The sequence below is a fragment of the Larimichthys crocea genome, chromosome III (genome assembly GCF_000972845.2).
Source record: "Larimichthys crocea isolate SSNF chromosome III, L_crocea_2.0, whole genome shotgun sequence".
Classification (NCBI taxonomy): Eukaryota; Metazoa; Chordata; class Actinopteri; family Sciaenidae; genus Larimichthys; species Larimichthys crocea.
This window is the reverse complement of record NC_040013.1, coordinates 19685356-19973591: the sequence shown is the minus strand read 5'-3', so window position 1 is coordinate 19973591 and position 288236 is coordinate 19685356. Positions and strand designations below refer to the sequence as shown.

Here is a 288236-nt window from a genome sequence, read left to right as displayed (position 1 = left end):
CAAACCACCCAACAGTATTAAACAGGTAGAGTTGGCTTCACAGCAGCCTGTTACAACATTAAAGTGCTGCTTACATGAAAATGCATGAGTAGGCTCTTATCCAATTATACAGAACAGGCTAATGTAGCACTGACATAGGTCATTTCTCCTGCATAGTGATGCTTTAAGTTAATACTTTAAGTTTGATGATAATACTTAGCAAGCTTTCAGTAGCTTTTTTTTATTATTATTTACACAGTGGTAGTTTGAAAATCAATACAAATATGATCTGAATGCTTCCTCCACTATTGTTCTTAAGACAGAAGTCGTGTATCATATAAGGTGATGTCCATTCCCAGAACTTCCCCGGGTCAACACTTTAGATGGTGTATCAATGAACTCAACCTTGGTGTGCCGAGAGAGTCAATGTGCTTTAAGGTGCTAACTCTTGCAGACAGAATAGTAACATCTTGGAGGAACTATTAATATATGAGCATCTGGTTGAAAACTGCATGTCACCTACACTATAGTTTGCGTGAGATCACTCTCATTAGAGACTTCATTTTAAATGACTTTGCTGATTACATGTGCCTGATCAGTTAATTGAGGCTTTGTGTTTTGTCATGAGGTTTTTGCTGCATCTTAACAAGGTTTCCTGTTTTAATTAAAATAATCAGAAAACAACAATTAATAAACACGGGGGAACAGGCGGTGTGCCTAATATTATAATGAAGATGAAAAATAATGAGACATAAGAAATTGCTTGCAGAACTAGTCAAAAGGTTTTTCTTCTGAGCTGTGTTACTAAGATATCATCCTATAATAATGTTTTGATTTGTTTTTTAACAGTACCGTAGCAGAATTTCAAACCCAAAGAAACCAGATTAGCATTTATGTCATTAAAATAAGTAGTGGTGGGTATGCAGAGGAGCTGAAAATGAATTCTTTGCCTGCTTCAGGGGTTCCACTCAAATTCAGCGCTTGTGTTTTACACCAATTTCCACAAAACTCTATCAGACACTGACTGCAGATATAAGAGAATATTATGCATTAGCTGTGATTCAATGCATCCAGTGTTGCAGAAATAAATAGACAAATACATAAATAGAAAACCTCTTAATTTGCTGCAATCTGTGGCTTTGACGTATGCAGCAGTTCAGGCGTGAAATGTCATGTCATCTGTCATGATGACAGGTATGCCAGTTCTCCCTATATACTGTATGAGTACATTTATCTATCTTCTGTCTTCCCTTACCCTTTGCTCTCTGTAACATGAACTTAGTCCAACAGAATTACAACAATGTATAACTATTATGTGCAATAAAATGTATAATAGGTTACTAAGCCAAACAACAACAGCTGTTACAGTCTTGGAGGATGCTAACTCAGCAGATGTCCATATTTCATCCTTTCTTTGCATTATTTTCCTCATCATTTATCATCATCACCTGTTTGTGTGGCATAGCTTTTTTTAAACTGGATGTGTGGTAAATGGGTCACCACTGCCGTAGATAGTTTTCCAAAGTCACTTAATGTTGCCTGCAACCTAGATCTTTCCATACTAAACACATCCATCCCAAACTGTGTGAAAAAGGTTCCTTTTATTCAGTTCAACAGCATCATAAAAGTGAAGTTTTTTGGCATCCTGCAGATTATTCTAAACTCACATTGTGGATATCACTGGACGACGAGACTAAAGTCAGAGTGAGAAATGTTGGTGTTACAATGGAATTAGATTTACGCTTCAACAGCCACATCAACGCATTAATTGCGTCAGCCTTTCATCATCTACAAATAGCAAATATTAGATGTTTTCCAGGAAATCGTCCATGCATTCATCTCAGCATGGTGGACTTTAACAACGCTTGTTTGCTTTTTCCAGCAGACCACTAGATCCCAGCAGACCAATTCAGGATGCTGCTGCAAGATGCATTCATACGTTGTTCTGCAGGCAGTTATAGAACAGATTTTAAAATTCTGCTATTAGTTTATAAATCACTTAATAGCTTAGGGCTAAAATACATCTCTGATATGCTTGATGAATAAAAACCTAGTGGCCCCTTTAGATCTTTAGGAAGCAGTCAGCTAGAAGTGCCTCGAGTCAAAACCAAACACTGTGTTGGATTAAGTTAATATGCTGCATACAGAATGAATCAGCTTCCTAAATGCAAGTCAGCTTTAGCCACTTTCAAATCTAAATTAAAGACTTTTTTATAATTGTGTGCTTTTGGTTGATTATATTCTCTGCTGAAATTTTATTTCCCTTATTAAATCTTTATTACTGTTCTGTACTATTATTATCTACTACCTTTATTTCTTTTTTAGCAAAATTGTCTGTGTGCTCGTGATTTAATTTCACACATTTAGAATCAAGTTTCATGTTTTCAAATGTTGTTTTTGCTTAATTTCATGCTAATGACGACATGATCCATCCATCTTCCCTCACCTCAACCCCTCATAATGTTCCCCAGTGCAGGAGGACAGTTACAACCATTTTTCATTGTCAAGAACCCTTTCCCCAAAGCAACATTAGATCAAGTTATTCAATACTTTTACTGTGTGGCTTTAATCACCAGAGTGCCAGACATTAGTCATAACAGTGATGTTAGGGCAACTCATTCAACAGAATGCCACTGTCTCTAATGCTTTAAATGCAATGAACACTGGACTAAGTCCATATTCAACCAATTTAGGAAAGGGTTATAGGCTATAGATCACACACTTCAGTTACATATTTCCTCATTTTAATAATAAAAACATAACAGCTTTAGCAAAGTCATCTTTAAAGGTCCAGTGTGTAGGATTTAGTTGCACCTAGCAGTGGAGTCGCAGATTGCAACCAAATGAATACTCTCCCACGTCTCACCCCCTCCTTCCAAGTATGTTAGAAAAACTCTGGCTGCCAAAATAATATAAATTCATAAAGGCCATATATAGATCAGTTGTAGTTTTTCTGTTCTGATATTGTATATATATTTATATTGTTTAAATATTAATACTTGTTTTTTTAACTTCCTATATTTTTATATTTTTTTACTTAATGTTTATTCTGCGCCAACTATACCAAGTCAAATTCCTTGTAAGTGCAAACCTACTTGGCAATAAACTTGATTCTGATTCCGATTGGCCCCCGGGCCGTACTTTGGACATCTCTGCTATTAGTCATAATTGTCTTTTTGTGGTCCATTTGGTTTAAAGTTTTGTTCTAAAATGTATTATATTAAAATCAAGTGCTTATTGAAATATTAACAGTGGGTTAGTGGTTTAAACGTCAGTAACTGTGCCCACACTCCAAAAAGTTTTGGGGCCAAAATGCATTTCAATCACATAGAAAATTTCCATCCATTTGAATGACATAGGTTTAATATGAATTAACTAATAAACTTAATGTGAAGCAAGTAATAAGATTTATGTAATAGTACAAATAAACTCAATGTGATTCCACTATACAGTGGTGTAGTAGTAGCCAGGTTTATGCATTTAATGTTAATAAAGCCAATTTGTTTGCCCGAACCAAACAGTGAAAATTAATGCAGTCATTTTGAGTTTATTAGTACTATTACATAAATCTTATAACTTGCTTCACATTAAGTTTGTTAGTGAATTTATAGGTTCTATCGTCCAGCAGGTTCTCGTGGATCGTGGCTGCTGCTGTGGTCCTGCACGACGTCCACTACACATATTATTACTGTCATTATTGCTACCATACCTCCATTACAGTTTATAGTTAGTTTATGATTACTTGACTAGTTGAACTACTTGAACTTGACTATCTCAAGTTCCACTGCTACTGTAATCATTTTATCATTCATTGTAATTCATTGTCATTTTATCATTCATTGCAATTGTACACTATGTTTGTATCGATTTGCACACGTGACATCTATTGCACATCTGTCCATCCTAGGAGAGGGATCTCTCCTCTGTGGCTCTTCCTGAGGTTTTTTCCACCTTTTTTCCCTGTTAAAGGGTTTTTGTGGCAAGTTTTTCGTCGCTTGAACCAAGGGTCTAAGGACAGAGGGTGGCACTCCCTGTACAGATTGTAAAGCCCTCTGAGGCAAATGTACTTTGTGACTTTGGGCTATACAAATAAAATCTGATTTGATTTAATTTGATTTATATTAGGACCATGTAATTCAAATGGAGGACATTTTTAAAAAAACAACTTAAGACATACCTCTTTAGCCTTTAGCTTTTACCTAAGGTGCCTGGCCATTCACTGCTGAGTTTTTAAGGTCCTGATCAATCCCTGTTACTTATCTCTACTGAAACTATTCCTAAATTGTGCTTTTTACCCTATAGGTCTTAATTTTTCTTTTTATTTGTTTCGTTGTTGTAGTTTTATGCTTTTTGCTCTTCTTTTAATCTCTAGTTTTTCATGCAACTGCTCTTTTAACTTAAGAACTGTTGTCTATTCCTGTTTTTACTCTGCTCTGTGAAGCACTTTGGGCTACAGTTCTGTATGAAAGGCGCTATATAAATAAATAAAGTTCAAGTTGAAATGCATAAGTGTTAATAAATATTTGTTGTTTTTTTTCGGTGCACTGTCCCTTTAAGAATCTCGACCAAAACAACTGCCACACACAGGGCTCCCACAATGCACCGCGTCACCCCTCGGTCTTCGAATAAAAACGCGGAAACAAAAGAAAATATTTAGTTTGTCAACACGAACGACAGAAAGTCACAAAGTCAGACAGTCAGGCAGCTGTCAGAGGAAAACACGGACACAAGACATGGCTCTGAAGAGAATACACAAGGTAAGAGTAACGTAACGTGTGTGAAGTGTCTGAGCTATGCGGAAACGTCGCTGTGAGCGTTAGCTGACGTTTGTCATCTCAGTGTTTCGTTTGCTCGACAAATCAACGTGTCAAATGTCTCTCAAACGTTTTTAACGCTTCGTAATTAATCAACAACAACAAAACTCACTGCCAGAAAGTGTCTGTGTTTATGTCAGCAGCGACCTGAAGACTGTTAGCTTAGCTGAGCAACTTCGGCCTAGAAAACGAGCGACCAACTTTAAAGCGTGATGTTTTTTAAATACATTACATTGATTTCACGTGTCTTATACTAAACTATGTAGCACAGTGTTTTCTTTAAAGTATAAGTAATATAGCTCGGTGCATCGCGAAATAGAAACTGAAAGTGTTTCCTTGTGCAGGAGTTAAATGACTTGCAGAAAGATCCCCCAGCTTCATGCTCAGCTGGACCTGTCGGAGAGGACTGTGAGTGTCACATTAACATGAATAATCCTGTAATCTGTTGTTTTATTATCTTACAATCTTTGTTTCTTCTTTTTTTTTAGTGTTTCACTGGCAAGCTACCATCACGGGACCGGTGAGCTTTTTCTGGATTAGTTTTTTTTTTTTGCTTGCTTGCTTCTGGATCTCCTAGACAATAGTGTTTTTATGATGACTTTACAAGCCTTTCTCTTCTGTGTGGAGAGCATTGACTGGCACACTCTGTCCTTCAATGTGCTTCACATGGCATTACTGAGACAAAAGAAGAAAAAAAAAAAGGGCAGTGTCTTAATTTAAACAAATGAACAAACGTATGAAAGTCAAATGTAACTGTGTGGCTTAATAGTCTGTCTCATACGGGATGATTTAACAATGATTTACCTCTCTGTTTCAGAATGACAGCCCATATCATGGAGGCATTTTCTTCCTTTCTGTCCATTTCCCCACTGACTATCCCTTCAAACCTCCAAAGGTGAGCTTTTATTTATTTTTTTTACCTCAGAATTACATTACCTTGTTATAACGGGCATGTTTCACCCATTTTCCTTTGTTTTAATAGAGAACATAAATCAATGACTCGTTATGTAAACCTATTCAGAATATTAATGGTACTTTGACAGAGACCTCACGGAGGCCTCCGTCATCCACTCAGAAAAACGGGTTATTATCACTTATTACTGCTTTGTTTGTTTTTTTTGTAGGTTGCCTTTACGACGAAAATCTATCACCCAAACATAAACAGCAATGGTAGCATCTGCCTTGACATCTTGAGGTCACAGTGGTCACCAGCACTCACGATATCGAAAGGTAACTAAGATCTACATGTTGCCATTAAAGCGCTTCAAATTCAGGAAATAGAGATTTGTTTTAAGTATTAGGTGATTGGGGCAAAACATAATATTGGGAGGGAATGTCAGTAATGGGTATGTTAGCAAAGCAGTGAAGCCCTTTGGGTGAACCAATCCACAAATCTGGATTCTTCCAAATGAATGATTTCCAGCCTCTATGGGCACAGGTGACAGGATTTTCAGGGCTGATTATCCAAAAATTAAGCTCTCTACGTTTGGCACTTTTTGAAATTGCAGAGTTTGTGTTGTATAACTGGAAGAAAAGGGTATAAAATATTTGAAAGTAGTGTATCTATCTATCTATCTATCTATCTATCTATCTATCTATCTATCTATCTATCTATCTATCTATCTATCTATTAAAGCATATTAACTAATGCGATTCTTAAAACGAGTTGCATGAAATCAAAGCCCTTCCATTTGTATTTAAATTGGTGTGCGGAGAACGAGCTAAGAAGCTGAATAAGTTGTTTTTTTTAAATTGAAACCTTCGTGCAAATAGATTTCTCTTCTTTATCGTTTCAGTGTTGTTATCCATTTGCTCTTTGCTGTGCGACCCAAATCCGGAAGACCCGCTCGTCCCAGACATTGCACGCATCTACAAATCTGACAGACAAAAGTGAGTGCAAAAGTTTAAAACTGATCAGTTAACTATTCTATAGAAACCTTTCCTAACTCTCTTTACTCGTCAGGTACAACGATCTTGCCAGAGAATGGACTGCCAGGTATGCGATGTGAAGATGGTGACGCATTCCTTAACGCCTCAAAATCTGACAGTACTGTTTGACCTGCTCATCCACTCTGGTTCTAGCTGAGGTGTTTTTTTCTCGCTTGAGGCACTTTCTCTACTCTGACTTTACTTGACTTACCTGTTTTTATCCTCTTCATCACAAGGTCTACTTTTTCTGCCTCATTTCATTTCGGGACGGGAGGCAGAAAAAGTAGACACGAGTAGACATTAGCAGCATTTTTTTTTTTTTTTGAGCTGGAATAAAACTTTAATAAAAACCACAAGACATACTTTATCATTTATCTTTTTTTCTTTTTTTTTGGGCTACTCTTTGGTAGCTAGCCCGCCGAATCTCTGCTTTCATATGACATCATGTTTGTGTGGTTTGCTTGAAGTGGTGAGGCACTGAAGTGGACATGCGCTGTTTTTGTGTTTTTGTTACATGCCCATATAATCGCTTGGGTTTCGAATTGTGTTTTGCCTGGGAGGCAATGCTTGGTAGAGGCTTTTAGCTGAGTTTCTCCCCGTCATTTTGGTATGCTACATGTTAGGATTGGCTTCCTAGCAGGCACATTGATGGTCTGTACTGCACACAGTGATGTCTCATGATGAAGAGGTTATTTTATTTTTCCCTTAAATTGGCATTACTATTATCATTATTATTGTTATTATTAGTTGTGGTGAGATGGGCTGATTGTATTTTCCTTTTAATAGATTGTACAAGACTATACTGAATTTATTTTTTTATCATTTTACATTAAAAATATTAATCAAAAAGTGAATTGTAAGTTGCTTCTTGGTACACATGTAGTTCTAAACTAGCTTTGGAATAAAATGTTTGCTTCTGCATACAGTATATTTCTATAACCAACAAATGAGTTTACTCTTTATTCTATCATTCACATGGCCACTAGGTGGTAGCCTTTACTTTTTGCTGCCTAAGCCTTTTCCATAAGGCAGTTTCCCTCCTGGACAGCTTCATATTCATGTCTGTGTTGCATTTAATAAAAACGTTTTAGTAAACGGTTATTTGTTAAACTCTTTTATAACCTGCCAGAAGAAAGACTGTTGTGATTCCTGGTGATTGATGATGGAAGTTTTCACACCAAAAGAGCAAGAAGTGGACTAAGAGTCGTGGTACTGCAGCACTGTTGTTAATTTGCTTTGTGAAGAAAGTTCCAGCTGTCAAACTATGGGTGTCGACGTGGGGTTATCTGAAGTTTAAAGCTGGAAAATGAGACATGAGTTTATGTACATATTCAGAATAATGAACCAACTCTTGGCCTCATGGAGGACAAATCACAAGAATACAAAAAGGTTTTTGAATTGTTAACAGAAACAAGTTGAGCTAAAAACCATAAAAATGTAAATGTAACATTTACAACAAGGCTATAAGTAAATGGAAACTGTCATTAATCATTTCCTGGCCACAGCATGAGATTGGCGCCATAATATTATTTTCATAAGGGCTTTTAAAATTTATTGTGTACATTACTGGGTTTAGTGAACTCTATCATACCTCCTGGTTCTGTATTACTTTATTCTGCTTCAGCGCACACACAGGATCTTTACTTGATCGACCAGATGTATTTAATCTAGGCTTGCTCCACATTTGTTTTGTTTTCTCTTTCCTGTATTGCTTCCCGTTACCCACTCTCTCAGGATGTGTAGTGTTTCCTCTATAAGCCAATAAACTGGTTGCACGGGGGCCTGACTGAGAAATACTCAAGTGAAGTTCCTTGTGCTCAATCATTTGTAGTGACTTTACTTTCATATCTAGTGCCATTAAATTGACTGTGTAATATAATTTTCAGCAATGTTTTTTTGTGTGTGTGTCTGTTGCTATAATTGGCTATAACCCCTCAGCAGCTTTCCATAAATGAGACATAAAAGTGCATTTCGTTTGGAAACCTTCACAAGTCCAGGGGGAGGTAGATGCTCCAAAAAAGTATTTCTGGGAGGAGTCCCGTTTTTTTTTTCTTTCTTTCTTTCTTTTTTTTTTCAGGATGACACGTGAAACTTTCCTGAGCAGTTGGTTGGTATGTTTTTTTTCTGTGTGCTGCTCGGAGCTCCGTTAACTCTGCAGACAAACCATAGGCCTACCGAGTGGAAGGAGCGTGCTCCTGCTTATTTTTAGAGGAGAGTCTGCCTGGATGGGGGAAAACGGAGAGGCTTGAACAAACTGCAGAGGAAGGTCTCAGCTGCGCTGCCATGAGCTCGCACAACTCGGCGAAGTGACGGAATAAAAGAAAGGAAAAAGTTAACAGAAGTTCAACTGCTTCGCTTCAGCTCAACTTTTACTTTGAATTAAAAACAAACAAAAAAAAAAAAGACAAAAAACAAAAAAAAAAAACGCAGTGGCCACTGGAGAAGTTGCTGCGCAGCGCAATGGCTGCTCAGTGCGACTCTTTAAGCGGATACTTGCAGCAGTCGGACCATGGCTCCAACAGCGAGAGAAGTACCGACTCTCCTCTCCCGGGATCAGAGGAGGATTTGAGCGGACCTCATCCGCTTCCAGATCCGGAGTGGACTGAGGAGAGGTTTCGAGTGGACCGAAAGAAGTTGGAAATCATGTTATTAGGTAATAAAATAAAATAAAAAAGTTAAGTTAGTGGTAAAATTGAAGTATTTTCACATTTTTAACTTATATCCTGTCCACGTTTCATCTCGTGTAATTGTAGCCTGTGGTTGTTGCGGCCCTTTGTTTATTCTAGACGCATAAAAAGACACTTTGAGGACATAATAACCACTTTAGGTAACTTTACGTTTTTAAAACTCGTTGTTAGGAAGCTTAAGCGTGTCGCGTGCGTGATGCGGAACGAATCAATTAAGTCAATTAAGTCCAATTTAGCTTTGGACTTTCAATTAAGCGCCCACCACGTTTATAAAAGAACAGAAAAGTCAATATGGAGTACAGGAATAAACTGACTCATGCAGGCGTGTAATACACCAGAAACTAAAGTTTTGAACAGAAGGTTAAGAGGTCAGAGATACAGCAAGAGGAATGATGTCGTGCTGTGCTGTTGGATGTAGTAACATGCACCGACCACAAGCTGTCGCTACACAAACTCCCATGGTGTGCATTTGTTTTTAGACTAAACTAAAGTTGACCTGAACATGCAGTTTTCTTACTCTCACAAAGAAACACACAGAACTGACACTGACTGAGAGTAGATCATCTTAGTAAGAAAAAAAAAATCATTTAGACACTTATCATGCTGACTTTTCCTGTGGGGGTGGTGTCATGGTGTATGTTGTTGTGGCGATAAAATAATTTCCCTCTATGATGTCACCTTTAATGAAGTACAAGTGACAGTGAACAGTTCAACAAGTGATGACAGACTCATAAAGACTGGGCTGGACAGTCTCTGGTTGAGGTCATGTATCACACATTTCAAAACACATTTCATGTGGACTATTAGTGCCTTAGGTAAGTGGGCTGGTTTCTTTATCAAGACTTCCAGTAAGGAGAAGACAAACAGGACCTTAGGAGGAACATTATCACTCATAGTCGTACTGTAATTAAACCAAGTATGACATTAAGTGCTTCCACATTGCCAACGAGTATAGCTGTGTTAAGTTTATCCTAACACACACAGACACGCGCGCAAACGTAGTTCCCCTTGAGAATGTCCCGGTTGCTGCCTTGCTCCTCTGTACATTCCTCAAAGCTCCATGTCATCCCTAACCCTTCCAGGAAAACAACTTAACCAGAGGCCGGCCCTAAATCTGAGTGTCCCGGACATACCATACGCCACGTCTCGCACTGTGCCTAAATGTGTTTTGTTTGTGCGTCTGTATGCGTTATGTATGATCTATTCAGTCTACTTGGACTTCACAGTTTGTTAGTTTGGTCTTGCACGCCCGTCTGCCAACATCTTGTTTCCCAGTTGCTGCATCATGACGTCATGGCTGACATTGCTCATGTTGACATTGTAGCTGGATTGTAGAATAGGAATGGCTGATGGGTTCGACTTGTGTTTCTGGTCAGTTGTAGGTTGCTTATACCTTTGACCTCTGGTCTTGAAGAGGCCAAGATCTCTGGTTGCATCATATGCAACTTGTTTGGTCTTAAATATGACACAGTCATATAATCTGTTATGAGTCATTAATTACTACTACTGCTACTACTAGCATCATGGTCTAGATTTATTTCTAGATTCCCATCCCCTCTTTCCTCTTCCTCCAAAGGTGTATCTCTCTTAGTCTCATCCAGTTGGGTCAGAGCATTATAACATCTGGCTGTGTTTTGACTGGATAAGCTGTAGACTTTGACGTGGTACATCATGTTCTGTTTGGACTGTAATGAAATCATTTTATGGGAACTCCAGTATATTTTTACTCTTTGTTTTATTGTCTGTGACAGTATCTCCGGCTTCTGGAAAATTAAGTGCGCTGGACACTCGGCAAAGAGCCACGGGGTCGAATAATGCTGTGATGACTTTAAAACCAATAACTCATCATCTCAGCTTTTCTGCCAAATCCACCACTAGTTTGCATTTTAGGGGGGGCTTCAGTTATGAGCTGGTTCCTAATTGATGAATATCAAAGGTGTCATGTCTCCAGACGGACATAAATTATCTTAAACTCTTAAAATGCTTTGGAAACATCTTCACAACCATGTTTTTTATGAATTATTATGTGAGTTGCCAATTTTTAAATGAAATACTGTGAGATGTTAGCTGAGGAACCAGACATTTATATTATATTATACTTCATTTGATCTATTGATGCTTGCTTGTATACTATGTATGACTTAAGGCATTTCTACCCAACACATACACGAGAGGTTTTTCATAAGACAGGGAAATTGTTCGTTTGTTTGTTTGTTTGTTTGTATTTTCAAATGGTGGATAAATCTGAACTGATAAATTCATAAATCAAATTACAGAGTATTGCCAGTTTTGCTGTAGAAATGTCTAACAATCGATTTATTGTGATCAAAATAGTCACTAACTTATTACAGCATGAATATGTTTAGGATTTAACACTCTTTTTTTTTGACAAATGGATAAAATAAAATAAAAAATGTTGCAGTTCAATTTCATTTTCATCCAATAAATGATGACCAGGCTGTATTGATCAAATCTCATTTATGTGGTGCACATACTCAACTTGTGATTGTTTGTTTTGTGTCTGAATACTTCAGTACTGATCAGTTCCCTTTGCTTTGCTGTCTTGATGTTGACTTTATTTAGATAAGAAGCTACATAATGGGTGTGATTTGTGATTGTAGTGTGATGCATTAGCTGCAGTGCAATGAGCCTGACACTGTGTCTGTGTGTGTTTGCTGTGTGTTTTGCCATGTTTTTTGTCATTGACGTCATGACTAAGACTTTGGACAATTTAAGTGACAGAGCTGTGAATCAAATACAATGCTTAAAGAAGTGGACACATTTTTACGGCCAAAAGTTTTTAGGACAGGCAGCAAAGTGCATAAATTATTTTTTAATGAATGGATATTTATACCTTTTTATATGTGCATGTGAAATATTTTCCTGTCTGAAATAGGAAGTTAGAAATATCTCATCATAAATTAATGTTATTAATGTTAATTTCATTTCACCAAACTATCTTTTTTATTATTTTATTTGATCTATTTCATTCCTCAGTCATTGGTTGATAGATAGGGCAGACAGACTATCACAGTCTTTTTAAGATATCAGCAGAGAAAGTGCATTTACCTCAATGTGTCTGAAGCCTAGGGCCATAACGGCAATTGTTATTGGCTTTTAATCATGAATTTGAAAATGTTTTTCTAATTATAAACCTGGCTGTACTCAGAGACTGCAGGAAAAGGATCAGAGTGGGGTATCATACTGGGGAAGAGCCTTTTAGTGAGGGTTTGCATAAATTGCATTTTATTCTGGAGAATAAAAATGACCCAGAAGCACTCTGTGCCCATTAAAATATGTGTTAGTGACTCACTACCTTGTCTCCACACTGAAGCAAAGTCCCAGCATACACACTTAAGCTACGCTTTATTTGAACCAGCCGTATTTTACTCCCCTGTCCTGGCACAATTTGCATCAGGAGAAAATGGAAATTGTTAACTGCTAAGCAATTACAAGTTTACTGTCTCTCACATTGGCAGGGGACACGGGTTCCTGGGCTTAGATCAGTAAACAGAGTGTAAAGTGACAACAGAATCTCACCCTAACATCCATCTGGGTTTAACTGTTGTACTGTTGGCACCCTGCAATAGAACTCCCAAGTTAATGGCTTGGAGATCTTGACACAGTCATGAAAGCTTGAAAGATAGTTTTATGTGTGCACCGAACAGTGTAGAACTTTTGTGCCGTCTTTTCTTTGCATTCATTATGAAGTTAAGAGACCAGGGGGGCAAGTGTGGGAAAGGAGTAACATTTTCTCCAAACCCAGATTGGCCAAATTAAGTGTGTGCATGTGCAACAAGGTTTTCCATGGGTTCTTTTGAGCGTACATCACAGAGGTATTCTACTGAGTGAAGAGCTCTGGCTGTGGGTTTCCCAGCTCAGACTAATAGTGATGCGAGTTTGGTGGTGTTTGTGACTGAGCATAGCCTTCTGGTGGGCCTGTGTGTGCATACATGGTAACAACATGTTTGCTGAGTAGCTGCAACAACAACCTACAATTAGGCTAAGTGAATCATTTTCTTCATTGAACTAATTTGTTTTCCTGCTCCTAAACCACAGACTATTATTGGGTAGTGTTGTCTCAGAACGGAAAAAAGCTGTTGCATGTGGCAATGAGAACATAGAAGGGTTTTCACAGGTATTTTCACTATGTACTGTAGTGATGATGTTGTCAGTATATTATATAACACATACAGCTACTTATCCTTCGTGCAGAGGATGCTAATACCAGAAGACGTGTTGAAATGTTTTCTCACGCACAGCTTCATTTGTAAGCTGCAGAATAAGAATGTATTATTCTGGAGGCCAGTGGAAACTCTTCCTCTAAGAAAGGAAAATGGCCTCTGGTGCAAATGTGCTTATTATATTTTTCCATTTTTATTGTTTAGAAAATGATTTCTCAGGCTTTTATACCCACATAATGAGGGAAGTGTGTGTGTGTGAGGGCTTCAGCCTCCTCTTCCTCCTGGGTGCTGAGTAAGACTCACAGACAGGAAGTGAGTGTCTTGTGGGGAATGTGCTGCAGGCTTTCTCTTCTCTCCCTCTCTTTTTTCCCCCCTCTATTTCTCCCTCTTGAGCATTTGAACACTGCTCTGTTGTTCCAGCTTCCATTGGATTCACTGAAGACTTGTTGGACTTTCCCTGGTTTTTATCCTTACACTACAACACAATCCTCACTCTAACCTTCTAACCTAACCAAACCCAAAGACAGACAAAGATGTTGCTGAAAACAACAACTTGCAGTACTTCAGTCTTTTGTTGCTGATAGTAGGGCTACAGAATTGATTGTATATAATCATACATCGAGTTTGTTTTTGGTTTTCTTTTTGCTTTCAGCTCCTAGGTCGTATATTGCCATTGTAGTTGAGTAGTCTAAAGTGAAAGTAAAGATGGAGACGCTGGGAACTTTGAGAAAAACCATACACAGACCACCACCCTTTGGAAAAAATGCAGTGAATAGTGGAAAACAATAGATAGAGCCAGCACCGGAGAGGAAAATCCCTTTCTTGTGTCGAGATGTGAAAATTGTTCATTCCCTCAGATGAATCTGTCATCTGTCATTTGGAGATATTATGATGTTTAAACCAGATTCTACATGGATTCTGTGCAAAATGTGTGATCGGGTTGTAAATGTGCCCAAACGAAAACTGTTCTTACTTTGGATTCATTTCAACAAAGATTAATTCACGTCCGTGAGGAAGATTTCCTTATTGAACACTGACCTGTGAATTGTAAGTTTGAAGGAAATGTAGGATTGTTCTGTTGTACAGGTAGTATTGACTGTATATATTCTTGTTTATCTACTGTCATAATTAATACATAGGGGCAGTAGAGAAGGAATGGATGCTGCATGGCTTAAACTAACCTCCTCCTTTCTGCACGGACGCAGACATCCTTAGCCACCGGGCTTTCAGAGCAGACTATTGTGAAGGGGTCAAAATTTGGACCATGAATGAAAATGGGCTTCATTGGTACCCGCAAGTCTCCCCTTAACAGACATATTATGCTAATGCAATGCAGCGTTGGCAAGTTTTTTGTATGCGGTATAAATATGTTATTGTCATGGTTCATTATTTTGAATTTTCTTGCATGCTGGAGTCTCTAAACAGTGCTGAAATTCCATATATCGGATACGACTGGGAAGCTGAGAATCTTGTGGTTTCGATGATCCTAGTTGTATTTATGTGTAATGATGTTAGTCTCCATAGTAGCCATTTCATCATAGTGAAACAATTTATTGAAAATTTAGACTGTGTAAAATGACCTGTTGTGACCTCTAGTATAATAAGTGAATTTTGACCGCAGGTAATAAATGGGTCATATTAAACTACTGGCATCAACCCAAAAACAACTTATGAAACAGTAGAGCAATAGAGCATATCATATACTTCAGTCATAATGTGCTATGCTCTAATCTTACCTAAACAAATCTTAATATGTATTGCACATTAATAACTAGAAACACAGACACTGCTGAGCTGTATCTCAGATTAACTACAGGTTCCCAGCCTTCAGATGATGTATACCATTTTTATGTGGCATATACCGCTGACCTGTTGACTCTCCTGACCACCCTAATTAGGACAGGGATGTAGGGAAAATAAGTGTTGGATTAAAGAGGTTTATTACACTGCTTTGTTGAATACTTGATTCCGATTGGTCAATAACGGCATGTTACGTGCTGTTATATGTCTGCTTAATGTTAAGTGCAATTATTTTTTACCTCCACCATGTACACAAATTATGGACACCCACACCGATAAACTCTCTCCACCTGAGGCGCTGAATTAATCCCAGCAACATGGGAAACAAATCACCATCATCACCATGAACATTCAGTTTGTAATTGAAATGGTTTAACTGCTGAATTTTGCTCATCGCTGGGCTTTGCTCAGTTTTCTCTTGCTACCTCACTTCTCTCTCTCTCAGATTTTTACTGAAACATGCTGATACAATTAAACAATTCTATTCGTCTTTGCTTACGCGTCGAATTCCTTCATCCTGGGCATGATGAAGCTTTCAGGAGCTGTAATATAATTGAGCTTCAGCCGGTGGAAAAACCTGTAATTCATTACTCAAGAAAATAAAACCGGGAGTCCTATTTCAACAGTCCGAGTGGAGTTGGAGTGCTGTGACCCATTTCTATGCTGCTGGAACTGTAAATGGGCTGAAATGAATACCTGTTTTTCTACGTCCCTCAAAGATCTTTTTCTTCAACCCTTTTCAAAGTGCAGATTTACATTCTGTCTGGTTTGCGGTTGCTATTTTAGAAATGTTTCTTGTGTGTGTGTGTGCGTGCGGGGGGGGCACCCCTGACTTATTCCGCACGCGTGTGCGCTCACCACACACATACATGCAGAAAACACACACACACATGCACACCACCCAGCCCTTAACCACTCCCCCCAAGAGCTTTCAGTGTTTATCTTTGGAGAACCTCGGGTTTTGGTTTGTTGTTCTCTCTCCTCATTCAACATCCAGTACAATCTGCCTTTTCTCCACTTGCCTTGATTGGAGAGAAAGCATTTTTTAAGAGGACCTTTTTCATCTAGTTTCTGGCCTTTTCCAGAATATTCTCCACTTGGAACAAAAGAGAAACGGTGTGGGGAGGGAGGGGAGAAGAAAAGGAAAACTCATTTGTTTAAGTTAGTCCAAGAGCAGGAAATTCATAAAACACCCTAACTGGATTATGTTCATTTCCTTAGAGCTGGTCTGTTATGCATAACACTACTCTGATTGGACAGTGGAGATAACGGTACAGTACAATAAAGTACAGTAATCGAGGAAATAAATGCCATCCCTAAAATCCTGCACATATTGAAAAGCTGGTGGATGTAAAATGTCAGTGATTTCCCAATAGTACAATGTTATGTTTACAGTGCAACTCTCGGCCTGTTAAGTGAGACTGACTCCCTATGCTCCGTGGGGGATCTATCACAGTAGATACCAGGCACCAGGAATGTTGTGTTGTGTAATCACTTGGCAGTGTTCACACAAGGAGAGAGATAAAGGGCGAGACGATAACCCAAACATGTTACCAACAACAGCTTGATGCTAGATGTCTTGTTTCCTGGACTGGATGATCCCACTACAAAGATGCCTGTGTGTAAATAAAACTGTTAATGTGAGGTCATATTGGATTTTCTGTTTATAGACTTTGCTCTAGTGACATTCTGTGGCATAAACTGTTTTTGACTAGTTGTTATTATTTTTGGAACGTCTCATCTGTGTGACCTTGTGGGTCAGTGAGTCTAGTTTCTCTGGCTGGCTTTCATTTTTGTCTGCCGGGAAGCAATGTGTGGTACTTACTGCATTTATTTGATAGCACAGTTGCTTGGCAACCCCGCAGGAGTTGAGAGGAGAGAGGAGCAGTTTTTGAATACAGCGGGCGGCTACTGCTCGGCACAGAACAGCAATGACAGGTGTTCGGTTTTATGGGTATTAACGTCAATTACCAAATCTAGAAAAGTGATAGCAAAGCAAGTGTTGTTCCTTCAGATTGCAATTCTGGTTGGTTTGGTGACTTTGAGCAAACAATTGCTTTGTCAGTAATGTCACTTTGTCAATCTAACGCAAGAGTTTTGATAAAGAACAGTCAAAAATGATTACAATTTCATCTAGTATGTTAATCATTTTCTCTATTCATTTATCAGATTAGGTCCATAAGAAAGAAAAGAAAAAGTCGATTATTATTTAAGTCTAAGATGATTTTCTCAAATGTTCCTGGCTATAAAAATCACAAAGTATTCAAGTTTTAGAGAAGCTAAAATCAGAGAATTTTGTCAATTTAGATTTAAGTCTTTCATCTTTCATCAAAACAGTTGGCGATTGATCAATTAATAGACTAACGCTATTAGTCTAATAGAAAAACGCTCGGGCAGAATGACAGCCTGCATCATTTCCTGACATTTCCTTGTGCAGAGGTAAGCAATTTGAATACAGATGGGAAAGGCAGACTATGCCACTGACAATGAAGTAATATGTAGAGAAGTAATAACAGAATGTATGTACATGTAATGACTATAACTGAAAAAATGCAGACAATAATTAGAGAAATCAGAAATCGGGTTTGAATTCCTGACAATTAAAACCTTTAATGAAACCTTAGCTACCTTATAAAATTGGCAGTTAAATATCGTTTGTAAGGAAACCAGCTGTTGTGCCAAGATGAAAGATTTTGCACATACTTCAGAGCAAACCACATCGCACCACTACGTTCCAAGTGACCATAGCAAGTGCAAAGTGATTTTTAGACGCAAGCGTTAAGTCAACAGATGATCTTGCATGATTGATAAATTGCATAACAGTTTCATCCCAAAAGCAGGGTTAGTAGTTGGAGGCATATTTGTCTGTCACAATGCATTAATAACAGAGATAAAGAAGTCTGCGTTGAAAACTCAGGGTGCTTCTCTGGCAGTGTTGATATGAAAGATCACATAAAGCAAACAGCTGGTTCTGCTTCATGTGTATCCTTCCCCAATCCTTACTTTGTGATTAGATACCACTGTTGTCCTGGAGAAGCAGTTAATGTGTTTTTCGGGTGCCAGAGTCTTTTTGTTTGGATGCCAACGTAGGGAAAGTATGCCAAAGCGGTTCACTGGGAAGCTTAAGTGTTGGGTTTTGCCTATTTTCATTTAAATGTCAACCCTATTCCTGCCAACCACTTGTCAGCTGCAAGGTGATACACTTATAGAGACATCCTATCCTTGAAGTGAGGCATTTAGGCTTGATTAATGAGAACAGCCCCCATCACTGAAAAACAGCCTGACTGATTGTACTAAATGTTTTCTTTATAGTCTAAGCTTGATATTTACCTTTTTAGACAGGCTCTGTGTGTGTGTGTATTGCGTATTGTCTATGAGGAATAGTGGTAACTATAGACTATTACAATGTTACAATTTATAAAGATGTACATTGTAATAGCTGTAGCTAATAGGTAACTGTTCCTTCTAATATCTGTGATTATACTAGGCTTTAACGGGCAAATCATTGAACCAATTTGCTTTATTGCAACACTGGATTTACACGGTTGTCGCAATGTGATCAAGTGCTTTGATTTGTCATCACTTTATTGCCCAAAATTGGACATTCCCAGCTGGTGATTCAGCCAAAATCCTCAATTGAACTTCTGCGTCATCTAAAAATGGCTTTTATACAGAAATTATGGGTAAGCATAATAAGGAGGCGTTCATCTATATGATACAGTAAAACTGCATGTTTTTAATGAGCATGCTTACCCATTCTGTTTGTTGCATTGCGTGTGTCTTCCTGTTTTGCTACGGCTTCCTGAGGCCCTCTCATTAGCTCCATGTTGGATCAGCTGAGAGCTGCTGTGCACACTGGAAGGAGGGACACCAGAAAGCTGCTGTGAAAACATCATGGTCTCCCGCTCTTTTCAGAAAATCTGGGAAAGGTAGTTTCATACGAGTCGTTGTCCTCTCAACCAGGGCAGCTCATGAGTCTGGCTTTAATATCAATCTGTCTCACTTTAGTAAAGGCATGTGAACAGACGGTGGACTGAGATGTCAAACATTTCTTAGATTGGAGTTGTCATTTGTTATGAAATGCTATCCGAGGGAAAGAGAAGTTGTATAACCATTTCTCCATTGCTCTTTTAAATGCTCACGTAGACTTTTCTGTGAATGTCCCAAGTTTCACCTTAAGCCCTCATATGATTATTGCCAGTGCAGAGGATTTTGTCTAAGCAGCTCTGCAGTTTGGAGATTTAGCTGTTGCCTTCAGGGGCTGTCTTTGCTTTTTACAATCTAAAAACCGCTTGTCTTCATAGAAATCTTTTGACATGAAGGATTTGCTTGATTTTGGCGCAACTCAAATATTTTGGCACAGCTCAATCCTGGTCTATGAACTTCTCCTTTATTATTTCGTGGCTATTAAATGACTGATTTGGCATGTTCAGAATGACTAGATATTAGCTCGCATCTGGACTATGACGTATATGCTCTCTTGTTATTAGGAGTCATTGTGGATTTGTCAGCTTTAATTTGGCTTTTGTTGGACTGGTGCATATTCTCAACATTTTAACCCAAATAGTGTATGGCTGAAACTAGCTGTGAAAGTGAAAATATTCAGGTCAAAATGTCTTTAACTGGTTTATTAACTGGCTTATGCTTCTATTGTTTTCTCCATTGTTGTGTGTGGATCGAAGCCATAACTGTAGAAATCAACACTGTTTACATTCCTTCAGTGTCAAAACAGCGGAATCTCCCAGAAAGTTAGCCTCTCCGCAAAATAATAGATAGCAGACCTCGTTCCATCTGCCAGCGTCGAGTCCTTTTCACCATTCACTAAAACTTCACTCAGTTCTTTACATGCAGTGACACTGATTAGATACATTAAATAATTATATTGGGAGCATTAGAGGGTGTAGCTGTAATTAACTGTAACCACCATGTTTACTTTGTCAAATCAATAGACAGCGGAGATCACTGCTTTAAATTAGTGCCACATTATTTGCTCCACATTTTCAAAAAACACCAGAGAAGAGAATTGATTGCGACATGTGATCTGTACTCTGGAGTCTCAGTTTCTTAGCTGTGATGCCTTTACAGTCTGCTGTGCTGGAAGGGAGGAGCAGTACATTGTCCTCATATAACCTGGGCCAACAAACCACTATTTGAAGACCATTTTAGTACTTGAGAAACAAACACAAACAAAGTCTCTTTGATACTGTATAAATCAGAGCTACTAAATGCTGAAAAAATGGAGGGATGTGCTTTTCAACCCTTCAGTCCAGTCGATTTTGTCTTAAAGAAGGCCTATAATTTAAATTGGGTTTTTCAGTTGGCAGACAAAATAATAGGTTTCTTGGTTATCTAAGTAATGAGGCATGAGCTATGTAGTTTTGTGGTGAAACGCCTGTCAATTCTTTGGGAAAATGGGCAAAGATGAATGTAGAAGATCTTCTTTCCTATTCATCTCATGTTTCTGGCAGATCACATCTACAAGACAAACAAGCAAACATGAATGTTGTGAAAAATGTGAATTTGTGAATCCCCATATTTGAATTTAGTGGTTTCCTGTGTTGAAAAGGGTCCAGATAGCAGCTGACTTTCAAATCTCAGATGCTGGTGGGCTTTTGAATGCGACAACAACTTCATTAAAATGGTCAAAAATATATGCAACTTGTAGTCAGGGGACTAAAACCAAGCGGCAACTTCTGTGGTTGTAAAGTGAAGCCTATGCGGACGTGACAAAAATTGCAGTTCCCCCGAACGGCCGCTTGAGGCTGGCTACAAAACAAGTCAGTCTCCATAAGCTCACAGCAGATATAAACATGTTTACAGCCTGGTACAAAAAGCAGTTTTGGTCTCTATATATCAGCCCCCACTGACACTGACTCAAGTGACATCATTTGAGGCAGTTTGTCAAACTTCAAACAGCTCACTCTGGAGCTGCAATAACCTTTTTAACAAATTCAGCTGTACTCCAAAGACCTGTAAACAAACTTTGTTGTGTAAAATTTGAAGTTCTGATTCGCTGTTCACTGATTTATTTCCGTAACTGCTCTAACAACATTCTTAATCCCACCTACAAAGCTTTTATTGGCTCAGTTGTTTCCAACTAGGGGAATGACCATCATTGAACATATTGCCTTATAGAAAACTCAGAAAAGTCAGAAATTCATGTGTCTATAAAAACTTATAAATGTAGTGCAGATTACAATATGTGGTGCGTAGGAGGATACTATCAGCTTCCAGATCATAGCATGTCTCAGACCTCATCGGACGCTCCTGTTTTTCCTCTGAGATCTCCCACGGCCAGTTTGTACACCACGCATGTGTAACAGGATGTTTTTCTCTTAATACATGCCTCATGTTTTCACTCATGTTTCCATATCAGATTTCATTCAGCTCCCTGCATTCACATGCCAAACATGCTGTTGCACTGTTTGTGTTTGTTTTTGGTTGCTACAAGTTTTAAAACTAAACTTTTACTTACATATTTATGTTTTTATTTGTGTCTTGAATCATGTCATTAGGCCTTATTTTACTCCATGCATCTTTGTGCGTGTGTGCAGAGCAGGAGATGTAGATGTATTTCTTTGCATCATTATGTTTTTTATGGAAATGCAAATTTCATATATATATATATATATATAAATAAAATACGCAGGAGTTTTAATTCACTAGTATTAAATTGTAGTTATCACGCTGGTGCTACCTGTGCATGCCTGCCCAGTTGATGGTGTGTGTTGTCTGATTACTGGGCCTAATTGTCGTACATACACAGTCGGTACACATCATCCCCAAAACTCAGGCAGAAAAACGGCAGTGGTTGTTTCTCCTTTTCCTTCTGAATAAATGTTTTCTCTGTGAATAATAAGGGACCTGTGTTACACATCCAGTGACTTTACATATCAGTGATTGTTCAAGTGAAACGTATAATAAGATCAAAAGAGTCCATTTCAGCGTCATTACCGAGGAGGGATTAACCATGCAAATGACGTGTTTGTAAGTAGCATTTTAATTAGCCTACAGTGTACCCTGTTTTATATCTGTCTGATTAATTTAACACTGAGACAAACTTTACATTTGGGATTTACTTTTGTTTAGATGATAAAAGAATACTGAGACCACAAAGAAAAAGAGCAGTTGGCCTTCTCATGAGTTTTCTGTTGGATGTTGCTGCACTCCTTTTTATTTGTCTTAGTTCTTACAGGAAACCAGTAACAAGACCTTAGATGATCTTAGATAAGGTCAGGCCACCAAAGAACTGAGTACAGAACTGGATGCTACCTGGACCAAACACTGGATGTTAACACTTCTACTTACTACCATCATCATCATCATCCATCATTTGTGTTAATGCAGCACACATTGCTTTTAAATATCAGTTAATATGTTTATATTTCTTTGAACTAATTATTTGGCCTATAAACGTCAGTGCCTGTCCACCCCTCGGATCAGATTCTCCAATTTTAAAAATTTATCACTGGAAAACAGCTATGAAAATTTGGGATTCATTATTTCTCCTGAAGAGTTTCAGCTGTTGTCCCAACTCTGACATGTTTTCAGTTCAGTCCAGACGAGTGTTTATGGGTGTTTAGCTGCCTGCCATTTCCATCATCCACTATTTACGCACAGCATTTTGGTTGTATGCCAATTGCATCACTGTGCGCATCAGCCGGTTGATAAAATTACAATTTTTTATATTTTAAAAAACTGGAGGCTCTTGAAGTGGCCAAAGTGGTTATCCAACTTCGATTTAGCAACTTTGTTATTTTCCCTTTTTTTGACACTTTCCATCTGCTAATATTAATTTTCCGTTAGAGTCACAACAGTTTTTTACAACTGTGTTTCCAAAGCATGTCCTCTAATTAAAACACTGGCATAATTGGATGTGTCCTAGCTCAACTGATTGGCAAATTGTTTATTTACTTCATTTTGTGGGTGAAGTATTGAATTGGGAATAGCTTTTGTTTACACTGAGGCTATGCAGGAGTTTAAAAAGGAGAAAGATGGCGGAAGAGTAGTGGTGGTGGGAATATTTCTTTTTATTCCTGTGACCACTTTATGAAAACCTCACTCTGTAATGTTGTTAAACTGTGTTTCTAACCTACATCCTTCTTAGATTCCCTTTTGTTATTCTTCTTATACGACCTAACGAGTAGCCAGAATTCATGGCTTCAATCAGTGTAATGGGGTGATGAGCACTTGATGTACACACTTTTCATGTGAATTTAACTTCACCGTTGAGCGTAGGCAGACCAGTCTCCATGTCTTCATAAACTGCGGCCTGGACATGTTTACTGGGCAGCCTACGTAAGTACAAACACTTGTTAAATGCTCATGATGTAGGCATTACTGCACTCGGGTCTTGGTGAAAATGAAACTGTGTTGTGAAGCTTTTCATTTTCTGTGTTTGTCCCTTTTTATAATGTGGTGTTAATGGGGAAAGTCATAACAATGACTTTCACACCCAGGTTTTACATGGTGATCATCATGTAGCACCGTGTGTGCACTGCAGGCATGATATACTTTATAAGGGGAACAGATTTTATGTGTTTTAAAACATTGTGTTGTGCACTTTATCTATGTTAGCAAGATTTAAGGAAGGTGAAACCCATGCAACCTCACTGCAACTGCAGTCTGTGTAGTAGTTTGAGTCTAGAGAAGAAACACAATCACTTAACTGCCGATTTCTGTCTCTCTGATCCAAAACATCTGGCGTTTTTTTGATATATGTTCACATACACGAAACATCTACTTTTCTAATTTAACACATGGTAGCAAAGATTATTCCAAGGTGTAGGGCTGCAACTTAAGACTATTTTTATTATGAGTTCACTTGATAAAAGCCGAAGGTATAGACAACAATAACCAACAACTCAGTTATTCGATTACCAGAATTGTTGGTGATTATTTCCCGTCGTTCGGCTGATGGATTCATCAGCAAATCTTTTCCACGTTGGCTGAACGCGATCAGCCAACACTAACGTGCTCCATCCAGAAATTAAAACCCCCTAATCACTTTTAAATCTGATCAACCGCTTATTCTAAAATAAAAGCTTTTTTTTCGTCTGCAGATGAAACACATCAGGACTTTTTGTTTTTCATGTAATCACGACGTGCACCGAAGCCAGCGTTTATGACTGAACTGTATAACCCACATCGACTCTGCTGCTGCTCCTGACCCAGATTTGCACAGACAGCAACAGATCCATCTTGAACGCTGGCTGAAATGCATTATTAAACCTTCCCTGTATTCCCAAATGACAGGGGAACGTGAGAATTATCCTTGGAGAGCAGATATGTACTTTGCATGGACAGAGCTGCCGCAGTTAGAAGGACTTGCAGATTCGTTGGAGTGGCCACAGACCTGACTTACTTTGGTGCTTACTGCATCAGCTGGGGGAGTGTGTTGGCATTGTCATCTGCATGAAACATTACTTTAAAACACCAGGGCTTTCCTCAGTGCTTTTTTTTTTTTTGTTTGCAGGTGATTTTGGGCTGTTGCCCCTCATTTCTATAATGTAGTATCCAAGTCCGGAAGTGTGTATTATGCTGACAGATACATTTCAAAAGTGCAAAAGCCTTTTTGAAAAGTGTGTGAAAACGGACACCAGTTGACCCAAGTGTGGTATGAAATACTCTATTAACGGCTTCTGTAAAATATCCAAGTGTTTTCACTGTATCCATCAATTTGTTACACGGAAGCTGTATCCAATCTCTGGGATTATAGAAAATGACTTGGAACGTTTTATTCCGTTCCTGCAAATGAGCAGTATCAGTAACCGTGCCAAACATAATATCCAGAGAAACGGAGATCCACCATAAACACTGGTCTGAGTGAAGATACCGTAACATTTCGAAGAGACTGGATAATCTGTGTGTGATTTGGCTGCGTTAAGGTTACATTGTGTATATAAAACTGAGTGGCTCTGTGTGGTTTTATGAATTTATTTTTTCTCTCTCTCTTTCTGTCTCACTCTAGCTGCCTCTGAGGGGAGAGTCAACGGCGGGGAGGATTTCTTTCAGAAGGTGAGTGTAGTCTGCACTTGCATAGTGTTTGCTTTGTCTTTGGGTTGTGTTCAAGCCCACTGAGCCGGCGCTTCCCTCTTGGTTAGGGAGCAGATGTCAGGTGCTCCTCCAGTCACTCCTAATTACAGATCAGAACAAACAAAAACAAGTGAACAACACTGACGTAGAGTCACTCCAGGGCTCTGATCCTATAACACAGCTGACACAACACAGTGGGCCTTTCTCACTTACATAATATACTATAATATACCAGTTTAACATGAGGGAGAGGTTAAACACAGGCCTGCTCCGACCAGCTCTGCCTCATTGATTTTTTTCTTTCTCATTGATTTAATTAGTTAATGGTCTGAAACTTTGTTACATGCAATAAAACAAGGATTTTCCTCAGTGATCTTAAATAGTCCTGAACAGGCTTTATTTTAATCACAACTTGCTCACATTGATCAGACGGGTGTGTGACTCGGTCTGCTTTTTAAACTTAAGAGTTTAAATGACAATTTTTTATTAATTAACGATCTTATGAACAAGCTTTAACTACAAGGATAGGCCTCCATGTCTCTAACAATAAAATCATTTCAAAGCATGATGACGACTTTCCTCATCTGTACTTCTACAACTAATCCTAACTAGGGCTGTGATAGAAATGATATAAAAGACTGATCAAACAGTGAGTTTTCAGGTTTATTTGCCATATGCAGTTTAACACGGGGTCAACAATACAATAAAATGTGTTGGATGAGAAGAACAGGTCAGGTCTGCATTAAGAGCACCAGTTGTATTAATAACGCTAAACATAAAGGATAAAAATAAACTAAAGACATGAAATACAATACATTTTAAGTTAAAAAAAGGCTAATAAAATAAAGAAAACAGAGTGCAAATAAAAAGGGCACTGTCTAAGTATCTATAAGTGTACACTATACTGTACAAGTGTATGGTATATGGGCATACTAAATTGTAAATTGACAAGTGTATACAGGGGTATTGCAAAGTGATAAAAGAGGCACAAAATTACCCCAATAAGACATTTATAAACTGTGATATACTATGAACCAATCACCTTTATATAGCAATCTGAAGCCACATTCAGATTTTGCACCTCAAGGACTTATACAGACAAGTTCTATGTAATTTATCCATTCAAATAACAATTATTGGTCATTTTTAGGCTCTATGTAGATTGTGAAAAACATTATGATTCTTGCCATATTGCCCAACCTTAATCCCGACACTGTTTACTTCTATTCATGAAGCGTCGTTATGAGGGAAAGCAACCATTAACATTTGCTGAGACAGTGACTGCATTGATGAACTGGCAAACAAATGGCGTCAAACAGCTCCATTTGTTTCATTCAAAGAGTGAATCAAGACAAGGCTAATCACATGGCACTGAAAATGAAAAGCACATTTTCAACAATCACAGTTAACCGTTAACACTAATTGAGTTTTGACAGCAGCTATTATAAAGTATCTTGTTAATTATGTGGTTCTTTTTAAGCATCTCGAGTGGATTCGTTCTTGTTTAAAATCCAGTTTCCTGAATATGTTAAACTCCCTCTATAGTATGTTAATAGGCTGTAATGAAATAAATGATGGACAGCGGTTTGTTTTAGCATTCCTCTTTTGTCTATTTTTCCATATTTGGTTTTGGAGGTTAGGAAGCTGAATTAAATGTCAAAGAAGGAGGCAATTTAACTGTCCCTGAAGCAGTTTTCAAAAACCAAGTAATGCAAACCAGGCGCCTTAAGATTCCTGTCCATGGAATTTTAACAAGGACCCTAGATATGCTGTAGTTCTGTCTCCACCTCTTTTGGTTTGGATATAACTGTAATGTTTAAGATATCCAGTGTAGGTGTCCACCCCGCTTCACAAAGCTATGCTTGACAAAGTACGGCTGTTGTTGCATTGACTTTGCCAGTCTTGCGTCGTAAAGTCTCTGGCTTGAATATTGTCACAGCTCATTCAAAGAAACTGTGGTTACCAGAGGTTAAATTGTCAATTAGAAATTAGTGTGCAGCTGTTTGGATTGGCATCCTGGCAAAGAGCAGTAAAGGAGCAGCGCTAAAGTCGTGTTTTTATTGTAGAATTTCCATTTGGATAACTCTGTATAGTTTCCCTCTGATAGCGTGATCACCGTACATGCCCAATTAAAGTCAGGAAAATAAACACAGAGTGCGACTGTGGAACGGTATTGTTGAAAGAAAATGGATGAGGTGTGTGAAATACCTTGAACTTGATGAAAATGGAAACTCTTAGGTTCCCATCCAACACACCCATCTACCACACACGCACACACACTCAGTGAGACTAATGCATGCGTCGCAGCTCTCTCTCTCATGTGAGGGAACACATGGTCATTTCTGAAGCAGACACTTTTACTTACTAGGCTTTGGGAATGAGATTTCGTAGTTGCCTCAGCAGTGAGACTCAGAGTTGAGTCCCTGACTAGAGCAACATAAAATGGTCCACCCCCGCACTTTCTCCCTAGGCCCAGTTGCTGTGGTTGATCAAACTCTCTTACTCACCGTCTGCTGAACTTCCTTTGAGTCCAGAGCAACATTTTATAACACAGAGCAAACTCTTTGTGTAGTCAATGAAAGAGTAAAGTGGATGGCAGACAAAGTGGGACCACAGGAGGGGTGCCACAGCTGCTCACACGGGGGAATCTCGCCAGCTACATGTTCCTCTTTCTTTTTCAGCTTTGTTTTGGTCTCTGCCTCGTGTTTTCCCTCCTCTTCCCTCCTGCTGTATTAACGTCAGTTCATCTTTTGCATTTTATTGAACTACTAGTGTGTCTTTGTTATGAGTCCAGTATAACAAAAGAACCTTTCTGCAAATTAAGTGCTTGATTATTTAACAGAAAATGTGCATCGGTGATCGGTCCAGCACTCTTTCATGCAGTGAACGTTTTTGGACTGTGAATTTCTGGAGTGTCAGATCGTTGGCACAGACCACAAAGCTGTTTGAAGAGCTGTGTAGAAGTTGAGCCATGGGACAGCCAAGTGCCGAGAAGCTCGGCTGGTTGAGCCGATAACTGTGCACCACAGAAGAGCTTGGAGTGGATTTGGGTTGAGAGATTCCTTTGAACCCCTGGCGAGTTCATCTCCGAATCCCCCTTCCATCTCTCCGTCCCAGGAGTTGTGGCTCTGTAAATAATGCCAGGCGCAATATGTAAGTGCCAGTGTGCTCAGATCTCAGGCCAGGCGTAATCCATTTCATTTGGTTTATAGCACATCTTGTATTTCGCTGCGCTGACACGGGGTAAATAGGAAAACTTAAGACGGTCAGGGATGGAATATTTTGTTGGCAAAAAAAAATACAAGATGCTGAAATAACCAGGTCAATATGTATATGAACAAATGTTTTATCAAGCTGCTTAAATAATTTTAATGACAAGTGCCCTCCTTGTAATGTGTGTTGCTCGTGCCTAACCATGCATATGTTCATATTAGCACCGAGGTGTAATGGGGCTTTAGCTGCAAGTTAGCGCTTGAATTGTTAACATGAACTCAGTTATGACTGTCAAGTCTCATGGGAATGGTTCAGTCCATGCCGTTCCCGTAGTCAGTCTCTTAATTCCCTCACAACCCCTTCACACCCCCCAACAGCCCTCTCTGTCTCCCTCTCCAACACACACACAGACACGCACACACACATATTCCAGCTGAATAAACAGCTGTACCATTGCAGCGCAGGCCAGGAAACATGCCTCTGCCATGTTGATTGCTGCTGTTTTTATACATACACACAATTCAGACGTGCACACACACACACAGTCACGTGTGTTGAACACATGTGCACTCTCTCAGGACATCGCCCTAATGATATCCTGTTTGATTTCACGTACAGCTCTCGTACATACACCAGCTGCAAACCTCCAAGAACCCAATCATCGTGTCAAGGCCGTGCCGTAGGAACTGATCGGAACGCAAAGCCGTTTATGTATTTATTCATTTCAGAAAAAGGGTGGGGTGGCCCGAGAAGAAAGGGCGGAACATGGAATGTGTAGGTAACTTAATTTGTGCAAATATCTTGACCCATTTGAGAGGTATTTTCTAGCCCCTTCATAAAAATAAACGCCATCCACCCTTTAAAATGGTGTGTGGTCTGTCAGAAATCAGTCCCATCTGCGGGACGCTGCCAAGAACAGCAATGCTGGACAGGAAACAGGTCTCTCTGAACAAGGCCCTTTTTAGAGAAAAAGTTGATGAGGCATAGGCCAGTTACTTCTGATATGATACTTTTATGATTTTAAGTTCTTACTTTACAGAATCTTCTATACTGCTTTGTATTAAATGGATTTCTACAGAGGACCGAATAGAACATTTTCATTTTAAATCGTCACTTTTTAATGACATGTTCATATGGAAGTCCCAATCACTCATTTGCTCCCACATTGCCATTACAGTATAATTTCAACAACCTCTGAGAGGTGACGACAGTGTTGTATTTCGTTTAATTTGTGGTTTTTAAATTTAAAGCCTTCCTGACAAAATCCACACACACACATCCGTCATTGTCGCAGGAGACTGATTTTAAGAACAAAAGCCAAAAAAAAAAAGTGGAATGTTAAGAGGCAAAAACTTAAAGGAATTTCTCCTCACCACTGGGAACAGAATGTCCTGTAATGTTATGGTAATACATCCAGCTGTTGGTGTGAGGACGTGACTTCAGTTGTTGTAGAAAAAGCATTAGGTTTTTTTTTGCATTTAGCTACAGGGTGTTTGTGATTTATTGTCCTTTCTCACATATACCAGACGACGGCAGTAAGGTGTCATATTGTAGATTAGAGTCGTCTGCACCTGGGGCTAGTTTGAAACCCAGTAACACAAAACTCATCAGATTTAGGGTCCCGGCTGATTTTATTGCGTGTGAAACCATTCTGAGTGAATAGACTGAGATTATTGCAACACTTGCTGAATGCTAAAGCTGGAACTGTTTTCGGAGTAGTTACTTTGATGTTACCACAGAAGAATTCCTTAACAAAAATAGTCAAGTGAGATCATCTGAAAGGAATTCTCTTTTATTTTCATTGCACAAAATGATACTGAAATTCTTTTTGGTTTGATTCATTCAATAGAAACCGAACGCAAACATGAACTGGGTGTCTGTCTGCTTAGATGAATAGTGATAATGTCTAAAGATGGGGAAAGAGCTTATAAGAGAGAAGGAAGACTGGGACAAATTGTCAGTAAATACACTTTTGTTGTACAAATGTGTTGCAATGATTTTACTGGCTTCCAACGATCTGTTTCACGAGTTTCTCTGAGGAACGCTAAGTCCTGTTTTAGTTAAGAACAGACAAAGGCGCTCTTGAAGTGTTATTAATTTTCTGTTGTGACTTTACAACACAGAGAGCCCTAAAAAATAACTCACAGCTTGCTCTCATAAATTGAGCTGTGCTTAATAAAAGTTGCATCAAGTTTGAAATTGATCTTCGTCTGATAATAGCAGAATAATAGCACAGCACCTCGCCCTGTTGCTCGTCTAGGTTCTCTAAATTTAATATGTGATTTCAGGATGTTTTAGAAAAATCAGTGAGGCTTGAAAGGCCTTCCAGCCAACCATCATGGTATCTTGAGTATATAACTGCAGAGTAAAGAAAGGTACACATCAAGCCTCGCGAAGCTGTCTCTCGGTTTTGCAGGTGTGCGAGACTGGCAGCGGACAAGCTGTCAGAATTTGTTGTGAGGATGCCAAGCAGACCCTGCTACTTCCAAAAGAGCATATGGGGAATTTAAGAACTTCCCTTTTTGATTTGTGCACCAGTTCCCACAGGAATACAGGCTGTTGTAGCTCTTATTATTTGGCAAAGGAAAAAATAGCTGATGTACTTTGAAGCGGTTTGTCAAAAAAAAAAATGACGGCTGTGACTCACTAATCTTCACTGGGAGTGCTGATGGCTCTTAATGCACCCTCTCTCCCATTTGAGTTACACTACGTGGCTCATTGCTTAATGTGTTGGACCACCAAGGAACATTAAGTGCTCCTCATGTAATGGCTTGAAGCAGTCCTCGGGTGCTTAATCACATGGCTTGCACTTTGAGAAATTCATATCTTCTCCACCCCGAAAACACAAACCCCTGGAAAGTATTAAAACAAACAAAAGACCGCAGGACTTTTGTGAAAACAAGGATAGTGCACATCGAGGACAGAGAGGCATTAGGAGAGAGAGAGAGCATGTCAGCTTCTCATTTTTTGGAAGGTTTGACAGTTTTTTCCCCTTGTGTGTTTTTTCCACTAACATCAAGCACTCGTCATGGCGGGTAGTTCTCGAGGGGTTTGTTTGTGGGTTTGTAGCCAGAAATCCAAGAAAGGTGATCGCTTCCTGCATGGTTGAAAAGAGGAGCAGGAGGCTGGGTACTAGATTTCCCCTGACTGAAACGCTGACAGCGTCAACCAGCTCCTAACTCTTTTTTTTTTTCTCTCTCTCTCTTTGCGATGCCAGTAGTTGGCTTTTTTTCACATCAATACACATGCTCCTGGTTTACGATGACTAGACTTGTCAAAGAGTTCTCGCATAGATTGCTCCTGGCGTTTTTCACATGTAGCAAAGCCAAGTGTACTCGGTGTTTTTTTTCTGTTTTTTTCAGTGTTTTTGTCTTTTTGGTGGTGCTCGGGTGGGAGGATTTGGGTGTTGAGCAGAAATGCAGCAATGTCTGGAAACGTCGTAGAAGCTCATATCACCACGCATGTTTAAACTGGACACACGGCTTCTTTTGACTTCTCAGGGTTCCATAACCTATAAATATATTTTTTTTCAGCCATTTTATTTCATGTCAGGCCTTTTTTTTTTTTTCATAGCTGCTGGCTGTTAATACCTTGTTTCATATGTTCTCTAAAATCAGCAAAATTAATGTTTGTTATTCCAGGAGAAGCAGTGGGGAGTTGTCCACACTTCAAGCTAAGCCAAAGCCACATTGAGACGCTGAAATAATATTAAAGACGTTCCTATATAATACTGACTAGAGCCCGATGGGCACTAGGTTTTACTGGTATAAAAGTATGACATAAGTATGATCAACATAAAGGCCGATAATTTGTTGTTTTGCCAACTCGCATGCTGCAAATCGATGTGAGCAAAAAACTCTCTCTACAAAACTATATAATCATTATTGTCAAGACTAAAGAGTTAAGCTTGTTTGTTTTTTGTCTGCCAACACACAGTAGCTATCAGCCAATACTGACATCTGTAATAATCTGTTCCAGATCATGGATGAGACCCAAACGCAGATAGCTTGGCCGTCCAAACTGAAAATCGGAGCCAAGTCCAAAAAAGGTGACTATTTTATTTCTTCTATCTAATCCCATGTTCATATTTTTGTGTACTGCTTCCATTGTTTTCTTCTTAAGCAACTTCTATGTGTTGATGATGGAGCTACTGAATGTATGAATGTAATTTCAGATGAATGTTTAACTTGCCGTGCATCAGGTCCATAAGTCCATAAGGTCAGGCATAAGTTTTCATGACTGAAACGTGTTGCTTTAACAGACGTGCAGTGCTCGCAAGTCATTTCTGAGACGTGTGGCTACAAAACTAACTGCTAAACTAAACTTGATGTGTGAATCTTGCGTAACATCACGGTTCTGTTGGTTTTTTCCACCTAATGGCGGTTAATCATTATGAGTCAGCTTTCTTTGAAGCAGAATTATGTTCTCAGGAAAGACATGGACAGACGAGTGGGAAGAATTTCAAGCACTACATTAAAAAGCCTATTGACAAGTTTGAGAAGATGAAAGCTTGCATTCCTCACAAGCCAGCAACTTCATCTGCACTAAGGAATTTGTGCTATTGCTGCGGAGGGGTGGAAGTCGCTTGTGTCGAAGGTTGTGCATTTATTGGCCAAATTGCTCCAGCACTCTGTTACCAATAAAACATTATCACAGTTATTTAAAGCTCTTGCGGGAGAGTGCGAGACGGGGATTTGAGAGGGGATGGGATGAGGAGTAGGTGTAGCTGTGCCCACTTTGTTGTCCTCAGGGGAATCAACAGTGTGCGTCTTCAAGCCAGATGTGGAATCCAGTGACATTATGTAACCTCCCTGCTCACTCTGTACAGAAAATAGGTTACATCAGAATCTGTAACATTTTTCCCCTCTGGATGCTTAATCAACTCTAAGTCCTGGCAATCCGTTCACACATAACCATCCATTCATTCGGTATTAGTTCATTCACAAAACCTGCCTCCAACACCACCTGTGAATGATGATCTGTATACGAAGTGAGGATATTCAAAGCTATGTCCCAAGATTTGTAGCCTGTCGGATTTTTTTTCCTCTGTGTTGCGTAAACCGAGAGGAGCAGAGAGGGGAAGAATGTTGGATTCTCACTTAGTTATTTTCTGAACGAACGCATTTGTAGGAGAATAGAAGTGTGTTTTAACAACCTGAAATCATGGCAGGGCGTGAGGGTAAGAGAACGGGAAAGATGTCTAAATAAAGATTATTCTACTGTACGTGACTGAAGATGCAATACCTGGTGTTCGAAAGCTCACATGAGCCATCAGGAAAATGACTCGAGACAACAATCCACATTCCTTTCATCCCTCATCACTCTTTCACTGGATATGAGCAACACAAAACTCACTTTGCTGTGCCCTTAAAATAGCCTATGACGTAGTTGTTTTGTTGGTTCCGATTATTTTGAGTTATCCCAATCTAAAATCATACTCTTTAAGTATCACTTTGCCTTGTTTTCCTGGAATTTTGCATTAGCCTTAGTCTTTTATGTGCGGTCTGGAATCAGTTATACTCTGCAGGATAGCGGCAGATGTGAGGGGGTTTTGTATGTTTGTAACCCCCATACAGGGCCACGCTCCATCAAAATGCCAGCTCCTCTATTTCATTTATCACCTGCAGCTAGCTGTCCCTGCCACCTGCATGAGTGTGATAAGACCAGTTGTTACCCTCCGGGGCAAGCAATCATCAGCACTGCGATATAATATAGCGAGGAACCGTATGAGATCTGAAACTTCAGAACTGTGCGACAGAGGAATCAATACTGTGAGGGGTCATGTTTTTATTTCTAAAACCAATTTAAGTTTGTGTTTTGTTTTGAGGTGATACATATCTTAATACTCCTCATTCCTGCCAATTGTCTGTTTCAACATTTCCGCAGATGTTTTGAATGAGAAACGCAGAGCCAAAAGGACTTAATTCTCTTCATTTGTGTGGTATTTTTTAAATCTAGTCCTCAGCTGGAAAAATGCTTTGGTTTTGCCAGTGCAGAGCTCTGGGTCAAAAGGTTTTTTCTCTGTCAAGTGTAACCGTGTAAAAAAAAAAAAAATCTGTGCGACTGAAAAGGCTCACTTTTTTGCAGCTGCAAGTCTTCTCTTGTTTTTCGTTTGCTTTTCTAGGTGTTGTGTGTGCCAAATTAAGACTTTAAGGTGTTCATTTTTTATTCCACAATCAATCATCAAAAAAAAAAAAAAAAAGAGCACACAGCACACTCCATTTCAAAAAATGCGGGGGTGTTCTACATCATGACTGCAACACTCGTTTAGGCTGGCTAATGTTTGCCAGATGTGCTGTGCAGGTCAAATCCTGGAAGAACCCTACTCCCTCTAGAGGTCAGAGTAGGTACCACAGGAGGAAGTTGAGGGATTTCTATTGTTCACAGCAGCAGCTGTATGATGGGAAACTTTCCTGGAATCAATGCAGATACTGTGATAGATCTTTGACCGCTCTTTCTGCTCTAGTTTCTTTTGTTTCTTTTGTTTTGTTTGACTGCGGCTTGCTTTTTGTTTAGTTCCTACCCATCGAGTCTTCTAAGAGATATTGTTACTCTCCCATATGATCTAGCGTCTCCGGCAGCGTGTTTTGAGCTTGTCTGACCCGTGACACTCCAAAAAGATCAGTGCTTGTTTGCTGGTATAGCACGGTCCCCATAGTTCCCAGTCCCACATTAAACAGAGAGCTAAACCTCCCTCTGATACATCTGAAAAACAGAATTCTTTATTCTATCCAACCCACGTTTTTTTTCGCCTCTCTTTAAAGAAGACTGAGATCATTCTTGTATTTTGCAGCTCCACAGAGAGCATCTTGGTTTGGCCTTTACGAGTCAATATTGTGACGTAGTTATACATCAAAAACTTCCTGTAAATTGAGAACGTTCCTTGTCATCTCAGAAAAATGTCCTGACCTTTTTTTTCTCTAGGTGTTTCACTCCCGAGCTCCTTGAACGACTAAACATGCGCTTACAGGGTTTTCCGAGGTCCCAGCGACTTTGTAACAGTAAATCTGATTCAGCGAGGCCTGTCTAAAGGCTATACTGTAAATCTGAGATGCTGTAAAGTGTGCGTATGGGGAGAGGGGTATTCCTGGAAGTGGGCTTAGTCGACTTCCTGCTGCTCAGTCCAGTTAACACAGGGGCGATGGACCATGTCGTGTGTAGTACATGTGTGTGCACATTTTAAATTTGTGTGTTCATGTGTTTTCACATTTGCGTTCTCCAGGGGTCCGGCATGCGGCAGAGCCAGATGTAGGCTTAGCCAACACTACACAGACACAAGCATTAGCTTTGAATAGTTTAGGTATGCAGTGTTTGGTTATTTTAACTGGAGTATTTCGAGACTGAGGAGGTCTCTGGAAGCACAGTTTACTCAAGCTATTAGGACCTTTACTTGCACAGTTTTCTGTGTGCCCACTGAGTGTATTTACAGAAAGGTTATAGGATGTCACACTTTCTCTTGCAGGGTGCTATGTAGTCATTTCTCGAGGAGACAGCAGACGCAGTCACACTGAATCATGCGCTTTGAGGATGGTGCTGAAAAATGAAAATGAAGTGATGAGCGTTTTGTTCTTCTATTAAGACCTAATTGCAGCAGAAGATTTCTCTGTAGCTCGTGGTGTTTCTGTGAGCTCTCCTGACTGATGCGTTGGTTGAATATAATCCCACAGACCTGTTTGCCCTCTTTGGTCTTTGCTTGCTCGCCTACTTAAATGAGACTCGGCAGATATCAAAGCAGCAATTACTGTTCTATGACGCGCTGTGATTTGTTTATTGCAGACCACTGTGTCATGTTTGATTAAATGGGTTTAACTTGTGTCCCACTCTCACACACTGTCGTCTCTGCCCTTTTATCAGCGCTGACCCGCTCACTCACACATTTAACACACACTCTTCCTCACCAGCTTTTAATGTTACCCCTTTTTTTTCCTCCCCCCTGCAGATCCACACATCAAGGTGTGCGGGAAGAGGGAGAATGTGAGGGAAGCCAAAGACAGAATTATGTCTGTTCTTGACACAAAGGTACGCTATCTTTATCACAGTGATGAAGGACTTCATGTGTGCGTGCAATCCTCTCCTCCTTTCTTGCTCTTCCTCACCCTCTCCTGGTGTTCAGTTGGACCAAATGTATTTCACCTCGGCTCTCCCGCTGCCCGAGAGACAGATTGCGCTCAGCGGCGTGGTACAACTTGGCACTCAACCTCACCGAATAGTCACATCCCATCCCAAGCTATGCCGTGGATTGCGGTCTGTGCATCGAGGGCTTCGTTGCCATGGCAACACAAGAAATCACATACCGGACGATTGCGCTGTAGCACCCCCTGGGGGCAGGCAATCATTCATGCACTTTGAACAGCCACACAAAACAGAGCAGCACGTGATTTGGGCTCAGTTTGTAGCATTTCATATGGTTTTGTCACGAGAAAGGTCGTTTTAGTCGAGCAGACGCAGCTGAGGTATTTCATAATTCCATTTATTTATTTTTTTGTTATGTCCTGCTTGTTGCTCATTTTCTAAATAAATAACTGTAGCATGTGAGAGAGATTTGAAAGAACATGTTTTTGGTCTTAAGAGTATTTACATGTGGTAAAGGGGGACAGATGCTGCATTGGCCTTTCAGTAAAACAGCATTTTTAATCAGAGGAGCAGGCTTTTTTTTGCTTTAAAATGTCACACAGCCATAAAAACAGACACATTTGACATGGTGATGGTTATATAGTGAGTTTAATAAGCCGTATGGATATTGGATACACGATAATGCCTCAGGAATACTATTGACTGCACTATACTAGATGGTTTCATTACCCACCACTCACTTGAAGATGGTTCATGCACCTTGCAGTAAATGCAGCGGAAATTTACTTTATAAAGTTCAATATTTAGTCATGTCTATCTTTATTATTAAGTGCCTTTCACATGCATCTTTTTCTTAGTACACTGCTTCAGTTACTGGCCTGTTAGAAGTGCTATCAATCATCATCTCACCCCGACTCTCTCTTTTTTGCTCATTAGAGTAACAGGGTAACTCTCAAGATGGATGTTTCCCACACGGAGCACTCCCACGTTATTGGCAAAGGTGGCAACAACATCAAGAGGGTTATGGAAGAGACGGGCTGTCACATCCATTTCCCAGACTCCAACAGGAACAACCAGGCAGAGAAAAGCAACCAGGTTAGTTTGCCTCCAACGTAGATTCACACCGGCATGGATGGGGTGGAGCGATGTGTTTACTGCTGGCTGATCCAAGTTTTTCTCATCAGATAATTTGCTTTAATCTCTCGAACCACAGCACTGCATCATGAGACTGGGTGTATTGCATTTTTGTTGTTGTTTACTGTTGTCACCTCTCTACGAGTAACTTTCTTCAGTGGTACCTTTTGGTTGTTTAAACAAGTTGCAGAGAGTTGGTCCAGTTGTGTGTTTTGATTGGCCAAGCCAGGGGAAGCCGGTGTGTTTTGGCTGGATTCACTGGAAGAGCAGCACGATCCTGCTGTAATTACCATTAAAGGGCAGTATGAGCAGTTCAGCAAAAGCACACTGACTGCCGCTAGACACTTAACTTTGCCAGGTGATCTGCAGTGCACCTGTGTTAGATGGCACTGACAAGCCATTGATTTTTAATGAACTAAACCAGTTCTCTGCAGCTCGAACCGCTCACCCCTCCAATCCTACTCTGATGATGCAATATAGGGTGATACGTAGCAAGAGACTCCTTTTGGCTGAAGAACCCTTAAGCGGTCTCTCGTTTCTGGTTTCGTAAGCTTCCTGGCTGTAGCCGAGCCTTTGAGATCCGGGCAAGTGTAGTGGTGCTGATAAGCAAATATAAATAGGAGAGAAAATCAATGGATTGGCCACTTAGCTTTCACTCTGACTGCGGCTGGAAGGATTCAGAATAAAGTCTGAGCACACAATGTTTATTGAAGCCTAACAATGGTTTTCATTTTGAAAGATAAATCGTGTGTGTGCAAATCCTGTATTACATGTGTTTTGTTTTTGTTGAAGTAATGGGGGCTAAAGATGAGCCAGACATGACCTGCTTTGTGTTTTCTTTTTTTTTTTTTTAAATATAATTTTGCTCAGTTTTTTGTTTGTTCTGGAGCAGTCACACTGGGTCATTCTTGACTTGCCCGTGAAAGAGTTGGAAAGAGGAGAGGAGAAATCTAACGAGACCATTTATCACCTCCTTCATTTCTATGGAAATGGATTAAATTTGGCCTCTCGTGTTCATGGTTGTCTTAGAAGGTCAATTACTTGAGTTGTGGTAGCCATTTTTCCTAATCACAATGTAAGATTCATTGTAACTGTAATGATGTGGTTCGGGAATATAAAACATTAACTGGAAATATGTCACAAAAATGGATTAGGTTTCAGTTTAGAAGAGGCCTTTAAACTTCTGTGGTTTTTCGTAATGTTTGTTCTAGATTTTGCTTTCAACATTGAAATTAAGTGCAACTGTCTGCAATGCAACGATCTGAGCCCGTGTTTGTGTTGGATTGGGTTAAAGCTGGCTAACTGATTTACATGTTACTTTTTTTTATTGTGAACAGGTGTCCATTGCAGGGCAGCCAGGAGGGGTGGAGGCAGCTCGAGTAAAAATAAGGGTAAGTTGGAACTCTGCCATGTTTGTCTTAAAGGAATACTCCGCCCAAACACTCACATTCCCTGCAGGCTTGTAAATTTTTAGTTCTGACCTTCATGGAGCACAGTGACTATGGTCGGCTTGAATTTCTGATGGTTTACAAATGATTTCAATACTGACTAATTTTTACAGTGGGGAAAAAAAACCCATCAAAGCATCATCATAACATATTTTTGCCAAATATATGTGTGCCTCTGCCTCATTTTTTTGCGGACCCTGATGAGTCCGTTGAGCTTGTGAGCATGTGTGCGAATTCATATCATAGATTACGGCGCAGCCATTCATTTCGCTGTGGGAGAGGACGAGACACATTTGCTTTCAGGTTGCAAATCCTCTTTTGCGCTGCAAGTTTAATCAGATTGAACTCTGACACATGAAATTGCAAGGCTCTCCAGTGTCCTGTCGCTCACTCAGGAAGTATTGATCGTTTTTTAGTTTTATTTTATAACTGCTCAGCCAGATAAGGCGAACAGCAGAGAGGGAGGGATGCTGCTTGGCTGTACTGGGTGCAACAACGTTGGCAGATATTAATTAGAGGAAAGCGTTTGATGAAACCCCATATAATTAACACATTTGTGGACTGCTGTTGTTAGCCTGCGAACCACGCCAGCTATTGCACTTCATCCCTACCCACACTATATCCTGTTCCTCCTGCTTCTGGCCACACCACGTGAGTAAACTTGTGAACCTCGGCCCGTTTGCAACCACACGGTGCCGGCCTCCTGCTCTTAAATGTGTCAGTACCACTCCATTCATGCTCACTCATTATCTTGACTGACTACCCCCTCCAGCTCATGTGTTAGTCTGAAATCCCGTTTCCTGTAATTTATTCATTGGCGACCACGTGCATCACTCCAAACAGTGACTTCCAAGATGGCCAGGTTCCCTACCTAATCCTACCAATGTTAAAAGCTTCAGGGCTACAGTATGTAATTGTGCACTCCAGGCACAGTTTCAGCACTTCCTCTAAGCCTTAGGCACCATTCCTAACCTATTCCCAGACCACTTCCCTCGAGCAATTGTAAAATACAAGCACGATCCTCAGCCCCTTTGGCAGGCCCATCTCCAGTCTATTTCCTAAAGTCCTCTTAATCTTCAGTTTCAGTCTGACTGGAAGCCCGACCTCCAGCCTCAGCCCTGTGGGCGGAGGACCTCTATGCTCGCGTGAAGTGTTACATCCCTGAACTTTTGCTTTATTTCAAAACCGCAGCAGTCGTCTACAGCGAGCACGCTCCTCCACTATAGACTGACCAACACTAACAAGGCTGTGAGAATGACAGACTGAGTGAAGTGTGTGTGATGGATAGAGAGAGGAAGGGGGAAGGTCATGCTGGATATTTTCACTGTGTGTATTGGCAAATGTCGGCATGTATGCATACCCATACCTCTCCGTGCTTAATGGTTGTTTTCATAAGCAGTAAGCCGCAACCCAGTTCATCTACTTTTTTTTTTTTTTTTGCTATGGCTGAAAAAAAAGAATAATCAAACTTAACTGTAGCAGCGTGTCCAAAGGGGTTTATAACATAAGCTGTAGGGAACCACAAAGATTGTTCTGGCCTCCAAAGAATACACAGTCAGCGGATGACGAGGGTGGATCAAAAGACAGGTTTCCCTCTCGGTCAACTTGGCTTCTTACAATGGAACCAGACCTTGATGCTTCATTCATTTATACTCAGATACCCTTTGTGCTGTTTCTTAAAACACTCACAACAAGACAATCCTTTCATACACGGCTTGAATTTATGTATGAGCTACATCACTTACCCAGGAGGCAATTTCATCAAATGCAGCAAATGGAAGGAGCTTAACCAAGAAAAAGCTCATCTATAAACCAACATTTCTGTCATTCAGTCATAATGTATATGCCTCTGTGTATGGATGAGTATGAACTGTGTATCTATATGTAATCATCAATAGGTATATATAATTTTTTTTACTAATGTAATTTCTGTTTCTCTTCAGTTAACTGCGAGCATGCAAATAAATGCATTTCTGCATGAATAAAATATATTCACAGATATATGTCAACACATCGTTGCATATTACCTTGTCCACAATGAGTGTCTTTGAATTAATTAAAGGGTTGCTCTGTAGATGTTGGTGCTCTGTTTTCAGATGGCAGATATCTAATTATATTAACGAATAGAAATTTTAACAAACATTGAATTTGTTTTGCACCGTTTGGCTTCAAAGGACAGTTAGATGAGAAGATTTCGACCATGTTCATATTTATGTGTTCAGTATGAAGGCCAGGAGACAGTTAGCTTAGCACAAAGACTGGACTGCAGTCCAAAGGTAAAAGAAAAAAAACTACCATTTCCTACTAGCAAATCCTTTAAACAATTACTTTTTTCATATTAAACAGACAAATGTAAGTTCTTCTCATCTAACTCTCTAAAAAACCCAAAATGTTCCTATTCCTATATAAACTATTCCTTTTAAATCTATTTTAAAAAGAGGGATGATAGGGGATTTTCTGTAGGTGTGGTTGTGTCAATATTAAAGGTCCAGTGTGTAAGATTAAGGGGGTTTTATGTATTTATATAATGTGCAAGCTTTTTATGTCTGTGCTTTTGTTTTTCATGTTTCAGTGTCTAAAAAGTTTTACTCAGTCCATATTTCTATTGTCACAAATATCACTTGTTTTATAGTTAGTTATAGTGAGTGTACATTAGTGTTATAAGCCACCGTGTTGAATGTTTGTATAGAACCTTTATTTTATTGTTCTACATGCTTATAAATGATCTAAATAATTTTGTACTTTTAAGTATAAAAAATCTGAATACGGCAGAATTGGAATATAATAGACATAACTTTATTTGATTTGATTTGGTTTGTTTTTGCTAACGTTTTCGAATGAGCCTTTTATGTCAGCAACTACACGGCTAGATGCCACTGAATTCTACACACTGGTCCTTTAAAACCACACACTGTAAAACGGAGGATGAAGGGGGTTTACTCCACTGTCTTGATCCCTGTTGTTGAGGTTGCCAGCGCACAACAGTTTACAGTAAGCTGTGTTTGGTCTTGTGTGGCCTTGAGACCACATCCTCTTCGCATTGATCCTGAAACAAAAGTGGCCAGCGATGAAAGTAACGTCCCCGTAACATTCAGACATATTACAGTGGACTTTTAAGGTCTCCTGTATTCCTGGAGCCTTCTTGGGTGGAGATCCGTTTGAGTCTGGAACAAGTCGGTTGTTGAGGTGATTGATTCTCAGGGGATTTCGTAGGAGCTTTGGGGATGGAGCTGACGAGCAGGTGTTGAAAGGTCTGTCCAATTGCTTTACCTCAAAACATTTTCATTTTTCTTCATCTCTCACTCTTCTGTCAGGAGAACTGAGCCTCTTTAATGGCACTCTCAGACTGAATACATGTGAAACTCATATCTGCCAGGTAGACTTTTTGAAAAAAAAAAAAAAACGCTGAGGTCAGCTCCACCATAAAAATCAGTCCATTCTTCATTCAGTGCCTGACTCCTGCTGTTCAGCGTGTCCTCTCTTGCATTTCCCTCAGTGCTGACCTAAATTTCTCGAGCCCTCTGAGGGAGAGTGCTGAAACGTGATATAAATGTAAGGCCAAGCGCATATGGGACTGATCAGGGTTGCATTTCTTTGGTCAGAGCAATTCATGCTTCTTGCCCTTCACTGGCAGCCAAAACCATAGTGGCGCTCTGCCCAAGAGTCACTGTTTGGATAACACTGTGTGTGTGTGTGTGTGTGTGTGTGTGTGAGAGAGAGTGTGTATTCATTCTCGTCTTTGTAAGTGTGTGTACGTACATTCCCTTCACTTTGTCTCTGTATGGGTGTGTGCCTCCCATGCATGCACAAGTATGTGTATGCGTGAAACGAGGCCTTCCTGTCTGCATCTGTTTTGTTTGACTTACTGCTGTGATACAAATGACAAGAGCTGATGTATGTTGCTGCTTCTGCGGTTTGATTCAGTGACTTGAAATTAATGTATGAGAATGAACCATAGACCACTGATGCTTTGCAGAACGACTGTGTAGCCATAATGTTTAAATCAATAACCCATGTGATACCACCACAGTACACTGTAGTATACTTACTGTAACAAAGGGTGTCTCTCTTATTGCCGGCGCTGCTGACCTCATTTTGATTAACATCCGTGGATTTATTTGAGCTGACAGGTTCCAAGTTTTGCCACCTTCTGCTAAAGGAGGGATTGTTATGTCTGTGCGTCAGTTCACATAAGTCTACACTATGTAAATAAATCACTCTTTTACCTCCAGGTTTTTACTTTGCGTCCAAATGGTATTAATCAGCCTGAATGGCAGCACAGTGTGATGCAAAGCCTCAATCCTGTGCCTGTTCTGATTTTGTTCTGGTACAACATCATTTTTCCTCACAGCAGCAGTGTCAGCATAACAATAAGCTCTTCAAATTTACATAACTTCAGTATTTCAGCAGCCATCACGATGTGCCAGTCACGCCATGATCATGGCAATGTGATGATTCCCTCGCTGTCATTACACTTTCTTTTCCCTCCTTCTGTCCCTTCATGTTGCAGGAGCTGCTCCCTCTTGTGTTGTCTTTCGAGCTTCCCGCCATAATGCAATCCGACCCCAGCTCCCCCACCGTGCAGCACATCTCGCAGACCTACAACCTCACAGTCTCCTTCAAGCCCCCGACTCGCCTGTACAGGGCAACCGGTGTGGTTCGCGGCTCACAGAATAACGCCAACGCTGTCAAGGTGAGGACGGTTGTGGTCATTTGGAAGTGAAGTGTGTTTAGAGGTTTCTGTTCAGTTAGTACATACATTTTTTTTTGATTTTACCATAAAAATCTAAATACATAATTTTGTATCATCAAGTCAAAACTGAATCATGAACATTTTTTATTATCATAAAATTCAGTTTATGACATGAACTGTGTACTTAACCCAAAGTGCTTTACAGTTTGCCTCTCACTCACCCACACACACTCTCACACACTGGTGGCAGCAGAGCTAACGTGAAAGGCACTTAAACCGCCAACCCTGCGATTAAGGGATGACCCGCTCTACTTCGACGGTCAACATTTAATTTTTTAACCTGAACAAGTCTTTAATCTGCAAACAGAGATACATCCATATCTATTTCGTAAGACAACTTACAATTATTTAAATTCTCTAATATATTATTTGATTTAACGAATCAGTCCATGTCAGAAAATAGTGGAAAGAAAACCTGTTCCACCTCGCTAGATCTTCCATGGTGACATTTTTAAGTAACTTGTTACCAATTTTCAAATATAGGAAATGAAGCAAAGCAGCAATGCTAATAGATTCAAGTCCGTTCCATATCCATAAGCATAGACGTTCAGTACTAATTGATTAGTACTAATTAAACTCGTTCAGATTATTTCAGTATTATTGCTATAATTTCCATTTTAGAGTTTGTCTGTCTCCTGCACCAATAACAACTATATCAACAATAAAAATTCTGATTAAGACTTTCCTTATTTTTAAATAAAGGTCAACCCTCCCAGCAGCCAGTGTGTGTGTCCTGCGTTAGAATAACTCACTGAACCCTGACCTCTGTACTCCTTGTCAGTCATGTCAGTGTAACAATATTTGCATTAATACCCTCAGTTTCAGTCCACCTGTTTACATGGCGAGCCACAGACCAAGAAAAAGGTTTCCAAAGCTGCGCCGTGTCAAAACCCATCGACACTGTCAGCGTTCCTCAATTTACTCATATAAACTGCCTCATTACTTACAACACCACAGGGGCAAGAGAGTGCTGAGAGATGTTTGGTCGCTCAAGCTGCATGACTGCTGGGTCAGCTTTCCACTAAAAGATAGACACTGCCTTGCTACTGTACTGTCCAGAAGGCTCTGAGTTACGTGACTGTGTTGCCACTCTGCAGGTTGTTTATGTATAAACATACTGTGTATTTTATGTATCTATACAGCGCACACATCTGAAATGTCTCATCTCTCTACCGACTGTCTTTTTTACATTCCTGAGCCTCTGTTAACAATATGGAGCTCAATTCAGTTTGCACATAACTGCATTTTGCATATACGCATCTCTGTATTTATTTATTCATCTATGTTCATGCACTTTAGTTTGAGTTTGCATGCTATTGCGTATATATATCTGCTGTGTTCTGCCTACAGTTGTAGTATATATGTATGTATGCTGAAGCACAGACTGTGAGTGTGTGGTAGGTCTGAGGGGTCAGTCCAGATTGGGAAGCGTGCCAGATGAAGCCTAGAGGGATTAGGGGGAATATGTGTGCTATGTTATGTGGTGGTGTGAGACCCTTGGAACACCTCTGAGGATTGCCAAAACCGCTGTGGATTGTTGTGTTATGCTGGCCACAGTGTGTGAATTCCCGTTGCACGCTGGAAATTACTTACTTTACTTGGCCAAGTGATGGCTTGCAGAGACATCGAGGAATGAGACTGGAGATGCAGTGGAAAACACAATAGTTTCCACTGGTTAAATAGAAAACACTTGTGTTTTCTCTGGGCAACACGGCTCTGCTGCTCTCCTCTTTAACCAGTTAGTTTGTAATGTGGTCTGGCTCCGGCTCTAAATGAAATAATGTGTCGGCTTTGTTCTTTTGTTCATTAACTCCTCGTCACATCATTCGTGCCATTTATTATTCTGTTTTTTTTGTTAGATATTGTTGTATATTCTACTGCACGCTGCTCATACCAAATGAATTATGATTAATTGGATTAAAAATGTTGAATTATTTAAGAAGTTTTCAGACTGTTGGATGACATTTGTTGTTTTTAATGTGATAGCTCAAAAGCCGTTAGATGAACAACCATGAAACTTGATACCTACAGTCTCAGCTATAGTTGTGTGTGTAGGTAGTGTAGATAACATGTGCTATCTTAGAGCTCAGAGCACCGCTGTGTCTAAGCATACTTTCAAAGAGTCGTTACAATGAAATGATATAAAACATATTAAAATCTTTATATATTCATCTACTGCCTTCTCATCTTTGTCTACTCAGAGGGGTACAGCTCTGCTGTTGGAGCACCTGGCCGGTAGCCTGGCGAGCACCATCTCAGTCACCACCCACCTGGACATCGCACCCCAGCACCACCTCTTCATGAAGGGTCGCAACGGAAGCAACATCAAGCACATCACCCAGAGAACGGGAGCCCAGATCCATTTCCCTGACCCCAACAGCCCCCAGAAGAAATCCACAGTCTACATTCAGGGCACCATTGAATCGGTCTGCCTGGCACGGCAGTACCTCATGGTGTGTTTCCTTGTGTGTGTGTGTTGAAAAGAATCACTTTAAACGACCGCACTTTGTTTTCATGGTGAATGGATGACATTGGCATCATATTCCTTACGTCTACAGATTTCACATGCTGTGTGGTAGATGTAATGGATGTCATTGTTTCACTAACATCATCATGGTATGTGTGAAAGACGCGTGGGTTTTGAGATGAGGTTTAAGGAGTAAACCATGATTGCCTTTGGGGGTTTTGAATAGCCTTGAGAGAGATTTTCTTGGCTCTGCTCGGGCCGCTGAAATGTCCAGTTATACAACAATCTGTAGCCGACTCAAGGTTAGCCTGCGTGATTTATAGCCACATACCTGCATGTGAGACAGACATTTGCATCAGCTTGGCTTGCGTTGTTAATGTCCTGTCTCTATACAGATTATCCTTATTGGTGTTAATGGTACTGGTTTGGCTTGTATATACAGTAGATTTTGGTGGATTTAAATTTCAGCCCTGTCTGTAATTCAGAGATCCACACATTACCATTAGTTTTTGGAGCAGGAGGAAGCGCCTCACATTTAAATTTCTGTTGGTTAAAAATGCTCTGTGGTCATTCTTGTCATGTTGCCTGTGACCACTGAGGCTACCCTTATCTGAATTACTGAATATAATCAGATGTCTGTTTCAAAAATGTGTAAAAGTGATGGTTGTTTAATTACCTTTGGCTAAAAGCTTCTGCTGAGCTGGTGCATATAAGACATCTCAGGCGTAAACAGCTTTGGCTTTCTGTTTGGAGATCCATAATGTGGGACAGTAATTCTGCCAAATCTGCCTTCTCTTTGTCTGCGGTCTCCCATTTGGCCCCAAAGACATTTACCAAATGCCAAAGTTGTTGCAGTGACTAAACATGACTTTCTCTAGACCCGGACACACAAGTAGGATCTCCTCACTGTCCGTCTGTGTGAGAAGGTGAAAAAACAATTGATTTACGACGGAGAGAGGAGAAGCCTAGAGAGCAGAGGATGGGAGAGGAGGTTGGGAAAGAAGAGATGGGATAAAGAGGAGTGGGGGAGTCGCTGCGAAAGTAAAAGTGGAGTGTTGTCGTTCAGAAGGAGGGGGGGGAAAGAGGAGTCCTGCTCTCAGTTGTGTACTGTGTGATTTGGCCTCTTCAAGCCAGACTGTAGATTACAGCTCCAATCTCAGGCCCTGTCAAAGCCAGCCTGGCCCTATACTCTGCTGCTAATTACACCCACTCACAATAGGAGCGCTGTCCAGCACTCAGCCCAAAATATAGATGTCTGTGGTGCTTGTGGTGGTGATCATGCAAAACAGATTGCTCTTGGCGGAATTTCCCAAGCTCTGTGTGGGATGAATCCAGCAGTGAATCTTGTATTTATTGGTATGGCTAACATGTAGGTCCCCAAATGGTATAGTATAAAAGGAAATTTACTACTGTTATGAGAAATAGCCTATAATATAGAAACAGAGTTATGTTATAGAATACCAGGCAGGCTCGGAAAGATTATTAGCCTGCAGCCGGCATAAGACAACCTTTATTTTGTGTTTTGCTCCGCAGGGCTGCTTGCCTCTGGTATTAATGTTTGACATTAAGGAGGACATCGAAGTGGAGCCCCAGTGTATCACAGCACTCATGGAGCAGCTGGATGTCTTCATTAGCATCAAACCGAAGCCAAAACAGCCCAGCAAGGTATGACACCAGGCTTACACTCACACATCATGGAAAGTTTTTCGGGGGGTTTTCAGCTATGCCAGTGGCATGGCTCCAGGGATCAGTTTATTTGGTTGGTCAACCACTTTTATCCAGACTGAAATATCTCAACAATTATGAAATGGGTTGCCATAAAATTCGGTGCAGACTTTCGTGTTCCCCTGAGGCTGCATTACAATAACACTGGTGAGCCAATTGAACTTAATAGCTTAAAGCTTGGTTTGCCATGCCGCTTTCTAGACGGTCTTTAATTTGTACAGAACTCGATAAGAAAATAAAGAAACAGCACAAAACAATAATAATGATAGCACTTTAATTTATGACTACATACTTGCAAAACGAATGACATTCCCCTCAGCCTCCACCATACTTTAGTATTTAGTTAGCAAATTTGAATTCATTTTCAGCACGATAATATTGTTTCAATTCAAGAATGGCCGTTACTTACCGGAAATGACTGTCGCAACATTTTTCTGCTTTTTCTTCACCGAACTGCAACCAGGCAGAGCATTAGTGCCAACGTCTGACTGCTAAAATATAAAGTATATACTTTATATTTGTATATTGCGGTATTCACAGCAACCGCTTCAGCTCCAGCAGCTTCCTCGACCACCGTTTTCACAATGCCACAGGTTCCTCTTTAGAGGTTTTAGAAGAAAACATATCCCGAGTTTTCCTCCTGAGAAAAAACACATCTGCCGTCTTACTTGTTTAAATGTTGTGTCAGACAGAAAGGGGAAAAAAAAGACTACCAAGAAACAAATAAGCCACTGTTCCATATGGGAATGAGCCTCTGTCAGATGTCAAAAGTATGACATCGAAATAAATTATAGATTGCCATGTCACATTTCATCACTATTTCATGAATTATGAAAAGGAAAACCTGGAACCGTGTACTGAAGGGAATCGTGCCATACCAACACCGAGAAGAGTTTTGGCAAATCAACATCTGCCACAGCGGGGAATCACAATCCGCTCTCTCATCTGCACACAGCCTGCCATGCATGTTTCACCTGATGGACGAGAGCACTCATTCTTTTTATTATGCCTCAGCTATTCCAACTGAAAAACTGGCTTGATTTGCATGTTTTTAAATTAAATTAAGCAGTAAATTGGAGGTCCACTCATTCACATTTTAGTGAATACAGCCCGTATTAATGAAATATGTTCATTTCCATATGACTGTGATTTGCAACCTCTTAAAGTAACTAACTGTGGTGCACACCTGTTACATTCAAAGCCAACCTCTGATGTTACTCATGGTCTACTGTTCTGAAACACATAATATTCCTAATCAGATTTCACCACTTGGCCCAAATTCTGACTGTCTCTCCGAGGTGCCCACGTCCCACTCTTGAGCCAGGGCCTGATGCCCAAACCAGACAGGCCTGTGGGGACTGGTGTCGAGGTGCCAGTGTAAACACTGACCCAGCCCAGATCCTCTTAAGAACCCTTCACTTAAACATTTTAACGAGGTGACAGCAGTAATCCAAAAAGCCTCTCCAAATGCTATGCCATAGCCTCTGTGTTCCCGGCACTTTGGCAGGCCCATAAAGGAGTGTGTGTGTGTGTGTGTGTGTGTGTGTGTGTGTGTGTGTCTGACTGAGAGACTGATCGTGATTGGAATCCATTTTTCAAAAGCTTAACTCTGGCAAAAACATAAAGAGCCAGGTCATGATTTGTGCTCATGTTCATTTTTATTTGATGTTTATGAACAGCAGGGTTTTTGGTGATGTGGAAAATGTTGAAAGTTACTGATTTAAAATCTTTCCTCTTTATAATTCTTGCTGCTTAAGTGCCTTATAATGTAATAGTCATTGAGTATTTAGTATTGCCTCTTCACTATTATCAATGAGGTGAGATATAGTGCGTCATGCAATTTATACAGAAATGCTTTTTCTCAAACTTTGCTCTCATGTCTTCCTCTTTCTCCCACACTGCCTCAATGTTTATCCTTCTAATCTACTCTTAATTCCCTCTTCCTTCCTCCCCTTTATGTTTGTCTCCCCCTCATCCTCCCTTTCACTCCCTGTCTCTGGTGCCAACATTCCCTACTCTATCTATCCCCTGCTTCTCCCCTGCCTTTCCTCTTTTCCCTCTCTGATGCATCCTCAATCTCTCAGTCTGTAATAGTCAAGAGCGTGGAGAGGAATGCAGTGAATATGTACGAAGCCCGAAAATTCCTCTTGGGTCTGGAGAGCAACGGGGTCTCGTCCTCCTCACCCTCTGTACCATTGAATCCTGCCACCAATGGCCCGTCCCCATCCCTCATCTGCCCCGTTGGCCTGGACATCCTGGCCTCAGCTGGCCTGGGGCTGAGCAATCTGGGTAATGACGTTGTTTAACCTGTTAAAAAAAAGTGCTACTTGTGTTAGTTTTATTCTTTTAATAGATAAATTCATGAGGAAAGATAAGAAGCCTCTTTTTACCTTGCATTAAATGCCCTAGAGATTAAATGTCTTTGGAGAGGAATTAATATACTCATACATCAATGTCATTCGTAGCTGTACCAGTCACACACTCAACACTAGCAACTCATCCATTGTGGATATATCTGCTTAACTGAATAATTGAGTGCAAGCAATTTTAAAATCAGACTCAAATCTCATCTCTACATCCACATAAAGTCACAGGCAGTGAGTTACGGCACCACCATCTCTATATGCGTGTACAGTAGGAGTTATTTGTTTGCAGAACTGAATTTCAAACCATGAAATGAGTCCCGCATGTTAAAAACTTTGATCAGCAAACCATCAGAAAATAACCTCAATACGAATTTAGTTGTGCCACTTTGAATGAATCGCGAGCTTATGATTCATAGGATGATGAATGGTTAGGATCGCGTAGGAGTTTGTTTTTCTGCAGCGCTGACCTCAACACGAAGGCACAGAGTTCAGCTTGGAACACATGTTGGGATCTTTTTGTTTCCAAGCGTGACTTTTAATTGAATCTAGTAAGAGTAGCGTAATCGAAAAAATATGTAGCCCGAATGATCTGCTTTTTGTTCTCATATGATATCGTTCGTGACTTTTTTTTTCTTTTCTTTTCTTTTATCGTTTTGGTTCAGGCTTTAAAAACATGGAAATGAGGACACGAGTAATGCATCAGTTGCGGTAGGAAAGGCAGATAGTGGAACAAGCTGACAGGAAGTAGCTCATGGCCTAAAGCATGCTGGCAAGAGATCCATCACAGTTTATCTTCAGTATAAATGCAGTTTGTTTTGTTTATCGAAGTATGTCATCAAATATTAACCACAGCAAATCTGCATTATATTACTTAGATATTGTTTTTTCATGACTGAAAGGAATATGACAACAGTTTAATAATATCCATTATATACAGGACATATTGGGCGGGTGAGCACTGATATTGGATCTGTATTGTGTTGATAAATACAAAGTACATTTGTTGGAGTTGTAGATTTTTTTTCTTTTACACATTTTGTCTGTTTTTGATAAGAATATTCTGCGTGCTGGCGTTTAAGAAATACATTTTTTCCAGATATCCTTTATTTTATGCCCTCGAGCACCCATCAAATGAGGGAAGACGGGGGAAATTAAATTTAAAAAATTGGTCACAAAACAAAACATTGTGCCATGAAGTCCCAGAACAGTAGAAATGGTTGGTTTCTTGCTGTCTCTTTTAAACCCAGGGGCCCGGGGGTGAAGCTGTGGATGGCCACATCCTGGCCTTTAGTAATTGCTACATGCTTGTCTTCCTCAGATTACAGGCCAGTCTGCCAGAAGAATCCCTGGCCTTATTCCTGGAGCCAAACTAGCCCCTTGTTAAAGCCACAGACCTGCTTCTTTCTGTTTTCATACACTGTCTTGGGGTTAAGCCACCAAGCACCACATTGTTGGTGCTCTCAATAACATGGTTTTATTGGGTATGAGGACACACTAGATATGTACTTATGCATGCATGACCTTGTAGAAATGTAAGAAATTCTCTCTCTTGCTGCCTGGTTGATGACAGTTTGATGGAATTCCAGTTAAATAGCTGGGAGATCAAGATTATTTTCTGAGGGCCTTAGTGTAACATGTGATTAACTTGAAAAATGGCTCTGTTGCTTTGACAGGACCACCGCTGATCTATTTATCTCCTGTTCTCTCCTTTCTTTGCGCCTTTCCTTTCTGTTCTGCTTAGGTTTCCTGGGTGCAACGGCGCCGCACTCCCTCACGAACACCGCTGCCCCAAACGCCGTCCTCAACAGCCTAAACTCCTCCATGAGCCCCCTGCAGACCCCGAGCCCCAGCACCCCCACACCCTCTCCCTCCCTATGGCCCAGTTCACTTACCAGCACCCAAGGTTGGTATTTTGACCAGTTTGTCCATCTGTGTTTCATCTTACTTTAATGTGGAAGCACTGGACTCCTGAATATCATTTTAGTTAGTTGAAATGTTTGATTTTATGTCATAATGGGCCTCAAAGAGGACAAACAAACACATTTTCTCTTATTTTTGTTCATATCCAGGTTTTGCTCTTATTTTGTTAGTGCCCATTAATTTCTGGGACTGACCAATATTTTCCTATTTTTTGTTTGTCTCTGTAAAATAAAACATTTTCAGGCAGTTGAACACTTACCAAGATGAGAAAGCATCTCGTTTTCACAGTCCACAAATTGTCTAACCTAACACAAGTTTTAAAATGTTTAAATCTAAGGAACATATCATCAAATTTAGATTATTGTATGTTTTAAGAGCAATTGTCATTATTAAATTTAAAACTATTGGGTAATTGATGCCAATTAAGACTAGGAAAACTCTTGGATGATGTTGTGTGCATTCCTCAACATCAGCTCTATTTGAGCCGTTTCAGAGCAAACAGACAGAGACCTACGGGTCTTGAGGATCCTTTAATGAACTAGTAAAAATTCTAAATTATTAATGCTACACTCTGTAACTGTTGATGTTTTTTTTAGGCTTCTCATCACAGCTGATGCTGCACCCTGCCACCCAGGCCACCCTGAGCAGCATCCTGCTGTCAGGCGTGCAGGGTTACACGCAGAGCACACCGTCCCCTCCGCCTGGCCTCACCCCCATAGACAAGCAGCCCAACGGAGTCCCTGACTGTACCAAGGGCCCCTGCACTCTCAATGGACATGTCAAGGTTGGTCATTTATACACCATATGTTGCATTACTTTTAAGTTCACTTAGTAAATGTCACTTGTCTTGTATTAATTTTTGTCTGTATATGTATCTCTGGGTGTGATTATTTAGCATCCTGGCTCAGTCTATGGAAGGATAGCAACTGCATCGCTTGCAGAAACTGTTTTGAGTCCAGCCCCGTGTGATTCTGTCCAGGAGGCCAGTGGACACAATCCATCAGAACCGCTATCCAGCAAGTCCAGCCCAGATGAAGGTAATCCTCTCAAGAAACCCAGACACACTGTGCAAAATGTCAACATTTTTCAGTGGCTAAACGACGGTATGTTTTGCTTCAAAATCTTCCATCGTTGCTGTTATTTTATAGTAAAGTGTAACTTATTTTGTAACAGGTCAGAAACATAAAAGAAGGTATGAATTATACTTTATCTGGTCACATAGCTGCAAGCGTCCGTGCATTGTAAATCACATCACCTGCCAATGTGCAGCCTGAAATTTACGACTGTCTGGCCTGCTGTGCGTGCTGAAATTGTATGCAGACACTTAAAATAGAGACAACCCTGGCCGTATCTGTTTTTCATTTCCTAGCTTATCAACTCATCACCTCCCTTCCAAAAATAAAGCCTATCCTGTTCAAGTTCATGCCTATCATCTGTAATGTCTACTGAGCTTAGTGGCCATCACTACATTGCACTAATTTATAATCTAAGATTTTCTTTTTATTATTATTCCCTATTTTCTTTGGACAATTTTTAAGGAAATACATTCACTGCTTTTTGTTTTTTTATTTAAATATTCGCTTCCTTCTTTTATTAGCGGGACTCCTGCCTTCCTGTGAGTCAGCTACGTTAAAGACACACTTAAAATCCTGTGATTTATGTGTGATTGTAACCTTGGATGGACATAATTTTTGATTATTTTTCACGCTGCTGGCAGTTTAGCCTTGCAGACGTAACATAAAAGTCCAATTTAAGCCTTTCCACTTGAGATTTATGTAACCCTTAAACCCACTTTGAGGAAAGTGCCTTGAATGAACTTATTTCTTTTTCTCTATACTGTCCTGCTAACCTCACACTCCCCTCTGTCTGCGTTTATTGTGTTGGAACGGAGACAGATTAACTGCTGGTCTCCTCGCGGTTCAGAAAGGCCCTTATTTCCTCTAGGTCCTACGCTCGCGGTTTTCCCCTCAAACTTTCACTCTCACGCGTCTCGGTTTTCCCCGCTGTTTACTGAGCTGGTTCTCCCCCGATGTGGTGCATCCCAGTAAGGTTTCCTCTCCCTCCCTTACCTCCTCCTGTGTCCCAGAGTGTGTTTGGACTGGCTCGCCCAGTCTGACTCGACTCGAATGAGGGAGCGCAGGGCGACTGTTCAAACATTAGCGAGCGCTTCATTAGATTAGCTGACATCATATTATTTTACACTATACAGTACACCATGTTTGATTATGTACATACATACATACATACACACACATCCTGTTACTCAGAGCAGATTCCTGTCAGGCTGAAAGCCGAGTAGCAGGGGAAAACCACGATAATTACTGCTGCTGTTATTTTTAATTAATCCTGGACTCAGCTGAGACTTGTTCAACTCGTGCACATTTACATATGCCCACTAAACCACACACACTCCTTTACACGGGCACTGCTGACACACAGACTGTTCAGGTTAAATATATATATATATGGTTCTCACAGTATTGTATATTTTCTCTACAGAAGATAGCTGTAATCTCTCGTGTTTGTTTCCTTCAGGCTCTGACACATTCGTAGAGGTGGGCATGCCCAGAAGCCCCTCACACTCAGCCAATGGGAGCGAGCTGAAACAGATGCTGGCTTCATGTAAGACGTCATCAGGGAAACGACAGGCTGTGGAGCTCCTGCAGGGCACCAAGAATTCCCATCTACAGTATGTGTAAATGTAGAAATCATTTACAGCTCGTCCTGTTTCTGTTTAGCATCCCCCTCTGACATCGTTTACCGCTCCTGCTGTTACCGTTTGGCAGTCCTCTATTAATTCCTTCACACATGGACAAAGCCACAGAAACACTGGAATGAAAGTGTGCTGAATGGGATCAAACCCAGGCATGCAGAGTTTATTTTTAAAAATTGGAGATACTAGATGATTGTAAAATGAAATGATAACATATGGAGATTCAGGGGTTTAATTATTGGCATAAGTAATTGATCGGTTATTGTTTCTTAATAATAAAAACTTGGATAGTCAAACCTGGTGATAATAAAATCAAACAGTGCCTTGTGGCTCTGTACTTTTCCTACCTTTCTTTTTAGGTTAGACATTCTTCACTCACTACACTGTACTTCTGTGTAATCCCAACAGTTCTGACTGTCTCCTCTCGGATGCTGAGTCCAGCTCGTCAGACAGCCCCGTGGCGGATAAGAGGGCGCCCGGTAGTGAGCGGGCGGCTGAGAGGGCGGCACAGCAGAACGAGAGGGAGAGAATCAGACTGGCACCGCAGACCTCTTTCGCCAACATGCAGGTACACACACACACACACACAGACACACACAAAACCACACAATTTGGGTGCTATTACATAATAAAGGAATAAAACTGTCTCTTGTCATTTCAGGCATTCGACTATGAACAGAAAAAGCTGTTGGCAACCAAAGGTAAGTGGTCAAATAATGCAGTGTCATTAGTTTTGCCTGGATGGAGCCCATAATTTAGCCTTGCGTCAAGACAGACTGCCACATAATATAAAGGTTACAACTGCCAACAGTTACAGTATATGTCTCCTGAAAAAAAGTATGTTGAAAGATGACTCAATTTCCCTCTTGCAAACATTTATTCCTATGGATAGAATTTTTAGTAATGTGTAATTCACGACTCTTAAACTGCTCCTGGGGAATTCAAGCAGTTATCTCCAAAGATACAAACTATCTGAATTATGTAGAACTTGGATGTGATGCTGCTGCCATAAAAAGTGTGACAATGTGTAACATTGTAATCGGTGTGTAGAACTAGTTTTATGTAACTTTTCAAATTGTACGCAGGCAATTTATGGTTGTTTAGTTTTGTTGTATTATTTCTGTATACGTGTATGTGTGCTTCACTATATGTCTGTATTCACACAGCTATGTTAAAGAAGCCTGTGGTGACTGAGGTACGGACCCCTACCAACACTTGGAGTGGTCTGGGCTTCTCAAAGTCAATGCCAGCTGAGACCATCAAGGAGCTACGAAGAGCCAATCATGTTCCATACAAGCCCAGTATGAGTACCACCTACGAGGTCAGACATTTCACCCTCTTTGGCATGTTATAATGTGTATATTATATAACATTTTATTTGACCACATTCACCATTTGACCATATTGTATGTGGGTGTTTTTGTACACTAACTTAAAACAGGACTGTCTTTTTCCCTCTCAGGGTTCCCCGCTGTCCTTGTCTCGATCCAGCAGCCGGGAAGGCGTCGGGAACGGCAGTGACTCCGACAACTGGCGAGAGAGGAACGGCACCGGTAACGGACTGCCAAGTCACGCCGAGTTTCCCTCCGCTGTCAGCAGCCCAAAGAGAAAGCAGAACAAATCTGGTCAGTTAAGCATATTTTTGTAATATTTATGTTGCAAATATAAACAAGCAGTGACATTTATGAAGCACTGCAACGGTCAACTATGTGAGCATCGACGGCAACAACAATTTACCAGTGCACCACATGATAATTCAACAGAAAGAGAAAAAGGTCACATTTTTTTATTTCGTTTTGTGTTTAATAAGCTTCAGAACAAGCTTCATGGGTTTGTGCTTATTACTTTACACTTTGCAAAGTTCAGAGATGGAACTTCAGCTCCCTCCATTGAACCTGCCTCTTATACCAACCTAGTCTGTGGTCTCATCAATCTAAATGTGTAGCACCTTCAAGTTTTGTGCTACATATTCTTTGTTTCTTTGTACGAATTGACATCTGTGATAGCTCAGATATAAATTGATTATTAATGCTTACTTCATCATCATTGTTTTTTTCCATATTTCTCTTAATCCTTCAATGGACAGCTGCAGAGCATTACCTCAGCAGCAGCAACTACATGGACTGCATCTCTTCGGTAACTGGCAGCAACGGCTGCAGCCTGAACTCGTCTCTGAAAGGCTCAGACCTGCCTGAGCTGTTCAGCAAACTGGGCTTGGGGAAGTACACGGACGTCTTCCAGCAACAAGAGGTAGTATAGAATGTAAAGCCACTTCTTCTAGTATCATGATTCTAACTGTGAGACTGACAGCCTGAAGACAGGGTCTGACATTTTCCAAGAAATGTTTAGCTGTGTTATCAGCGAGGCTCTAGACATGACATTTCGGTTGGTCCACTTTGGTACAGACTGCAATGCAAGAACTGTTGGATGACTTGCAATGACATTTGCTGCAGGCATGATCTAACACGATCATAAAATTAGGATTCTAATTTGTCCAACACTTTAATTCATAACCAAATACCTGCAAAACTAATGGCAATGCCATCAACCTCAGCTGTAGCATTTAAAAAATGTTAGAATGACGTCACGCTGAACTACAGAGTGGATCTGTTGAACATCTGCATGTTGGCATGAAACGATGGACATGTTAGCGTGCAAATAAAAAGATGGTCTGACAATATTTGCACACTTTGTGGCTATATTTACTTTTCCTCTGGCTTCTGAAGAACATTGAACTCTTACATTTCCTCAATGCAGTAAAAAGAAATAAAAGTAGGAGACACTCAGGGAAATAGTTGTGTTAAATGGACCTGTTGCTGCCTCCAGATTGACCTCCAGACATTCCTGACTCTAACAGACCAGGACCTGAAGGAACTGGGCATCACCACCTTTGGAGCCCGCAGGAAAATGCTGCTCGCCATCTCAGGTACAAATAAAGAACGGCATGTCTCTATTGCATTATATTTTTAGTATCTCTTTCAACTGTCTGGCAAAAAATAAAACTGAATGGAAGATTCAGCACAGAGATACCCACATAGGACTCATCCTGCCAGCTCGCTCTTGCTGAAGGCAGTTTAAATTGGCTGCCACTAATGTTTGTTATTTTGTCTGTTGCTGTAAGTAGCCTGAGTGAAGCCCAGCTGTGTGGAAGGCAAAGTGCTACAGAGGTCATCTCAACTGCCAACTAGGGGATTTGAAAGCGATAGGTGGCCCTTCTTATTGGCAGAGAAGTAGAAGTGCGAGACAGAACTCATTTATTTTGTGAAGATACAAAAGAATATGTTACAGTAATTTGCACCGGCAGAAGTAAACGGAATTAAGACACATTTTTCTCAGATGAGTGTGTTGGTGTTTCTCCAGATGTTCCAGCTGCCTCCCTGTCTCCTGACTCTGTCCTGTTGTTGCACTAAATCTAATCTGAACGCTGTGTATGTCGCACTTCATTACTGATGTCATATTTTGGACGTCGTAATAGCTGCGTAGGCTATTCATGTTCGTGGTGGGATTGCGAGCTTCCTGCTATGGATTTTCTGTAAAAGTTCAGAGGGTTGACAGTGAGAACAACAAGGGGAAATGGTGAGGCCAGTGCTCTGATTATTAAGGAAGCAGAGGGATCCAAGGCTAGAATTGGTTTTTCTGCCTGACTCCTCAGCCAAGTGCAGGTCAACTTTCATGTCTGCTGACGGACTTTAGGGCTCCAAAACAGGAATATGCACGCCTCTGTCTGTCTCTTTGTCTTTCTGTATTTTTGCCTCTCATTATAAGGAGATAGAACACCAGTTCAGGCAATCCAGTTTTTAACTTCCTGCCAGTCTGCCAGTAAAAAGAGCTGCTAGAGCGAACTGCCTGTCTCCAGTAATCAAACTGAAGGTTTATGCTGGCAGCGACAGAACGCAGCTATCATATGAATAACTCAGAGATTCCAGTGTGCTTCTGACATTTTTATGAAAGCGTTTTGTCCAAGCTGCTTTGTAAAACCAGACGGACACAAAGAGCTTTTGTTGATCTAAGGCAATCTTGTAGTGATTTGAATCCAATTTTCTTGTCATTGTTGATCATTTGCGGCTCAAAAGAAATGTTAACATACTCTGCAGGGTGTGTTTATACCTTTACTTTGATTTATTTCAGCTCCCAAAGCAAGACTGAGAGAACACTGACATTTTAAAACATGTACGTATCACCTTTGCTGCCACTGATGTTTTGTGGCGCTCTTCTTTTATTTTTTTATAGAACTAAACAAGAACCGGAGGAAACTATTTGAGCCACCCATCAGGTCCTCCTTCCTGGAAGGGGGAGCGAGCGGCCGCCTCTCCCGTCAGTTTCACGCAGACATGGCCAGCATCAGCGGGCGATGGTAGGCGCCTCCAGACCTCCAGGCTAGCCCAGAACCGTCCATGATGGAGACCTGCCTCCAGTTATCTTTATGTGCCTCAGCAGCCCAGGTTTTCAGCTCCAGCTGAATGAAGACTCTTCAAAATGTTGTCATTGCCATATAGTATAAATACATATATATATATTAAAAAAACAAAAGCCATAGTTTTACCTGAAGTGCCAACAGTGAGAAAAAAAAAGGGATGTTTCAGACACATTCAGTGTTCACTCCTTATAAAAAAGGGATGTTTCAGACACATTCAGTGTTCACTCCTTATAGAGCCATTACATCTATCTGGAGCATTTATATATGAAGGTTGTTGTTATGGTTCTGAAGAAGGGTACTGTCCAGTATTTCTGTCCACTTTTTGTTCAAGGGAACAGGCAGAATGATTAGTACAATCATTTTACACATTGATACTACCTGCATTTGTATGATGCTGTTGTATCAGTGACATGCACTTTAATAATACTAGATTTTTGCCTGTGAGAGCCTAATTCCTTAGATCGAAATAATAATAACTATGCATTTTTTTTTTTTTTTTTTTATTGACTAAAAGCACAGATGCATTTTGTACCAAACCAAATGTAAGCACTTAACCAGTGAGATTAGGGCGCCAACAAATGAAGTGCAAAATATGTCAGCACTCCCAAAGTGATTGACTTCGTCAACTTTAACACGTATACCAAAGGAAAGTATCTTTTGTGGCCTTAGACTTTTGGCTGCCTTAAGTGTTTTGATTGGTGGACATTCCTCCGAAGGTCAGTGTTCGTGTCCAACCCGCAGTCTGTTGTGTGTGTGTCTGTGTATTTCTAGACAAAACAAAACAAAAAAAAAATCAAATATTTTGTACTCATTATGCATTATGATTTTATTTTTAGTTGTTATTACCATTTTATGGGAAAGGGTGGGATGTTTAACGGTAATCAGTTTACATATGTATTTTTTTATACATTCATGAATGAGTTTCTATGATTTTGTAATTAGATTATTAGTATCTTTTACGTTTTTTTTTTGGTTTTGTTTTTTTTCTGGCCTTTAATCTGTGGAGCCGTAATATGGCTGTGCCATTAGACAGCAGTAGAGACATGAGGCATTTCCGCTCAGCTTTACAGGCCTCTCTCTGATTGTGTCAACAGGCATCTTTCTGTGGTTTTTCTTCCTCTGTTTGTTTATAGCACATGGTCTTTTGTCTCATCTGTTATTTGTCAGTCTTGGCCTCCCTGTGGCCCCTTCTGTGTGCCTAAAATCTCACAAAGCACTCCTCCATGTATCCGGACCATGAGTTGCTATGCTAAAACTGTGCGCCTTTTTTTATCTTTCTATTCACTGGCTGTTCCACTTAGAGCAAGGAAAGACCTCGGAACAAAGCAAGGCCATGCCTTTGTAGCAGAAAGTGCCAATGTACATAACTAGTTTTTCAGCAGGGAAATATTTTGCTAAGAACACTAATATTTTGGCCTGACCTTACTCTTGAGATAGGAGGTGCATCACACAAAGAACCAGTATATTCGCAGCCAAGTTAGTTTCACATGAGCATTTCTGCAGGAGATGCAAATAAGAAGCCAAAGTCATCAGAAGTACTATGAGATTTAAGGTGAAAGCAAATAAAAAAATGGAATTTTCTGGTATCAGTCCTGCCATCTAGTATCCAGAAAACCTGGTTAAGCAGTGTTTAATGAAGTAACAGGGTTATGCGTGCAGCAGCAGTGTTTATCCTCAAAGCTTGTGTTCTTTCTGGGCTCCTGTATTATGTTCGGTCATGTGTTTTTGAAAGGGAAAACACCCTTTTCTAACAGTTCATTCACTTTGGATAACTCAACTTTTTTTGTGTGTGTGATGTTCTTAAAATTTATGAGGATTTAACCCACAGGCCAATCCTTCTTCCAAGGTCCTGAGCATTTTGTATCAAGTGCAATTAAGTGCCTCTTTGTAAAGTTTTTTTTGTTTGTTTTTTTTCTGGGAAAATGTGTTTATATTTGCAGTTCAATAAGTTTAAAAGCTAAGACTAAAGAATTGCTTATCTTGGTTTAAATGAGAGTACAATGTATAAAATCTATTAGGTATGTAGAGGATGCTCCTGAGAAATTTTCACTGTCCGGTACATGGACGACAAATTTAACCATTACAGAAAATAACTGCAGTCCTCATACATTGTCAAACAGGGAGAAGTCGACCATTTGTCACCTCTGTTCAATTCGGAATGATTCCCTTTAAGGTGACTTGTTTATCATGTTCACTTTTAACCACTTTCCACTCTCCCTCGCATCTGATTTGAGCCATTCTCAATGTGGTTGTCAAGTTAATAACACTATACTAAATAATATTCTGACATGGTTGCCTGCGCCAACCAGATGTTTTGTTTTGTTTTTTTTCCTTCGAAGTCTTAAGAAAAGAGATGGAAGAGGGAGAAAGCTAATATAGAAAGGGATTCTTTATCCTGAGAGGAAACCCGGGGCCGTTTCGCCCCCACTCATCATGGTACTACATTGAAACTGTTGAGCACTGATTCTCCCAGTGCTGTGACTCGTGTTCCTGCCTAGCAGACATTTGTTTTCATCCTTCACCTTGTTCGGATGTGTTTGCTCGGAGGGCAGTAGTGAATGTTTAAAAAATTTAAAAAAAATATTGATGCATGTTATTGCAGATTTATTACGGATCAGTGAAGGGACTCATCAAGTCGAAACGTTTACTGCCAGCGTGTCAAGTCTTTGCCCTTGATAGAATAGTTTCACAATTATGTCTTTGATTTGTTGTGTTAGTCATATTGTTCCCAAAGGGATTTGTTTGAAGGAGTCTTTGTACTGCAATCAAATGGTACATTTATAATAAATGTAAACCACTAAGGAAGTGATGTAATACGTAACTTTTGTACAACTTTTTCATCTTATACAACCATTGTTTTGTGTGAGAAAGGTACAATTCAGAGAAGAATTTGCCATGTTGCCAAAGCTCTGTTCACTGTGGCATCTGTTGATGCTATTGTTATTCTAACTGTATTGCAGTACAGATATAAACAGGACTTTTTGGAGAAACTGTCAAGCAGGCAAAAAAAAAAAAAAATGTTTGTTCAAACATTCAAGTGATATAATGAAGGTAATAAATGTATGCAAACAAAGTGCCTTTTTTCTGGTTTTGTTTCCTTCATATCATACACAAATGTAAGACAAAGCATCAATATCCATAATCATATCTTCATAGTATCACAATGAAAGGAAATTCAGATTTTTTAAATTTCTGTAAGATGCTTTAACCTTTCTACTTCCAGCCTGAAGCACAGAGGCCCCTGCTGTAGTCTTGAGTTTTTTAATGCTGCATTATGAAATCACTACATTTTAAATATATATATATACAAAAAAAATACCACTGACAAAGTTAGTTCCCATAAAGAATGAAGCTTATAAATAGGAACCCGGTTGTTTAGCCACACACTACATTCATTTTATTTTCGTTTCTCCGTTTAAAAGCCTCACAGCTAACTGTAATCGAAAACACATTTATCCTCTGCAGGTTGAGAAACAACCCAGTCCCATGCCATGTGGTTACAGTGCCATGCATGTCTACATGAGGCCTAATCTGCTTAATCCAAAAGAATGAATCTGCTGCAATTGATGGAGACGCTGCCAGAGACAATATACAGTATATTGTGAGGCAGCAGAACTAATTCATTTTAGGCTTAGTCTCAAGTCTGGAGCTCTTAAATTACTGGCCATCTGTCTTCTCCTTCGAGCTACTGGACCATCAAAGAAGTGGAAATTATTTTGCATAATTTTCTTTCGCACAATTTTTGTATTTGGTTTCTTCAAATTTTCCTCTCTTGTTTTGTTTTTTTTTCTTCATTTTTTTATTTTTTTTTCACAGGCATGATCCACGTCATATAATCCAGTTGCTCCATGATGAATTGTAGGGTGAAGAGTTCAGATCTGAAAACCAGGTCAGTCTTTGTGTCACTTATCTGTGGCACATTTATTTACATCAGGCCATGATAATGTCTTTTTTTTAATTATGTACATGAGCAGCTCAGCAAAATTAGAGATTAGAGAGTCCACCCTCAGTACGTTTAGTTTAATTCTGTACTGTGCATTGCAATAACACAGGCAGTGTTCTTTAATACCTCAAGGGGGCAGTGTTGCCACTCAAAATGACTCTCCTCTTGTGAACCATGAACTGGTTACTCAGCAACAGATACATTATTAAATAACATAACAAAATAACTCTTTGTTTATTTGTTAGATTTAACATACATACTTCAAAAGAACATGCATAACACACTGCATCACCTCTAATGTGTGGTTTATCTTGTAGTTTTGAAGATCAGAATTTAGTTTTTGAAAAGGACAGACTCAAGAGGTGTTTAGGTGTGTTTATGTACAAAACAGTTTATCGACCTGCCTGTAAGGAATGTGGTTTTCATCCATGATCATATTGGACTGCTCCAAACCTCACCCACTGGCCTCTCTGTTTATGACAGAAAATTAATGTTCAGATGGCGAACAGAGACAGAGAGAGCCTCTCATCCAACGCAAATGAGCCCTTTAACAGAAACAGGTGGTGCCACTGAACTGTGTTCTCCGTGGCAGCTTGTGAGTCACTCACTTTCTCCTCCTCTGTTATTATTTTCCACAGGAGCTCTGCGAGATACAGTATAGAAAACGCCTTCATGTTAACTCCACAACACTGAACAGGATCTGAATGCTGGTATGTTATCCTGAGGAGCTCGGGGTTAATGTGTAGGAAGGATGTTAACAAAAATATTGATGTAGTGTGTCTGCTGGCAGGTCCTCATATGATAAACAGATCAGAACTATAGAGAAATCTTAGTTTTACCTCACTCACAGTAACGTAGATTTAGTTTCCACAGGGACAAATACTGTCATATGTTTCCACATGAAACAATCACACATGCATTAAAATAGTTCCAGAGAGATGAGCTATTAAATCACAAATATCAAAGTCTCTCTTCGCCTCACTTAGGGCAATTGACGTGTTCCACCCAGCTGGCAATCATTCTCAGTGCCCAGCATGACTAATTTCAATTTCATGTTCTATTGTGAGAGTCAGAGAGTGAAAGACGGCTAAATTGCGGAGAAAAGCATCGACTGTCTTTTTATCACTGACCAACCATGCATTTATTCTGTATCTTGGCGGCCTGCCCACTTGAAGACCAGCCGAGTCCACAGCATCACATATTGTTCTCATGGGCAGCTTGCCTCTGCAGGAAAGGTGTAAATGAGAAGAGCTGTGACTTGGTTGCTACCTCACCATATCTGGCTCTTATCCAGTGGACAATATGGTCGCAGTGTCTGCTAAGTCTGGCTCGTTGTGTCCGTCGATCTGCTTTTCTTCCCTCCTTTGCACATTCTTATGCAAAATGACACAAGTCTCGCGGAAGGCAGGGCATTTTCTTATTGTTTGCATGTCTGCAGCTCTTGGTGCTTTCAGTAACATGATTTCAGTTTGCATCGATGCTCATTCTCTTCTTCTCTTAACATCTTAACACTGTCAATATGCACAGAGGGTTTGTTTCTAATGTTCTAATGATTCTATGGCATAAACCCACAAACTCTTTAAGCCCCAGATCCATTGTGTTCATTTAGCTTCATATATGGATCAGTAAACTTTTCATGGCCTCTCTCTCGTTCTTGTTTGTGACTTTTCTCTCCTTGTCCTTGTGCCTCAACCTCCTGTTCAATCATCTTATCGCTGTCAAAGTGTAAAACTTCACCTCTTGTCAGCTGTCGTTTCCATGTCTGACTGATGTGACCAACCTCCACCTCCAGTTTTCATTAAAGCCAGACCCATAGAGTGTCACAGCTTTGAGTCCATCCGTATGAGATCTCCAGGTATCCCCCCACCTCCATGTCAAATCCATCCAGATCTGTCCAGATTTCATCAGGGGATAGTCCGACAAAAAATAATAGCGTATAGTAGGAAATCACTTGTCATATACATGATATCTCTTTAAGAAATAGTTTAACATTTAGAAAACTACACGTATCCACTTTGTTGTTGTAAACTAACATGAAGCTGGAGCCAGAAACTGGTTATCTTAGCTTAGCATAAAGAGTGGAAACAGATGGACATAGCTAGCCTTGTTCTCTACCAGCACTATTAAAGCTCACTAGTTACCACATTATGTCGTGTTTGTTTAATCTGTACAAAAACTGAAAGTGTAAAAAACAAGAACTTTGGTTTTACAGGTCCTTATGAATCTTTTATTTCTTGGACAGTCAACCAGCAGAGACTCCAAGATGTTATTGGTCCGTCCAAGAAGTAGTCCAGCATATAAACCCCTATTTTAAGCTTTATTATACAGACATGAGGGTGATCTCCTCATCTACCTTTGCAATCAAAAAAGCCTTTAAGCTTTTTCCTATATTTTGCATTTTTTTTTTAACTCTTTCAGCCCTGATTTTTTTGCAGTCTCTCCTGATTAAAACAAGTAGGCTTGCTGTTGCATGTGGGCTCATTGTAAATGTCATTACTCGTTACATTTTGCTGTAACTGCAGGATCATTCTCCCAGCGTTCGTTTCATTCTTGATAATCTCAGATGAATTGGGATTTTATTTGGAGACACACGTGGCCGCTATCAATCAAACTGCAGCTTGGCTAAAGGCCAGAGCTCACACTCCAAATCAATGACACGCTTCATTGGTTTCCCTCAGACAAATGTGTTTGTGGTACGCAGTGACACACCAACGCACACATTGACCCCCTCCCCTCCCAGAGACTTTAAAATGCTGTGGTCTGAGTGCTCCATATACTGGCTCATAACTGACCTCTTGGATGAGGAGCGATGTGCAGTGACCACAAGGATGTGCGTACGAGGGTGGATGAGAGACAGAAGAAGATGGAGAAAGCAAGGAGTAAATATACCAAGAGGGATATTTGGATTTTGGATCACCTTACCTATTTGGCCTGTGTTCTCTAAGTCTTACTACACCTCTCTCCCTGCTATTTCTCCATCTGTCACCATGTGTTCACGTGGCCTCTGAGCACAGCAGAGTGAGCAAATCAGAGTGGACTGCCACTACAGGGGCACACTATGACATATAGTGTACACACACACATAAACACACACACTGTGCATTTCATGCGATCTAACAGCAGAGAGAATGTAGGGAAAAGTGTCAGAAAGAAAGAAAGTGAGACAAGATGGTAGAGGGGGGACATGAAGAGGAATAAAGGTAAAAGAGGTGAAGAGGAAAAAAGGAAGGATGTGGGTGAAGGAGGAGAAGGGGGGAGGGGACGAACTTGGCTGGGTGTGTGTTACATGGGACACAGTGTCGCACTCCCTCGTCCTCCTGCAGCTCCGTTGGAAACAGTGACGCTAACACATGATGACTCTCGCTGGAGGGGATACGGACGGGTGGAGAGAGGGATGGCAAGGGGGACGGATGGAGTTAGGATGAGAAGGAACCCTCCAGAACCGGTCAGCCTCATCCTCTACCTCCTCCACCTCCTCCTCCTCCTCCTCCTCTCCGTGACCAGATAAGCACAGCAGGCAGAGCTGGGAAATGGGAAGGGGGAGGGAGACAGGGCGACAAAGAGAAATACACCGTGGCATACATACCAATGAGCTTTTTTTTTTACTTTGGTGTTCTGGAGGCCTTTAGCCGAGCTCTAGTTCTTTTTGTTTATGTTTTTGATCACCGCCTATAGACTTGTGATGAGCTCACATACTGATTTATGGAATTAGTGGAAACAGAGTCATTTAAACAGATGCTGTGTTAATCTGTGGCTATCGGTGCAAAAGCACTTCAGTAATCAAGTCATCTCAGACAGCAGGGAGGCGGTCGGTAAGTCAATTTTCACATAGTAAACACACACAAGCTTAATGCTGCATATAACTTCCCTCCACGCGTGACTTTATTTTTAAACTATACATCGTTCCATACTGAATCCAGCAGCATCTTCCCCTCAGTCACAGATGGCACTGTGTTTACAGGGAGTGATCAGCATGCTGACCTTCACTTTTTAATGAGTTGTGTTTCCCAGGCAGGAAATTTGAGCCAGATGCAGCATTGGAGTATGGAATAATACATTCAGGCCTTCAGTTGTGCGTCTGATATGTTTCCTACTGAATCTGAATGCCGTCGTGATTATGAGCTTACCAGGATTTTAATTCGCCTGACCGCCATAACCCAGATTTTCTAATCCTCAAAGTGCTCACCAGCTACTTTACTGAATCTGCATGAAATATTAAAACTTCCAACTTGCAGAAGAAGTTGAGGTTGCCTCACTCAGAGATGAGTTAGGGTGGCTTTTCCTCCTGTAGTTTAGCAGTATATCCTCCAGTTCTACCTTTGCCGTTTTGAACATCATGACTCAGGGGTCCAATGGGCTGCAGCTGCAGAATTCATTGTCCTCTGAACAGATAAACACTGGCTTCTCCTCAGGGTGCCTTGTGTGAAACACTGAGATAGAAAAAAAACAAATCGAAAGTGACATCACCTCACTCTGACGCTGCCCTATGGAGAATGTCGAGAAGACAACAATGCTTTAGGAAATATAAGAATGAAAATCCATGATGGTGTTAAGAGGCAGCCTGCAGCCTTCAGTGTGTGTGTGTGTTGTGTGTGTGTGTGTGTTTAGCCACAATTTAACCATGCATTTGACCTTTCATGCCTTGGCACTCCTGTTCCTGGGAGCCACTGATAAAGAGGGTGTAGCAGTCTAGGGGAGATAATTACAAACACACACCCCAAAGCCAAGCATGAAGTATGGTTTTCTGGCACCCACAGGGTTTCTCATTTTATTAGAGCCACTATAATGCAAGAAGGGTCGTCTATAAGATTGAAAGCAGGGGCAGTTCATTCATTATGCCGTGCAATATGTCAGAATCGCCCCCCAGCCTCATTATTGGGCGGTCCACTTGCACCTGCGCTCCAGCGAGAGAGGGCTACACCTCACCAAATAAGGACATGTGAGAGACCCTTGATGGGATGACGTTGAACGTGAAATAGCAAAGAACTGGAGTGTGTGGTGGGTTTATAGATGGAGAGACCTAAACCGGAGGGGGGGAACACCGAGCTAATCTGGTTACATAAGAAGCCATTGAATTTGTCTCTGCACTAATCCGCTCAACTATTCATGTTCAAGCGTCCCACGGCGGAATAACGCACAGGACACTTGTGGCTCTGCGGGCACAGAAGCTCAAAGGGAGCGTATGAAATCAGATAAAAGCACAGACTTGTGTCTTTTTTTGAGGGTTTAATCGCATCTCTGCTATGCGCCTCACGTCGCAAACCCAAACTGGCGGCTCGTACTGTTTCGCGCCCGTGACGATTTCGCTGACGCGCCACTAGCCGCACCACCCAGGAGACAGAGAGGAGCGACGGAACGAGCAGGGGACTGACAGACTGACTGGAAACCGGTCTTTCTCTTTCTGTTTCTCCTTCCTAGAAGACCGTGGACTGAACCCTGCTGCTGCTGCTGCTGTGCAAACCCGGTTGGACGATATTTCTAACCCCCAACAACAGCAATTCATCCAGTAGCATCATCCAGACTCTTCTGCAGAGATGGAGGTACCAGGTTTGGCGCACAACATCACCAGCCCTTTAAGTCCCTGCGAGGGGATGATCAAGGACCTGAGCTTGGACGCCATACAATTATGCGAACGAGATGGTAAGAAAGACATTTACGCAAAAAAAGAAAAAAGAAAAACGCCTTTGCTATCAATTCCAGAGCTGCTGCAACGCACTGTCTGTTTGACATTGGTCTGAGCTGCATGCTTTACCCCTATTGTGTGTTTGAACGGAGTAGGGGCCGGTTGCTCCACCGGTTCCTCGGTTGGATGGATAGAGGGATGCTTGTGCGTGTGTGGAATAGCTAAATGTTTTTTTTTTTTTACAGTGGCAATGAGGGTTTGTTCATTCATAAATAAGAAGTATCTGCTTCAAATAAATGCACATTCCTGCAAACTGTACATGCATAAGCGAGGAAACGATGTTGTGATTGTGAGTGGATATATTTCAGCACCACAGACATGGACAGAGACCGGCAGCCACCCCGCCTATAACCGCTGCCTCTTATCTAGGAGCTGCCTTGATATATATATATATATATATATATATATATATATATAACACATATGCATGATATCTTTTTTATGATAACACGATAATAAGATGATTTCAAATCTTATATCCCATTCTCAACTCACAAAACACTACATTTATAATTCATCAAGTCATCCAGCTGCGTCCATGCTGGATCCAGTCAATCAGTGTCTGACTTCTCCGGATTCAAAAGTTTTCTGCATATTTATCACCAAAAGAAAAAAGAGTTCATCTATATTTGATCATATATTAGAAGCTGGTTTTGTAATCAAACATGGATGAGCAGTTTTTTGGCTTTCTTTTTTTTTTTTTGCATGAGCAGGCTTCACCCTGACGCGAATTAAATGGAGGGGAGGAGGAAAAAAGCAAGTCATCATCAGAAGAGAATGAGAGGCTCAAACATGGCTGCACCCACGTGTGTGTGTGTGTGTGTGTGTGTGTGTGTGTGTGTGTGTGCAGCCCCTACACACCCATCAGTGCAATTACACACCATTAATTCCACATCAGAGTCAAGATCACAGAGATTCTCTTTTAATCAAAACTGCAGATTAATTCACATCCCTGGTAATGAAGCGAGAGCACACCTTTTTTTAATGGATTTAATTGGGGTTTTTTTTTCTTGTTTTGCTATACCAGATTTCCTTGATCTGTATTTGGATTGGCTGGTTACACGGACTCAGTGGTGTGTCTTCGTTGAGCCTCCAAACGACCCCCAGCATCTGATCACAGTGCAGTCATTGTATCACGCTGCTTCATTTTTTTTTCATCTGCCAGAGCTGCTCCTCATAATACAGCAGGACACAGTTTATATCCTCTTAGTGCTTTGCTGGCCTGATTCTAAAGCTGTAATTTTAATAATGGTAGTCCCTATAGGCTGGGGCTGGATTTCTCTAATGGATCCTGTGCCAGCTTTGTGCAGGTTTACTGGGGAGCTTTTTTTTTTTTTGTTGATAAGCCTGGTCTTTGCAGCAGGAGAGCCACTTTCCTATTTATCAACTAGATTGCCCAGTGTAAACAGTATCTCTGTGTCCTTGAGACACCCACATACTCTGTTTATGGAGCAACACAGTTACAATGTCTAGCTTCTGTGCAGAACAATTGGCGGTTTTCATTTATGACCGAGTGCTTCTTAGAAATGTTAGTTCAGATAATTCTACTGATGTTTACTTGAAGCACTCATACTGTCATCTGTGCAGTTTAAGTATGGTCACCGTCACAGTGCATGCGATTATCTGATTACTGTAGACAACACGCTCGAACCTCATGATGAGGGATGAGAAGCTTGTCACGTTCAAAATGGTTTGCAGTGATTATATTGGTGTTCCTGTTATTTTGACCACCCCCTGCGTATTTAATGCATCAGTTTCTTACTTAAATGACCCCTAGAAATACTGTTTAGTACACACTTGCCCTGCCACACCCTGTGTAGAAGACTGCGTAGTCCACTTTTAGCTTCCTTTGAAACGGTCTGCTTTATAATCTGGTCAATACGTACTTCTTTCCAAGGGCTTTCATTACAGATGCACGTAGCTTTCTAAATTTATCTCCCAAATCCATTAATATTTAATTGCCAGCATGAGAGGCTTATGTGCCTATGCTGACCCAGCAAATGGAAATGTATGCAGCTTCAGTAGGCCTACTGTCAGAAGGAAAAGAGCTCTCTTATACACACACACACACTGAGGACTGTTTGAGCATTTCAATGCACAAAGGAAAGAGTGGGATACAAGTTGTTCCTGTGTGTCCCCCTGTTTTAGGGGGGGTGTTACAGCCTTAATGGTTCAGTTTATAGTCATAAGTGAATACGCTGGGGGTGGGGTGTGTAAGTCAAACATGCTAAGAGTGATGAGTAGTGGAAAAATGACAGAACTGGCAATACAAAGTCTCTGCCAGCTGTTTCCATGATTTTGTACTGGATACAAATTTGCCATCAACCTCTGCAAAGCTAACTGGGACCACCATTTGGATTTTATATCCACAGTAAATGTGTATTTACAGGAGCTAATGAAATACACATCTTGTCTTGTGAGGCCTTTGCGTCGATCCGCTGACATAATTAAGTTGCAGTGATGGATGGCTGCCATTTATGCAACCAAGTACTGTGTCTGCACCGCTGAAATCTCTCAGCCTGAAACATCGCTGCTCCAGCTGTGACCCGCTCAGCCTAGCAGCACATGTGTATGCCTATGACAGACAGGCAGGACAGATAGACAGATGGCAATCATCTTCCAAAAGTGCCTTAAAGTTACCAGCAATTCATCAGTCATGTTGAAGAAAATCTCCCTCGGTGTGGAGCCTGCCACTTACTTGTCAACAATGGCATTGTTTCCTCAAATACAGTGCCGCAACACTTGAACAAAAGCCTTACTTTTCAGTTCCTTCAAAACCGCAGTGGGGCTGGAGAAACACCACGAGAAGAAGTTTTGAAAGATGAAATAGGCAGTGGGAGGAAGGATTGTGCAAGGAGCCGTTTGTTTTATCTCACCGTGCCAAATGTGCTGCACGTCCACGCTACCATTGTGGTTCTACGGATGGTTGATCCAGACCTCAACAACTGTTAGATGAATTGCCATTTAATTTGGTTAATTTGGTTGCGGAATGTCTTGGCATCAGTCACACGGATTGCCATAAAATTTGGTACAGACATCCAAGTTCACCCCATGATACATTGTAACAACTCTGGGAATACCTTCACTTTTCTTTTTGGTTTGACATCACCATTAGCCTAAACTGTGCTATGTTTACTGCAAATTCGCATAATTTGCTAACGTGCTAAACATGCATAGATGATGCATGTGGTAAACAAAACCTTCCGTCTTGTGATAACGTGTCTCAACATGGCAAATCAACGAGCCAGCTTCATGACATACAGTATCGTCTGAGTAAGCTGGCATTTTAGTTTGGCTAATGTTCACTGTGAACAGTTGTGTGCCCATGACTGTGCTGGCAAGAGTTACAGGTGATTATGCAGCCACATACCAGCTGCATAATAAATCCACTTGCATTTGACTTTAGTGTATTTCATAGTTCAGGACTTTCTTTGAGATTGGTTGCAGTTAAGTCTGAACCTCCACTTTTCTTGTTGTGCTTGTTTTTTTGGGGGCTTTTTCAGAAATTCAAGACTTGTAAATCAAATCAAATCAGATTTTATTTGTATATCCCAAAGTCACAAAGTACATTTGCCTCTGAGGGCTTTACAATCTGCACAGGGAGTGACACCCTCTGTCCTTAGACCCTCGGTTCGAGTGAGGAAAAACCTGCCCACAAAAAACCTTTAACAGGGAAAAAAGGTGGAAGAAACCTCAGAAGGAGCCACAGAGGAGGGATCCCTCTCCCAAGATGGACAGATGTGCAATAGATGTCACGTGTACAGAGCAAATCAACACAAACATATTGTACTTTACAGTAATACTGTATTGTACTGCAAAAAAACACAGTAGAAGGAGTTCACAGCAGCCTGTTGTTTGAAAATTCAAATGCTATGCAAATGAGAGATGATGAGTCATTCTGGTTTTGGACAAGTTTAGAAAAAGAGCTGTGTCCTTCCTAAAGGTCTTCTGTATTTAATGAATTGTAAGAACAAGGATGGGTCGATTCTGAAGCTGGGTGAGTCCTCTTCACTACGAAAGGTTGTGTTATTAAATTGTTTTTACAAGGTCTTTGTTTGCTGCTCAGGGACTTATTGATGTGTAAAAGCTGGAACACAGACTGTGCAACCCCTGATGAACAGGGCATTGTTTTGCTCTCTGTCTGCACATTGAGAGGAATAAAAAAGCCTGATTTTCAAAGGCCTGTAAGCATCAATGCCTAGTGAGTGTCTGCTGCACAGCTCATGTCTACGGTTCAATTTTAGACACACTGCAACTTAAACAGTAGGAGGTTGGTCTGAACCTCAAGTGCCCACTTGTACAGTCAGAGACAATCAGCGCTACTATCTGCCAAATCCTTTTTTTCACTATAACACACCTGCCAAGAGTAGTTGAAAAATAGATTTTTTTAACAGTAACTTTGACTTAAAGTTGACTTGTTTTGAAACTGAGGACACGTGGACCTTCAAATCAACCAACCACCTCTGAGAGGGTACATTACATTATGTAGATGGCCTGAATGGAAATCAAATAAATTTCCTCTCATCGTTAATGCGCACTAACAAATAATTCGCAGTATCAAGCCAGGTGTGACTGGAACAAATCCTACCACAGAGAGCCATTAGGATGGCCCTACGTATGCATGTTAACAAGATTTTTATCGATCCTTCTGCTTCTATTGCTATTCCACACTGTGGCATTTGACTGCACGCTGAGTAAAAGGGCAATATCTAATAGGTCAATTTAATAGGGTTTAGTCGATCGAATAGAGAAGGCCTTCCATCCTATAGTGAAGTTATTTGAAGCACATACAGAGCTCCTATGTCATTTTGAACCCACTGTACATGTACGCACAGTAAAGCTGTCATGATCACATTTTCAATACGTGATCATCATGGCCAAAACAATAGACTATAACAATTGTATTATTATCGTGTTAGCTACAGAAAATAAGGGGAAATGTTATGAGTCAAATTACTTTTGTGTCTCTTTTTGACAAAATGAATTAAACTCAAATTACGAGTGACACCTACACTGAGTGTCAGCGAGAACGGAAAGAAACAATCATTATTATTAACGTGATATCAATATTTCATTTTTTAAATATCACAGTTGTCTTTAATACCAGTATATCATGACCCCTGCTCTCAAGCAAGGGCTCAGAAATAGGCGATATACTACTATAATACAGTGAAATGAGTCAAGTACTTCAGTGACTCAACAAAATATTAGAATATTAGCTACAGCAGGAACCCCAGTGTAAGTACAAAGCAGCGAGAGCCCAGGTACAATACTGGCATATACATTTAAGTCAAAGCTGTGAATTTAGGCCTCCCATGTGAGATTGTAAAAGTGTTTTACTCTCTCCCTCACCGCCTGACCTTCATCCTGCTTTGCTTTTCCTCCTCCATCTTTTATCCTTTGTTCAGAGACCCAGAGGATTCAGAGCACAGCTCAGCACTGGCTCTCAAAAAAGCCAGCACCTGCAGACAAGGCTACCTGGTACACATTATATATTCTCACTGCAGAAACTTGTAGTTAATCCTATTTATTATATGTGTTAGTATGTTGGCACACTTTAACCTATATATGAAGTTTGTTTATGTTGTTGGCTGTAATGTTAATGGCTGTTCTGTATTATGTTTGTGTTTCTTGTGTCTCGTGAGAATGTACTTGCACACTGCAGCCCTCAGAGCTTGTTTTCACCAATAACCGTTTCAGCTCGACTGCATCCTCATCCTCAAGAGTGTTATGTAGGCAATACCTGACTGCATTTGAAAAGCTTCACTTTGTCTGTTTAATGCCTCCATTTGCAGGTTAATTAGGAAAGCATTAGAGTGCACAGCTAAGTCAGCATTATGGAGTGACAAGGAGCTGGGAGAGCAAAGACCTGCATTGAGTTTTTTAAGGGAAACATCAGTGTTGACATTAATATTGATGTTGTAATTATTATTATTGGTATTGTTGTGGTGGTTGTTGTTCTGAATCAGCACAAAATAGCTGTCTGCATAAATTCCCAGCATAAAACATTTGATAAGACATCTGATAGTGGTAATAAATGCCCACATCTCACATCTGTTCTTTAAGAACTTTATTACTCAGCATTTTTAAAAGAACTCTTCTCTCATGCATTTTTTTTTTTTACAAACTTGCAAATGAAATCTTTTTTTTCACTTCCTTTAGGTATATTTTATCTTTCCCTGACGCAGATGTCAAAGAATGACTACAGACCTTCTCTTTTCTTTTTTCTTTTTTTGTTTACAGGTCAGCAACCTAAAGTCTCAAGCGGAAAGTTACAGTGCTGACATCACTGTCTGGTCTGTGCTGACTTGACGGAGCGTTTTCTGACAGTGGTCTTGCTCCATCATGTCACGTGTTGACCCTCTCAGTCTGAGCCAAAACCTCATCAGCTCAGTGGGGTTTAAGTATAATGAGATGAGATTTAAATGTGGACCAGCAGCAGGACAAAATGTTTTCACAAATCAAAGCAGAGAGGTGAAAGCGTACGCATCAGGTCTGAGAGCAAAGAGTAATGCCATTAGAACATGCTGGCTTGTTTGCATTTTTACAGGTGTAACCCCCGTGCCTCTAAAATCCAGATAATGAATCCTATGTTGAAATACAATGACTTTCTGTAGAATGAAGATCTACAGAACAAATTGTTTTCAAAGATTTCAAGGTATATTTAGTTTAATTCATCATGGGCAGCTTTCTATTAAGGTTAAAGATGATTAGTTTTGGTAATTTAGTTGTGATTAGGAACTAGTGATTACGTAAGTGGTAACAGGGAGAGTCTGGTCTGATCTGTTCACACATTTGTCTTTTATGAATATTATTTTAAGAAAATCATGATTTAAGGTTTTTAGGTGTTTTCAACTCACTAGGTGTTTGGCTATTTCCTACAAATGTCCCACTGTTAGAGCGTTGTGAGGAGGCGAGACAGGAGAGTCCACACATCCCAATTATGGGGATCTCTCTTTTATCTCGCTCAAAGCTGATGAGCGGAGATGGACGTTCCATGCTCCGCTGCTTCTGCCATTGTTTCCTCTCTATAGAGTCCAGTCGCGTTGTGCGTTACTCCTAAATTCTGCATTCTTGTATTTTACTCACTCTCGTGTTTAGACCCCGGAGCATGCACAGAAAACACATTGTTGTGATGCCAAGTGGGCGTCTCAGAGCGTGACGCAAAATCTATATTCATCCTAATACTACAAAGCTCTCATTCAACCGTGTTGTGACATTCGCGCTGGCCTCAGTGTGCACTTTGGGTCGTACGCCTTTGCTACATGTTGTGTTACTTACAGGGACCTGACTAATACATGAGATCCATGCAGCTCAGGGAAATGTAAGATTAATCAACTTATTTGATGGAAAACGATGTTGTAGTGACCGTCCTGTTTAGGCGAAATACACACACAACTGAAATTCACCCAACTTAAACTGCAGTGTAGTAGCTGATTTTTTTCCTCACTGCTGATCATAAATGGATCCCTCTCTGCTGAGAGGAAATTGAATCAGCAGCGTTTGAAATATTTAATGTCACGTATGTTCTTGGAAGCAGATAGGTGTGTTTGTACTGAGGGGGGGTCGATGTGTTTCCATGGCAACATATGGTAGCCGCACAGGCAGTTCTTTGTGTGTGTGCGTATGATACATTGCATATGCTACTGTACGTGGAATAATTTCTGCGAGTGAGTGTGTGAAGGTTTGTAGTCAGTAAGGAAGAAATTTGAATAAAAAGATCATTCAGAGGGATAAACGGCACAGATGCAAGACTTAATATGTGTCTCAGATAATGAAAAATTTGATTTACGTTCACTGATCTGTGTCCTATGACACAAAAATGATTGATTAAAAATGAAAAATCAACCATTGTCTCAAATTTAAATACGCTTTTGTGGCCAGAAGACAACATGTGTACACCGAGGAACATAATCCAGAGAGAGAGAGATTCCTATATGACACTGATTATATCAACGTCTCTCTCTGTTTTTCAACTACACAGGAAGTAAATCCCAGGACGGCAGCATCTCTGAGATGGAGGAGCTCCCTGTTCCTCAGAACATCAAGATCAGTAACATCACCTGCGACTCCTTCAAGATCTGCTGGGACATGGAGGCGCGCAGCAAGGAGCGCATCACACACTACTTCATTGACCTGAACAAGAAGGAGAACAAAAACTCAAACAAGTTCAAACACAAGGTAACACTTGAATTTAAAGGTGAAACTACAGAAATGACTCACTTAAAGTCTCTGAGCATGAGATATGGATATATATATAATATTATATATATAATAGATATATAGAGATATATATTATATATATAGTGTGTGTGTGAGAGATAGGGTTAACTTGGAAATGTGCCCCTATTAATCAAGAGAAACTCATTTAACCAGCATTTACCGGGCGACCAAAATTATCACAATAAAGTAAAAGCAAAATATTAAAAGTAACCTGATAATATGAAGTCCTTCAGCATATTGTTCAGAGAGAAAATGGGAAGAAAAAGAAAATACGGCATTGGTCTTTTCATGGTCATCACCATTATGAAATATCATAATAGTGACGAAGATAGTTCTTGTGATACTATAAACATCTGAAGGTATCATAATCCTTAATGTTAGAAAACAAAAACAGCTGATTTTAAACCGAAACACAGGGACGTTATGTTTTACCCCAAGCTTTCTTTCTTTTTGTGCTCCGGGCAGAAAGTCTAAAATCAAGGTGGATTTGTTCAAAGTACTCCATATTAAGCTGTTGCTCCGAGCTCTAATAGGCTAATATCACTCTGCTTGAGAGTGATTGAGCTCTTCCAGTGGATAGTCTGTGATCTGGTTTGTTTCATCAGCCTCCTTCCTTTCCTCCTGCAGTCACTTCCTGGGAGCTATGGAGCAAAGTGTCTCTCCTCTTTCTAACCTGCTCTAGTGGGCAACCGCTTACTAGTATTTTGATTTGGATGTGCAGCAACAGTGCTGGTGGATTAATGGGCTGACTCTGTTGCTAGGCAGGGGTTCCTGGTCCAATCAATGAGCTGCTAAGGCCCACTGCGACTTGAGGGGGGAGAATAGTGTACATACACAAACCAAAAGGCAGCCACGGGTATAAACTGTAGTCCACCACTTTTATGTTTGTAGGTGTTTGTAAGTCTCTGCATGCAACTGACTCATTCCTTCCTGTCATCATCCGCCTTCTTTTTTCTCTCCGTCCAGGATGTTCCTACCAAGCTGGTTGCCAAGGCAGTGCCCCTGCCCATGACGGTTCGGGGCCACTGGTTCCTGAGCCCACGCACGGAGTACACTGTGGCCGTCCAGACCGCATCAAAACAGACTGACGGGGACTATGCCATCTCCGAGTGGAGCGAGATCATCGAGTTCTGCACTGCCGGTGAGTAACATGCAGCTTGCAGTGCCATGACTACATACATTTTCTGTGATCTTTGCCTGTACTGCAAACAGAACTGCTGGACAAGAATACAGTGATGTAAAGGATGGAGAGAATACTAAAGGGAAGCTAATTTATACTGAGTGGAGTGGAAGATGGATGGAGAGATGGAGGAAGGGACGGAGGGGGGAAAAGAAGGATTAGGGGAAAAAAAGGGCGCTGTGCTGTACATCTCCTGATGCAGAGGTCAACGAGTTCAACATCACAGGCTAGAGGCTTAGAGTGGGGGAGGGAAGATGGGGGAGGTGTGATTGGAAAGGGAGGGAGGAATTTATCAGAAGGGGTAGCTGTGAGAGGGACGAAGAGCAGCAGTTCAGACCAGTGTCAACAATAATAACATGGTCACAATGACAACGCTAACATGCAAACGGATGGTGCAATGTTCACCATGATCTTCATCATGTACGCATGCCAACATTCGCTACTTAACATTAAACGTACAGCTGAGTCAAGAGGGAGCGTTTCTTAGTTTTGCTGATATTTTTTGCAAGCGTTGACTTCTGTGGCTACGAAGTGAAGCCAGGGTGGGACTGACACAAAAACTGCAGTTCCTCAAACGGCCACTTGAGGCTGGCTACAGAACGAGTCGATCTCCATAAGTCCCCATGGTAAAATGCCCAACTTCACAGTAGAAATAAACATGTTTACAGCCTGGTTGTAACAGTTTTGGTCTCTATAGCTTACGTCCCCGTTCATGACGACTGTGCTGAAATTATAAAATTACGCATAATTAACAGCGTGGCTGCAGGCAGGACCGCCAAGATGTCACCATACTCTGAGCCTCACATAGAGCTCTTCAAGAACCTACGGGTGACGTCAGATACGACGTCCATATTTATACTGTCTATGGTATTTATACAAATATAAATGTTGGGGAATTAAAAGTATCAGTAATCATGCAGTATAACAATTCATCCTGATGGTATGAATTAAATCGGAGAGGGTGGGTCAGCTGTGAAATGGATGTGATTGGAGGAAGGAGAACAGGCAGGGGTAGAGTTTGTGCGCTGAAGGTTTAGTGGGAGAAATTGATGAAAGAGAAAGCTTAATGATGCCATCGATCAAAAGATGCTGCTGCTAAACCCATGGCTCTTTCATTTTAATTCAAGGTACATCTGCATGAAAGACCGGCGGACTTTCCTCAAATCATGCTTGTCAGTGCGTTTCTGCGCTTGTAGGAAAATTGGAATATAACAAAGAGTCTTTATTATGATGAAAGGTATTATATTCTTTGGGTTAAATCCACACCCATTTGGCAGACCGGCTCACATGGTGATGAGTGGAAGGAATCTACATTGGGACTTACTGAAAATGATGTTGGTGGTCTAAACGCTGAGTCATTGCATGCTGCAAATCTGAAGAAGTCAAGGATGAGTTAGCCAGTGCACACAGTCACTCTTGTTCTCTGTAATTAAATAATTTCTACTAATAACATTTGTGATCTTCCTGATGGCAGCATATTAATATTTTCCACGATGATATATGTGTTGTTTTTCCAGATTATTCCACAGTGCATCTAAACCAGCTGCTAGAAAAGGCGGAGGTCATCGCTGGCCGGATGCTGCGCTTCTCCGTCTTCTACAGGAACCAGAATAAAGAGTACTTCGACCACGCCAGGTAGGCAGCCAGCCGTAGTTGTGTTCTGTGTATTCATCTATTAAGCTGTCTTGATCTATTAAGAGTCTATGCTGCTTTATTCTCCTCTTTCTCTCCAGTTTCTTTCATTTTTAAAATGTCTCTGGCTGCACTATATTTTGCTAATGTAGAATTCTGGTAACATTGGAAACTTTAGCTTTTTTTTTTTTTACCACAGTGTTTTCATCCAGAATATTTATTATGAATCAAATGTAATCCAATTCTAACTTTGTGTGTTCAGAACTGTCATTTTCTATAAACAGGAGTATTATTGCGTTTGGAATCGAAATGAGTGAAGCCAGTGAACACATCACAAATCTTTATTTCTGAGATTTAATTTGACTTTAATTTGCCACTTAAAAGTGATTAACGGCTTAGCTTTTTCACATTGCCTGTTGCTGTTTTTCTGTACTTGAGTACTTGAGAGCCTGAAGTTCTTAATTTCTAAAGCTTTTTCGAGAATAATCGGGCTGAGTTAACCATGTCTGCCAGAGTTGTGTTATAAAACTTTTACTTTTAAATGAGTTTTTTATATCTTGAACATAAAACACATTAAATTCACATCATCTTAATAACCTGGTGCCCTTACTGACCTCAGATTATTATGACACTACGTGTCAGTACTTGCTAATATGACCTTTAAACTGAGGTTGCACTGCTTATAGTGCTAATACACTGTGATAATAATGCTGTGGTGCTGACAGTATATTATTGATCATGCAGTGAAAATGCAATCTTTCTCAGGACAGTGCTGCATTTCTGTATCTGTGTGTGTGTGTATCACTGCAGCACCTTGCCATCTGCAAACAGCATAATGAAACCGCGCAGCTGTGGGCTTATGTATTAAACCTAAACAGAAACCTGCTTGGAGCCAAGCGAAAAATGGAGATTCAGCTGAAGGGTGCAGTTGCACATTGATTAGTCCCATAAATCCAGTACACCAAACTACTGTGGCATCCTGCTCTACCTAATAACAATGTGGACAGTCATAAATTGGTTCTCGCAGCAACTTCCTCTGCAACACATACTTGTTTTTCCTCTGCATTTCTTTGCAAAGGACCAGTGCTTGTTGTAACTCTGTCAGACAGTTGTTAGGGAATGTGGGAGAAAGGCAGCAAAAGCTGCGTGAGTCTGTTTTAATGTTGGAGGAGAGTGTGACAGGCGTGGGAGAGAAACAACTCCGGGGTAGCCTCCTAGAGTTGTTTACTGAAGAATTGTTGACTTACAGTGTAGATTGGATTTTCTCTGGTTATAGGTCAGACTTCCTGTCTAGTCCTCCTCCTGTAATGGTGTTGTCACACGGTTTTTGTTTTTAAACTGCAAGCTTGTGAACAATCCTGTCGGAGCTGTGCAGCATGACGTCATCCAGACTGACCTCTCCCTTTTTCGCTGAGTTGCTGAAAGTCCTTCTGTTAAACTGCACCATCGTGTGGAGCGTAACAGTACTGACATTACTGCTTGATGAGGCCTCTGCTCCCGTGACCTGGGGTGGGAGCTGAATAATTTCATAATGCCCACAACAAAGCATCAATTATGAATATTATGACAACTTCTGGTGTGAGCGCAGTATAATTATAATTCATAGTTGGAGCTTGGGAGCCCAGATTTACTCAGTGGGGAAGATATGCAGCTGCCACAGTCACTTTGAATGTTCAGCAGTGATGCTTTTATCTATCAGTTTGTCACAATATGAAATAAATATCTTTGTTTTACTCTCACTACGTTTCCGTGAGACAAACTTGACCAGTCTAAGGCCATTACAGAAACTAGATATGTCTTCTATACTGAGCGTTCACTCTGTTTATTGTGCCATCCGTCTCGGACTGGCTGCAGCTTACACATTTAATTATCTTTCTCCCATGTGTCAAACTGTCTCGAGCACTGTGGATGATATTTTAATGAAACTTGATGGAACGATGCTACCGCCTTCTGGCATTTCCAAAAAAATCAAAATCAAAACTCTGAGTGGTTGAGAGGGAGCCCAAAAAAAATTGAGTGTGAAGCTGATAACATATGTGCTGTTTGTTGACAGCAAATTTTCTTTTTTTTTTTTACAAACTTTAGGGAGGCGCAGGAGAACCGGATGCTGCCGTCAGTGAAAGACAACAGCGGCAGTCACGGCTCACCCATCAGTGGCAAGCTGGAGGGCATTTTCTTCAGCTGCAACACAGAGTTCAACACGGGCAAGCCTCCACAGGACTCCCCTTATGGCCGCCACCGCTTTGAGATTCAAGCCGACGCGCTCTTCAACCCCAACACCAACCTGTACTTTGGAGACTTCTACTGCATGTACACAGCCTACCACTACGTTATCCTGGTTCTGGCGCCGAAGGGCTCCAGGGGCGACGACTTCTGTAAGCAGAGGCTTCCTGCGCTCGACATCACCAACAACCGCTTTCTCACCTGCAAGCAGGATGAAGATGCCGCCGGAAGTCTGGTGTTTCACCACGCCCAGGATGTCATCCTGGAGGTGATCTACACGGAGCCTTTAGACCTGGCACTGGGCACGGTGGCCGAGATCAGCGGGCACCAACTGATGAGTATGTCCACAGTAAATGCCAAGAAGGACCCCAGCTGCAAGACCTGCAACATCAGTGTGGGACGCTAAGAAAAGGCAAGAACGTAGGAGAGAGAAAGAGAGGGAAGGACTGGAGGTGACTGGCCTCTACACACACAGGAAGTCCACATGTACTGATGAAGCAGACCAACACATGCATGAAGCAGCAGATTTAGTAGGCTCCCAGACATGCACACCAACATATCTCTGACACCGTTCTGTAATCTTGAGAGACCATCATTCCCAAAGAAGAGTGGAAGAAGAAAAAAATAAATAGGGAGGTACACACTCTGACACCTGCACCGATGTCTCCTCATGTGAAAAGGGTTAACCTAAATGTTGAAAACATACATAAAACTGAGCAATCCAAAACGTGGGACACCAAGAACACAGATCCATCCATTCATCCTGCAAGTCAACACTGGCGTACTGACCAAACCCTTTAACTGTACTAACAAACACGGGCTGCTTCAATTCAATTTCCTGTTGTTTATTTTAATAAGTTGTCCCATATTTCGTTAATGACCTTTGCCTTGTTATTATTGATATGCTGTTAATCGAGTGTCTGTTTGGACAAGCATTTTGCTGTTTTCCAATTACTTCGACTGTTTGACGTTTTAGAAAAAGTTTGGTTCTCATTCTACAGTAGACAATTCAAACTTCTTTTTACCTCTGACTAGTGGCACAGACTGGTACTACGATATCCTAGGGCTGCAGCATCAAGAGTCATCTTTATTTATACCAAAGGTATTAAAAAACCAGACATGAAAACCGCTGTGGAATCTTAACAGTACTAATGCAACAGCCTCTAAAATGTGTATTCACTAAGTCATTGACGACCAAGCGTGGACTACTTGTTAACTTGTTAACCTTTTAAAAAAAAGCATGATGCAGTTCTGTGCAGCATGAGTGTGAAAGCTGTCAGTACCTCTACCATATCAACCGTTTCTGCAACAGTCGCTCTTATTTTATCGTAGTCAGTGGAAAGAAAGAAAGTAGAACCATAAACTGTGTTTAGCAGAATAAATGTGAAAAAATATTTATTTTTATTGATACATTCATATCTATATATATAGAAAATTATATAAACCAGAAGTGCACAATGTCAAAAGCTCTGATCATTGTCAACAACTGCATTAACTTCATACAGGTCAAACAGGGGGGATAAACGCAAATTTGACAGCAGATATAACTTGCACTACGATGCCAGCGTTCACACTTTTTTCCAAGGCGATGATCAATTATGAAATTCTTAATACCTATCATAGCACAATGTAGGACTAAAAAAAAAAAACTGACATGCACAAAAACTACAGGATTGTCTCATTGACTGCATTTAAGCTTACACATTTCTTTGCCAAGATAGCACTTTTTAAAAATGCAGTTTCCACATTAACTATGGACAAAGCTGTGCAAGAGTTGTATTTTGGCACCGATAGAAAAGCGAGTAACAAAGTGCCATAATATATGTACAGTAATCTTTACTAATGTAACTAACATAAAGTTGTTACAGCTCCTCATCCTTGACATAAATTAGTGCTACATTAGATACATTTGCTACATCAAGTGTATATTAGGATAAGTCATAAATGACAAGGGATGTGTTTTTGGGGACTATAAAAACTCTGCAGTTTAACTCAGATTGCCACCAAGATCCATCAGTTTTCTTCATGTAAAGTGCATCAACTTCAATGAGCATGGCATGAAACAAGACCAGGCCCACCGGCTTCACAATCGGATTTTCCAAAAAAACGATTGTTAACTAAGACAAAAGTCCCACTGTGAGTTAACTCAACTGGTCTTGGTTGAGTCTTGCTGTTTACTGAGCAGGGCCTCTAGTAGACGGAGCTTTGCTTTGAGGTTCTTATACTGGCAGTATTCCTCCGCCATTGGTCCACGGTCCTCCTTCTGACAAGTCCTGTTAACAAAACGTGGAGGGGAAAAAAAGATGCAAACAAAAGGCAAAACTTCAGTAGTTTGAAACAACCTGCAGCAGCTTCCATTAACTGGTTGATAGTCCCTATGTTGCCTTACTCAGATAGCTTTGTACAGTGTGTATTGTAATCAAAAAACCTAATGTATTTACTTTGGAGGACTAACTATGTACAGTACAAAGGATGTGTGCAGTTCAGAGCAAACGTCTATCTCTTCGTCTCTTTCCTGAGCTCTCTGTGCTGTATTAACGTTAAGTGAGTGTGCATTACACTGTCGTACCATTACAATGACATTTCTTTTGTGGATGTTTTTTTCTTTGTTTTTCACAAGGCATTGTTGGAAACCAAATGTTCCCAGTTTATTAAAAGACAAAATAAAAACTCAAAAGCCAAGTAGTTTACATGTGGGGTGTGTGTCATTTGGTGTGTGTGTGTGTGTGTGTGTGAACTATACCTGCCGGTCTGTGTGTAGAAATGCTCCTCAAACTCTCGGAGCGCCTGGTGAAGCCTGCGTTTCTCTGATCGTGCCATCCTGAGGTGATCCAGTAATTCCTGTCTGTGAAGAAAAGAATCAAAGCATTTCTTAGATATCTGAATATATTAACAGCTCATTCTGAGTGGTAAAATAAACTGGAAATTCATTTGATTGATGCCACACACACAAACTTTACCTGGAAGCTTCATGTAGTGTTGCCATGGTGACGATCTGCGGCTGAAAACTCTTCACCTCCTCCAGCGGGGACACCAGAGGTGTTTCAGACATTTCCAGAGAAGGTAGATGCAGCGACTCATCTGAAGACAAACACCTGGGAGACTTCACCCAGAGAGGCTGCGGCCTGGGGCTCCGCTGTTTGGGATGCTCTTCATCGGAGCCGTCCTCTTCCTCCTACGCAGACACGCAAACACAGAGCGGTCAATGATCTGTTGTAGTAAGCATCTGACAAAAAAAGTAGTGAATCATATAGAAGCAGAGCGTATAGATGCTTGTCCAAATATAGTCTAATAATTTGGTGTAGTTCTTATATCTGGCCATTAGATGGCTGTAGAGCAACACACTTCTGTACTGGCCTCAGAGGGCATGGTAAGTTGGTCACATGACAGAAATACAGAGGGTTTGTGTAGTTCTGGAGATCTCATCCTCCTCTACAACACAGCCATCTCTTTTCTTTTTTTTTATTCAGTACAAGATGATTACTCACAATGGTCGGAATGACCTTTGCAGAAGCGGAGGAAAGCAGCAGCTGCTTAACAAGGCGGTACCGATCGTAGAAAGGTTTCATCAGAGTCCGCTCCTGCCTGGTACTCTGAAGAGAAACAGAGAGACAGAGACCACTTTGTTATTGGTGGTGGTATATATATATATATATAAAAGAAGAGACAAACAAATGATATAAGGAGAGGAGAACAACAGGCTAGTATTACCGGTCGTCCGTGCAGACCCTCAAAATAGAGCAAACACTTCTGCAGGCTGGTCTTCTCCATCGTCATCTGGAAATGGGACATCTCCTACACATACAGACAGGCAATCAGTCTGTTTATCCAGGGTCAGTACGTTATCCCATGAAATCAGAGCACCAAAGCCATATTACAATATTGGTGCATGTGGCGAAAACATTTCTGCAATACCAACCTTGATGTTGTCAGGCAGGCCCAGCTCTCGTCGTCTTTCCTTCAGTCTGTTGGTTATAACGTTGACCGTTTCCTCCACATTTGGCTTGGAGTTGCTGTTGTTGTTAAGTTGCTGCAGTTCAGTCCCCGTTAGTGCTGCCTCCCTCTGGTCTGTGTTGGTCCTGCATGTTTCAGCTGATGGGTTGGAGCCTCCCTGTCCTCTCAGAACACCTTCTTCTGATTGTCTCAGCTTCAGCTCTAAAAGAGGACAGCAGTTCAGAAAAATAAGCTGATATGGAAACAGGGACCATCAGTCCAAAATATGGACTTCTGTTCTCTGGTAAACATACAAATTATATTTATATCATTAAGATTCTTGAACTTGAATATTTCTGTTTTATGCTACTCTACACCTCTACTCATTTACATTTATTTAAAAGCTGTAGTTCAAGATAAACATACATTAAAACCATATGATAGGCTTAGAAAATACAAAGCATCGTCAAAAGTTAATCATCTTTAGGCCCCTTACAAAAAAACAGTGTCTAGATGGGCCCCCTGTCACACGTCACATGTAAGTGGCTCTACCAAAGAGTGATCACCTCTAAACCCCTCAAATAGTTTTATTTAAATAACAGCTCAAGGGCCAAAGAGGTTAAACTTCAATATTTCATACACAAAAATACAAATTTACCTTTGTTAATAATCATTTCACATCCCTTCAGATTGGAAACCACTTCAATAAACTAACTGTATATCAAAGAGTTACAAGAGGTTCCATCTTAATCAACAGAGCAATGGCACTCGGGCACTGATGCGTCATTATTAACAATCTCATAATATCATATATTACAATATGTCAGTCACAGGGGCCATTTTCCCTGCAGAATGAATACTTCTTCCACCAGCGCAATCATTATTTCTACATTTGAGCGTGTAGTTATGTAACTGACCTTTAAGCTGTTTGCGACTCTTGATGAGCTCCTTCATCAGTCTGGCCACCTCTGGATGTGCTGTCTTGTCATTGTGGGCTGGCTGAATAAATTAAAAAAAATATCACAAGACTCACATCACTGACAGAACAGAGGCACTGGAAATTTTCTTTTTTACTTCGTTCAAATTTTTTACCAATATTTTTTGTTGTCTAACCAGATGACCAAGGACGTCAAATGTCATTTTTCCAATGCACCACTAGAGGGAGTACTTCATTCTAGCATGATCTTTCTGGTTAGCATCCACAGCATCATATTAGAACTTAGGCACAGCTAATTCACACCCGGCCGGGGCATGCACACACAAAAAAAACAAGTCAAAATCCCTCGCATGCCTTTGTCAGAGCTGGTTCTAATTGGTTTTGGGAAAAGGCAGCACTGAGCATTACACTCTGAGGTGATAACAAACTTAACATGACTCAAGAGAATCCAGCTGACCAAGCAGCTCGGATTTCCTCCTCCTCCTCACCTTATAGTGCTTCTCCTGTTCAAAACGCTCCTCAAAACGCCTGATCCTCTTCCTCAGGGTGTGAATGTGTCTGTTGAGCATTGAGATGGACACAGAGCCCTCGTCTGGCTCTGTATGAACACTGCTGCGAGCCCTGTAGACAGAAGAGCACACGTCTAGCTACTTGAACTCTTGACTTTCTCCATGTTATGGAACCATAATGTACATTTAGCCATGTTCTAACATGCCGGAAATCCTCCACTCTGCATATCTGAGATATTTTCAAACCACTTCCTATTTGTGGCCCAGCAGTACGGCAAAAACATTTAAGGCTATCCCATCTGTGAGCCACTGTTCCCCAAATAAAGTTGGTGAGGAAACAGTTGCCTTACATGCGTATGGGCTGTGAGCACGGTGGAGATGGGGCTGCATCAGGGTCTAGGTTGTAGCGCAGGCTGTGAGTGAGGTTAGGGCAGCGCGGCGAGGGAACAGGGCAGTCGCTCATGGTAAAACGGGAGAGGAGTGGGCTGGTGTGAGTGCCCGGTGGGCTCGGCAGGGTGTCGTTTCCTGAAATCCTCTCGGAGAGAAGGTAGGCAGTGGAGAGGACGGGACTGGATGCTGATGAATGAGGGGACGGAGTGTCAACTGTAAGAGAGAGAGAGAGATGAAGGAGAAAGTCTTAAAGGGAATCTACAATATTCATGTTTCATTTGAGTCTGGTGGATTATAAATGCCTTCTTTTTTTTTAATAAGGGAGGATGGAAGAAAAAAAGGAGACAAAACGAGAGATGTGAGAGAAGGTGAGAAAACAGTAAGGGAGAGAAGGAATGAAAGAAGGACAACTAGTACTTTCTTATTCAAGTTACTCATATTTTTTTTCAAGACATGGAAATAAGAGGATCATTACAGTCACACAGTATCTACAATTTAAAAAAAAGATGAAATATTATTGAATATATGTACCGATTCATCATGTCACATCATGGTGTAGTGATGCAACAGAAACAGTATCGTACCTTAGTTCACTGTTATCAAGAAATGACACACCCAGCTATGGGAAACAATGACGTTGTGAAGATTTACTGACTGTTATTTAAAATGCACCAAAGGAATTACAGCAGCGAGGACGACACTCTGAATCTAAATAGATAATGAACGAGATACTATAAATAAAGACACTAATATGGTCTATATGAAGCATGGCTCTTGCACAGACATCATTTCCTATTTAACCAAGTTCAGAAACTTGAATATTATCTTTTCAGTATATCAGTGCTTCATTATCACTGTCTTACCAGCTTGTGATGACTCGAGCGTCTGCTGATCCTGAGCTGGTGGCGAGGGTGGCAGGTGGAGGAGCAGCTTGTGGGTCAGACTCTGCTCTTCAGTAGAAAGAGGCTGCTGCTGCTGGGCAGGTAGGTTATCCTGAGCTTCGGGGTCTCCCGTTGGTGGCAGGGATCCCAAGTCACCCTCCAGGGCTTGTAGCTTGAGAGAAGGGCTCTGGAAACAGAAGCAGAACATTGCTTCAAGGGACGCAGACAGGCAGAGACAGGAGAAGCCTGAAAGATGTGTCGTAGTTTGCGTGGAGAGAGTCTTCAGTGTTTCACATGCTGCTTGGGAATCTTGCGAAGTCCTGTGAAATAATTTTAGTCTCTCGCGTCAAAAGAAATATTCTGGCGCTGAAGCGTGGCTTGGCAGAGAGTTGCAAGATGAAGTGAGATGAGTGATTGCCTCGTCCTCCTGAGGAAGGAATGAGTCAAAAGGCAGAATACAGCACTATGAGCAAGCTGTGCTTTGGGGGTGGCAGAAGTATGAGGAAGTTCTCAAAAAACAAAAGCAAATCTTTGATCTTCAAATACTCCTCGACAGAGCCGTGATCATAAGCAGCACATGTGAGGTATTGTTCGCAATGCAAACGCAGACTTTCCTCTGCTGTAGCTCTCCTCAGGTCTCTGTGCGCCTCGTCAGCATGGAAGGCATTTGACCAGCAAGACAAGAAGCAGAGTCAGGTTCCTCAACATACATCAGCATCCAGCGTGGGATCCCTGATGAGCAACAATATCAATGTGACTCCCAGATCACCGGATCCGCGTGTTTGTGGGTGTGCGAGCGTACGAGAATATAGCTTGATGCCAGAAAGAGAATCCCTAAATCCACATGGTTATCCTTCCGTTCGGCATTCCCGGCACTTCTGCCGCTGAACTGCCTCCACATGCATTATTCAACATGCATGGAAGACGGGAGCGGGTGCAGGGGGGGGTGGCGGGAATACCGCTCATGTCCATGCGTGGGGTGTGTGTGTGTGTGTGCAAGGGAGGAGAGAGGCACTCTATATGACGAGGCGTTTCCACGGCAACGTTGTCAGACCGAGCAAAGGAGTCTATTTTATGGAGCTGTGGGGAGTCATGTAACGGATTGCCTCGGTGTGAGTGGGTGCGTGTAGGTGTACATGCAATGAATTCTGATGGAAGATGTGTTAGCTCAGTGGGAAGGCTGTAATAATAATAGTTTTTTTTGTTTTTTGTTTTTTTTAGGTGCTCTGACATCATTCTCAGCATCATCAAACAGCAGCAGCAGATAAGGGCTTGGCTTCTCCTTTCTCACCCCCCTCGGCGGTTCATTCATAAAAAAAAAAAAAACTGCCTTGTGCGTCACAAAGAGGAGGTGGGGGGATGGAAGGGAGGAGGAGGAGGAGGAGGAGGAGTGTGGCTGTTATCACTGAAGAAAAACACACACAGGCAAGCCAGCTCATACACAGCAATAAACATACAGGTGAGCGCGCAAACACACACAATCACTGGAGGTATCAGCGAACCCGTTGTCATAGATACGCCCATCCTTAAGAAAGTGTTAATTTGTGTATCTAAAAAGACTGTGGGGAAGGAGAACTTACGTCATGGCTGTTGTTCCTGCCTCTGCAATCATTGTGTCTGTCATGAGAACCACCACATCCTCCTCCTCCTCCTCCTCCTCCTCCTCCTCTTCTCCCCTGGAGGAATAGATAGCATACGTGCAGATGAAGTCTCATTCTTGAAGTCCACTGACTGACACACACTAGTGTGGGCACACGCACACACCTACTTACATGCTAAATATGTAGGTTACAATGACACATACACAGCACAGAAATGATGAATTTCTTTTTCTTGCTCTTCTTCGAAAGACCAAGTTCGTTTTTCAGTTATAGTTTCTTTAGCAAATCTCAAGACCAATATGTTTTCAAGTTTAACTTGTTGTTATTATCCAGCTGTGTGACCCTCAAAACAAAACAAAAAAAGGCAACCTGAGTGTATTGTGCTTGTAATTTAAATGAGAGCCCTGTGGAAATGATTTGGAGATGGCAGCCATACGCTTCCTAAGGCCTGTTTACCTTCCACTCGGGCATTGTGGTTCTGTCTTCTGTCTGGTACTCCGTGCAGCACGGCACGCTGAAAAACAAAAGTCTGTCAACACCAGGCATGCACAATAAAATCACATTAAGTATTAGAATAAAAAACAAACAAAGTCTGTCTGTATTCAAAATCAATACTGTATCAAATCTGTTCGTGGTTATCTGGCATTGTCATTAAGGTCATGGCTTATTAATGTTTGATAGTAATGAGGAATAACTGAGATGACCTGTCCTGCAGCACAAAACAAAAAACAAAACGTCAGCATGCCTACACGCTAGCTTGGCCTAATATAGCTAGTTGGCCCCTGTGGCAAGTCAGTGTTATTTGGACTAGAAACATTATAAAAAACCATGACTGCGAGCAGCACACTGCTCCAATAACCCACTTCTCAACTGACTACAAGTCTGAGAGATGAGCTGAACTAAACCAAGCAGTAGTGGAGAGGGATGACAACAATTGTAGCAACAGGAATCAGATCAAATTAAATCTAATTTATCTCATCTTTGGCTTGCGTCTTATAAATGAAAGTGTGAGGATTTTTATTCCACCTGGATGTTATCCATCAAGACAAATGAACATATTGTTGCTGATATAAAAGCAGAAACAAAGTGCCATCTTATGTAGTCTTCTTGCTGAAATCCTCCTCTCACCTCTCCGTCGGTCTTTGGGTTTTACGCTGTGATCCATTCGCTGTATCTGTGGAAGCCTGAAAAACAACAAAGTCATTTAACCTTCCACTTAAAACATTAAAGCACAACTGTGCTTTGTTATCTCATTCAGGCAAATGCTAAGCACTCCACAGAAAGCATTTTGCAGTTCAGGCAGCAGCAGGCAGCAGCTGTCGTTTTTCAGTTTTTTCAGTTGTTGCCGAATGAGATTCACAGCTTGAGTTGTTGAGTGCTAACAGCTGGAAACACAGATTAATGGCCTCGAGGAAAAGGAGAGGAAGAAAAATGTGAAAGAAAAACAAAAAAGGAATGAAAAAAGGGGAAAACAAAGTAAGAGAAAATCAACAATGCACACCGTTGAACTGTTGTCCTCAGTGGATGAGGAAGGTCTTCTTTTCTCTACCTCTTCTACTTGTTCCTCCTCTTTCTCCTGCGACATGGAGGTACAGAGTGGCTTCTTGTAATTTGAAAATAGCCTGTTGATAAAGAAACACACTGTTATGGCATTTTCTATCCTTAGGTTAGACAGGGTCATGTCGAAGAGACCTAATGTTGTCCCGCTAGACATAATAGATAGCTCTCTTAGTTAGTTCTTTTTGACTAATTCTGGGCGTATAGTATTTGTGGTGTTATCTTGGGGTTTAAAGTCGATCCACCAGCATGAGTTGGGCAGACTGTGAGACCGACTCAGGCACTTCTGATGAACTTTGAGAGTGTCTCTAATTCTCCTTGTCCGAGCGTCAATAAATATTACAGCATAAGACATCAGAGGCTCCTGAACACTTTCTTCTCTCCTGACCAATGACCTTTGACTTCAGCAATTCCTCCACAACACACAGATACACACTTTCTAAATGTTCGGTGTGTGGGTTTTGAGAAAGGCAGGGAGAAAGGGAGTAAATGGACAAATGTTTCTTATCTTCCCAAAATGATGTGAAAGACAAAACCAAAGAAACGCTTACCCTCGTGTGGTACACTCCAACTCCGCTGGTTCTCCCTGGATGCTTTGAGATGGTCTGCTCTGGTGCTCGTGTTGCTCTGACCCCGGGTCAGCAGGGCAGGACAGCACGCAGCCTGTCTCTGTACATGCACCGCTCTCCTCCACAGCCTTCTGGTCTGGAATCAGCTTCTGAATGTCAGTGCTGACGTCAGAGATTGTTTCACAGCCCTGCACCAGGGTGTCAGGACTGCGGGGAGACAGAGAGAGAGAGAGTGGGATAGACAGAAAGGGTGATTACACAGAAGGAGATTATGTCCTTTATAGGGTTCGTACAAGAATTCATCACATTTTTAAGCACGCTCTTCATAAATATATTTCGGTCCAGGTGGTCTGTGGCTCTTTTATCTTGAAGGGAAGTGGTTGAACGGTTCGTTACAGAGGCGTTCCTGAAGAACAAAGGGGCTAGCTAAAGAAGAGAGTCCAATGTTTCAAAGAAAATGTCACACTGGAGGAGGATAAATACCAGGCAATGGGATTTCTCACAACCTGGCAACCCAAAAGATCTTTTTATTTATGGTTTATTTCTGGTCTACAAAGCATTGGTAATGCCATGTTATGCCTTATGAGAAAGTGGTACAAAATGAAGAAGAGAGTGACAGACAAGTGTGAAACACAGTGAAAAAGTGAGTGAAAAGAGAAAAAGAAAGAGGAACATCAAAGATGTCAAGACATAGAGATACTGATAGACTTGATGACGGTAAAGAAAGAATAAAAGATTCCAACAAAATCACTAGAACATTACACAAATATTTTAACAATACATGTAGCATCTGAAACAACATATGTCAAGTGTATCAAAATATAGGATTAACAAGAGTTAAGAGCAGAATGTCTAAGAACGAATCCCTGAGGAAACTGCTGTCCTCTGCACCTGGTAGTTTGCAAAACAAACATCCAAGCGCGTCACGAATCAACAGTGTTTAATCTAATGCTACACTACGACACGTCTCATGAAGCTCTAATGAGCTGCTCCCAGCGAAAACAAGCACAACTGATCTGCAGCGACGTGAACCAAAAACAGCCCATCGGTCATGTACTTGCTGAAAGCGGTGTATGACTTGAAAGCTGTAACCTACAACAGATGGGTCAGTGCGGCAGCAGCAGGAAACTAATGATAGCTGCTTCGGCTTTCAGTCAAAAAAAATGAGCCGAGCTGACAGCAGCCTGCTTTATAAACACATTACTTTTCTGCTTCCTCAAACATCCTTTATATTCACAGAGCTTTTTTTTATATGTACCAAAAACAAGCCAAACTTGGCTTGGATAACTAGGAAAGAAGACAAAAACAGCAGGCGACAGTAACTTCAAATGCAAGATGCACAAATTATCCCCTGCTTCTCAAACCTCAGATTTCTTAGACCACCATGCGTTATCTCACTCACTTGTGGAGCACTGTAGACCCATGGTTGTTGTCACTGATGCTGAAGCAGACGAGACAGGAAAACATCCTTTGCTGAAATGTCTAAACTGCACAGCAGTCAGGCTTTGCATGTGACAGTGATCATCTTTATGCTTCGGAGGGACGCAGAAAGCCAAAGACATTAAAAAAAAAGAGAGAGCGCAGATGTCGATTTGATGGTGAACCAAAAAAAGTGACCCCCGGGGGCAGAGAGCTGACCCATCCCCTTCAATTATCCGTCCTCACACACACACGCACTCTTACATACAAGCGCACATACACGCAGATGCGGGCATAAATTCATATACAACGGTCATATTTGGGGTCAAAATTTTTTATTAAGTTCTAGCACTATAATATAGGGGGAAGTAGGCCAGATAAGAGCAAGCACACCAATTTAAACACGACACGTGTAATCAGAATTACTGCCTTTAAAAAAAACATGACCTCACAGGGAAGATTAATCATGTGTGTCAACCACCAAACCTTATTATATCAAAATAATGGTTGACCTATACATCTAGACATTTTAGGAATACGTGACTGATTTATTGTCAAATATTACTGAAGAAAAATATCTGGCTGAAAACTATCTGCCCTTTTCCTTAGAATTAAATCAGCGCTTTTGAAATATTAACCCATGTAGCCGGTGAGAGACGGAAAACAGACACTTGTTTTGAAATCAACCCGTTTGTGGGTATAATTAGATGAGAATCAATATGGACTGTGACGTTAGTGGGAAGCATAGAGGTCCAGACACGACCAAACGTAACACCATGCAAATGCCAGACATGTTGTCCAAGTGACAAATCCTAGTGTGACGCGTGGAAGCAAATAACCGATTGTCAATACCAAAATAAACCTAATGAACCACGACGTTACTAGCACTGGATCCTGTGTTGCTGCTGTTGTCATGATGGTACAAGAACAAAATACTTTTCCACACTCCAGTATTTACTGTCGTTATTTAATCTGGAGCCCCTGATTTAACGGAGGAACTTGGACTGATAAGAAAGTAGAAAGAGGAGGAAAAGCTGTGTGTTAGATTTCAGACAATGTATCAGATCTCGAAAGACAGACAGTTGGAATGATGCAGCATCTTATCCGTGATAAACAGATGAGAGTGGGAAGTTGTTAAATGGAAAATTATTGATATTTGTTTGTCCTATAAGTGTGAAAATAAAACCCACTTAGAAACGGCTGAGAAGCAAAGCATGGTATGAGGCTTGGCTTCCTTCCTTCCTTTGCAGGTGTGACATAATTTACTGCTAAGAATCTAATATCTGTAGCTGTTTGTGTAGGAGTGACAGGAGAGATAAACTGTTCTTGTTTGGGGCTACAAAGCGATATTGTCTCAATGTCTGAAGGTGAAGGAAAAACAGTCATTTGGCAGGTGAGTTGAGTCTTGTGCATCGATGTGAGCTGTGATTGGGTAGAGGACTGTGTCTGATGGTGTAAAGACCTGGACAGCCACCAACCTTTTCCCATGTCAGCTCATAATGACTGCACATTTCATGCCACCTGTTAGACCTGACCTGAACTACATCTACTGAGAACTCTTCTTTAAACTGACAGGTAGTTTGATTGCGGTCTGGCCAGTCTGACATCTGGCTGCCTATGAATATCCGTGACCTTCATATCTCATTTTGCCTTCAGTCCAAAAGAATTTTTATTAGTGATACCACGTCTGGTTCAAATAACGGTTTGTTTTCATTTCTATTAGCTCAGAGCAGAGCTCCCATCCACACACAAACACAAATTAAGACAGCAGACACACAGCTATGCTCATTTACATGAGTGACACCTACAGAATTAATCAGCAAACGCACGAGGATGCCATGTCACATGCTCACTTGGGGCGGACAGGAATAGAAAATATTTCAATGTAATTCAGTGTCTGCGTAGAAACCTTGCGGCAACCAACATTCACTACTTAAAAATAGAAACTAGCACAGTAGCTTCCAAGTTCTATGTGGGAAAAGCAGATGGCCTTCAGTATGTGGATTCTGTCTGGGGGACCAATGTGCCATTGTTCCACTTCTCTGCTTCTTCAAGCAGCAAAATTGTGATGCTATTTTTACTTACCATTAGACTGAAAAGCCAGTCATCTGTTCAAGGAACAGAACTTTTGCTGGTGACTACAGATACTGGGTGTTGCACTCTGTAGGAAGGTGTAGCCATCGCTGTTTGCTATGAGATTTTCAGCAATTTGTCATCTGCCCCTGCTGACCATGCCGTCATTAGTGCACAGAAATCAAACAGCCCTAAGATATTAAATGAAGGCATAACTGATCTGTAGTCATTTAGTCTTATGAAGCTGGTCGACTTCTTTTTTTCACATCTGATTAACCCCGTCTGAACCTATAGCGATGATAAAAACGACGCCAGTTAACATGTTTGAGACTTCCATGAGCAGAGTGTAAAAGACTCCCAGAGGGTGACCTTAATTCCCTGTGAATGACGTCTCAGCCTTATCACCAGTGATACAACTACCAACCTGACAACTGACTAAACGATGCTGAACACACAGTGAAATGCTACAGGGAAAAGGTCAGGTCCTAATTATTCGCCCAGGACAAGACATGTAAAGGGAGAGGCTTGTGTATACTCACAGCACACGATGGTTTAACAGTGGTTAAGGCAGAACAGTTTTGAAACAGCAAGCATGGACATAAGTAATTCATCTATCTATGTTGTGCGGTTGCAAAGTTACTGAGGCTAAGGGGATGACAGTACCTGTTGGGTTGTGATTGATTATTGATTTGGTTAAAAGCACACGTCACTGAGAATGAGGTGGTCTCTCCATCCAATCTTTCCACACTACTCCGCTCCGAGCAACAGCTGTTGGGTCGGACCTGCAAACAGAGAGATAACAAAGCCTCAAAGCGTTACTTACATGTACTATATACAGGATTTCTGCAGTGTTACTAAACTAAATTTGACTTTTATAAAACCTTTAATGTCACATTGAATGTAAATTTGAATGATCATACAGAGTCAAGGAAAAACAGAAAGCCAGTAGGGACAATAAGGGTAGGAGTATGAATTTACTGACATTTATATCATGTTTCCCAACTTTATAACAATCATTTCTGGTGATATAATTATAATTAATGTCAATTAACAAGCCTTGGGACCAGATGAGTGGGAAACAATTAATGGATACGATAATTAATCTTATTAAGTTTATTTATGTTTTTGCTCAAATTTACACTTGCTGATGAGCTCCGTGGCTGTGTATACAATCCACTGTTGCAGCAGTCTCACTTTTAGTTTCAAGCTGTAAAATGTCAACTGTCTTACTATCTATGGATGCATGCACGTAAAACAAATTCAAGACCTTTGAAATGGAATTTAGGGCTTCACTACATGATTCAAAGATTGGCATGAATGTGAAATAGTTCAAATAGTTTCTTGGTAAGTATTGCAATGATTTCAGTTACTGGAATATGTAAATGACATATCATAAAACTCAATAACAATTTCCGTCAAAGGGGGAAAAAATGGTTCACCTCAAAGTGTGAAAGAGCAGAAAGAGTAGGAGGAGGGGGTGAGGAGGAGGCGATGGAGGAGGCCACTGTGTCCTCAGCTGCGGCTGGAAGAAGAACGTCCTGATGCATAAGAAGATGGAGCAACAGGGCATTGCACACACTCTGCTCCTCCAGCATCCTGGGTCCTGCTGCAACACTGTATGAAGAAGAGAGAGGAAACAACAATACAATATTTGTACAATGTTGTAACAAACAGAATGGAAAAGGTTCCCATCTCGTGGAAGGGCCATATACAGCAGTGAACTGAGATGAACCGGTCAAGTTCGAGTAGATGAATTAAAACCACTCAAGCAATTAAAAACAAAAATAAATTTCTCACTCACAAAAAATGAACAGACAATGGCGTAAAAGAAGCTTCACTTGACGTTGTCAACTTCCAGTTTCAGATACATGTGCAGCTTGTAGTCATGACATTGAAATACCTTAGAGAGGGCCACCCCGGACCAAAATAGTCTTCACATGTTTACGTGGAAGCGGACTATTTGTTTTCAAGATGCCGTGCTGTTGTTTTATCATCTATTCTGGGGTTGTTGTTTTTTTAGCTTATGACTGATATATATACAGTAGGTAAAGGTTAAGGTGGCAAATAATCAGGGAAGAGAATCTGAAAAATTTGAGTATTTATAGATCTGCGATTAAATAGCAGACAGGTGGGTCAGGTGCAATGACAGGACAGGAACGGCCTGTTACGTGGATTACATAACAGACACAAACAAGGGCAACAGGCAGTTTATGAAGGGGCTTGGATGACAAATATGCCTATGAGTTATTTGAAGGGGGGGGGCACTGCCAAGCAAGGCTTTGCACATGCTGCATGGCATGTGCTACACTGTCTGTCATTCAGTTTTATGATCTGTCCTTTACATGTTACATCTACCGATTTTAAACTGACAGAAATATTATTAAAATTTTGGAATAAGCATTAAAACACATCCAAAAATAATGTACTTAAATGAAGCTTAAATGATACTATTGCTTTGTTAGGCTCAACATTGTTTTTGCAGCATGTATCTCATTCTCAAACCCGTTTCATTCAAACTATTACACCATTCCTCTCTGTTACCTGTGGAACAAGAACCAAAAAGCACAGGATGTTCTCCAACTCTCTGCAGCTACCACAACCCAAACCCACCCCCAACTTTTTTCCAAGCATCTGCTGCCAACTCCACACCCCGAAACCGAGTCTTCTTCCTCCAGCTATAAATCATCTGACATTTTCTTCTCATATCCAGGACCCCACGGCGTGACAGACTCCACATTCCACTGATATGTCGTTAACAGGGGTGACACAGATGAGACTGTGACATCAAAAGATGGGGACACAGTTAAAAGGGTGTTGACTAAATATATATATATATATATATATATAGTCCTTTCCACTATGGCAGAAACTGAACACACGCTTAATTGTAAGTGTGTCTCCCTAGAGACTGTGTGATTGTTTACAGTGATGGCTGGTCTCTGTAAACAGGACGGGAGAAGCAACTGACAAAATCCTGATGACCCGTTATGTCCGTCTGTCTTTTCGTGTGCCATGCCCCGCGTTATCAACCGCAATCCACACCCATTTCCTCTGTGACAAACCTAAGTCCACCCCCAAATTAGTGGTTCAGTTGTGGAAAAATGCAACAGACACATAACCACTTAGCCTGATGAATTGCACCAGACACAGGAGGTTGCGTTCGTGACTAACATACAAAGTGGGGTTCTTTTTCTACATCTGGAACTGACAAAGACAAGCTTGAAGAGAGACCATAAGCGTTCACTTCCAGTAATTGGGACGGAACATTTGCACTCTCATTTGTTGATGTGAACAAATGAGAGTTGAGAGTTGTCATGCTTTTAGATGAATCTCCCTTAATGTGTCTCTTCTCAAAACTAAGTGTGACAACCAACATTTTAAAATGTATATACAGCAAAGCAATTTTACAGTTATACAGTGAAGTCACTGAACTGTCTGGAAGAACTTTGTGTCCCATTACAGGTCTGGAGAGAATCTGAATGTGGCATTAACAACAGCAACTTACTGGAATATACAAGGCCCAAAGATGGTTGCCAGATTTTCCACAGGCATGTGATTTGATTGGCTGTGTGAGGCGACTCTGGACAGGAAGTGGATGAGGTAAGACAAAATAATGTGGTTGTCAGCAGGGAGGTGGCAAAGATTTTCTCTCAGAGACTGGTTCATCTCTGCTTCATCCGCATATCCTAAAAATAAACAAAAAACATCAAAACAGTATTTAATAACATGCATTTTACATTTAAGACATCCCACAAGCCCTAGCTGTGTCTCTTGTTGCTGTCTGAGCAACGGCTTGTTCCCTATTGTAGAAGCAGAAGTGAGAGGTGGAAACATACCAAGAAACAGAAGCACTGCCAATAAAAACTGTTATGAGAATAGCAACCATCCCACAAGTTCTCATACTGGCTTCAAACATTTGACCTTTAATGTTAGAGACGTTAATCATCTAAGTTTACCTGTGTTTATAAAGTGTCTCAAAAAAATGTTTAAACATGTCTACACCACCATTAATATTAATTTACTTAATTGACTGTACAGCAATTATTTTTGATAGACTTCTACATATATATAATGGAGAGTGGAGAAGCATAAATATCTTCTTCTGAATCTGTGAGGGATTCAACCTCTTGCTAAAGGACCCTTCTGTCAGGCAGGCTTTTGCCAATAACAGGCCCACACTGACAGTTTCCCTACTCTGTCACTCAGCATTTTAATGCACATACTGCTTATCCATCTTTAAAATGGGGTCCAAAGGTAAAGTGACAGATGGATTGAGGGCGGCAGTACCTTGCTCAAATCTAAAAAACAGTAATAACAGCATTCATTTAATTTATGCCTACATGTATACTGAAAGTTTAATCCCAACGTTGTCAGTCCAACATGATTTCTGAGTACCTCTGAGGCTCAGGACCAGCTGTTTCCGCTCTGGTTCGGGAATTATGGGGGTGGGCAGCTCCCGGAAGAAGAGTTTAAGCAGTGAGGCAACAGTGGGGACATCTTGCTCGTGCTCCAGGTCCACCCTCTCTCCGCTGTCCCATCGCTGCCTCAGCTGTCTGGTACGCACCACTGAGCCACACAGACGGAACAGACCTCTGTGCTCGATTCCTGTCGGAAAGGAAACAAGAAGATTCAGTCGAAACACATACAGGTGATGTTTGAGAGAAGGAAGGAGAGATGTCTGAGATAGAAATAAGTTAGAATAGCAGATGCGTCATGATACAAGAGTAACAAAATTACCATTCTTATCCAGGAACTCAACCATGTCTCTTAGCACAAAGGGTATTCCTCCAACCATCTGCCCGGCTTCCCTCAGTGTTTCCAAGGTAACACCAAACACGCACCTGGTGGCCAGTTCAGGCTCTGAAACCAGGGTGGGAGTAACGGGCTCTGGGCTGACCTTAGCAGTGGATCTCAGGATACTCACTGAAGATGGGTCGTTCTGCAGGGAAAGAGGACACGCAGCAGCTGCTGAATGAAATCAAATCATCCTTAAATTATTGTGGACACATAAATAAAAACAGCATAGTATACATAGTGTAATAAATTAAAACAATAATAGTGTAATAAAATTAAAGCCCACCTGTTTAAAATAGCCTTTTCCATCCTATCCTCCTTTCCTATTATACTTTGTCCTGTTTTTAATGTTGTCGATATACTTTTATGGCTATTTTTGTTTGTTTCTGTTATTTGCTGTCTACTCTCATTTATTGTAAGGTGTCCTTGGGTGACAGAAAGGTGCCTATGAAAGAAAATGTATCATTATTATTATTATTATTATTATTATTATTAATATCTAACCCCTATGTTATGAACGTCATGTCCTTCATTAACCCACATACACTGAAGATCCTTGACCTAGTCCATGTTATGAAGTTACATTAGCTGCTTAGCAATAAGATTATGCACCCAGCCGGGACACAATGGCATATCTCCTGGATAAAAAAAAAAAAAGATACGTCCAGAAATTCAACTTGTGAAGGCACTAAAGAAAGTTAGAAAGCCTCCAGAGCTGAATATATATTATAACACAAGAATGACTGTTTTATTGTGGAGTTACTAGATAATACCACCGTTACAGAAGTGCTCTGCCCTTCATAGCTAATATTAGCAGGTGAAACTACCGTACACAAAGTGTAATCTATTGTAGAATCATCTCTAAAACAGCGAACGATGTAATAAAATAGCTTCACTTACACAGAGCGACACCGAAGCGCTTGCTCCCATGTTTTCAGTCCAGAGTGAGCGGGACAGCTCTCCATGTTTCACTTGTTTTCCGTCCTCGACATGATGCTCCGGTCTCAAAAACTATCGCCAAGTCCGACGTACGACTCATTACCGCCATTGCATCTCACATCTCAGGGGTTTTGTGCTTTCAGATAACCGTGAATATTAAAAAAACAAGTGCCGTTTAAACCGGAGCAGGGTTAGCTTACCTCCTACCGTTAGACGTTAGCTCCCTGGGAACAACTGTTTATGTTGCTAGTCACGTGACACGCGCGTAACCATGGTGACCTGTAGTAGGGTTGCCAAGGGGAAGGAGAAGCGGACTAGCCTGGGATGCTAAACTCATTTTCTTTTTTTATCTATTTAATATGGAAACAGTTTCGTTTCTTGAACACACTGTGTAATAGTTTAAACGCATTACATGTTAGAGGAGCTTAAGTGTAGCATCCCCCATCTGGGCCCCCACCACAGATGCACAGACAATAATACAAAATGCACAATGCAGCTGTTTGCACAACCTATATATACTGTTATACTGTTGTTGTTTTTCTATTTATTGTATATACTTTTTCTTAAATTTAAATTTGCCTTTACTTTTTATATTTTATGTTCTATATATATGTATATATGTATATGTATATTTTATTTTATTTTATTTTTGGATATTGGGCTGCTCCAGGACCAGGGGAAACCAATTTCGTTTCATCCCATGTTTACATGTTGCAATGACAAATAAAACTCCAGAAGTCGAGATGTTTTTCATGTGAGAGCTCTGACAGCCTGGTTACTGCTAACAAATATAGCCCACTACAAAAATGTAGTTCATTGATAAATACTCTACACTCATTATTATTAATTCAAAGATATTTTATTGGCACTTTTTAAATAAAATAACAGAACATAAATGTAGACATACATAATATAATACTGACATAAAAAAAAATTGTGGCTAAAAGCTGTCAACCAAACATATTGTCTCTTCTAAGTCGGTACTATTTGTACTTCATCTGCACCTTGTATATACCTTCTATAAACACAAAAAGCAAACACTAAAAGTTCCCAGATTTACCCTTACTCCTGAAACTGGAACTATAAAAAATACATTTGTAGTGGTATATTTAACAACATTCAAGTGATTCTAAAAGCCTATTGTAATGCATACATTACAATTATGATCACAATAATCAAGTTTCAACTTAAACGAAAACAGTTTTTACAGCTCTATGGCTGGGTTTTGTGCATATAAAAGTCACTAGCACATAGGACTTTACAAACTAGTTCTAATACAAAAGTTTATCAAACAACGCACACACACAAACCTGTGCATGTATGCGAACACGTGTATGCACACACACACACAAACATATATACATACACACACACACACACACACACAAACAAAACATGATTGGAAAAGGACCAGCCTGGTCAAAATGAGTGCCAGCAGAGATCGTGATAATCATGCCACACAGAGAATCAACATGCTGTTATGTTTGGGAATACAGTCGGATCTCTTCAGTGTTTTTGAATCAGCATAACTTAGTGGAAAAAAATCTCTATCTGCTCCAGAAACAGGAGGCATGTGGAACTCAAACCGTTTTTTAAAAAAGTATAAATTCAGTCAATGCACTTGAAAACAAAAAAAATTCTATAAAGCAAGGCTTTTGTATTGTTCCAACAGGCATTATGTGTTGACAGGCATTGAGTATCATTGATGCTTTGGTAGGATACATATCGGTGTGATTAAGATGTACATTTAAATGTAAATATAAAATAAAATGTGTTGCTAAAATTACGATTATCAAAAAAACTGCTCCCTCCTTCATTCTAATCCCTGTATTCTCTGCTATAGAGACATCCTGGGAGATAGTTGTGCGTTTTTATTGTGTTTTTTAAATGTCGTTGTGGTGTTAAATTAACACCCAACAATTTTAAATATGCTTTTCTCCCTCCATGAAGGGCACCATGTGTTTGTTTTTTTCAGAGCTACGGTGAAGTGAAAACCAGTTTTTACGTAAACACAATGTAGAATTGGGGAGTTTAACAGTATTGTTCAGTTGACCTCGTAAAATGAGGCAGTAATACAAAATCAACACAGGCATCAGAGTCAAACCTTTAAGAAGATCTGCAGTATATGGTTCGAACCTGAGAAACGCAGGCAAAGTACAGAGGAAAGGCCTGTATTTCAAAACCCCTGGCAAATATTTTGGTATATTAGGATCTGGCAGCAGAAATAAAGGGGGAACTCTTGTATAGTCAAAGAAAGATAATTCCTCCTAGAGGTGGTTCAGGTACAGTTTGTCAGCGGCAGTTGCTGGGCAGTATATTCAAGCTACAGAGGCAACTTTGTCACAGTTGCTGGTGTAATGGACGTCTGGTCTGTCATTCTCGGAGTGTTTCCTGTTCCAGCAGGGAAGGGTGAGCACAGATAAGATGAACGCTCCCAGCACCACACAGATTCCACTAAAGTAGAACGCCAGGTCATAAGACTGTGTCCAGTCAAAGAACCACCCTGAAAGTAATGAGAAAAACAGACAGTGAGCATAAACAGGGATTCCCAACAGTTACAGCGGTCAGCTAAATTATGACAAGCTCTCTTCTTATTATTCTCCCAATGTCTCTGGAAACATGATCTTAAAACAGAGTTTATCTCTGCACAAAAATATGCGTACTTCTTTCATTTAACCAATAACTTACAGTGTAGCAATGCTTACAAACGTAGATAAAAACAAGCCATCTTACCTACAACAGGGGGTCCAAGCATGATCCCAAATCCTCCAAAGAACATTAGGATACCGTGGGCTTGTGTCAACCTGTCCAAGCCAACAATCTTAGTGGTAATGTAGGAGGTCAGAGACCAGTTTCCAGAGAAGAAACCCAGGACGACGGACAGGATCTGCAGTCCCGTATAACTTTTAGTGATAGGAATAAGGAGCAGTGACACACCTCCTGCAAACATGGTGAAGGCATACAGATAGATGCCGTTGATCCATCTGATGTCCACCAGGATACCCAGCACTAGTTTACCCACACAAGTAGCAATGGCCCCTATTGATACCAGAGGAAAGACACTAACTTCTTCAATGAGTCCTTGACTCTGTGCCACATCCTCTATAAAAAGCACAGGAGGGAACGCCCCTAGACTGAACAGGAAGACAGCAATACAGAAGGCCACCATGGCTTGGTCTTGGAGGATCTCATACATGGAGTGCATGTATTTTAAATAAGCTTGCTGTTTCTTCTTGATGACTTTCATGATGGCCAACCCGGACAGAAAGCTGCCTTTCTTCTTTTCAGTCTGTGCGGCCAAGTCCTTGGCATCGATTGTGATGAGCAACTCCTTCACCATCAGAGTTTTCTCTGGAGTGGTTGCGTTGGAACCTGTTGTGATCTTCAGGTCATCCAATGGTGGCTTGTCGAAAATCTGCTCCTCTGTGTTGCGTTCCAGGGCAGCCTTCTGTTTGAGGTAGTACCCTGGCATGTTAAGGGGCCTCATGAAGCCAGCGCAGGCCATGAGGTTTAGTGCTATAGCTCCAATGATTAGCAGGCAGCCATCCAGGCCATACATGACAATGAGCTCGTTCTGAGCGGTGGCATAGATGAATGCTCCAACACTTGTGCCTGGGTGAACAGAGAAAGACAGAAATTCAGTGTTTGTGTAAGAAACTGACAGATACATTGTTATAGAGTCGTATAGGACCTGTCAAATGTGTTTTTATTTGTAGAAAAAATACACATGATAAAAAAAAGTCCATCTGTGATTCTTTTGCTCATTCATCTGTTTCCAGGTCACACTTGTCCTTTTTTGAAACTGCCACTGGGAGGCGCCAATGTAGGAATCCTCAAGATTTTTATGGGATATTAAATTACTGTTGTTGTTTAGATTATTTAAACTTGAAAAAATAAACTTTAGGTGCCACTAATAACCATCCTCATTAAAGATAATTTTGTCTAACTCAGCTTCAAGGTATACTGTTGACCTTCCCAAACCATTACCCATCAAAGTTTTGAATCTCAGCCAAGCAGATCTAGTCACTGGTCATCAATCCATGTCCCTACCTAAGAGACTACTCTGCCTTAGCTCCACTACAGATGTTTACCTCATCATCCCAAGGCTCCCAGCAGCTCATACATGAAAGAAGTGAGCATGGAGAACTGGTGTGCACCCAGTGAGCTCAGAGGGTGGGCAGCAGTACCTGTGGTGACAATGCCGAGGGCAAGGCCGCGTCTCTTGTCAAAGTATTGACAGGTGATTGTCAACGTGGCTGCGTAGACCAGACCACATCCCAGGCCTATAGCAGGAGAGAGGACAAAGGCAGGTTTTCCATTAGCTTTTCACCTCTAAAATACACAAGTATGGGAATTCAGTTGCATAGTACATATCAGAAAATTGTGTTATGTTTAATGATATATATTACTACTACTATTACAAATTACTACAAACATTGTGCTCAGTGTATTTCAGTGCATAAACTGAAATGACACAGATAAATTTACCATGTGCATAAATCCATAAGTTCAGAGGGCACTGTGTGTAAAGTTTCTTATGTAATGCAAGTAGAAAAACAAGAAAGGAGCATTTGAAGAGCAGTAAACAAGCTGCACGTGGATATACCGCCCCAGCTATCACCTAAAGGCAACTCTAAAAATAAATGACTGTCTTCAAATATGCATGGCCTTCCTTCTCCACTAGTCAGCACTGCATTTTGCATAGGCAGCACTGACTGTGAAGGGTTTACCAGGATTAAGCACATCTGAGCTGTCAGTTAATACGTGATAACAGGTGGTGTTGGGACCACACAGGCATGCTGGTGAGTGTATTGCACCCATGGGGGATCAGGCCATAATATTATTTTTCTTTCAACATCTAATAAATACAAACAAAAATATGAAACAAATGATGCAACGCTCATATTTTGTCTTGGTGTGGCTTTCCGTGGCAGTGGTATGTATATCTATGTTAGCTTTTGATGTTGCATAATAGTTGGACTTAACATGTGATGATTATACAATGTGTTCTGAGATTTTCTTAAAGATGGATAAGAAGCTTACTTAACTCCCATGACCACAGCAACATCAAACATATTTCTTTCTCACACTTGTCTGTTTGACAGTCAGGTGAATTAAGTGTCCAGGCTTGTACTCTAGTACAGTGCTGTATAAAATACACAGGAGCATGCCCCTCAAGCTTATCATCAAGTGTTTCCTTACCAACCACAATCCCATAGGAAAAGATGAGGAACTGGACATTTGGAGCGAAGGCACTGAGCATCAGGCCGCCTGCCACCATTACGCCACTGAAGATGGTCACAGGACGAGCCCCAAAGTTGTCCACACAGGCGCTGCAGACAGGACCTGGGTAAAAAGAGGAAGTAAGACAGACAGGGAGAGAGAGAGGAGACAGAAACAATGAGGAAGTGATTCAAAGGGGAGTGGTGTTATGCTGTTTAATTGGAAACAGGGTTTCTGAGAAAATCAAACCCCATCTCACAAAGCACTGCTGTGTTTAACCGTAACACTGCCACATCACTGAAGATACTCTTGAGAGATCCAGTGTTAATGTTTTACAAACAAATTAGGTTCATACTTTAGCTCCTCAACATCCTTTAATTTTCACTTTAATTAGCTTAATGTTGTGAAAATCAAATATATTTTTTTACTTTGCTCCACCTCCTCAGGAGATGCTACGTGTATAGTGAGTGCAGTATTTAAACCACAGACACAACGTTTTTTTTTCACTGCTTGCTGAATACTCCCATATCCTGTGGTTGCTTGACTCATGCATCATGCGACGTTTACTGTATCCTTCCCCTGAAGCAGGAGGGAAGATCCTGTTATTGTGCAGCAAAAACTGCAGTGCTGCAGCTGTCTGACAACTGGGACACGTGTCGAGTACTTGGCCAGACCCAAGGCCAGAACTGTCCAGTCATGATTTTCACTTCATCTCTTTGAGAAAGGCAACAAGAAACCAGACTGGACGAGCCCTGCCTAAGACAGAAATGTCAGCTAAGACCACTATCTACAACCGATCTTGTTGCTTGTTGACCATGCATTTATTATAACAATCTCCAAACATTACTGAAAGGTTACTCAGTTTTTGTTTGTTTCAACTAATTCTCATATTTACAACCCAGCTTTTACCACACAGCCACACGATCAGGCTCTTCTTTTTTTCTTTTCTGCTCTAGTTCAAATGAGTTCATAAACACAACATTGCTCAGGAAAGTCAACATGTTAAGTCTGTCTCTGTGTTTCTCTCCCCCTGAAAGCTTTCCATTTGTCTTTCTTTCCCTTGCTCTGCGGTTAGATTAAGGGCTAAGTGATCCTCCTACATTCATGATGACTTGCACTTGTTTGGCTCTCCTCGAAAATCAATAGCAGACGCTCTGCTCAGGGTGCCACAAAGTGCCCGCCTTTGTCATGGAATTACCTCTTTTCTCCACCCTGTTGAAACATTACAGTAAAGAGAACACCTGTAGCCACAGTAAATGTATTGCTTGGTAATTTGCATTGTCCTTTTATATGTCCTCATTGGTCAGACTTTGAACAAGTATTATGTCTGCTTTGTTATCAGTGACATCGTATGATATAATGATTGGAAAGGAAGTGGTAGGAACATAGGTGTAAAGGTGAATGTTTTACATTTAGAACATAGCAGATAAAGTCTGTATATATCGCTCCCTCAGTCGGACATATCAGCAGAGATATTGCCCATAATTATATGCAGTGCCAAAACATCAATTTACTGCTCAGCATACAATTATCAGATGCTAAAAACAATCATTTGGAGGGAAAAAAGTGTGGAAGGATTACCCACGTATTTCATCATGTGTATCTCTTGCTCTAAGAAGCTGCTGTAACATGACTCCAAAATTTCACAGCAGTATCAGGACCCGTCCTGATTGATCTCGCTGATCTAATTCAACTGGCCTTTAAGGTTGGGTCTTTAACCCTAATGTGGACCCATGTTAATTATTACATTATTACAATGTGTGCTACTCACTGGCTATTAGTCCCACTCCAGCCACGAGGGAGCCCACCCAGGCTGTGACGCCCTTGCCCTCCTGGAAGGCGTGCAGCCACTCTGGGTAAAGGACGCCCACAGACTGGGGTGATCCATAAGCCAGGAGCTGGGCCATGAAGGATGCCCCAACGATCGCCCATCCCCAGCCTCCGTCCTGAACTTTAGTAGATGGCGCCATGGTGCTGATGTTACTGCTGCCCGGGGGGATCTGCTACAGCTCTGACAGAGGAGGTGTTCCTGGCAAAAACACTAAAAAAAAACATTACGGTTACAACGTTTGACAGCCAAATGATTGGAAAGATGACACGTAAGTTATTGCCCATGACAGTCTTTTTTCAAACGAGGCCTAAAATAGCTTCCAAAAATATACACTCACACAAAGCCTTGATGTAGTGTAGGCTGCTGCAGCTCTTGGGCTAACAGGCAGGGCACCCGTGTGAGGTCCTGAACACCACAACACCGACTGCAACTTACCCACAGGCAACTGCCCCTTTTGTTCTTGTCTGTATAACCACACCTTTGGAGGAGGAGAAAGTAAAGACAACTGCTCTACTTTGTGCACCCCCTTTGTGCACCTTTAACTTGCCTCTTCCATGAGTCAGCTCTGCTCCTTATTAGACTCTGTTATTAATAATTTGTAGCCTGGGGGCAACTTTATCCATCACTGTGGCAGCTTGAAATGTTTCGTCACACTTTGTTTACACTGAGGCTTATTGGTGGGGAAAAGTTGATGCAATGCTTCTCACATTTCTCTGTTTACAAAGCAGGCTCACTGCATGCTTGCCAGTAAATATGCTGCTTTTATTATTTTAAAAAACATCTAAGACAACAATAATCCGGAGAAAATCACAATAGGTTCAGATAACAGCTCTGCATTCGACATCAACACTGACAGTGTTTTCACATCACATCCTATCGTGTTACTTTATTATTAAACAGAGGCACATTGCGCTTGTTGTTTTTGTTAGAAAACACATGCGGCACTCACCTCAGCATCTACAAAAACAGCAGCAGGACTCTGCAGAGCTGCGCGTTCTGCGGGAACTTTCCATGTAGGATGGTTTCACTATTTAAAAACGCCTTGTCACCAAAAAACGCCGCAAATAAACAACAACCCCTCCTATGTGGGTCAGTCTGAGCTGAAATCTATGATGTCCGTGTGTTAGGAGAGCATCCTTTCATCAACAATGCAACACTGAGCAGCATCAGTTTCATACTGCTTTGTAGCCGGCGACAAAACCGGTTCAAAGCTGTTCTTGCTGGTCCAGCAGCAGCAGCAGCTTGAACGCAGCTACAGGAGGAGGAAGAGCGTCGTTTCCTCTTGCGCGCCTGGAGCGCACCGCACACAGAGCAGCCTCTCACCGCGCAGTGATGCGGCCGCTGTGTGTTTATAGGTCATATGTACTTATTTATTGTCTTTAGTCCACATTTGAAATTTTTAATCATAAAAAAACTATTTGGGGAGCGCACACACGCACACACACACGCACACAGGCATGCACAAACAAAAAAACTCTCTACCTGAGTGGTTTCCAGGTCCTGCAACCCAAATTAGGTTCTTCCTTTAAAGCACCAAATTAATCAACTGAAAAAAAACTGAAACAACTTGAAATTATATGAAAACATATATTAAAGAAAAATAAAAAAGAACCCATTCAGCTCATCCAAAGACACCTCTGTCGGCCTGGAAGTTGTGTATCCATGTGCTAACGATGGGGGGCTGGGTTTGTGGGGCCACGTCTCTCCAGGAACATTGTGGATATTGCCATCAGTCCAGTCTGAACCGGTTGATGGATGGTAACAAAACCACCCAGCAGCAGCAGCAGCAGGGCGCACTGCCTGGTGTGCTCGCTCCCTGGTGAGCACTGATTAAAGCACTACATGCACAAAACTCTTGAATCAAATCTTAATCGGCCTTCACAACACTTGAAACAAAACAGGAGTCTGATTAAACTAATTTAAATCATAGGCGAATTACAGACAGCAACATGTAGACAGACTACCATGCAGCTGTAGCATGAGTTAAAAATAGCCCGGAGAAGGGGAAATACATGCCTGCAGGGTATGCTTTCAGTGTTTTAGTAATACAGACAATTCACGCATGATTATTATAGGAATAATTCAGTGACCTGTAAGATATGAGATGTAGCCAAGGAAACACAGATTATTTAGAGGCTTTTATTTATTTTGTTGGACCTTCTCATTTAATTACTAAAGTTTTACATGTATATATATATATATATTTGTTTGTTTATTTTTTGTTGTTTGTTTGTTTGTTTGTTTTGATCAGATCTGCATATTTTGGTGGAGTTTTATTTGACTCCAACCTAAATACAACCATCTCTCTACCCAGAGAAACCTACAAGAATTAGACACATTTTGAATTACATTTAAATGAACACAGGCCCCAATTTCAGTTACTGACAAATATTCTTTCCTGTTTTGTGTTTGGTTATTTATTTATCACTGTGGGGTGAGAGCAAACAGAAGTGTTGAAGAGTAGTCACACAGCAGTGGCGTCGTAAAATGAACACACCATGTGACTGCAAGCATTCTCATAACCTCAGGTCAGAAACACTGTTGAACCAAGTCAGGAGAAAAAAAAGCCAAGGAGGTGGGAGGAGAGAAGTGACGGGAAAGAAGAGCTCAAAGAGTTGAAAGATGAAAGGACAGGGATCAGAGTACGAATGGGGGACAGATGGAGAGAGCAGGCAAGAGCTGAAACCGGTTTTCACACTACAACACACACCTACAATTCTTCAGGAACTTTGGTACTTTCTTTCCCATAGCTGAGGTCTGCTGCCAGGAAGGGTCTTACAGAAAAGATTTAGGCTCCATAATCCCCTTCTGCCTGAAAAATTAAGTGAAAAAAGAACAAGGGAGGCACAGTTAATTGTACTCTATGCTGGCATTACACTGACATGTTGCTCCAGACCAGTTTCAACCAGATATAGTGCATGTGGAGGACAATCTGAGGGAGGGTGGGAAGTGGATTAAAAAGCTGACAACGCAAGAGATGACACACTGAGAGTACATGTAATGTCCTCTAAGGAAAATCACAGACTTACTGGTAAAATCTAAACTCTGTGCCTATGAAGTTTAGACCTCATTATAAGTATATCTGCTGCAACTGCTGTTGTTGGTGACATTAACTCAGTGAATCCATCTGAGGTTTTTAACACTGATCAAAACATGTGGTTAGATAAATTGTTGGTTTAACGTTAATGGTGCTCCACAAGGCTCCATTTAGGGGCCTATAATATTTGCTCTGTATAGTTATATATGTAATATTTCTTCACCATCTCAGCACCTTCAATTGTATGTGGATTATACCATCTTTTACTGGTTCTACCGCAAGTCATTAACATTTCTAACTACATTTAATAACTTGTAATATCACATGCAATTTGTGTAGCTAAGTTCTTTTTGTAGGTGGTCCTCTTACATCAAATAGCACAATGATTTATTTATCCTTTCTAAACCTTTGGAGAAACTTAGGCATCGCCCATTCAGCTACCAGGAGGATCACAAACCTGGAATAATATGTGCAGTGGTACCACCTCTGGGATATTCCTTATAATATGTCTAACATGAATTTTATTTTATAGGGATGATGCAATTTGACATAGTTTTATTGCAAAGCATGAAACTGACTGACAGAGTGTTTATAGCTATTGCTAACTCTTGTCCCCAGTTGGGCTTTTACTTGTACAGTGTAATTAAAATATACAACTTTAAGTATCATAAAACCACAATACATTTCAGATATGAAATGCTGTAAAATGCACAGAACACAATGCACAAACCACAATACACCAGTAGACGAACAAACATGGACATCTATACACTACAGGTGTGGAACTACAACATAATGCTAACCCCACAACACACCAATATGCATATACCAATACACCATGGCAATTTGGAGTGGTAGTACAATTAGTTAAAATGGGTGCAGGTTTGCTTTTATTCAACTCTTAACCTTTGTTGCAAAAGATTTTATACATGGAATTCATCTGATTTTAGATGGTTCCAGAGTTGACAGCCCTTTATGGAGATTGTCTAAATTTGGATCTGTGATGGTATTTTACAGTTGCCATTCACCATGGTTCTAGTAACTGTGGTTACTGTCTCATCCTTGGCTGTATCTGGAAAAAACTTGGACTGTTGATACATTTGAAAAATAATTTGAGAAAATAAAAATGAGTAAAGCTCTCAAAGCTAAGTAGATTGTATCTTTTTAGTATGTGACATCATTTTTAATTGCCTAATTGTATAAGGATGTGAGGTGTTTCATTCTAGATGGTGATGCTTGGGCCTACACTGTCATATATGGAGTGCATGAATAACTGGGTCAGTAATGCCTAACAGTTAATGTTGGTTTTTAATGTTTTTGAGATCTTCTTTATCAAATTAGAGCTAAAATTATACTAACTCTTTGACTGGAGAGCTCTTGCTTATCTAACCAAGTAAAAGCTACCTTGTCCTGGCACAAGGTTTTGGTCTATGTATAATGTATCTCAGAATCTATTGTAAGTATGAGGATTCAATGGGCAAATATGAAAAACCATCTTACTATGAACATAGTCAAGACAAAACATATGTATCGCTTACATCTGCCCTTCCTGCAGAGCTACTATTCATCCACACGCCATTAGTAAAAACACAGAGATTTCCCTGAAGTTTTATGTGAGTGAACCTGATATTCTTTTAAAGTATTTTTTTTTCCTCCTTCTTTTGTGACACCTGAGAAGCAGCAGCCCGCTGTTCTTTTCCGTAAGAGGCTTGGCAGGTGTAAACATACAGAGCCACCCTGCAGTCTGGATAAATGTCTCTTGGTTTGGCCATCTAGCTCCATAAAACTTCAGAGGTGAAAGGCCATTTTAGCACCCAGCATGGTCACCCCGAGCCTCCGGCCCAGATTCCTGCTTGGATTAGTTCAGGTTGCTGGCTTCAGCGGCAAGAGAGAACACCGCAACATCATAGAAAAACACGGGATGCACTTTGGTTGTATCAGAACACTCAGCAAGTCTTTGGACAAAGATATTCTCATGTCACTCTTATGATGTGGTGTATATTTCGATTCTGGTCAGTTTGAACCGGCCGTATGTGTGAATGGGCTACAGTTACCTGTGGAGACGTAAAGAAAGCCTGAGCTGTTGCATGGGTAGTCATCCTTTCCCTGTTCTCCTTCCACTACAGGTTATTACACCTACTTTACAATCATTTACAATGTTAAATGATCCTGGAAAGATTGATTCATGGGGAAAAAAAACTCCCCCGGTTTTCAGCCAGTTAGAACCAGTTAAAACCGACGTAGACAAGGAAATGAAAGTAAGAGACTGGCACAGAATCAGGAGCCAATGGCACTGTTGCTCCTAAGAGGCTTATCGCGTGATGTAGTTGTTATATGTGATAACATCCAAAGGTGACTGACTCCAGAATTCTCTAGGTAATGGCAAAGTCTGTCTGTTGGTTGATCCCCCACTTTGATCCAGATTAAAGTAACTCAACAAGTACTACATTGATTTGAACAAAGAGCACACCAAGACACCACAGAACATATGATTATGACTTTGATTAATACCCTGTGATTTCTAATTTAATTCAGCTGTTATGTTGTCGTGTTGGAGCAAACTGTGAAGTCAATTTTCTGTGGTCCAAATTTAACTGATGTGATGTGTCACATGTCAGCAGCCTGGAATATTGGCCAAACATCTTGAAAATCCAAGTTTCCATCCAAACTGTCCGCATTACTTTTGCACCTTGAGAATCTGGAATTTGCATCGGCTGGCTCATGGAGTTATTTTTTATTTTATTTGATGTGGTTTTGTTTAGCCTTTCAATTTAATCATTAGTTTGAGTTATTTGCTATTAATAGCTATCTTTAATCATCAAAAACAAGCCATGGAATAAGAATTTTTTGTGAATATTATTATTAATCCCAAACTCTGGCTGCAGCTTTGACCTTCTCACCTGTCCACCTAACATCTCCACAGCCATTGTAGCGGCTGTACTTGGTAGAGCATGTCTCACAAGACTAACATGCTGATGTTTAACAAATATTTTTGCCATATTCATAATCTTATTTTGGAGGGTTACCATCCTAACCTATATTAATTATCACCAAATAAAAAGTATAGCTGAAACTGACAGAATAGTAGTTTTGTATATAAGTATATTGTCATGAATAAATATTAGTAATAAGTAATGTCTTGGGCAAAAATAAATCTTGGCCTGATGATGGCACTATAGATGAAAGAAACTATATCAGATACTGGGGTTCAAAGTTGTTACAATTCATCCTTTGGCAAATGGCAACTTGTTGGCCCTCAAGTAAAAGTCAGGGGGATCACTGCTCAGCAGGATGCATCATCTTGGAACCATGAATGTTGAGATATTTCCCCAAATAAGTGAAATATCTGCCAGTGGCTCTAGAAGAAAGAGGAGTTGCTAAATTTGAATTCATCCTCACGGGATCTTAAAAAAACCTTTTGCAAGTTTGAGTAAGACATTACAAAGTTATAAAGCATGGTAGCAAGATAATAAAACATCAGATCTTACCAGTGTTGATGTATAGAGAAGACGTGAACTGTTATCCTGGAGGTTAAAGGTCCAGAGTGTAACATTTAGGAGGGTCCATAGATGGAAATTGAATATTTATGTTTTCATTAGTGTATAACCCTTTATAACTACAGAAAGAGTGGGCCCTCTTACAGGGAGTTCGCCAACTGTTTTCATTCAGCCACTAGCTCCTTCGATGCTATGTATGAAAGATTTCAATCTGGAATCTCACTGCTAGAGGACACCAAATGTTACACACCGGACCTTTAAACTCTTCATCTGTGCAAGTGCAAAACATCGCTCAATGTATTTAAGAGGGATTCCTCCGTTAGAAGAAATATAACATTTTTGCCTTCCCAAACAGGGTGTGAGCTGTGATGGTGCGTATTTATTTAAGGCACAAACATTTTCCATCAACTACTGAAGGGCGTGTGGTGGGAGCTCATGACTTCCACAAGGACACATTCCAATGTTGCTAAACACATAAAAACAAAAAAAGATCAACTGAACCTGTGTACCTGTTAGGATCTGTCAAATTCAACATGTGCATGAAATCACAGTCTCCTGCTTTGGAAAAAATAAAAAGACCACAAAGAACAGACTGATTGGTATTTGCAACAGTTCTGAAGTCTACAAAGCTGATCAATGTTCACACACACACTCATAGTTTTTCGCATTACAAATGAGCAAAGCATGTGCTATCCATAAAACCGACAATTAAAAACAGAAGTTGTCATCTCAAGAGCTTTAATCATACATAGAAATTTAGTTCAACAGTACCATTCATTTAGAATGTTTTTAGCAGTATGTATATTTAGTGTAAAGAGCATTATGTTTTTTTTTTTTCCTTTTTCTGATGAGGAATATCCACAAGGATGATAGAAGCTTTCAGAAATACACCAGAGAGATAGAGAGAGAGAAGAGCAGAGAAGAGACTGAGTACATGACTAAAGTTGTAACACCTCAGACTACATTTTTAAACACCTCAAAAGGCGACATTGATCTGTGGTTTATGTACCAGTGTCCATCCTCCTTGCTTTTTTTTTTTTTTCCTTTTCATTTTAACTGAAGAGCAGCAGAGCTTTGAACGCTTTCAGGGACTAAAATAACGGTGGTGCAAGCTCTATTTGATCAATGCCCTATAATGGAGAACCTCCTAGAAGTTTTCTATGACACCTCCTGTCGACCGTAACGAAGCGGTGTTAAGCCGGGGTTTGGTGTTGACACTTGCTTCAGAGACAAAGGGTGTGGGGGTGAGCAGGAGTGGAGGACATTGCTGCAATTGAGTGTCGTATTATAGGCATGAAAAGATTCGACCACATCCATCTATCAAGTCCATCCATTTCTCTAGCCATACATCCATCCGTTAATCCAAACATCCGACCTACCAGAAAACACCACCATGAAACATACTGTATGTGCTGTTTGTGCTATCTTAGAAGCGCCACAACAACAATTCCAACCAGCTAAAGTCCCAAGCAAAGAAAAAAAAATATAACATGTACAAGACAGAAGGTGGAACAGATAATTGGCCTACAAATCCCAGAAGCGATTATTTTTCAGTCCATCCATTCCTTTTAAGAGTAGTTAAGTAACGCCACGTGTGGATTTGGCAGACGGCCCCCGCTTCACTGAGGATGAGCCGCCATCTTGTTTCTTTCCCCTCTAAAACTTTTTGAAGCTGCTTCTTTTGTGGAGTTGGTAAAGAGTAAGAAACTTGACTTCCAGAGCTGGTAATGATGGAAGCTGCTGTTGCGGTAGCGTCGTGGCATTCAGTGGGCGCACTCACGCGCAAAAAGACAAGAGACTGTGTGTTGCGTTAAGGCTGGGAGGGAGGCTGCTGTGCTGCTGCGTGCTGCGAAATAGATGCCGGGGACGACATGGACTGGACCATGGGCTGAGCTGGTGGGGGGAGTGGGGGCTGAGCCTGCTGGGCCCCTGAGTGCGTGTTGGGGGAGGGTGGGGGTGTTGGACGTTTGAATTTGTCGGGGCTGGTGCTTCTTCTTGGGGAGGGCCTCTGTTTGAGAAAGAGAGTGAGAGAGAGAGACATAAATAAATATCCCTCATCTTGTATAATGCAATCAGACAATGGCATTCGAAACCTCAATTTGCGTCAAAGTCAGTCCAACCAACATGTTGAGTGGCAAGGTTACGTGTCCCAGTCATGTTCCCCGTCACTGAGCTATTTGTCATGACCTGACGACTACAATTCCAGTCAGTGGAATGTAAAAAAGAAAGGAAAAAAGGGTTTTAGAGAAAAATTAATCTGTCTGAGGTTCTGATCTCCCAGACAGAGTTATTTCTCGGTTTTAACTCCTGGGTGGGCTGAGTTGTGATGAGAGAGATGTGGTCTGTACCATCCTTGTACCAGAAAATGAGACCGAGTTATACAATAGCAGGGAACTGTGAGAGGAAGGACTTGAATAAATGATTTCAGCTGACTGTACATTAAGTATAGCATTATGTTTTGAACTTTAACCTAATGGATAATGCTACTGCCAGGGACTTTGGTCAAAACTTGTTTGTTTAAGTAAAGTGATTACAAAGATGCTGATCACGCTGAAGTGGTCAAGTGAAAAACTGGTGTTATCCTAAAGCTGCTCTGAAAAACATGTTGACAATCTAACAGTGAGACACTTCCTAATAGGTCATATATCTTGATGTGAAATGAAGTAAACATGTAAAACATTTAAATGTGAAATACATATTTTAAAAAAGTAATTTGTAATAAACAAATAAAACACCACAAAGAAACTGCGAAATCTTCACAAAGACTTTATGAACTGGTCAAGACTTAGGTCACAGTGATCTGGATCGTATCAAACGGACTTCCGTGCAGTGAGTTAGATAGACATTTGTATAATTTAATACCACAAAACTGTCCAATGCAATTGCAGCTGTACAATGTTTGGGCTCAGCATTCATGAAGTTGAACGCTGTTGACAGTTGTGTATCCTGACCGTTGTCTTCTCTGGAAGAGAAATATCACAGAGACAGGCTGGACTTTATTTGAGCATGATTTGTGTTGTGGATGTCAGCTGAGGTGATCTACTGGAAAAACTTTTTGTACCTTTTGTTTTATTTGATGTGTCCACATTAAACTGGTTTCACAGCTAAACATACTGTAGCACCGTCACTGCTGTCACTCTGGTTATAAATCACACTGTATCTGCTGCTGACAAAGGGAAATACTGTGCTGCTCCCGTTGTTGATCTAACAAAGCATTTGAGTCCATTAATCTTGCGGCCCTTTTATGAAGACTATATGATTTGATCATAAACCCTATAAATGGTTTAAGGACTACCTGTCTCAGACAGCAATGCATAACTTTGGGAAATGATTGTCCTGTTACACTTGGTGTCACACAAACACACACACAAACACACGCGCACACAGTCACTGTCTAGTCTAGTGTGCGGTCTTGCTCCAGATTCTGGGACATTGGATCTCATCAGTTGCTATCAATATGTGGGAGACTCCCTGGAACTTCCGGGAGAGTTAGGATGTCTGGATAAAGATAGGCATAAAAAGGAAAATTTCCTTCCGTTTGGCGTGCTCCACCTTTCACGTCTCTATTCCCCACCAGTGGGGCACACCCCACCCTTTGTGAACCGTGGCTTTAACCTGAAATTAGTCCTAAATGCAAAGATGACCAAGACTTTCTAGAGCCAGATACATAGTCGACGAAATTATTGAGAGGGTCTCGGAGTGTAACTATCTTGGCTGTCTTAAAAGGTTATGTTCAAATTTCACATTGACACACTTGTCTGAAACAGATAATTTAATTTAATTTCAAGTCTTCTTGTCAGTTCTGGATTATGCTGATGTTGACTTTAGTCCCTGAAATGTGTTACAAAAAAAAGGGCTCCAGGTTTAAAAATATAGGAATTACCATTTAGGTCCTGCTGATTGCTATGACCTTATTTGACACACTGTTGATTAGTCTGGCAAAGGGCTTGAATGGATGATGACGGTGGTATATGTATGAATAAAATGTTAATAAAGAAATAAATACGATATCAAAAGGGTGTGCTGTCTCAGTTATCACTGTGTTACAAAAGCCATAAACAGCAGACTGGACCTTGGGACATTTATGGAGTTATTGAATGTCCTCCTGGTATCAATATAAAAGTGGGCTGTGATGTATGATATAACAATATCCATTACAGGAACGGGCCGGTTTTCTTTGGCAGGTTTAAGGTTTTCAAATATGGTTACAGTGCGGCCGTGTTTGTTGATTTTAACTCTGATCTACAGAGTAAAACAAACATACTGCACAGTATTAGCAACAAAACTAGCCTTGACATTCAAACTTCAAATCTCTAATTGTTCTTTGCCTTGATAAGCCTGTTACTGAAAACTAAATACGCCAGGTAAGTTTACATTTAATCCACCATGGCTGAAAATTGAACTTCACAGCGACTGGCTTTTAACTACTTTGTTTTATACTGACTGCTGACTCCTCAGTTCTCCTAACTGGCTAGTAGGGGCTTGCGAGTGATCAACAGCTACTAAACTAAGAACATCTTATCTTATCTAGTCTTTTGCAGTCTAGACTTTTGTCTTTGGCCTTTTGCTGTGGCTCAAAAACTGACATCCAATTACACACGACATACAATTTGCCTGGTTGACAAGGTGTGGGTGGATGTTACTTACCGCTACTGCGTGAGAGGAGCTTCCGTGGACGTGAAGGGCAGGGGTGTTGTAGTGGGAGATGGCAGCTCTGGACAGTGTTGCTGGAGGGGTGAAGCCAACTGTGTGGCTGCCATATGAGAGACCTGTGACAAACGACAGGAAGACAGACATTAGACGTTATATTTAATTGTATCCAACCTACCTAAAATATCAGGATTACTTAGCTTAGGCAACTGACAGAGCAGAAAAAACAGCGGTGCAACTTATCCCTGTGCAAATATTTAGGCTGTAATCAGATATCCTGCTGAATCACACCCAACATGATTAAGCAGACTTGAAATGGCTCGATATCCCATAGCATTGTGTTCAGAATTTGGACCTAATGCTTAATCTAGAAGTGTTACATGGGAGTTTTTGGTTTACCCAAAGTGCCTTTCAATCCCCTAAGATACCTGCACGTTGTTTATTTTTCAGTTCCTATCACTCTCTCACACAGCTACTACTGACCTGCTTTAAACGACTTTTGTTCCCAGCGTCAAACAACACTGATAAAAACACAGGAAGTACAGCTGCTTTCTAGTAGATCTTATTTCAAGAAGTTTCTTGAATATTTGATGATCATAAAAAAGTCATTTCGATTTTATTTCATGTTCAATGATTTAGCACTTTACTCTAGTGAAATACTGAATTGTTTTACGTCTTTCATAAACTCTAATTAGAACAATGTATTTGTTAGGTAACCATAACTTTTGCAAATGTAACGTTTTATTGATCCTCCTGAACAAAAACAAGAGCTGCAAAAGCTGTCAGGTGGTATTACATAAGAGAGCAAAAGATTTTATTGGACTGTTTGTGTTTGTTTGCTATAAAGATAAATAAAGCTTGTCATTTAGCAACAATCCATATGAATTGATAGCAAAGGTGCTTTTTATTGCCATGGTGGCCATTCCCTGACATGATATACCTTGTCGACTACTGTATTGCCCAGAGATCAATCTCATGAACCATCGGCTGATGGCTGGTTGAACCATGATTTAGTCTCTGGGGACAATGGTCGAAGTTTCAGTGCTTCCAGTGAAGCCGTATCTGGCCTCGACTTCCTCTGCAGTCAAATTAGCAACTTGATACAGAAGAATGACGAGAAAGACGCAGTTCAGATCATCCGTATAAACAGATTTCTGCTCATGAATACACAGCATTTAAAAATAAAGCTAATCGTAAGCTGACGTGTTCCGCCTCTCACTCTTTGCTCGGCTTGTTCAACCTACAAGCAATCAAAGCCTGCTGAAACGCGATTGGTCAATACTACTTGAAAGAAAAACTGAAACCAGGACGCTTTCGATGCCGAAGTCTTAAAATGGACATACCAGGTGATATTGGTCGGCTGGAGCTCGGGGAGGGGGTGTAGGGGATGGGGCTGGACACGGTCCTTGCTCGCAAGCCCTGTGCAGACATCTCGTTGAAGTACCTGAAAGGATGAAATGACAACTTTATGAAAACTGAAGATCAATTCACACGTTCATGGAGGTCATGTGCAACATTTCTACATCAAACATTAAAGAACCATTTTAAAAGTCACAAATGACAAGGTGCTTCAATAAACAGGAGAACAAATGACAAAAGCTTCATAAAAAAAAAGAAAAGAATGCTGACATGACTGGCAATAACGTCAGTGCAACAGCCAATATAAAAGATAAAGATTAGATGTGTACAATACTGAATCCTGCTACATGACCTCATTCTTAGCTAGATGGAACAGTGTTTGAGTGTTTTTGCGGCCTCACAACAAACTTACAGTCCTGTGTTGATTTCAGAACAGACTGGGGGCCAGGGTAACGGGTAATCTATTACATTTACAGTCGCACCTGTCCTCAGATTACATCCTGTGACCTGTAATAGGACTGCCCCACCTGGTCAACCCGGAAACTCTGCCATCTACACTGGGAATTTATTTATAGTTTTACTGACCTTTAATAGACTGGAACATCAATAAATGATATATATGGATTTTAATGATAAGGTTTGCTATAAAAAGATAAATGAAACTTGTTATTAAGCAACAAGTCATATGAACTGATATCAAAAGTGCTATGTTGACCTTGGCGCGGTCTCCTTGTAGCAGACCGACCACCGTAGAAAGGACAAGGAAGGATTACAACCGCAACACGGGAGCCTGTCCTGTCCTTAAGCTGTCTGGTTAGCGCACCGCTCACTGAGACTAAATAAGCTTAGTTAGCTCAGCGGCGCAACTTCGTTCCGAGCGGTTAACTCTGCACAGAGACAATACCCAGTTATCTCTGATCTAACAAGCGGACACTGCTCATCAAAAGACTATTTTCACAAACCAACTTTCCTTGTCTAATGGCATCATCGGCTAACGAGCAGCACGCCAAGAAACTCTCCTCCTTTATGATTAGTACCATACTTATATACCTTCACATGGACTGCTAAACGTTTGTTAATGTATATGTGCGTTTCTTCAGCTTCCCAAATGTGATTTGTTTTCTATGACAGTAAACATCTTATGGGCTTTGGGACACTGATCAACATTTTGTCAGGAGTATAAATGGCTAATGTCTCTGTAACAGACTCCAGCACGCAAGCCGTGCCAATTACTAAGATAAAGTCTCTCATCTACGTCACTTCAGTTATTGTGACCTTATTGATAATAATGTCCTATCATTTTCCCCCCATCCTCTACCTCTCATCGTCCATCTCCAGACTGGATTCACTCTCTGACAGTTGTCTGCACAGGGCCTCCCTGCGCTCCATTTCTCTCTGAAGCTTTCTCTGCAGCCGGATGTTCTCCTCCCTCATGTGTCGCTCCTCCTCTATGTACTGGGCACGCTTCTCTGTATCTGAAGACAAACAGAACAAATAAATACTGTTAAATTCACATTCTGTCCTCTGTATATCAACACTTATCAGCAACAACTGCACGGACTGTCAAAATTGTTGCACTTGTATTTTCCCCTCAAATCTGGTTGTGTGGAATCACGTTTCCATTTCAAAAAATGACGTTTAAGTGGGTCAAGCAGCATTATAGTGATTTCTGTAGAAATACTGTCTTGCTACCGGAATGATCTTTATATACAGGCAATGCTCAGAGCATTAGTTAAAGGTTGGATGAACAGCCCCCTCTAGTGGCAAAAACAAAGCACATACACAATAAAAGTTCAGTGACACTCCCAGGCGTGTGTAACTTAATCTCGACAAGTGTTATTAGCTTCAACAAAATGTTTACCGCAGTTCTGTGGAACTGTGAAAAGCTTCTGTTATTTTGTCCACGCCCTGTGTGCTTTAGTAGAACCCATAAAACATGAGAAGCTGTTTTCAGTGAGTCTACAAACACTTTTGATAATGCAGTGCCCTAATATGGACTTCACCTCCTGATCCCGCATGCCTTCTCAGGCTTGTTCTAACCTTAGATCTTACTGAGTGGCATCATGCTTTGGGAAGAAAACATTATTACAGCAGTGACATGATGAAGTGAGAAGAAGGGAGGGGACAGTTTGGCCCTATTGCATGTGTCTATACAAGTACATTTGGTTTTATAGGCCTACAGAGAGCAAATTAAACATAACCTGCCCTGCCCTACATTTTTATGAAGTTATGAAAATAAGCGTCCATCCAAAAAGGTCCAACTGGACACATATTTCTCTGTGAAAATAGGCTATAGCTGCCTGAGATACAACACGATCAAATAGGAAAAAGCAACACTGATTATTTGTTAGTCAAATCACAGGATTAGCAGCCTCGTCACAAGTAATATTTTGTTAAATGACAACATTGTCAAATAAAATGAGGACAAACAACAAGTACTAATATGTACAGATGACATAAAACCGATATTAGGAATACGGCTATGAATCTAAACTGCACGTCACCAGTTTGATTCCAGACGGTGCATGTCGCGCATCTTTCAACTGTCTGACTCTTTATTCTCAATCTGTCAAGTAAAGCTGAAAAAACCTGTTGGCCCAGTGTAATATGCTTCAGTGTAATTTCAAATGGAAGAAAGAGGGATTTTAGATTAAAACCATCATTAGACTTTCTTAGAGGCTTGTTGTTGACCACTGTGCTGTTTCACTTCCTTCATATAGCTTAAGTATCTTCAGCTGTAATGTGACCAAGTGGAGGTAACAAGGATATAAACTGTATCCAGGCCAGAAAGTATCCTGTTCTCCCTGGTCTCCGGGGGAAGAAAAACAAAACATGCCTGTGTGTAGGGTGAATCCACCGCTCACCGCCTATCGGAGGATCGGTTTTACCAATCACATCCTTAATCAACACTTGCGGGTACCATGCCTCTTCAAAGCCCACACCCCACACTTGGATCATGTGACAAGCTGAGAGGCCACTTACGCTGCAGCTCAGTGGTGCGCAGGCTCTTCTTAAGCCTCTCCACCTCGTTCTTCAGGAAGCGGATATGCCGCATCATGTTCTCTGGCGAGTCTATCTCCATGGAAACGTCTCTCGGGGAGGGAGGAGCTGATACAGGCTGGTCCAACTTCTCCTGGAGGATTCTAGTTTAGAAAACAAACAGACTGCACCGTTACTAGGATTCGAAAGAAAGGACGGGCACGGTGACAAGCTGTGTTTAAATTTTTTTTTTAAATCTATGTCAGATGCCCCAATTTTTTTACAAGAATCTGGACAAAAGTCAGTTGAATATAAGACTTTAGTTAATTAGAGATAATTCTGTTCTTAAAAAAAATAAATAAATAACCGACAACCGTAAAGCTACGGTCAGTCAATCATTGGTAATTCTGCATCACAAGTGAAGCTGAGTCAGATGTTTTTGCTGACAGGCATTTTATGTATGCCTGTGAATGTGTGCAACTGTCAGAGACAGCAATGCTTGCACATTTTCAAACATATCAAAACAGATGGGAAAGAAAAAAAAGAAGCTAAATCATGTGATAGCACACTTAACAGGGCTAAGAATGCAAGTGTAATGTTCACACACAACCATCAGGTTTCAGCTAGAGCTGACACTATTTATATATTAGTTGATCAACAGATGATCCACTTATGAAATGTGTGGCTGAAAGCTCTGGAAGACAGCAACCTGGGTAGGTGGAACTTATTTTCTAACACTTTAGAGTAAGATATTTAAAAAACAAAACAAAAAAAAACAGTCAATAACATAGTTTGACCCTCAGCATGGATCTTTATTCCTTGTTAATAGGACTGAAGTGATTTTGGCTTTCAAACTTGTTCATGTGTGGATATACGGACAAGTTTTGAATGCAGGTCAACAAGGAGCAGAGTCTAAAATGTGCATGGCACCTATGTGCTCAAGTGATTTACACATAATATGATCGTTCCTCACCTTTTCTCAGCCTCCAGTTTGTCCATTCGTTTCCACAGTCTGTTGACCAGGGCTTCTTGTTCCTGCTCTAATGTGTTCTCAAGGTCTATCTTCTCCCGCCTCAACTGGAGAATAAAAGGAAGAGGAGAGAGTGACGCTCAGAGACGCAGAAACCTTGACGTTTTCAAAAGCATTCATGGGAGTGCGCACAAATACACTACTCTGCAAACCCAAGGTCTCTGTCTAGATAAGCTTCTCTTTCATAGAGCTACAGTCTCTATGCGGACTTGTGCGAGAGCCGCAGTGACAGAATGAATAACAGTGTTGCAGGGTGGTCTACAGAGATTTCTTTTTTGCCATCTGATATAACCCTAAAGCTAAAAGAAGCTGCTCATTAGTGTGTTATTTGTGGTAAAATTAAGTCACGCGTTTTGTAAATATGCCATTTGATTACGCCCCCACACAGGCAATCTGATGCATACATTCATGAGTGAGCACCAACGAATGCATGCATGCACATCCACAGAAAAATCCTGTCATCAGAGCATGGAAAAATTATGGAGTGGTTCGGCACACACAGGTTTGACAAAGCCACAGACCAAAATGTTCTTTCCAGCGAACATTCAGAGGGAAGAATTAAGGATGGTGAAACGTGGGTATGTTACACCACCACAAAAACTGGACACACAAGTCTAGGGATACGCTGCTCCGCGCTGGATGCTGAAATCTTCTTGCTCTAATCGGATAAGCATACCTGCTCCAGGGTTAGCTGCTTTGAGATGGTCTCATTCTCCATCTTCTTGATCTTTTTCATGAGCTTGTTAACCTGGAACTCCTGCTCCTGCTCTAAGTGCTGCTCCAACTCTGCCTTCTCATGCTGGAGCTAGGATAGAGAAGAGGAGGGCAGTGCACGGACAGAGGAAAAGAAGAGGAGGAGGTGGATGGAACAAGAGAGATGAGAAAGAAGGGAGAGGAGCAATAGCACAAGAAGAGATTCATGATGAGTCACATATAAACTATTTGATGACCACAGTGAACAAACACACTGGTGTCAGATCATTTAACTTGCACATCGTGAGTAACGCAAAACAGGAAGCCAATGTTACAGTTCTACTGGATTCGTGGTTAAACTTCCCTGAAGAATGAAACAGTGTAAAATAATGATTTGGCAACCAAAGGAACCACCTTTGGCAGCTCACCAATAAAAAGAAAGGGTGCGGCTCAGCGCTGATTCAAAATGGGACAGTTGTTTGATGAATTATAGAAGTGGTTACTCATTACTGGAAAAAAGGGGATGCAAATTCATTCATAGGAGGACTTGAGAGGGGAAAATAATAATTTCCATTATGCTGCTAACAGAAACAACTAGAACACCTCAGAACAACACAGTTTGTTTTAACTTACAATGACTGCATTCATACAGAGCCGAGTGTTCTGTGGTATTCTGGCTGAGAGAAAAAAGGGCCACCACGTTTCGCCACACCCAGTGCAGCCATTTTCATCTAATTAACACGCTAACAGTTTTATGAATTGTTCTGATAATGTGCCTCCCTTTCTCTGCCAATGTAACTAAGAGCTATTGTATAACAGGCCTCCAGCCCACTGTACTGTGTGGTGAGTGGCAACTATGTCTGAGTCTGTGAAAAGAGATTTTATCCCACTTGGTTTCTTCTGCTCTTCAAAGCAGAGGCAGCCTGTAACTAACAGCACGACAGTGGCGTACATAATGTGGATAATGGTAACTGTCTGAAAGTTTTTCCCTTGATTATCTCATGAATTATTAACAACAACTGGACTAAAATCATTTGAAACATTTATATAGCTCCTCTCCACAAAGAAAAACCGATATCGCCACGTTGGAAAATATCAGAAATGGGGACGCAAATGATATTTTACATCAAATTGACCGTGTGTCTCATACGGTGTGTTGAGCAATTGATTCATATACCTGCTGAGGTACTCAGACTTTTTACTTAAGTTGTCAAAACTTCAGTAGCCGTCATCAAAAGTAATGGCAGGGAAAACGCAGGTCAGACAAAATTGTTTACTAAAGGAGCATTTAAACACCCAGTGAAATAAATGACCACATTTGCTCAGTTCTACATTAATCATCCCATGCCCGTGTACACATCCATATACATACACACTATGGGTGCTCGGGCAGGGGCAGACACAGTTCTGGTTCATGTTAAACGGGTGGGCGTAATAACAAAAGCCCAAACAAGTCCATCTGTATGACCTTAAGCAGGGTCTGCTGCAGGGTCCCCCCCCACTCCGCCCACTTCTTTACACATCAACAAACCATTAGTCAGCCAACAGCTAGCCATTCAAAGTGTGAGAGCATGCGCGTGCGTCGCTGGTGCGCTCAGCAGTCGGGAAAGTAAGATGTGGAAAACAGACTGAACCAAATAACCGACAGACGGGAGGAGAGTAATTTGAGAGTCATTTAGAGTAGCTAGCAGCCGCAGTGAAGTCATCTTGAGCATTTCCAGGCTTCAGGCGAGTAGCAATACAGTTGATGATAATGCACTAGCTGCTGCTGCTGCTCGCTCATACATGTGGTCGTGCGCACAGACACACACACGTGACAACTCTGCAACGCAACAAATTTTGCATAATTGAGCGTTAAAAAAAACAAACAAACCTCTGAATCACAGTGATACTTTAAAAAAAACAGGGGTGAAAGTTCAAACTAATGAAAGCTTCCCATCACTCACTTGCATGAGCTTCCTCGACAGTTCGTTGGTGAGAAATTCCTCCTCCTTTTCATAGTTGACCGCCAAGGTCTCCTTCTCCTTCTGCAGGGCCTGGATCTTCTTGAACAAGGTGTTGCTGATAAATTCTTCCTCCTGCTCCGCTCTGGCTTGCTGCAGGACACACAAAATAAAAAAAAATAACGAGAGAGGCAAAACATCAGTGGACTCTCAGTGGATCTGGCACGTCCAAAAAGTGTTTGGATACACACATTTATCCTGATTAAATTGTAACGACCAATAAAAAAAGGGGGGTACTGCAAACACACACACACACACAAAAAACTGCTGCAGTGAAGACTGCCAGCCAAAGAGGAAGCACAATGACTCAAGAGACATTGCAGTGACTTTACAGTGAAGGGGGTGGAGAAGAGTGAAACATAAAGGGGGGGCCCACTGAGGAAATGTGTTGGGACAGCTATAGCAGTAGTGTGATGTAGTCTCAAATCCTCCATCCTGACCTCAAAGCTTAAAAACTATTTGTTTTTGCAAAGGCTGGCAGAATTTGTTCAACAGGACAAAAGAAAGCAAACAGCTAGTTAAGCCTCACACATTTAACACAGAGACACAGAGAGAGAGAGAGGGGTGGACAGGACAGGACAGGGCAGGGCAGGACAGGAGGGTGCATTTGCCAACACATCACCCTGGCATTCACCTCGCTAAGTTTGGCCTACATACCCTCCCCAACATCTCTCCAACAGATCAGTTACACATTTTTTTTTTCTTAACGATTAACCGACCGTGGAGATATATTATGACGCACCCCGTCCATGCCAAAAGGCAGCTTGAGATGAGCTGATTTTTTTTTTTTTTTTTTACCCACAACGTTGGACATAAACGTGGTGACAGTGTCTGAATAAATAAAATAAAAAATAGATACAACAGTAGTTTTTTTTAAATAAAATAAAAAAATAAAAACGCCCTTAACTTAGCCGTTGAGCTACCGTTAGCCACGTTAGCAACGCAAAGCAAAACAAAGCCAAAAAAAAAACTAGCTGGGGCTAACGTTAGCAACATGATAGTGGATAGCTACCAAAAACACAAACAGCGTTGTCAAATAAAGATTTTAAAAAACACATTAAATAAAAGGCCAACGTTGGTTTAGACAGACAACAACAGACGCGGCTAACTCGCTGACAGACGTTACAATGTAAACTGGCGTGTAGCATGTAGCTCGTTAGCGGCTAACGTTACTCACAATGGTGACGCTAGCTTTGCGGAGGTCCCGATTCTCCTCCTGCAGGGCTTTGCACTTGAGTTTGAACGTCTCCAGCTCAATTTTGAGAACTTTATTCTCCTGCTGTAACGAGGCCAGGCGGTTCGTCAGCTCCTCCAGGCGAAACTGTGAGATGACTATGCTCGGTTTGCCCGAATTCGAGGCGGAGGACGACATCGGGGTGGCCGAGCTGCTCCCAGCTCCGTCGGTGTCGCTCTCGCTTGCGCTGTCCGCCATGGCTGTGCGACAGTGTGTGGTGGAGGAGGTGGTGGAGTAAGTAAGAGGGGAACACGACGGCAGCTGCAGCGTTTGAGGAGCGCAGACAGCAGAAATGGTACACCGTGTGACCTTGCGCACGCTTGCCGGCATAGCGCCATCAGCAGGATGTCTCCAGTACCGCGCCACATTGCATCCTTTGACACATGAGACTGCGAAACCTCATGATGCATTTTTATATCAACGCCATCCATCCCGAGACTGCAACATGACAAGCTGAGCTCACACTTTCAGCTGAATGATTAAAAACCTTAAACTGTGTCCTGCATCACCCCGCAGTCCTGTGTCAAAAAGTTAAATGCTGGATAATATATCTGTGTTTATTCAGAAGAGTTCACAACACCGACCTAAAATCGGGATAATCTTAACATAAGGATGATGTGGAAGGTCCATAAGTGTCAGAGCATTTCTCTGTAACTAGCACTACTACTAGATTACATCAGATTAGATTAGATTCAACTTTAACAAGTGCTTAGACAATGAAACCAGAAGTGCAGAGTATGTATGAACAGGATATAATGCAGGTATAAATATGAATATGTTATAGGATATATACAGTACAAGCAGCATGGACTTAAAATAAATATACTAACATATATATATACAGCTCGGCAGTAGCAGCAATTGCAGGTAAAATGAAAAAGTTATTACAGGTGTATTTACTACTACTACTATTAGTTTCATCCAACATCCACTTAATGTTAAGAAATAATATATACACTGTTGTCCCCAAACACCTCTTCTCATGAAGTGATTGTGACCATGTGGTTTAAAGTGTATCATCTCTAAACTTTATTGATCGGTCTCTTCCAAGTATATCATAGTGAAAACCTGATGTATATAAACAGGAATAAAGAGAGGGAATGTGTCTGAAAACTAAATTATTCCAACTTTATGGGCAACTGTGTTTATACAGCTCAAGCAGTAACAGAAACTGTAGGTTTAGAAAAGATTGTCATCATCCACTTATGTTAAAAAATAATATATATAATGGCTCCCCTCTGTGAAGAGAGAGGAGACTAATTCTGTGACAGTTGATTTGAGTGATGGCCATTAATACATAACTTGCACTGACTTATTTCTGCATAAAGCTACTGCACAGAGAGTTTATGTGTATGTTTTTCTTCCTCCATCTGGTGGGACTGCTTTGAAATATATATTTTTTAATCATTTATCATGAGGCAGCTGTGGCTCAGGAGGTAGAGCTGGTGATTAAATCCTCAGGGCCTCCTGCCCACATGTCAAAGTGTCCTTGGGCGAGGCAGTGAACCCTACATTTCTGAATGTGTGTGTGTGTGTGTGTGTGTGTGTGTGAATAGTTGAATGAAAGGCAAATTGTAAAGCACATTAGATAAAACTGCTACTGAAATGCAATCCATTAGAAAGAAAAAAAAAAAGCAACATCCTTATGTGAAACTCTTGTTGCCTGGCTCCCAGAAGCCCGTACAAACATGTAACCAAACAGCCCTGTAAAATTTTCCTCAAGGACGCTTCGGAGGAAGCATGATTGTGGTTGAAGGGCTGTGTCTCTCATGACATACTTGCCCGATTACCATTACGTTTCTACATAATAATGAAAAAAAAAAGTTCAAAGACACAAAGACAAGAACAGAGACAAATATATTGCGAAATCAATGCATTTTTATTTTTTTTATTTTTAGGTAGATTTTTTTTTAAAGACGTCTGAAACATTTGTGGTGGCTTCATTGCTGCTATAGCCTCTAAAAGACCTTGAATAACCAAAGTGCTAGAATAGTTACATTTCAATGGCTTCACTCTGTTAGTAAGAATTGTACATCAAAAAATCTGCTCAGGTGAAAACACATATCAAACAAAATTGACAAAAATTGATAGTTCAACCATATCAAAGGATCCTCTACCCCCTGATTGACATAGTAGTATAAGGGGATGTGGTACAGCACCCTACCTGACTTCCTTTAACCCTCCCCACCCCCAAAAAAAGTTACATAGTTTTCATGTCCACAGCATAGACATCAGCATACTGAGCCATCGCACCAGTAGAACACCACACTTGAACTACATGGGCATCTAATGAAAACCAATACAAAGATATTTCCTAATGTAATGTAAAGTAAAAGTTTGCCAATGAGCTAGTGAAAACAATTCTATTCGACACTGCATATACAGACTCTCAAGCCTAAAAAGATCACACAGTTTCAGAGTTAAACACAATTTATTTAATGCTTAAATAATTGTTTTTGACCATCCAGTGTTTTTGTCATACAATATGCTATTTAGAGCTACAATCAAATAATGTCTTTATGTGTCCTTAATGTGAGTAGGATTTTAAATTAAGGAAATACTTCACCAAAAAATCCAAAATGAAATGCCCCAGTTTTCCTTAAATACCACAGCAGCCGTTAGAAAAACCAAATTGACACACTGCTAAAATGATTACAAACAGTCTAACAGTGTACAGAGACTCCTACACCTTATAGCCAATACGCACAATACATTTATAATTTTACAGCGAGCCAGCCTACTAGCATTTACATTCAGATTATTTCGTTCTCGTAGCAGAAGCTGCCCTCCGGTTTCACATAGACAGACGAGACATCACACCCTCAAGAAGCTATAGAACTTTTTTTTCCCATTCTCACCCCGACATGATAAATGTTTTAATGGTATCCTTTTTCAATTTTAAAATATAAAATTGGTGACAAATGTTAGGGCTATATGTGTACACAGATAAAGGGTTTTATTTGTCATTTGAATACAGTGTTTGCAAACTTGTAAAAATTGTACTTAAAATAATGTGAACAGCATGCATGAAAATATGAGAACTCTGAAAGGCTGCTTTTTGTAGGATTAGATCCATTCCCACTTTGGGAATTAGTGGAATTTGATTTTCTGGAAATTTCATCTGTTAAAATCAAACCAGCGTTTTTTGTCTTTTTTTTCATGTACAAACATTATACCTGCTCTAATAATTAATTATACAAGAACCTGTGAAGTTACACTCAAATCTTTAAAAGTGGAACTGTTTCAATAAATTTTGAAAGCACTTGAAAAGGTCACTCTCCTCAGTGCGTTCTCAACCGGTAACTCTCCCCTTTTTTAAGATTTTTACACGTTGTTATTTTATATACAGAAAAAAGCTTTTGTGTTAGTTTAAGTTTTAAAAAGGAAGAAAAAAATCCCAAAACAATTTACATCCTGACAACAATGGGTTCAAGAAAAAACTATAAGGCGAGTGTTGAAACTGGATCAGAAGTGTTCCATTAGATTTTTTTTTTTGTGTGTTTTTGTGTCTACTTCATTCTTTCCGCCCACCGTGTGGATTGAGCTCTTGTGCCATCTTTGGTCACAGTTTGCACCTGTGTGGTTGTCAGTAAGGGAGTCTTTGTCTCGTTTTTCACAGCAAACGATGCTCCTCAGAAAAGTTCTCACAGACACCAGTGGACCGATGGCACGTATTTGTTTCACACAAAACCGGAAGCAGAATCATTGTCCACAGGTCCACCACAGTCAGAAAGTGAGAAACCTCCCCAATCCTTTGAATGACAGGAGGTGAGTTTTTCATGCTCATGCGGTAAGTCAGAAGGGTCGACTCCTCTCACGTGAAAACCATTTGTTAGAAGGAGATAGTTGCAGACTGGACCCTCGCCCGATGTCCTCACATAGGAACTCTTCAGCCCTCTAAACACTTATTTCCAGGAAACATCTAACTTCCTGCACATCTGTAAGACACAAAATAGAACATCATATATTGTAGCACATTTAATGTAACAGTTAATCAGTTTACATTTGGCCAGTGTAAGACATTTTCTAACACCTACAAATGATTATTATCCATTATCTTACCTACATATTAAATTCAGTTGAAAAGGTGTAATGCTTGTCTCATAAAAGAAAAACGTTCTACGTGTGAAAACCTTTTTAATGGCAAAACACTGTCGTGATCTTTGTATGACAGCATGTTAATGAGACCCGATGGTCTGTGGGTTGTTATGGTGACCTCTGTTACCATAGAAACTCTTTGCCAGACCTCGCAGTGGAGCCATATTATTTGAAAAGTCAGTTTCCTGCACAGATGGAATGATTCACTGCAAACATAACATAAGGGTGAACAGCAGTAGGGATTAACAGTTTGGCCAGTGGGATAACAAACTCTTTTTGGATGCTTACAATACTATTGTGCGTCAGGGATTTAGTGGACAAAAACAGGCAATGGAGGGCATCAGTGCGTCAATATAATGCTGAGGTGTCTACCATCACCATCAGCCCCGCACACACAAACACACACACACACACACTCAGTGAGCACAGAGGATAACTAGACTCAGACATCAGTCAGCCATTTGCAGTTTTGAGTCTGTGAGACAGAGCAAGAATCTAGAGAATACAAGTAACAGTTTGAAATCTCTCTTGCCGAGAGTTAGAGGCGAAGATCAATACCATTCTCATGTATGTGCGTTAGGTATAGAGATGGAGCCAGGAGGCCATTAGCTAAGCATAAAGACTGCAAGCAAAAGAAAAGCAGGCGGAGTTAAAAATATATCCACGTCGTACCAGCATCTCTAAATTTCACTAATTAGCGTGTTGCATTTTGTTTTCTTAATAAATACACAAACATGAAAATGACCTTTTGTAGCTTTAGGTGGGTGTTTCGTGCTCTAACAATTTTTTCTGCCAAAAAAAAAACAGTTTATCAAACCGCCCTACACTGCTGCTGATTTCCTGGTGGTACAAGTTAATTGGCAGTGCTGATAGACGTATTTTTGAACTCTGGAGAAAGAAAGCACATCCCTTTGCGGAGAGAGTACAGAGTCAGTGAGTGCAGACTGATGTACAACTTCATAGAGTCAAGTACAAAGAAGAGAGAGCAGATAACTGCTGATCGCAGTAGCGCAAAGAGTAGCACAGCTAAATAGAATACAGTAAAGACAGCAGCGGTACAGCAGAAACTTAACTGAGATGGAGCAGAGACGTTTTGCATGAATGTACATATACTATTGATAACAAAGACAAGGTGAGTTACTGTACCTGCTGGAACACAACCATCCCTATGAGTGGAGCTTTTTATCCCCCGATCTTCTGTCATCCTTTCGCCTGCTATTCCTCGACCCTTCTCCTTGCTAAAAAAGAAACACAAGCACACACACATATAAAGGTGAGGGGTCATTTTTTTATCTTCTCATTGAAGGAAAAGAAGTTGCAACCCAACACACAAACCTAAAACAGCAAACTGAGACAAAGGAGAAAGCAAAAGTCCACACACTGTAGGAATCTGAAACTAACAAAGATTAGTAGGGGCTTAATTGTTAAGAATATAATTAGGACCCAAACCACACACCAACTAGACACCTGGAAGAAGAAAAATTCAGTTATCGTGGAAAGAGTTAGAAACAAACGAGGCAGATTGTATTTTCACAGCAGAGTCACGATGCTCATTAGTCAGACGGTTGACTAATCGGTTAAACACTTAAAAAGACCATTAAAACCACACAGTCAGGAGCAGAGTCAGCAACCCTTTGTTATGCGAACACAATAGACACCACACAGTGTCAAAACACAACATGTGCTTCAACTGCACTTATGTTTTTTTTTTTGTCCAGTAGATAATGAGACAGTTATCCCAAACCAGTTAATCCAGTGTTAATCAGAAATTCACCTACACACACACTGAACATGATCAAATCCAGCTGATCCTCTTTGACTTAAAGCTGCAGTGAGATGTAACTTTGAGATGTAACGTGCTATCAGTCATTTTATATAAAATTTCTTTCTTTTCCTTTTAAACTGTGACTTTCTTCTTTACATTCCTCTTAAATAAGAGTTATTTTATTCACATGGTGTAATCTCAGGTTGAAGAGGTTTCTGATTTAGATAAGATACAATGCTCTTTTTTATTACATCCCTACTTTGACTGATAAACTATAAATCATTTTTTTTTAATTATTGCCCAAGTGTTGCCCAGTGCAGCTTTAAGTCTAACTTTTGCATTAGCCATTGACCTCCCACCAATGTTCTCCTAGAATACAGTTAAAAGGTTTCTTCATGCCAACCTCTGACCCGTCTTCCTGCAGAGTGGGACTGTGCTGAATGTCTTGTAGCCACCTGTCACCTCCTTGGTTTTCTGGTGTGGGAGTAGACATCCGCCGAATAACCTTCCTGATTACCTGCCCGAGGCAGAAGGATGTCGACAAAGGAGGAAAAGATCTGATGGTGTCTGCTTTTATAAAAAAACATTATGCTTCTCTCTGTGTGATTTTATTTCAGGGATGAACGGGAAATTTAGTTATACGTTACTTTTCTACTGATGAGGTTACCATCTTGGTCCATATAGTGTTCCTCTGTCATAGACTCGCCTGGGATATTCTTTGCTTCTTCTCCCTGCAAATGTTTTTGGTTAGCACATGATTGAGGGCTGAAATAGCTGATTCAAACATGATAAAACACTCCTTCACCATAACCACGCTGAAACAACACCCAAAGAAAGAATCTCCTCGTCAGAAAAAGGCCGAGCACAAGGTTAGTCTTCAACTAGTTAACATAAACACCATGGTATGAGGTACCATGAACTGTGACAGACTCAGTAGTCATGTACACAAACATATCTACGAACACACAAAGAGCGTAGAGCTATTAGTACACCAAGCAATACTACTACACTACACACCAGACTAACCGGTCTAAACCAAACCAAACCAAACCCAAACCAAACCAAAGGTCATTCCAGCTTCTGCTCCAGGCTTTCAGGGTACCTTTAAAATGATACGGCGTCTGAAGATTCTGGTGGTTACAGTCTGTTCTTCCTCTGAACCGGAATCTACACTAACCCGCTGCTGAGGAAGGTGTTATAAGGTCATTACACAAACACATGGAGGGAGTCAGCAGGAGAGAGAAGCACATGTATCGGCAATAGTATTAGTTAGTTAAGACATTTTGTTGATGGCCTTCGTGTACTTCACTTCCAAGATTGGCTGTATCAGAAAAGAGAAACCTGGAATAAAACACTGACATTAAGGTTTAGGTTTCTCCTGCAGTAACAGAATCATAATGCAATGTAATGCTTTAGTAGCCACAGACATTTCAGAGGATTATATTCTACTAAACTGCTGTTTAGAGTATTTTTTGTTTGATTCTATACATTATTATTATTGCTTGTAACGTTACCTGGACTTTTTTCTCTGACACTAGTGTTCCTTCTTCCTTTCTGCCGTTTGATGATTCAGATGAGCCGTCCTGAGGTGAGTGCTTTGAGTTGTCGCCGTTTTGTCGGGACCTCCCTGATTCTCCCCTAGACGAGGAAGTGATGGAGTCACTAGAGTTCTCTTGGCTGTTGGGTAGGAAACACAGAATTAGGATCGAAGGAAAGATTTTTGAAAGTAAAGTGGTGGATTTCAAATTCAGGTTGCTGTCATTCTGAGAAACTGGATATTTTTTAAGGAATTCTGTTTGAAGCCTTTAGTTGTATAATACCTTTCCCGCCTGTCAAGGAGGTCTGAGCTGACACTGCGGCCTGGCGTTGGTGGTTCCACATTGACGCTGGATGAATCACTGTGCCAACCTGAAAGCGAACACACTTCTTTTTCTGCCTGCTCAACGTGATCAAGAATCGCCTCAACACTGGCCTCGGTTATCTCTTCGACCTCCTCCTTCTCCTCTGAGCCTTCTTCGCTCTTCACTTCCTCCACGAGAGATCCTAATGCCTCTTCTGTGATTACTTCATCTCTGTCTCCCTCCTCCTCTTCCTCATTGGATCCAGAGTCACTGGGCTGACGTTCCCCAAGTGCCTCAACCCAGGCCTGAGGGGAGAGCTCAGGTACAGACGGGTCCTCAGCTACTGCATCCCCTTCTGATGTCCCGGGATTATCTCTTTCACTGCCACATAACACCTCTTCATCCTTCAACTGCAGTTCTCCATCTGTGGCTCCATCTATTCTGTCACCCTGGTCAAGCCTTTCCTCGCTGTCCACATCAACTTTTTGAACTTCAGGTGTTTCATCTATACACTCTTTGACAGTTTCGGCTTCTATGCTATTGTCTTTTTCCACTTCATGCCCAATTTCTATGAGATTCTGCTGCTCTTCTGACAGATTCTGCACATCTTTTACCTCCTCCACCTCACAGGCTGCTCCCTTATTCCCATCTTGAATAAGGACGAGCTCCTCATCTGTCACATCTCTCTCTTCCTCTGCAAATCCTTCCGTCTGCGCCACCAAAATGTTGTTTTCTTCTGCCAACTTGGACCTATCTCGTGTTATCATCTCACATTTTCTTTCCACATTTTTAATCAAATCCTGCTCTACCCACTTTTCCACTAATCCATTTCCCTCTGCTAACTCTGTTACAACCATCTCAAAAACCTCTATTACTTCTGTCACTTCACCATCGCCTCCTTTCAAACCAACATCCTCCTGTAGCCCATTGGGGGCATCCATCTGTGCTCCTCCATCTCCGATTGGTGCGCTGTCAGGCGATGAAGGGGTTATCGATGATACAGATGAGAGTGAGGGGGAAGACGCGGAGTAAGCCATGCCAATGTCTAACTCACACATCGTGGGGAGGGATTGTGACTTGGGCGTGTGGCTCATCTCCATTTCATGTAAAGACCTGTCCTCCTCCTCGCTCAAAAGCAGCTGGTCATTCAGAGCGATGTGGGGCTTCCTGATGTTGGAGGGAACAGGATCAGGGAGCTCAAAGACTGGAATGCACAGGGCGAGCTCGCAGGGTCTGGGGGGGCTCCTAGGGGGGCTGTCTGGCTCTCCGCTACCGCGTTCTATCTCCGGGCTCCAGGGCAGAGGCTGGGACTCAGCCAGCAAAGGGGTGTCTGGTTCTGGGTAATGGTGGTGCTGGTGATGGGCAAGGGAAGGGTTGGGGGTGACGGGGAGTTCGGGCTCCAGGAAGTGGGGGTCAGAGTGCAGTGCGGCGGGGGACTGCAGCTCCGCTAGAATGCTCTGATAATCTGTAGGTGACAGGATGACATATGTAGAGACCCACACACACACCGAAAGCATGCCACAAAAGAACAGAACACACCTTAACACACACACACACACACCTTAACACATACACCATATGACGAGGACAATGGCACAGATGCTGAAGAAGTGTAAAGCATGTATCCAGACAACTAGCTGAGATGCTGATATGTCAGCAGTTACTGTATAATGGCTAAATGACAAACCAATATCAAACATATGCAGTAAAATGTAATTAATACATACAACACATTTTACTGTATATGTTTATAAATGCCATATTCAACATATGAAAATAAAAAAAATAGTAAAATATAAAAATATATATAAAGAAATACATTCAAATTGTCAGTAATCATAAAAGCAATGTCATGTTTGTCAGTATATTTTCCAGTGAGTGTTAATTCAAAAGTTGTGGTGAGGTAAGACATTGAAAGTGGGACACATCAGTGACATAAGGCCATATTAATCATGTAGTGTTGCATGTGATGAGCGTAAGATATTAATGTTTGCCAGGGTGTACTGTTACATGCTCACGTGAGATAGTTGACAGATGAGAGATGTGACAAGGAGTAAAGGAGGAGAAGGAACAAGGTGAAGGATAGAGCCCGCTAAATTAATATTTCCATTGTGGAAGGGTCAGTGTGGGTTTGCATAGGAGGTGGAGGGATTGAGGGCGCACAAGTAGACTGGCAAGCAGGACAGGGAGACAGAGAGCGGAGAGGAGGGGAGGAAGGACTGGGGCTAGGACATCGGGACCCAGAGGGAGAGATGGGAGGGAGAGTAGAGTGGGAGAGAGGGGAGACAGGGCGAGAGGAGGAAGCCAGCTGGGTCACTAAAGACTCTTTGCTTGGAGACGCGGTGGCAGAAGGCAATGCCCTTTCTGAGGTTGAGGAGGGGGTGGTTGGAACAGGTATGGTGATGGATTCAGATCGGTTAGGGGTAATAGAGGAGGGAGCGAGGGTTGCAGTAGTATGACAGGACAGATCGGAGGTAGACCCGGATAATGTGACAGAGGAGGTGTTTGGATCTGCTTGGGAAGGGTTTGGAGTCAGCGTAGTGTGAGTGGGGGAGGTTGGGACTGAGGGGGGAGTGGATGGGACAGACGTAGCCGAAAAAGAAACGGGTGGTGGAGAGTTAGCCGCAGATGAGGGCGGTAATGGGGAAGTGATGAGGGGGATCGGGGAGGATGGGTGGGGTGAGAAAGGGAAGGTAGGGGATTGACGAGGGTCAGCAGTGGGACACTGAGGAAAAGGGGAGAGGAAGTTGAACTGTGACTGTTCCAACTGCGCCGGAGGTGCCAAGTCTTTAAGAGAAATGGAGGACTCATAACTCGGAGAGCGGCGTGGGGAAAAGGGGCGACAGTGAAGTTCCGCAGTGGTTTCGAGGGGAGTGGGTGGGGGTGTTGGGGTCAGCGTTGAATAAAAGGGGCTGGGTGTCTGCAGGATGAAGGAGGCTTCACTGCTTCCGGGAGTTAAAGGGATAATTATGCAAACTATTGGAAAGGAAGGCAAGACACATGCAGAAGAGATAAAAGAAACACAAAGTGAATTGAAGAAAGTGGGAAAGAGAATACATAAAAGATTGTTTAATGTGAAACATGCTTGCACAATAAAACAATGAATGAATAACGACAAATGACTGAGTGATGTGTGGAGGAGGTGGCACGTGAGGGATGAGGAGGAGAGGGCACACGAAGATATCAGCAACACATGACTCTTAATTTGTTAAGAGCTGTTATGTGCTGTTATCAGCAGTAGATACTGCTGCAGGATGGTGATGGGAGGCAGGAGGAAGAGGAGGAGGAGGAGGAGGAGGAGGAGGAGGCAGTCTGGTTTCACAGATATTCTCTCATCTATCCAAGGAAGGCTCAGAGGAGCTGGAGGAGAACTAGGAGAGCTAAGCTAAATCAATAGAGGGAAGCAGACTATACAGGGTTATATAATTACTACTCATTACTAATCAACTTAGACATAATTAAAAAATACATTTAAAGCAGTATGTAGTATGCAGCATGCACTTAGAATGGGGTTTTAAAGTGGATATTGCTCATTTGTGACAACTGGATACACAAGTATGATTTAAGTAAAAAATCAACAGAGCCCAATTCAAATCAGTCCAAGTGGTAAAGTGGTATTAAAATATGGTTTTAATTGAAATTAATTAAAGCTAGATTGAAGTTTAAAGTAAAATACTACTAAATAATTATTTCAATGGCCAAAAACTGTTCAAGCACAGTAATCAGGAATGCATTTTGAGAACAGTAGGAGCCAGTTGTCCAAACAAAATCCAAATCTGATTATAAATCAATTTCTCTAGAGACTATACATATGTGATCCATGCATTGGCACAACAAGTAAAAAAGGTAGCAGGGAGAGGTAAGAGGTCAGCTAAACAGAGCTAAACTTTACCATCAGCCTGATCCCGGAAAACAGCGTTATCATCGGCAAAACATCTCGTGCCTGAAATGTTACCATAGTCAAATATTGGGCCCTCCAGTAAAGTCACAATATCCATCCGATTGACTTTGGTCAGCACTGCAGTTAAGGCATCCGCTGTGGGGAAAAAAACAAACAAAAATGTATTAAGTCACCAGAAAATGATTAAAATATGGTTTGTATATTTGAATAAAACTGCTTAATAGACATTATTAGTAAAAGTAGGGTAGTAGTTTGATAGGGGCAATAAACACAGTTAGGCTGTTCCTGAATTAATCTTCCAGATTCCATAGTGGTTGAGGATTTCTGAACAGATGAGAGACGGCAGTGATAAAAAGACAGACGGAAAGTACTCCAACTCTGATTGGACACACTTCATTCAAAAACATTCATTTTAGTGAGCTAGCGTCAGAAGTTCGTCTTCTCCAGGTGATGAACTATTAGTCTTAAAACAACAGCAGGTGATGAACTTTTAGTCTTAAAACAACAGCAGAGAGACTGAAAAGAGGGAGAAAGAAAAACAAAAAAACAAAAAGGGAGGCGAAATAGAGTTGGAAGACTTGTAGATATAAAAATAGTCTTACTTGTGGCATTTTTCCCTTCCCGACTGACCCATTTCTTAAGTAGCATGAAGCTCTGTGCTGTCAGAGAATTGGGGTTCTCTAGTCTGATGTGGTTGATCTCATCCACTGTGAAGTTCATCTCCCGAGCCAACTCTGTGATGCGACACAGACAAGCAGCAACTCAGACGAAAATATTCAAACTTTCATTTACAGACGTTAAATGTCTGTGATGTTATTCACAGTGCAAACACGCAGATTGCAGAGGGTGATACACAATACATATATTTGTATTTCAGTATGATTCAAATCATGTGATAGAGTAAACTCCTTATAAATTCAGTTGTCTCATCACTACATTTAAATTACAATTCCTATAACAAGGAGATTGTTAATTAAAGGAGCTCTTCCTTTTTCATTATAACATTGTAAAGATTGCAGGTTGCTGTGTTAGCCTGAAGATGGCAGTAAATAACAGGATTTCATACTGATGTGGCCAAAGAGAGAAAGTTTGGACGACATGGACTAAGAGAGAGAAGACGAACAATGCAGAATGTTTCCCACCTGTCCAACTCAGTCCTAGGTGATCTGCAACGATTGCCATGCGCAAATCTGTTCGCTCACAAGGACTTTGGGGACCTGGGAAGATAGAGGACAATGATTGATCAATAACATTCACATTCTTCTCCCCCCCATACACAAACGTAAGAGAAAAATGAACATGTACATAAGTTTCCTTTTCTGGCCACTTATTCATGAGAATTAACAACAAGGTATTTAAAATATTTATAGTACAATAGTTAGAATATTACTGCAAAATAACTGTACTATAGGTTGAATTATCTCCCCAGGATGGCAAGAAAAGGATGTTTCACATTGGAGACATTATGGGCAACTTAAATATGTTCATAGAGTAAGTGGTGCTCTGTGACTGTTTGTGGTATGTATCCTCTAGGCAAGCAGTAACTGTCATGAGAACCACACAAAACAAAGCATAACATGACTCTCAACAACAGACTCATAATTCTACAGATCTAGGGTGGAAAGGTCTATGTTAGGATCTAAAATGTCAACATGCGAAGACGCTTTTGTATGTTCTTTGCCAACGCTAGTTAGTTCAAATGACAATTGATAGCACGAACAATTCTGTAAGAACAAACTACTACAATAACTTGGTAGCCACCCCGCACAGACAGACAGACAGACAGACCAGGGAGTCAAAAAAGGGACTGGTTGTGCCAGTGGACCAGTCACTGCTACTGGCATGCTCACTCTACTATACGGAGGTTAAAAAGGGTTGAAAGAGGGGAACAGAGGAAAGAGAATCTTGCAACAAGGACAATACAGTACACAGTACATCAATGACAAAAAAATAAATTTAAATGACAGCTACTGTTCTGAAGAGAATATGTAAACACGCCACAGGCATTCCAGTCAATCCATTAAACGATCACAACGATGTCATGCAACTAAAAGTGAAGTATAGAAATATATAGATGTATTTTAAACATAGTGTGAAAGTTTTACAAACTAGGCTTGATCTCCGCGATGGGAGGCGTTCGAGACCCTGTGAGTCCCTGACTGCCCTCCTTCCCACCAGTCCGCCTACTCCTCCTGCTTCTCTCACTGCCGGAGGCCCTGTCCGTCGTCGCCACCTTTGCCCTTACGGACGCGGCCCCGGCCTCAGCCCTCGAACCTCTACCAGACCTGGATGAGCGGGAGGGCTGGGAGGGCTGGGAAGGCTGGGAGGCGTCCGACAGAGAGGTGCTCCGGGAGGTGCTGTCTTCCTCCGACTGCTCTGTCTGCTTCTTTTTCTCCTCGTCTGACAGGCGGTCCACCAACTTTAGCGTCTCCCCGCTAATGCCTTTAAAGTATTCGATGGTGCGCTTACAAATCTCACTAGGGTTCTCCTGTCTGTCCTGTCTGCGTGCTCCCTCAACTGTGACATTGCTGACCTGATGTCTGTCCTTCAGTGGTAGCCTTGAGGGCAACTGTATGGCTGCTCTGCCTGTGTCCAATGCCTTTGATGGCTGTGAGGTAACCCGAACTGAAACAAGTGAACTAGCTGTGGCAGCAGGGCTGCTCTTTTTTACATCCTTGATTGGTATTCTAGACCTGGGCTCTACTTTGGCTATGGCTGGCTCTCCTCTTTTCCTGACCTCAACGGTCACTGCTTGTTTGGGCTTCTGCTTGCCTATGGCTGTTCCCTGCGTGTGAAATGACCACCCTGATGCTTTAACTGGAAGCCTCGACTTGGGCTGCTTCACTTCACTTTCCTTAACTGTTTCACTTTTCGGCTCCTGCACTTCATTGCTGTGCTGTACTTCCACTCTCTCTTCTAAATCCCTACAGCACAATGTTTCTATCCTACTAGCTTTTTGAAGAGTGGGCTCAGAGGAGGACTGCAAATTAAACACCACACTACCACATTGAATATAGTTGGCCTGAACACTGGAGGACTCGAGGTTATTGTTGTTGTTGCAGTTTTCAGAAGGGTAATCTCTTCTTTCTAACTTCTCAGAGTGTCTACTAGACTGGCTCTCTGTACACTGACCCTCTATACTGATGTATTCTGGCACCATCTGACCCTCTGACATTTCAGCCTTACAATCGGCGAGATCCCCTGAGTCTTTTTTCACAGTTATAGAGGCAGCTATGCCCATCTTAATAGGAGTGCGTAATTTGGGATCAACCTTAGAGGCTGTGATTGTGCATGAGGAGGCAGTCTCAGCTATGGCTTCACAGGTGGGGGCATCAGTACCGGTATAGCCAGTGTCACTGCCAGGCTGTGCAGGGCTGCATTTTGCTGTTGTTGTTGCTGGTGTTGTTGGTGTAGTGCTGCTGTCTGTGGTAGTATCTATAACCTTCCCATCTACTGTGGCCCTCTCCCCTGTTTTTGACTGAGAGGAAATTACCCCCAGGATCTTGCCCCCTCTCCCCTTTTCCCCTGTTTTAGGGTCAGAGGAATGCTCACCAATCTGGAAAAACTGAAGCCTCTCTTCAACAAAGTCCCGCTTGCTCATGTCAATAGCACCACTGCGGGTCATCTCAAACATCTTCCCTTCGTGGAAAGGGAAGGGGTTAGGCTCACTAGTCGGTGTGCTCTCATCAGTCGGTGTTCGAGCGGGGGTTGTGTCAGGTGTTGTGGCCTGTGATTTGTCCTCCACCGATAAACCAAAGGGCTTGGGGTCCTCCTCTTTTGTTTTGGAATCAAAAACTCCATCATTATCACCCCCTTTGGTGGACCAGGGGTCAAAGTCCAGGCCTTTGGTGGCAACAGTTTTAAAGGTTGAATTCAGCTCCTCTTCAAGTTGGTAGCCAAAGTAGTTATCTCCAAAGCCCTGCCTATCTGGATGTCTTCCTTCAAGAGTATAATCTTTTTCATCACCACTGCTTTTTGCTGAAGATGTGCTGGTTTTAGTCTTTCCATTATCCCCCCCTTCCTCACATTTCTCTTCCTCTATCACTTCAAGCTTCGACTGACTAAATGAACGGTCTGTTGTTTTTCCATCATTGGACAGACTGGATGTTTTGGGGTCCTCACTTAGTCCATCATCCTCATCCTGAAGGTCATACCCATCTAAAGAGTCAATTTCAGTTGCATCTGTGTCATGGGAGAACTCAGCAGTGGTTGCTATGGAGCAGTCCGTTATGGACTGGTCATTGCCATTTTGTTCAAAGTCTGCATCCTCCCCCTTTACAACACCATTGATCCCAGACTCCTTATTATTTTTCTCTGATTTTTTTGGTTTGGGGCATTTCTCTCCCTCCTCTTTCATTTTGAAGGTGTACTTTTTGACAGGGATGGGATGGAAGACAGACTCATCATCACTAGAGTCACTGTTATCAGCTCCGGGGGGAATAGGAGATGGAGGCTGAACCCTGATGATTGGCTCAGCTAATAGGTGCCTATCATGCTCCTCTTGGAGGTTCACCTCCATCATCTCTGTCTCTGCCTCAGAAGAAGCACACGATCCTCTTTTCTCAGGGTCCGACTGCTCTGTCTCTAAAGGAGGAGGAGGTGGAAACTCTATGTAAGCCACTCTTTTCTCCTTTGGCTTCTGTCTCTCTGCATCCTGTTTTTTACTGTGACTCTCTGAGGAATCTGGCTTAGATTTTTCCTTTGAAGGCTGCTTGTAGATGAAGGTCTTCCCTTCTTCCTCCTCAGACTCCTCTAGGATAGGGCTTGGCATACCAGGCATGAAACCTATGACAGAGTCTGGTGTTCTTGAGGCCAAACTCAGTTCCTCTGAGCTTGGGGTTTCAGGGGTAACAGGACTTTTCCCAGAGCTATCCATGAAAGTCACTTGTTCTAGAGTGTCATCTTCTGGACTTCCTTGAGGAGATGCAGACTGCTTTTGCTTGACAGTGTAAAATGCACCCCTAGTCTCGTGCACTGTCCTACTCTCATGGCTTACTATCTTTTTGTATGTTCCCAGCTGCCCCGAAGCTGTTTCTTTCTCATACTGCTTTCCTACTTGGATGCTAACATACACAGGTAAGGGTTTAATATCTTTGAAACCCTCTGTGACAACTACAGGAGTTACTTGCTCCAAATACTCTACTTGGTCACTATCAACACCATTACACACTACATTTGACTGGCTACTGTCTGATGAGTCTGTGGATTTTCCTATTGATGATCCACGAGTAGACTTGTTGGATTCAGAGCTACTGTGTAACCGACTTCTAGCTAATGTAGGTATATGAGACCCTGCCTTCTCATGTGGTTCAACAGAAGAATCTAGTTTTAAAGTGGTGGATTTGTGATTTTCTGAGAAATTAGATGGCTTTCTTATAGGAATTTGTGATTCCGAGTTTTTTTTTAGACTATCATTGCTATTTGGACTTTCTCGGACAACAAATTCTGTGTAGATTATTTTCTTGGTGGTTTCTTGTCTTTGGGAATCACTATTATTGCCATCTTTCATAGAATCGTGAATTACTGAATGAGATAATTTGGGAGATTGGGGCTTGTAGTTCCCGTACTCTTGGCTCTCCCATGGTTTGAATATCTTTTTCTCTTCCTGATCTTTTCCACTACTCTCATGCTTGGGTGAGAACTTATTTAATTCGCTATCTAGACATCTCCTCTGGTTTCCTGGACTATCTGGTGTTTTTGGAACGTTTGAACCGGCAAACACCTGATACACAGGTAACTTACTTTCCTGGAGTTTCCTAATAGAAGTGTTTGAATTTTGGCCACCCTGAGAACTCCTATCTTGCCTTTGAGCCTCTTGCTCAAATTTTAGCCTCGCTGCACTGACTTTGGAAGAAGACATTTGAAAAGTTTTAGGGCTTTCACCTGTGCTTCCCTGTGATTTACCATCTCCTTGTTTTCTTGGGTCTGATTCACTGTACTGCAACAATACTCTCCTCTCTGGACTGCTGGGTAAGCTGGCACATTTCCTGTCACTGGAGCTGAACCTGTCTCTAAGCCTTTCTCTGCTCCACTCTTCCCCACTACCACCATTCCTATAAGCTGACCTCTCTGGACTACTGTGGGTAGAACTGGGCCCTGATCGTGATTCTCTGAAGTCTGGTCTGCGAGATTTCTTCTCTGGAGATGAGAGCTCATCGTTGAGCTGTTCTGTTTTATCGCGAAAGAACTGCGATACCTCACTGAGTTTTTCCTCTGCCTCCTTTACAGTCCTGTCCACTCTGTCCTCGTACATAAGCTGTTCTCTTTCTTTACTGTGTGTGTCATCTGACACACGCATCCAAACAGACTGCTTTGGGCTACCAGGCTCAGAAGAATACTGCAAAAGTGTCAGTTTGTCAAAATTATCATCAACATTGGCCATTCTTCCAGATTTGTCAAACACATTTCTCGACGACCTAAAGACGTACTCTGTCCTCGGCCCAATTGATCTACCCTCACTGTGACTGCTTCTGTCTGGTGAGTGGAAGCGAGACCTATCTCTTAGATATTCCTCTGTGTCAGAATGAGACTGATCAAATTTCTCAGAGAGTAGCATTTTCTCTGCAAAATTATAAGATTCCCCTCTGAGTTCTGATGATTCATCCTCGTTGTATTCTACAGATTGCTGACTAAGTAGCTTCAGTGTTTTGTAAGAGTCATCTGCCATGAGCTGGGCTGAACTAGGGCGACTGTCTTCCTCTTGTGACATGGGTGTGTTCACTCTGGGAGAGTCAAGGTACACTGGGAGTGATTCCTCAGGCTCCTCCTCTTCCAGTCTATTCCCTGGGTAGTAATACAATTCCTTCTCTGCATGGTTTTTTGTCTCTCTGATGATGACCTCTGTTGGTTCTGTTTTATTGCCTTTTTCAATGTGGACCTCTATTATTCTTTCAACCTTAGGCTTTGAGTTGATGTCCTCGAGGACTCTTTGTGATGTTTCCTCATTGCCTGATTTGTGCTCAAACAGTCCAACCAGCTCTCGAGATGGGTCCTTGCCTGATTGAAAAGCCTTCATTATGTCATGCACAGACATGGTTTCCTCACACCTCTCTGTTGCTGCTTCTTTGCCAGGTGGTTTGTGGTACACCATCCTGGTGGTAGTAGTGATGTGAGTTTCCTCCTTTACTCGCATCCCCTTCCCCATTGGATCCTCATCAGGGCTGACTTTTATTGAATAGCATTTATTCTGTTCTGGAGTTGATGCACTTTGATTCAGATGCCCTTTAGAATCTGAATCAATATATCTGACAGGGTGTGCATCCTCCATTGCAGGTTGTTTGTTGTCTTCTGGAGGCTCATAGCTCCTGATGACATGGACAACCTCAGTCCTGGTCTCAGTGATCACTGGGGGAACAGGGATATCCTGAAAAAGGGCCTTGGGGCCCATGCCTTCTGCACTCTGAGGGGCAGAGGGTGTCCTTTCACTCCTGGTCTCAAAACCACTGTCTGAGAGGGGGCTTTTATCCTGTTCATGTGAGATATCATCAGGGGATTCTAGCACAGTGTCTGCTCCAAAAAGTGCATCTGCTACTTTACTTAATTCTTTGTCTGAAGCTGAAGAGCGCATATTTGTTGGGGGCATTTTGAGCTTATGCTCCTGAACTGCTATGGTGGGTTTTAAGACACGTTTTTGCTTCTCCTTGCCCTCTCCTTCTCTCTTGCCCTCATCTGCTTTATGCTTTGTGTCATGCATTTTGGAGAAAGAGCTGCTACCAACATCATTGACCAGGTAGTCAACCACTTTGGAGAGATTGAAATCTCTATCTGGTATATTTTTTGATTTGGCTTGAGGAACCACAGTCTCATATCTTGGTGGATAGCTCCAATTGCTTGGTGGTTGTTCAACTTGTACTTTTGAGAAGTGTATGTCATCCAAAGAACCCCTTGACAGGGAAACCCTACCATCCTTCACAGTATCTTTAGTAAGGATTTCACTCACTTTTACCAAATCTTGTTTTACTTTCTCCACAATCCTATATGGTTCCTCATCCTCTATCTTAGCCTCTTTGGGTGAATCAGACTGAAATCCTTTATTGGCTGTGGAATTTGGGTCTGTCTGTAAAATGGCTGACATTCGTATCAAGTCCTCTTTCATTTCAGCTACATCCTTCAGAATTTCTTGGCTGGATGACAGCGGTGATGTGGTGTTTGATTTCAGGCCAGCGGAAAAAAGAGGGGCTTTGATCGGGGAAAGAGTTCTGGCAAAGGAAGACTGCAACTGAGCATTCACCTCAGGGGGAACAGTCTTCCGTGGGGACAGAAGTGCAGCAGCTGACTTGGAAACCTCAGGTAACTTTTTAAACTGGGGCTCTGGTAACACATTAATAACAGAGTACACTGGAACAGTCATTGTGCTGGATGTTACAGCAGTGGTGGCACTGGGAGGGGATCTTAGTGATGCGTATAGGGAATTAGAAGCTGATGATCTAATGGACTGATATGAGGAGGATGCAGAAGAGGACATGGATTTCAAAGTACCATAGCCTGCTGAACAAGAATTAAATGTTTTTTCAACCTCATCAAAGGCTGCGTTGACACTTGTAGTTGCGGCATTGGTGGTTGCTTGTATTCTCTCTTGCAGACTGCTTGTGAGAAGAGATGTTGGGGATGAAGAGCGGTACTGTGTAGGCGACACAGTTCCATTGATCAGAGCTGCAGCACTTGAAGACGTGTTGGATTTAAGCGGTGATGAAAGAGAGGAGAACAGGTTTCTTGCCGGGCCAATGGCATCCGAGGCAAAGGAACGCATAGAGGAGAGACCAGGGACTGTTTTTATAGGTGAGGAGGAAGATGCTGTGCCACTAGAGCCCCCCATAACGGTCTTATATGGCAGAGGTGAACTAAACATATTCAGAGATGATTTAGGAGAGGTCGGTGGTGTCATGCCAATGGATGCTCTCTCAAGAAGAGGGCTTCCTCCTGCAGAGACAGTTATAGGGGAGGTCCTAGCAGACAATGCAGCCAGTCCTTTCATAGACATAGGATCTGGGGCACTTTTACCTGGTGAGGCCAGGGGACTGGGGGTGACCTGGACTGGGTACTGGGATTGCTGGACTACAGTTTTTATAGGAGAGGACATGGTTCTATAAGATCGGATGGGAGAGGCCATGTCACTAACTGATTTAACAGAGGAGGCAGGTGATCCAGGGATGTTGGTCTTGATGGGGGAGGCAGAGTTGATGGACCAGACAGACTTTAATGGAGAGGCAGAAGGTGTGTTGGATGACGAACTGGAGAGGGAGCCAAACCCAGACTTGGCTTGGCCAGGGACGGCGACAGGAACAGGCGACCACGCCTGATAAGATCTCGTTGAAAAGACAGGTTTGTGAGGGTAGCTAGAAGGCTGTGTTCTCGGCGAGCTTCGATCAGTTGTTTCTTCAACAAATAATTTAAACCAAAAACAATAAGGAAGTAAACATAAAATGTAACAAAAAATAATTTGAAATAAAACATAAAAACCAGAAAGAGAAATTTGAGTCAGTCAGAAACAGGATTATTCACAACAGCAAGACAAAATTTTACACATGAAATGTAAGAAAAGCCCTTATTCCAAAACCCAGGATGATATGACAAATGAAGATTTAAAATCAGTGACTAATGACAAAATACAACCAATAAAGAATCAAGTATGTATATGAACAAAAATGCTTGACATATGGTAGAGTTGACAAAAAATGACATGATAACCAAAAAATACAGTTCCATTGACTTTTGATGTGCTTAATCTATTTGCCTCCTTGCAACAGTGCCTTTTACTGTACATGTTTGATTGACATGTGTTATCCTTTCATTTGGTTCATTTTCAATGCCAGAGATGACCCCACAAGTGTATACCATTAATAAAAAAAAGATCACTTTACTTGTTTGGTCATGACTTAAAAATAAAATATGAGGTTGCACTTTACAAAAAAGTAGAAAAAGCAAGTAAATCAGCCATTCAGGCCTCTCCAGAATGCCATGCATTTTTATATTTGGATATTTGAATTGGCTCTGTTTTCAGTTTAATCAAAGATTTCAAGTCTAATCAAATTAGTGTTTACATTTGTTTCCACAAAAGGACTCAGATGGACAATGCTAGAATAACAAAACAAAAAGTTTGATAATACACAAACTTTGTGTATTATCAGGTATTATATAAATTCAAAATATGAAATCTGTCCCTAAGATATATAATTGTCGCATGGAAATTATGCCAATATTTCGTAAATAGCAAAAATGAAATATTGTAGGAAAACGCTTGTTCTAAAATACTCTCCCTGTAGGGGAAGCCAAGTTAATGTAAAGTGCAACCTGTTACCACATTAATATACACAGCCGCACACAATCATAAAGCCAATAAGAGTGAAATGGCCACCAAAAGAATGAGAACAATTCAAAAGAATATTTTTATTCGACATGAATTAAAACATTTTTTGTTCAAATGGTAAATGGACAGACAGACATTGATTCCCAGTGTTTCCACAAATGTAAAATAACATGACAGTTGAAACAGGGAGACTAATTGTCAACATGGAGTGGGTAAGCAAAGCGTAACACACAGTAAACCATGCAAATGTTTGATGAATGACAGATGATCAAAGAGTATGTGTCAGGTGAACAGGATAAATGATTGATGAACATGTTTTGTCAAATAGATCTCTTTCTATACTATGGGTATATGGAAAAATATGTACACTGTATAAAGGGACCTTTAGACACTAAAACTAATTCAAATCACATAAATATCTGGAATCAATTAAAAATTTCATGTAAGTAAAAATGGCAAACTCACTCGCTGCTGGGTCGGTCAAATAGCTGTAGCGCTTACGCAAAGCTAAGGAGGCAAAGGTATGACGTCGTTCTGGCTTTTCAGTCTGAAACAAACAAAAAAGAACAAAAGATGCTTTAACATAAAAAATATTGTGAAATTATATTCTAATCTATCAGAATTAGATCTAATATATTTAATTTATGTAGTGCAGTGCACAAACACTGTCCTGTTTTTAGTGAATCAGTACATGCTGTTAGTGCTGGCACAAGGAGGCACTGCAGGTGTACTGTAGTGTCTATTCTGGGGAGCAATGGACTGTTTTCCTGCATCTCTTCACTCACTGCATTTCTCAATGCCATTACAATGAAATAACTACAGACCATATGTGCTTTCCCTGTGTGACCTATTAAATTAAGTTGGTAAACATGGGCAAAATCCAACTTCCAGTTTGGTACAGGAAGTTAAACCAAAGTCCTCTTATCATGAGATGCCTTCCTCAGATCATCATCATCAAATATGGCGAGATAGTACACCGTCTTAAAATGACAACAATAGTGCTAATCTAAATTTTAACATGAGGATAGTGGTATTATACATATTCAGCCCAGTCTCTAGGAAATATGTTGATATCGGACAACTCTGCATTACATGAGTTACAATTTATGCCAACATTCAGTGCCAATGCAGTTAATAGTGTGTCTTTTATGTAACAGAATGAAACGTAAGGGAGAAGGTCAGTGTGAGGAATGTGAGGAACCCTGGTTACCGCTATATCCGGGAACTATGCACAGGATAGGTAGAGTAACATGTGATAAATGTGCTGCATTGTATTGAATGTCTGTTCTTGTTGTTATGGTGTGGTGTTTGTATGTATCTGTGTATCTATGTATGTTTGAGGCTCCGTACAGACTGTGGTAACAAATTTCCTGTTCCTTTAAGGACAATAAAGTATCTATCTATCTATCTATCTATCTATCTATCTGGTAGTTCTTGTTTTGTTCTGTTGGCACTGAATGTTCAAAAATGCCGTCAATGAACAAAATCCGGGTGCTGAATTGTTGAATATCAACATTCAGTCTGGCGAGTGGGTTGATATCTTAATGTGGAAGGAACAGAACACACATGTTCACTACATATAATGTAAATACTCAAACATAAAAACAGCCTCATCTCCCTTTGATTAAACTTTGTTTTGGCATGCAGCCGAGAGATTAGTATTCTCTGTTAAACACAAGCCGAGGACAAGTGTGAAGACGGGAAACCCCAAATACAGCAAAACAATGGCTAAGTAAACAAATGATAGGAGTTAGGGTTTCATCTTTAGCTGACAAAAGATACCATAGTCCTGTGTGAAACCTCCTAAGAGTTAAAAGTAAGGATGGCGATAGGGTGAGATCCTGTTGGACATGTATGAAAAGGAAGATAGAGATGAAAAACAAGCTGAGGTGTAGCACAGCAATTTGCTCCACTGGACTTGGGATGAAGACAACAATAAATAAATCCTTGCTGATTAAAACAACTGCCATTTCCACTCATGCACTACAAGGGGGGGTCACTTCAGCAATGACGTAGCTGTGTAAAAAAAACGTGCAGTCAGAAGCGTCTTTCACACCAAGGTACTGCGCAGAGACAAATTATTTGTGACACGCATATTCACTACAGCATCTGCAGTTAAAGCCAACAGAAAGGACGACAAAGAAGAAGCAGTTCCATGTGATGATGAAGAATCTGTTTTACCTCATCATCAGGATCAGACTCCATATCCTGTGGTATTCCAAGATGCATTGCAGGAGAGGAGAGAGATGACACAATGGAGAGCAGGGGCGTTATAGTGAGCGGGGAGGTGAAAACAAAATTCAGGGGATGAAAATGGAGCAGCAAAAACAACAAAAGGCATCAGAAAAAATCTTTTAGGATTAATAAAAAGTAAACGGCAAAATAACAAAAGCAAAAGCAAAATAATTTCAGTTTCTTGTGATCAATCAACACCACAACAAACGAACAAATGAGAAGTGTCGGTTCTGTTTTTGCGTAACAACTTTTATGTACCCACAGAGAGCCAGGCAATAGAACAAAGCACAATGTCCATGTGTGGCTGCATGTGTACGTTGTGGGGTCTTATGACTGGCACAGGCTTTAACACTAATAAAAGACACAAGCAGCAGGCAGTCATTTCTGGACCAAATGAACTTCAATGGCTCCTTTCGATGTCAGGAAACTTTCTGTATTTCAGTTTCATTTACATGTGGATGATATGATATGGCCTAAAAGGATGAACTGTTCAAACATGATGCTCCTACCTTCTTGTGGGTTGGCAGTGTGATATTCAAATTACATATGGCAGTCTGTGGAAGGCCTTTGCTGGATTTTGGCTCTCTCAGGAAGGAGAGGCGGCCGCATGGCTCCTGGCCCATATCTCTGACCTGCAAAAGACAGCACAACACACTGCATCACAAGTTGACTGGAACAAACTATTTCAATACCCGTTGGGGGGGTGTGAGGGGAAAAAGCTTTTCTTTCTTCGTAGAAATCTGTATTTTTTTTCTACTTCAAGCAATTGCATGTTGATAAAACTGTTGTCAGGACGTATTTCATCTGTCAGTCGGCATGCAAGTTAAAAGACTACAAAAAAAAGTGATCTGCGGCGATAATAACATTCACTGTGACACTGTGCTATTCTAATTTTCCTGGGCTATGGAGAAAAGAAAATTACCGTTGCTATGAATGTTAGAGAATTACCAGAGGATGATCATTTCTGATATAATTTAATCAGCGAGGCACACACAAAGGAGACCAGAGTGAATAACATAGACAGTAAATGCTAGCAGAGAGACGAGGGGTATTGAGAGGAATACATCTGATACCTTTACGTTGAAAGGAAGTCTGTTTTCCTTGAAGGAGTAGAAGTTAAAAACCAACTGCTGCCCACTTTTGGTGAGAGGGGACAGGTTGCCATAGCAATCCACATGGATAGGCTTGTTCTCCAGAACCTACAGAAATCCATTAATGAAACATAAACAAAATATATGTTTTATTTCTATTAGATTCTCTTATTGCAGTACAGTGTTTGCAAGTATACATGAACGCACAGCCCCACCTCAATATCTTTGCTCCTGGCCACTTCCTCAAAGTTCTCCTGCTGCTCCAGGGTCTTGTCCACCTTGTCGTCTGTCATGCAGAAGCAGCGCAGCCGAGCCTCGATGGCATCGTTCATCTTGGCGAACACCACAAACTTGGCCAGGTACGGCACGCAGATCAGCTCCCGGTATAACTGAGACGCTAGGCTCACCGTCTCAGGAATCTGGTGACAGTCTGCGAGCCAGAACCTGTAGAGGAGAGATCGGAGGAAAGAGGAGTAAAGAGACAGGGAGTGAGGGACAAACCTAGAAATCAGCCATGTAAACAATTGCCTAATGTGAGATTTAAAGATTTACAACAGTCTAAATCTGCATCGCACATTTTTGTATCACATATTTCATAAGACTGAAACACTAAAGTTCAAGTGACCATCTTAAGTAATAAATCAGGCTGGATTGTTTCATTGAAGAGTAAAACACATGACAGCTGTGTAGTAATCTAATTACAGAGCACCAACGGGTGCTCAGTTAATATCAGGCTGCACACTCACCACATGATTCCAATCTAGTTAGTTTGAGAATTCATGACTCTTCGTACTGTAAGAAGTTCACGAAGAAGTTCACTTGCTGAGGTCAGTTTAGCAGCTTTATTACTAGGCAGGCCTAGTTCATAAAAAAGATATCCGGTATAATAATGTTGACTCAAGTGCCAGATTTGAATTTTTCTCTTTTATAGTTTTTCATTTCATATTTCATTTGAATATTTCATATTCATTTGGAACATAAAAATTACAATAAAACCAGGAGGCATTCAATAATGTCAAATGACATAATGTAGCATTTTTGCTTGAATACTGAATACTGAGTGTGTGGCAGTGCTTTTCTAACACACAAGAAGAATAAAAGAAATAGACTTGTTAAGAATCAATAGTGTTTTATTTGTCCAAATAGGAACTTTTAAGCCTATTTTAATGTTTTTGTAATAATATTTTAGATTTTTCCTAAAACTGCATATACTGTAAATATATATTACTCAGCTTTGTAGACAAAAACAGAACTAAAATATACTTAAGTATCACTTCATTTATCTATTTTCATAAACCGATGTATTGTTTAGTCCGTAGAAAAATCTCCTTGAGCCCTGGGAAACTGTGGGCTCAATAAAATGCAGCCAGAAAGATAGACTTTAATGATCCTACATCGGGAAAATGCCATTATATAAAAAGGAGAATAGCATTAAATGCTCACATTTGAGAAAATGTTGACAAATAACTGATTACTCATTGTTTAACTACTACCCAGCACTCAAACTTAAGTTATGGCATTGAAAATATAATTTTTTACTTTGTGTCTATTATCTGCATTGTATCTCACCTGGCCGACACATTTGTGGTGAAGGAGACGCAGTCAGTTACAAAGGACAGTGGTGTGGTCCCGGTGATGTCCTCCCACTGGGCTGGGGACGTCCCTCCTGTATGAAACAGGGTCAAAAGATGAGCTCACTGCCTTTTCCAGCCAAGCCAGCATTTCAGCTTTCGTAACCCTCATCCTTTTATATTTTCAGTTTTTCATCTTTCATCTCTATTGACCATGAGACATCAAAGCAGGCCTGATTTGCCCATGGCTATTCAATTCATGGTGACACTGAGTGATTAACTCTTTTTCATGTAGAATATAATGGTAAACAATTATGTTTTGTACCACAGATAATATTTATTAGCATCTAAGGTCGAATAACTGTAAAACAGTTTTAATTATATAACCTGAAACTCAAAGCTAATCCTGCATAAGTTATTTGGATAGAGGTATTGTTACAGTGCGGTCATGCTTTAGTTATCTGCAGTCTACTTGCCTGTGATGCTGCAGAGCAGACGCAGGCAGGGTGCAGAGTCGCCTCGGTGGCCGCTGGGATGGCCTTCTGCTGATCTAGGAGGGACGGGGATCGTCATAGTGATCGGCTTGTGAAACTTCCTCCTCCTGGGCTCCACAGTGACGATGGGGCTGAAGGTGGCTCTGTTCCCAAGGACTGCTCTCGCCATGTCATCAGGCACAGGCTGGGCCTAAACACAAACACAGGAAGACGGAGAAAGAGACTCAGTATTTGTTTGTTGATTAAACAACAAAGAGAAAACTTCAGCGGTCAAAAAATTCCTGAACTTCTGTGAGATTAAAGAGTCCAGGCATGTGACGCAGAATCAAATATTTAACCAAAAATAGGTCAGATATAAATAATAAATTATACTGTTTTTATAACAACACTAAAAAATGTTACAAAACAGATTAAATCTGAGCGAATCTATAGAGTCTTCTTGTACCTGCAGGCCAACACGGATCTTCTTGGTGAGTGCCCCCTGTGGAAATGATGCCTGGACCATGGGGACAGTGCTGCTGGACAGCAAGCCTCCATCAGGACCCATGTGGTTAGACTCCTGCTTGATCCGTGATACAACAGCAAAATACTGAGGAAAGTCCCTGGTGACAATGCGGCAAATGCGCTTCTTCTCCAACTCGGCAGGACTGTCCAGCTCTGTGAGGGGAAAATATCACACAAAAAGGTGCGACATTTGGCCAGCGTCACTAAATAGGCTAAACAGATTGAATAAAACAGAAAAAAACATGCTTCTGGAGTGAAAATCTGATTTTCTAGGTCACCATCTGACATATTGCCCTCGGATATGTAGTATAGGTTTAATTCACCTTCACTTATTCACTCGAATTGTGGCTTTGAACCAAATGTTGGACCATGCTGCTGAGTGACCTTTACCTTCATCCATTCCAGTAAGCAGCTCAGTGAGGTCTTCTGGTCTGGCGTCAGACTGGTGCTCTTTCCACGTGTCGCCATTGTCACTTCTCAACACAATCAGCTCCCTCTCTTTCCCCCGCATGGAACCAAAATGAGGAATCTCCACGATCACAGGACTAAACGAGACACAATAAAAAAACACTCTGAGGAAATGGATAAACCATAAACTTGAGGGCAGCTGAGAAGTTCTCTCTGGTCTAATTACTGGTGAATAAGCTTCACTGTCAGTCCATAACCATTCTCTGACTCATCGTATTTTAATTACATAATAGAAAACATCCTCTTTGATTTGTCCCCTTCTCTACTGAAAACTGCAACTCGTCAACACAGCAAAAAGAAAGTCCCAAGCGTCATACCCGAGGAACTGAGCCCCAGCTGGTCCGACCTCCACCAGCCGGCTGACCAGCCCCTCTCCCTCCACCATGGGTGGGGGGTAGGCCAGCTTGTGCCTTTTAGCCAGGCGGCAGGTGATTCGCGTGGGCGCCGTGCACTTCCTGGGAGGAATGATGATGCGCATGCCGTTGTGGCGACTGCCTCTCATGGAACCACCCCGGGCATCCACCATGAAGCTGACCAAGAACCTGCAAGATGAACACGAACGATGTTAAGAGGATAGAAAAAAAAAAGACGAGAGAAAGATAGACAGAAGCCATACCACGGACACAAGTGAGGAGGACGATTCCCATGCTGTGATCACCGTACACCCAAACAAAGTAAGGGAAAGAGAGAGAATAACGAAAATAGAGAAAGAGTAAGAGACAGTACGATAGAAAGAAGAAAAAAAAAAAGAAATGATGCTTTGAAAAGCTGAAAGCTGGCAGTCCTCGCCTTCATCTGCCTCGATTTAGAACATTAACAGTCTGAAACTAAACAGGGCGCTAAATATAGTTGCAAAAAGTTTAGTTTCCAGTTCTGAGGCTGAAGGTGAGATCATTGACAAGGTTTCAGTTCCTCTAAAGCAGCATTCAGTGATCAAATATTAAACACCTGCACAGATGTTTCGCCAAGATAGGGTTAATGTAATTGATATGTGATGTGACCCTTTCTTCTAATTAAGACCATGTTTTGGCGTCCCGTTAGTATAATTATTGACACAAATACAGAGTGACGATGGAGTACAGTGTAGGCATAGAAAGTTTTTATGAGCTGTCATTATGCCTGTGTTGTGTTGTCTATACTGTATGTTGGAAAATAGCAGAATGCCTGTAAGATTTTCAGGAAGATTTCATGTGCATTGTGAGAGAGTAGAAAGATGGCACATCGATGAAAGACTTCCAAACACACTTGACTACACACTTCTAATATCTAGGCAGTGCAAATGAAACACCAGACCACACGGGTGACATGAGCACAGACTGAAGGAGGAGAGAGAAAGGCTAAGGAAGGGAGGAGAGAGTGAGGAGATGAGAGCGGGGGAGACAGAGGTGGAGGAGTAAGTGACATCACTGCGGCATCATGGGTGAAAGCAGCGAACTCAGTCATCACCTGGAGTCATACTGAGGGAGCGGGGAGGAGAAGCTGCAAAATAAACACATGGAGGCAATGCAGGAGGCAAACCCCCAGAACCTAGTTTTAGTATCACAAGTTTGACAAGCACTATCGGGATCTGTAATAACTACTGTAGATAAAAGAAATATTTTAAAAAACACAGGAGTGGAAAAAATCGAGGGGAAACAGAAAACATAAGACACACAGAGGACAAAATGACCAAATGTATAAATAGACAAACACACAAGGCCTAACAATGAGACCAAAATAGGAATAAAGAACTGCATGACAGATCCCGTTATTTCATTTCTGAGCTGAACACAAAAGAAAGGATGCATTAAGTCCTCTGCAAAGACTTTATAACGTCATATATTCAAAGTATGTGAATGACATGAGAGCAAAATCTTATCAGTTTAGCCAAATGAAACACATGAGTCATGAGTCTGTACTTTGTTTCTGTCATGATAGAAATGTCAGGGAACATGACTTCTGGACCGTGTCTCTAGTCTTGCGCTATGACATGAGAGCTTTTTGGAAGATGACCTGTGTCTTTTGTTGTTGTAATGTCATGTGTACAGTAGCGGCACTGCAGAAATCCCACAGCCCTGCACCGTGTCTGCATCAGTGCTGCAGGGTTTGCTGAATATTGACTCTTTGGGGGGGAGAACAAAAGACAACACAACAGTTGTGTGCGGTAAGCATATAAAATGTGTGATTTCTGCAATAGTTATGTGGATGTACAAGCGGTTTATGTATCTGTATACGCATGCTGAGCTCGTGCGTGTAGTGTATGAATGCTGCTACAATATATCTTGACAGGTCGGATGAGAAGGTACAGCTCTTCTTACCCAGAGTGAATGGGGCTGGACACAGTGTTGTGTGCGCTGTGGTCCATGGTGTCGGGAGTCCAGCTGTAGCGTCGCATACAGTCCGAGCTGTAGTCTCTGGTCACAGCCAGGTGCTGAGAGAAGAGATGAGAAAGATTTAAGAGTGTAATGAAAGTCAGATAGAGATTAGGGTGGAAATAAGAGGAAGAGAAGATGGAGAAGATGAGAAGGAGTAACAGCGGATAAATGATTGAGAAAACAGGACACGACAGACACAAAAAATAGTGAATGGAAAGGAAGACGTCATTGCAGGGATGTAACAGCTGACAGATATGACCCTCCCTTCTTTTTTTCACGACCCCTCGAGTCATGCATGGTATGGAGCGATGAACTCATACATCAACCCAACATTTGTCACCATTATCCACAGTCTAACCACAATCAGGACAAAGAAACAACAAATAGCGCAGTAAATGTGCTGTGAAAATACACAACGTGCAACAATGAAAAACTGTTTGAAAAAAATGTATGTGCACGCTGAGTCATGGGAACTCATAAAGTAGCACGGGAACAACTACTTGATGAATACAGTAGAAATGAATGAGATAAAAATGGCTTTGACCCAAAACAAAAATAGAGAGATGGGAGCTGAACCACTGAAAAATGAGTCAGACATCTATGAACACTTTATACCTTGTTGAGAGGGTCAACCAAGTAGGAAATGTCTTTACAGACACTCTGAAGCTTAGGGGAGAAGACAGACAGTTCAGATGTCACTCTGATGGCACTGTGTGGTCCAGACATGTGAATTTATGGTGCTTTGTAGCACTATAGGATACAATTTCCAACCAAAAAAACATGATCTTATCTCTGTGAAGTTGAGACGACCATACGGTTTAGCTATCTAAATTCAAATGATCTCACTATAGAACGTAGCAGATGTGATTGTAACTGAAACTTTACATATCGTATATAGATTATAGTATAATGGAATTGAAACTGATGTGACCTGATGTAGATGTTCAGTAAAGGATACAGTTTTTTTTCACTATTGTCACACTGACTACCAAAACAAGCATTTGACAGGCGAGTCGAGCTCTGCAGAGCTTTTTTTTTTTCCATGAGAAAGCAAAGGCAGGCCTCCCAAAGCCCTGAAGTTTGAATAAACTCTATGTCAAGGTGCTATACACTCACCCTCAGCACTTTGGCTAAAGCAAGCATGGCATCAGCACTGCTTCTGTTATGACCTTCGTGCAAGACAAGTAAAGCTACCTTTCCCCGTGCTTTAATTCTACCCAGTCTGTGTTTTCACCAGGCCACTGACAGAAAGACAGCTGAAAACCAGACAGCTACAGTAAGGATATCAAGGAAGGAAAATGTGATCAGGGACTGAGAGAAAGAGGAAAATGTTGGACATAAAGGGTGAAAAGGGGCAAGACAAAGCAGAGAAAATAAACAAAATCTGACGAGGGAGAATAGGAATGGAATCTTACCGTGTCCTTTGTGGGGGCCAGAATCTCTTCGATCATCATACTGTCTCGTGCGAAGGAGCTCCGGTTGAGCGTGTTGGACCTATCCGAACTGAAGGAGCGGAGGCTACATGTTACCACGCAACCCAGTGCCGCGGGCAACAACAAGTGACGGGCAGGGGAACATAACATAAAACAAAAAGCAAGGAATCCATTACTACATGCAACCTCCAGGGAACCAGTGTTTTTAGTTACTGGACAGAGAGAGTCCAAAAGTAATAAGTGGGAAATCGAGAGAGAGAGGAGTCTGCAGTCGAACAAGGATCAGATACTGCAGCGGGTTATTCAGAGATGGAAATGAGAGTGAGGTCAGGTTGTTTGCATTGAGAGATAGAGGGAAAGAAGACGAGACTGAAAGAGACATACACGGCTGTTGTTGATCATTTCTGTATGAAGTTGTGGTTGGTGTGCACAATGAACACGGATGTAACTAAGTGTATCTAAATGATGAAATGTGGTAGGTTAGTGGGCCGTATATGCACCTGGCCGGCAGGTGCACTTTTTTACAGTAACAGAAATAATACTCAAACTCGAACTTAAAGAGCAATATTATTTTTTTTCTAACATTAGCAGCTGACCTAGACCTATTTCAGAGAAGCAAAAGGGGGATCTGGTCTTTTCCATCTGTCTTGCTGCAGTCTGCTTTATGACTGTGTGCGTGGTGACGTGTGCCTATTTTTGCAGGCACTCAAGAGTCAATGCGGTGCTTTCTTTTTTTTATTTACTTGTGCTGTTGCTACAGCTGAATTGATCGGTACAGAAGAGCCTGAATGTTTGTGTGGGCACACAAGGTGTTAAAAAGGTGTGCGTAGACACATAAATAACACATATGATGACAGTGTTTCCGTATGTGTTTGTGCACTATAATGAGGCTGGCGAAAAAGCAACAAACCCGACAACTCTGTGTCTTATTTTGTCAGAGTATATTACAGTATGTGTGTACTGATGTGTCCTGTGTGTGTGTGCAGAGAGGAGGGGGGGGCAGTGGGTGGTGGGAAACGGGGTGAGAGCGAGGGGGAGAAAACGCAGTGCTCAGCGTGTTTGAGTGGGCACACTATTCAGCACAGAGAGAAGCCCTTTATTCAGCACAGCCTGCCTACCTCGCCATCGAAGTTACCAAGCAACTCTGCGCGGCCTGAATGGACTCGCTGGCATGGCAGTGCCGTGCTACGACCCCCCCCCACTTACCCCCCCGCCTTCAGTCGGACTGTTTGTTATTCACAGCTTCCTCCTTTTTCTCATTCTGTCCATCCTCCTCTCCTCCCCAAAAAACATCCGTGTCTTTCCATTTCTGCCTGTGTTTCATCTATTTCTGCACATCATGACACCTAGCAGCACTCTTTTCCTCTCTCCATTATCTATATTTCAGAGTCATGCTGCCATGACTCCGTCGTGTTTACCCTTTTCCAGATTTTCTCTGCCTTGCTGTTTTCCTCTCCTCCTTCTCTGTCACCTTCCTTCCCATTTCCACACCAATACACTCGTTTTACTCTTGATCAATCGAGACCGCCTTGCTGTGAACTACACTTCCCATCATCCACGTGACTTGTTTTTTCCTCCCCGTCTCCATGTATATGCCGTATAGCAGTCCAAAGTTTTTTAGGGGGCGCATCTGTGTGGACTCAAAGAGACAGCTGTCTGAGTCATTGTGCGTCCATGTGAGTGCTGTGTATGTGTAAGTGAGTGCCTTGATGTGTGTGTGTGTGTGTGTGTGTGTGTGTGTGTGTGTGGAGGGGATTTCTAAACTCCAGAGTTAAGTTTCCATCTCTGCAAACCATGATTTAACATCCGGAATCATCCTGAATAATGCCGCGATATATCCAATTACTTACATGTAAATAGGGCGGATAAAAGGGGATGTATTATGAATAAACGGATGCGTTTGATCCCTGGAAGTTACACTCAGTGGCACAACAAAAGCGCCACTTGGTAAAAAAGCCACATCAAAAAGTTAAGGGGATTATTCCACACAACTCATACTGAAGAAAAGTCTGCAAAATAACAAAAGTGCAGCTTTTATTTTCTCATTTTCGGGCAATTCGGGAGATTGCCTGTTTTCCACACCTGCATCAAAAAAATAAATACACTTTTATTCTGCAGATATGATGATTTTCTTAGAGGGATGAGACAATGAGGTGAACGGTGATCATCTAAAATGGATTTGACAATACGACACTTGACAGCAACAAAGTAACACATCTGCTACCACGACACCACTGTACAATGGATGGACCTGTGATTTGGGTTAGCAGTTTCATGAGTGTAGGGTTGGGGTTAAACAGTAGTTCAGGAATTCACAAAGGAAGGGACACCATTCACGGCTAATGTCAGCTACTACAACTACTACGACTACTACTCTTTTCTTACCTGAGTCTAGGGCTAGAATGAGGGACAGGGTGCAGGAAAACAAGGAAAAGAACAAAATAGAAGAGTGAAAAGCGAAGCATTCTGAAGACATTCAAGCATGATGTGGCTTTTCTTTTTTTCCCCCATATGACATTGATGCTGTGCATTTTGCATGGCGGCACGCTGCGACTTGGCACAAGTGTTTTTTCACACGAGTGCTTTGATCAATCGTCAGAAAGCGAACCATGCAATGTCGATGTCATAAACAGAAAGGCAAGGAAAAAGGGAAAGAACTTGCTCAGCATCATACATTCATTGATCAATTAAGTACACAGCATTACATTCAAACTTCTGTAAAGATCTCACAAACTTTTTATTCTACTCTAACTTTAAATTCAAACCCCTGAAACCTCTTGTATTGTTATTTTAAAGGGGCTAACAACAATTCACATAATCTAATCCATTACCTCTGGAAAAACTCTTTCCGACATCAACCCATGAACCTCATCAAACAAGCTTGTTTACATGGAATCTCTCCATTTATTTCTCCGTTTCCCCTTGTTTGCTGTGGCCCGCTGATGTAAGCAGCTTCCTGTCACAGTGAGCGTAGTTGTTTTTATCAATCCAACCATCACAGTGCATCTGCCATCTGTTAGCGTGGCTACAATACACACTGGAAGCAGCACAACACTTGTCCTGTGTGCCGTTGATGTGTTTTCACTGGAGCCTGCCCAGTTTTCCACTACATACTTTGTCCACTATTTGAAACTGTTAAGGCCCTGTGGCGGATCCTGACGTGCAGCTGTTCACTGAGGACACATCAAAGTTCAAAGATAGAGCTTGTGTTATAATATGGGCCATTTGTGTATTCTTTGTCTGGGTTTGAATGAGGCCACACAAAACGCTGAATCATTATGTCAGGTTGAATCATTAGATGGCAACTTTCCAGCTGCTTTCTCTGGCGATTTCCATTATTCTGTTTATGTGTTGTGTTGGAGGGGGCTGTACATTATATAATCTGTTTCAGCCCAACATACAATCTCAAAAAAAACTATGGCATCATGTGCACAGAGTGAACAACCACGGGGCCAATAAATCCTAATTTCTGTAGTCAGGTAAACATCATCTGGACACAATATTCTAAGTTGGACCAAATAGTTGACAGCACTGCACCAAAGCACCATCAGTGCTTTTTCATGTGTATCTAATATAAATGACAGGCGCTTACCTGGCTGAGCGGGCTCCTATGCTGAAGCCCATGTACCCCTCCTGAGGGAGAGAGTCATCCCCCAGCTCTTTGAGGTCCTGAGGCCGCAGGTATTTGTCCGTATCCCCGGTCATCGCATCCTCACCTGATGGGGAGGGGAGGGGTGTGTGGGGGATGAAATAATAAAAAAAAAAATCCTCCTGTTAACTTCAAAAGCCAATCCGGGTGAGAGATGCGATGCGGCACCTCAGGAATAAAAAATCACTTATTTGATTATGGTACTTAAAGGAGGCCTTGGATCATCATTCACCACTCAGCATACCTCACCGCAACTGCATAGCCCCCCTGCAACTTTTTTTTTTTCTTTTTGTCTATTCATCTGACTGTGGCAGAACAACAACAACACATGAAGCAGGGACACACAGCAGCGCAAGATGCTTGACAGTAATGATTATAAAGAGAAAAGATGCCACCGGAGGCAGCAGCAGCAGCAGAGACACTTTGCGGTATAATCTGGAGCTCTCCTGTAAAACCAAACGCAGCTCCCTTCACAACACTCAGAAGGCAGAGCGCAGCAGAGGGTTTTAGCACCAAAAAAAAAAAAAAAAAAAGCCTCGGCACAATAAGCAGAGAACAAGCAGAGAGTGCACAACGCGCATCGCACCTCGATCGGCGGACCGGTGGACGATGACACGCCGGTCAACGAAGCCGGCGGAGCGGCTACCGTGCTTCCCCTTCTCCCTCATGTCCGGCTCTGTCCTGCCTGCAACACTCTGCTCCTTCACCGCAGCCCCTCCCCCCTACCTCCAATACTGCCGCACTCCGATCACACACCAGCACCACTGTCAAGTTAGGTGGCATTAAAAAGTAAGGTGTATCCGGGTGTCAAATTTCAAAATAAAACGCAGGGGAATAATAAAAAAATATATGGAATGATAAAATAGATCCATGTGATCAACTCACAAGAAGCAATATGGATACATTAGGGAACCTAATATCCAACTCAAGGAGTTTGTCCAGCCTCATATGATTTCCATCCTTCAGTCTTAATGTATTTCTACAACAGGAATCTAGGCCTTTAGAAAGGTTTCATGTTTTAGTAAAACTCCAAAGAAATCTAGGGTTTGAGAATTGTGTTTATATTGAATGCATTCCTGAATTATTTCATTAGGAAGTGTAGTGTAGTTCTTTGTTGACTCTCAACTAATCTCTGAAATCTGAGACCATTTTGTATTTTTGGGTAGAAGTCATGAGCAAACATTGTGGCATTAATTGCTGAAGAAACTGTGTTTTCATGTTGTGTATTTTTCCCCCCACCGGTGGCATTGGTGGATGTTACAGCAGAGGGTCACGTCTGGAGCTTTCCATGCACCTTTGTTCTAAAACACTGACACATAATAACACACCGTGTGTTCCAGCTTTTACAGTCAATTTCCCAAAAGTTATCCATCCAAGAAGAAAAAGAAAACTATCATACATTATATGTCTGCATAGCTGTTATATTATTTCTTGAGGCCTGTGTTATGCTTTTATTCTGACGGTTAAATTGCTGACCTAACGTCCTGTGTTTTTCTAGCTGTGTCTATCTGACTTGACAAAAAAACAAAAAAAAACTGGAAAACAATCGGCTTCCCGCTGCTGTAATAATGTATCACCGTCCCATTCAAGCTCAGATAAACACCACACACACGCACACGCACACACACACACAAGCTCAGATAAACACCACACACACGCACACGCACACACACACACACACTGCATATTTTTAACAGCAAAAATAAATAAAATAAAATAAAATAAAAATAAATGCACAGAAACCAAAAGGCTGATCAGGTTGCCACCCATCTCTGCCATCAACTGGTAGAAAACTTAAAAAACAATAAAGCAGATAATAAAAGAATAAAATAAAATAATACAAATTTCACATCATAACACCACTTTCTGTCTTCTTTTTATTTTTTTACATCGCAGCCTTCAAAACTCCAAACACAGAAACTTCCTCTGATGCTTAAACGACTTACCTTTGTCCAGTGCAGCCATATTGATCACAACTCTTTTTTCTTATATGTTATTTTTTTTAATTTCTAAAGCTTCACAAAACGTCCCCAGGATGAAAAGTAAATCCAGTAAGAGGTGAACCCTATCAAGTGGTCCATTCAGAGCTTCTGCTGCTGCTGCTGCTGATGGAAAATGTTGCCCTCTCTTCACCCCACGCACTTAACTCCACTCTAACTTGCGCGTTTTTATAACCTGTGCGCACATCTCTGTCGCCTCCTCTCCGCAAAGAAACACAACTTCAGGCTCAAAACTCAAAAAAAAAAAAAAGTTTTTGCGTCTCCTGGCTGTCAAACAGTGCACATTGGCTGAGTAGAAACAGTCCAAGCCATCTGAAACCAGCGGCCACACCGGGGTTAATTCTCCTGCAAGCGGCTCAAAAAAAGAAAAAGCTCATCTCATTGGATTTAGAAAGAGAGAGAGAAAGTCTCGGTGCGTTCCTGGCTCAACAGCATCCGACAACAAACTCCAGCTGAAGAGAGTCAACAGGGGCCGCGCTCGGAGTGTTTACAGCTCCGTGGAGAGCACAGTCAGCTGACAGGCCGATTGAGCAAATGCATGGGAACCTCGGTGGAAGGAGACAGTGACGGAGAGAAAAAGAAAAACTCTCACTGGACGCTCCTCCTGCCTTTTCTTCCTCTATGGGGGAAGTCACCGAGGGAGTCTGGCTGCATGTCAAACTGGGAGTGGGGGGCTCAAATGATGATGAAATAACGACAGCAGGCGTCATTTTCCCATTTTTAAACAGCCTACTTATTCCTTCTACATGTTGCACACACAATTACCAAATATTGCAGAAGAGTAAGACAAGAATTTCTGAAGAATTATGCAAGAGCTGTTTCAGTGACAGCACTATCCTCTAAGATCAGTGCTGGGGATTATGGAGAGCACAACAAGGAGTTAAGTTGTTGTCTAAAGATGGTAAAAGCTCGTGGCTGTAGTAGCCTATAGAAAGCATGAGATGAGCGTGTGATTGCACACACACACACACACACACACACACACACACACACACTGCAAAATGAACAACCAGAGACCAGGAGTGACCCATCACACTCACTCCATCTCCACTTTAATAGGATTTACTTCCCCCATATAGGATTAAAGAGAGATGTGGAAACTCTTTACTTCCTCTAACTCCTTTCACACACACATACACACACACACATACACAGCTAATTGAAGCCTGTCTGCTGCTGCTACTATTGGGCAAACTGAATATCGAGGCCGTGCTGCACACAAGTACAATGCCGATGAATTATGCACACAGTATAAACAGTTTATGTGGAGTATATGAGGCCATGGATACTCTTTATTTATAATTCCTGCTTGGTAGTGATAACACACTGAATCATAGGTGTGCAGATGAGGATCTTCATCATACGGCTACAGTACAAACTCCTCCATTATCACCTGATATGTGTGTGCGCGTAACTTGTTGAGTCTAGCTGTATCACCTGACATAGAAACCCCCACCCCACCCACACACACACACACATGCACACACACACACACACACACACACACACACACACACACTCCTCTCCGACTGTCTCCTAAGCAACAACATGAACAAGCTCATCAATTTTACAGGCCTGTTGGCTCTGTGGTTCCAAAACAAAGGACAGAAGACTGAAGTGGGCAGCCTGAAACTATGTGGCTTGTACCATAAACTTGGCTGTGTTATGTGGCTCTGCAGAGCTACAGCAGCTGCTGCTAAACTATGATATCATTGTTATGTAATGTATGTATATCAAGGTTTACATACAGCAACATAAGATTATTTCATTACACGTATCTGAATTATAAACTGACTCCCATTGACCTCCATTTTCTCACTGCGACTCATTCAAAAGGATTCCAGCGATGGAGTTAGGACGGCACATCACAAAGTGTTTTTGATGAGGAAAATCATGCAGTATGAGACTGATGGTGTGCGAGCGGTTAAAAATAACAAATGTGTCTGTAAGCTGCAGTGAAAATAACATCAGCAGCGTCAGTGTGCGAACAGAAAGAGGACACTTAAACCTGACGGAAAAACAAACCAGATTCAAGGCTACAACTGTTCAATAATTTAATGTTCGCTGATGGATTTCTCGCACAAAATGAAAATATCTGAGACTTTATTCTTTGTCTGATGATTGTGGACAAATAACCACAGTACATAACACACAAAAAACAATCACAGAAACCGGAGATCTGCTCTGTCTGACCCTCTTATTGGCTCTTGGGATGAGAACAATTCTACATCAATAGTATATCTCTCTGATTCATAGTGCTTTGGGCTGCATAATAACTATAATCACAGCATTCTGTATAAGTAGAAGGTCGCTGTTGAGTGAGTGTGTTCTGATGAACAGCAAAGCTGAATAGCAGCGTAGAGAGGGCAGGTGAGTTCTGCTGAAGTGTGTTACGTGAAAGGAAAACAAACAAGCGACAGAACGGTGGCGAAAAACTGGTGACAAATACCTTCATCAACATCTGAAAAAGACTCCTCATTGAGAATCTCTGGCACATTGGCCCGGACTGTGTGATTTAGACGCACATACAGTGAAACATTGCACATGTTAATGAAAAGTCTCTAGTGTATGGACACCATGCAGTGTATTAATATAACCTTCCAAGTTATCAATTATTTGCCTGAAAATGACGTCAATAATTCTTCACATACCTTCATCGTCCGACATGTCGAGGAACTCATTCATGGTCTCCGGGACGTTGATTTTGTGTTTTTCTGATGCACTCTGCCAATGTGAAAAGAAGACAGATGACTGAACAGTTTTGGCAAAACAAGATTATGTTGCCAAAACATATTGATATTCTGGACAAATCCATGACACTTTAAACCAGTTTCAGGTGGGAAAATACGAGAATATGAGCAGGTTTTTTAATATTATTATCATTTCATATATCAAATGATCATTCCAGTTCACTGTCAATAAAGTCAACTATCAGATAACATAAGCACTGTCTTGTCTGCTTGCTTCATATTTACAAACCTTGACATCCTAAACCTTAAAAGTCTGTTTGCAAATATTGTTAAAGAGAGAGTTAGAGAGTTTACAAATGATTTTTTAAAGTATGAGCACCAAGCTGAGAGAAAAAACGCAGAAATTCAGGGGTCTCATTTGCCATAACACAATCAGGAACTATTTGTTGAATAAACTATATATTTCAGAGACAACTGTAGTCAGTTAATAACAACTGGTTTGACCTTCACATATATTTTCAATTTCAAATATGGACACTAAACTGCATGTCAGCCGTGGCCCCTGTCACAGTAAGCAGTAATGATACTGTATGTTCGGTCATGAGGCCATTTTACTCCACGTAACTGAGCAGCAAAGGTCCCACAGGCTGCAGATGTAGCTTCAATAGAGACATAAAACAACAGCAGAGGCCTCTGCTTAGTGAATAATAGATCAATCACACACAAAGGTGTGTGGAAATGACCTTGATCTTTAAGTTGCTTCATTTATGACTAATATACTTTGCTGCTGATTGTGCAAGATTCTCTGTGACCTCCCTGTCCGTCCCTTCACTCACTGTCCCCCTCTCCTACCCCTTTCACCTCTTCATCATCCTACTGCCTCTCTTTCTTTCCTGCCGTCACACCCTTCTCCCTCCCCCCTCCGTTCTTCCAGGCACGTGTGTGGATCAGATCACCATTAGTGACCTGGGCTATTTGAGGAGAAACCTTAAGCTCTAATCTAAGCTCCGCTCTCTCAGGATAACTTCACGCATGTGACATAGCGAGACTCACTGACTTACTTGCTGGCTGATTTTGCAGGATTCACACACTGACTCCCACTCGGGCATGTTGCAAGCTGGCCAAGTTTTAATTTGGGCAAGGAGTAGGTCACACTATACAGTTCAATACAGCTGCTCAATAATGGTTTAGTCCAATAGCCACAAATGCTTAAGTATGACAGATGATTTTCTAAAGCATATCCAAAAGCAAAGATCTGAATGCAACAAACAACCGAGATTATAGGACTTATCTCACATTCTGGATATGGTAGCCAACTCTTAACACACATGTCTCAGAGAAACCTTGAATGCATGTGACGAAATATGAACAGTGATTCAATGCTCACCGAGACTGATAACTTTTCTTAAGCTAGTTTCAAGATGATTTTCATACAGTTGAATATTTGAGATTTCTTAATGTACAAAATGTGAAACATGCAAAACCATTGGTGTGGTTATTTAAACCGAGGATGCTGAATTCTCACTTTAAAAATGTTTTATACTGTCTCATAATAACATGCTATTTTCCTCAATGTCACATGCATTTATTGCACTGGCCAAAATATTAGACTTAAAGATTGTGTACATATCAGTTAAAGATAGTAACTCACCATGGCGGTCAGGTTTTCGTCTGTCATGGGCCTCAGAGTGTCAACCACAGAGATGTATCCAAGGCGACAGGCGATGGATAGGGCAGTGTTCCCATTCTGATCAGTGTGAAACCAAGTGGAAGTTATTCATAGGAGGCACACAGAAAACACACAAAGAGCATTCAGCATTTCATCAAACTTTTTTTTTTTTTTTGTTGGACTGTGTATGTGCCAGTGTGTTTGTGCACTGACCATGGTGAGCTCGTTGGCTGAGGCCCCGTGCTGAAGCAGCAGGTTGATTATGTGGGTGTGGCCCTGCTGAGCTGCCTGGTGTAGGGGAGTGTATCCGTTCTAGAGAGAGACACACACAAACAAGGTCAGGGAAAGGGAGGAAACATCAAAGTATATAAATTATAAAATGTAGAAATTTGGGTATAAGGGAAGAGCAATACAATATTGTGTAATAATTGTTTGTGTGGGTGGTTGAGCGTGTGTTTTTCTACCTTAGTTTTGCCATTGATTCTGGCACGGTTCTGCAGCAGGAAGTTTGCCATCTTTGCGTTGCCATAGTGACATGCCACGTGCAGTGGAGTGTAACCCATCTGCATTAGGAAAAGTAGATGAGGGCAGAGACACAGACATGAAGGGTGCGCAGATGAATAGAGGGTAATATAGTTATGCATGCTGACTGCAGGCCTTCTCTTGTTACATCACGCTTTCTGAAAAAAAAGTGGCTCTTATTTTGAAAGAAAAAAAAAACAAATGCTTTCCAGGGGGAAATTTTATTCACCTCTCCTGCTTAGTATGCTATCTCTGATCCTATATAAAACTTCAAAACGGGATCATATTTCACGCCCACACACTGAATTATGAGTACAATGCATGATGATAAAGGAGATCAGTGAGTGAATAACCTATTTGCTGTAAACAACTGTCATGTCAGCACAAATACACACAAACACACACACACACACACACACACACACACACACACACGATAACCTTGCGTTAGTTCAACCTTCATCTACGTGAACGTGAGCAGCCTGTTATGGGGCCTGTGTGTGTGTTTGTGTGTAGGTGAATGCAACTGACAGAGTGTGACCAAATATTAGATCATGTACGTGCTTGTTTGTGTGTGTTTGTGTGTGTGTGGTGTGTGTGTGTTTGCTGCCTGTGTGTGGTGCATCTATAAAGACATGAACACCTTCCACTCAGGTATCAATCCTTTATTTATGTAGCACCTGAGATGATTCTGGACGCAGGTGTGTGTGTGTGTCTGTGTGCCCAAAGAGTGTGTGTGAGAGTATTTTTCCGATGCCATGAATATACTGAAACGATTTTATTCTATGGTTTTGAAAATTCAGTTCAGGTAGAGACAAGACAAGCATATGCAGCAAAATCAGTCATGTGTGTAAATCAAAGATTATGCATCAAACCAAACATCTAAACAAACAAATGTGTGTGTGTGTGTGTGTGTGTGTGTGTGTGTGTGTGTGTGTGTGTGTGTGTGTGTCCTATCTGAGAAAGCTTTACCTTCGTTTGCGGGTTCACATCAGCCCCATGGTTGAGAAGGACTTCTGCAACATTGACCTTGTCCTCCTGAGCTGCTAAGTGCAGTGGTGTAAGTCCGCTCTGTATATGAGGAAAGGACACACATATGCATGTATGAACGCACAATTATGCTATGATCGGAAACACATAACCAGACTGAAACATGCCACCATGCCGGGTATACCTTATTGCACACATTGACGTTAGCGCTCTTGGTAAGGAGCAGTGACACCAGGTCCACGCTGCCCTCCTGCGCTGCCAGGTGAATGGGGCTGATACCTTGCCGCGTCACGGCATTAGTGTCGGCGCCGTACTCCAGCAGTGTGGTCCCAATGTCCATTTGGTTCTTTTTGGCAGCGATGTGGAGTGGTGTGTAGCCATTCTAAGGCAGGTTAAAGAGATGCAGGGGGTTAGGAAGATGTACCGAACTCTTTCACTTCTTCTGAATGGTTGGAATATTCCTTTATCTTTCTGTCTTCTTCTTATGTATTTATTTCCATCCATAAATTATAGACTCAAGTATAGACAAGGTCGTAGGTTATTTTTGTTGTTTACAATAAGTTTGATTTATTAACAGAACATAAAACATTTTTTATGCAGTGGAAGGATCCAATCCTGATTTAAGACTCAAGAATAATGAGCTTCTACCAACAAACAAGGTCAGAAGTTTCAGTAGTTCTGCAAAAGTAGTTCAACATTACTGCAACCACAGATGTAAACACACAGAATCAGTACAGTAAAGTCATGATGCAGAGCTCAACATTTAATCCATTTAGTCATGACACCAAATTTACAGTCATGTAACTGGATTTAACACAATGGTCGGAGCTGTGGATTGACCCGCGGATGAGGTGATAATAATACCGATAATGGACTTTCAATTTATGGACAATCATGAAGGTTAAAGTTTTAAACTTCATGATCATGTTTGACCCATGCTTGATCAAAGACAAACATGGAAACATCAGTTTGCCCACCAATAATAAGTTACTATTTATCATTGGTGGGAGAACCAGCACTGGATGAGACACGTGAAGGAGAACCATTCATTGTTCACATTAGAGAGGACCCAAATGGAGCCAGTGTGAGCTGCAGGCGGGCCCTATTGAACTCTCTGGGCAGCCTCGAGGTCTCTGTGTCACCCCTGTCACTGTGTTTGAGCTCTAAAATTGAAAACTCTATTGAGGTCACACACACCAACTGTCCAAACTATCCTCCCTGAATCCAGTTTGCATTACTTGCATTGTTTACAGCGAGATTTCACAAAATCACAGTTTTGATCCCCCATGTTTTATGCCACCACTCTGTGACCGTAAACCGCTCGCATCTGAGTGGTGCAAACACACAAGACAACTCCTCTAGTACACATAGATTTATCTCTTTCCAAAAGCACTTAAATTAGCTCGAGCACACCAAGTTTAGTACCCAGCCAAATGAAAAACTATTTATTGAAGGAGAATCTGAGAGAATGGGAGGCAGGAGGGAATGACTAAGAGTGTGGGAGGGAGGCAGGAAAAGTAAAAGAATAAATAGAGACTGATACAGATTAAGGGAGAGAGAGAGAGCGAGAGAGCAGGAGACTGTGCCAGTGAGAGAGACAGCGAGCGAAGATAAATTAGTTTTACAAGACTTGGACTTTTCTTGCAGGATGTCTGTCAGTCCAGCCAAAAACATTTCCTGCCATTTTTTGGTTGTTCTGCCATTCTGCTCATACTTGTTCTGTGGTTTTAGCCTGGCTGAAGACTGGCGACAACTTAACCACATGTCACCGACCATGTGTGCCAGACATTTCAAGAAGCGCGGTAACCAAAGTCCTTTTTATTTTTTTGCGTTTTATTGGGAACACACAAAATTTACAGCTCTGGAACAGACTTCACAAAAGTGGGTGGTTGTAAGTAGTGACTGACTCCGGAGATTTTACAACATGTATAATACATAGCCAGTTGATTCACATGTTCTCTCCAGTTTTATTTTATGAGAAATATGAAAATATAGCAACCAGTAAACCGCCAAGTCCAATGTGCTGACACAATGAGCAATTCTGGCTGCTAGAGTGATCTCAACGCCGTAAATTCAAGGACTTGACAAGATGGAATGGGAAAAAATGTGTGAACTTCAGAGAGACGGAGGTTGCATGCAGAACATTGTTAATGGTCTGAGATGGCACTGAGGAATTTATTGCGGGATGAGTGTTTATGTGTGTTTGTGTGGATACCTTGGCGGCAGCATGTGGGGAAGCTCCCTGATCCAGCAGCAGCAGTGCCACTCTCTGATTATCGTAGTGAGCAGCTACATGCAGTGGAGTTAGCCCGCTCTAAAACACCCACACAAGACACACACACGCACATACACACAAGCATGCAACACATCGGCAGGTTAGAAGATCACCGAATACTGTACACACAAACGCACACACACACACACTCAAATGGTTAGTAAAATTAAAGAACCTAAGCGACAGAATAAAGATGGACAGCAAACTGATGGAAGACAGTTAGTACAGGAGACAGTTTAGCTTCATGCTGAAACATAGAAGAAGAAGTTAGGGGAGGATGACATTATCAGAAGAGACAGAGATTATTATGTTATATCTCCAAATTGCAAACTTCGGGGCAAGTGTTTTTTATCTTATTAAGCTTCAATAGACGAATCTACTGAACCCATTAAGGAACATTTAAAGGAGTACTTCACTGACACTGATGCAGGAGATCCAGAAATATCATCTTTTTTAATTAAACGCCTTCTTCCTTCTTAAAATGTGGCGCCTACATTACCCACAATGCAACACCACTTCGGCCTGAGATTCAGGTGTTTTCTGCTATGAGCAGCGATGAGGAGTGTGCCACAGAGGTCTGGTAAGTTCATTTTTTAAACATGAGCCAGTTTATCAGCCACAAATTGTTTTATATAAGGTCTTTTTACATTTGCAGCAGTAGACCTTAAAACATACACTGATGTGTAAATCACCATCATCTCCTTTAATCCTTTAGAGATACTGAGAGAGAGAGATGGTTTTCACTGGACAGCGATGATGTTAGTTTTTTGTTTTGCAGTACTGGGAAGAGTAGCAGTATTAGAGCAGCAGCAGTAGCAGCAGCGTGTTGTTGTTATTGTCTTGAATTAAAAAACCTCTCCAGACTTAGCAACAGGCCTTGAGTCACCAGGATGCTCACTGAGTCACTGGAATGTCCCACGTATATAACAAAAGAAAAGTGTGTCGAATATATCCTGATAATCTCGTGAGCTGTCGCTACAACTGAACTGGACAGGTGTGAAACATGTTGTTTGTTACTTTGTGACAAAATGACGACAGCGTCTTTCTTGTAATTATCGACTGAAATTAAACTGCAATAAAAGTCTGATTTTGCATTTGTAGTCAGTATTACAATGGGACTGATTTTAACGCGACACCAACAAGCAGAGTGAAAGCTTCATTATCATACCTGACTGCCATTATGTTAAATGCTCTCAGATGGTGGCACACACACACACACACACACACACACACACACGCGCGTACGCATGCACATGGGCACGCACACACATACACAAACTAGCAGACACCATAATCAGTGCCAGTAGGTCTGTGATAAGTAAGTGTGTCAATATGTGTGTGTGTGTCCATGTGTATACGAAGGCATTTGCACAAGGGTGCATGTAGAGGTGGAATGAGTGCATGTCACCGGGGGAATAAAAGCAAATCTACCCAGAAGGTTTTTGCAACAGGACAAGCATCTGTTGGCTGTGTTGTCCTGGGATCAGTCCTAAACCTGCTACTCCTCCACACAACTACCCCTGTGTCCAGCTGCAGCTTGGAAAATACACCTCCAAAAGGGTTCTGTTTACTCTCTTGGAGACAAGTTGGATAAGGGCAGACGACAGAGAGACTTGCAAGAGGAGAAATAGTCCCAGTATCTGAATGACTCTCTGATTTTGGCCATTTGTTAGGCCGAGCCGACTCTCTAAAAGTGCACAATTAAAAATCTTCAGGGTAACTCAACAGCTGCATGTGCTTGGTTACATAAGGTTGTGTCATACAGATGCTAGTCATCCTACTGGCTGTTGACAGGAATTATGAAGGTTTATATGAAAACTCTGATCCTGACACAGCTTGCTGATGATTGCTTGTAAAGACGATGCAGAAATCTGAGTTCATAGTCATGCTGCCTTCATTTCTCTCCTTTGTGTAGGAGTGTCATCTCCTGCCTTATATGTAGAGTCATTCTGAGGCAAGCCCCTCCCTGCACAGACAGCTCATGCTTTCCAACACTTCTGAAAAAATGTTGGTCGAGATCAGGATTGACTCCCTAAAGTGTGTTGTTCACCGGGGCCTCTCCTCTCTTCTTAAGACATCTCACCTTTCCAGCAGCATCGGGTGCAGCTCTCTTCTGTAGGAGTAGACTGGCCACCTCCATCTTGCCGTACTTTGCTGCAACATGAAGGGGACTGAACCCTTTCTGTTGAACACAAAATGAGATACATTGTCAGAATGAAAGTCAGTGGAAAGATGTAGAGCAAGAGATTCGAACAGGAAGTGAATATTTGCATTGCTTCTCTGGAGACAAGCTCTTTTTCACGTTTCTCACATATGATGAATGTTTGAACGATTGTGCATACAGTGACACAGTATCCAGTATTACTTAAAAATACTTCTTTAATAAAAAATAAAGAAAATATTTTTTACTTAGCAACCCAATTTAGTTCATGCAAAGAGAATATTTTGTCCTGAAATGAAAAAGTCCTTCAGCTCTGATGTTTTCACATGAAGGTTTTAAGTTATGTGACGTGTGAGTCTAATCCAAATGCCCTTATTTCCTTTTGTATTCCACATCTATAAATGGCTGTTGTATAATGTGATCATGTTAATCTTGGCTTCCTTCCTGTGTGTATGTGAAGATATTTAAAGACATTAGGTCATTTTATCCAGAGGAATGTGGGACTCCCACAGATTACCATTCCACGCTCTGAAACACACGACCTCATTTGTGTGATTGGTTAATGTCGACGTTCGTACGGTAAAGGATGTTTTTTGAGAAGATAAGTTGCTCGATAGGTTAGTTTCTAAATATTTTTTTAAATGTGTAGGCACGTTAATAATAGATTTATTTCATAAACATCATAAATGGGTCAATTTCTCTGTTCCCACATTGGTGTGACATCATTTCGTTGAACAGCTGACTCAGGTGAAGTCCCAAAAGATGCTGCATGTGTGTGTGAGTGTGTGTGTGAGAGAGAAAGGAGAAAGCACTGGCACCATGGGGTTTATCTTTCATTAATTTGTTCCACTGACAGAGGTCACCTTCAAAGATAGCCCCCAGCAACATAACACACACATGCACAAACTAATTCCATAAAGTGTGCTCTACATCTCTTTTTGACCTTGATCTCTGCAATTAGTCATATGTGAAACAAAAATTCACATTATCTGTCAATGGTCCACTGCGTGGATGAAAAAAAAACCCTCCTGAGGTAAAAAGCATTGCCTGAAATTACTGGACCAACACTAATACTACCACTAACCTGAAGGTGAACACTGTAAAACTGGTTTGACTCCACTATGTGACAGAACTTAACATAGCCGAGCCCTGTAGGCTAGTTGTAGGTCTTATTAGTGATTATGAACACTTTTGTGATATATTTTAATAGCAACAAACTCTGAACTAATAAGCATGTAAAGACAGCCACAATGGAAATGGAGACTGGTGCCCACTACTGGAGACACATGGCACCGAAATAATAAAGTCGGTCTGTTCTGTGTCTTGTGAAATAAATAGAGACATCCAACTTCATGCATTGGAATAAGATCATCCACCAGACCCACCTTAGTCGAGGAGGAGAGTGAGGCTCCGTTCTCCAGCAGCATGGCAGCAACATCTTGGTGTCCTTCGCGGGCAGCCAGGTGAAGGGGGGTGTAGCCTGAGGTGGTGGCAGCGTTGGCAGAGGCGCCGCACTGCAGCAGCTGCTGGACGATGTCGACTTTCCCCAGCCGACTGGAGATGTGCAATGCTGTCTGGTCATCCTGCGGAGGTGAAGGAGGAGAAAATGACTTTTGGCCCAGAATTTCATCACGTTTTTTTTTTCTTTCTCCCTGACACAGTGATTGATAATGAGGCGCAATGTTCTAACCTTGGACTTGGTCTCCACTTTGGCTCCGTTCTTGAGCAGGTATCGGACTACGTCTGCCTGGCCTGCCCTGGCTGCCATGTGGAGAGCTGTCTCACCTCGCTGAAAGACACAAAAGAAACGGTCATCAGTGGGAGCTTTTCATATGCAAAGATGTGAAACATGAACCCACAGAAACATTTACTTCTGACATGTAATAGTGAATAAAAAATAATTCACTCACTACGTTGGTTGTGTTGGGTGATGCTCCATGGTGTGTCAGTGAATGCACAATGTTCTCATGGCCCATGAAGGCTGCCACATGGATAGGCGTTAAGCCAGACTGGAAAAACAGATTTAATCATTACAATAAAAACAATAAATATCGAACCTTAGCTGTCAAAAAGCTGCCTTAAGTCCAAAGAAAGCACTATTAAAAGGCAAGTCATGATGTATAACATGGAGCAGCTCAGAATGGTCAAAAGCGAGTGCACTTCTTGTGTGAAGTGTTAAAATGTAGAGTCGAGCGGAGAAGAGTAAATGTGGTGTCTGTTGTACCTCGGTGACAGCCTGGATAGACGCTCCATGTTTCAGCAACAGCTCCATTACTTTCACTCTGTTCTTCTTGCAGGCGATGTGAAGTGGAGTGAAACCATTCTGCACACAGAAAGAGAGAAAGAAACTCTCAGCGTAATGCTCGCGCGCCTGTAAAAGGATGAACTCTCTCCACAGTCCCAAAACATCTGCGAATGGGTGGCTGCTTTTATTAGGCTGATAAGGAGAAGCAAATGATCTGCCAGGAAATGAATGGGTGGTGCTGAAAAACATCAGCTGCAAACCACAGGGCCAAGAAAGGAACCTTTAGTGCTCCCTCTAAAATCCTGATTCTTAGATCCCTGTGTCAGTTTCCAACCTAGACTTCAGAATTAAATATTCGGTTACGACCTGTTCTCTCTCTGTTTTTTGTAACTTCCTGGAGAACTCTGTATCCTTCAAGTATTGCGACCTATTCTCACTTTTCCTTCCTTCCACTCCTTTATCCTTACCAGGGCCTTGGCGTTAGGGTTGGCCTTCTTGTCCACAATGAGCTTGGCCACCTTGTAGTGACCACAGTGGGCAGCGACGTGCAGCGCCGTCAGGTAGTCATTGGTGACGTCGTCCACCGGCACGTCATGCTGGAGCAGGAGCTGGACGCAGTTCAGGTGGTCCCCCTGAGTGGCCATGTGGAGCGGCGACAGACCGTTCTACAGTTAGGGTGGGAGAGAGGGAAAGAAAGAGAGAGAGAGAAGTGGGGGGGGGGAGGCAAGACAAAGAGAGAGAGAGAGAGAGACAAACACACACGCAGACGGACACATAGACAGATGGACAGACAGACAAAGTAAGTTAGGGCGTGGCCGATGCGCTACACAGAAAGACTGTGAAGGAAGTTGCTGAGAAGGTTACAGAAGCATTGTTATAACGAGGTCATTACAACAATGTCTATTTTGTTTACACTGGTCGTCCTGCGCGGTCAAACTGTAGGGCTACGCAGCGGAGACAGGCTGTTCTGGAGAGGTCGCACACACGTTATGAAGACAATGCGACAACACTACAGCAACAACAACAGGCCTGCTATCTGATTGGATCTTCAAACTGCTCTCTGTGTGGTTAGGAAAGCTGGTTTAAACATCTGTATTACAATGTTATTAGCAAGTGTTTCATGTGAAATGTGATCTGTTCTATTGAATTGAAATTAACAGCCAGTGGAAAAAAAAAAAAAAACAAATATGTGAAATGTGTTTGTGATGTTTCCTTTCCTATTCTGAACTAAACAGCGTCTCCGGAATAGATCGTCCCAGTAGCTACCTTGGTCTTGGACAGGAAAGGTGCTCCTCGGTCCAGTAGGATTTCTACCACCTGCTCATGCCCGCTCCTCGCCCCACAGTGAAGAGGTGTCAGCCCATCCTGGAAAAGAAGAAGGTGGATAATATATATATAAGGTGAATAATATATTGGTGTAAGAGTCGTGGACACGGCAGCCAAGCAGCAAACACCACAGACTTTTTCTGATAAACTTTACATTTTACTGATCAGGACACCTAGCCATGCCGGAAAGCAGAAATGTCAGACTGATAAACTTCAGCTGATGATTTCTTTTGTGACGAGAATGGAAAATTATCGGCCTCCAGCAGACTACATCACACAGCCTTTAATGCACTTCATTTCTAAATGGCTCCACAGCCTCACCTTGGTCTTTGCATCAATTTTGGACCCTCTGTCCAGCAACAACTTGACCATGTTGCTGTTGCCCCTTTTCGATGCCACGTGAAGTGGCGTGATGTCATTCTAAAAACAAGAAAGAAAAAAAGAAGAAGAGGAAACTGGTGTTAAGATTCAGCTGTCAAGTTAAGTTATTTATTTACACAGCAACCATTTAAAAGTCTATAATTAAACTGAATTGATTCATTAGAACATCTAATCTTGTAGACAGACTGCAATGCTTTAATTTCTAGTTGTCCGGGACAAACACAAACACTATACTCTCCTTATTAAGGGTCTTTTATTATCAAGTGAACAGCTGTAAACCAGCTCTATTGTTTAATCACATCATTCTCCCACAGCTGCAGAATGTCTCTTTGAACCTCTAACCTGTAATCAGTGTCAAAAACCAGCACAGACACCAATACTCCTTCACACACACACTAAGCTGATATAATTACGGGCCAGTGTCGACTCTGGTTAGCTAATGTATAATGTGAAAACATTTTTAACGGCACCCACTCTGGTATTGCAATGTAAAAATAACACCTATTATGAAGACTTAGAGGAATATCAGCTAATGCAACACTTATTTAAAGGACAGTAGGCAATTTGTTTCCTGATGCCCGCTTAAAGAAATAATAATGATGTTGCTACATTTTGTGTGGTGTGAACACGCATCAAGTTGCAGATTAATGTGAGTGAGCCTTCATCGGGGTGTTGTTGTAGATATGAAGTATAAAGCAGCATTCACATCATCTCCATTTTTGTAAACAAAGCATCATTTCATTATTCAGCATCTTTAACACACAGCTTTGTCAATACAGCCTTTCCATGTCTTTATGTTTATGAATATCCTGAACTAGTTTTAAAATCAATCAGATGTTGATGTGACCCATCCATCCTTAAACTAAACATCTGTGCTTTGAGAACAAATATAATCCAGTGTGCTGTCTTAAGAAGTAGCTTCAAAACTTCCTCTGCATTTGCCTTTTCTCTCTTCACATTTAAAGCGAAGAGATTTTTCATTTCTATGATGTGAACGTGTCGCAACTGGATACTCTTGTTTACAGCGTATGGTGCACTGGAGAAGAGTTGTGCAACACGTTTCCATTTTGATTGTTTACTATGTCGGTGTTTTTGGTTTCACAGCTCTTTTTTTTTCTCTCTTGTAGTAGTAGCAGCATGTACTGTACCTTCAATCCTCAACGTCAAGTCTACTAATAATGATAACTGTGCACTCGTCTCACATTTGAACAAATGTGTCTTCGGTTGATGCTCTTACTGTCAAGCGCCCGTAGTAAAAACAAAATACAAATGATAAATCATAATAGCTGAATCCCATTTAGCTGATTCAGTCTCAGGGGTTTGATATTGTGCATGCTGGCTCACTGTTACGAAGACACTTTAATAGAGCAGAGCCAGCTGTAGTGTTTTTTAGTAACATCTGTGCTTTTCAAGTCAAAATATCTGCCTCTGGGGAAGTCATTGAAACTAAACTAGACCACAGTTTTCAAAGCTTTGTAGGATCTTTGTTTCCATATTAACAATCAGTCTTGTTTACCTTGAATGTTGGTAATACCCCTCCCTAACAGCAGAGGGCAGAATAAACTCACCCGTGCCATGAAGTCCACAGCAGCCCCTCTGTTCAGCAGAAGCGTGGCCACATTAATGTTGCCATAGTGAGCCGCGATGTGGAGGGGCGTGAAACCACTCTGAGGGTTGGAGAAAGCCATACAGCACACAAATGTAAACAGACAAGCGCACATATTACATTACGGGCTGTGAACACACATCACATCACATCACACATGTGTACAGTTCAGTCCATACGTTGGGCTTCATAGCAGACTATACAGGGCCATGGTGGACGTACAGTCACACTCCATCAGACGTAGACACACTCTACTTGACACTGTCACACCTACTTGACACCTGACTTTCCTCACAATGGCACAGAAAGTCAATTTATTGAAGCATCAAACATGGGTCCAATGGTATGCTGACAACAAGAGGGATTTTACATTCAGTAGACCATACAGGCTTCTATGTGGTTTCACAATACTGAAATATAACTCATTACACTATCACAAGGAGAAAACGTAAAGTTAAACTAATATGCAACTCCAGTTTGACAGATAATTACTAGTAGTCTATCTCATTCACAACATCCTGATACTTTTATTGTACAAAAAATGTCCTGCAAATGAACCTAACGTCCATTTGTTAACGTCATTTCCTGGCAAAACCCCTGGCTTAGTGAGCAACAGCTGTCAAAGCAACAGAGGGACACTGTAGACAATCTGTCCATTGAGTGAATGAATCTCATAATAAGCTATCTAATCGCTGGAATCCTAATTTCAAATAACCAATAATCCGATGGAGAGCAGGTGTCTCAGACATATCTGAGTATCCCCTCTGCTGATATCTGGCGGCTCAAAAATCTCAACCACAAGTATGAATAATTAATATATATAATTAGAAAAGTAACCAAAACATAGCAACAAAGTTAATTTGTAGACATAGAGCGGGTTAATCCATTCAATTCCATCTTCCATCAGAGCACTGTGCACATATTTGTTTACCACGATGCAGGAGCCTCACATCAAAGCCATTTTTGGATGAATCATACCAGATAACTGGCCAGCCTGCCAAAGCTAGAGACAATGCCAACCAAAACAGGCACACACAGAAGGTGGCCACCTGGCTTTGGTGTGACGAAGGGGCCCTTGTTACCATAGAAGCAGTGTCGAGGTAGCTTGTTGCTTTGGTCCCATGCAAAATGCTTTAGGTGCAAGAGTTGAGGATTAGAAGTGCTAAAATCAATAGCTGATAGACTAATTAAACTAATTAGACTAAGGGTCTGCTGCTGGAAGGCTGGGTTCCTTTACAGCTTAATGGGGATTTGGTTGTCATGCAAGGTTATGAACAAACTGCTGCTTTTCAGTGAATGATAACCACACTTTTCATGCTAACACAAGGTTATCATGTTAATCAGTTTCATGGAAGGACTGTGTCAGGACACATTAGGATGACATTTTGTTAACAGTCCCAAAGAATTTGCCAAAAATAACAGTCAGAGCTTAAGCTTTGGACACCATGAAACCATTAGAATCAAGGATGATACCCAAGCCTCCAGCCTCAGGATTTCCTAAATCAGTATTAGCGAAACATGCGCCATTACTCTGACTTTCTCTATGACTAGAGATATCTACTACATGAATGAAGCAATGGAGAGGAAGATGAGATTTCGTTAAATGGGAAAGGGGATGTGACAGAGGGCTGCAGAAACACTACTGCATCAAGTCAGGGGCACTGAAGTGTTTGTTGTTGGTTGTTGTTTTTTTTCTGAGTTTTTATGAGCTGCAATGGAGAGACTACATAATGTACAGAGTAGAGGTATACCTCTGTTGTTCTATTCACCATCATCTACAGAGTTAGGCAAGAGAGGAGAGAATTGGCAGTTAGTGAGCAAAAAATAGAAAAGGACCTCTACTGATATGAAGTAGAGGAGCAGAGAGAAGGGAGAAGGAGCCCAGTACAAAATCATTTGAAGTTCTGGACATGAAGCCAGTGTTGTATTCTAAGATTTTTGATGATTCATCCGAAAGTTTTTGAAAGATAATATAAACTTGCACCAAAACAAACTAAATGTACATCGGCTCCTTTCCCCTTTCTGCCAAAAAGAGCATCAAAACCGAAATTCAACCAATACAGAGAAAAAGGCAGCAAGAAACTGAAACTAACAAATAAAAATAAAGGTATCAATAATCAAAGAAACAATTAAAGAATCAGAGAGAGAGAGAGAAAAAGAAAAAAAAACCCAAACAACTGAAGATCGGAGACAGGGAGCATCAGCGTCGTCACTCACCTTGGACTCGACATCCGCGTTGTGGTCGTTCTGCAGGAGCAGGGCCGCGGCCTTGGTGTCGTCCTTGCGGGCAGCGATGTGCAGGGCAGGCAGGCGTACCTTGCCCTTTGTATCGTTCTCCAGCAGCAGGGAGACCACCTGGTCATGGCCCTGCTGGAGGGCCACCGCCAGAGGGGTGAAGCCATCCTACATATGAAGAGAAAAAGGTGTCACTGGGGCTGGATGGGCACTGTGATGCATTACTGGTGACAGAACTGATATGGGATGACGGGCGTGACTGGATGGATGATATGAGGTTATGGAGTGATGGTGCTCCAATGTTATACTTTGCTGAATTATTATATTGCTCCAAGGGTATAGGAAAGCAATACGAGATCCATGAGTCCTATTGAAGTATAATCCAGGCGATTCATTAAAAGACAAATTCTAGATAAAACTTGATTTGGTTGTGCATGAATGTCAAGAAAATGTTCAACCTTCAGACAGTGTAACCTGCTTGGAGCATTTATGATGCTGAGGATGATAAATTCTACCCTAATAGCCAATGTGTCAAACAGATGTAGAGGTTATTGTACATTTCCAGGCCTCCTCAATATTTAGTACACTACTGTAAATTACATAAAGAGAGGATGGGGTGGAAAAGCCTCGCATCTATCTCCTACACACATTACTGTTATGATGCATAATTCAGTTAAAAGCTCCCTGCCAAAGCGTTTCTGCATACTGTAAGTTTGTGCATGTGTCTGCTTTAATATATCATGTTCATATGAGCACTGACTCAGTGTGTTCATGTGCAAAAAATATTCTATGTGTATGTGCATGCATGTCTTGAAGGGCATGTTGTGTTCTACCATGTAGCACATACATGTAAACTAGTGGACTGTAGACTGGCTGGGATTTTCCATTAGCCCCATCAGCTATTTATCTCTGTATGTGCATGTGCTTGTGTGCGTATACGTGTGGTGACTCGTAAGTACGTGTGTGTATGGGTTCCACGGGCTGAGCAACGTAAATCAGAGCAGTTACAGCAGCAGCAGCCGTGGAGGAGAGGCAGCAAGCGGAGCGGACCTCATCAGTGACCGACTCAAGGTCACTCTGCCTCCACCACCATACACTACCAATCAATGATGCTCTGCCTAGTCCCTCATGAAGAGATGAGGACCGGGGGGGTGGGGGGGAGGAGGAGGGGAAGAGGAGAAAGGGGGCAGGCACAAGAGGATGGTGGAAAGACAAGAGGTAGACGGAGCGAGAACGTGAAACGGGATAGACGAGGAAAAAGCCACAGGGACAGAAAAGTGAAGAAAGGACAGGGAGAGGTGGAGAAACAGACGGAGACACAGAGTGAGTGGGGTCGGGATGATAAAAGGAGGAAGGGGGATGAGAGGAGATGAAGGTGGTTAGTACAACAGATGTAAAGACCATACATGACTGAGGCAGAGAAAATGCATGGAGACAGACTGTAACAGTACGCAGGGGTGGAAACAGGACTGGCACACGTACACACAGTAGCACACACATGTACAGTACCTCAGTGGCCATACTCTGGCTGGCGTTGTTCTCCAGAAGGAACCGTACCACCTCAAGGTGATTCTCCTGGGCAGCCATGTAAAGAGGAGTGAAGCCATTCTGCACAGAACATGGACCAAAAAAAGCACATTTACAAACAGTCATCCTAAAAATACACTGAATGTAATGTAGAAATGATGACACGATCGAATGATATCAGTGCAACTGATAATCTTGAGAGTGATCGATACCCAGAGAAAAAGATCTCCTCGGCGAAACAAAATGTTCAGGTAAAGTCTGGAAGTGTTGCTGTTACACCTCTCTTGGTTTTCAGGGTTTGATAAGACCCGAGAGACAGAAATCTTTCCTCTCACCTTGATTTGAGACAGTTAAAAGTGAAATGCAAGGACAGCAGTATCCTGGAGAGGCAGAGGCCTAGTTGGCGTGATGCCAGAGTCTGTCAGCGAGGATCTTTCCACTGAGTGATTCCCTCAATGTCAGTGACTTCATGATACAGTCTCATCCAAACAAATATGTACATCACAGGAGTGCAATAACATTTAAGTTGTTTCAGGTCCTAAATTTACTGTAGGACCAGCAGGATCTTGCAGCTGTGTTGACACTGTGTGTGTGTATGTCGAGTATAGCCCACCTGAGACTGTGCGTTGACATTGGCTCCATTATTGACCAGCTCTTTGACGACTTCCGTTTGGCCAGCCAGCGAGGCTATGTGCAGAGCAGTGTTTCCTTTCTAGATTACATGGAACAAGCAGAGGAATGAGTGTTAATCTCTGTCCCACCTGTCTGTGTGTGCACATATCCATGTCAGTAACCATGTGCCCTGGTGAATCTCCCTCACACCAGCTACACTTTTCCAGCTCTGGCATCCCCCCGCCTGCACTGCCAACAATGTGTCACTTCCGATAGCTCACATCCCACACATAAATGATCTTGCACTGAGCCTCGGCCATAAATAAAACTACACAAGGTTTTTTATGAGCCTGTACGGGTCCTTGTGAAGGCAGAGACGACCCACAGCCAGTCTGCTGGCCGCGTGATACTGGGCTTTGTTGCACAATAGTGATCGTCTGTCACATGCTGTATACTGTAGCATGGAAATCAGATAGCCATGCCTGCTGAGGCACGAGGCAGATTAATAAAGAGACGGGCAAGACTGTCTAGTATGCAGTGTAGCTGAAGACACAAGCTTGTGTGCTTTACTAAGAAGTACAAAACAGTAAAACCAATTCTACTATCAGTTTATAATTTGAATCATAAAATGAAATATTACTACTTCACAGCATCATGATTTAGAGTCTATACCACTGATTTTTTATTATAGACACTTATGGCCTACTGTGCAGACACACATAGTTAAATTAATATCGGTTTGTTCCCATAGAAACTTTACTAGACTGTATTTTCTTTGAGAAATGCTACTTATCGGAGCCTTTTACAGCAAATATATTCATAGAATATGCATATGACTCCACAGGGGGTGGATACAATGTCACGATCGTCAATGTCATAACATACGACCATGAAATACCTCAGCAATACACAGACTGCTACCTTTGTGAGATGTATTTGGTGAGAGCAGTATTAATTCATCCTCATTGTAATTTTTTTACCCAAACGTGAGAGAATGTTGAAGAGATGCAGTCACCACGACACTTACGAGCACCCACCTTGACAACCATTTTTTTCTCTACCCATCTTTATTTTTAAAAGCTCACTGACAACATTGTTACACCCCAACAATATCTGCTCTTGCAATAGAATATCTGCTCACAGAAACTAATGGCTATGTTTATAGTGCCTCCACATTGCACTGCAGTATCATAATAACAACCACACCTGGTGCCTATATTACTACACTACTTCACATTGTAAACGTCACAAAGGTTGCATCTGTTACAGCTCTGCTAAGGGCCTAATGAACCGAGGACAAGGCCTCTTGTTTAATTCTCACACAACAAGAGCAGCAAAACATCAGGGGCGGATACACAATTAACTTTACTGTTAAACACCCACACAGCCTAAATTAAACACTCTGTGTTACAAAATCTAGCATTGCCTCCCTTTATTGTCTCCATCGGCTGCATAAAAACAGACATTTATAAGGTTGCAGGCAGTGGATTCCCAAGATCTCAAACTAATCCCCCCAGCATCCTCGGGGTCACATTAGAGAGAGAGACTTTAATTGGGGAGAGTTTCTCCTTGATCTTGAATATTTCATTGTGTCCTGTGTTAATGTCAGCACCAGGCATGTGGCCTGTGGCATAGAGGCCGAATGAAATGACTAAATAAGAGTTTGAACCTTCAGGGCTCAAATCTGGATAACGTTTTCAATGGCTCTCCTTCCCAACAGTGTAAAAATGCTTTAAAGGAAGCGATCCTCTCCTGATGTATCATAATATATATTATATTATATTATATAGCACATAAAATATAACCTTCCTTATTCTTTATTGGATATATTTCCATTTTTACTGTTATTATACTGAACTTGTTTTATTTTTTTCTTGCTTAATTCACTCACTTTTTCTAGCAACAATCCCCACAGGGATCGTTAAATATTCATCAGATATTAAAGCCTAACCAAGACTCCACGCTTACAGTAGACATACTGTAGCTGCATGATGTTAAATCCCACAGTGCTGCCATGTTTTGTCCCGGATCCAAATATAGTTCTCTGCTGTGATAGGTGATGGGGTGGGCCTTACCTTTGTGGCTGCATCTACAGCAGCTTCGAGCTTCAGCAGCTCAGCAACAACCTCTACATGTCCCTCCTTGGAGGCTAGATGGAGAGCGTTCAGACCATTCTGAGAAAGAAACACATTTAATGGAGTTGTGCAGTTGGATATACTATAGAATAAATGTTTAATTGTTCCTAATCTATAGGTTAAGGTCATAAAATGGTTCATCTAGAGGATGATCCTGTGTGTTCAGTTATCATCAGCCCTTGAGCCATCAATTTGAAATTCAGCTGATGCAGCAGTGTGGTGTAGGCATGTTTATGTGTGTAGAAAAGAAAAGAATTAATTATTAATTACATTCATCTGTAACCCCAGGGAACACACACACACACACAAACGTACCTGGTTGCAAATGTTGATCTCAACCCCACCCTTGAGGTAGTCAAGGACCTTTTCAAGGTTCCCTGCCCGGGCAGCTCGCAGGTAACTTGCATTATTGTCAGACTGGAGAGGAGAAGAGAGAGAGAGAAGAGAGAGAGAGAAAGAGAGAGAGAGAGAGGAGGTGAGTATGCCAAGTCAGACTCTGGCCACATGCTTATCTGCATAAAATTAGACAAAAAAAAGAAAAAGAAAATTGAAGACAAAAGCACATACAAATGGTGAAATGTTACTGTACCAGGTAGAACTCTGTCATAATTTCTTAGACATCCAAAAAACATCTTAACAGGGGAAAAACAAAGCCAGTATCCACACACACAGTAGATCCATTGTCACATTAAAGAAAGTAACATTAGTAAAGTCCCCTGGTGTCTCAAATCAAGATGCATCTCAAAAAAGTAAATCCATGAGAAAGCCAACAGAGCCACAGCACAAAATCCCAACAATCATTGTCATCCATCTGATCCCGCTGGGCTGTTATTCCAGCTTTGTTAAATCCAAATGTCTCTGATTCCCAAAGGTAGGAAGTTCGATGACCGGGTGGTCCTTACAGCTGCCACAGAGTCCTCCTCCCACAGAAATCTTTTCTGAATACGCCAGTAAAAGCTGCTGTGAGTCTACATGTCGCTGCGCTATGAGAAGCAGAGCATTCTCTATTCTGCTTGCCTGTCCTTTATTCCACTACAGAAATAGGGCTTTGCACACCAAAATAAAATGATGAGGCAAGCATGTTTTAGCCCCTATAACAAATGTGCGTGTGTGTGGGAGGAAGAGAAAGGGAGGGGGAGTGATCGAAAGAAGGATGAGAGTAAAGACAAAGAAATGGAGACAGAGGAGAGGGAGGTTGTGTTTGTCTTTATTCATGATAGCTCCCACGACGTTGGGTTTGACATAAAATGACACACAGCAAGCTCGGCACATTTTGTGTTCCCTCTTGACGGCAACCTCGCAAAAAAAGCATTTTGTAAAAGTCAGCAGTAGAGCTGCTGAAAGCAAGAGAAGCCGCGATATGCTGCTTCATAATAGAGGCTCAAAAACCAAATTCCCTGGAATTATCAAAAGCCCAGACCTGCTAAATTTAGCCTTGTGTCCAGAGACACTTAGGATAAACTCAGCAGGGCCAAACTGTACGAGCGGTTATCCAACATTGTAGTCTCCACCTCCCCCTCTGTCAAGCTTTTCCAGAAATAACTCTGACGAAGATGAAGGGATCTGACCCAAAGCCAAAATGTGAGTGAACAAGACATCTAGAATCAGATTGTTCCACTGATAGGTTGTATAAAACTGTGCGAGCAAAATATTTGTGGTCTGTGGGTCCTCGTGTGTACACAAACAAAATAATGGCACCGAGTTGTTTCTGGACCATTAAGTTAAAGTTTATATCTCTGCAGCCAACATCTAGAAACATCTAGAAACATCTCTCTTGTTCCAGACGCCTAACCCCCAGAGAACTGTGTGATAGCACTGAACCACTAATGGTATTTCTGTTCTTGTGGCCTTGAGAAAAAGTCACGTTACAACAGACTGTGTCACTGGCACAGATCCCGAACCAGCACAAAAATGAGCCGTGGGTCAAGAACAATTACAACAACTTTACAATGCAAACGCAGAAGTAACATTATAAAAGTGTCAAAAAACTTTAAGAGGCATCATAAAAGCTTAAGATTGTTCATTAAAAGTGAGGTAAGCAAAGTTAGATTAGCTGCCAAAACGGCATAATTAATACGGTCCCAGCTGCAGTGTACAGTAAAATAGGCCATTGACTGTGAAAACTCATAAACACCCATCGCAGTGTCCTGAATCTCCTGTTGCCTCACTACAACATGTTTTAGAGACAGTGTGGATGCGCAAATGAAGCACTAGATTGTCTTGTGCTTCTATTTTTCTGCATGTCAACCATAAAACGTGTCCAACATTTTTAATTTCCAGCCATCGCAGTGACTAACACTGGACAAAAAAAGGTTGTGATTTAAAAACTATAACAAAAGATCTAACAAAGAAGAAGAAAGTTCACACCCGGACTGAGGTCTTCTACTTTTTAATCATGGACATGGACACCAAGACTCCTTCATAAGCGTCCTTCATGATGACCTGTTAGAAACACTCTGGCTCCCGTCCAGTCTAAACTGAGCCAGCAGACACTCTCCATCAACTCTCTGTAATCACAGTATCACACCTCAAGAGTGTCACTGAAGTAAACTCCCTGCACTTCTCATATGATACCTCAACGGCTAAATATCGTATGGTATAAGCATGAGTCAAAGTGACTGTTCTTATACATTTTACAACTTCTTTTTCTTCTTTCCTGAATCTAAGTGGCTGCAAAGTCTAAGACAATAAAGAAAAATGTCCTGTTTGTGTCAGTATTCCAAATATTTTTTTTAGATTTTTGAAAAACCTCTTCATAATTGATTGTTATATTCAGTCTCACATGAATTTTCAACGTACTTAGGACTTCTCGAGTGTTTGAACTTGGCAGAGGTGTTACATTTACTTGACGTTCTCCAACACTTTAATTCACTTTAACAAATCTTTATTGTCCCACATGGGATAAATGTAATGTACAACAACAATAACAGTATTAAAAGAAGAAAAAAGCAACAAGAAACATACTGCACATATAGCAGCGACAAACAACTCCAACTTCAACGTGATCTTAATATTTCCCTCACAATATCACTACCCCGGCTTCATCATCAATTATTCAAGTTAAAGTCTCTCCATATAACAAAATATCTGTGCAGCATGTGTGCGTCAGTGTGCACGTATGCATGCTGGTACACATGCCAACAGTTGTCCTGTTTCTTACATAACGAGCATGTGTCCTTGTTGTGGGGCATGCTGTGTGTAGCTGGCCTGTGTGACCCACGACTCTCTGGCTTTGTTGAGCGTCACTAAATACTCGACCGCTCTGAAACCTCTCATATGTAAATACATGGCTCACAGGAAGCATGCATGACAACTGCTCAGTGATTTATATAATGTAAGTCAGATATGTGTTTGCTTTTAAGCATTCAATGCAGATATGAGACGAATGGTTGGTTTGTACTGGCAGATGCGGTGGTACAATGTAATGTTAACACACTTACACATACTTGGTTTTACTCTAGAAATATGGAAGTCTAGAAGCAAATTTACATGTTTTTCCGATCTTTGAAATATTATTCAGCGCTCTTTGCTTTGCCTTCTGCATCTGCCCGAGCTTAAGTGCCAACAGATTAAGTAGTCTTCATCCATAAATCACTATTCAGTGCTTTCGTCTTTTTATCCCTTAATGCCTGCAGTGAAAACCAGTGACCAACATGTCCAACCCTCCATGATCATCCCATCTATGTCCAGCATGAGGGATCTTGAAGTCTTTGTGAATGAAGCATTACATAGGACGGGGCACAAGATTAGTAAGAGAAATATCATTAAGCCTCCACAGATCAGAGGTTCAAAGAAAATGGGGCCATTAAAGACTAGGGTAAGCCTGAAGGAAAGCATTAATCTCATGTTAGATTGAAGGGAGAGTATGAGAGAGAGAGAGACAGAGAAATCTGACACACGAATGATAACCGGAAAAGATGAGAATTATATCATTCCCAGTTACAGTTTAGCAAAGTCAAAAATGACACCGATTTCTGGGTAAATCGCTGTAAAAATTACAATTGACCATCTCAGTTCTAATTAAAAATGCCCTCTGGTCACTGACTGGAGTCTGCTGATGCTCTTCAAAAGAGAGAGGAAACCTGAAATATGACTTTACAAGCCTTAAAACGACACAAAAGACAGATTTTAAATCATGTTGATGTTACACTGACTTGTAATCAGGTGAATGAATGCGTCTCTGTCACCTACACCTGTTCTTGCACTTGTAACTTTCAGCTCCGGTTACAATTTCCCGGGAGAAATACAATGTTTTACGGCACAAAGTCACACACCTCCAACTATTTCACTGATTAAGGGGAAACTGTATCATATTTTATCCCTCTGATGTCCTCCAGCTACTACACATCAACTCTGTGATTTTCAGAGTTTCCTGATGGAGTACACTGCTGTAAAAATATAGCTGCTGTTAGCTGAATTTTTAGGTCAGTTTGTTAGTTAGGCTGTGTGCCAGGAGCACTGGGGAGTGTTAAATGAATGTACCACAGGCGTTTTGGACCACCGGGGAGGAAGAGGTTATGTTGTCAGGCCAGAACTGAAGCTAGTCAAGTGGGCAATGTTAACCAAGCTCAGCAGCCTCTAATGCTGAGCATAATGGCAGAGGCAAAGAGGACGTTGTGAGAGCTTCGTGAAATAAAAGACTGGAAGACAGATGCCGAGCTGGGCTTCTTGGAGCTGGCTGCTATGTCGTGTGTTGTTGCACTTGCTTGATGTTTGGCTGGCATCATAAATGATTCTCTCCAATGGTGCTCACATTGTATCATTTCCTCTTCAAATAAATTGACAAGTATGTTAATCACCTCTATAACTCTAAAATGCAATGTAACACAGAGTGTATACAAGCAGTATTTAGTATTAAACTGGGACACAGCATCTGTCATGATCTCAAATAGAGGGAGGGCAGTCAGCATTGAGATTCATGAGGTTTTGGAGCTGCAGCATTTGTTTTCGTTTTTTGCTGAATCTGTACTTGGCACTTATTCTCCTAGTGACATCAATGCTGTGATAGTCTAGATGGATAGAGGATATTTAGATGTATAAAGTCTGATATCCCGGGATGACCAGGCTGCGATGATGTCAGTTTGGGCATCCTGCACTATGATGTAGTATGTAACCAAATAGAAACTAATGCAACATTTTGTACTGGACAGTTTTTGTATTCACTTTAAATACATGCAGGTGAAAATATGCACACATGTGTAACAAAGACACAAATGTTGATGGCATTGTATTTGGCTGTGGGAGAACTGAGTAAGCTTAGAGGAGAGCCAAACCAGCAGCAGCTGTATTGTTTCACTTTATCCCCTTCTTTCCTGACAGCTCAAAACAGACAGAGCTCCATCAGGACAAAGCCAGGGGCATCCAGTGGTGGGCCACAGCACCCACTGGTGCCAGAGGACTTCATCCATGGATGTATTAAAGAATCCGGATATGGCACCACCTCACAGACTTACTTCCAATTTTGCCAAGTGGCCACTTGTGACATTGCAGTGGAAATGTTCCCATAGACAACTATTTTCAAGACGTCTAAAACTGTTGACAAGGCACCTCAGTCTGCAAACATAGTCAATTAGGACTCTTCCCATTATGAATTTTTGATCCATGGAGGTTTTAAATTTGTATCACAGAGTAAAGTCTGTTGGTCAAGAAGGAACTCGCAGGTGGGGAAGTGGAAGAAAAACTACATATTCAGTGTGCCTCATATCCAGGAAGTAAACCCAGAAACTAGAAAACACCAGGCAAGCAATTCTCATTGGATTGAATTGGCACTAACTTTGGGTCACATATGCAGTTCGAAAATACACCCACCCAACCACCGCATCCATTTCTCTCACTGCCAAACTTCCCAAGTCAATCTGTTCTGCATAGTCCCCATAGTATTCTGATTTCTTTCCTTTCTTTCAAGGCTAAATATAGCAAAGCTATTGATGAAATAATGCCTTCATTTTACAATCAACATGCTCATGCCAGAAAAATCATTATTAAAGCTTTAAGACGTATGGATGAAAATCATGTTATTGGCAACACAATGAATAGTAATCTATAACAGATCCTCCTCGGATTTCAAAAGTACAAGTTGTTCTATGTACAGTGCATCAACATCTGATTCACAGCTCTCATCATACTGGAGTCAGATTGTATGCTGTTATCTTACTGTAAGCATCAACATCAAAAACTCTCTCTCTCTTGTAGTAGCATTGCTGGAAAGGACTAGAGGTGCTCCGAGGAGACACATGCCTCAGTGTATTACACATCGTGAGTAAGTAAATGAATGAATGAGCAAGTCAGTAAATCACTGTGTTTTATGGCTGCAAAATATTACGATAAATAAATGTTTCGCACAGCATTTTCCATTGAAAGCTTACACCACAGTATCTACTGTAATTCTATAATAGCTTGAATTCAAATACGCTATATAATATATTATTACGCTATATATATAATATTTTCTTTCCCATTGCCTTTTTTGGCCACTTGGGGGCAGTAGAAACAAGCTGTAAACACTGACAAATTATCACTATTAAATTGATAGAACGAGCCACTCATAAAAGGTTGCAATTATCAAGCAACACTATCTTGTTCTGTATATCCAAGGAATATGAGGGAAAAGGTCCAATGATTACTCTCCATTTAGCTCCACTTATCGGCTCTACTAATCAATATCTGACTCTTAAAAGCTGCTAAAAGCTTCGTTATGTGTGAGGTAGTTTGACATTTTGGGAAAACATGGAAGCATGGGTAAACAGCAAGCCTGGCTCTGTCTAAAAGTTACAAAAATGCTCACTAATCAATGTGTTGCAGTATAACTCAAATAGTCAAACCATTCCTTTAAAAGAGAGAGAGAGTTCAACTTGCTCAATAATTGACCCATAGCTCTAGAAAACAAGAACCTGTAGGTGCAGCAATTAACTTTCTGGACACCAGACTCCCTGATCTATGCTGAAGAACTGCATGTTACTGCCCTGCAGACAAACATGCACTTCACATTTGATTGCAGTAGGTCAGCCTTTCATTTGCATACACACCCATGCAGTCTTAATGAATGATACAGGACTGAACCACTGAATTCGTAACATCAACCTCTGAGACAGGCAATAACCTCTCTCTCTTTATATATGTTAAAGCTGATACCAAATGACAACACCGCTCACCACAAGTTTTCAGAATTAAAAAAATCTACAAATAAAAAAAGTGAGAATAAATCCACTACTCACTTGTGTTAGGAAGACAGCACCCTCTTCCACAGCCATGTTCACTTTCTCTCCTCTGAGTGAAACCTGAGCTCAGAGTGGCCAGCCAGCCAAGCGAGCGAACAGCCAACCAGTCATCTATTCAGTCAGTCAGTTAGCTCCGTCCTTATATTAACCTCGTGGGCATCCATCACACTCAGAGCAAAGTGCAAGGCGCCATCAGCTCAGGTAACAGTAAAAATAATCAAAGCACACCAACATATGCAAGCATTGGAGGAATGGGATACAACGGTTCCTGTCTGGTTGATGCCTTGTATCAGACGGAGGGATGGTGGGCGTAGGAGAGGGGGGAGAAGATGAGCGGGACTATCTAACCCTCCAGTGATGAATAAACAAAGCGCTGAGCATCTCTCAGTCTTTCACGCTGCAGAAAGGACACACGGCAAATCCCCTCTGATGCCTCTCGCCCTCCCCTCTCTATCCTTCTTTCTCTTTTTTTTAAAAAATGTGTCAACAAGGGCAAATCCCCTCTGCCTCACAGAAGCTGTCCCCTGCCCCAGAAAACACCTTCAAACAGGGAGGGCGCAGGGCAAGAGCACCCTTACTTACCATAATAGCTGAGACTTCTTCCTCCCTCTCTGCCTCCTTCCTTTTCTTCTTCACCTTCATCTAATCTGAGGGGGGTGTCGGGGGGGAAGGTGTCAGTGTGATCTTGATATCCAAGGTTGGGGAGGCAGCAGGGAGAGGGGCCAAACTGAAAATAGAAGCTGAAACAAATACTATAGCTAAAATGACTCGACTAGGGGTATGTCGACCCCCCTGTCCTCCTATTCTCTCTTGTTATCCCACCCACTCTCCCTCTTTCCCTCCCACTCATTCTCTTTGGTTTACTCTCCCTCGGTTTCTGCCAACATGCTCCTCTTTATTGTTATCCTGCTTATCTTTTTTTTTTTTACTGCTAACAAAGACCAGTGTGGGTGTGTGTGTGTTTTGTGAGCATCCAGGCTGGGCTTGCTCTACCTGGTTGCATGAAATCACCCAGGGGGGGTGTGTGTGTGCTAAAGGGTTTGTGTTTTTTTACGAGTCCAATAACAGCAGAGAAGAACAACAATAACACCAGACGCTATTTTGGAGCGAATGGACCAGTTGGGGCCCCTCCCCAACAGTCAATGGGGACACTTTAACAGAGGATTAGGGGCTTTTCCTTTCGTATTAGGGACACCCTCTGTCCTCCCACCTCTCACCCCTCAGCAAACACGCCCCACTGCAGAAAGCTGAGAGAAGCTCACCCCGACTGATTTCGCCTCATAACTGAGCCCCGGCACAGAAGGATAGCAGTCACTGCTCTCCTGGAAAATGCCTGGATCTGATCACTATCTGTGTGAGCAGAAGGGAAAAGCCAGATGGGGCTGAGCATAACATGCAGCATAACTACCGCATCCATGTCATACGTTTGATCCTGGGTTATTTTACCTGTTGGTGGTTAGAGATCTGGTCTTATCTTGGAAGACCACACACAACTACATAGGGTTCTTAAACCTTTTTAAGCCTAGTGAAGCAAAGCTATTTTTCCACAATAGAGTGTAACCTCTTCTTTTTTGAAGAATGAAAAGTTCACAAAGTTCTTTTCTATGTTTTAGAGTTAGATAAGAAGACAAATAGATAGAAAACTGACAACCAGCAAAACAAAAGTCTAAAAGCGTTGTGGTGTCTTAGAGACAATCACTTCAAGGAATGTCTCCATCATCCGGCAAATGTGTTTTACACACAAAACAAGAAAGGTCTCATGTGTAGGATTTAGTGGGATCTAGCAGTGCAACCAACTGAATACCCCTCACTCCCCGTTCCAAGCATGTAGGCGAACCTATAATGACGGGAAAACTTGCAAAATACAAGAAAGGCCAAGAAAAGAAGAATATATAAATACAAGAAAGTTTTTAATTTGGGTGGGACGGGACTATGGAGTGAAACAATATTGAATGATTCTGATTTATGCAGGGAGAATAAACAAACAAGGCTTTGATGATGCTTTTGTCCTGATCTTTATTTCAACAGAATTCAGCTTGAATCGTTGCTTTGGGCATGAGATATTTTAGGCTTCTGAAGGGGAGTATTCATGAGAAAGTCTCAGAGCCAATGTGTCAAAGTATAGTTATAAATAGTCAGACAACTAAAGCAAGATCATGGTCATATTTGAAACAAAAAAACAAAAACAAACACTGATTGTTGATCTGTGAGAGGATGCAAACTTGTGGTCTCTTAAGTGACGGCTAGTACCAAACCCTGCACTTATACTACTGTAATTTTTTTCAATAAAAGCATGATCACCATCTGCTACATATATACTTTTGTTGTCACTGGAAAAGCGGTTCTCAACAATTGTGTAAACAAATACTGTGGTCATTAACCTCCAGGATATGGAAAATCCCAGGGACGCTCCACTGTGCGCTCACTCTTTCCTTTCTGCCTGTGATATTTTGATAATAACTGATAAACACAGTTCATCAGTATCACACGGATAAGCGTTATTTATAGCTGGAATGCTGCTGGTCCGGGCCGTAAGATCATACACACAAGCATACACGCCTGCACAGACAGGACAGAGCTGCCACATGCAGCCATCCATCCCTCAGCCACTGCTTTCACATTCTGTCACTGCTCCAGAGGAATGGCACCGCAGCATTATGGGTATTTTCCAGCGCTATCAACTTTCAGATGAGTTAAAGAGCGAGAGGCAGAGAAATTGAAAAGGAGAGAGAGAGAGAGAGAGAGGGATGTACGTGAGCGCTGACAGAGGGAGTGACAGATGCTCTGGACCAGAAGAGGCAAGTTGAACATGTGATTGGTGGATCACAGGACCCCTTCACGCTAACACTGCAGTGAGCTGCCTTTCCCTGGAAACGGCAGGGTTACCATGGCTACTGGGGGAGGTTACAACAGAAGAGGAAGGGAGTCAAGCCTACTTATGGAAAATTATCTCTTTTGACACAGTTGTGCTAACACACACACACACACACACACACACACACACACACACACACCAGCCAAGTCGTTCTTATGTTAGCGCATGTCAACAGTCACACTGGAGCCATACTGTGTCCATGCATTGTAGAGCCAGAGAGAGAATAACACTGCAGTTAGAATGAATATTACAAGAAATCAGAAGATCAACAAACACAATGGCTGTCGATATGGATAAAATTTTCTTCATGTATTTGTTCATACGGTATATAGACACATGCTATGCCACGTTACTATATGACTTTCTATGTCTCATAAGTGGCCGAAGTTTCTTTTCTGTATACGTATTCTGCTTTTGTTACTTTCGGTTCTGTTTTTTCTTTGCTTTTTTTTTCTCTTTTATAGTCATAACTCTGATCGGAAACTAGATTTGGTACTTGTTATCTGTTGGGAACCTTAACAAACAAAGTTTAGGGGAAATAAATGTCACCGCATAGCAATAATATTGTAGTATATTTCCTGGATATTCAAATAAGAACACTCGAATAAGCCTACAAAATCATTTAACTGTGACATATCCTTAAAGACGAACATTTAAGATATATGTTAGCCAAATCCAAGATCATATTAGATATCACAATATACTGACTTATTCACCACAGAGAGCTTCTCAGATCAAAGTGTACACTTTATACGACACTAATATTTCTTGGAAGTAGTTTTATGCTCCAGAACTGTACGCTACTATATGCTTGTGACATCCAACCCTAACAAAGCAGATATGCTTACATATTCAAAGGCAATAGAAATAGCTCCGGGCTAATCCGATTGTCTTCCTGCTGGCTTCACTTTCCTGCTTTCGCAAACATAGCAGGCAACCATCTCAGAGGAGCTGTAAAATATCACACCATCCTCATTCTGGGGAGTATCCTCAATATAAGAGAACATACAACACACAGCAGACAGAAGGATATTTACTGCTCCTGCTGTACGGAGCTCGCTCAAGGGCACAGCTCCCCTCTGTCACCTGGGACATGAAACTGCCGGGGAGGAGGGAGGGGAGAAAGACAGGAAGTAAGGGAGGGAGCTGAGAGGAAGGGTAGAAAGAAAAGAAAGATGAGGAGAGGAGGGAGGGAACTTGAAAAGAAAAATAGGTGAACCACTGAACTAGAGCAGCGCATGAATAAGCAAACATCAGACATCATCCTGCACCACAAAGACCCAGTTTGGCTACCTGTATATATTACTTTATTAGAAAATCAAATATCTCTTTGAATACACAAAATCCAATTTACAACTTTATTACTATATGTCATCCACTCCTGCTGCACACATTAGGTCTCCTGTCTCTCTGCTGTCGAGGAGCAGGGACAATAATGCTGACACTGACGTGGGGAGAACTTGAATGTCGCATTGGATTTCATCCAACTGACTCGTCAGCTGTAACGGTGAAATCTACACATTAGTGCGCCGATCTGGATCGATAGCTGTCCCGCCAAAAAGTCACCCTAAAACAGACTCCAGAAGAGCAAAGGCAGGACAACAAAATGCACATAACAGGAGGTGAAGAGGTAAAAAAGGAAAGGGTGGTAGGGATGGGGTGGTAGGACTGATAGGAGAAAAAGTCACAAAGTGAGGAGGTAGAAGGGAGTGAGAGTAAAGCAATAGGTAGGTTATACATTTCAGGAGTGTGAGACAAATCAGGAAGACAGAGGTAGTAACTGAGGAGCAGACAGAGTTAGAAAACAGAAGGACAGAGTGTCGATGGCCAAATAGTGACAAAACACAAAAGAAAACTAAACAACACACCAGAGTTTAAATAAATCTGGCAGAAACTCCTCCTCCTCCTCCTCCTCTCCCCTCTACTCTTCCTCCTCTAGCCTCAGTTTGACCTGCAGCACACTCTTTAACAGTCAAACACTGGACTCTGGTGGACAGTCTCCTGCATGACAGCTGTATAAAACATCATCAGCCTCTCTGTAAACATTTTGTAATTATGCACAACTAGTGTTTTTTTTTTTGTATCACATCGCTCTCTGATTCATATCTGCTGATGGCTTTAGGACTTTTTTCACATTACACACAGTCATTCAAACCATTGTTATTAGAAAAGTGATTACAGCTGTTTCGTATCTTAATGAATGAATTTGTGAATTTCTTTCCATCATTGCAACATTTAAGTACGTATACAGTCACAGCCAGTGTCAGGTGAGAGCACAATCAGACCTCCAGGTTACAGCTAGTAACTGGTACTAGTCTCATTGCTTAGAAAGGAATCAGTCTCATGTAATGACTAAAGTCCATAAACCATCCATGGACATGCTTTGTGTCAAAAAGGCAATTCTCTTTTCTTATGAGTGAGTTTCCACTCTTTGTAATACGGTAATGGGATATAAAAATGCAAATGACTGACCAGTGGATGGACTGAAATGATTATTCCCAATAATAAGAGTCAATCTTGTGTGAACAGCAGCTAGTATATGCAAGCTGTGGTAGTTGAAATTGAGTTGTGCTGTAAGTGTGTGTGTGTGTGTGGCTATGTGGAAAGAGAGAAAGAGGTATGTGTGACACATATATCTATGAATTTCAATGAGCATGTGGGAGAAACGTGACAAAGAAAGAGGTCAGCCTATCAAATGGAGAAATAAGACAAAGGCTTACGGAACAATATACCTCAGTACTGTAGTCCTACTTTCCTTTCTTCACACTTTTATGGAGCTAAAAATTCAAAGTAGTCCAACAAAACGAAGAAAGTGTTGTGTAAGCAGGCTCTGTGTCTCGTTCACTGAACATCACGGCCACATACTTCTCTGGTTGCACGGCGTACATACTGTAGCTTGATGCTGCAATGTAGATGCAATGGCAAAAGACGGATACGGACACACTAACTGACTCTACACACACAAACACACGCACAGGACACGAGAAATGGAATCAATTCTTTCTTGTCTCGTCACTTCTGTTTCTCGGGGTGTCGTATAAACTTGAGCAGCCTGAACCGATGTGACATAATTAATCTAATCAAAGACTTTTTTTTTTTTCCCCTCTGCGTCGGTTTGTAAGGGGACAGTGCCAGTTTAAGCCCTAGAGTATCTGTTACCAGGATGTTAGATCTGCAACTGATCCGGAGAAGGAGGAAGAACAAGGAGATCCAGCTTGCTCCAAGAAACTAATCTATGTCCTTCACTATCTCCCATTAACTATCTTGCAAATGCAGGAGACGAGAGAAATGTCTCTCTTTCAAAAGAGCTTGCAAAGGTGCGTGATGAAACCGCTTCATTATCGTCACTCTATTCCTCCCTTCAACTTTGTGGTGGAAAAGAAGTGGTAGTGGTGGAGGGACAGGCATAAATAAGCGTTGATACTCCCTTTCTTTTCTCTGCATCTTCACTTGTTTAGGTCCCCGTCCGTTCTCCCTCCCATCCATCTTTCCACTGCCTCTATCCGTCTCTACTCTATGTATTTCATTCTCCTTCCTCCCGTTTATCTTTGCCTTAGTATCCACGTAAGCTCCAGACATCAACCAGTTATTCTGTCCGTCTGCATGTCTACTGTCCCGCTGACTTGGCACCAAAGCTGGACAAAATCAAGTTAAATTGCTTTGTAAATGAACAAGAGACTGAATGTCCATTCGGCTTCTAAATTCAACAGGGCATGGTTAAATTGAAGTCAAGATGACTTTCAGAGTTATATAATAAAATAAGTTTGAAGGTGTCTCTCTTGATGTTTTGCCAATTTGTCTGTCCGTTTCTCTTTCCAGTGTCCTGTTTGTTGGCAACTACTGTCAGTGACTTTTTTGAGTGCACCTCAATGTCTTGAAAGTACATTTCATCGTTGTGTGCGTGTACATGTATCACAGGAACACTGCACTGTATCTACAGTAGGTGTGTGAGTGTGTATGTGTGTGTGATAATTATCTCTGTGCTGAGACTCTACAGCAGACAGGGAGGCTCTCCTCCAGACTTTGTGGAAAGGAAATATTCAATTCTAAAAGCTTCTTGCCCACATTATCACTTCTTACAGAACCAGAAATACATTTAGCTCAGTGCTCTTACATCTAGCAAAAACACCTACTGGTATCTGTGGTGTGATCATGCACATATTCGTTTGGGATCAAACTCTCCTCAAGGATGTTTGCATTCATCTTTAACTTCTTGTCTTTTCAAAGTGTTTGAAATGGAAATATGGAAAATGGGAAAGGGTTTGATGCTCCTGGCGCCTTTAAACCGAGAGAACCGAACAAAATGCAGAAATGCAGAAATTCACGTTACGCAGTTTGAAACATTGCAAATAAACACACACATCACTGCCAGTCAGAAACTATGTTGTAATCGTCCAACTAAAGATTTCCCACAGCAAAGAGCCAAAGAACAAAACCAGGCATTCATTGTCAAATATAGTCTGTCAGTGAAACAAAACAAGATCTGCTGTAAATGTCATTTCTGCGGGTTCCACCATAACATTTTGATAGCTCATAAAGCTATCTATAAAACAGAAAGAGGTCTGTTATTTTGGCCTGTCAAGCAGAGGGCTGAATGAAGTGCAGAGCGCTGTAACTGTTTTTGCCTGATCTTTGGCAGGCAGAGAGCACCAGACGAGAGCAGACCACAAGCCATCTGTCCCCCCTGAACCCCCCTCAGTCTCCACACAGCACGTACAGACACACACACACACACTCACACAGGCAGGCAGACACAAACGAAGATCTAAACTAAACATACACGCGGACACGGATGGCTCGGTAAACATGTTAAAATTAGGAGACGGTGCTCTAATCCTCTATGATCACCCTCTAACATGAGGCCAAGCGGACCAAATGCTCCAGCCAGACCATGTAGGATGTCTGAGAAGAAGAGAAAGAAGTGAAGTATATGTGAGGAAGTATGAAAATGAGAGAGGGATTTATTTGATGCCAAACATGCTCACCAATACAGATGCTGATCTTTTGTTTATACTTCTCAAATCAGTGCAGCCTCCTCCACAAATGCAGAGGTTATTACACACCACAGACTCCTATGCTGGCATAATGGTCTTACGGATCTTGGCGTTTCTGCTTGGCAAACAGAAGGCTATTAGATGCTGAAACAGCCAGCTGCCCCTCAGGCAACACAAAGTAATAGGCTGTTGAATGGGGAGGCCCAAATCTATAATAGCAGCACTCCCCGAACGTGGCAACAAGACAGCCACGGTGAGTGTTGTTGGGTAAAGAAATTCACCTGCGATTTGTTGTTAGAAAATGGTTCATGCCCTAAAAAAAATTAAACCACCAACAGCTGCAGGAATTTCTTTAATAGCTAAACTGCATTTTGAAATATATTTCAAAGTCTGAAAATGTAATTTTGTTTAGTTTAATCAGCAGCAAAAGCTCAGCCATATTAGGCTCAAGTTTCACAATAATAATGCCGTGCCCAAATCACAACATCAATCCCTGAGGTCACGAGAGTTTAAGGGGTCAGCTGGGTCAAGCGTGGCCTGAAGAGAGATTTCAATATATTTAAGGGGGCTGAGTAGTGGAATGGCCATTGAGTCTGTCTGCTTGGAGAAACTCATTTAGATTAATAACACCAGCAGATGTCAGTGCAACAATCCTAGTCCCTACATGAGGTGGAATGACCCTGAAAGTCATATCATGTGACTTTTTTTTTAAAGAAACAAAAAAGGAAAAAGGAAAAAAAAATCTTTATCTGTTGCTGTCTCTCTTTCTAATGCATGCTTATGAGCAGTCTCTCTCTAAGGATTGTGCTGCGTTTAGCACAGGACACGGGACACGGAAATCGATAGAAGGAGAAGGGGTACAGGATGATCCAGAATGTCTCCCTCCCTCTTCTTCTCCCCCAGGTTAATTTTGATTGGCTGTTTTCTTTCTGCGGGATACTGCAACATGAATCTGATCCACTGGAATACAGTAATACAGTAACCTAGACGCCGCTTTACACTGCCGGGCTCAGGATGCACGCCAGCACACGTAGATCGAGCGGCACAAGGATGGGTGTTTTGCAACATAGCTTCAGCATCGTGCGCGTCAACATTTGGTGGTTCTTAGACCTGACACTGCACAGATTCATAGGCGTAAATACAGCTGTTTATTTAGTGGATGTCAAAGAGAAGTGGCTAAAGGTGCAGCTGATGATTAGTAGGACTGTTTCAAAGTGCAAACTACAGTTACAGTTACTACGCAGTCTGACAGTTCTCAAAGCACAGTGCAATAATTACAACCAGAAATAAACAGTGCTTCCTCACCATAGTATGATACACAATTTAATGAAATTAATATCTATTTAATGCATAATATCCATAAAAAACAGCTTTATCAGCAGCTAATACACTAGTATAACCTTGGTCTCTCAGAACACTAAAATGTGTTTTAAATGTGTATTATTTAGTTTAGCAGCGCTGTAAGTGATTGGACTGTTGTTTAAAAAATATGGTGCAACATTTTTGGAAGTATATGATTTGATCAGAAGTTCATCTGTCACATCTGCACATTAATATGCAGCTACCCTCAGCTGAAGGCCAGCTTAGCTTTACTTAGCACAAAGAAAGAAAGTGGGGCCAGCTTCGGTCCAAAGGCAGCTAAATCTGTCTGCCAGCACCTCTCAGCTCACTAATTAACACATTATATCGTGTCTTTTTAGACTGTACAAAAACCTAATTGTAAAGTTGACACCTTGTGGTTTTACTAGGGGGTTATGTGCCAGACTATTTCTTGGCCGGAAGACTCTATATCGAACTATTCCTTTAATGCATAGACAATAAGTCCAATATCTGGGTGAGAACTTACTAGACTTATACTGTGGTTTGCACATTACTTTGTAACTGTCAGAGTGGGTCAAAGGAAACAACCAGTAAATGACTGCTGGCAGCTGGGACCAGGACTCAGCCTATTGTCCTGCATGGACAATTTTTTTTTTTATCGTGGGTGGCAGCACTTTTACTTTAGACCAGAGTCCTGTAGCTGTAAAATCTGTGACTGACATCCTTGTGAGCTTTCCCCGCCCCCCTCTATATGAGGGTGTGTTGGCTGACCCTCTTTGACCCCCCCGCCTCGTGTCCGTCCATCCATCACACACAGCCGGAGCTGACTGCTCATCAAGGCTCCTGCCACGTGTGGTCTCACATACACACACACACACACACACACACACAAAAAACATGCACACACACACACAGTACGCTGTTTTCAGCGCATATTTTGTGTGGTGCAATACACGAATACACAAAGCAGCCTAAGCTGCGCACACACACACACACACTCATTTTGCCTACTGTGGTACATATACATGCTCCAGCAGGTAGCGTCAAGGTCGCAGCTGAGGAGAGAGACTAATGACCTATAATAAGACACAACCTTGACTGATGGGTACAGTCAGTTAGCTTGGCTATAGCAGCAAACAGAGCAGCACACACATGCACACTCACAAACAGACACGCACATAGTGTGCTGTGCTCTCTGCAGCTCAGCATCATTGTTCTGTGTCTGCGCTTTTCACTGAGGTGGACCCTGATCTGCTTTACCTAATTTTTTACCTTAATTTCTCGATGCAGTTTTGTCTCATCTCTCCTCTTTAGAGTGTTTCTGTTTTGTTCTTAACTCTAGTTTTCTTGAGAAAACCTGCCATTAACAAAATAAATGTTTAATAAAATTCTGATTCTTTTCTGATCAGCCAAGTTATTGAAATGAATTCAGTATTTGACATGTTTGCAACACATTTCTTACATGTTGGTTACTTTGTGGTGAAATTGCTTTTGACAAGTGTGTTCCCACTACAGCAAGGAGACACATACAGATAAATTGAGGTCAGTTTCGCCACATTAAAGGTGGTATGTGTTCCCATAAGGACACCTATGGGACACTTGAACAACGATTCAAATAATCAAGTTACGTTTGTATACGTCTCCATCTCCACACTCAACTCACGCTGAGGTGTATCCATTAACATGTATGTAACACACATTCAGAAATGTTTAGCTATAGTCCAAACCACACATATTGTATATTTTCCACACAACATATGCACATATTCATACAAACACATGAATCTCTATTCTGTGAGCCGTTTGCGCCTCATTACACCAGTTGTAAAATAGTCTGTGCCTGACTCAAAGCATTACTGACATAATGGTGACATTGAATTAAACTGTTGAATCTCAATTGTGCTAACACTTCATAATGTGATATGGGAGACTCGTCATCGTCGTCATTGTACTCAGCTGACCATCGCCGAACAGACTAGCAAGACCTAAAAGGCGATTAAATCCAGTCTAAACAAATACATTTCATAACAGATTAATTTAAAGGTTGAGACTAGAATGATACAAAATCACGATGACCCTGCGGGAGGAAGAACAAGCACAGCTTTTTTTTCTATTGTTATTGACTCTGTGTCATTTCTGCTTAGTTCCAATCTTCTAATTGTTCACTTCAGCAAATTGTGTGTGCGTGTATGTGTGTCCATGCTTTTCCCTAATGGCTGAAGTGGCCATTTGGCTGTCAGGAGGGAAGGTCCCAGAAAAGTTAAAAGTGCACTGTGGGTGTCAAGATGGCTGACACACAGCTGACAGCATACCAGTCAGCAACACACACACACATACACGTGCATTTACACTCACTCACACACACACACACACACACAGTGACAGCAACCTAGTCAGCAGCAACACTAACAACAACCTGACTCATATTGCTGCGTCTCGGCGCATCAGATCAAGCCTTAATGCTGACAGATAGCAAAGTGTGTGATTAGACAGGACTTCATATAGACAAAGAGAGGACAACAGGGTGTCCACTGTTTAATACTGTAGTACATCATATGTTACAGTGACTTGTAAGATTGAATCCCACTATGGAGAGCAGAAACTAATGATAATCTGTGAGGAAAAAGTGAAAATACTCATCGTTATTTCACGGAAAACGAGGTGACGTCTTCAGATTCCTTGATTTGTTCAAGCAACAAGGCACCTCCAACCTTTTCTTTTCCTATACCTGTCATAAGGGTACCTACAGGTACTCACTAGCAATCTGATACATTATTTCTCTTCATCTCAAATTTAAAATCTTTAGAACAGCAACTGTGGAAATTTTGAAAAAATACATTATACACTGGGGAAAGCTGTGACACTGAAAACTGTGTCTGTGGCCTGACGTTACCAAACTCCTTGTGAAAATCGTGGACACATGTGGATCAGTCACATCTGGTTGATACCTGATCTATGTAATAGGATCAGTATCGAGTGCATCATTACAACCAACTGTCCAAAACCCGAATATATACTGTACAATTTACAAGAAACGCAACGAATCCTCACATTTGAGAAGCTGGAACAAGTAAATGTTTGGCATTCCTCCTTCATAAATGACTTCAACATCGATCAGTTTTCACAATCACTGACTGGTGAATGGTTTTCAACCAAAGGATAAATTCAAGATTGAATGCTTCAACACAACTACAATACCAGCATGATGATAAACAGTTCTAGTTTCCAATGAAGGTCTGTGTAACCTCAAAGCTTAAATATGAAAAATAAGAGATGGTATACCTACTAGAGCACAAGTTATTACTCACTTCCCTCCAGGTAGGAAACTCATACTACTACTATAGATTTATATTAGCTGAATGAAACAGATAAGACAGATCACAGATAGAAAGGTCTTAGCTGAACTGTTCTCAAAACAACAAAACCAAAAATATCCAGGGTGAGATTGCCAACGTGGCGATACACATCATCAGGGGAGCTATATAAAAGTTGCTGTAGGGCTGCTCTATTTTCACTATTGAGTTGGCTGCTTGTGAACCAAACAGAGGGTAAAGAAAGGAGGGACGATACTGAAGATAATGTGCGCTCAGAGGTGGTGTAGAAAAAAAATTACAATTCACATGAGGAATGAGGGAAACTGCCATGACTCAATCGTGTCTGGGAAAGTGGCCTTGTGTGTTCGAATGACTGTGCTGATGCAGCAAAGATAAAGTTTCACCGTCATCATCAATATGGTGAGAGTCATCATCTCTGCTTTATGTTTTACATTAGCGGTGTTTCAGCGGTGACACGTCCCTCTTTATTGCAGTGATGCCAGACACGGGACTCATTTCACAACCTCACAATCATTATCAGTAAGGTCAAAAAATTGTGAAAACCCAGTGAAAACCCCCTCGGTCGTTATCTAATCAAAAGTCCGAAACACTATCACTATATTCAATTTACTATCATTAGCGTATATTTACATTTGTAGTGCGAGAAGGTTATTAAGGAGCAAATTCTCACAACTGAGAAGCTGAGTTGGGTTATGGTTGGCATTTAAATGACTTAAACTAATCAATTTCCAAATGACTTAATGACTTACTTCATTTTCTGCCGATTTGCTAATCTATTAATCAACAAATTGTCTCAGCTCCTTCATTATATTGTAGCTGTTGTGTCTGGAGCTTAACCTTACTTTTTAACTTCCACTTGACTAACTTGTCTTTGGTTTCACCTATCTACTCCTCTCCTCTCCTCTCTGTGTTTTTGCCCTTGCTGGACAGTATTAGTGATGGATTTCTGGCAGGAGCAGTGGGCTCGGAGGGCACCTAGAGCCAGAGCACAGCATCAATCCTGAATACCTGTTCTGCCCTGGGGGTAAACTTGTATCACAACATGTACAGACAATGCCCCTCTGAGCACCAATACTTTACTGTAATAATAATAAAATAAAATAAAAAATCAGTTCAAAGGGCCTCTCTTTAATTACACATTCAGTACAAAAAACCCCCAGAAACTTATCCAACACAGATGAAAATAACCCACACGGATCATTGTCCTTAACACAAACATTTGTTGTACTATATCTAGCTTTTCTAAATTAAAGTAAAATGGGATCAAACATAAAAAGAACTGCTGTTTACTGTATAACCACGTAAGAAAAAAAAAAATCATTGCTGACGGGATGATGACAGTACGGCAGTGATGAAAACTATGTTGGTTTGGATCAGAGTGCAGAACAGAGAGCCACGACTCTTCGCTAACAACTCCGGGCCAGGCATTGATTTTCCTTCTCTGGTTACTCTCAGAATGAACCAGGAAGAGAGCAGGAGGTGAGGACAGAATAAAAAATAAAAAAAAATCTGGTGGAGTAAAAAAACGGAGCAGACAGTGGGTTTTAAATTGAGGACATTTGTGGGGAGAGCACAAATATAGGCGTGATATAAATCACCGCTTTGCTCTGTCCCCAGCCTCATCCTTGAATTTCATAGTACAATTTGACACTGCGATTCTGTCGAGCCGCGGCAGGAATCCTCTCTGACCTTTCTAAATCTCCCGCACAGTAGATCTGTTATTATTTGGAATATTCTGCTGCTTCAGTCATCTGTCTTTAAGGACAGTCTTTGTAGGGATGATAAAATACACTTCGCTCTGACAATATGCTGTTAGTGTTCACTGATGGCAGAGTCCAAACATGTTTGGCAAAGCTGCTTGTGAATAATTCAGTACCAAACAAACATGAAGTGGACAGAACGCTTTGCTTCTATTCGGGTTTTCCCACACAACTGTTAATGAAAACACAAGAAACACAGCCAAATGCTTCTCTGTTCTCTTCTCTCTCTCCCAGTGATCATAACAAGCTGAGTTAAAGAATACCAATCCCACCTTGGAGCTACAATCAACCTTTCCCCATCAGCCGGCATTTTACTGGATTACTGCCTTCCGCGCAGGCTTGCTTTAAAGATGTACACTACGAGCCAGCAGATGACAAAAGCGATCATTTCATTGCTTGTTTTACCTCCCACAGTACACCCAAGGCCACACACACACACACACACACTGGAAAATATGGAATTTCCATGCTAAGATTACACTGCAATAAAGACCGCAACCTTTTCACACTAAATTACCTCCTTTAAGGTGCAATGGAGTCTTTCCCTCAAGGCCAAAAGCACAAACACAGTCGACAGTATATGTTGTGACAAAGTGGTATTAAGAGCCAGTATTGTAGCTGAGTCTATTAGCTGGACATTGCGGGAGGTTTATTGTGCTTCGGTGGGTAATAATACACAACGAAAGAGCATGAAAGGATGGAGGTGCTGTATGTGTGGATGGATGGAGTCATGGAGCATGTTCAGACAGAAGGGTGCATCCATGTTTGGGAGCTGGTAGAGGGGGGGATGGGGGTGAATATTTTTTCTCTAATCATGAATCTAGGCGTTTTTCTGTTCCCAAAGGGACCCTGCATACAACACCCAACCCCCTGCTGCCACCTCCCCTCCCTCTGTCCATCCATCTCCCTACCCCCCCATGTGAGAGAGCTAACTGTGAAGAGGTGTGATTACCATCGATCTGTCCTAACACAGACCATTTCCTTAGCTCCAGAGCCTCTGAGCTCTGCAAGGCCAGGACCACACACTTCTGCCCTTGCCCAGGGACAGAAGCTTTTTCTGGGGGAGAAAATGTGAGAAGCCTGGGTGATGGATCTAAAGCTGTTTACAGAGGTGGGGGAACTGTAAAATCTGAGACGTGATATTATTCAAATATTGACTTAATTTGTGTGCTTTCATTGTCGTCTCATGAAGCCAGACGACACAAAACTGATGACCGTGTGATTCTAGTTTGCGCTGCACGTGACGGAGGAATGGCAGGTGGTTAAGTGGAGGATTGGGAGACAGTGTTTGGTGGAGGTGGGGGCGAGCAAAAGAAAGTAATTATCAAGCCGTACAGGCGTGAGTCCCAAGGGTCAACGGAGTGGTGTGTGTGTGTGCGTGTGTGTGACAGCACCATTTCAATAGGATAAGCTTTATCTGTGAGTGTATGAGGAGCACCTGCCATATATGCATAAATGCACACACACACACACACATACACCGTGACACACCATTTGGCGCGTTTAGGAGCCTGATGGAAGAGGTCTGGCGTTGATGCACAGTAGGGGATTAATGAGTGTGATGTTGCAGGAGTGGGGGCGTTGTCTCTCTCTCTCTCTCTCTCACACACACACACACACACACACACACACACACACACACACACACTGCTGCTTCAGTGAACAGTGAGTCGGGACTGACCCCCAAGGCAGACTTGTGCATCAAATGGAAAGAGAGAAAAAAAAGAAGCTGTAGGTAGCTTTAGGCGTTTCAAGTACAATTAGGCATGATAGTTAAAGTAGGTAAAAGAGAGGGAGAGCTCCTCACCCTCTCTCCGTCATGTCATGATCTTCCTCCGCTGCCTTTCAAACACCAATTCTAGCTTCAGCTCTGGTCCAGTTTTCTATTCTTGTCTCTCTTTTCTCTTATTTCCTATTTTCAGAATGTCACATTTTTCCCCTCTCTCCTTTCTGCATCTCCTCCACACCGGCTCCCCCCTTGGCCTCTCTTTCTTTCCCTCTGTCCTTGCCTCATCACGTCTCTGCTGCTCCCTTATCTCCTCCCTCCTCATTCCTTCTCTTCTGTCTTTAGTCACCCCCAACCCCCGCCTCCCTCCCTCCCGCCCTTACCCACCATTCAGCTCTATAATCACATCATTAAGCAGCATTACTGTATCTGTAACTACGCGTGAATAATCTCACGGTGAACTGCACCCACTCCGCTACACTCCTCTTCTGTCTCACCTTTGAGCGTCAGAGGTGAGTTGGTCCTATTTAAATAAGACAAATGATCCATGGTTCTAGAGAGGAAGGTCCTACAGTTTGATATAACTTGGTGCCACTTCATGAACAGCAACACAGGAGATGCTTCTTTCACACATCTGCTCCAGTGAATTTTACAATCCTCTCATTTGGCTGCTATATGGCATCAAATGATAATCCTGCATTGTTACCTGCATCATCTGACGGTGCCGGTTTTGTATTTCCAGCGAGACAAACTGCAAAAACGCACTACCAAGGACTTTTCACCCTCTGTTGCCAAGCAGGATTGGAGAAATAAAACGACTGAAACGCTAAAATTGCGTTGCATTAACATGAAGCTCATTTGTACAGCAGCAGAATTACACAACAAAAATTGGTATTTGTATTTACATCCTCTGCTCCTGTAGCCACAAGCTACAGTATATCCTGCACACTAACAATCATTTTCATTACGGATTAATCTGCTGATTATGTCCTGGATCATTTGGAACCACAAAATATTAAAAATGACAATTTATGAATTCTTGTTTTTGACCGACTAATACTCAAAATCTTCAGTTTACTGTCACATGAGACAAAGAAAAGCAGCAAAGATTCACAAGTGAGAAGATGAAATATGGAAAAGTTTTAATCTATATTTTCACTTTAATAAATTGACTGAAATATTTATTGATTCTCACAATGATCTCCTACATCTTAGGCTAATACAACACTCTAATAACCCATTGAATTCGCTGCGTTTTTTTAGATGTAACCCAGTGAAACACGTTTTGTGTATGGAATAATAAGAAAGCAATAAAAATATATGAAATGTGAATTTTCATTATGTAAAATGTGAAATCCCATCCAGTAGTTCTACACAGGACATCATAGACAGAGAGAGGTGCATGTGTGTGGATTTGAAGAGCGGCGAGAAAGACGCCACTCACCTTCAAATGACCTTTAGGCTTACGATCATGCTCTCGCCTCTCTCTCTTTCCCCGCCTCTCTAATTCTCTCCATTTCTTCTTATCTCTCACTCCCTCTCTTCTCTTTCACGCACATGCTCACTCACTCTCTCTCTCTCTTCATCTATTAGTCCTTATCTCTTCCTCTCTCATTCTGCCTCCTTTTCACCGCTTTTCTCTGTCCGACTCTTCACTGCACATGCACATTAGCCAGCTGTGACTGGATGTAAAAATGTAGTGCTGAATGCAATCTACCTAAATCACCTGATGCACACACAAAAAAAAGATGTACCAGACCAGCAACCACAACTAGACAACATGGATTTTTTTTCCCCCAGTGGTAGGACAAACAAATCCCCACATACACAGGTTTCCAGTTTCGTAGGCTCCCTAAGAAATCCCATCACACACACACACACACACACACACACCATCCCCCAGCACCAGTAGCTCTCAGTGAGGACCCTTGAAGTGGTGGATCAATAATTAGAACAATCCTTATTACACGCTCTCATTTCCCCTTAGAGACTGAAGCTAATGTAGAACAATAGCAGCGGCATACAGTAGAGTGAGTGACGCTGTGACGCTCGCTGGAGGATCCTGCACGTTTCAGGTCGAGGTTAATGCAAGAGTGGGCAATAAAATACACTGGTTTACTTGTATTATACTGTGTATCTAAATGGATTAGTTACTACGCATGCATTGTCAAGATTTAGGAAGTGTTGTTTTTTCTTGAAATCTGATCTACTGTAGTTTTGATCAATGCGTCAGAAAACATCACAAGTTGGTTCAATGGACCAGAGTATGCCCGGCACAGCTGACATTCTGGGTTTGAGTCTAAATCTCAAGATGATATTTCTTTATGAGAATGAACATTTGGAAAAAGTGTGGCTCCTACACAGAGTGTTGCATTATATTAAATTTCAATTCTGGTTCATTTGGCAAGAATAGCATCATTGGTCCACTCTGTCAAAGTGAACTGAAACTCCATGCACATGGTACGGTACGCAAACACTCACACATAATAAATACACACTCATTCACTGACACACATAGAGTGATTTAAACACATACGTTGTCTCTCCTGAGACTTTTTACAGGGTGTGATTTTGTCAGATTTTGCTTGCTGTCACCATTCCTCCTGTTCATCAATTCTTGCCCTTTTTCCAAGGACAAAGTCCAGTCCGCTCAAATATATTTGAAAGCTTATCTGAAGCTTTTTATGAATGATGAGTTAGTCAAATCAAGTCTATTTAGTGTAAAGTTACCTTTTTGTGCTTCCACAAACTGTTTCTGTGCTGAGCTGCAGCGGTGGGAATTTAACAAAGATTGAATTTTGCACTAAAACTGCTGTAACTTTGGAAGATAACGACTGGATCTGATTAAACCAGGCTGCTGAAGCATCATAGTCCTATGACTGTATACATTTTTGCACAAAACTAAGACGTGGATGTGAATTTTGTCCTCCATCACTTCCACTGAAAGCACATTGGGGAAACCACAGCAAGCAAAATCTGTTTCAGTGTTCATATGGACACCTGAATATGTGAACACCCTTTAATGTGGTAGGGTATCTTGTACAGCCCTTTAAGGGTTGTCTTATATTTAAGCCATGAGTCTTCTTGTAGTCGGGCCAGTAGAGATAGTACAGCACTGTCACTCTCCATTGAGCATTACAACATAAAACACCTTATTTAGGCTAACGAAGCCTTCGTAGAAAGGATTTAGGTGTAATTTAGGTGTGTGTGCTGCATGTGAATGTTCACAGCTTGACTTTCTGTGGATGTTAGAAGCTTTTCTGACTGATGACTACGGCCCCTCTGAGATTAATGCACACACAAGCAATGTGTCACTACAAACTGGTCGGTAGCGTCTTAGATGATTAACCTAATCTTACTAAACACGTACATCATGCTCCCTCTGAGTGAATAAAAATGCAACACACGCTACATCAATTGTCATTATTTCCACGAACCGAAGCTTGGCAGCCTCCTCAAAGTCACGCTAACCGGCCACGTCCAGTCGGTGGCCATCTTGACGGTGAAAAACATTTTGTAATACTGGGAGGAGTTCCCAATGCCAATGCAATTAGCTGAGGCATGCATGAGCGCCGAATTCATTAACCTCCATTTTTATGGGCTGTTGGGGAGGGGGAGGAGGAGGTGAGGGAGTAGGTGGGTTGGGGGAGGAGGAGGTGGGAAGCAACACGCGTGCCCGGCTTTGTTTCAGCCAAACCAGAAAGTGAGTGGAGAGAAACGAGACCGAAAGAAAAGCAGGAGAGAAATCTATCAAAGTATGCACGGTTCTTCCTTCCTGTCTTCATACAGCCTGACGTCTCCTTTGTCCTTAAGCTTCACTCGTGCAGACTCTTGCCACTGTTGCCATGGGCTTGCTCTGAAGGCAGCACAGGGCTGAAATCCAATTCCAACAATGCCATTCGCCTTAGAGCAGTCATTTCAAAGTCTTGCTTTAAGATTCACTACTGTGATCTGGATTCAGGCCCCCTAATGAACAGTGATGATGGTGATAAATGGTGATGACATTCACCACTGATGAGCGGGACGTGCCAGTGATCTTTGGATTTTTAAAACGAAAGTGGATCGAATTTTGCTTTGGTAAATTTTTCAAGGCATGATATTAGACTTCAACGACAAAGTCAAGATGCATGTGCACATAGCCGTGTAACAGACACAGAATTTCCTTGGCAGATGAAACACCATCAGATTAGACCGTAGAATAAGCCTGCGAAAGGAAAAAAAAAAAAAAAGCTAGCACATGGCCCATATAAGCCCTGCGAGAGAAACAATACTGTACCAACGCACACTCTGTGTACCAGAACGGTGTGTGAAAGTGGGACTCGGCAAAAGGAAACCTATGCTTCGCTTAGCTCTCTCTCTGTCTCTGTCTCTCTCAGGGAATCCATTGGGGGCTCCTGGCTCTAGATAATGTCATTAGAAGTGAAGCGGCTTGGAGAATTTATGTGACAGTGTATAACGGGGGTTTCCTGACCACTGCGGCTACTGAGTTTTCACCGACTCTCTCTCTCAGGTGTGTTCTTGTCTCTCTTCCTTGCTCTCAGTCTCTCAGGTTAACGTCCCGTTATTCCCAGGGTGCTAACGGTAGGAACTTTATCTCCCTCTGTGCTGCTTTCTTGATCATACACACCACGAACATGTACGCACAGTACACCAAGTTGTTAGGCATCTGTAGCAGGGATCCCTCCCAAGACACCCCTGGACTGTCTGTTCCTGTTCCTCCTCATCTCCCTCACATGCACGTTGCTGATCTCTCCCTGCTTTTTAAAAGTCAGTTATTATAACTGTATCCAAATATCACTCCTGATTTACTATACAACCGTCTACATTTGACTTTATTTACTATGTAGTACTCACAAGCAATATCCATTGCATACACTACTTTCTGCTAACAATCCCACAATGTTTTCACTACTCATTAAACTACTGAGTGTAGTAAGGATGTAATGGAGGAGTGGACTGCATATTATGTTATATTCTGATATTAACCCAGCAAGATGGTAAATCACACTACAAACACACATTTCTAGTGACCTTTTGTGATTCGAATGCAAACAATATCACAGTCTGCACTCCACCAATGCTCAAAATACATGACTGAAACCTGCTATTACTCCCAGATTGATCGATTGGCAGATCCTTTAATAATAATAATACCCTAATTATCATCATTATTAATGTTTTATAAAGAAATGTTGTTTATAAACAACACAAAGAACCCAGCTTGTGTTTTAGGTGTGTGTACACCTTAAATTAACCGTGACCCTCCGAATATTCTGCAGCCGTGCATGACATAAACAGTTATGCACCTGCTGTTTGGTGACTAGTGCAAAATAAATGTACGAATGGAAAGACATGCCACTCTGCATTTACAAGTGTTCTCTACAAAAAGTTTTGTACCTGCTCTACCGTCTATATATAGAGTCTGTAGAGCTGGGAAAGCAGCGACTCAAAGACAATTACATCAGTTTAGCATCGAGACAGAAATAAAGGGTTCGAGGCTGAATGATGGAGAGAAGCTGACACTGTAAGTTCATGTGGGATTTTTTTAGTCGTTATTTGTTGCATGTGAATGTAATGTCCTTTACGTTATTTTCTCACTCTCCGTGTATGATTCTTTTGTCATGTGTCTCTATGGACGCTGACACCTCTCAGTCAGTCATGTTTTGTGGGACATGGCGAGAGTTGGAAGGCCACCAACAGGGGTGAACAGTGCACGAGCAAGGGCAGCCGAGCAATAAAAGCGCAGCAAAAGAGGTGTGTGAGCACTACAACCACTGTGTATCTGTAGCTGTATGTGTGTGTGAGAGAGAAAGTGACCGATAGTGATGGCCTGAAGTAAACATTGACTGACAAATTAACTTCAGAGTTTGACTTTGGGACGGTGTATTTATTCAAAAGTAGCAGCAGGAGCCAGAACATTGCTAATAAATAATAATAATAAAAAAAAAAAAAAGGTCTGGGAGAGAGATACGTGAGCGGAAGGAGACATGATCAGAAAGCAAGCCAAAAGTGAGGGGACAAAGATACAGAGAAACAAAAGGGACAAAAAGAGACAGAAAGACAGAGCAGGGGATGAGGGAGAGAAGCATGTGAGGACAGAGGGAAGGACGCAGGGCAGGCTGAGGTGAGAAGAGAAAGTTTATTATCCTCATGGATGATGGCGCTGTGCACAATCCAATCAATACAACCCTCTCCTCTCCTCTCCTCTTCATCTCTGTCTCCTGTTCTCTTCTATGAAACATGACCCTTCATAAGGACTATAAAACCTCCTATACAGATCAGCATCTTAGACACATATAATTCATACACACACACACGCACATAGGCACAGAAACACAAAGGAAAGGAAGCGGTAATGTGCACTCAGAGGCATGTAGAATCTAAAACATACTCGACCCGTATAGACAAGCAGATCCATAAATTCACTTGACCTTTATGAATCTTTTTTCTTTCCTTTTTTGGTTTGGAAAAGATTAGGCCCGTGATAGTTCGCTTCTTGTCTATGCTGAGGTCAAATAACGTTGCCAGCAGCATAATTCAAAACCAGGCACCCATGGGCGCAAAGTGCAGTAAATGTCACTGTTATTGAATAGATCTCTCACGGTCAAATCTCCCCACATTCAATACGCAAAGTGCAATGAATGCTTTCTCTAGACACTAGAAAAGTCCAGACAGGGAGGAATTTATTTTTAGACATAACTGTGGATAGAAGTAAACTTGTTGTTTCCATCAGTAGTAGCTCACAACTCTAAACCTTATTAAATGCCTCGTTTCTTTTTTCCCACTGCTGTGTCTAAAGTAAAGAGCTGACATCTAAGATGGGAAGGGAGAGGAGAGGGGGAACCACGTGCATTTCAGTTCCTCTCCCATCATATAAAGCGTTGTCATCAATAAATCAGTCGTGTATGCATTATACATGGCTGTCTGTGCATCCAGGCACACACACACACAAGCATGAACCCACAAAAACCCACTAAAGCAGTCATGCATTTCCAAAACCATGATCAAGTGAAGAAAGCGGAGAGAGGACTTTTTTTTTCTTCTTTGCATCTCAGCCCATGTTTGCCTCATTTAAGAACATGTGTTCTTACTTGCCCTTTTTAAAACAGAATGCAAACATGACCTCACACTTTTTTGCAACTCCCTGCATTCATCTTATCTGGACTAAGCAAGATTGAATTCTGCCTAGGAAGCGCTGATTAACAAATCATACTCGTGCACAGGATGACTACAACAACTCGCCACCTAATTTGTCATTAAAACAAGGACGGATGTGCACATATTTAAGGAAGCCCCGTGTGACGTAGTTTTACTGAAGATGCACAATATTAGGAAACGCTGAAAGAGTCAGTGGCTGGAAAACAGAACACCCCGTGTGTCCGTGCAGCTCATCCGGAGATGGGCAGCTTCATCGTCACGCAACAAACAGGTGAAATTATTTTTGACTTGGAGCTGTTACACACACAAACGTATGCAAACACTTTGCATGCATACTGAGAATGCACACGCATACTCCTCACGTAAAGAAAGAAAGACAGCATCACAAGCACACACACACACACACTCAGTATACAAGGTCAAAGACGCTCTTTAAAATGCACAGAAGACTCCACACGTGTGTCTTGACTTATGCCTGGATATGAACATGTACATGAATGTAAGTGTGTGTGAGACGAGGCAACCTCTAAGCCCAGTTGATCTAGGTAGGGAAGCTGAGGGAGATGTAGAGGTGCACACACACACACACACACACACACACACACACACACATAGAGTCACGCTCCAAAATCTGTTAGTGGAGCGGAGCAGATGAAGCCACCAGCCAAGCCAGCCAGTCAGCCCTCGTCTGTTACCTTTCTCTTTTGTTCCCGGGACGCTGCTCTCCTGCTCTTCCTCCGCTTCTCCTTCTCGTCCTCTATCGCATTCACATCCACTTCCCCCCGATTCTTCTTCAATTGGGAGGCCGCGTGAGCCATGATAGGTTATGATAAAATGTACAACCACCGCACACTACACACGCGTGCCTCACCTGAAATCCCAGAGAAGTTCAGGGGCTATAAGTGACAAAACCGGGATCTCAGAGGAAAAAATCGGGGTAGAAAAGGAAAGGGGGGGAAAGGGAAGAAAAATGCCCTCCTTGAAAAGGAGAATGGAGAAGAGTAGGGTTTCTTTTATGTTTGTATGTATATCCTGTGTGTCCTTTCTTTTGGTTGTTGCTCTGGTCTGGTCTGCTCTCTCTCTCTCTCTCTCTCTCTCTTTCTCTCTCTCTCTCTCTTTTTTTAAAGTGATGTAAAGCCAGGAGAGAAGAGACAACAGCTTCTCCTTGTCTCCTCTTCCTCCTCCTCCTCCTCGTGTGTCATCCGCTGGCAGTGTGAGAGGAGCGCGTCCAGGAGAGGTGAGGACAAACCGGATGGAGAGAAAAGAGACACGAGCATCACCACCAGCACAGAGGTGGAGGGAGGGAGGAGAGAGAGAGAGAGAGAGAGAGAGAGAGAGAGAGAGAGAGAATGGAGGTGGAGGAAGGGAGGAGGGACGGTACGAGGGGAATGGTTACTACGGCAACCACGCTCTGTTTCAGTCCGTCCTCTTAAATGTTTCTCTTTCTCTCTGCTCTGGTCCCTGCTGCTGCACCTCGCCTGGTGCTCCACCTGCAGACGTCTGTGTGTATGTGTGTGTGTGTGTGTGTGTGTGTGTGTGTGTGTGTGTGTGTGTGTGTGTGTGTGTGTGTGTGTGTGAGTGCATGAATGAAGCAAAGGCACCGCTTAGGAAAGGAAAGCAAATGGTGGCAGAGATTGTGTGCATGTGTGTATTTGTATACCCCCCACCTAGCTACTATCACACACACATACACACATGGACACACATAACCAGCTGGAGTAACGGGATGGGGATGGGGAGAACATGCAAAGGACATGGATGAAGGCAAAGGGGGAGGGAACACACACACACACACACACACACACACACGCACACACACCTATTTTAACCTGAACCCAAACTTCCACCTTAAATTGTAGCCAATCAAATGAATGAACCAACCAGGTGAGACATTTCCCTGGTCTTTGCATTTTCAGTGCTGTGCTTCTCTAACCTCAGTGTGGTCATCCCACCATCTGGGTTCATTGACATCGTGATGGAGAGGTCAAACAGGACCAGGGGAGCTTTTGTTTCGCCAAATCACTCGGGTCTTTGTTGAAAACAGAGGGACAGAGGAGGAGGAGGAGGAGAACAAGGAGGAGGAGGAGGGAGAGACAGAGGAAGATCTGCACAGAGAGAGGGAGAGACAACAAAAGCTCCTGTTTGATTTTCTGGGACTGAAGAGGGGAGAAAAGAAATACAGGAGGAGGCGGAGGAAGAGAGAAAACACGAGACGTCTTATTCTGGATGTCCTTCCCATCGCGCTCACGTCAGACGTGGCAGCATGGAGACAGACGGAGCACGCAGCAGCCATCTTTGTGTTTCTTTCCTTGCCTGCCTGCGTGTCAGAGACACCTATGAGAGGTCCTGTCGATACCAAGAGGCTGCCTCATCACATGCCTGTCTGCTTTCCACTAAATCTACTGCATTTCTTCATGCCTTGAATTGTACATATGGACTGTATGGGAACCATATGGGGAAAAGCTGATAAATGAGTGGAGATGATCGGTCACTGCTGCTTTAGAAAGCGGAGACAACCCTCCAGGGACACATGACAGATTTAACACCAGTCATGTAACGACGTGAGCGTGAAAATCCCTTTTCTCTTCCTAAAATATATTCATCCTCCCTTTTCCAATTTTTTCTTTCTCTTCAACCCCAAACACCAGCCACCGGCACAGGGGGTGGGTAAGTCTGACTTACATCCCCCATCATGCATCAGGGGGTGTCACATTATGCCAAATTATCATGCGGTTGCTAGGCAAGGGCCAATGGGGTGGCTTGAGGGAGAGCTGGATGGATGGATAAGGAGCGTGAAGAGGTAAGAAGAGGGATTGGGGAGGCAGGGAGCAGGGAGTGCGTACATGTGCGCATATGTATGTAGATGCATATAGAAGACATGACATATGTGCATTCTGGAAAAAAAAAAATCTTTGTCCAAGGAGATAACGCAAAGAGGAATCGTGATGAATGAACAGGAAATGACAATCCTTGAATAGAGAGACGTCTGTTCAAACCTACACATCTCACACAAAATGCAAAACATTTAGTAGCTGCCAGTACTACTACAGCACCACTACCTCAAATTCATTCATTGATAAAACTCCATTCACAGTCTGCTAGCCAAAAGAAGTCCCATAGCCACGCTCGTAGTAAAAGCCACTGCCAAAGTGTGCGATATTTCAAACGCCAGCATTTCTGCAGGCAAAGTAAAATCACAACTACTACAATAGAGCAGGGCTGGCTCTGGAACTCTGGAAGTGACCGATTATTGGAAGTTTTCCACTGTTTTCCAGGCACTTTGCCATACACACACATACCAAAATAAAACTACTACTACTACTCATACTTTACACAAAATATTTTGCATGAAATAGTTCTGTGTGTCAGAGAAATACTTTTAATACTTATGTCAAGTTAGTGCATTAGGGTGATTATTTTCTTTTAGCTGGAACGATTACTCGATAAATCAATTAGGGTGGGCGGAAAATTAATAATCAAGTATTAATCATTAGTAGTCAGTAGTACTGATGGCACTCATGGTATGCTCTATCAATACAATTTCAAGATATTTAAATTTAATTGTTGTATGAATATACATAAATAATCTCACACCGAATATACAAGCATGGACGTGAGAAGGCAAACTTTATGTCCTCATATATCTTCACATGCCCCTGAGACCATTTTGTTTGGGTCAGTCCTTTATCTGCGGTAAGTTGCCTCGTCCGTGGATCGAGTCTGTGAATCCCATCGCTGCAAATCCCACGGGTGCAACATGACCAATCACAGCATCAGCCTCATTGGCCTTTTTGACCTCTGCGGCCACAACAGTATGTCCCCATACACCAACAAAAAACACAGCAAAGACAAAGCATCTGGAGGGCTTGAGTTGGACAGGTCACCATGAGGTTACAGAATAACCTATACACAGGAAATTACACAGAACTCAAGGGCTACGGGGGCGTTGATGGGAGAAGAGTGTTTCAAATGGTTTGTCATTGGAGTGACCAGCTCAAATCTGAACGTAAGTACCCTTTTCTTATACTGGTAGAGCTCCTGTGACACTGAGCTAAACATTGCTCCCCTGTGGTCATTTCACTGCTTCATTTACATTATTCATTAACCTGTATAAACAGCAGGAGTCACAGTGCATGATAGCAGACAAAATCATGCATAATATCTGTTATGAGGTTTTGAAATAGGTAAAATGATGAGCAGTGTTGTCCAATGTGGTCCAGTTGGACAGTATTGATTCTTTGTACTCTGCTGCCCTCTAGTGCTCAAAAGCATTAACAGTCTAAACGTGTCCTGAGCGTGCTCTGTTGACCGGGTACAGTACATCCAAAAATAAAAAACACAGAAGGACATAAGTGACGCCAATTAGTCAACCTAAACAAAACTGTGATTAAACAGCACCAAAACAAGGTCTGAACTTTAATTAAAAATGTTTGTCTGCTATATACAACAAAACAATTTCACCTGTTCCATCCAAACCTTCACTCATAAAAGGAGCTCTATTTTTTGAGATTTAAGATTTGCTGTTTTGCCTCTCTGCTTAAAGCTTTCACACTAGAATTCTCCCCAGATTCAGAATCATCTCACAGAAAACGTCAGCTGTTGCTGTATGAAAGTGTGTTTCTGCTACACCAGGGCCTGTCTGTAATCTAAATCTCCTCTTTTCCTCCTCTCCGCTGGTCCCCAAGTGTTGAGAAATCTGTGTGTGCTCTGACTAGACTTGAAACGCCTCCAGTAAGAAGAAGAAAAAGAAGGCAGGAGGAGGACTTTGAAAGGTGCAAGGTCAAATGGCAAGTGGTTTCGATTGACAGCAAATCCACCCACGCAGAGAACCCCCTTCCGTGCACCACCTACACTTGGCCTCAGGGCAAATGCATCAACATGGGGGCATGTGGTTGAGAAGAGGAGATGGGGGGGATGAACAGTGGAAACTGAGTTTTATAGAATAAAAAAAAACACAAATAGAAAAATTCAAACAAGAGAAGCGAGAGCAATTCTAGAAGCGGTATTGGCTCGAGGCGTGAAATGAAAGAGCAGAGCAGAAACAATGTAGAGACAATTAAAAATCAGACATGGATCAAGACGAATGAATCATCAAGCATCGATTTATATTCAGTGTCAGTGCAGCTCTGCCTCCTTCGCAGAATCAAACAGTGTATGAAGGATGTTTGCAGCCTGGACATGAAGGCCTGTATTTCGTCGTTTACATGTCCACTCTGGCTCAAGCAAACACAAACTGTGTCCCACTCACACACAAAATATCTCTTCCACACCTTTTATTTTTCGTGTTCCCCTTGTTCTCTTCCTCCATCATCTAAAAACACACTAATGCCTCGCCTCGGGATAAGCAAAATGTACCACAATACACAACGCTTTAACCCAGTTAGCTACCAATAACCTACCTAAATGTGTGTCACGACCAAGTGGTCCCCTTCAAACCAGACCAAAATGTCCTTCCACGGTTTCCCCACTGAGGGGCAGACAGGCATTCACAGTGGAGGGGATAAGCACACAAACACACACGTACACGCACAGGCAGTGTACACTTACAGCTTTGAGGTGGAGACAGAAAGATAACATCACAACACACACTGTTTACGCACGGATATAGATTATAGTTGGTCAGACTGAAGCCTCTAAATGAATGAATCGAAGAGAAAACCCTTTCTGTTACTAGAAATGTGGTTACAATGCAAAGAGGGAAGATCACAGAGCTCGAGATGAATAAAAACACGCTCTATATAAAATCCAGCCTGTATTTCTATCAACTCAAACATCAAAGCAAGCGTTTAAAAAAATAGGATTCATGCAGCATTAACAGTGGAGTAAGCAGCAACTGTCCACTGCTATATTTTACAGGTTACCCCAGGATAAACCACTGGGGGCAAGTGGGATTTACACATGAAACAAAAAGCAGATTTAAACGGATTTATATTCATGTTACACCAGTGAAAGTGGTGTGCATTCAAAGCCCCTGAGCTAGGTCTTCAGGTTTCACATGACATTTTAGAGCCACGACTGTATGACAGCATCGAGCTTTAAAGAAAGCACTATCCAGTTTGGCCAAAGCAAAGCAGTCGTACACAACCAAGAAACCACTTGCAAGGAAGAAATATTGCAATATATTCCATTGTGAACTACCCAAGTTTAACCTGAAGACAATGAGAAAATACTAGAAATCCATATTGAATTACTACATTATTATTATTTCACCTTGATGGTAGTGTTGTGAGGTAAACCTAAGTCACTTCAAGGAGAAGTGAGCAAATATAATCAATACTTTGAATAGTTTTGAAGTGTTTTTCAGACGATATCTCTAGGCTATTACAATAACTTCAGTGGGGATATCACAAACACAGTAGCCTGTTGATTAAGAATTTCCTGTAATCAATGGGGAGTTAATTTCTTGGCTGAAACAAGTGGCGGTCTGACTGCGACGGCTGTGCAGTGGGGGAAGTCATCCCTTTTCTGTTATACACAGAAATGGCAGCAGAAGAATAAACAATTTCACGCTCTGTTGGGAACAGTAATACATGGCCTCGCACAATCACACCCAGTTTCTTCCTATTCACGGGCCGCTTTATATCAGCATACCATACCGCAATAAGTCATTTCACTGAGGCAGATTTAAAAAGGAGGCGATATGAGAAACAGACATGGTCATCTTGGTGTTGGCAATGTCTTAACTCTGCAGGGCAATTATATAAAAGTGATATACAAAAATGTACTATAGTTCTGCTGGGTAGTTCTCTGATAAATGTGTCTCGTAAAATCAAAATGCATTGTTGTTGATACAGTCAGTCCGATTGCATTAGGATGTTCGGGAAATGGAAAGAATGATTATATTTGCGGCTGAGAAGGAACTTCAATTTGGACATTAATAAAACACAATTTCCTGATGGTATCCATTACGTGTCGGCGTGAGTGGATTTTAATTGTAGACAGGGGGAAAAAAACTGCAGAAAAAAAATGGAGGTCTTATCTTGTGGTGAGAAGCAATAAAGAGAAAAAGAGACAGGTGAATTAGCAACCTGTTGATGGCTGAATATGGAGGTATATGAGTAAAGATTCATAGGTTGTGACCCTGTCACTCCAGCCAACATCCAGCATATAAACCTCAGGGATATGACTTGTCACCATGGTGACTGATTCTCCTGACAATACAGTCTCTTAACGGTTACAGACAGAGTCCTCAGGAAGTCTCTGGGAGGCGAGTTGGTGGGATATTCCGGGAACTTGACACAAAGAAAAACATCAAGAAAAACAAAAGTTGCCATGGTTACCGTGGGCTGATTTTGTTGATGTGGGAATTAAGAGGGTGTCAAAAGACTGAGAACAGCTTTGTCTATAAAAGTGACACATACATCCTTAATGCTGTAGTCAATGCGTGCAAAATATGTTTCATAAAACGTGTCACTGGTTTTGACATTATAGATGTTTTTTTTTTATTGTACTACATATGTTATTGTGTTGTTTTATCTCAGTGTTTGTCATTAATATTGTTGGATCTGAGTGTGAAGATGTATTTGCAACGTTACATTGGACTGCAGGAAGACATCCTATCGCATATATTTTCCTATTTTTTTTAATTGGATAATTTATTTATGTATGTAAAAAATGAAGATGTAATATGAAAACTGCTAAAAGAAAAACAAATCTAAGGATTATATCCTCACAGTCTTTGCTTAAACACAAATAACTGGTGTGTTCATAAGTGTATGGACTCCAAGACACAACAAGACAAAGACAAATTATGTAATAACATTATACGTTACACTGCTTTATGAAAAACTGTCGCATTTTGTTGAATTTATAAAATAAATCACAAAGACTGAAGGCCACTACAAGACGCAGATGATGTATTTGATTATTTTTTTTCCCTTTTAAATAATGAAACAAAATGATGCAACCCAAACAGTTAGAGATTTTTAGGCTGTACTTTGTGTGCCGTGCTCTGTGATTTGGAGTCTGATCAAAGGAGAGCACAGTGCCTTCCTCCCATGCGAAGCAGCAGAAGCCACCAGCACCATATGTGTTTGCCCATCAGTGGGTCCACATGCCATATGCCTGAATGTGCTGGTGTAATGCTTTCTCTGTGCCAATCATCTCACTGCCCGCTCAGCAATCGGAGCGTTCATTAGTGCAATCCTGGGCTGGGGGAGTAAATATATATATATATATATATATATGTGTGTGTGTGTGCTTAGGTGTACGTATGTACTTTTGCATTCAGCAAGGGATGTGGACTGTGCATGAGGAGTGTGTGAGGCCCCTGTGACCGGTGTAACCTCACCGGACAGTCTGTGTGCGTGTGTGTGTGCAGCCTTGTTACTCTCCCTTAGGTGCCGGGCAGTGGAATATCCTCTCCAGTGTCGAGTTTCCCCGTCATGATGGGATCATAGCGATGTGCCAAGAAGCACTCCGCCTAGGGAGCCTTGCACACTCTCACTCGCTCTTGCATGGTACGCCAGCCCCATATCAAAGTATCATTACACACACACACACACACACACACAAAGCAACCACCTGAAAAGTACAGCTGGACCCAGAGAAGCCTAAAGTACAGCACAGACAGATACACTTACACACACTTGCTCGCTCACATGCCTCTGTTTTCTTCACAGATGAAAGGTCAACTGCCACCTGAGCATTTGCAGCCTGGATTTTATTTGAGCCTGGAGATATTTACTTTATCACAGTGGGTGCAATCATCTATCATTTCAAAGTATTCGGTAATAGCTGCAGGTGTATCTATGCCTCTAGATGTCGCGCCAGGATGCCTACGTCAATGTATCCTTCAAGTGATTTAACAAGACACTGGGAAGTTGCAATGAATATCAGTTTTCACGATGAGATACACGCATGTTAGAGCATTGCAAAATAAAATAAAACCAACTGTTAGATCAATGCAACTTTCTCTATTTTTAGCAGTATCCTCAAAGCAAGGTGACATATAAATACACACTCCTATCAGTTTCGCAATGCTATCAATTACACTGCTCTCTTAATCGTGCCAAACAGGTGGAATATATACTTTGGGAATACTCCAGCAGACAGAATTTTATGTGAAAAGGTTTCCCATCAAGCCTGCCTTTCCTAAATTGTATTTTTCAAACATTTCCCCTGGAAAGATAGAAGAATTTTCCTGGAAGTATCTCTGTGTACTTCCCGGACATGTTTCATATCAAAATATACACATGTAGGGTTCAGAGTGTAATAGTCTACCAAATGGAATGAAGCCCAAGTTTTCCAGTAGTAACCTTTGGCATAGTAACAGTAAAAGCTAGAATGTTTGATCACATGCAGGCTTCATTTTCAGACGCTGGAAAGAAGAGGCCAAGTGTCGGCCAGAGGTGCTCGCCATCCAGACAGCCGGTCTGTGCGACCGACACTTGGTAATGGAAATGTAGCACTACTACGCTTAGCTCATTCCATTTCTCATATTAGTGTTGCCAAAAGGTCGAAATGCCATCTGATATGGTATCTGGAAATGAGAGAGCATGGAAAGGTTACAGATAGAGTTTATTGAAGTTTTAATTGGATGCAAATCAGCTAATTGGGTTTGCACTAGTGAGAGCTGAGCAGCATACTCTGAACTACACGTGCAACCATACATACTGTACATACTGTAGAAAACAAATTCTGAGTCACACGCATGCAACAACCTCATCTTTCTTACACGTTAGCAATGATCAGCCTGCAAAAACACATGCACACACACTCACTGGTTTGGATCCTAGGCAAGTAGGGCATGTAGGGCAAGATAGAGTTGGTGTAAATGTCAAGTCCTCTCAGTAACCACACAACAAGACTTTTCCCCAACATTTCCATCTGATATCTTCTACTCCTCTCACATATAAAAAGAGATTTTTGTCAATCAAATGTGTTAGGTAATGTACAATTTATAAAGTTATTCAAATATTACATACACTTGTTTAAAAGAAATTACACAAATATATCAGAGAAACCCTTTAGAGTACTCGAACACAAACACTCACTCCTAACCAGAAACCCATCTGTATTCAATGCACTGATGCGGTTTCATAAATGTGGAGCTTGAAAACATCATTTTTCTCATCTTGGGTTTCTCAGAAAACAAAATCAGCGTCTTTCTGCAAGATAAGTCTCATGCTGCCAACATCACAGAGGCTATCATTCACTCTATCACTGAAAGCAATAAGGCACAGTGATGGAGAAAGAAAGGAAGAGAGAGAGAACTTATCAGTGCCCCCCCATAAGCCATAAAGCTGTGAGATCTTGCCAAGTCTGATAAGCAACATCCAGCACTCCTCTCTCTCTCTCTCTCTCTCTCTCTCTCTCTCTCTCTCTCTATCTGCTACTGATTTCACCCCACCCAACCCCTCCCTACTGCTCTGTCTTGACAGCTGGGGCCCCAGTCCCACATCAGTGGAAATTTCCTGAAATGTCACTCCAGTAGACGGCCTGAGTGATTGGATAGCGTGGGGAGTACTGCAGCAAAGGCCATACACAGACATACACACAATTCTCCCTCAGCCCTTTGTCCCTAGTCCCCACACGATGGCTGTCACCCCAACTTCAGCACTTGGAGGCAAAATTTGCCCGGCCATGCGTGTATCTTTCTGTCTCAAAACCCCACTGCGACTCGCCTCCCTCAACCCCTTCGTACCGTGTCCTCACCTTCTCGTACTCGGAGTTCAGTCTGTCATGGTAACTTAGCCAGGGGCCAGGATGAAAAGGTTATGGGTCAAAGGGAAAACAGGAAATCCCTTGGGCAAGTATCCTCTATAAATCTACATCCTAAAGGTTAATGGGAAAGTGGCCTACCAAACCTACTCAGGATGAATGCCTGTATAAGATTTTATGGCAATCCATTCAATAGTTAATGAGACATTTTACCAACAAATATGAATCTGATTGTGGTGCTGAAGAAAAATTCACAAGGGTTCATCCTTCTGGGGGCATGACTGCCTGTATCTTATGACACTTCATCCAAAAGTTACTGAGGTATTTCAGTCTGAACCAAAGTGCTGGACAAGTTTTTAAGTTTCACAGACTAATAACCCACAAAGCATCTCTGAGCCATGTTGTTCGATTGACTTAAAATAAAAGTGAAACAAAGTAAGACTGACTGTGATTTTGATTAGACTGGGTACTATCTTACAAAAATATCCATCTCGGTAAACAAGAACAGGTATTGCAGCAGCCTTTCACCTCATTACGGACACGTGGATCCTTCCAAACTTGACCTCACCTTTACTTTAATCCTCATTGACTCATCCAACGAGCAGATAAATAGGTTACCAGTGTATTCTATTTAGATCTACTGCAGCCCTGTTAGCCAAGCATTAACAACTCTGATGGAAGTTGTACTATAAGTAGGTGTTCATATGGAAAATCAATGTAATGAACATTCAAGCCAATGTGTCTGTGCTTTTAAACTCACCCTTTCAGCTCTGTGCATCTTCAGTTAATGCTGACCGTCTCTGACATTGTCCGCAAGTGTGCCAGGTGCGAAAAGGGAAAGGTGTCTCGAAGGCCATGAACCGACTAAAGACAGGACAGCAAGAGCGTGCATAAATCCCTGCCCAACGCAGGACAGCTCCAAGTGGCAGCAGGGGTTACATGCAGTTAATCAGACAAGCGATAATCCAGTTAGGAGATCAACAAATGAGCCTCTCAGCGCTGAAAAGGAGGACACAACTGCGCAGACAATAGACTGGGTCAATGCCATTGTGTAAGAGAACAACAGGATGGATGGAAAGGAGAATTACTGTCATAACTCTGATTAAAACGAGGGTTGAGTGCACGGACAGGGAGCGTTAAGCTGTCCCTGATGGTAGGAATATCTGCTGGAATCATTTGTATTGGACTAATTATTGAGCTGACTTCCTGTCTCAAAGCAACCATTTGAAGTCGCCCGTCTTCATTTATGAGTTAAAGCATAATGTAAGCAAAAGCATGGATGGATGTGGTCTAGAATTAGCACGACCACCTGTTCTTTCCAATTAGCAACGTCAAGAAATTGTGCCTTTGCACGGCGTCTGGCTGTGAAGGGCTATTAAAGATAAGTGGTGGCAGGCTGGCAGCACGTATGACAAAGCCAGTGACCACAGAGGGGCTACAGGATTCACCACACCTCTTTTGGTCTCCATGGAAACAAGGGCAAGAACGTTCAGGCACACGGGAGCCGTGAATAGACCATCACAAGGGAGGGAGAAAAACACGTGTCCTGCTACTGGCATTTCAAAGACTCCGGTCCAGATGTTTTCAACCCCCCTGGAATCAAAGTGTTGTTTGTATGCTACAAATTGAGAATAGGCCATCCTCGGTGCACACCTGATGCCTCCTCCTATGCAAGCCTACAGCTGGATTAAAAAAAAAGATGTTAGACACAACTGTGTCTGGCATATTTAAGCACTTTAGGGCTTAATCAGTCTTTAAGCCAACACAAAACAGTGGTTCATAGTATTTCATAGTAGTTTAAGCACATTTTGGCCTCAGATAGGAAAATAAAATTCATTTTCAGTTCCAAAACAGGACGTAGACACAGCCTGGTGATGACTCTCTCTTATAACTGTTATAGTTCCCATAAAGAAACTGTTATGCTTCCACGAAGAGTATCTGTAAACTGTTATAAACACACTAAGACAGTGTTTGTTAAACTTTGCAGTCACAAAAGTGGGAAATGGCTTTTACTGTCAAGCACACGCAAACAGTGGCTGCTCTGCAAAACCAGAGTGCCCCCGACTCCCGGCTTTAATGGCATTAAATTAAAATGTGCAGTTTTAAATCTCATTTTAGCGAACAGCTGGCCATACTGATAAAGTATTTTTTTTATAAAATATCTTGAGGAAAAGGGTAATTTGTCACTGTTCGATGTTTTGGAAGGGAAACGGATGATAACGAATCACTGGCTGACCCAGACGGAGGAGGTGAGCAAGGGTGAGGGAGGTCTTTCCTCGCCAGCAGCAGGAAACACCCCCATCTTCATCTCACCTGTATCATCGGTAACGTCGTGACTTCAAAACTAAAGTGTAAAAATGCTCATTTGGAGCCCAGACAGACATTTTCTCCATCATATGGTAATAAATACGTACGTACGCACACACACACTCTCTGGGGGCCTTGTTAGAGTGTGCTCACAGGCAGGTTCCAGATGCCACATGATGGGCGAGTGGCTGCTGGCTGTGCCAAGAGAGGAAATAGACATAGGACTCGGCATAACGCACACATTACATACAGCTTTGTGGAGCACAGACAAGTGCACACGATGACATAGTGATGCTGTGTGTACACATGCACCCAGACACACAAGAATATTTGAACTGTAATCTGTTCTACATTCAGTGTCCAACCTCTTACTCTCTCACCTCGACTCTACTGCTCTCTCTCTACGCACGGCTGCCCAGTGATCTGGCTTGTCGGTAGGCAGAGAATGGATGGGAGTTTTGATGTTGAGACAGTATGTGTTACTAGACTTCTTTCGACGTCAAAAATTCTACCCTCCTTCAGGTTTTCACAGTTCCTTCCCGTCACTCTGAGGCAGCTGCGAGAACGCAAGCTGTGATGGAGGAAACTGAAGAGAGAGAAAGAGAAAGAGAGAGAGAGAGAGAGAGGTGCAGCGGGAGGCAGCTAGTGTGAGGAGAAAAGGAGGTCAGATAGATAATGGATAATGTTTTATTGCACTGAGCCGGAGAGTGTGAACGCCTGAAGGTGGGAGGTTTTGCTTTGGTTTGAGAGGCAGAAGAAGATGGATGGATGGATGGATGGATGGATGGATGGATGGATGGATGGATGGATGGATGGATGGATAAACTGACAGAAGAACATTGGTACAGTGTCACAAAATAACTTCTTAAATATCTTGTTGTTTAAAACAGATTCAATTCGCTTACTTCTACTTGGGGACATCAAAAACATCACGTGAATTTGCTACTGTTCATCATATGTCTGTTTTCTTTTACGCACAAAATCTAAGCCTTCCAAAGTGTCCAAAGACAGACCAATCTAGTTCATTACATTTTCTGTCAGACAAACCACTGTTAGGTTTGGCCATTTTCAAGCTGCATGAGTTTTAATTTTTTTGAATATTCTTTCTGCCTCTGGCGCTCGCACACACTCACTCCCTAATCGTCTCTCTTAGAAATGTTGAGGTTGAGTGTTGCCTTTTTGAATGCCGCGCCCTAATACAGATTATCAGCGGTTTGACAGCTCCAATTAGCTGGTATTATAGATGGAATAATAAGGTAAAGCCTCTGTGAAGAGTGTAGATCAGTCCTCCTTTCCAATCTCATCCCCGGTGAAAGTGGAGAAAATCCCTTCAGAACCTCATATGAAACACTCTTCAGTAGGCTAATCTAACTACAAAGTCAAAAGGATATTTCATCCAAAAGAATATATATATATATATCTGTCTTGGCCTCAAATGCCTTACCTCCAAAGAGGTAATCATACTCTGGCTTCCTCCCACAGTCCAAAGACATGCAGTATAGATGTGAATGTGAGTGGCAACTTGTTCAGGCTGTATCCCGCCTCTCGCCCAGTGCCAGCTGAGATTACAGCTACGGCTACAGCCCCCCATGAACACGATAAGGATAAGCGGTTGCAGAAAATGGATAGACGGATAACACAACAATGTAACCTTGGAAAACAAAATGAGGAGACCAAACATCCAAAATGTCTTTCTCGTGTTTTAAGCAAACACAGGCAGTGGTAGGAAGGCATAATTTGCACTCTACTGTCATGTTTCCCACAAAATAAAGAGAAAATTTCCACCCAGTAAAAATATTTATTTCATTAGTGGCCATTATAATCAATTATAATGTACGTTTAGTTACATTTATACTCAAGAGACCAGGGTGGTTTACATAACATGTAATCTATTACTCCTCGAGCCTGGCTCTGATTTATCAGACGCAAACAGTAAAACCGTGTAAACCAAGTTCGGTGCTGATTTCAAAAGTAGAGCAGGAGTCACGTTTAACTTTGCTTGCCTCCATCTACCACACTGTCAGCCCCAGCTCTTCAGCTCTCAGCACATTACTCATGTAGGGTCAATACTAATGCTGTCTTCATCCAATTCGAACTGTGACTGTGCTGGTAAAGCAGGCACTTAGCTGCCAGTTTCAGCTGGGAAATGTTTTCTCTGAAATCTTTCGGAAGTTTTAGCTCACAGAGATTCTAATCAGAACACTAACTGGGTGTTGATGTTATTGAATTCAATAGTACATCAAGAATTAAATACCAGCCGTGCAGTCCTGTGGCATATAGCAATAAGGAGGATGGCACGACTCGGAGATCACATGATATGCAGATAAGTATGCAGCTTGAAATGTGTTTCTGGCCATGCTTCTTTGGGTAAGTAATACATTTTTAACATTTCTTTCCATCTGGACGAGTGAAGTAGGGCACAAGGGGAACCCTGGAGACGCTTCAGTAGTTGACTGCTCAAGAGGATGCCTTAAAATTCATGTTGAGTACTGTAAGCCCGAGACAAGTTCACGACTGAGCACAGCTGAGTAAAGGCTCAATGATAGGCGATAGAACAATAATTCATTGCATGTCACACAGTGTGAGATAGGTCTAATAAATTATGTGTCAGACTGTAAGATATCAATTTGAGGCACGTCAGATGGTGCATTTAATGACACAGCAAAAGAAATCTATTGGAGCCTCTGTCGTGTTTTTGCAAAATAATAAACAAAGATTTGGCCGCAGCGTATCCAAAAATCTCACGAGGAGTAAGAGAAGAGTGCAGAGCGGGGTGTGGCCAAGTGAGTTTGAGCTCTCCTGTGTATTCAGCATCATTTCATGTTGTGTTCTGATGGCATGGTCTGTGGGTTGCAGCAGCATTCAAATTATAGGATATCGTTTTGCAATTTCAGATGCACGCTGTCTTTAATCACCGATGCTCTAAACTGTGGCAGCCTTCACTCAGTCACGACTGAATCCAAATGAACCCGAGGCATCTCCAAACACCATGCTCAAACAGTCCGATCATTTTTTTTATTCTGTTACTCTGGAGTCAGCATTAACATACACTCACAAACACAAAGGTGATCTTCCTCCATGCACATACCTGCTACCTCGCTGAGTATGCCACAGGAAATCCCACCAAATTAGGCCTTTATTTATCTGTCCAAAAACACATTTGGTATTCTATGCTGAAGAATTAGAACAAACAAACATTGTCTGCAAAACATAATTTGCAATTACAAACAAAAGCACAAAACAGCGTTAAATCTCACCGTGTCCACTTCCTTTCAGCACATTATGTGTACATCCAAATGTCTTTGGGAAGTTTGTTTGGACAAAGACAGAAACTGCCACCAGAGTAGAAGAAATAGTCTTTGGGCTGACAAACTCTCCTCATGTTACCTTGGAGATTCATTGAGATTCTTGAGCTGTGGTCACTGATCAATATACAATCATATGTTACAGAGGACTCAAGAGATTTGAGGCTGGAGTGAGTGATCCTAAATAACATGTTTACATTACACTCGGAGTCGTTTAGGTCCAGGATGGTGTTAATTACTCGTGACAGACTCTTTCCTCTGCAAGGAAAAGCAGATATTCTATCGTTGGCTCTCAATTGTACTATTGTACTTTCTGTTTCTGTCTCTGTGCCCTTTACATGCCTCCGTAATAAAGAAACCTACAGACGCACACAGAGACACACACACAAGCCATGGTGAATAATATTATCAATCACCGCCATAGTGAAACATAGGTCTTTCCAGAACCACTCAATCCTTCTCTGTCCTGGCCAGCGAGGAGGATGTCTCCATTGTTTAATGACACACTGAGGGAGGAAATGGTTTCTCTTTGTTCCCTTACAACTCCATTACTGTCTGTATGCGTGTGCAGTACTGTACTGAGCTGACAAGACCACATCATTTAGTAATTTTGACAATTTTTTTTTTTTTTTTTTTTGGCGCTGATCCTGTCTTCCCACTCGCTTTTTATGTAACACTCTCCACTGTGACTGTATTTAAGACCAGTATTACATGTTGATATTTTTCAGCTTCATCTATCTTCCTTTAAAACTGTTTTTTCTGTCGTCTATGAAAGGGTCAAATTCAATACCAGGGATGTCCACAATGTTAAGTCCCCCCTGCATACTTTAGAAGTGTTTGACTTCAGTTGTGCCGGGTAATTGATGATGGATGAAGCAATCATAAAGAGTTCCCAGCTGGTAAATTATGACTGGGCTTATCCTCTGTGGGTAAGCTAGGCCATCTGGGATGAGCTATAACTATGAAAGCAATACTGGTCCATGCTGGACTAGACAGCAAGGAGATCTCAGCGGTGATTTATTCATGACACAAGTGGGTGAAGACTCAGCCCTTCCTCTCTCATCCTCAGCTCCCTCGGCTCCCTCTTTCCCGTGTTGCCTTCAAGACAGCATCACATCATCCTCACTTCCTCTCCGCTGTATCCCGCCATACTGCCCACATGCCTCCCTCCCTCCTTTCATTTTCTACCTACTCATATTAATCACATCAAATCACCCAGAGTCAGATGCAATTCATTTTCACTCCCCTGCAAGAAGTGAACGTGGATGTGAAGAGGCTATTTTAACAGCATGATCACATAATAGTGCTGAATTAAAATATACTGCATATACTGTATATATAGAATCCAGCTACCACAGCTACCTTAGCTTAGCATAAAGACTGGAAACAGGGGAAACAGTTAGCCTGGCTTTGTCCAAAATGAACAAAATCCACCTACAAGCCAGTTTTTCATATGTTTATGATTTCTTGATCGGGACTAATAACTTCTGGCGTCTCTGCTGTTGGTAGACTAATTTTTTTTTGTATGTTATGTTAAAATGTTTTCTCTTAATTCATGTGCAACTCTGAATTTGCCTTTTAGCTTTGTGATTTCATTAAAGATAGGCGGCAGCAATGTTTTATTCCAATGGAAATAGTTGCTCAATAATGATCTCTGTGTCACCTCTTGTAAGATGTTATTAACAAATGAATGCACACGCATACATGTACACACGCACAGGTCCAGAGGGTATCTCATTAGAAGACTCACACCCTCACAGCTGGAGGCTGTCACATTGTGGGTGCACTGTCACTAACCACCGGGCAGTAGAAACCCTTTGACTAACCCACTCCGCACACCAGCCCACAGCACAACCACTGGGGCATTCCATGACATACAGACCAAGCACACAACATGTAAGTAAAACTAAATGGAAAAGCAGATCTATTCACCGTGCTATCCCTTTACAAATCCCACATGCCTCATCTAAGCCTCGGGCGATTCTACATTCACACCCCTGCTTATTACAAGGCCAGTAAACACAGTTCAAACACAGTGTGTGTACATAATGATGACAACTGTAGCTAGAAAGCACTCTGCACCGGGGCCATCATCATTGATCAGGTATTCATACGAAACTGGAGCTTCTACAACACTCCCCAGTTTCAAAGAAATAGAAAATAGCAGCGGTGTTTGTTGAGCTTTTCAAAAATGTTGATTTGATTGTCAACCTTCGCAGACATAGTTCAGCACTCCCACATTCCAGCAGCGATTTGAAGCCAACTTTCTGTCAAGGTTCTCAGACACACAATGTGAGAATGTGCTGTTTGTCAGTTAGCTGAAAGTATTTATTTCCTCCAATCAAACCACTGTCTGCTCATGCTCATGCTGCCATCTGACAAAAATAACCAAAACATGTGAGTGACAACACCTTTATTCTGTGTTTGGCCTTACTGAGACACACAATAAGTGGTGGTTTGAGATAAAGATAGCTGCATCTCCAACTATCTTCAATCTGACACAGGATAGTGAAAGCTGCCCCCAGAGGAAAGCAGATTTTTCATTTAATGGGCCATTACATCACTGTTGTTTGTACAGTGGACAAACATAAATGAAAAAAAAACAAAAAAACATCTTGGGATGTGTGTTGCTGAGTGAAGCAGGTGTTTTTGGAAAATGACGGAGCGCATGTAACCGCTGCCGGCTTCTCATTAAAGTCAATGATGTGGGGAATGGATGGTGGAGAGAGGAGAGGTAGGCAACACTGAGAGTTTCCAGCGTGGTAATAAAGACTGAGATTGTCCGATCATTAATGATTTAAGTTTGTAGCAGCATTAGACAAAGTAGCTGTCTTAGGAAAAAAGTCCAGAATGTCGTCCGGGCAAATGGAAGGGCCAGATAAATAGCAAGCAGATGAGGAGCATGGAATATCATCAAATCAAAACCACATTGGTCTGTCTGCAACAGAAATTGAGTTATCAATATCAATATCGAGCACATCCAATCTGTCTGGCTCTTCCACTGTGTGGCTGCCAGAGGAAAGGAGAAAGGAGGGCAGAGAGTCTCACAGAAGAGACGAGGCGAACAATTTTGTTCTTACACCGAAACCTGACAAATTCACAGTTTCAGTACAGCAGCACGGAGATGATTTCCTGAGTTACGTAATACTGATCGCGAAAACTGTACCAGTGCCATGGCTGTCACTGAAGCCCTTGGGAATGTGGATCTCATGCGTGCCTGTAGGGGTTTATTTTAGGGTGCACATGTGAGCATTCAATTGCATACATCATGCACGACAACTCCGGTCCTCCCACCCTCTCTCTCTCTCTCTTTGCTTAACATCTGACAATCCCCTGTGGTTTCACCTGCCGTGAGTCTAGCTCTCTTCGAAAGATTCCCCCAATCTTCTCCCTCGTCTCTCATCCACCTTCATCCTCCTCAACCTTGCCTCCTGCTTAGCTACTCATTTCTTCCAATCCTCTTCCCCAATGCTATTGCACCATCTGGCTCAGGTGATGTTGCCTTGAGGCTCACATTACCCCGCTGTCATCCCTGAACTGAAATCTAAAAAGGGCAGCATTTATCATGGTCCTCCCAGTCGGCATACATCCCTCCACCCCCGTACCGCTTCTTTGTGATGTTGAGAGGGTCGCCCCTGTAGGAAGCCAATAGACAGCCTGGGAAAAAAGTTGGACCGTATCAGTAAAATGATCAGATTTTGCTCTTGCACAACCCGATCTGCTCATAAACCTAAACCTGACCGAACACTCAGGATATGAACCTTGATCGAGTGCTACACTTTCTATCCCACTATACATCCTGACCACTGCCTTCGACTTAATGCATTATAGGCATGCAGCATTGTTCCCTGGAAAAAAAAAAAGTTTGCACCAAGCAACCCAGGTAGTCACAAAACTGGCAAAAACTACTAGTGTATAAAAATAATTCAGTCTTGGTCTGAAATATAACCATGACCATGAAATCTTCATTTCACTCAAAAAAAATATTGCTTAGTAGAGCCCGTCTCCAGGATGTCTCCTTCACCTGGTTTTCCAGTAACAGTTTAGCATGAATAGTACTAAATTGGCAATCTGCTCTACATTTCAAAACACAGCCCCGGTTCTGTAGATATCTGTCAGACAATCTGAATTTCAGAGGAAGCCAGGTCCTGCTGCTAAGTGCATCTTCAAGCTGAGTGCCAGCAGAAGGGTCGTAACACACTGGCTTTTTTGAGAGAGACTGCAGCTTTCTCCTCCTGCCTGGGATTATACAGATCATCTTTCATTTCATTTACCTATTTTTATTCACTAACAAGCTTTAATTCTTCATCCCACGGAGGAAGCAGGAGTGAGCCATCTGGCTTGGCTCCACTGTGGAGGTATTCCTCATATGACTCATCTGACTCATATAAACAACACCTGAGAACCAAAGGGAAGTGAGGGATGCCGACCCCCCTTTCCTCTTTTCACTTAATTACATTTTGTTCAATTAAGTTCTTTTAATTAAAAACAACAACTGTGTTGTGTGCACTATTCAGATCCTGGTTCCGAGATCTGAAACAGATTTATACAGCTTGTTATGCACATCTTATTATGAATAAGCACAATCGGCCTTGCACATGGAACATGATAAATGTATATCACGTTCTCTGCTGCTTTAATCAGTGTGATCTTTTCCCTGCATCATGACCTCAGTCTTATTAACATACATGCATTTCTGTGATGATCTTTTTTTTTTGGCGAAGAACAATTAACAGCCCGAGCATCTGCGACTCTGTTCATTGAAGTCTATAAATAAACCAGCGACTTTAATCTGTCTGCATACGGTGTTTTTGTAGTGAAAGTTGTAGTGAAATCACCGGTGTTAAATAATTGAGAAATAAGGTGAGACAATGCAGCGGTCACAACAAGGTCGGCAGACACCACAGTGAGCATAAACCACTGTTATTGCTTTTAGTATGGAACAAAAGCTTTTGTTATCCTGCTCTGTTGCATTTAACAGTTTCCATGGTGACGCCCAACCAGGAGAGGCTTAAGGAGGATCCCAGACTCAATAAAAAGGGTTTTCTAAATCTGACGGTGGAACACTCTATTTGACTCTCCCTTTCTCTCTCTCATTTTCCATTACTGACTCTCACTCTGGAGTCTTTTGAAGAAGAGAGTAAAAGAGTAAGAAGTGCACAACGGAGCGAGATGTAAAGAGCCTTCCGGACGGAGCTGTGGGAAACGGAAGAGGCCGGCGGGGTTCAGGCGGCAGCGACTGCCAGCAGAGAAAAAATATCAGTCGAGTGGATATGAAGGCACACATTATTACATTGTAGACGTCTCAAAGCAAGTTCAGTGTGGGCCTCCAAGCAGCACCAGGTTGAAAACGACTGAGCCTTTTTGCATTCACGCTTCCTGTGATTCAGTATTTTGATTAAAAGCCCAAAATATTACTCAGCTCTCTGGAGGTTTTTCTAACTGGCCTTCTGTTAATTACAGACAGGATTTCACATGTGTTTAATTGACAGACGGATCCTGATACCAGATAACAGCCCAACACTGGCTTTAGCAGTTTCTAAGAAGGAGAGAAACTTTTTAAATTGCACTGAGCTCTCACAGGTATCGATTCTTTCTTTTTTTGGGATGGATGGATAGAGCAAAGAGGAGCGAGCTCTTGTTTAGGCCTTTTTGTTGATTAGGTCTGGCTCAACAGTCTTTGTTAGTTAGCCGAGACTGCTTTATTTCTCTGTGTGCTTGCATGTCTCCGTCTGCGAGCACTGTATACTCGCATTCAGACCAAAGCCTGCTTGAGCGTGTAAATGCATCAGTTTGTCTGACAACAACAGCTGCCTCAGGTTTGTATCCAGAAAGCTGACTTGTGATTAAAGCAATGAGCCATCAGCAAACCAGTCAAAGAACCGGTCGGTCAGCAAGGAAACCAGTTAGCCGAATATTCCTGCAGGACATGGGTCAGGTTATGCTTGAAACACTTGAACAACAGCTAACAAAAATGTTAACTGGTCCAAAAGGCCTTACTTGAGGGTGTGGTACAAAGACGGGCCAAACATGATATGATTTAAATAATGACGGGGATAACTGTGCATTGTTGTTCCTCAAAGACTTCAAATTCATAGTTTTGTTGTTGTTTGTATGTACAAGAAAGTGACGGTTGATGGTTTAGAAGAAATGAAAGAAATTGCAACACTGGCCCCTTAAACCTCCCCTACAGCAGTTTGGAGATCAAGGGAGAGCTCCAGTGCAATGTGCTAAAAGAGACAGAAACACTCCTCCTTCACACCTCCTTCTCCCCTTCCATCTACTCCTCTGTCACCCCGCAACTCACACCTCACTTGCACTTCTTCCATTGGTCCTTTCACCCCTCTCTATTTCACCTCCTCTCCCATCCATCTCCCCTGACTCCCCAACCTCATCCCTTTCTCCCTCCCTCCCTCTCTCAGTAGAAAAGACAGGAGCAGGGATAGTTCATCTGAGAGTGATGGAGCTATGACAGGCTGATCCCTCTGCCCTCTCCCCAGGGCGTGCAGCTGTGCCTAGGCTCTGCGATGCCTACTTCCCCCCCAAACACACGTCCACGCAGAAATGGCAGGAATACACCCACCTACACACATGCATGCATACATTTATAGATGCTACTGAGGGAGCATGTGCACTTACTCACACCTCCACACTCTGATGCACGTGTGCGTGTTCATGTATGTGTTATCACATACATTATAGGCTGCACTCAAGATATACATCAGAAAGAAATGATGTGATGTGATGGGAGAATCACAGCTTACATGATTTTTATTTATTGGCCTGATGCCAAAATCGATATTAAAGTTCAATTGATTTTTCTGTTTTCTGTTTTATATGCTGCCTGCTGCAAAAGTTTGCAAAACAAGCTTGACATCTAGACCCAGCACAGGTTTTGTAGACTTAAACACAATTCTTTATTAAATCTTAGCCAGGTTTGACATTTGAAAAGGTATTTTTTGGTGTCATTTTTGACATTTAACCACATCCCTGTGATATAATCACACCTTTTACAGTGACACACACATCGTGGCCACTCTTAACAAAACACATTCTTTATTTAGTGGTAGTGCCGCAACTAATGAGCGCTCTCATTATTGATTAATATGCAGAATATCTAATGACAATGTGACATCTTTAAAGATTTGTCTGGCCAACAGTCCAAAGATATTCAATGAGCATTCTGACGCTGCTGAAGCTGGAACGAGAGAATCCTTGACATTTTTGCTTGAAGATGACTTACATAATTAGTCGATTAGCAAGATATTTGCTGATTTGTTGATGCGCTAATCAATTAATTGTTGCAGTACAAAGTATTTACCGTATTAGCTCAAACATTTTCTCCACTCCGAAACAGCCCTTAAAGCATAATCTACCCCTCTTAAGGATTTGATCTGTGCCAAGTCCATTAGCCTAATCTGAAAAACAAAAGCAGCACTTTGTTTGCTCCCTCTCTCTCTCTCTCTTAGACTCTCACCACACACACACACACACATGGACACACACTTCACATCTTCCATCAGCACATTCACCAGTGCCCTGCTGTTATCTGGGGGGATGTGATGTGCCATTTCTCTTTGAAAGCACTGTCACAGAACGGCTTATTTCACCAGTCCTCCAGACGCGGGGCTCTCTTGTCTCTGGCAGCGTTTTTCCATCCAAGACAAAGAACAGAGCTGCCCAAGCCTTGCTGCCTTGGCTGTCTCATTAGGAAGAAGACAACGAAGGCGACACAAAAAGAGATGTACATAGTCTAGCGGAAAGTGGAAGGATGGAGAATATTTGCTAAAGTCATCTGTCTTCCATTCTTGTTACTGATTTGTACGCCACTTACAGCAAAAATATAGCAACAAGTAAATAAAATCTTGTGCCGCTTTCGGCTGAGGGTGAGATATACGGTTAGGAGTGGAGGCAGAATATACTGACTGTGGAGAAATATGATCAGCAGCGGTGGTTTGTTTGTGACTGAATTTTAGTGCTTCTGCGATACATACACATTTCTCCAACTGTCTCCATTCATCAGCATGTTTGACAAAAACAAAAGTCGTCCCTCACACAATCCTTACACAACCATCTGAAGTGTAAACACGCTGCACATCTTGTAGTTAAGGGCAGTTTATTTTTGGCAGATAGCAACCTGGTAAAAAAAAAAAAATACAGTGTTTCTCAACATACCTTATATAACAGCATGTTTGCTATTTAGGAAAACCATTGATGTGGCTTTCTTTTAGTCCATCGTATAAGTTTGAATTTCCAATTAAAGCTGAAATCAGGTCCTTTAATAATCCAAAAGCTCCACTGTACTCTGCGTCTGCTCCTCTGTAATATAGTATATAAACATATGATGTATGTTTACATAACTGTACATAACAGTTATGTAAGTCTCTAGATCAGGGTAAATAAAATGTATTTTACTCTCCTGATAATATAAACACTTCCTTTAGTCAAGCAGCTGAATTTCGTCAAGCTTAGTTATAGTTTAGGGATTCTGGATGTGAGATGTGAGATTTCCTCTAGGGACTTTTTATCTTGCAAGCACATTTTTCTTCTTTATTTCTGTCTACTGTTCTGCAAGAAATGTCCAATTTAATCAGCTAAACTAATACACTAGCACCAATCAGAGCACGGGAAACCAAAGCGTGCACAAGCATGTGCATAGCCACGTATATGTGTGCGAATGTTCATTAAAATGGTTTCTCCTGACCCAACACCAGCTTCTGTGTTGTGGGAACACATACAATGAATTCCTGCTAATACACTGAGAGTATGTTTGTGAGGTCTGTGGGTTACGTAATCCTCATTATCTCTATCACTCAATCGAATTCTTATCATTAAGCCTCTCTGAGATCCAAGAGCATTTGGAGAAAACATCAAAAGTGCTACACTCACCCAAACACTAGACTAGACTTTAACATACACAAACACACACACGTCATAAGCATCAGCCACACAAAGGCAAACACAACATTGTGTTTGGTGTTGATTTACGACCCCCGTCTTAATCTGGGATAAGTCTGGGACCTTGAGTCAAAAGATGTTTGATTGTATCCTTGAGCTTCCCCTCCGTCGGAGCAGCTGCCTCATGAAAAATATATTTCTGTTCTGGCCACCAAGTTCACCAGTCCACCCCCTCTTCACTCTCTCTCCCTCTCTCCCCACCCGCCTGCTCTCACCCTCGACATCTTTCGCTCAGAACAGAAACGAGTTGCCATGGCTACAATCATTAACACATCTGGCATAGTTATCTGGCACGCACATGCGCGCAGAGCGAAACAGTGGACACACATTTGCTCATGGACACACACACACACACACACAACAAACAAACAACATACATATGTAAAAAGCATTAATATGCATCATTTTGCTGCGCTGTTTTCAGTTTCATGGCTGCGGTCTGGAGCTTGTGTGAGAGAGATAACGGGCCATGGCTTGTTAGGGAAAATGCATCGACTGAGAACTTTGGACCTCAGTGATAATCCTATTGGTGAATTTAGTTCAACACTCCTTCATCTTAATCCACTGGGAAATAGAGCTGATGCAAATCTTCATAATGTTTGGGTGAATCTTGGGATTTGCATAAATTCACAACACAAATGAAGATTTTTAAATTAAGATTCCTTACATGTGGCCAAAATATGTTTTTTACACTTATCAGCTGGTCAGTGCTCTCTGCTGAACACACTACGTTATGAATACACAGTTTCTGTATTACATACTGTATATTTATTACACGGCTTTGTTGAATACTCGCTTCTGATTGGTTCTGAGCAGTGGCAATGGACTCAGTTTTGTTCATAGGCTCTAGAGGACCACAGCAGATTAAATCAAATCATTTTTAAAACCAATAAAATCATTTTTAAATCAATATTTTGTCTCAAATCATAGATGTATTTAGGAAGTAGCCATGTTCTAAGTGATAATGTACACTGATTATTGTGCACGGGTCAATATATTTCTCAATATGTGTTCTTTATTTCGACTTTTTATCAGTTTGGTCTTGAGGTAAACAAGATTCAGTTGGCTCACATTTATTGCTTTTCAGCCACCACACCACTAAACATGTGTGTAGTGATGCAGCGATTAACCGATTTCTCTTTTAGGGGTTTGTATCCGTGACGGCTCAGCTACACCGAATGCTTCTGTAACTTACCATCGACAAAGTAGTGGTGAGTTAATAGTTAAGCTTTGAGGGCAACAAAGTAGAAAAAGGACCAATGTACCGTTTATACATTGTACGCTCACTGAAATGGCATGATTCCATTCGGGGGCATAACATCGGCATTAAATGTAACAAACAAAAAATGCTCAATGACTTCATACATCTGTATTGATGCGAAATAAATGAATGCATTATAATAACCAGACTATGAACTGAGGTCAGTGGTTTCAACATCTTGTCTCTTGCTGTTATTGAGGAACCAGTTTGACAGCTTCACCAGTGAGACTGACACGTCACAGCAGCTATAAATTATTTAAAGAATACATCTCCTTCTCAATAACAGATTCACTCAGCCTTATAAAACGTATAGTGGCTGCTGTAACTCCGCTTCCATGCTTTGCTCTGGTCTTCCCCTGTCCTACAAATCCCTGATCTCAAGGGCCACCTCGAATATAGCTTCACCCCCGTCCAAGCTCAAATGGTCTGGAAAATACTCTTTGTGTGTGTGTGTGTGTGTGTGTGTGTGTGTGTGTGTGTGTATTTTTTGACACTGTTTTTGCATGATCAGTGGCTTTGAGCACCAAAACACATTTATCATAGGCTAGCCACAGACACAACAGCATGGAAACACCTTAAATAACACAAACAGACATGCTCGGTGTCTTTAACTGAGGACCACAACCTTAAAATCTTACATGTGAGCACGCACACACACACACACCTACATTCCAGTTCATAAGTTATAACATGTTTCTGTGGCTCCAAACACCTTTAATTAAAAGCCATAATGACAACTCCTGAGGAGAACAACAGCGATGCATGCGTTACATACAGTGCATGTGACACACACAGCTGTGGAGGAGTTTGACAGCACAACAGACGCCTGTGAGGTGCGTGCATTCTGCTGCCCCCACCCCAGCCCCTGAGGGCATCCCCATGCCTATGTCTATTATACACACACTCTTTCTTCCACTTTACATACCACTGCTCCTCCAGCCAATCATCTGGAGCAAAACAACCAGACCAACCAGTCGCAGCGTCAGGATCATAATAACTGATGACTGACGGGCGGCATTTCAATGGGCTTTGGTAGCATTTCAGGTGAGGCTGAACAAATATTTCTCCCTCCACATGCATGCTTGTGGTAGGCAGAAAAAAATGTGAAAACAACCAGGTGTAGAGGCTCTATTTGAAATAAATTGCCTCTTATATAACACAAATCTTATACATCTGAATAAATCAAGATCATAATAAACGATCAAACAAAGAGCGCAATGAAACCACGATCAAACACACCTCCAGTCACTTTCTAATGGCTTCCTCAACCTCATCCATTAATCTCACCTCATCCAAGAACCCCCTTACTTCCCATACAAACACATACAAGACCTTTTGCCGAGTCGAAGCCACAAACTGAGCAAAAGGAAAACACACCAAGACAAAGAAAGCTCTTCCTCTCTCGTACCTTTTTGCCTTTCTTCTTGCGATGGGCTGCTTTCCCGCCGCTTGATTTCTCCTTAGCTTCCTCACTCATGTTCAGAGATCTCCCTCTGTTCCACTCCTTCTCCTCACTTTTTTTTAAAATCCAGCATGTAGGAGCTTGTGGAGTGGAGCGACGGCGGCTGCTGCTGTCTTCACTGGTGGAACATTGTCACAGAAATGTCCATTTAGAAGCAGTGAAGGAAGGATTGTTCCATGCAGAGTGGGAGTGTGCGTGAAGAGAGGAGAGACTGGGAGGACTGTGCTGATGCTGTCTCCCTCCTTCTCCTCCTCCTCCTCCTCCTCTCCTCTTCCTCTCCACGTTCACAAACACACACTCACACACCCTTGCATGCACGCTCACCGATGGTCCACTCCCACTTGCTTTGCCTTTTGCCGTGCGCAATTGGCGACTCTCTCCAACGCACTCAGAGGCAGGGTGTGGAGGCAGAAAGAGAGTGGAAATATAGAGGCGGAGGAGGAAGATGAGGAGGTGGAGGAGGAGGATGTGTATGAGGAAGGAAGGAGTGTATTCCTGGTTGGATGTGGTGCTGCCTACCTGAGGCTGGAGACTGGAGACACTCTCTCAAAGAAGACAAAGATACAAGACAGAAAATGGTAGATGTGAAGACAGGGACAAACAAAAGAGAGACAGAGTGAGAAAAGAGAGAAGATTGGAGGGTGAGACAAAGAGAGAATGAAGGAAAAGAGCGTGAAACGGTGTTACTGGGGTTAGTGACAGAGAGAAGGAGCGCAAGGCTGAGACAGAAAAGGGGGGCGTGATCCACACAGTCTCTTCACGCTGCCGGCTGGATGATTTCTGCTGTTGCTCCCTGCACGGACGTTGTGATATGAAATGAGACTCTTCACTCCTCTGACAGTCCATGAGAGAGAGAGGGAGGATCATTAACACGATGCATCAGGTCCTTCCAGAAAAGGAAGTCTCCCCACTAGCCTCTGCCAGCAGGATCAGCTTACTGGAAACTGGAACAGAACAGAACTGCACCCGGCACTGACCGGCTGGCTGGCTGGCTGAATGACTGACTGACTGGGTTGATCGTGTTGAGGTGTGTGTGTGTGTGAGAGAGACAGACAGGCTGAAGAAGAGATGTGTACACATGCTTAATAAAGTCCAAACAATATCCAACCAATAAGCATTAAAATGTCATGACTTAAAAAAAAAAAAAAAGACCACGCCTTACTTGACAGCTTCAACAAGCTACAGCGCTCCAACCAATGAAACATCTAGGTAATGAGGCAGGAGGAGAGGAGCGAGTAATTCAGGGAGAGGGGCAGAAAATGGAGACAAAAAGCTCTGGGTGACACAGAGGGGAGGGGGGTGAGTGAAGGGTGAGAAACAGACAGGAGAGAGAAAATGACAGTGGGAGACGGGGAGGGTGGAAAAAAAACAATGTGATATCAGTGAAACAGACAAACCAAGGAGGCATGGAAAGGATGAAAGAACAAATGAGAAGCAGGCAGTGGCACAGAGAGGCAGGGTTTGTTGTGATTGCCCTCCAAACAACAGGTTCTTTATTCCGGGTGGGTATATTGCTGTTAACCATCTCTCCCTCCCTCATGCTCCTGACGAGCTGTATGCCATCACTGCCACGCTGTTTGATGTCAATTAGGCCTTGGCTAAAGATTAATACCAGAAAACCCAGGTTTTAAATAGATATAACAGATGCGTGTTTCAACTTGTGCAAAAAACAAAAACCAAACGACAAACTAAACACAACGGAGCAAATGAATTCCTGGTTTGTGCTGAGCTGTGTCAAACACACACACACACACTTCTGTCCAAAATAACGGCCTCTTCACAACTCTCAAATACTGAGGGAGTTGACCAGAAATGTTGTTTGTCTAGTTTGACTGGAAACCAGCTTAACTGTAACTCTGACACCAGCCTGCACAGTCCAACAATTACTGACAGGTTTTAGTTTCAAAATAAAACCAGATGTGTAACAATAAAGATTACAGTAAGTAACGCCAGCGAAGAAGGATTCACTTCTTTAAATATTTATTACTCTTCTACTTAAACATGCGAGATCCACCGAGATATTCATTTCTCTTTTTTTCAAACAAACAAAGAGACACAACCAGAAATTGTAATAACTGGGAAAATGTTATCTGGTACCGAACGGGAAACATTTCACCAGAGAAGGAAAATGGATCACCGCTGGCTCTGCGGCTGTTTGTGTACAGAAACCCTGTTCTGCTTCAGTTACTCTGCAATTACTCTGAATTAAAATCACACTGAATCTCAATGAATAAATCAAACTAATACATAATTTAAAAAAAACAGTTAAACTGGTGCGATTGGGGTTTTACTTTACAGTCATTAAAAGCTTAATGCAGTTAGGTCAACCAGGACAATGGGGCGTGGCCTACATTTGATCATAATAGAATTATTAGAGTGCATGTAATTGCACTTAACTACAAGTCAACAGGATTAAACGAAGAAGAAAGGAGGGAGGAGCTGTGCCACAGACCTGTGTGATGCTGTAGATTTCACTTGTCACCAACAAAAGTTGATTTTTATATGCTACACTAAATAAACTAATATTAGACAAACTTGACATACTTATCTCTTTAACCAAAGGACAGAATTAGGAACCAGGATTTTCCTTCAGCAAAGGTTCCCTAACCCTCACACTGCGCTCTGACTAAGTGAAAGCTGACAACAGATTAGTAGCTCCAGCACCAGCGACATCCTCCAGTCAACACCATCATCGTCCTCTCTGTCATCTTCTCTTCACTCCACCTTACCCACCCAACACCAAGTCCTCAGAGTAAGAGGAGAGAGGGATTACATATGGCTTCACACATTTAATCTGCAGCTGGAAATGTTCGCTTCACTCCATTTTGTGAGTGTGTATGTACAGTACAGCTGATGTTGATGCAGACTGTGTGTATGTGCGTGTGTGTGTGTGTCTTTTAGGGTGTGGTTCCTCCAACTCGGTGCCAGCAGCAAAGCAGCGATTATTATTGATTGTGCCAGGTGGAAGCTCCATCAGCCAGCCGCTTATTAGGATTTATAAGCCTCACACCTCACTCTGGGAAACACCACGAAACAGTGCATATCTGTGTGTCTATTGCTGCCACTATAAAAAGAAATCTGCTTAGTTTCTCATTATAAGAAGATACTTTCCAGATCATTAGAATAAATCAATCAATTACAACACACTGATTGTTGCTGCACTGAGAAACGTTACTCGTTATCAGACTGTAAAAACGTGCAGAGGAGGAGGAGGAATTACAAAGTATAGATACAGTACAGAATTTGTTGGTTTCTATGAGTAAAATGTAAAATAATTTTCATCTAAATATTTAAAACTGTTACAATTTATCTGTACTAACCAAGCGACAGCCTCCATGGCTGTGAACCGAAGCCAATATAGAAGTTGCAGTTTCTTGAACGGCCACTTGAGGCTGGCTACAGAACGTATAAAAACATCCACAGCAGGAATAGACATGTTTACAGCCTGGAACAAAAAATCATTTTTAACTCTATAGCTAATTTATTTGTTTATGGTTACTGCACTGAGTCTGAATTCTTATTTAACTCACTCGTTCAAATTATATTAAGGCTTAATGTTATGCATAATTAACAGCATGGGCGTGTTGATTGAACGGGAGGGTGCCGTTAAACACTCTGAGCTTCAAAACGGCCTGCGGGTGACATCACACATACACAGTCCATTCTTTAAACTATCAGTCGTACTAACCATGTGAGTGTGTATGGTTGCTTATTCAACCCATTGCTGCATGCTACATTACCCACTAAATAGTGCTACTACGTCTAGCTTTATTTATCTTTGGACACACTTGGTTTGGCTTACTTGGTTGGTTGTAGCTGTTGACCTAACAAAATACCAAAACATGTGCGTACACTTAGTCCTGCTGTACTCTTTAAAGGGGGAATTATATTTGGTGGGGATGTTGGATTTCCACATCAAAAGAAGTATTTCTCTCCTTGCAGTAATCTGCTAAAGAGGCAGGCATAGCATCCCCAAAATGTTAGGACCCCAATAATGCAGCGTGAGGAAAGAGACTCTACTGAACCATTTTTATATTTTTATATACACACTAAATTAAAGTCTAGTCTAGGTAGTTTATCTTTTTCTAATAACAAACAAGCTCTATATTGCGGATATAAGATTTACAAAATATACACCACATGCTGGTATTGAGCGGCTTAGTGGCTTAGTGTGTGCTATGTGTACTCTTGCCTGCGGTCTGAGGTGGGGAGGTAGGTTATCGTTGTAAGGAGACACTCTGCTACTGTAGGTTATCTGTAAGGCTATCAGTCACTGTGGTCATCCATGATTGCTAATCCATATTAAAAGGTTTACAGTTACCACGTCATTTTCAATCACCCGGAGACGCTTTAATGAGCTGTTAGCAATTACAACCTGAGTAAAATAGCATATATGATATCAATATAGTATAGGACAGTGAGGAATATACAGGAATACACACATATATGTACATATACATTGTTCGCCCGCTTCATATTTATTCATGTGGGCATGCTATGTTCCTAACAGTATTTGAACTGATAGAAGCAGACATTAATGTGTACAGTCTCCAGATCTATCATTATGAGTCTTGTCCTTGTAGCAAGGACCAGACAATGTCATGGGATCAGACTGTGATCTTTTGGCCGCAGTTACATTTGCCATTAGTGTGACTTTGATCATCCAAACACAGTCGGACACATGAAGGGATGCGCAGAAATCTAATTTTGCTAAGACCTCCAAAAACCAGAGATGGAAGTGGTCTACGAAGAGTTGAGTACAAATGTAACTGACATGTATGATTTTAAGTTTTATTTTAACCTGACCTTTAAAAATGTATCTTAAAAATTAGACCTAAATGTAAAAGTATAGACATTATTATTGACAGTTACCATGAAGCAGAATATCTAACAGCAAGCCACAAACGTACTGCAGTGTTTTGAACTGAATGGCAGCGTCAGCATGTTAACATACTCACAAGGTCAATGCTAATGTGCAGATGCAAAGCAGATATAATACTTATTGTGTTCGCTATCTTAATCTTGACTCTAATTGGCGCTAAACACAAAATACATCTGAGGCTGATCAGCTGCCAAGACACTTCATAAAAACTAAATGCTGGATCATTAGGATTAATCATCTGGGAAGCATGGATACATGTCGCTACAATTCAAAAATGTCAAACAGCTGGCGGCACCAGTGAAGTCAGGGGATCACTAAGCTTTTCAGATTCATCCAATCTTCTGGGGACCATTAATGTTAATACAATCTATCAATAGTTGTTGAGATATTTAAATCCAGATCAGCGTGATGGACAGGGCTAAGAATCTTGAAAGGTAGATTGATTATGCAAACTGCACGTCTGCTTCCAATTCAGTGAAGGTTTCTCAGATGTCAGTAGACTACATTAATCCAAGCAGCAACACTAAGAGAAAACCTCCACTCAAGTGGCTTGGGCTTCACTAATATACATGTAAATGTGTGTGAACTGTAACTCATGTCAGCTACACCAGACTGCAACTAAAGCCACCCTGTAAACCTTCACAGTGAAGTGTCTTTTCACATCCATCATGCTACAGATCGAAAAGTCTCCGATCAATGTGCTGTACGCGGAGGGCAGATAGGGCCTGACAGACAGCTCTACAGGGGGTTCCCTTTCCTGGCTCACGATGGGATGGGTGCCATGCAAATCAAGCGCCCCCTTCACTAGAAATCAATCATCGCATAAGATGAATGCTGCTCCCTCTATGAAAACAACCCCCCCAATGAATCACACCAAGCTAAGCATCTATTCAGTGACAGCCATAGTGCATGAAAAACAGCGGATGCGACTTCTATCTCATTTCAGTTCATATTTTAAAATCGACTGGTGCATTTATCTGCAATCAATGGATGCAAGAGAGGTAATTATTAGCCGATCAGTGTGCCTATGGCAGCATCTCTTGTTTTGTTGCAGTTATCTATAGATAATATGTCAAGACAAGCTCTGCGCCGTCAAAATATATTCTCAATACCTTACTAAGAACATTTGTAAAACTATGTTCTCGATTAAAAGCCAATATGTTTGGTCATAGCAGCAGCATTCTACAGGCACACTGCTTTGTTATCAGTAGGCAGTGGCTGCCTTGTCTGATGAAATGGATGACACCGTGTTATTTTCTGTGCTCGTGTGGTAAGTGAGTCTCTAGGCCAGGACAAGGGGACAATGTATTCTGAGCACCACGCCAACAATTTATTAAAGACTGGCACACATTTTCACTCAATGTATGTCGTGTTTGAACTGAGCTCAGCAGTAAACTAGTGGTTATTTTTAGGATAGTGAATCTGGTGTGTCCCGATCTAATGCCAAAACATTTCAATTTCACATATTGAAGCATGGATGGATAGATGATGCATGCAACAAAGATTAAAGACACACCTACATACACATGCGTCCTGCATTATCCTTTGGAGGACTCCACGCTAACACCAGCCCAGTCCTATAATTAACTCATAAATGGTCCTAAAAATGGCTATTCAAACTCACAAAACTGTCTACTTGCCGAATTTAGAAAAAGACAGAAATACAGGACCACATACTGTATGTACGCATGTCCACTATTCCCTTTAAACTGTACAAAGAACACTGAGGGGGCTCATTTGCAGCTGTATGCTTTCAACAATGAGGGTTAAATTCAGACCTACTTTCCTCAGTAATCAGGTCAGGTCCGGACAGGTGCTCCCTGACTGATAAAGAGCTGTGAGGACGGAGGATTCCATTTTTACTGGCAATTTTTTTTCTTACGTTGAGGGAGTCATTTGAATTACTAACCGATATTAACACACAAACGAGCAAAGCGAGCAACCTGACTCTCTTCAGCAGGGCTACAACAAATTGAATGTGTTATTTCGCTTTGATCAATTAGGATTCATTTAGATTTGGGGAGAGGAGAAGAGAACAAAGGAGAGAACCAATTTAGTACATCTTTCCAAATGTACTCAAACAAAAAAACATCCTGTAAACTGTGTTATCGTATTCTTTTAAAGGACATCATATAAACTATAAAAGATATAAACAGAAAGCATAAAGCTTATAGTCTTCTTTATATTTGCAAAGCCTGTACAAATACTAGGAGTTATAACATTCTTGATGCTGCACAATTAATCTTACATCATTTGTTTAAATATTTACATCCACACCCTGAAAATCGGGGTCAAACAAAACACGCACTTTGTCTCGTGTCCTCCGGAAAGACATCATTTGTTTGAGCCTTCCAAAAAAAATCAAATGTTGACTGTCTGCTGGAAATGGGAAACAAACAAACATACCACAAGTAGCATATTTTGTTGATCAATCTGTCCGCCTTAATCTCCTGCCTACATGGACTTTCGTGCTCTTTAACAACACTACATCACATCCTCATTGGCTTCCAGTGGACAACAATCATAATTCCTACGCCCGTTAGAGGTATTTGTCACCTGAACATAAACAGATGTGATAGAACAGACGTGCAGAAACACAGTGAGATGTTTCTGTTTCTCAACATATTAACGGTCGGACTAAAAATGTGCTTCGCAAAATTCTTTTTTGCTAGTTTCCCCATCTGTGGAAATGTATCACCCATGAGTCACTTCCTCACAGTCGGTTAATCCACACTGCAAATATTGTAAAGCCGGTACGAACACATCGTCCTAGAGCGGATAAACATGACATCTTTTAATTGGCAGAGGCATATTCCACTTTCCGGCATGCGGTGTTCTGAAAAATCGATACTGTTGTATTGTATTATTCAGTGTATTGTTGCTGCTGCCATGCACTCCCATCACAAGTGATTGCTTATTGTAAAAACTAATGCGGCATGCAGAGCAAACGTGACAAAGAGCTGACTATTGATCTTTGCATTTTGATTTTACTCTTGAGGCTTCTTGCACTTTTATGGTCGGGGTGCTGACGCAGAGGCTTTTCACATGTTTCTGCATTATATGTACAGCACATGCGACGCACAAATATCTGCATTCATCTTTCTGTGTGCGTCAGTGCGAGAGAGATGTGTATTGGTCTTAATATTGTCCTACATCTCGTGAGCACAGTAAGAATGGTTAAATGTGCTGAAGAGCCTTGCACTCGCCTTGCTGTTGCTGACACAGCAATGTCCACGGGCTGCCTGATTTCTCCAGTCAATCCAGTCTCATGGCGCTGGAGCTGCCAGGGAGAGGAAGAGAGTTACTTAAAGTACAACAACAGGCTAACAGCAGACTTCCTCAGTCATGATGGCGCATCAGAAACAACCCTTTCTAATTACTCTAATTTCATTTCATAACTACCTTAATGATAAGGTGTCCACCCCCAAAGCAAAGTAATAAGCAGTACGATGAAGATGAGATAGGGCGTGGAAACCTGCATTCATCCTGATATTTACAGTAAACAGAAGCAGGTAAGCTTTAGTGCCTTTAAATTAAAACGGAGAGAGTTGTTTCCCCTATGACGCGTGATGAGAGATGTCTGAGAAAAGTAATGAATCTACCAGAGAAGACAGAAAGCTTTGACATAAACAACATTCCTTTCATTTAATCCTGATGAAACTTGCACTCCAGCTCCAGGATTCACCTCGAAACAGCCACAGATCACTGAAATGTTAAACACACCTGGGGGGCTCTGACAAGAAACAAGTGCCTTTGTGATCAGTCTGTTCGCTTATGATTGATGTTTTGGCTCAGTCAACTGTTGCAGCGAAGAAAAACTACTTCTGTTATGGAAGTCTAGTTCAATTAAATCCAAAAGTGTTTATTTACATGGTTTTGTGGTAATGTAAGTGCTCGCTTCAGGTAATTTACAAGGTTGTACAAATGTAACCGTCATGTCTCGTTTTCTCTCTATCCAGCTTATTTAAACAATGGGTTTAGGTGCAGGCCATTAGAGCAGATAGTGATGGTGAGAGGTTGAATTTGGTTTATTCCCATTGTTCCATATGACCTCTATTCTCTGCCTCAGTTTCCTATCCGACAAATCAAAACAGCTCTGATCTTGAGCTCAGTCTGTGCTTAAACACATGTATTTACACTGAGCTCCAAAGATAGTTCACTAGTTATACATAAGTAAATCAAGTCTAAATGTTTATTTATATTCGTTGTAATTTAAAGTTTTTAGACTCAAAAATTCATGTTATGTGTCCTGATGTGCACAACTGTTTAAACTTATGAACATTATATTTAATGTGTATTTAATCCTTTGTAGAACAAAAATAACTGATATTTGGTATTGGATTTAGTCATTGAACATATATGTCACATGATCCCTGAAAAATAAGGTGAATATTCAGCAGACACATGTGTTGGGCTTGATATCTGCACTGTATGGAAGTATATCTTTATGAATAACAATTTATAAAACTTGAGAGTGTAATGATAAAAAAAAACATTTTAAACAAATGAGAGAAAAAAATGTTCTTTACAGTTATTTACAGCCTGATTATATGAATATTCAATGTGCTGTTTGTTCTCTACAATTATAATTGTTGAGTCATGGAATGGATCTGGGCATCAGATGATAACTTATTCCAGTGACTCAGCACACAGCCCCATTACCTACCATTACAGCTTGACATAACTTCGTTTGAAACAGCATGAAATTACATTTACCTGCTTAAATGGGCCATTAATGTCAGGATGGCATTCCCAGAAGATGGAGCGCCGGCATGAGAGAGCTTTGTTTTTTTGTCTAAGAAGAGAGAGAGAGTGAAACAAACGGCAGAGTGAGGTGAAGAAAGGAAATATGTGAGGTGGGCCCTGTCATGTGGGACCAAAACAATATCACAATACAAAGTGATAATGTGGCTGAACTCACAGGATAAAATAGGACATCGAAAGCAACCTGTTATTTTTAATGAAATACAATTATTAACTCAAATCCATTTAAATAACTCCTGGTTTGGATATTTTAAATATAGGATGTCCCTTATTATATTCATTAAAATATCATTTGTTTTCTCCTAGGCCCCTGCTGCTACATCACTATGTCTTTATGTTGAGAAATCTGATTATGCCATAAGTCTGTTATCCCTGCAGCTCTAAACGTCAGTCATTGTTGTCTTGGTTAATATCATCATAATATATTCTGCTACGTTATCTCTCTCAACAGCCCTTCGGCGAAAGAGTTATTTTGCTGTGCTAAGCCCTTTACACATGCTCACTCTGGCAAACAACAGAATCAAAGTCATCACTTCAGGTATCTGCTAAACATCTTTAAAGATTATTCTTAACATGATTTTAGTTTAAAAGGAAAGAACATCATACCCTCAAATGTGTTCAATCAGAAGAATATCAATACACAAAATCTATTGATGCACTCTGGATAGACATTATTTAGCCTCTGTGGACAAACGGCAGACAAAGTGACACGAACATTTGACTATTCGACAAACACCAATTAAGCGGCTATTCTTGGTTTGCAGTTCCTTTGAGGGTTTGGAAAATCACAGGCATTTCTCCACAGAAACAACAAAACAAAAGGAGCTAATGCCTTTAAATGACCTGCACAGCCTAACAGCCTCACTTATTTGATCTATTGACTAGTAGTATATTGTTTTTGCAGAACAGGAATAAAACATCTGACAGCCCTAATGCTTACTTTGTAGTCACACTAGATAAATATCCTAAATTAGCAACATTTGACGACAGTTTCTTGTCAAATGAGTTACTTGATGAAATTCCTCCTCAGCTGCTTGTAATTACAGATTAAAAGATACATTGTTAAAACAATATCAGCATACAATTTGTAGTTTTCAACGATTACCCTGGAGCTTCTTTTAATTCTGTCAGTAGCTCCCAGAATTTCTCAGTATGTCGCGTTTTTTCACAGTAGACATTTTGACTTGTGAAAGCATGAAAAAGCACAGGTTTGATTAACGACATTAATGATTGATTACACCTGGAGTTTTCAAGCTTTGACCAGTCAAAATGTTGTTTTCAGAACACTCTATAATGTGAACACACTACAAACTCACAGCAATAAGCATCTAACTTGTGTTGGTTTACCTTCAAACACGGTAAACTAGGCAGCTTTGGTTTAAAGATGGTTTCAAACTTCAATGAAACATCGTATCTTCATTTTATTTGGCCCAGCAGATAGTTCCTGCACCTTAACCTAACTCTGTAACAGACCAGACAGATAATAAATCAGCACAGCTGGCTACAGTAGTGAGCTATCCCAGCCTTGTTGACTTACCTCTGTCTGTTGAACATACTAACCAGGTCAAGCATAGTCTTCAGTCTTCTTGAACTTGCTTAATATAAAATAAAATAAAATAATGAGTTATTACACAACTAACTGCATCACATTTGAGTGTGCAGCATTTCTCTTCAACCTGCAAGCCAGTAACTCACTATAATACAGTGTTAACAGTGACAATCATGTACGTGATAAGTCCTGCCATATAATGATAATGTACCTGGTTTGCTTCATGGGAAACCTCTGTTGCATTTCATAAACCCCTCTCTCACTCACCTTGTTTCCTGTCTGCTATCAAATGCAGGTAAAAAATACAAAATAAAATCCTTATAAATCTAAAAACGTAGTCTTGTAATTTAGTTTCTATGTTAATCAAGCTTTTAAATCTAGTTCTAATTTGATTGGGATCCAGATCTGATATTATGATTATGATTTAAAACAGTAAAAATCTGAACCATCTCTAGAATCTACACAGTTTGATTTTATTTTATTTAACTTTTATTTAACCAGTAAAGCAGCACAAGGTTCCCAGGTATTTATAGGAGTTTATCAATAACCCTTCCTTCAAGAGTGACCACTGAAGAGATATTCTGTTCGCCTATACTTGGCATTAGAAAATAACATGAGCTTAAGTTTCAGTTGAGACAAGATGTTCTGTCTGACATTAAAAGCACTTTGCAAGTGCTCAGTGGCTTTAGCAAGGGTCAACACACTGCAAAAAATAACTGTATCATCTGCATACATGTTGGTCCATGTTCTATTTTAAGGGTTAAGGGTTTTACAAATCTAAAAGCAGGTTTTAAATAGCCTTAAGACTTTAACTATGAGGTCTAATGGTGAGGTCTTTTTTTGTGTGTGTCATTACCTCATGTCTCATGAACACACATACCTCACTGTAAACATGACTAACCGATCCTCCCCTCCATTTCCACATCCACCCCCTCTAAAATTCCCATTAACACCTCTCCATCACCATGGCACCCAAAGCTCTGGGCTTAATTTTAGTAAACTGGGTCACTGTAGGTCAACAAAACAATGATGCTTTCAGCGGCAGATACAAAAGCTGCACACCTGCATTGTACCACATCATCATCACTGTCAGCAGGTCTGTGTGCAACTGCAAACTTGTGGCATTTTGAAGTTTACAACAATTCAGTTAAGAAATGACTGCGACTGTAACGCCGCCATGGCTCTGTCTGACAAATACAAAAGACTGTGAATCAAATCCAGGACACCACACAGTCTACTGCTGCCTAAATTTCCAGTTCTGTAGGCATGTATTAAATGTGTTTCAGCATTTGGCTGCAATGAACATTAGCCGCGATGCACACTACTATGTCAAACCAGATTCCTTCTGATTGCCAAATACCTCAGTTGCTTAGTTCCTCTGAAATCAGACCCTGTGTGAATTTATTAACGGGACCCCTGGGGCTCCTGACTCCTCCTCACCTCTACCAACATCCCTTTCAAACAAGACATTTAAAGGAGATGGGGCCATGCCTACGTACATATTGGCATTTCGTCTTGAAAACCGGTTATTAAATGTTTCTTTGTTTCTTTGTGTTGCTATCTATAACCTGTAAGAATATGTGTGTTGCAAGAAATTGGTTGCATTCTTTGCCTGTCACAACCTGTGCCATCAATCATGATGAGCGTGGCGTTACTTATCAACACAAGCGCTTTGATTTCTCCTCAGATTTGACAGGTCACGTATTCAACCTCTGACTGGAAAAAAAAAAAAAGCTATCCTGTTAACATGCAGTGCTAGACAACGAAATTACCTTCTCTTTTTAGAGACAAAAGTATCATCCCTTTCTTTGTTTGCCTCCTGTATACCCACACGAGCACATACTGAAACACATGGCTGATTCGGGACTGCTGTTCTGCCAGCAACATCATCACTCTCCTTCCCACCCTTGTCTCCATGGAGACAAGCTTCCAGAGCTGGCTGGTTCCAGACCGTTGTGAATCAGCACAGACTAAAAAGGGAAGGGGAGGAGGAGGGGGTCTCTTTGTGTTTAAACATGACTAAAAGAACACGGTGAGCTCTGTGTTATCTTAGTCCCCACACTGAGGTGATCAAAGTGTCCGGCCATTCACGCGAGCAAGCAGATGTGCAAAAGGAAGTATTTTGATAAAGATGTATGTATTTGTATTGTTGTCAGTGAGCTCAATATTATTGATCCAGGTGCCAGCATCTTTTTTTTTTCTCCACTTCTTCAGCTAACACTACACTGTTCATTCAACTAAAGAATATAATTTGGATCTGGTGGGTGGGTTTTTCCCTATTGTTCATTTTCAGGCACATTAAATGTAATTTCCACTCTATCTTGTTCAGCCAAACAGAAGAGACGATGTCATAAAATGCAGTGAGTGAACATTTATTGGTTTTATTGGCATGATTGAGCTCTGGTTGAGCATACTGTATGACTTCATTAACAGGATTTCTGCTTTTCATAACTGTGTTAAATAAATTCAATACATTTTTACGATGGTTGTCCTTGTTTTCTTTGTGATCAGGGGTTTGAAAGATTTAGGCTCTAGGAACGATAATGTCGGTCTGGGTTGATCAGAGTGAAATACCTCAACAACTACTGGTTGGATTGGCATGAAATTTAGCACAGGCTTTCATGTTTGTAAATCGTTTGTGATCCCTTAAATATTAAATATTTAATTGCTCATGTCTGTATCTGGTTGGTTGAATATTTTAAATGTTTCATGAATGTTTTGTTCCTCACTCTAGCATCCATCTGTAGGATCTGAGTCGATGTTAACCTGGAAGAGCGTATTATTATCATCACCCCCCAGTCCCTGCTGAGCTTAGTCCTTGTGGGGATTAACGAAGTTGAAGCCAGTGCTCCAAATATCAGTGCTGTACATATTCTAATTCAAATAATTATCTAATGAGTTAGACAGATTTCAGACCCTTGTCCTTACACTCATCACAACGCAATCCGCAAAACAACCTCTTCAAAGGCATTCAGCATAATAAGAAGGACAGCAGACACGTTGACCCCTTTATTTGCAAGAGCAAAAATCCATGTGTAGACCAGGCTGCAACCTCTCTGGCTGTGAAGGAAAGCCAAAAACTGCAGTTCCTCAAACGGCCACTTGAGGTTGGCTACAGAACAATTCAATCTCCATAAGCCCCCATGTTAAAATGTCCAACTTCACAGCAGAAATAAACATGTTCACAGCCTGGTACAAAAAAATAGTTTTGGTCTCATTCCCCGTTCATGACGACTGTACCGGGGGTATTGAGCAAACAGGCATCATTCAGCCAGCCTCAGGTCTACCAATGATTTGGAAAAGATGGCTCAGTGAGCGTACTGATTTCTAGATTAGCCAGGAGCCAAACATTCTGAGCTGTAAGAACAGCTCTCCACAAACCTACGGGTGACGTCACGTTGTCCATTCTTTTTACCTGCTGACTGCTAATGTGTCCAGAGGCTGCACTGACTGGAAAAGGATGGTGAGTCCATGAATTTTACTAACAGGATGCCCAATTAGCACTACTTAGAAAGACAGATGGAGCACAAAAACACGTAGGATGAGATCATGATGGACAGAGCAAAGGAAGAAGTGTAGAAAGAAGATGGGTCTGCTAAAAAAAAAGGGCCTCTCTCCTGGTTGTTGAGTCAAGGAAACATCTTCATGCTGTGTGTCAGCGGTGCAGAAAGACAACCAGAATCAGCTGCAAGCCTCCATGATAAATGCACTAACAGCTGGACGCTTCGACAGTCAGGACAATGTCGGAAGTGTTTAGCGAAGTTGGTTTTAGACCGGATGTAATGGATCTGCTGGAGCGTGGATGTGTGTGTGTGTGTGTGTGTGTAAAGTTCACTTAGAGGAGCTGACGGAAAAGAAAGCTTTCATCAGCTTAACACCTTCACCTTAACTAGAAGTCTGAATGAGCACTCTGTGTTCATCACATTTATAGACGCACGCACACACACACACACAAACAAGCATGCACACAGCACACCGGGGCATAAAAATAAACGCAGCCGTGCACGAAGCATGCGTTCATGCCATACCGTGTGTGTGTACAATTACAGAGGAAGTGAACCTTATTAAAGGTCACAGAAAGATTCCTGGGAGTATACAGAGTGCTGCACAGGGCCACGGGAAAAAGAAAAGAAAAAGCAAGGTATAGTTTATAGAGGAGGGAGAGAGCAAAGAAGATGTTTCCACTCCTGTCAACAATCTGGACATTTAAGCTTTACTGTAAGTGTCTGTGGTTTATCAGAATTTCATTAGTGTGTGTGTGTGTGTGTGTGTGTGTGAGAGAGAGCAGGAAACAGCCACAGCTACATTAGGTCATAATTTTTTCAGATGGCACCGGTGGTAACTATTATTCCTTCTCTCCTCCAAAGCCAACAACCAATAATTTAGTTTAGCTGTCATCTTACATAATAGTGGCCACCTGTTTTGATCTGTTACTCAGACTTAGTCACCTCAAATAAATCTCACCTCTGTCACCTCAGCACAAACAGATGCGGTAATCATCATCTCTGTCATAACATCCAAATGCTGTTTATGTGGTCCCGATGATGGGAGGACAACTTCTCCAAAAGGTTTCATAATTTGTAGGCACAAGGACGGGTAGATTCTTGGCGTCAGTGACAGCTGATGGTCAAGAGTGATGGCTGCTTACCTCACAGTAATGCTGATTAGAGAGTTGGAGCAGAGAAAGCCTTTTTGGAGATGCTGGAGATTGCAAATGACTGTTTTTCAGCTAGCATCTTGTGGGATTGTGGGTTTCTTATAATTGGACTCGGGCAGGTCTAGGCATAGATCTAGTGAGAGATGTCAACAAACAAAAGAAAAAAGAAAAAGGAAAACAAGTGCAAAAGCTGTCATCATTGCTGGAAGATGAAAAACAGGTTGAACAAACCACAAAGCCTAAAGTGAACCTAGTCAAGCCCTAATGATTAAAGAAGATTGCCCTCCTATCGACGTAAACCAAAGCAAGCACAGACTAAACAGTAGCATAAGCGATCCAGCACACAATGTGAAATGCCAAGCCCCTAAGTGGCCTGGAGGCAGGTACATTTTTGTGCATCATTAAGTATGAAGTTCCTCTGAAAACGACTAGGGCAAAAACATCAGTGGTTTTTGCTGCTCGCTCTCTGCCCTGAGAATGAGTTACAAACACTCACACATATGGTGCACAGCGCACTCAGGCACATACAAGTGGATACATGTGGGCAGGCATAACATGCACACACACTCACACATACAGAACATATGCAGAGACACAATATCCTGCGAATGTGAAAGACATGGACAGACTGTAATTGTTAGAAGGAATCGAGCAAACAAATGATGTCATTATCTCAAAGCGCACTAGCTTGAATATTATTACCATATCAGTGGGAAGCATTTGGCATTCGTGCCTTTCCTAGCTATGGGCTCACAAGTGAGCAAGAGAAAGAGGCGGCATTGTTCTGAATTATTCTCATACATCTGATATTTTCACTGTCAAACATGCAAAGTGACATTGTGAAAGTCATTCTCGCTGTTGTGGTATTTCTTTTTTTTCTGTCACCAACTGAACTGAAACAGTGTCAGGAATGCCTTGGCGTGTTTCTACAGAAGGCATTCCCTCAGGGCACTCCCCTGTGCTGCTAATGTTTATTTTAATGCATTAGTGTAGAGGAGGCATACAAATGATAAAGCAGAAACATGATGAGAGGAAGGAGGAAGGCTGTAATACGGGGTCCCCATGGCAACCACACAAAAACGGCATGCACTCACCATGGCAACAGATCTGGCGAGGGAATATAGCAGAGACAGGATTGGAGCTGGTGCTGGCCTCTGGCTGTTTGAAGTGATACATGCATGTCAGCGGCACAGCATCAACGGGTAATTCACTCACATTGAAACAGTGAAGCACGAACATATCAGTCCAGTGGATAAAAACATCAAAAGAAATCAAATGTGTACATTTCAAAACATGGAAAATACTGCGTACATATTAGAAATGGATCAAATGCGTCATGTGGAAAGAGGTCAAACCCACAGAGAACCAACACTCAAACCTGCCGTTCCCCTGAGCTCCAGGGGGCATTTTAGCATCTTTCAGCTCTTTGTTTTTGTTCGTTTTTCACTCTCAGATCTCTCACCAACCTCGTTTCCAGCTACCCACTACCTGCCCAGCATCAAACAGTAGGCGGCAAAAAATCAGCAAATAGCTGGCAAACACAGTGGAGCATTTAGCAACTAGCAAGAGCCAGATATTTATCTCAGGAGTTGGTGGAACGGAGTTAAAAGGAGAGTGAATATTGGACTTGCATTTGCCAGGGATGCCACAGACGTGATTACAAGTGAATGATAATGTTAGCTGGCTGTGTATAAACAACTGTTTGCCAACATGTTTGCCGACATGGTTACCATAACTGTATATATTCATATCAGTGTTGTGTTAGGCCATTACATAAAAACTACAGCCAGTTGCCAAAAAGCTTATCTTAGCATAAAGAGTTGAAAACAGCTAGTCTGACTCTGTTGGACAGAACTCGGCATGCACCTAATAATAACAAATAAATAAAAAATAACAATTTGCTCGCTTGCAGGGTTATGCCACACGATTTCTCAGCTAAAAATAGGAAACTGTACTTGTTAAAACACAAGAAATAACGTGTAATAATTGAGCAAGCATAGAGGTGCTGGTAGGTGAATACTGACCCCCTTTTTTTGTGCTGTTGGCGTTGGCTTCATATTTAACACACTATTTTAAGAGTGGTATTCATCTTCTCATCTAACCTCTGAGTTTATTTCTTTCAAGCATGAGAAAATACTAAAACTCTTCTCAGGATAGAAGTGCAGGAGCAGAAACACACACACACACACACAGCCATCACCCTGTTCCTACACAGTACAGGTAGGTCATGATATACAGTCCAGTAGGCCTTGGTTAATAGAGCCACAGACGGCTTACCTGAAATGACAAATAGCCCGAAACAACTGCTGATGTTTCAAGGCCACAGTCGGCTGTGCCGTAAGCGATAATGGTTTCTCTGCCAGACTAGAAGAAACCCCCAGAACATACATCATCATTCTGTTACTGGTGCTCTAACACATGGATATGCAGCTCATTGTGCACATAGTAGTTTAAATATACAAGACATGATGTCAAAACCCATGGACACCCATCATTGTATACTGTATCCTATTTGTTTTTTTAATAGAAATGACTAAAATGTCCTCCCAAAGCTCCAAAAATCAAAATCATTACCTCCAAATGAGGCGTGATTAATGCTGCACATTAAGTGGCCATTTCACACAAGAATCAGCCTAATGAGGTTGGTTGTCAGTAAAGTTTTTTTTTTCTTCCCTTTAATCAGTGTCTTTAATTAAACACTAAAACACAACGAGACACACAGATATTAATCACTCTGGTTTAAGCTGCTTTTCAATTCAGCAGTCATTAAAAGTCGCACTGCATGACTGGGTTCAACGTCAAGCTGAGGGTGGAAGGGGCTGTGTGGGAGTGAACTCAGGAGACCCTTTGGTAAAATAAATAAATAAATAAATAAATAAGTAAAAATATTTGTTGAATGTTTTTGGGAGTTCGGATAAGATTTCAAGTGCAACACATACAAGATGCAAAATATATTATAGGCTGCTCAAAGTATAATTTTGTCTCCTGTGTTTCATGGATAAGTTGGCAAGCCATTTTAAATTCTTTGACTTCAAAAATGTGCACATTTTCTCTACATTGATATTCAGCCTTCCCTGGAGCAAGACTGTCTGCTGGAGCTGTCTGTGGAATAATGGGAGCGTGTGGGTGTGGCAGATCACACATCTGACTCAATGTCTCCATCTAGTGACAAAAGGAAACCTAACACTCCAACAACATTTGGATTTCTTTACAACAACATGGCTACATTTTTAGACCAAACGTTTATTGCTTTAAGACTTACTGGTGCATATTTCCTTTACCCCAGATACACTTACATTACATTTGAATTACAATAACACACAAAGGAATATTTCTAAAGCAGCTGTGGATTTAAAGCCATCCATCCATTATCTGTAACCATTTATCCTGATCAGGGTCACAGGGGGGCTGAAGCCGATCCCAACTGACTTTGGGTGAGAGGCGGGGTAGACCCTGGACAAGTCGCCAGTTCATCACTGGGCACATAGAGACAAACAACCTTTCATTCTCACATTCACACCTACAGACAATTTACAGTCAACAATAAACCTATTAAGGTCATGTTTTTGGACTGTGGGAGGAAGCTGGAGTATCTGGAGAGCACCCACACGGACATGAGGAGAACATGCAAACTCTACAAAGAAAGGTTCTAGCTGAGGTTCAAACCCATTTAAAAGCCCAGATACTCTAATCTTTAACAAGGCCCTTGCACAGACAATGCGCAAAGGCACACTGAACACAAACAAAATTGTTCTGTTTTATCTAGCCTTGGTTAAACCAGGTTAAGGTTAAGGGCCAGGGAGTGAGAGGGCAGTCTCTGTCTCTCTGTCTGTCTGTCTCCAGGAACATGAAACTCCTGCCCTTGCGGATGCTGGTGTATAGCCACGGAGGTTCACCTGGTATGCCAGATTGTGGAAACAGGCTCCCTGCATGGTGAAACCCAGGGAAGGCGGATACTTGAGATTGGGTTCCACGGGTTCGCCCAATGCTCTGGGAGAGGTGTCTCCCCTGGACGGCTCACCCTCATGGCCAATGGATAGGGGTTGTTCCCAGACGGACGAGAATTTTGTCAGTCTAAGTGATTAAATATAAAGATTAAATTATTATTATTGTCATTTTTTTTCATTTCAATGTCACAGTTAACTCCCATATCAGCCTGCATGCAATGCAAGTGGCACTGTACCTGTGCAGCAGTGCAGTGGGGATTTTACCTTGTGGGCACCATCAACCAGTGGGCTGTGTCTGGAAATGACCTCCTCGTTGTATCTCACATTTTCCACTCATATGTACCTGGCAGTGGAGATACCACCATCAAGGAGGTCGTTCATCCAGGGTGAGGCGCTGCCATTGCAGTCTGGTTGTGCTGACCCCTGCAGCTTCCCCAAATTTAGGCCAATGGACGATGTGGTGTGACGCAGTTGGCCAACGAGGTGCCGGCTCCTAAATACGGTGGGAGGATTTTTTTGAAAGGATGCTCCAGGTTGGAGCTTGTTAATCTTAACAGGCATACAAACAAGTTAAGAAGTCAAGTCAAAACATGCACAGTAAGTGGTTAAGGTGACCTCAGTGTGATGAATATTTGAATCACTTGTTAGAGGCATCAAAAGAACCATCTAAAATTTCTGAAGAAAAATGTGTATGTGATTATGAAGATGATTAAATGCTTAGCAGGATACATACTAACTACAAACTACCAATTGAACACAAGGGCTTTAACATTGCTGACATAGTGAACAGTTTCTCTTGATTTGAATGAACCATAGAATGAACCCATGCCTCATTTTAGCATAAGAGTGCCATCGTGTGATGAAAAGCAGTATCACAAGTGTCACGATTCCCCTAAATTTGAGACTATGATGCCAGGAAACAACATACTCTTACTCAAACAGGGAAAACCATACTGTACTTGTACTATATGGTGATCATCTGATATATGCTGCATAAAAACTATTAAAATAAGTTTTCACATAACAGCATCATCCCTGTAAATTGTTACAGTTGGGATTTGATACTCACCAAAGACGTTATTAACATTTATGGTTTTAGAGTGTGATAATCAATAAGATGTGATAACATGGAGAATGCTGTAGACTATTTGTAATAATCAATACCTCATATGTGACAGAAAAAAACTAATAATTCAATAATTCAGTCAGGAAGTTGATTTATTCCACAGATCACATATGATTCATTACAGGTCATCAGGAAGTTGTCATGCAACAACTCCCTCATCACACTCATATACTATTATATCACTCTAAAAAAATACATACACACAAAGGACAGACTCATCTCAGTGGTCATATATTATCAATATTATTATGCACAAAATATAAAACTAGCATCTGTCTTTGACATCAATACATAGTGGCTGCAATATTACTTCTCTTGGACAAAAGTTTTGCACGTTTATACACACTCAAAGTAGTTACTATGCAGTGCATAGTCTCCATAAATTTCTCTTGTCGTGGTGTTGCATAATAAATATAATCCATCTTTTAAGACTTGCTAAGATTCAGATACTGTATGTACGCTGGCAGAGAAAAGACTCAAACTCAGCTAAAACCAAATAAATATAACCTTGAGGAGTGTGCGTATGCACGTGAGAGCATGAAATGTGAGACATGACCTCCTTGAAGGGCTACTGTGTATGTGCACTCATGTCTGCAAATGTGATTATGTCATTAACAGACCCTGAGATAGCCCATCTAACCTGTATCCTGCCAAACAGCCCTGTCTGTCACCAGAAGTGTAGTTGTAGAGTTACAAATGGGCTAAACCAATCAGCTAGGAAGGAATTTGGCTCGCACGGAGGCTGTCAGTCAGGCTGACTGCTTTGCTAAAACATCTCGAACAGGAAAGGGTTGAGCCCTGCTACTTCCACGAAAGACTGCCAACATAAAGAAATAACAACTGTGCCATAAAACCATGGTAAAGTAGGTTATCTTGTTTATGGATCGTACATTCTGAAGTTGTAATCATGACCTTTATGCCTCCTCATGGAGTTAAGTACAACCAGTGTCACGTTTCCCCTCATATTATTGGACTGGATGCCCTAAAATCCTGAAAATAAAGTATGAAACCTGATTGATGCCGTAATGATTCAATGATCCAATGTGTCAAAAAACCTTTTCCATGTCATACTCATCTCTCGCCAGCTATCACGGTCTAAGATGCTGGTTATTGGCAGTACATGACGGATGTCGGTTATATAAAACTATTTCACATAGCTATAAGACAGTATCCATGTGGAGAGGGTGCGTAAGGATCTCAGCTGATTTGTGTGCTTCAGCGTTAGTTCTGTTTTAAACAAAAAGCCCACTTTATATTTCGTCCACTGGACCGAAGATGTTTTTAAATTGTACTGCGACGAAAGCTCTGACCTGTTTGGTTTCTGTAGATTTTCCAATGGGAACCCCCCGCGCCCCCCACTTGTAGTTAGAGGTCTAACTCATCTGCTTTGAACAATGACGCCTGCTTCACGTGGCGACGGCCATCAGGAAAGCTATGACGCAAATGTCTCCCACTTTGTGCTTCACACTTCTTCATTAATCAGCCTGCTATCGTGCTCAGTTCAGGCTGGGTCAGCCCAACACCGCTTCAGGGAGCGGTGACACAGCCTTCAGATTATCTGTACAAATATCGTTTGTCTCCATCATCCACCATCTTTTTTTTTTTCCTTTCCGTTTCGCTTTTGGCTCCTCTGGTTTGGTTGTTCCTCTTCCTGCTTTCTCTCTCTGTCCTCCTTCACCTCTGTTTTTCTCACTGAGCACTCTCACTCTCTCTCTCTCTCAGTGTTGCAAGAGGAAGTTGGTTGCCATGTTGATGTCGTTATTTGAAGCTCTGAGTGCCTCGAGGGCATCAATCCTGGAAAAACCCATTTCCACCAACCGTGCAACCTGTGGGACAAAAAAATTAATAAAAAATGTCGAGACACATCAGCTAAGATAGCAGCAGTGAGCAAATCATCACCTGGGAATATTTCATAAGACAACCCTGCACAAGGAAAAGAAAGGCGTAGGTGGGCCAGAAAATCAAGCTGAACAGAAGTCAGCTGTTGAGATATTCAGGTCATAAAATATGTAAAAGAATATCAAGAAATCATCCACACGTTAAAAAAAACAAAATGACCAGTAAAAAAACAATGCAATGGCCACAGAAGAAAGGAACGCCTACCTGCTCCTCTGCGACAGGAGAGTTGTCCAATAGGGGTGGCTGTGTAGATGGGGGTGTCTGCGCCTGGGGGCGGGGCTGCAATGGGGGTCGGTTCTGCCCTCTCTGTCTCAGGGAAGGGAACAACCTGGTCCACTGTAACAACCCCGACTACACAAACACAGAGCAGATCTAAGAACTCTGTTCAGATGTAGACATTATATAATCTGTACATCATTGCAGCAATAAGTCTGTGAGTATGTGTGCCCATCCACCTGTGGCTGGTGTCTGGTGTTCCTCCTGGCCTCGTTGTATTGGGCCAGGAGCAGCTGTTGGTCGAGCATGTCCATCCTTTGCTGCCTCTGGATGTCCAGAGTGGCACCCATCCCCAGGGGTGTCTCATTGCTTGGCTGGGAGCCTTGATGACAAAGAAACAAAATAGATTTCATCTTTTGTAAAATATCTGGACAGGAACAGGTAAAATAATTCTGTTTTTGACATGTTTTAAAGATACTGTATGCATCTGTTGTTTGTGAATACTATAAATATTTGTCCTGTTCTATCTTAGATTGCCGTTAAGGTTTTAAAGAGCAAACACAAGGCTGAAAAACAATAATCTGTGCGTGTATGCTCGGCTTAACCTGTAACAAAACCTAACAGTGTTATCACAATGTCCTGAGGTACAACACATTACTCGGCCAGGTGAAAGGTAAACCACTTGAGGACAGCAAAGACAAGGTTTTCAAGGAGGTGTTAAGTTACTGTTCACATGACCCAAAAGATTAGATTAGATATTGGAGAGGATGAGCGAGTAAAGGCAAGACATTAGAGAGATGCAAAGTGTGCATGAATGTAAAAAATCCCATCTCCAGTGGGTCGGATATTAATTATTACACTGTCACAATATCATATGCTTTCATACTACTATCTAATCAAATGGATGGACACACAAATCTGGTAAGGCAAAGTGAATCTTTTACCTGCAGAGAGAATATTAGATAGAGAACTGTACAGCTCTGTCTAAATGTACGAATATTTTTATTCCTCAGTGGGACTGAGAGAGACAACAACTCCATGTCAGGACATGCAACATTGGTCACCGTGCAAAGGATTTGCACAGGATTTGTGTACGTGATTACTAACGGTTGGACTCACTTGAAAAGAGTGGCTCCAGAATATACCGTCCAATACGAGACACCCACATGGGTACAAAGAGGAGCTTCTGTAACCACAGGACATTGGAGTGGTACAGTCCGCCTGAGATCTGAAAGACACATTGATTAAATAAATAAATAAAATCAATAGTGTTGAAGTCACAAACCTCAAGCCACAGGTCTGTATCAAAAAAAACATTAGAGGAAATTAAATTACTTGTTCAAAAAGTTAGTTCACAGAGCCGACCTGTATGTTTGTTTAAAATACTGGTACGCTTCATGTATATGCTGTAAATTTCAACAAGAATTCGGCTACTCACCAGCCCACTAAGTGCAAGGAGCCACATGAAGGGGCTTGAGGTCAACAGCTGTGCCACAGGAGGAGTAGAGAGGAAGACAAGGCACAATGAAGATCAGACTAAAGCATGTCATCTCAAAAAACAGTTAAAGAGAAAGATACACATCCATACATCTCCACACTAGCAGAACATGGGCTTACCTGCAAGCCTACAATGTAGACCAGAGATTTGTTTGTGATGTGGATGTGGCCCAGGACCTGGGTGACCGGCATCCTGGGGATCAACAGATAGAAAGGCACAAACAGAGAGAAGACTGGAGCGAGCCTGCGAGGATTGAGAGGGTGGAGATGACAGGAAAAAACAAAAATATCAACATTTAAAATGTTGTTCTCTCTACAGGGCTGAATACAAATCACTTTAACAGCTATTGATCAGACATTAAGACCCTAGAAAGAGTAGCCACTGTTAGAATACTGAATAAACAAAACAAACACACCAGAGATTAACATAGAAATTAACTGATATGTAGCAGTACTCTGTGAGAGTCAACGTTGTTTTAATAACTTCTTATTTCAAATGTGTCAACCTATTTTTATTTCCTTCCTTTTGTGGAGGTGTGACTGTATGCTGCTGTCACAGTCCACCATCATCTAAATACCACAGAGCCAAATATAACACAGGGAGGGGATTAAGAAATTAAAAATTCAATGCTGCCTAAGGCTTACATGGTGATATGTGGGATGAAAAATAAAGATTTTCCACTTATGTGACACTTGGTTTGAACTTTGCTTTAACTCATCATAAACCCAACTAAATACAAGGCTATTTATATTTTAATTGCAGGATCCTCAGAGAGAAAAATGCTGTTCTCTCAGAGATGCAGAATATGCATCGGTGAAGCTTTAAGTGACCAAGGTACTCACAGTCCTGCGGGCAGTTCCTCCACCTCATAGTCAAATAAAAACTGGAAAGCCTGAGCCAGCAGGAAGTCCATCAGCGCAGAGAGACACCAAGTACCCAACAGGAAAGACTGGAAGTAAGAAGAAAAGTTTATGCGATGATTAGAATACCTACAAAATGTAAGCCTTCAAAAGTTTCACTCCTTTTGATTCATATTCGTTACACAGCACGTTAGTGAGAACTGCTACATGTTAGATAAGGAAGCTGTGTGTCCTCTTCCATAAGAGGAGGAAGTTGCTACTGAGGTGAACTTCATACTGACTCTGATTGATGATCATAATTTTTAATGCTGTTACAAAAGATCTTTACATGTTGCTTTAGTTTATGACAGGAACTGGACAAGAAATAAATGAACACACAATAAATGCATCCATCCTAAGAATATCAGCAACTTTATTACATTTGTATTCTGTGTAACCGTCTCTGTATTCGTCGTTCAATAATTTTAGTACTTACAGCAAACTTCCTGGTGCCAAACCTCCTCTCAAAGATTCGGAAGTTGTAGATGAGCAGGCTGCTACAGAAGGCGTCCTTCACGTCTAGACAGAACAGACGACCGCACAAAAACCTCCACACCTGCAGCACAAGTGAGGGGATAGTCATACACACACATATATATCTAACACACAGAGGGGGAGATAGAAAACATTATGACTTTGTCTGAATAACTCACAAATCATCAAGAAGATTCACCATCACTTTCTATGACACCCATGACGTTACTCTAAATGGTCTAACGTGATTAAAGGTGGTCGTGTGTGCGAGTGAGAGACGTGAACTGGCTTCATGTTCCTCGAGCCTGACATACTCTTCTGGTCATTGACCTTTGAGTCCGTGGACTGGTAGCAGGAGAGATGCCAGTTCACCTCCTGGGCAATATGAGGTGCCCTTTGAGGAGGGTACCCTGCTAAGCTGCTGCCCGTCATCCACCATCTCTCGACATTTGCATGTCTATATTAGCCGTTTGTGCCTTTACGTGTGGTTGTAAACTTGAAGAAAACTATTAGCAGAAGAATGTGGCACCCAGAGACACACACACGCACGAAATCTGGACAATACTGGGTGTTAGTTTTAGTCTCTCACCTCTGTACACACAGACGGACTGATTGACTTCAGGAGGAAGACATTTCAAACCACGCAGATGAACATCCAGGGACTGGATATCGAGATGGTGGGAGCATACAAAATACCAGGGTGTTCACCTTAGCAATAAACTGGACTGACAACAGAGACGTGTTGTGTCATCTCCACTTTCTGAGGAGACTAAGGTCCTCTTAGTATGCAGGACTTGCTATGACACTGTGCCGCTCGTCTGCTGAGGAGGGCAGGAGACAGAAAAAGACTTTGTCAAGAGGTGCAGCTCTGTCCCGGACTGCACTCTACTGGAGTCCATGGAGAAAGTGGTGGAGGTGTTAGCAAAGGCAGACATCCATCATAAACAACTCCTCGCACCTCCTGCATGAGACTGTGGAGGCCTTAAACAGCTCCTTCAGCGACGGACTGACATGACGTCCTTCTATATATATATATTTCTTACTGATGAGCAATTTCTTATCTACCTTGTGTATACAAGCTGCTGTGGCATCATTCATCTCAGATGTTTTATTTCATTTATACTTTTGCAGTTATTATTTGTATCATGGTCTTTGCATGGTCTTTTTTTAAAGATAATTTTTTGGGGCCTTTTATGCCTTTAATGAAAGGTCAGCTGAAGATAGACAGGGGGCAGAGAGAGGGGGAGTGACACGCAGTAAAAAATGTGGGATTCGAACCTGAGCCAGCTGCAGCGAGGACTATAGCCTCCACACACGGGGCGGCCGCTTAACCCACTACGCTACCGACCGCCCCTTTGCAATATTTCTCACACTATGGTCACTTTACATTACAATACTCTTTTTATATATCATGCCACTTTTATCCTCAGTACTTGTCTGTTTTGAAGGTTGATTGTTTTTCATGTTTATTGTTGTAGGTTATAGATATTTCTGTCTGTTTATTGTGTTTTCTAATTCTGTAGTGTATGCTACACTTTCCTCTGCTGCTGTAACAAGCACATTTGGTGGGATGAATGAGGTATATCTAATCTAATCTAATGTTGGAGGAGTACCTGGTGCTGCTGTGTGACAGCCTGCAGGTTGTACAGGAACAGCTCCTGGTACTGTGGCAGCAAGGTGAGCATCACAGTCAGACCATTGAGGACCAGCAGGAGGCCTTTAGACAGAGGAGCCTTGTCTGTACACAACAACACAACAACAACACAGCTTAAGACAGGGACAGTCTTCAGTGAGCAGCTTTTGCATAATGTACAATAAGAGGTGGAAGAGAGAGAGAGAAACGTCTGACTTGTACACACAGAGAGAGAGATATCATCTTTAGGACTACAAATGTAGCTTGTTATTCAACCAACTTCGATTATTTACTCGATGACACTTTAACCTAATCAACCGACTAACAGGAAAAAAGCCAAACGTGACGTCAGGTTGTTCATTTCTACAGCTGAGCAGGAAATGAATGTGAGCTAACAGCTAAGCTAACTGTCACCGCTGGAACCGAGCAGGTGGAAGCCGCGAGAGGGCTGCGACCGCCCGGCTGTGTTTTAACGCGAGGTCGGGGATACTTACAGAGGCCCCGAGAGCCGGTGGTCGTAAACATGGTGTTTAAAAAAATGAGTTTAGAGGGAATCCAGACGAAGACTGTTAATCCTAAGAGCGACGTGAAACTAACAGGAAAACGGCGAAATAAAGTTGGAGAGTGGATCCATGCTGTGACTGTGAGGGGGGAGAGACCGGAGGGGAGGGGAGGGCCTCCGACAGCAGCCCGTGAAGGACAAAATGTGTTTTTTGCAGTTATCTTAAATTATAGTAACATTACCTGAGGAGGGCGCTGCTGCTCTGTATTAAAGACGAGATGACCTCACAAGAAGTTGTTTGTCAGGTTGTATCATTTAGTGTTTTTATTCATTAAATTTACTTAAAAAGTGAAGATACTTAAAGGTCCAGTGTGTAGGATTTTCAGAATAAGGCAGACATGGAAAATAATATTTATAACCATGACTTCATGCATGTATGATAAAAATTTAAAGTTATTAGATAATTGGTCAACTTTATTATCAATGCTGCCATATGTACAGGACATACAGAGAATTGAAAATGCGTTTCCCTCTTATCCCGGTGCAACCAGCAATAAACATGAAATATATAAAATCTAAATAAAAAATGTATTTCAAAGAAATATATACAAGCTAAAAGACATCCAAGAAAGGACAGTGGCAAATCTGGAAGATATAAATAGTATAAATATGGCGGTATGAACAGAATGAACAATATAAACAGAAACAACAGTCTAACAGTATGAGTATGGCAATGTGGCACAGTATAAACATAATTATCAGTATAAATATAAATATGTCATTACGTAGTATGCAGTATAGACAAAATTTACAGTATAAATAGTGAGGTCTATCAAAAATAACATATGTATACAGAATAAAACAGTTGACTATACATAGTGCAAATCAGTTTGCAAGTTTTCTTTTTTTTCAAGTGTATATTATATTATACATGTATGTATATTATAATTTAATTTTAAGTATTTGTATTCTATTCCTTAACTCAGAACAGGAACTATATTGTATGATACACCTTGCCTTTAATAAGTGATTGTTAAAATTGGCGGAGGGATATGACGTATCACATGTTGGTGAGTGTTCAGTTGTCCTGTTGTTGAGACAGCCTTAAGGTATACATGTTACACCAAAGAAGCCCGTAAGTTAATTTAGTCAAGCTCAATTTTAATAGTAACCATTAAACTGAAAATAAGAGTCTTTTTTGTTTGTTACTTTAAAATGTCTTTTATATCTACAGTGGGAGGGGGTCATCTTCCATTGAGGCCGCAGGTTGAAACATGTGTTTCTACAGTAGCCTGGTACAGACAAACTGATAGACACCTTTTAAGTGCATTCAGATAAAATAACAAAGATTAATTTGGGTCTAGTATAATCTGCTATTACTACTACTACTAATAAAATAATAATGATGTAATGAAGCATAAATAAATAAAAATGTTAAGTCATTTGATGTAGTTTTGCACATCTCCAGGCACACACTCTTTGCTCTCAAGGCCTAGAACAGTTTATGTTATTAATATTTTTCACATGTGTGCAGAAATACTCCTTTCTCTTAATTCTAAATTACAAGTTGATCCACAGTTGATTTTATATTATCACCCATTTGCGGGGCTTCAAAAAATGTTATTCATTAGTTTCACTCACTGGCAGGGATCATAACATAGTCTTTAGTCTATTTCTTGTCCTGTCTTTTTACAAATGTATCCAAGATGTTCTCAAAACTATTTTAATGACCCAAGTTTAGCTTTTAAAGTCCCTTCTCCATGTTTAGCAGGGCATTGTTGCTCTGTATTGATGATGTGATGAGATATTTTTTTACTGATAACCTCAGGATGAGTTTAATTCATTTAATTTACTTAAGAAATGAACATACTTAAAGTGCTTTGTTGATAAATTAAAAAATAACAAAAATGAATTTGGGTCTGCAGTAATAAATTGCTTACTATCTCTACTACTAATGATAATAATAAGGAGAATAAGAATAAAAACAAAACAAAGTAGAAAGCATAACCAAAAAATAAATAAAAAAAGTAAAGTTATGTAAAACCATAGGAGAACTGAGGAGAGAAAACTGTTTAAATCAAACCTGCAAAAATGTTTTATGACTGACCACACTACAGTGCATCCACACAGCGGTAAGAGTAGGGTCATCTCCATCTACAGGCTTTGTCTGCCCAGTGACCACTAAGAGGACTGTACCCCAACATTAAGAACTTCTGATCTAACAACTGCAGCGCCCCTGCAGCTGGGATTTGGTGTCTTGCCGATAGGCATTTCAGCAGCAGGGATGTTGTAGCCAGATGATCCTCCTGATGAAAGGCGATCACCTTACCCACGATTCCACCCTGCTGCTCTCTTATGCACCTCAGGCAGGAAACTCCCAGGCCCTGAAGCACGAATGTTTGATCTTTAGCCTTTGCATCTAGGGCCATTTGCTCAGTATGTAATATGTGTTTATGGCTTATATTATGCATAGAAGCAGCGGACAGGGAGTGTTTCATGTCTTGAAGCCATGTGGTCAGCTTCTCTGACAGAGTGGTAACAGTGTTAATTATCCTTGGGGCCTTGAGCAGGATGTAGCTGCACAAAGTCCAGATTAATGATTTTTTCTTATGCTCCTCTGGCCTTATGCACACTGTGTCATATCTTGTCAAGGTCCAGACTTCCTTTGCAGTAGCCCTGCTTTGTCTTACACTACAGGCTGCCAGTTTTATTCACATCAAATCTTCATGTATACCTTCATGCCTGGCTGTGATTACGTCAATTGATCCAATGCTTATGTTACGTCCAAGTACATTTGAAAAGATATGGCGAACAGCTGTCTAATAGTGTTGCATTTCCCCACCATCCACAGATGCAGTAGCGTGTTAGTTCCCATTGGTTAGTTCCCACCCATTAGGTCTATTTGGCTGCCTGTGGTCAGATGTGACTGCAAAGCAGAGCTCAGGAACAGCTTGCTAATTGTGTTTCAGACCTTCTCTGTCACTGATGTAGGAGTGAGGTCTAAAAAGGTTGCTTTGCCCCTGTTCTCAATCAAAGATAATCAGATTAAACGGCGCAGAGATGTGTGTATGTGTATGCGTGTGTGTTTGTGTGTGCTTACCAATAAAGAGACTCCAGATTTGGAGACAGCCTTGACTCCTGCTGTTTGCTTTGTTCATTAAGAGGAGATGAGCAGATGGTTTGCTGGTCTGTTGTGCAGTACACACATGCGGGTGCACACACACACACATGCAAATACACATACACACATGCATGCTCGATCCTGTCACCTTAGCTTTATCCTCCATTTATCTTTTCCATTACACATCTCTCGGCAGGACAATGCTACCCAGTGAATTGTGAGGGATATGTGTGTGTGTGTGTGTGCGTGTATGAGAAAGATACAAGGGAGTGTGAAAGAGTAGAGCGACGCTGAATGAAGTCACAAACCTTTTTTAGTCAAGACAAGCCTCTGAGGTGGTCATCTGAAAAGCTGATGACTCATTCACACATTCATTTATGTGAATCATTGCTATTCACTTGTCAGCCACTCTGCATTCAGGGAGAATCGTTCGTAACAGAGGTATTGTTTTAGTCCTGCATCACAGCTTATCTGCCTGTGTCCAGGAAATGGCACACTGCACATTTAGACAAGGTTGCATGAGCAAAAAATTTGGCCTACTGCAAAGATTTTTTTTTTTTCCACACACAACAGATGGGTTTAGAACAATGTGAAATATATTACTCTGGACTTTTGAAAACTTAATATTGCCAGTTGGGATCCTGCATGTACTGTATGTCCTAGAGGAACTAATCTGCTTCAAACATTTCTAAACAATCAATGTTCAACAGCATTTGTGATGCTTGATCCTTTATATAATTTATTATACAGTCATCCCTCAGCTCTCTGCATCAATTGAGGAACTTTTGATGCAGTTTTGCGCGTCCTCAGCCACACGGTCTTTGCTCTTGGTGGCCTAGAACAATCCTAGAACAGTTTATGCTGAAATTCTAAATTACAAGTTAAGCTACAATTGATTTATATGAGCACCCATTTGGAGGGCTTCAATCCAAAGCGAGCCAAATAATTTTATTCATTAGTTTAATTAGATATGGTCCATCTCCTGTGATGTTAACATTTGGCTGGCAAAGATTATAAATTAGACAAAAAATAGACACATATCCATGCAGCTAAAATGACAGCTCTCCTAAAACATAACTCATTGTATATTTCTTGCCTTCTCTTTCTACAAATAGCCCCTAATCTTCTCTATGCTGAGTGGGAGACATGACTTTAAAAAATGACAGCCACCACAGGGACAGAGAGAGAGAGCGAGAGACAGAGTGCATCGTCATCATGTTTCAGTAAAGGACAGCTGTACATGTGACCCTGCTCACCACCTTCCTTGTCTGTCTGTCAATACTTACATGTATGTTTTTTTGGAGACGGAGCAGGAATCAATGTCACATCACTCCCCACACCGTTGCATATGTATAGACATGCAAGCACACGGACCACCACGCATACACAACAAGTCCCAAGGGTTTTACTGAATGCGGGGCAGCTTTGTTTGTCACGAAAAACAAAACTATGACATCAATGCACATTTCAGATAGGTGCAATGTTTTTCAGAGAAATCGATAAAAAGGTATTTTCACCCCCCCCCAAAAAAAGATCGATTCATTCAGTTGTGAAACAAAGAAAGAAGCACTGACACAATTTAATAAAAAGGATTTGTATTGTTTGTATTGTCAAACTGCACTACTGCATAACATACACAATACAAGTCATTTACTGACTGTACAACATGCCATTATGTTTTTTTTGATAATAATAATAACAAAAATGATGACTATATATATGTACACAACTCTGTTACAAGTTATATTCATCACTTGTGTCCAGATAAACAGCACTGACAGAAAACAACTATGGTCATCTTCATCTAGGAATCTAAAAACCTTGATTGAAAGAAACACAGTCAAAACACATCATCAGAATGAAGTACTGTTCCCACTATTCTGTGATAAATGCAATAAATTAAACAAAGAGGAACAATGGGAAAGTTCAGATGTCACCCTCGAAATGTGGAGGAGTACGCTTGACGAGGCGGAGATCTCAGATGCCACCGCGCGACTGAGCATGCCTGTCGATTGTATTTCTCATAAAAAGGAGGAATCTTCGTCACTCCATTCTTCCATTCATCTATCCATTCATCCATCCATCCTTCCACCTCGTCTTCAGTACATGCCGGTGGTCTGCAGGAACACTCTGCCCTCTGAAATCGAAGAAATTCCAGATTAATACAACACAATCCTGAACATATACATTTATTCTCTTTAAAATGAGTTGCAATAAATTTGGTCTTTATCTGAATGTTACAGTCACTGCAACAGTAGGAGGAAAATGCTGCATGCTATTAATGTATTCATATAAATATTGAACAAGGTCTTCTACAACCTTGACCAAATCATTAATAAAAGATCATTATTAAGTAGGGCTGAGTTGAAAGTGTTTTTCGGCCCCTGATCCCTGTTTTTGGCGATAAAACTTCCTGGCACAAAGGAACCACATCCTGCCCTGCTGTCTGACAGACAATTCCCCTTTAAATGATTTATTACTGGGTGTTAATTATGCAAATGATGTCCAAACAAACTCGTCACGAGGACAATTAAGACAGCCGTTAATTAGTGGCCAGTTCTCTTCTTGCTTCACTGACATTCAATTAAAAATTGCCTTTGAACAAGCACGCTGTCTGGTACGGTGTCCCTGGCACGGCGCGGAGCAGAGGTGGGTTGGAACCATGCACTCATTTGATGAGGCCGGGCTACAGATCACGGCCATTTCTTTTTGTCTGTTTAAGATGTTACATGGGAGATTTTCTCATTAATCTATCCCAGTGAAGACAATAATGTTAGCAAAATAAATATATTAAATGTCTGTCTCCATTAAAATGGTAGCTCCGGTGAACTCCCTCATGCTTCATTTAATTTTGTTCAATTTTCTCAGGAGCAGTCTGCATGTGAAATCTTTGAAAACCCTTCCAGTAGACTGGTCAGTTAAACATCAAAAGCAGTGAGTAGGTGGAATAATGAAATCTGTTGTCCTAGCTCAGTTGATAGGAACTAAATAAATTCCCAGAAGCAGGTATATAACCGTCGAGTTCACAATTCTTCCTCTGAAATGACATTATAAAGTCAATTTAGCACTGATAATAAGTAAATTATGCCCACAGTCTTGGTGCAGTGCTTTTTTTTTTTTTTTACAAATGCGTTTATTAAGAACTAGACTCAATCTGCAAATGAAAAAGGAAATTTCAAAGCTGTATAATAAGGTTGTTTGTCTTAATTCCTGGAGTTGTCATTTGACAGAACGTTTTAGCAGTGACAGCAGCTTTTCTACTTCAGTCTATTCTGTCTAATAATTGCACAACTGCAACATTCCCACTGACCAGAATATGAGGCTGATTTTTTTTTTTATACATCTACACACTGAGGAAGCAGTGTTTGTTATCTGGACACCTGTACCTTGTACTGTTGCCTTGGTGTCCAGCCTGTTGTCATCGTGGTTGCTCCCGTCCACGTCCTGGGTCACGGATTCTGTGTGAGGAGGGGCTGCTGATGATTGATGGCCTGTAGTTTGGTCATTAATTAATAAAGACACATAATTAGAGGCGAATGAACAGCCAAGGCTATGTTGTACTGAAGGCTCTGTGACATTCAATACAAAAAAACAGCTGCGATGGCTTCAAACTCTCGTCTGAGTCAAAGCAGAGATGAAACATTTATGTCTCTGTGCCTGTCTGTACCTGTGTGTGTGTTGGCGTTGTGCAGCAGGGTGTGCTCTGCCTGATCACGGAGTTTGACCTCCTCCTCCAAGGCCTCCTGTAGTCTCCTCTTATTCCTCTTTTCCTTCTTCAGGCGCTTCTGGATCAGAACTGAATATAGAAGAAGAATAAGAAGAGGAGGAGGAGGGATAGATGACAAAGGATGCCAAAAATGGTAACAATCAAATAATTCAGATGCTTCCAATAGTATATTTTTATACTTCATTTGAATCTATTGTTGTCGGAATTTGTTTATTATTTTCCCTATTTCCTGACCTTCCTGGATCTTTACATCAAGAGATTTGAGGCACTTTGAAGGTATTGTGAGCCTGGAGTGTTTAATTTCGTTTGTGACGGAGGCATCACTGCCGGTGTAAATGATCAAAATCCTATTTTACTGCTCCCCCGTACCCCATCACCTGCAGCAGCAATCAACAACATTATGTGACTGGTCTTAAGTTTTACAGTCGCTTTCCACCAAAAGTTACAAACCTGATCAAACAAACAGTCCCTGCACAGTATATAACAGTTTTTGTGAACACGCCAGACTTGATTTAGTTTGTGGTATACTGCCAAAATCAGCCTAATTCACCTCTGCAGACGCTTCGAGGGGTAATATACAGTAGGTGTCCTCACTTCCTTGTCTGATTTTCAAGTGATTGGATGTCCTGTCAGCTCAGAAGTGGATTAGACCAACCTTGCTTGGCTGCTCGGGTGTAAAAATCAACACCATGCCAACATTTATAAATACATGCGGGGAATTTAAACACTCGTAGCTCTATAAGGAAGCGAAACAACGCTCTAATCAGCAATCATATATTACCTACCTCTGTTTTTCTGCTCCATGCTCAGCTGTCTCTCCAATGTCTCCCTGAGCTCCCTCTCTCGGACCAGCTCCATCTTCAGCTCTGTCCTCTCCAGCTGGTCCTGCTTCTCCTGTGCCCGGGCGTTCTCTATGGCAACCCTCAGCAGACCCTGCTTGGAGACACACAGGCACACATCAACAGGTTACACACTGGAAAAAAAAAAGGTGTCTCTGAGAGATCCCCAACTTCACCTAATCCTAATTCCACTTTTTCTGACACTTTGACAAAGGCAGTGTGTTACTATATTCTCAAGGGTAAAGTGAGCTGCGGTGAATATAAAAAAAAAGCATACAAACTGCATCACCGAGAGTAAAAAGATCACAAAGAATTTGACTCTTCCTCTGGCAATGTTTTGTCTAATGTTTTACTCAGGTGTATAATTCCTTTGCCATTTATTCAGGCACATCAGGGTCAGATGAAGTTAAAACATGTTTTTGTCTCCTGTGAAAACCCAGCCATAGAGTGCCTTCTTTCATTGTGACTCTGCAATAACAAAGACATGTAAAATCTGAGAAGCAGGTCAGCACACGCCCATCCCAATTACTGCATATCCTAAATGTCTGCCTCGTCTGCTATTTATCATTTCAGGAAATCCCAAAGAGTGGCTCATCTCCCTTCCTATTCATCTCAGAGTATAATAATAATAAAGCCCCGGCAGAGCCTCACCTGGATGTTCGTGAGCAGGGTCTCTATGGAGGACAAGCCTTCCGGGAAGATGAAGGGAGTGTGGTGGAGACCTGCTGGGAGCTTCTGTCCCGCAGGGTAAGATACCCTCTCACAGCTCTCCCTGCCTGATGGGGGTTTCTGGAAGACTTGTCTATCACAGCTCTCCCTGGATGTGTGAGTGGCCAAGGAGCTGTTATCTGGAGGGCAGAGAGACATTTTGATGTCTCGTTAATAAGGTCAATATTCTTCTGGTTGAATCAGTTTAACACAAAAGGCTTACAATATAATGAAAAGACCAAAAACCAACAATGAATTGATCCTATTAACAGATATTTTCCAGGTAGCAAAAGCCTGACACAGATATAAGCTCCCTAACATCTTAAATTACCATTAAAGCCACATCAATGAGCCACAATGTTGCTGTGCTTCCTTTATTATCCTGAACATGGACACTGTATATCATCCCACATATATCATTCTGCTGTTATAAATACGGAGCAGTGCACCAAATCGATGACTGAAAGTAATCCCCAACAAATGAAATATATATTCTTGTTGAGTAAGGTTTGTAAAAAATGACAGTGCCCAGCTGTTTTAGGGACATTTTGTTACGTGTTTTGTTACATTTTTAAAGCATCCTAAAAGTCGCCTGTTTTTCTTTTTCTTATAACTTTATATTTTGTGGGTTTTACATTTTGCGTCGTTGCTATGATACATTGCCGTCTCTTTATATTACATTAAATCCATCTGGCAGATGCTTTTTTACAATCACTGCATCAATCAACTCCATCAGGAACAAGACAAAGAGATTTCTCTTTTTATTTACTGCCTCCTGGAGAAAAGGACTTTCAAAGTCAAAGTTTTACTTTCTGTCTTTGAGTCTTGTGTAATATATATTGTTTTCAGGCATTCAGGTGTATTGCTCAACATTCCAGCAAAAAATATGCAACCATAGCTGAATGCAAATTTCAAATTTGTAGCTTCCCAATACATTTACTTAATTTCTTGTAAAGATATCAAGCCCTGCAGTAAATTGGTGTACACTAATTACCGTGTGCGAGTAGACATACGCAGAAGTCCTGGTTTGGGGTTTTGAAAATGTGGTTACCCTTTATTAGATGGCACTCTGCCTATTGATAATGCATCACAGCTTGACATCTCCCATAAAAACAGCTAAGAAGCTGCATTATGGATGACCATCTGTTTGTAAACCTGAGAACTGCGTGTTCCCGATTCGTGACAGTGGGGGAGATGAAGATTAGCCATTTTCTGCATTTTTTTTTTTTCCACATCAGGCAGTTGCTCACTTTATGCGTTGACTGTCATCCGAGCCACTGAGGACGAAGACGTCCTGGGAGTCCGGCGGTTATTGGAGCAGAGACGAGTGCGAACGTGCGATGTGATATCTGGCACTTTTCTCTGTCTGTGACAAATGACAGTGTTTTCTCCACTTAGCTGACCACAGCATCTTCTGCTCCAAATCCACCCACCTCCCCTACTCCGCCTCGGCCTCACGTCTTGGCAACTGTCACATTCAAGGTGTTTCACAGATGAGAAGCAATACCCCCCTCCTCCTCCTCCTCTTTCTCCCTCTTTCTTGCTAAAAGCATTGCTCTGTAGAGAAAGGTAATTAGCAGGTGCTGGCGAGCTCAGCGGAGGGCATCCAACTACACTCCTGTGGCTCACATACAGACACACACACACATTCGTAGCCGCTGAAGTGCGCAGTCAGCAGCGTGGGCTCCCCAGGCTCCTTGGATGTGACTGATCCTTTATTGAGTTACTGTTTTACGCCTACTTTACCTCACACTCACACACACGTTTGGCATAAATACACACACACATCCACACGGCTGCCAGCTCGTTTGATCATTTACCCATCTCCCTAACCAAGGTCACTGTCTGTTTTTCTCTTTTCTCCCAACTTCATCTCTCTTATTCCTCTCCCACCCGTCCCCAGGGCTAATGAACTTCACCACGTGAAGACTGCCAGTCAGCGGAAGAGAACGGGAGGGAGGGAGGGAGGGAGAGAAAAGAGAGAGACAGAGAGAGAATAAAATTCTGCTGATGTTTGGTTAATGGGAGTGAGGTGTCAGGGATGGCCTCTGATCTTTGCTGCATGGATACGTTGTTCAAAGACCACTGAAACAGCACACACAGCCAAAACGGGCTCACACACGTACTCAGAGATTATCATACAATAGATTGATGGAGTGACAGCGCTGAAGTGCTCTTTGAAACTCTGTTCAATCCACGGTAAACCCATGCTGTGATGTTGTAGGTCAAATACAAAAGCCTGCCATCCAGCAAATGTACATGTGTTTCATTTGCATGCAGCAAAATCAATTGGAAATCAATTGCATAAATGCGATGTGTGATGCATGGCATTGACGTTGCTGGTGCCATCACTGCTTTGTCAATATGTTCACAGATACCTGACAGCATCTGAAACCTTACCTAGGAGGCCTTTGTGATTTTGAGATTCGATTACTGAATAATGTGATTCAGTATTAGAATATATTTACACAGGCGCGTGCACATACATACAAACTCTCAGTTTCTCAACCTCTCCCCCCCTCTCCCTCTCTCACTCTCTCGCTGTGGATTTCTGCTGACTGTTTGTCCTTGAGCAGTCCTCATTAAGCTAATGCAAACCTCCCTGACAGAGAGAACCAAACAACTGACGTTGCAGCGCCGTGGCAACGCTGGGCCCTAACGACAGGGAGGCGGTCGTTATGCAGATGAGGTCCAGCTGAGAGCGCGGGAGGCCGCCTGGCTCGTTAGGCCGCGGCCCCGGCAAATGGCTCGCTAATGTAACACTGCTTCCTGGTCTAATGGAGCCCTGTTTTGCAGAATTATTTGTCTTTGCTCTCCGCGGGAAGCCAGGGGGGCCACCGACAGCGAGGAGGAGAGGAAGAGGAGAGAAGTGGTGAGACTGTGAATCCTTATCGACCTGTTACTAAGATATTTCTTTCCCGTCAAACTGTTAGATGCCTCTTTTCTTTCGAAATAGATAGTGTTAAATAAACCATCACGCCGTCGCCACGAGTGTAAAGATAAATGACGACATAGATGGATGGATTGGATGGAAACTGAGTGCTTGTTGTACTTTATCGATAGACTTTGTTTAAAAGCAATTGATTTGTCAGAGAAATAATCTCTACTCATTAATAATCAGTGAATGATTAATGGCCGTAACGAGAAATTCTCAGGAAACAGCAAGAACTTGACCTTTGAAGTGAAGTTGACATTGTCATTCAATAAAATTTGTGCTTTGTAAGACAAGTCACGCTACTTTTAAAAGACTGAGGACAATCTAAATACAAGAGTTGCATTTAAATTTGTGATGCTACGCAAACACAACAGTATATCTCACCTCTGTCAGTGTGGCCCCTCTTGTTCTCCTTTCTGTGTTCCACTGAAGTCACATCTGTCTCTCTGGCCCCCTGCACCACACCAGGGGAATGTCCCAACACACTGTGACTGGACGACAGACCGTTGTCGAGCGGGTCTGGAAAGAAAATATAAAAGGTCAGAAAAAGTTCACAAGTCATAAATCTCTCACAGGTATTGTTAAAGCCAAAGCATTCATCATTTTTCTGAGAATACTCTCACGCTACCTGGGCGCAGATCACACGGGTAAGTACGTACGTGTGGTTTCCGCAGTGCGTTCTGTGTGAGACGGTGAACTCGACACGCTGCTGCTGTGATTGGATGACATCTGAGCTTCCTCCAATGAGGGAGAAGGG

General features: G+C 41.5%; 9 protein-coding genes and 1 pseudogene across 23 annotated transcripts in view; 4 read left to right on the top strand and 6 right to left on the bottom strand.

The window, feature by feature from the left end:
- Positions 1-4559: 4559 nt before the first annotated feature.
- On the top strand, positions 4560-7669 carry LOC104919534 (ubiquitin-conjugating enzyme E2 D2). Its single transcript, XM_010731581.3, has 7 exons — positions 4560-4736; positions 5138-5201; positions 5282-5313; positions 5611-5688; positions 5918-6023; positions 6590-6683; positions 6757-7669. The coding sequence occupies exons 1-7, from the start codon at positions 4713-4715 to the stop codon at positions 6800-6802; spliced, it is 444 nt and encodes a 147-aa protein (XP_010729883.1). The 5' UTR covers positions 4560-4712; the 3' UTR covers positions 6803-7669.
- Positions 7670-8622: 953 nt separating this feature from the next.
- Positions 8623-59842, top strand: bicc1a (BicC family RNA binding protein 1a). 2 transcript variants are annotated; one of them, XM_010731583.3, is made up of 21 exons: positions 8623-9375; positions 25364-25410; positions 32620-32689; positions 36581-36660; positions 37651-37809; positions 39186-39239; positions 43807-43989; positions 46251-46502; positions 48050-48181; positions 50326-50530; positions 52349-52510; positions 53124-53311; positions 53423-53564; positions 55063-55216; positions 55649-55808; positions 55902-55941; positions 56407-56561; positions 56703-56865; positions 57327-57490; positions 58067-58166; positions 59471-59842. In XM_010731583.3, exons 1-21 carry the CDS (start codon positions 9183-9185, stop codon positions 59596-59598), a joined length of 2931 nt encoding a protein of 976 aa, XP_010729885.1. In that variant the 5' UTR covers positions 8623-9182; the 3' UTR covers positions 59599-59842. The 2 variants fall into 2 exon arrangements, with proteins under 2 accessions (XP_010729885.1, XP_027133210.1); XM_027277409.1 differs by lacking the exons at positions 8623-9375; positions 25364-25410 and having other exon boundaries at positions 32618-32688; positions 36579-36660.
- An 8728-nt stretch (positions 59843-68570) lies between these two features.
- phyhiplb (phytanoyl-CoA 2-hydroxylase interacting protein-like b) lies at positions 68571-85223 on the top strand. The gene is made up of 5 exons (XM_010731584.3): positions 68571-69240; positions 77268-77464; positions 78473-78647; positions 80204-80321; positions 82404-85223. The coding sequence occupies exons 1-5, from the start codon at positions 69135-69137 to the stop codon at positions 82945-82947; spliced, it is 1140 nt and encodes a 379-aa protein (XP_010729886.3). The 5' UTR covers positions 68571-69134; the 3' UTR covers positions 82948-85223.
- Positions 83924-102394, bottom strand: LOC104919547 (protein FAM13A). Its single transcript, XM_019269300.2, has 21 exons — positions 102105-102394; positions 101148-101349; positions 100806-101015; positions 99916-100096; positions 97850-98024; positions 97074-97192; positions 92901-93125; positions 92294-92414; positions 91921-91976; positions 91249-91306; positions 90772-90867; positions 89174-89378; positions 88271-88523; positions 87900-88032; positions 87392-87473; positions 86461-86696; positions 86253-86336; positions 86030-86134; positions 85502-85716; positions 85285-85386; positions 83924-84814 (listed from the first exon to the last, which is right to left on the bottom strand). Exons 1-21 carry the CDS (start codon positions 102132-102134, stop codon positions 84688-84690), a joined length of 3015 nt encoding a protein of 1004 aa, XP_019124845.2. The 5' UTR covers positions 102135-102394; the 3' UTR covers positions 83924-84687.
- Positions 102395-103071: 677 nt separating this feature from the next.
- Positions 103072-110884, bottom strand: LOC104919537 (monocarboxylate transporter 9). Of its 3 annotated transcripts, none has more exons than XM_010731587.3 (6): positions 110680-110884; positions 109138-109407; positions 107346-107489; positions 106331-106426; positions 104877-105755; positions 103072-104646 (listed from the first exon to the last, which is right to left on the bottom strand). In XM_010731587.3, the coding sequence occupies exons 2-6, from the start codon at positions 109334-109336 to the stop codon at positions 104462-104464; spliced, it is 1503 nt and encodes a 500-aa protein (XP_010729889.2). In that variant the 5' UTR covers positions 109337-109407; positions 110680-110884; the 3' UTR covers positions 103072-104461. The 3 variants fall into 3 exon arrangements, with proteins under 3 accessions (XP_010729889.2, XP_010729887.2, XP_010729888.2); XM_010731585.3 differs by lacking the exon at positions 110680-110884 and adding an exon at positions 110147-110491; XM_010731586.3 differs by lacking the exon at positions 110680-110884 and adding an exon at positions 109535-110063.
- Positions 110885-116090: 5206 nt separating this feature from the next.
- Positions 116091-130082, bottom strand: LOC104919538 (coiled-coil domain-containing protein 6). The gene is made up of 9 exons (XM_010731588.3): positions 129623-130082; positions 128389-128538; positions 126426-126554; positions 125693-125796; positions 124723-124883; positions 123059-123215; positions 121725-121825; positions 120379-120500; positions 116091-117739 (listed from the first exon to the last, which is right to left on the bottom strand). The coding sequence occupies exons 1-9, from the start codon at positions 130007-130009 to the stop codon at positions 117542-117544; spliced, it is 1509 nt and encodes a 502-aa protein (XP_010729890.3). The 5' UTR covers positions 130010-130082; the 3' UTR covers positions 116091-117541.
- Positions 130083-131537: 1455 nt separating this feature from the next.
- LOC104919548 (ankyrin-3) lies at positions 131538-249086 on the bottom strand. Of its 11 annotated transcripts, none has more exons than XM_027278235.1 (50): positions 248050-249086; positions 190079-190180; positions 189704-189802; positions 187630-187728; positions 186999-187097; positions 185472-185657; positions 185006-185029; positions 183217-183315; positions 181589-181687; positions 181208-181306; positions 180409-180606; positions 179921-180019; positions 179607-179705; positions 179387-179485; positions 179082-179279; positions 177619-177717; positions 175476-175574; positions 173445-173642; positions 173243-173341; positions 172213-172311; positions 171962-172060; positions 171731-171826; positions 170041-170113; positions 169839-169895; positions 165333-165456; positions 164126-164137; positions 161723-161825; positions 160923-160973; positions 160251-160363; positions 159400-159432; positions 158271-158495; positions 157876-158030; positions 157427-157638; positions 156964-157171; positions 156486-156582; positions 155132-155360; positions 154899-155024; positions 154335-154457; positions 153772-153798; positions 152056-152137; positions 143394-150659; positions 142427-142501; positions 141887-142018; positions 141276-141419; positions 137363-138848; positions 137057-137219; positions 136190-136273; positions 135946-136059; positions 134924-135015; positions 131538-133617 (listed from the first exon to the last, which is right to left on the bottom strand). In XM_027278235.1, exons 1-49 carry the CDS (start codon positions 248116-248118, stop codon positions 134944-134946), a joined length of 14043 nt encoding a protein of 4680 aa, XP_027134036.1. In that variant the 5' UTR covers positions 248119-249086; the 3' UTR covers positions 131538-133617; positions 134924-134943. The 11 variants fall into 11 exon arrangements, with proteins under 11 accessions (XP_027134036.1, XP_027134044.1, XP_027134037.1 ...); XM_027278243.1 differs by lacking the exon at positions 248050-249086 and adding an exon at positions 220844-221394 and having other exon boundaries at positions 137363-137450; XM_027278236.1 differs by lacking the exons at positions 169839-169895; positions 248050-249086 and adding an exon at positions 220844-221394.
- Positions 249087-268237: 19151 nt separating this feature from the next.
- Positions 268238-268381, top strand: LOC113745731 (uncharacterized; annotated as a pseudogene).
- A 721-nt stretch (positions 268382-269102) lies between these two features.
- ubac2 (UBA domain containing 2) lies at positions 269103-276354 on the bottom strand. Its single transcript, XM_027278160.1, has 10 exons — positions 276142-276354; positions 275628-275752; positions 273977-274096; positions 273484-273590; positions 272761-272884; positions 272582-272629; positions 272263-272371; positions 271383-271525; positions 271132-271278; positions 269103-270854 (listed from the first exon to the last, which is right to left on the bottom strand). The coding sequence occupies exons 1-10, from the start codon at positions 276170-276172 to the stop codon at positions 270747-270749; spliced, it is 1062 nt and encodes a 353-aa protein (XP_027133961.1). The 5' UTR covers positions 276173-276354; the 3' UTR covers positions 269103-270746.
- Positions 276355-280848: 4494 nt separating this feature from the next.
- The window catches only part of dachc (dachshund c), a 23786-nt gene continuing 16398 nt past the window's right edge, over positions 280849-288236 (bottom strand). The window contains exons 5-11 of one of the 2 annotated variants that reach the window (XM_019265981.2): positions 288139-288236; positions 287864-287998; positions 284488-284684; positions 283783-283933; positions 282938-283066; positions 282657-282761; positions 280849-281407 (exon numbers count right to left, since the gene is read on the bottom strand). The exon at positions 288139-288236 is cut by the window's right edge and continues 23 nt beyond it. In XM_019265981.2, the coding sequence (XP_019121526.1) occupies positions 281370-281407; positions 282657-282761; positions 282938-283066; positions 283783-283933; positions 284488-284684; positions 287864-287998; positions 288139-288236 (853 nt within the window). In that variant the 3' untranslated portion in view covers positions 280849-281369. The remainder of the gene's footprint in view (positions 281408-282656; positions 282762-282937; positions 283067-283782; positions 283934-284487; positions 284685-287863; positions 287999-288138) is intronic. The other variant, XM_010731599.3, reaches the window with a different exon arrangement.

Excerpts from the sequence above, each read along its gene's own strand:
- LOC104919534 (XM_010731581.3), top strand. The coding sequence starts at position 4,713 with ATGGCTCTGAAGAGAATACACAAG. Across the intron at positions 4,737-5,137 it reads CTCTGAAGAGAATACACAAG|GAGTTAAATGACTTGCAGAA; the intron begins GTAAGAGTAACG and ends TTCCTTGTGCAG. Across the intron at positions 6,024-6,589 it reads AGCACTCACGATATCGAAAG|TGTTGTTATCCATTTGCTCT; the intron begins GTAACTAAGATC and ends TTATCGTTTCAG.
- bicc1a (XM_010731583.3), top strand. The coding sequence starts at position 9,183 with ATGGCTGCTCAGTGCGACTCTTTAAGCGGATACTTGCAGCAGTCGGAC. Across the intron at positions 36,661-37,650 it reads TGTCTGTTCTTGACACAAAG|AGTAACAGGGTAACTCTCAA; the intron begins GTACGCTATCTT and ends TTTGCTCATTAG. Across the intron at positions 56,562-56,702 it reads GTATGAGTACCACCTACGAG|GGTTCCCCGCTGTCCTTGTC; the intron begins GTCAGACATTTC and ends TTTCCCTCTCAG.
- phyhiplb (XM_010731584.3), top strand. The coding sequence starts at position 69,135 with ATGGAGGTACCAGGTTTGGCGCACAACATCACCAGCCCTTTAAGTCCC. Across the intron at positions 77,465-78,472 it reads CAAACAAGTTCAAACACAAG|GATGTTCCTACCAAGCTGGT; the intron begins GTAACACTTGAA and ends CTCTCCGTCCAG. Across the intron at positions 78,648-80,203 it reads CATCGAGTTCTGCACTGCCG|ATTATTCCACAGTGCATCTA; the intron begins GTGAGTAACATG and ends TTGTTTTTCCAG.
- LOC104919547 (XM_019269300.2), bottom strand. The coding sequence starts at position 102,134 with ATGGGAGCAAGCGCTTCGGTGTCGCTCTGT. Across the intron at positions 91,977-92,293 it reads CTGAGGACAACAGTTCAACG|GCTTCCACAGATACAGCGAA; the intron begins GTGTGCATTGTT and ends GTTGTTTTTCAG. Across the intron at positions 88,033-88,270 it reads TGCTCACAGCCCATACGCAT|GGCTCGCAGCAGTGTTCATA; the intron begins GTAAGGCAACTG and ends TTCTGTCTACAG.
- LOC104919537 (XM_010731587.3), bottom strand. The coding sequence starts at position 109,336 with ATGGCGCCATCTACTAAAGTTCAGGACGGAGGCTGGGGATGGGCGATC. Across the intron at positions 107,490-109,137 it reads TGGAGTGGGACTAATAGCCA|GTCCTGTCTGCAGCGCCTGT; the intron begins GTGAGTAGCACA and ends CTTTTTACCCAG. Across the intron at positions 105,756-106,330 it reads CCTCGGCATTGTCACCACAG|GCACAAGTGTTGGAGCATTC; the intron begins GTACTGCTGCCC and ends CTGTTCACCCAG.
- LOC104919538 (XM_010731588.3), bottom strand. The coding sequence starts at position 130,009 with ATGCCGGCAAGCGTGCGCAAGGTCACACGGTGTACCATTTCTGCTGTC. Across the intron at positions 123,216-124,722 it reads GCGCACCACTGAGCTGCAGC|ATACAGAGAAGCGTGCCCAG; the intron begins GTAAGTGGCCTC and ends GTTTGTCTTCAG. Across the intron at positions 120,501-121,724 it reads CAGCCGACCAATATCACCTG|GTCTCTCATATGGCAGCCAC; the intron begins GTATGTCCATTT and ends CGTTTGTCACAG.
- LOC104919548 (XM_027278235.1), bottom strand. The coding sequence starts at position 248,118 with ATGAGTGAGGAAGCTAAGGAGAAATCAAGCGGCGGGAAAGCAGCCCAT. Across the intron at positions 183,316-185,005 it reads TGGTGAATAGAACAACAGAG|AGTGGTTTCACGCCCCTCCA; the intron begins GTATACCTCTAC and ends TCCAACCCTCAG. Across the intron at positions 158,031-158,270 it reads GCTGGGGCTCAGTTCCTCGG|TCCTGTGATCGTGGAGATTC; the intron begins GTATGACGCTTG and ends TGTCTCGTTTAG.
- ubac2 (XM_027278160.1), bottom strand. The coding sequence starts at position 276,172 with ATGTTTACGACCACCGGCTCTCGGGGCCTCT. Across the intron at positions 275,753-276,141 it reads CACCGGCTCTCGGGGCCTCT|ACAAGGCTCCTCTGTCTAAA; the intron begins GTAAGTATCCCC and ends TGTTGTGTACAG. Across the intron at positions 273,591-273,976 it reads TTGGCACCAGGAAGTTTGCT|TCTTTCCTGTTGGGTACTTG; the intron begins GTAAGTACTAAA and ends TCTTACTTCCAG.